This window comes from Phyllostomus discolor, chromosome 1 (genome assembly GCF_004126475.2).
Source record: "Phyllostomus discolor isolate MPI-MPIP mPhyDis1 chromosome 1, mPhyDis1.pri.v3, whole genome shotgun sequence".
Taxonomy (NCBI): domain Eukaryota; kingdom Metazoa; phylum Chordata; class Mammalia; order Chiroptera; family Phyllostomidae; genus Phyllostomus; species Phyllostomus discolor.
The window spans coordinates 24,612,760-24,901,117 of NC_040903.2; the positions used below are offsets into that span (position 1 = coordinate 24,612,760).

Genomic DNA, 288,358 nt, shown 5'->3' on the forward strand with positions numbered 1-288,358 from the left:
TGTAAAATCAAAACAACATTTCACTACCCACCTTGGAATTCTTGTGAAGATTACATGTAAGGCTGTAATGCAAGGCCCTGGGACATAGTAAATGCTCAATAAGTTTATTATTATTGCTGGGAATCTATTTCTACTTTTCAGAGCTGTGCTCGTGCCAGCACAGTGCCAGGCACACAGCACGCAGTAGATTACAATGCTCCTGTCATCACCGCTGCTACTAGCACCATGTGTTCGTTAGTGTCAGCTTTGAAGCGCATATCAGGCTGGGATTGGACCCGCAAGGGGCCTTGGAAGGGGGAAGACTATGAAGGAGAGAGGAGGAGGGAGCAGGGGAAGGTGGGAGAGAAGTGCCACCACCGCTGAGAGGAGGAGGATGGGTCGGAGGAGTCCCTGATCGCAGTACAGTTACAAGAAAGGTTCGGCCAGACCATGAGGAGTCCTGGAGCCAAAGTCAGCCTCTGGAGAAGTCCCCCTTCTGTGCTCAGTCATTGGTTGGGAGCAACTCTCGGAAGTGTGACCTTGAACTTGGTGGTGGATCCAGAAGGCAGCGCCTAGGGCGACAGCTAATTATGCTCCCCACCCACAGCAGGCGCTCTGGGCGGCACAGAGGGTGGGGCAGGAGGAAGTTTCCAGTTGTGAGCATGCGGGTTTATTCTTGTATTACTGTGTTTGATTATTGTATTATTTTCCATACGAACAACTGTGAACCTCTTTTGCTCCACCCTGTATTTGTGGCTGCTGCACACACAATCTCCATCTGACCCGTGGAGACCGGATCCTGAGCGTTTCCTCCAAACCATCTATCCAGTTAACTGCCTGATCCCCGCAACCCAGGGAGGGAGAAGAAGGATGTCACACCCGGAAGTGAAGTACGATATTTGAGGGATGGAAGAAACGCATGGCCAGCTCCTGATTGTCTTGTCTCGATGCCCAACCAGCACGCCAAACATAATATTTACTTTAAGAGTTTATCTCCATCACAGCTGTTCATTAGCCCTATTTGTCTTTTAGCTCTAACTTTAGATTTCAAAAGTTGTGTGTTGAAGGCAGAGTCAAGCACATTGACACTTTTATGCAAATCACAGGGCCCCAGATGGCAGGCCACAGGTATGCTTGGCCCATGGAGTGTTTAAAAAATTATTTTTAGCTAACATTTAAAAATTGTGAGATACATATGTATATTTATATATGTATACACACACACATATGTAAATATTGATTTCTGGCTTCTCTTGAAAACCAAAGATCTGGAACATTGAACATAAATTTCTGCCTGACAGCATTCCGTGGATAAAAGTGGCTGCCCCTCAAGGTGGGGCTGTCCTGTCTACTTCATGCTGTACCACCCCCACAAAATACACGTATGTCCTTGTACCCAGCAGGCCTCACTGGTTTATATTCCTGTCTCGTCCTTTGTGCAGAGAGTGCTAACTGCCCCTCAATATTACCTTCTTCCCGTCTTCTATAGTTATGTTCCAGCTGGACTCATGACTACATTTCCCAGTCTCCCTTGCAGCTAGTGTCATCATGTGACTAAGTTCTGGCCAATGGTGTGAAAGTGGAGTTGATATTTGGAACTTCCAGACTGTGCTTCTGACAAGTAAAGCCAGGTGCCCTCTCTCACTCCTTTTCTTCTTCTTGCCGGCTGAGACAGGGACACGATGCGGGGAGCTGGAGCAGCCCTCTGACATCAGCAGATGGGAGCTGTGTGAAGGGAACAGCAGAGCCAAAAAGGAGGAAACCAGGTCTCCCACAAGGAGACCCGGGCCCGCTCTGGAACGCTTATGCTCAGACTGTTACACCCGAAAAAGAAACATCCACTTTGGTTTCTCTTTTGCACAGCATCCTCCCCACAAAATACCACAGCAGCTTCACTTGTACCTTAACTAATATACCCCGATTTAGTACTTTTCCTTGTAAAGGGGACCCACGAGGAAAGCATCGAGTCAAATTGCACCGAGAACCGAGAGAAGGTACGACCCTCTTTCTGGTAAACGCGTCATTGGAAAACCCTGCCCGGTCTCACAGGCCCCGTTTGCAGGTGGGACCGTTTTCCGGCTGTGGATGCGTGTGTACCCGGGGCTCCTCAGGGGCCGACGTTCCCCACAGCCACCGTGTCCCATTTGCATCTCTGCTCGGCTCTGAAGGCCACGCCTGAGAAGACAGCCCTCCTACCTTTTCTCAGCAGCGCCCTCTGAGTGGGAGAGAAGCGGGAGGTTCTCGGCTGGCGCTGCTCTGGCTCCCGAGGGGCCGGCAGGGCTTCCCGGTGCTGAGTGTGAACCTGCCGAGGACCCTCACGGTTTCGAACTGAGCAGACCCTGCCGCATTCTGCGGGGGTGAGCAGACCCTGCCTCATTCTGCGGGGGTCGAAACCAGTGACGGAAGTGACTTATGATAAAGAAGATGTTACTCCCTGCCAGGGGGCAGGCACCAAAAATGACATGTGATCGTGGTCCTTGGAGTGATCAATGAAAATACTGAATGAAATTCAGGTAATAACGATGCCGAACTCTTCAGTGTAGCCTGTGATGAAGAGTTCTCCAAACCAGGAGTACTCTGGGAGCACAGAAAGGGGAAGAAAAGAGCTACTGTTTAATGAGCACCTAATGTGCCATAAACGTTATGTACGTTTTCTCATTTAGTCATCTCAAAAACCCCATGAGGAAGTATTATAGCTATTTTTTTCTCAAAGCCAAAACGCTAAAGAAAGTAACTTGTCAAAGATTGCACAGCTGGGAAGTAAAAAGCCAGGATGTTGATGTTCTGGTGATTTATGTCCCTTCCATATCTTGCAGTCTCGTGGACACTTTGAGGCTGGCCTTATCAGACGACGGGGCAGGCAAGCGAGATCCTGGACACAGCTGTGGGGATAGAAGTCTCTGGGGGAGGGGGCAGTTTGTAATGGATGCAGGAAAGCGAGGAAAGAAAGTGGCAGAGAGACACGTTGAAAAGACTGGCTACCTGCCTTGGATCATCCCAATGCCCCACAATACAAAGAAGATATCAAAATAAGCACAGCTCGCCGAGCCCCGAGGGAGAAGGGATTGGGGAAGAGGCTGGTAGCAGATATGCCCAGGGAGAGCTGGCCCGGCAGCAAGACGAGACAGCTCTGAAAACTAAGTTCTACTACGCTCTGTACACTGAAGGATATGGCTGAGTAACCAGTCGGTAGGACCTGAAACAGAGAAGGAATTACAATGTAACAGTTAGACAGAGAGAGAACTTCACTTGCTGCTTGTTTAAATACACGTGCTTTTCCCTTCGCTGGAAAATTCTTTGGCCACATGTCCGCAGGTTGTCCTTTGATGCGGGTGGCCTCTATGTCCATGCACACTCTTCTGCAAGATCAGAGGGGAAGCCGGGTCCCAAAGCATGGCTCTGGGACGCTGAATGCCATCGAGCGTCAGACAAAGTTGTGTCGACGTTCCTTTCCTTATTCTCTCTCACCTGCTGCCTCTGCAGAGAAGCGGTTCATCTCTATTGCCATTTGCTGGTGAAATATTTTCTGACAGCAGCAGTGAAACCCCATTCCCAGTCAAAGGCCAGCTTTTTGGGCATAAGACAAATGTGGGCTCTGTTTGGCGCAAGGTGGCTGCCAAGAGATCTTTTCATATATTTCTTTTCTCTCTCAGCCATGGATGGGTGCTGACAGCTCCGACTTCCTCAGCATTAAGCCAGTTTGTGAGATAAAACCTTCAGAAATGGAGTTGTCTAAGACGGAGCTGTTTACACTTCAGTGGTGGTGGTGGTGGGGACCGGCTGGGGTCCCTTATAGCATATTCCAGCTGTGACAAGAATGCTGTCCTTTCTCCTACGTCAGTCGAGCTTTTTTCTATGGAATGGATCTCAGGTGACGGAATAACATTTTCCAGACAAGAGCGGGAAAGGATAGAACCCAGAGACATTGATGAGGCAAAGAGAATGATGCTCCTGAGGCTGTCTGTAGTTCTCTAACACTTATGTTTATGTGAGTGCTGGAGCATGGTGCAGCTGGAGGTGAGAGGCAAAAAGAGCTCCAGCAGATGGTAGTGGCCCTGAGAAGGACGGGGTCATCTGGCTTTCGAAAGGCTTCTCAGAAGGCTTCATCATGCATAAGCTTCCCAGAGCTTGTATGTGGCTCCGTGATGGTGGGGACCCAGTCCCTTTCTGTCTTTCTTCTCTGCTATTTTCAATAGGTGCCTTCCCTCTAGGGAGGTCAGATGGTCCTGAGGTAGGAGTCAAAAATTACTTCCCTCATCATTCTTGACGAATGTTGCTTATAAGGTGGCTTTTACAATGAGAACGTGGATGCCCGCAACATTTGGGGTAAGAAGACAAAGGCATGTGATGAGGTACTACTGCAGTCAGTGGCTTAAAATTTTGCCCTGGCTGGCGTAGCTCAGTGGATTGAGTGAGGGCTTCGAACCAAAGTGTCGCAGGTTCGATTCCCAGCCAGGGTACATGCCTGGGTTGCAGGCCATGACCCCCAGCAACCGCATATTGATGTTTCTCCCCCTCTCTCTCTCTCTTTCTCCCTCCCTTCCCTCTCTAAAAATAAATAAATAAATAAATAAATAAATAAATAAATAAATCTAAAAAAACTCATTGCAATGCCCAGTTCTCCGAGGCACATCTCTTGCCTGCCCGGCATTGATAAAATCAGAAATGCAGCCCTCAGCACCACAGACGACGGTTCCCCCTTGCTGCAACCTGGCCCGGCTGGGAGGAAGTGAAACTCATCTGGGCGAGGACACATCCTGCCTGCCCTGTCCACTCATCCTGTGAGGCCCTCCCTGGCTTGGAAGCAAAGGGTCACACACGTGGGCTAGACCATGAGGGAAAGAGGAAACAATGTGTGAAGTGGGGCGTCAAGGTCTGGGGCAGTTCAAAATTTAACAATTTCCTCTTGCTTTAAGCATTGCTCTTTCACCTCACTTTTTAAAAAGTGAGGTGTCCGAGTGGAAAAGGCAATATTTGTCAAGTACTACAATGTATGTGAAGCGGACTGGGTTCAGAATGTGAAGGCCCCTTTTATTCTCACAGTAATTGAAAACAATAATAGTAGTAGCACATTTAGGGCTAACTCACGGGCTCCTCATTTAATGCTACGTGACCCTCAGAGAGAGGGGGTGGGGGAAGTGCAGCTCAGAGAGGGTGAGTGGCTGGCCAAGGTCACGCAGGTGCTGAGTGGCAGAGTCTGGGGTTTCTCTCTCTGCCATATGTGGTACCATAATTCCCAGGTGTGAGCAGTCATTTCAGATAAATGTCAGGCTTTCTATTGCCAGCAGTCCTCTGGGCTGAGTGTGACACGGCCACCTCACTGAGCTTCCCACAGGCACGTTGAGAGATTCCCCAGAAACCCCAGTTCTTCCCCTCTCCTTCTGCATCCCAGATCACAGGCAGCTGGATTTCTTTATGGTCATTTTAGAAGTGATAAAAATTCTCCAAGGGAATTTTATTCCCAGTTTGGAGTTGGCAGCCTTTATTCATAAGGGCACGCTCAAGAATGTTCTGTTTTGGTGAGAGGAAGACATTCTTAGAAATTGAAGACAAAGAAAAGGGAGGAAATGAGAGGGAGCTGAAGGGAGGATGTTCACGTCACCCTGGGAGTCTTCTAGAGCTTTAGGGGTCTCTGCCTTCCTTCTTGGGAGACACTGGGGGCCATACTGCCTTTATGTCAGTAAGACCTTGTTTCAAATCTCAGTTCTGGTGCAAACTCTTGAGGAAACCATTTAATCTCTCTGAGCCTCGGTTTGCTCGTCTATAAAATGAGGATAATATTATCCCCTTCTTTATCGAGCCATTGAGGGGATTGAATGAAATAATGCAATGTTTCTCCAAGCATGATACACATATCATTTGTGATAGCAAGACAATTTTCTGTTGATACAGACCGTTTTTAGTGTAATAATTATGGCACACATATATAACTAACATACCAAACCTGTCATTTCACAGGTCTTATTGCTTAGGGTGAGTCAAAAGTAAAGAAATTAAATCAAAGTTAAAGGTCATTTTAATACAATGTTAAGCATGTGATACAGGCATGGCAAATCATGGACCAGAAGGAGATGAGGACTGTTGTCAGGGAACCCTAATCTGATGAGTACGGCTGCTGGCCCGGCCTCTGCTGCTCCCTCTGCTAGACTCCTTCCCCACTTCTGCAGCTGAGGAGGGTGACTTGGGACAAAGAAAGGCAGAGAGACCCGGGTTGGAAGCGAAGGCTGGTTTACAGGGAGGACTGGAGTTAGCTAGCCTCCCTGTGAGCGGTCCCTGGGATTACTCTCCCGTTGCTGCCCTCTTGTGGTCATGGGAGGTCCCAGGGTCCTGAAGACACATCAAACAGGACGCGCTATGTATGATTTAGCACCCAGCACCCACGCACCTCCCTTTCTGGCCCCTTTCCCACCCCCATCAGTCCCACCTGGCCGTGGCTTACACTCCCCAAAGTGTCACTTCCTCCTGCAGCCTAGTCTCACAGCTCCCCTTCCCCAAACTCCTGGTGTGTCAGTAGAGCACGTTCTGATTCTCAGGTGTGGAGCAGCAATGAATGCCTCCCCAGGAGACGCTGGTTTTCAAAGAGGAACTGTTTAAATACCCAAAGGAAATCCACAGAGAGGAAATGAAGTAGCCATCTTTTTTTGACAGGGATCTCCCTTTAGCGCCCACCTTTCTCTTTAGGCATCTAGGTTCCCGGAGTGAAAACATAGTTCTTTTCAGGAAAATTCTGCAAGAAACTTTCATAATACTGTACTTACATTTCCGGTGTAAGTCAGAGTTACATTATTTTCCTTGAGACTGAAAACCCCAAACTACAGTGGTTTAAGAAAGATAAACATTTCTCTCTCATGTAAAGAGGGGTTCCTCAGAGGTGTTGGAGGCTCCCTGATCCCCAGGTTCTCTGTTCTACTCCGGTGATCAAATTAGCTAGCCTCATCTTAGAGAAACTGAGTCCCTGGGAGGCCAGCCTTCTCGAGGCCATGACGCTGGCTGGCAGCAGAGGCAAAAGTAGGACCTCGGTGTGCTGGCTGCTGGTCTAAAGCTCCGTCCCGTCGCACCAGTGGCATTTGCACGGCAGCAGAGAGAAAGGGAGCCTGATTTGAGTCCTGAAAGCAACTCAGGTCGGAACATGTCCCACAACGCCAGCAATAGGCTTGCGGAGGAGACGCTAATATCATCTCCAAAAAGTCTCTAACTTCACTTTACATAACACCGCCTTGCCATCCAAAATCAAGAAGTTAAATAGAAAATGAATTCATTCTCTTTCTTTTTCACTGTGACCATTAAATGCTGTGGATAATTAAGACTAGATGACCAACAGCTGGCCCCCAGTATCTTTTTAACTTATTCTTAGAAAATATACGCTGATATGTTTAGGTGTTAGGTTACAATATATGCTGTTATAGGCAGGCACAGCCAAATAGATAGATAAATGGATAACAGAGCTAGATAAATAAACAAATGGAAAATAACTATACAAGGTCTGTCCAGAAGGTATCCAGCCATGTATTATGAAAAATAGAGACCGTTTTTGACGAAGACATAAGATATAAGACACACTGTACATAGGGGCAATGATACTTCAGTCCCCTTCAGAGTTGGCACCTTGGGACTTCACACAGTTCTCTCAACACCATCAGGTGCCCTGTGGTATTTTCCTGAATCTCATCGATGATCTGAAATCTCTTCCCTTTCAAAGGTGATTTTAGTTTTGGGAAAAGGTAGAAGTTGCAGGGCACCAAATTGGGGCTGTGTAGGGGCTGAGTCACCTGAGTGATTTGATGTTTCGCCAAAAAACTCTCTAGAAGACATGATGCGTGAGCAGGCACATTGTTGTGATGAAGCTGTCAATCACCAGTTGCCCACAGCTGTGGCCTTCTGAATCATCTGAATAGTTTCCATGGAGGAATGTTCAAGCTTAACACAAAATCTGATGCAGATTCATTGCTCTACTCACTCAGTCATTTTGAATAATGATGGCCACACAGTACACATGCTCACTCACCAGCATCTACCGCCCCCACTGACTGGTACAGTGAAGTCATGATTGTTCGTTCATGCGCATTCCAGTCCACTCTCCTTGGCTGCCAGGTTACATAGATGTCATGTAAACCATTCTCACTATATTAACAATGGCTGGACTTTTTCTGGACAGACCTCTGTTAGAAAGTGCAGGGTAAGAGAAAAGGGTGTTTTTATATTATTTTTATTCTTGCAACTTCTCTGTAAAGTTTGACATTTTTCCAAATAAAAAAATAATAATACAATTTTTAAAAGGCTCACACATGCTGTGATGATGCAGGGATTATGTAGAGGAAGTCTCTAACTTGACTTTACATAACACTGTCTTGGCATCTAAAACCAAGCAGTAAATGGAGAATGAATGCATTCTCTAGAATGAGCAGAGCAGATGGTGAGGGTCAGGTTGTGGTCATAACAAACATAGGTAAGAGAAGATGGTGGTGTAGACAAGGATGTCAACAGGAGAAGAGAAAGGAAGGGCTCAGTTTCTGGATATACCTTGAAAGTGGAACTAATAGAATTTGCTGACGAATTCCACGTGAAGCTGGGAGAAGGCAAGGAGGCAAGGAAGAGATGTAAGGTTGCTAGGCTGGTCTGCTGGGGCGATGGAGCGGTCAGTAACTGAGACAGGGAAGATGGTGGGAGGAGCTGGTTTGAAGTGGAAGATTGAGAGTCTGGTTTTGAACATGTACCTCGTGGATGTATGGAGTATACCATCTAATTTTAATGAAGCAAAAGCTTATAAAATGGATAACTAGCTTTAAAAGTAATGAATCTTAACAATGCAAGCACAGGTAAATTTCAAAAACAACTTTGCATTTTTGGCTGGCAGGAGCCTAAATGGGGCCAGCAACACACTTCTTCCGTTTGGGTACCCATGTATTTGTGGGAGGTCTCTTCCTGCGATGTCAGCCCTAAAAACCAACTATGGAAATAAACGTAGAGTCAGATCCCAGAATGACTGTAATACAAGATGTTAAACCAATGTTTCTAAATAAAATAACACTTACTCAATCGCATTGCTCTTATCAAGAAGAGTATAATGATTGTATTGTTATCTATTTTTATATAATTAATTAGTTTATATTATATGTTTATTTTGGGCATTCCATTGAGTGAACTAAGCCAGACAGAGAAAAACAAATATCCCTTGAAGGTGGAGAAAATGGGGAGAGATTGGTCAAAGGATAAAAACTTCCAGCCAGTGAAACAAAAACAGGGAAAAGTTTGGAGACCTCTGTAGATCATAGTACTGATTAATTCCAGCCAGGTAGGGCTGTTGTTTCCTTTGCCACCATCGGCTCCCTCTGTCAGCAAAGGTACCGTGTGGATTCAGACCCACCACTGGGATCCCAGCTCACTGCGCATGTACTGAGGGCATCCGGAAGTCCTGTTTAGGGCAGTAAGTACACTATTTAATGGAATACTGTGCAATTTCTAAAAATAATACACCAGTCTGGATTGATGTAGAAAGCTGTTCAAGATTCAGTAAGTTCAAGATTCTAAAAAAAAGCAAGGGGGGTAGAACAATTACAGTGTCAGATAAACGATACGTGTGTTTCTATGCTCACAGAAACCTTCTGGTAGCAGTGGTTACCTGTGGGAAATGACACTAGGTAGAAGAGAGAGAGAAATTTACTTTTATCAATTGGCATTTATTGGGGTGACACTAGTTGATATAATTATATAAGTTTCAGGGGTACAATTCTGCGATACCTCGTCTGTCTTTTATGCTGTGTGTTCACCACCCCAAGTCAAGTCTCTTTCCATCACCCCCTTACCCTATGATAATCACCATGCCGTTGTCTGTCTATGAGGTATATATATATACATATTTTTGTTTAATCTCTTCACCTTTTCTACCAAATTATTAAAAATCATAAACATATATTAGTTCAGTTTATTTTAAAATGTTCAAAATTCAACATTTTGTCTTTTTGAAACTCATTTTATGAATTTATCCTGAGGGAATAGAGATAAGTGAATATTTCATACTAAAATGATCATGACATCTATTAAAATGTGTAAGATTAGAAATAACCTAAATGTCTAGCCTTAAGAGAATGGTTAAATAAATAAAGGAAAATGGACTGTAATATAAGGTAGTCATTTTTTTTAAAAAAATCAGGTTTCTGAAAATTTTAGCCAGATGGGGAAATGCTGATAATATGCTAAGTGGAAAAACATAATCTATATAAATTCAGCATTAATATCAGTAATATTAAAAATGCATAGAAAAAAAAAGCTTGGAAGAAATACCCCCAAATGACAGTAGAGACTGCCTCTGATAGTGAGGTTGTAGGGATTTTTATTTTTCTAAACTTTTATTTTTTCCTATTCTTTTCGATTTCTCTTTTCTTCAATCAACATGCATTATTTTGTAATGTGAAACATAAAGAAAGTAGGAAGTAAAAGACTACGAAAACCATGACATGCATTCCTGGCATGAGTCAGGAGCTGAATTTTCATGTTTAAATCAGTTTCAGAAACACAGGAGTGGTTTCTAGGCAACCTGCTTGGGAAATCATGTTCATTTCCATTGTTGCTGGGAGTGTGTGTGAGCATCTCAAAGGAAATGTAACAGACGAACTCTTGTGAAAGCCGGCTCCAGATCAGGAACAACAAGCTTTGCCACCCAGTTTGGGGCGTGGGGAGTTGAGTTATCATGACCTCAGGGACACAATGGGAACCTGAGGGGGTCATTTATATTTACTGATTAGCCAATAAGTAATTGATTTTAATGAGGATTGCTGTAAGTAGGTAAAGCCCGATAGTTATTCGAGTCTCTGCTTATGGTTGTAGGAAACTGGGGCGTGGGGAACAACAGCCCCAACCAATAATCCCAGGTGGATATCCCTGCTGAGAAGTCAGGGCTGAAACTCAGTGGCAAAGCTCTGCAAGATCGATGGCAGCTCAAGATGTGAAAAGATTGTCTTATCATCGTGTGAGCCATTTACTATCATTATAGATAATCCTGCTGAGCCACAGGGCTTTAAATCAGGAGGCAACACTGAGAAATGGAATCAGAGCGAAGACACCCTTGGCCCAGCTGGATGGGCTGGGAGGGTGGGCTGTGGAGGATGGGCTGAGCTAAGAATGGTTTTTAGCCTCTGGGAACCACGCTGTTTAGGAAGAGGTTGCAGAAGGTGCAGAAAGTATTGTTCTCGGTGCACATATATGTTTTGATGACTTCATTACTTTTCCAGCAAGAATGAAAAGCATTCTGCCTGATTAATGGGGTCAGAGCCCAGCTTTCATTCCTAGGTCCCCTAGTGGTTCTCTGTTGCAGTTAAAAAAAATTAAGGGGGTAAACAGCAGGCATTTGGGGTAATGACAGCAGGTTACCGCCTTTGCCCTTGGCTCCCCCCAGGCCTCATCACAGCTCCAGGGAGAGGCTGCATATCTCAAGCTCTGGCCTCAGGAACCCCAGACCCACTTCCTAATAGAAGGTGGGTCTATTAGGCCACCCATCAGGGCAGGAATCATTGAAAGGGGGGGTGAGGAAGAGCTAATTCTGTCTCTAAATTTCTGACCCCACATCCTGCATTCCTGCATCCCACTTACTAATGGTGCTCTGGGTCTGACCACCTTCTTTCGCTACCCATGTGCTCTTTTCCCATGGTTGGTGAAGGAACATAGAAGGGCATGAAGCAGGGAGGGAGGGGTGACGTGGTCAGATTTCATGAGATCTGTGTAAGGACACTGTGAAGGAGGGCTTAGAGGAGGAAGAGGCTGAAGTAGAGGGACTGGCCCTGAGGTGATCTACAATAGTCCGGGTCACACTCCCTTGCTGGATGTCAGGAGAGATGACAAAGGCCATTTAGAAGATAGACCCAATGGAGCCTGGCCAGAGATGAGATGTGGTGATGGGTGAGGGGAGTCTGGGACAGCTCCCAGTTTTCCCACAGGAGATGGGAATGGTGGCCCCATTCGGCAAGCTCAGGAACAAAGGAGGGTGTGTGGGGGAGGTCCCTGGGGAGGGTGAGTTAAATTTTGGCCATGTCTAAAGGGCGTGTGGCCATCCAGGTAGACCTCTCTGTGCGGTGGGCGCTTGGTGTATGGGAGTCTGCTGGTTTCTGATGGAAGAAGGCTGGATCAGGCTTCTCTCTGTGTACACGTTCAATAAACATTGTTTTGAGTAGCTAATTAATGATTACAAGGCACTGGGAAAACAGAACGATATTGCAATGTAAATGTGGATGCTCTCACAGTAATGGACTGATAGTTGCAGAAAAGCTCCAGCTAAATAACACTAATTTTTCCAGCTATAAATAACTCTTCCTCTGCAGTCGGGTTTCAATTACACAGTGAAAAGAAATGCAGCAGTGGAAATGAGGAAGAGGGGCATGGGAGGGCATATCGTGGCTACAAGGTAAAAACGTTAGCAAGTTCCAGCCCAAATGGAAAAGGCCCAGGGGAAAAGAGGTGAAAGTCTAATGTCCTGGGTCCAATTCTACAAACTCCTTAGCTAACTAGTTGGGTATAGTAAACATTTGCTATTGTTTTTAGAGATATAGTAACAGTTTTAAACTCTTTATATGCATTGCTTTGTTTAATCCTCAGAGCAACCTCATGGTAGGTAAGTCCTTTACAATGCCACCTTTGATGATGAGTAACTGAACACAGAGAGTTTCAGTGACTTACCCAAGGCCACTCAGCTAAAAAGTGGCAGGTCCAAGATTTGAGCCTAGACAGTCTGGGCCCAGAATCCTTTTAGAGGCAATTAACTATTGTGCTTTCATGCCTCTCCATGTAAAAGAAGTTAGGCATGGAAACGTGGAGCAGACTGACAGTGACCAGAGGGGGGGGGGGCAGGAATAGTGGAAAGAAGGGGAAGGGACTAGACAAAGAATATATATGAATGACCCATGGACATGGACACAGTGTGGGAATTAACTGTGGGAGCAGGGTGTGGGATGGGTGGAGGAGGGCAAAGGGGGAAAACCAAGACACCTGTAATAGAATAACAATTTAAAAAATGATTTTAAAAGGTTAGGGAATATCAGTTTGCATGGCCTTCAGTTTCTTATCAGTGCATGGATTACAAAAGGGCAGGTGACATAAATTATATTAAGGCCTAAATTGTAGCTGTATATTTTCACTACATCCTCCCCTAACTGATCCTTCAAGGAGGCAGGGTCTAAAGATTTATCTCAGTCTTTTTGGGGAAAGCTCTGAGAGTTTCTGTAATTGTGTGGCTTTGTGTTTGCACACCACAGCAGACTGCTGGAGCAGCATTATCATTCAGCGTTAGGGCCCTGTTAATTGGATTCAGCATAATAATAATGATCACGGACTTGTGAGTAAGAGGAACCTTGGTTCTATCCCAGCTCTGCCACTTGGACGTGTTACTTAAACCTCCCAAGCCTCCTTCCACATCTGTCCATGGGATCATACGCACACTGTTTTAGGGCCACAAGGATTACAGTGGCACTGGGTCACAGTCCAGGCTAAGAGAGGCGTTAAGTGCATTAATAGATACACAGATAGACATGTGAACCCTAGGGGACTTGCAGGAGTCTTGCTTCGGTATGGAACTTGGAGTGTGGGATACACTAAAAGGTTGACAAGATGGTCTCATAAATTTATTAAGCAAGTAGCATTCTTTTAAATATTTAACAGTCAACATGTCTCTCTTTACATAGTATGTATATACTTAATGAAGCAAAATTTATGATTTTAAGCAAGTAGCTTTCTCAAAACATTTAAGCATTGATTGCAAGCCTAAATTAAGTTCTTCTACTCATTAAATTAAAATCACAACATGAACACATTGGATTTCCTTAAATACATACATCATCTTTAAAAAGCTGGCAAAACATATGCTAATTATGGTAATGATTACAGAAATTATTATGAAAATTTTATGCTAAAATTTCTACCATCATGGATTTAAGGTTGTTTGTTCATCATCCCATTGTTATCCATATTTTAACTCTTACTCTCGTTTTAGGTCTTCCTGAGTTTCCCATTTCTACACTCTTGGCTGTAATAATCATACAGACCATCTTTCCTCCAAAAAAAAAAAAAAGTTTCAGGTGAGCCACAGTTGCAGATTCTGAGTTATCAAGTCATTGATTCTTAGTGAGGATACTGGACCTAGCAATTCAAACCTGCACAGTCAGTCTTAAGGTTGAACCCTTTTAAAAATCATCAAGCCTTGTTTCTGGTGTCACAGAATTTTTAAGTCCCTTTTAAGTTGAAAGACATATGTGTTTTGGGAACCAGAAGCATGTATTCTTTCAATTTTTCACAATCTGTATTCCCCATCCCAGAATCCAGCCATTATTATATGGACCTGGCCTGATGGTGGAGCTTACTTAGGCATGCTTTATGAGAACCTCATCACAACCGTAGAGCCTTCCAGAGCCTCGCTCCTCAGACTGTGGTCCGTGGACCAGCAGTGTCAGCATCGTGTGGGACGAAGAATCTCAGCCTCACTTCAGACAAGTTGACTCAGAACCTGCGTTTCAACAAGATATTCCCTCCCCCCACCCCCGCCTGTGATGTGATCGCACTTTAAAGCTGAGAAGCACTGATGTCAAGACTTCATCTGCCTGCAGAAGAGGGATCAGGCCTGCAGCAGGCACTCCTCTTCCAGAGGTGCCATTCATGTATCAGAACCCACTACGGCTTCTTCTTTTCTTAGTATGTTAGACCTTTTTTTAAAAAAAGTTTATTTATTTATTTTTAGAGAGAGAAGGGAGGGAGAGAGAGAGAGAGAGAGAAACATCAATGTGCGATTGCGGGGGTCATGGCCTGCAACCCAGGCATGTACCCTGACTGGGAATCGAACCTGCGACACTTTGGTTCACAGCCTGTGCTCAATCCACTGAGCTACACCAGCCAGGGCAGACTTTGTTTTAAATGCTGACGTTTTTTACCTCATTGACCAGGAGAAGAGGGGTGGGACTGAATTGGAGGACCTCAGTCCTGAAGAAGGGGGTCACCCAGAAAGCTAGGAGGAAACCAGATGGTCATGGAAGCCCGGAGCGGAGGCCTTCCGAGCGCAGTGCGCCTGTCAGGTCCTCCTGCCACACTGACGAGTGCGCAGTGAGGGCTCCACCCACGTTAACCATTGCCCCTGTTGTGGTTACTGTCGGTGGTAACCAGGAAGGGCCGATGCTGTCTGGGACAAGCTGGGGAAACTCGTGGAGCATCATCACAGAGGTTTCCCGCGAGAGTCACTTTCCCGGACCCTTGGAGGAAGTATCTGTGGTCCCTTCCGTGCGTCGAATGAAGGGCTGATTCGCAGAATAAACTCAGAAAAAACAAGGTCGGAGGAAGTAGTCTGTTCACTGTTCACATTTCCTTCTGAGGACAGGGCGTGGAGGCATGAAGGGAGAGGATGAGAACAGCGAGCCACACCAGCCCGCGTCTTCATGAATTTTTTTTTTTTTTTTACATAAACAAAAGGGTAGAAATACTGTTTTCAAAATCCCCTGCCCTAAAGGAGTGAGTAGAGAGATCTGGTCCTCCAAACCCGGTGAAGATAGTTCTGCAATGCTCCTGGAATAGTCTGTTTTGGCCTTGCAGGGTTGTGCTCTGTTAGAAATTAATCTGGCCAAGGGATGGGGGAAGAATAATGCAGAAACATTCTAGAAAGTTTATTGACACACTCACCTATCTCAGCTTACATCTGTTGAGTTCCTATAATTAGCATTTCGCTGTTAGCCAGAAATCCTTGATAAATGGATGGATCTCGGTAGGTCTGGTGTTTGCGCCTGTTACATTTCAAACTGTTTTTCTTTTGTGCCTTCTCTTCAGAGCTGGTTAAAGACCTCAGATTTTACTGGTGACGTTATTCTCAGTTTCCTGTGCAGGGACCTGCGGGGGTTTGCAGAGACACCTGGTGGCCGGCAAAGAGCAGTACCCTGACATTGTTAGAAAAGAAAGAATTGGAATTGTGGCTAAAATTTGGTTTCTTTTCGTGGTTGAGAACTTCATTCTTTCTGCCATTTATTTTTGTAGGGCTAAAATTGCATATTTAAAAATAGACATTGATTCTTTTCGATTATTTTTATATCCTCCAGCTTTTCTTTCTTGAGGAAACCGTCGACCAGGTGACCAGCAACATCTGCTGGGCTAAATCCAACTGGAGCTAGGACTAGGGCGAGGCCAGCACAAATTTAAGGATGTGCCGAGTTCTCAGGGATGAATATAGATAGTATTTAGTGCACTATCTTAAAAAGTCAAAATTAACAAAAAAGAAGCTATGATAAACAAAAACATCAAAACTGTAAATACAGGATCAGTATTAGTGATTTTCCCTTTTATCTCAGGCTCCACTATGGCTCCAAAAGGCGCTGGAAAGAGCGAATGTACCCGCTGGCCTAGCTCCGGACCTGGCTCATTCATCATCAGTGGCTGTGTGCCCGCCCCCAGACACGCGCCCACCTACGGTTTCCCTTGCGGCTCCCTGGGCCTCCTCTCATGTGGATCGAGTGTAAGGAGCCTAGGTCAATGGCAATGATAAGTGAAAAGACAAAGAGAGAATGGAACATTTAAAAGTAGCCTTGAGGGAAAAATTGGGAATGAAATCTCCCTGTTACTCTACTTTTCAGGACTCTCCCTCTGCCTTCCTCCCAAACACGTTGACCATTCCAAGGGAGCTGTTGTTTGCTAGGCGGACCTGAGCCGAGACTCAGACACCGAGGACAGGTGAGAATGGGAGATGGAAGAGCGCGGTGCCCTGTGAGAGAGGCCCTTCTGGCTTCTTTCCTGTTTTAACAACATCCCTTTACTTCCTGTGTACCAGAACTAGGGCAGGGGATGGGGGTGGGATAACTGAGGATCTGGGACCCCGGGGACATGCCACTTGTTGCGAGGAGCGGACATCGGTGGGGGATATTGGTAGCTGGTATATCCCCAAAGAGCCTGGGAAGGGTATGAATTTGGTCTGTGTGGTGCTGTCTCTGACTCTCCCCATTCCTTTTCATGAGATCAGCAGCCTGGAAGTTCAACTACTGTTAACAGGAAAGGGTCCCCTTCCTGCCTCCTCCCTAAGTCTACAGGGATTGTCTTTCTCCTAACTCAGGTGTTGTCATCAGAGGGATGGTGACTGCAAATAGCAGGAAAATATTGTGCAATCGTAACCACACAAGCTGCTGAGAAAAGAGGAAGTAGTAACAGACTGGGGTGAGAAAGGATCAGAAGCTCAAGAACAAAGGAAAATTTCATCATGGACATGGACCGAAGTGTGGTGAGTGTGGGGGGTCAGAGAAGGGGGATAAATGGTTATGAAAAAAATACAATAAAAAAGGAAAATGTCAGAAAAGCTTCAAGAAGCAAGTGGCCTAGGAAGGAGGCCGAAAGGATCCCATGGATGGGCCTCTCAGTGTGCTGTGAAGAAAGAACCAGAAATAAGAGGAAGCCAGGAGGACTGGCCTCTACAATTGTGTAAGCTTTCGTGGCTCTCAGATCTATTCTCTCAGGGGATTTCGGGGAGGAGAGCATGTGCGCTCTGACAAAGCACAGACACCAGAGCCTGCAGAGCCCCGGATCACTCACCTGGACTCATTGGATACCCTGGATCGCGTGTCAGCTGTTCTCCTGACCCAGAAACAGCATATCCTTTGTCACCTGCTCATGGCTCTTCATGAACCTGGCTCTTCTGTCGGCACCTCATGGGTCTGTCTTTACCAACGGAGGTTTTGCTGGCTACTGCAGACCGCGTAGTTCAGCAGGGGCACTGTATCCATATTTATTGAGAGCCTGCTCTATGCTAAGTATGTGCTTAGCATTTTAAACATTCTCTTTAATCCTCACAGTGTCTTTTAAAGTAAATATAATTAACGTTCTTTTTTTACAAATAAGAAAACTAAAACTTGAAAAAAGTTAAGTGATTGCTCAAACTCACGTAACTAGTGAGTGGCAGCCCCAGGACTTGAACCTGGACCACAGGACAACTCCCGTGTCTTCATGCTCTTTCTGTTGCATTAGGTCAACAGAGACATAGGAGATGCCTCCGCACCCTCCTCCTGCATCCATGGCAGACGCTGCTAATTGATCTTGGTGCTTGTACCTTTTGAGCTAGGACTATGGATAAAGCACAGGCTACATATAGAGAAGTAGAAACTACGATCCATGTTCTCAAGGAATCTTGCTTTGACAGAGGAGAAAGTGTATTACAGCAGTAGATGAGCACTGTAAGGCTATAAAAAAACACCCCAGTCATGAGTGCTAAAAAGATTCTGATAAGCTTGTAAATCACTGGAGATATATCTGCCTTCTTTTGTCTGTAAACTGGCCTTTCCCCCACTTTTTGATTTTTTAGATTTATTTTCCTCATTCTAGATATTGCTCATTTATTCAATTGATGAATAGTCTTCTCTCTATGTGAGGGTACAGCATGGAACAAGGCCAAGTGCCTACTCTCATGGAACTTGATTTCTAGTAGGGAGATTAGACGAGAAGCAAGCAAGGGCACACACATGCACACACATCAGCTGGTCGTAAGTGTGGTGGAAAAGTGCAATAGGGAAGAAGGACAGAGCGGGTGGAGTGTTACTTTACGTAGGGTCATCAAGGCCGGGCCTTCTGAAAAGGTGGCATTTGAGGTGAACGGAGAAGGAGGAGACAGGGGAAGCCGACAGGGTATGGCCAAGGGCCCCCTGGCAAAGGAGACAGAAGGAGCGAAGGCCCTGAGCAGGGTGGTGTATGCAGTGTGCCTGTGGAAGGGCAAAGAGGCCAGTGTGGCTGGACAGTGTTGGAGCCGGAAAGTCTGCGGCCTTGCATGTGTGGGTAAGGATTGGGGTTTTTCTCCGAGGAAGGTGAAAAGCCACTGGAGAGGGCTGAGCAGAGTGGTGACATGGTCAGACTTGTGCTGTAAAGGGAGCACCTGGCTCTCGTACGGACATGAGAACGTGGGGCGAAGTCTGGTGTTAGGAGGCAAGCCCGGCAGTGCTGGCGGGAGTTGGCGATGGCTTGAACCAGGACGACAGTGGTGAGGAGGGGAGAGGTGGCTGGATTCTGGGAATGTTGTGAAGGTGGAGCAGCCAGGGTAGTGGGCAGACTGAATGTAGAGCGTTATGGGCCGCATTGCATCCCCAAATATCCGTATGTTCAAGTCTTAACCCCTGGTACCTCAGAGTGTGATTTTATTTGGAGATACGGGCTGAAAAGAGGTCATTGAAGTAAAGCAAAGTCATTGGGGTGTCTCCTAATCCAGTATGACGGGTGTCCTCATCAGAAGAGGAAATTAGGACACAGACACCCAAGGAGGGAGGGCCGCGTGAAGACGCAGGGAGAAGGAGGCCGTCTGCAAGTCAAGGATAGAGGCCTTGGAAGAAAGCAACCCTGCCGACACCTGACCTCAGACTTCTAGCCCCTAGGACTTGAGAAAATACATTTCTGTTGTGTCAGCCGCCCAGTGTGTGGCATTTTGCTAGGGAAGCCCTAGAAAACTAATACATGGGGTGTGTGAGAGAGAGGGGGTCAGAGATGACGCCTGTTTCATGTCCTGGTTAGAAAAGTTCGGGAGTTGGGCCTTTTCTTCACTCTGCTTGGAGGCACCAGGAGAGGGTGTCCTGTTGGGTTTTGCCACAAAGTGTTTTCTAGTGCACTGCACACCTCTGACACCGCCAGAAGACCACGGGGAAGGAGTGTGACCGAGAACCATGCAGTTATAAAAGGAGGAACGGCCCACACTGGTGTGAACGCGTTTTGGTGCCAACACCACACTGAGACACGTAGCCCAACGGCTCCTGTTTTCCAGGAGGTCCTGCAGGGCTGCGTGCGCGCTCCAGTTCCCAGGTGTTTCTGGCTCTCCAACGGGAAGGCCCCTTCATGCGTGAGAGCTCCCTCTCTCTAGGAATCCAGTGCGGGGCCCCCGGGAGCCTGTGCTGGGACACAATTTGCATTTCACTGGCTGAGCTTCAGTCAGTGCCAGTCCAGCCTCATCACGGGTCTGCCCACTTCAAGCTGGCGACCCTGGCTTTCCTTCCACCGGCGCTCTGTCTTCTTCTGGAACGCTGACCCCTACTGCCATTTTTTTGAGCCTGTTAAAGTGGATTTAAGGATCTGCGGACCTGTATCAAGGGTCAGCAAATTATGGCCGGGCACCTGTTTTTGTAAGTGAAATTTTATTGGAGTCCAGCACACTCGTTCGTTTACATACTGCCCACGGCTGCCTTCCCAGCACCACAGTGCAGGGCAGTAGCTGCTGCGGAGGCCGTATGGCCTGCAAAGCGGAAAATATTTACTATCTGATCCTTGACAGAACAAGCTTGCCAGCCCCTATGATGGGTGTAGGGGGGCTGACTCTCACAGAGTGGGTAAGAGGATGAAAAACATGGCTACAAAACCAAGTAAGGACTGTGGACTGACAATATTAACATTGCAATAAAAAGGACAACAAGGAAATGCTAAGACTGATATTCTCCCGTCCATGGTACAAACTGCTTGTCAGGTAACATTATTATCCTCTAACTCAGGTCCCCGACCTTGTCGGCACCAGGGACCCATTAGCTTGCTCTTCCGCTGCTCGCCTCCTGCTGTGTGGCCGGGTTCCTGACAGGCCATGGACCTGTACCAGTCCTGGCCCGGGGCTTGGGGACCCCTGCTCTGACTGGTCCTTCGAGAAGTTAGGGGGGCAGAGAGGGACTGGGGATGGAATCGGAGGAGAGTGAGAATTGGATAGACAGGCAGATAGACAGACAGAAGATAGATACATAGAGAGAGAGTGAGTTGTGGCTACAGGTTACATGGTCATTTAAAAAAAATGCTGGGGTACCTTTTCCCCCTTTAACTATAATGTATTTAGCACTTTTTATGGCCAAGTGCTGTTCTTAGGGTTTCATATATTAACTCATTTAGCTCTCAGAACCACCCTAAGAGGCATGCAGTATCATAATTTTCCTCATTTGATAGCTAAAGAAACAGAGGCACAGAGAGGCAAGTAATCTGCTCAAAGTTATGCAGCCAGTAAGAGGTAGCTGGCCTTGAATCTAAGCAGTTGATTCTGGAGGTCATGCTTCTAAACTCGACCTGATGCTGCTTCTCTTGATTATGAATGTGAAGGCAGGAAGAAGCTGCCTCGGTGGGTAGGCCTTTGGACACAACTGGGTATCCCAGCTACCAGCCCTTACCTCACACCCTGGTGCATGGCGAAGGAACTGGGAGACCACTCCTTGAAAGAAACTCTGACTTTTTAACACCGAGGCGCATGCCCTGGATGAATCCAGTAAACTTAGAAAGCAGCTGTGAAACAGGTCCTCAGGCACGGAGGCCTGCTTCCCCATGGAGGCCCATGGGGCGTCGCTGAGATTTCAGAGAGCTGGCAACGAGAGGTGAGCAGTGTCGCCGCTCTGAGCGGCCAGGACAGCTCTCCTCCGCTGAGAGCTCGGGCTCCTCGGGGAGGCTGAGGGTCTCTTGCTGGGCTCTTGGTGGAGAGTCAGAATCCTTTCCCATCTGCCCCCTCTCTAGGCCTCAGTTTTTCCATCTGTAAAATGAGGGAGCTCAACTAGAGGGTTTCTAGGAGCTCTTCATGGGTTAAAAATAGTGTGATTCTAACCCTGATCAGAATGGCTCAGTTGGCTGGGCATTGTTCTGCAACACTAAAGATCATGGGTCCAATTCCTGGTCAGGGCACATGACTGGGTTGCGGAGTTTGGTCTCTGGTTGGGGCATGTGCAAGAGGCAGCTGATCGATGTGTCTCTCACACATCGATGTTTCTCTCCCTCTCTTCCTTCCTCCCTCCCCTTCTCTCTAAAAAATTAGTTTAAAAATCTTTAAAAAATATTCTGATTCTAGATTTAATGAAATGGAGAAAATAGTCATACCATTTTAATTTGTGGGGGAGGGAATTCATTATAAAACATTATGTTTGACTTTTGCAACTTTTTGTTTAAAGAGTACAGGTAGCAGAATGAAGGTATTTGTCCTCTTCACCCCTTGGGCCTCCCCCTCCCCCCTTTGCTACTGGGAGAGGGTCTCTTAGCAAAGGTATTCATTAGGATTCTTCGTCAGGCAGGGGGTCTCTTCCAAGGGATGGGAGCAGTGCCATCAGCCTTCTGGAACAGAGCCACAGTGCTCCAGGGGATGTGACCCCATTGGGCAAAGGGTTCTCAGCAGCTTCAACCAAAAAGCGTTGAGCAGGGACCCTGAGAGGAGAGGTAAGGGGCAGGGAAAGAGTATTTAGAAGCATCTTTGGCACTTCTGTGTGCTCATGGTCTGTACAGAGCAAGACAGAGTTCTGCTCAAGGTCTGTCTGTGTCCTCCCAGACCTGGAGGGCGGGGTAACACAGTCCCGTGAACATTTCTAAAAGATGCCTGCCTCGTGAACCCTGTCTCTCTCTGCCTGGTTGGGTCCTTCTAGGTGAACTTTCTTTTCCTGCATTGTGCTTTTCTACGCTTTCTAATATTTCTACACCAGACATGCGCTGCTTATGTAATAAAGTCGTGTTTGCAAATAGTAGGGTCTTCTGAAATGTGTCTAATACCTCGATACCATACTCAGCAATAGATGAGCGCCTGTTGGTCCGTTGGCTCCTTGCGAGTCTGAAACGGTGGGACCGCTCTGCTGTGGCCGGGCTGCTGCCTCCCAAAGGGCATGGTGCCGACGTTGCAAGGATTATTTTGATCTCTAGAAATTCTCTAAATTGTGGGTCTCTTTTTTCCTGGCCAGAGTATATTCCTTCAGGGGATGGTTCCATATAACCTCTGGTGAAATGCTGCTCAGAAGGTCTACCCATGAGCCGGGAAAGGTGGCTGCCGGCCTGAGAATCCTGAACTTCCGAACTGAAAGAGTTCAGTGCTCTGTGAACCTGGATTAACATGCCAGTAGATAGGACCTATCCTCAGTTAATGGGTGAGCAGGAAACAGGGTGCACTTAGGAGGTTCCAAATTTCTGGATGGCTGAGGTTTATTGAGATTATTATTAATGTTAAATTAATTTTTTCCCATCACCAGGTATCCCCCCATACCCTCTTCCACCTCTACTCACTGCCTCCCCACCACAATCACCACAGCATTGTCCATGTCCATGAGTTCTGTCTATTTTTTTCTCAATTCTTCCACCCCTAGCACTCCCCCCAACCAAGCTGTCTGAGCCCACATTTTAGAAAAAGCAGTCTAAAACATACTTGCCTGATTTTTAGTCTTACTGGATTCCAAATAGTGAATTCAATGAATCTCTTCTTCCATTAGAGTCTTGCAAGCTACGGGGCCACTGCCTTGCAGGCCTCGCTCTCCCTCACACTCCCTCGCTCTGCCTCGCTCTCCCTCGCTCTCTGGTTTGGAGCTGAGGAAAAGCTACGGACTGAGTGTCTCTGGACCTCAGCCTCCTCATGTGAAAAGGAGGTGTTCAATTCAATTTCAAAAGTATCTTCAGCCTCCGAGATTCCAGAGCAGACGGTTTGTTGAAGGAGGCCTGAGCAAGCATGGGTACTAGGAACTGTGTCATTTGATGGGTGAGCTGGTCTAGGGCATCAGGAAGATAATGACTTTACAATCAACACGAGGGCACAGGCGATTAAGAAACACATTTAGCTGATGGCTTGAGTGTCTGTTCCATTTGGAGGATAGATTCCTTAAAAGGAACAGGGTGACTCATCTGCCAGCAGTAACCTGATGAACTAGAGCTATCCACTTTCCTCGCTTTGATTCCAGGCAACTCAAAGAGCCTAATTTGGTTTTCCAAGGCAGATTCCCCAGCATGAAGACGGCAGGCTATGGCAATTGAAAACTGACATTCTTTTGTGGGAGCAAAATTGGATCACATATGAGAAAAAGCTGTAAAATTATATTAACTAACATTCAATGCAAAGGGATATCATCCTTGATAATATCATTACTTCTGAATCATTCTCCTGCTGATTTGGTTAGTAGCCTTTGAGTCATTTTTTAGAGCTAGTAAGCCCTGTGTAACTTGGTAAATATGGAAATTCTGGATCTGCAAGGCTGATCAGAGGTGAAAATCACCAACATTTACATAGTGCTTTACAATTTTCAAAATGTTTTTGCAAGTGATATCCTAAGAACTCTGAGAGAGAGAGAGAGAGGGCCCAGTATTCTCCCAGCGTCTCGCTTAGGAAGGCTCAGTATTAGAGCGGAGCTAGGCAGGGTCTGGGCTGGCCGTCCAGCCCGAGTGAAAAGCACAGTGCTGCTGTTTCTGAAGAGGGGGAGTGCTGTTCCCCCATCTAACTAACACACCGCTCACACAGAGACTCACACACACTGCACGGGATCTGTGCCCAGTGGGACAGCTGAAGCAGGGATGAGAGGCAGAGGGCCGAGAAGAAAGCCAAATGCCAATCTGTTCTTGAGATCCCAGAACTGCTTCTCTTTTCCTCTTCAAATGTGGCTCAAAGCACACACGGCCTTTCCACATGGCTGCCCTGTGGCTGGGACTGTTCAGTCTCCCTTAGCTCCAGACTCAGGTGGAATCTGCTTGCTGCAGGTGTGGAAAGTACCCAGCCTTTTAAGATGGAATCTCGAAGGTATCAGGTGCCTGCCTGTATCTCCCTGGAAGTTTGATCTGGATGCTCCTGCTGAGGGTGGCTAGGGGCCCTCCGCTGTGATGGTCCTTCCAGGGCAGCGCGCCAGACCTATCCCACCTGGGACTCTGGGCATCTTGGCCACTGGAGCTGCCAGTCTCAGATTACAGGGGAGGGGAGATCCCTAGACCTCAGGCTCTCTGTGCAGTGCAAACCTGAACTCTCCTGTCGGCTGCTGTGAGACTGCCCCAGAGTGGGATCTTCGTGCCCAGGCCCTTCCCATTCACGGGGGGAGGTCATATTGCTTCTCTGGGAATTTATAGAGGCTCCGAAAAAAGAGATGAACTGGTCCAATTCCTGCATCTCCTTTTGTTGGATTTACTTTGCTGCCTTCAGACTGAGAGGTAGGAGACTGGTGGGTAGGTAACCATCTCTGTTCATTTGGGACCACTTTTTTGGTGGGAGGTGGGGTGGGCCAGCAAACAGAACCAGTGATCTAACTACAGGGAAGTGTTCTATGCTTCCTATTAACTTACGCTGATCCCAATGGGTCAAGCTAGAAAAATAACCCTCGTCCATCAAAAGCTTGTCCCTAGCTGATGCCAGGTCATCCCCAGTTCTAGTCCTCAGTCTGTTGTTTTTTGTTTTAAAATACATGTTGACACTAAATGTTGATCCAGGTCCCTCTTTTTGAGCAGTTGCAGAAACAGCAGATGGAAAATATGCTCAGAAGTTGTTCAATGACCTTTTTGAAGATTATTCCAGTGCTCTTCGTCCAGTAGAAGATACAGATGAGGTCCTGAATGTCACACTGCAGATCACGCTTTCTCAGATTAAGGACATGGTGAGTCCCATAAAGTGGTGACTCTTTGGCATGTTGCTTAGAAAGAAACTAACACTGTTTTTCAAAGGGATGTTTTAACCGGGAATTGGAGAGAGAATGAGAACAGACAGCTGCGTGTTGAATCTGGTAGGGGAAGGGGACACCAGGGGGAGGAAGCGTCCTACAAAATTAATTTCACTAAGTGCCACCTGTCCTGGCCATTCACAGTACCAGTCTGAGATCATCTAAAGAAAGATGGTCTTACATAGTCTATGATTCCATTGCTGCGAAATGTCCAAGATAGGCAAAACCATAGAGACAGGAAGCAGAGTTTTGGTCGCCAGGGACCATGGAATGGCCGGGGAAAATAGCGAGTGACTGCTTGATGGCCTGAGGGGTTTTTTTTTGGGGGGGGGGCGGGTAGGTGACAAAATGGTCTGGAATTAGATGGTGGTGATGGTTGCATGACACTGTGAATATCCTGGAAGCCACAGAATGGTTAAGCTGTAAAGCCACTTTGAAATGGTTAACATGGTGAGCTTTATGTTATATGAATTTTATTCCAATGAAAAAAAAAGAAAGGTGGTGCTTTAAGATGACATACCTTATTTAGTGCTTATCTCTGCTTAATTCCACAAAATTATGGAACTTGGAAGACTTTTCTTCCTTCCGTTGTAAGTAACATTTCCTGACTTTCTCATTCAAAATGAATCACCACTTGACCATGTTTGAAGAAATCTGGGCAGTTGATTCATGCAAAGATTCGATGACTTAAATATTTTTTCACTTTACATTTTGAACATTAAATGAAGCAGGAAAAAAACATGGCCTTGGCGGTCAGTCAAGGGGTTAGACTGAGAAAGCGCTCACTTATTTCCTGAAAACAGAGCAGTGCTCTTGGAACTCCTACGCGAAGAACAAGTGGTCTAGAGATGAAGGGCATTCAGCTGAGGTGTCTACTGCACAAAATTGTGTCTGGGTTCATCGTGCAGGACGAAAGAAACCAAATCCTGACTGCCTATTTGTGGATCCGCCAAATCTGGCACGACGCGTATCTCACGTGGGACCGGGACCAGTACGATGGGCTGGACTCCATCAGGATCCCCAGCGACCTGGTGTGGAGGCCGGACATTGTCCTGTACAACAAGTAAGCGCAAGTCAGTAGCTTCTCAGGAATGAACTTGTTGATTTAAAAGAATTTAAACATAATAAAAAAGGAATAGTTAAAGCATGATTAATTATCAATACCTGTTCCTAGGCCTTGGAATGATGGTCATAAAATCTTAGATGACAAACTAGCTGCTCATAAAACTTAGAGCTACATTCTCCCTTTCAGGTAAGACCTGTATTAGAGGCTGTGTTAGTTTTCTGGGGCTGCTGTAACCCTGTGTCACACGCTGAGGAGCTAAAACAACAGAAACGTGTTAACTCACGGTTCTGGAGGCTAGAAGTGCTTGGTCGAGGTGTCAGTCAGCGAGGCTGGGTCCTTCGGCGGGCCGTGCGGAGGGGTCTGTTCCTGTCCACTCCCCTGGCTTCCGGTGGCTGCCGACCATCTTTGTTGTTTCTTGACTTGTAGCAGCATCACCCCAGTCTGTGCCTTCATCCTCTCATGGCATTGTCTCTGTCTTGTCTGTGTGCACATGTTCCCTTTTAGAAGGATGCCAGTTGTGTTTGATTAGGTGTCCATCCTACCATACCAATGTGATCTCATCTGAACTGATTACATCTCCAATGACCTCTATTCTGAATAAGGTCATATTCGGAAGTGCCAGGGCCAGGGCCTATGGATTTGGGGCTGGGGGGCACAATTCATTCCATATTAGGGTGTTCCCTTCTCCAAGATCAGGTATCAATAACCATGATACTACTAAGAGTAAATCGGAATGGGCCAGCTAGATGCTGGTCCATGAATTTTGGACTTTTTGTGGAGTGGAGGATGTACTAGGTTGCAAAGGGCCTTGAGTAAACGGGTAGGTAAGATTTATGTTTCTCAAACTGTAAAGGGCACCTGAATGACCTGAGGAACTTGTTAAAACACAGATTCTGATTTAGGGGGTCTGGGGTAGAGCCTTTTGCTCTGCATTTGTATAAGGTCCAGGCATTAGTCCTGCTGGTCAACGGACCACATTGTGAGGAGGAACCAGATTGGTCTGTCACAATTCAAGCCCAGTTGTTCCACCCACTGTCAAAGGGGCTCTGTCTCTCTTTATTCTGGAGCTCATGTTTCTGTGGGTTGGGAAAGGTTTGTCTTTGGCTCAGAGCAAGGTGAATGAGGGGTAACTCTGGACTTCTCCTAAGAAAGAGCTCAGCCTGCTAGTGGGCATGGGTTTCCCTTCAGGAAGCGGTGCTGGTGGGCTGCAGCCTGGATTTTAGCCTCACCCCTTACTCGGAGAGCTCATCTGAGAATTATGACCTCTTGAATCATAGCCCTGGTCCTGCCGACCATTCCCCACTCTGAGCGGCCCGGAGAGTCTTCCATATTCCTTCCCAAGTAAGATAACATCCAAGTGCTTGTGCTTTATCATTCCAGTTCCTCGCCCACCCACTCCCTGCACGTATACACAGACAAGGTGAGAAAAAGTCATGCCATCTGTTATCTCTTCTCATTCACAGGATGCAGGAGACTAATCAGTAAATACGGTTTACATAGAGCACTTACAGCATTCTGTAAGTTCTAACAGTTCCTCCTAGAAAACAAAGCAGGCTGGTTCTCCTATCCTTCCTGCTTTGAGTGGCTGAAGCAGTGACCAACTCTTACTGAAATGCTCCCAGGCAGCCTTGTGGGGTGACCTAAGTGAAGCCTACCCCAGTTCCCCCTTATCAGAGAAACCAGTTGTATGCTCATGGGCTCACACAAACCTACTGTGGCTTCGGTAAATTCTGTCCCCACTCTCCTTCCCTGGAGATGTGTGAGTTCTGTTCCCTGTCCTTTCACACACGGACTTTTTACCACCCTGGTTGATCAACATGTTTCTGTTCCTCTGGGTTGACTCTTTAACTTCCCCCACCCTCCCGCCCCAGGCAGGTCTATTGCGTTCTTCTCAGTAACACCAGAGTTTTACTAGTTGGACAAAACTCTAAATGTAGCTATTGTTGGATGTCATTTGTGTTTTTTTTTTCAACCAGTGAAATGAGAATTGAAGAGAGTTATATGATTAGGCAAAGGAGGGACTCCCAATTACAACCATTTCCCTGACCCTAGTTGTTCTAGCTGAACCCCTGGACCTGTAGAATCTTCTGATCCCAGATATAATATCACCACTTCCCAGAAGCTGGTACAGAATCTTGTAGACCACAAAGTGGGCTTTCGAGTGGTGGTGGGGGGAGGAAAGAGGCATATAAGGGAGGGGATACAGTCAAGTGTGATGAAGATAGTTTAGGTAGAAAGATGGCTAACATCTGGATTCCGCATTGGTGCCTAGATCCCAAACTCTCATGGAGTGAGACTTGTTAGGGAGCATCTGGACAGTGACAGGCCTAGGAGCTGCTGCATATGAGTAGTCATTGCATTTATTGATGCTTAGTTTGGGAGAGAAAAGTCCTTGGGAAGACTTGATAGCTACCTTAGGCAATCATAAGAAAGTAAGGCAGAGAAAAGAGAGATAATTGCTCCAGAGGACAAAACCCAGAACAATGAAAAGAAACTAAAGGGAAGATAAACAATTAAAAAAGAATAACTGATAACTTGAGCAACAAATTTCCCCAAGAGGCAGTGAGCTCTTCAGGAAGACAATGGTTTGAGCAGACACTGGCTCTGTTACCAAACCAGTAAAGGAGTAAGCAATTGAGGGGTCAAAGTTCTGGTGACATTGTTTAGTATAAGTATATGGCCAATATAAAGCTTAATATAAGTGGCTACAAGAATTCCTGGCATTTTTAGATTCAGGAAAGAGTGGATTATAGAAATTCCAAATGTGCACTTATTATGAGAGAGTTCTAATTGTTGAGTTTTAATGGGTAGTTTTAATATTTGGGTTTTAGACCTAGAGAGGAACTGTGTGCCCTATTGTATTCAGAAAGATTTTCTATAATTTAGCTTTGAATTTCAGTTAAGTAGCATGCATAATTGATTTTCAACTGATGTGCTGCATGAATTTCTAAGACATGCAATACCTGACTATTTAGTCAAGGGCACTGACCTCTTTTCCCTTATATTGTTTAAAAAAAAAAAGACAACAGCCAACCCAATAATAACTGTCTGGTGTGAATGAATCAAAATTATAACTATTTTTGTCAGATTGACAAAACATATATATCTTGGGGTGTTCCACAGAACTCTTTAATTAGTTTATTTGTGCCACCAACTGAAAAAGGTTGAAAATTGTTGGCCTAGGTGACTCTGAGGATAGTGAAGATTTTAGATGAGATTGCAAATAAGGGAGGAGGAAGAGGAACAAGTTTGGGGAAAAAAAAAGATGAAGAATTTGGTGTGGGACTGGCTCAGTTTGGGGACCAAAAAAACATCCACATGGGAACGACCAATGAAGGAATTGCAAAGGCAAGGCTTAAACCTGGAAAGGAAATCAAGGACAGAGATATCAGAAGCTCTTTAACCCTTTGTAGAACTATTCAAGGAAAGAAAAGAAATGGCTGAGGATAAAACTGGGGAAACTCTTCACTGAAGAATGTGCAGAGGACACTTGGAAGAAATGGGTAAAGGGGAAGGAGAACTGAGAGAGAACGTTGTCATGGAAACCAAAGGAGAAAGGATGTCTAGGGACAAGCCACAGTGTGAAATGCTGGGGAAGAGCTGAACAGGGTAGGGACTTAGAAGCCATCTTTAGATTTGTCTGTGAGTCATGAATGACCTTTGAAAGAGAGCCTGCCGGGAGGAGGCCAAGCAGCAGGAGTGCAAGCAACATGGGCACATGACAGCAGCAGGTACCCATCACTCTTGAGAGCGTCTGTGGAAAGAGAGGAGAAAGGTGGGAAGTGCCTGGGAGGAGGAGAAGTTGGTAGTAGACACTTGGGAACAAAGTTGGGAAGAGACTGGAGGAGCCAGAGAGAATAAGAGAGACCAAGAGAAGCGAAATCCTGAAGGAGACTTGGGAGGAAAGGAACATCACAGTACCCAGGGGAAGTAAGCCTTGGAAGACAAGGGGGTTTCTTTTTAACGTGGAAGAGGACAAAAGGGGATACTTGAACGACTGAGACATTGGAGATGAAAAGGGTCGGGTCGTGGGCTGGAGTGAATGGACACATCTACGCTGAGTTCCAGGCACTCCCTGGCAACCGAGAAACTGGTTGGCCCTCACTGTTCTCTCCCGTGCCAGGCCACACCTCCAGTTCTGGGGATGGGATTCTTCCGACCCCCTTCCGGAGAGGCCTGTGTGCTCACATGCAAGCCGACTAGAATCAGTTTAGTCTCTCGTCAGCTACAGAGAGGAGGAGAGGGTGCCTGCAGGACACCAAGTAGAAGAGGAAAGGGAATAAAAGAGGGAACCAATTTAAATATTCTCTTCAGGTCGTGCGGTTCTCTTGCCCTCCACTTTGAACTTTTGTCTCTGTAATTGTTTCGTATTCTAGTGGAGAACATGGAACCCAGTTAGAAACAGAGGGAAGGGGAAGAGAAGAAAGATACATACATATACATATACATATACATATACATATACATATACATCACTTACTATGTGTCAGGCAAAGTTGGGGTCTTACAGAGTGTGGCGGAAAGAATGATAGCCCCCAAAGAGTCCACATCCTCATCCCTGGAGCCTGGGAATATGTTACCTAACGTGGCCAAAAGGACTTTGCAGGTGCGATTAATTTAAGGATTTGAGATGAGGAGATGACCCTGGTGGGCCCAATGTAAACACGAGTCCTTGCAAAAGGGAGACAGGAGGGTTAGGGCAGGAGATGCTTTGAAGGCAGCAGAGGTCAGAGTGATGGAAGAAAGGAATCCCGCTCCAAGGAATGCAGGCAGCCTCCAGAAACTGGGAAAGACAAGGAAATGAGTCTCCTTCAGAGTCACCAGAAGGAATGCAGCCTTGCCTCCATCCCGATTTTAGGATTTCTGATCTTTAGAACTGCAAAGATGTTTGATTTGCATTATTTTAAGACACTAGGCTTGTGGAAATATGATAGCAATAAGAAATTAATACATGTAGTTATATACTTAATATAAAAATTTAAAAAGAAACTTAAGGTATTACAATCCCTGCTTTTACAGGCTGGTGACAGAAATGTAACTTGCTCAAGTTTATAAATCCTGAACCAGGTTTTGAACACCAAATCTCTCTGTGGCTATTTCTGTGATGTCAGGACACTTTCTACAGGAGAATGAACCTTATCTACTCAGCCAGCCCATTTACTTTCTTACCACCTTTCTTCTGTGTGAGGCATTCTGTAATGTGCTGAGGAACAAATTAGGATTTTAATGTGATGAGGAATAAATTAGGATTTTAAAACTCAGTCTATGGCCTCAAGGGATAGTCTAATAAGAAGTGTATGTAAAAACCATAATAAAGGGTAAAAATGTAAAGTCCTTATAACATAGAAATAAAGTGCTGTGGCCCTCCAAGATGGAGATTTCATTTGACTGGAGAGAGAGGGAAGGCTTCTCATAGGTGGGTCTTTTTTTTTAAAAAAAGTATTTTTATTTATTTTTAAATTGTATTTTTTCAATTACAATTGACATTCAATAGCATTTTAGGGGGTCTTGAACACTGTGTTGGATTTCTATGTGCAGGATATTATAGACAGAAAAAGGAGTCTGAGTAAGAGGGAACCTCACAGGACCTGTTACGGTTTCGGCCTTGCTTGGGGGAGCATGAGCGCAGGAGGCCGCGGGAGACACCGGGCTGGATGGTGGGACGGGAGTAGATCATGGAACATCTAGAATAAGATACTGGGCACGAAGTGAATAAATAGGAATGTCTTTAAGCTCCTCCTGAGAGAGTGGGCTCCTTTGTCCCCTGGCTCTGGTGAGTGGGGAGCACCAACGGGCAATTCAAGGGGGAAAAAGCGAGGACAGGGTCTGCGTCCGCTCGCTCCCTTCCTGTAGAGGTATCTGGTCGGGCTGTCCCTGGACAGAAAGTCTTAACTCCTATTATGGCTTACTCAACAGTCCATCTGCCTTGCAGTGGTGGTGGACAAAGAGTAATTTCCTGAAGGAAAGCAAAAATTCTGTGCCCCAAAAGGCCAGGCATTGATATGGATAAAGAAAAGCCATCCAGAATAAATGATTATCTCTTAAACTATGGGTGAATAGACTTTTTCTGTTTTCCAAATGTTCTACAGTAGACATGTGCAAACCTTTCAACAGTAACAAAAAGCTATTTTAATATTCTTGTGCCCAGAGTTAACAAAGTCAGGTATGCAGAGCCTCCCCTTTAGAGGTCAGCTTTGACAGGTTTCCTTTAGGTCTGGCTGCATAAACCATTGCACCTGGACTGAGAGAGTGGCATTGGGACCAGAGAGGAAGGGACATAGAACAGACATGCTTTAAAGGAAGAATCCAGGATGACTTGCCCCTCACTAGTCACAGGAGACAGAGGAGAAGAGAAAATTAGAGTTGATTCCAGATTTTCAAGACAAAGTGATAGGGAGAATGGTGGCCCATTGCCAAAGACATTATTAAAGTGATGGACGCAGGCTGGTGAGCTGTCTGGAGGGGGAAGCTGGTGAGTTCGTCCAGCAAGCTGCTCTCGTTTTCCTTCTCCCACCTCCAGGGCTGACGATGAACCTTCCGAGCCTGTGAATACCAATGTGGTCCTGCGGTATGATGGGCTGATCACCTGGGATGCACCAGCCATCACCAAAAGCTCCTGTGTGGTGGATGTCACCTACTTCCCCTTTGATAACCAGCAGTGCAACCTGACCTTTGGCTCCTGGACCTACAATGGCAATCAGGTGGACATCTTTAACGCCCTGGACAGCGGAGACCTGTCTGACTTCATTGAAGACGTGGAGTGGGAGGTCCATGGCATGCCTGCGGTGAAGAACGTGATCTCCTATGGCTGCTGCTCGGAGCCGTACCCCGACGTGACATTCACCCTCCTTCTGAAGAGGAGGTCCTCCTTCTACATTGTCAACCTCCTCATCCCATGCGTCCTCATATCTTTTCTGGCTCCCTTGAGTTTTTATCTCCCTGCAGCCTCTGGGGAAAAGGTCTCCCTGGGCGTGACCATCCTTTTGGCCATGACTGTGTTTCAGCTCATGGTGGCAGAGATCATGCCAGCCTCAGAAAATGTTCCTCTCATAGGTGAGTTCAAGCATTCTATACTTTGAACCCAACTTTGTAGTGACTGGGGTTACATCTGTGCCTTTAAAACAGAACAGTTAGACCAGCTTCACACTCCACACAGGCTGTCACATGCTTCGTCTAGTGTCTTTGGTTGGGATCTTTGAATGCCATGTGGCTGTTGGAAACAAAACCGGTCTTGTGGTCTCCAGAGTGACCCACAGGAAGAATGAGGGGCGATATAGCTTAGAGCAGTGGTTCTCAAAGGGGGATCCCCAGACCCAGAACACTGGCATTGGTTTAGAAATGCAAATTCTTGGGGAACCACCCTAGACTTAGTGAATTAGAAACTTCGGGAGTGAGGGCTAGCATCAGTTTTAAGGAGCCTTCTGGGTGATTTTGATGTACTCTGTGTTCAAATCTAAAAACCACTGGCTTATGGTTTAAGGCCTTGATTTTGAGGTCAAAGAAGTCTGCATTTGACTTTCCTCATTCATTCCTTGGTAAATCTTAGACAAGCTACTTAATCTTTGAGTCTCTGCCACTGCATGTCACTGCTACCTCATGTGCCGTTGCTTAGTGCGGAATCTGGCACGTGATAAGTAGTGAGAAAACAGTGGCTGTTTTTATCTTTTCACATCACAAGGGGTCTCTTCTTGGGAAGAGTGGCAAACATGATAGAAATGATAAACAGGATTTTTAAGCCTACCATCTATTTTTAATGGAATAATTCTCAACCTCTATTGAGTCTAATAGGTATGGGAAGATTTGTTAGAGTGCAGGTTCCTGTACTGAAAGAGTTTAATTTAGCAACCTCTGGCAACACTTGAGAATTTGAGATGATTCTAAAGTAGATCACGTTTTTATCAATCTGTGATAATGAAATGTCCCTGTAAGGGTAGAGCATACTCTGAGGCTGCTAGTTCTGTCTCCTATTTTGTTTCGTTTTGTTTTTAAGATTTTATATTTTTATTTTTTTCCTTTTTTTATTGATGTTTGAATACAGTTGCCTCAGTTTTCCTACCACCACTTTCCCCCACCCTATCCACGCCCACCTCTCACCCTCAATCCAATCCCCACTCGGCCCCATCCATGGGTCCCTCATTTATGTTCATTTATGTCCCTTTCCCTTCTTTCCCGCATTATTTCCCTGTCCCCTCCCCTCTGGTTACTGTCAGTTTGTTGTTGATTTCAATGTTTCTGGCTATATTTTGCTTGTCAGTTTGTTTTGTTAATTAGGTTCCACTTATTGGTGAGATCATATGGTATTTGTCATTCACCGCCTGGATTATTTCACTTAGCATACTTTCCAGTTCCATCCATGTTGTTGCGAAGGGTAGGAGCTCCTTCTTTCTTTCTGCTGCATAGTATGGTACATTGTGTAAATGTACCATAGTTTATTGATCCGCTCACTTACTGTGGGCCCCTAGGCTGCTTCCAGCTCTTGGCTACTGTAAATTGTGCTGCTATGAACATTGGGGTGCACAGGTTCTTTTGAATTAGTGTTTCAGGCTTCTTAGGGTATAAACCCAGCAGTGAATTGCTTGGTCAAAAGGTAATTCCAGTTTTAGTTTCTTGAGGAAATTCCATACTGTTTTCCACAGTGGCTGCACCAGTCTGCATTCCCACCAACAGTGCACTAGGGTTCCCTTTTCTCCACAACCCCGCCAGCACTTGTTTGTTGATTTGTTTATGATGGCCATTCTTACCAATGTGATGTGGTATCTCATTGTGGTTTTAATTTGCATCTCTCTGAAAGGACTAACAGGGCTAGTGATGCTGAGCATCCTTTCATATGTCTCTGGGCCCTGTGTATGTCCTCCTTGGAGAATTGTCTGTTCAGGTCCTTTGCCCATTTTTTATTTTATTTTTTAATATATTTTATTGATTATGCTATTAAAGTTATCCCATTTTCCCTTTTTCACTTCCCTCCACCCTGCACACCCCTCCCACCTACATTCCCCCACTTCAGTTCATGTCCATGTGTCATACTTATAAGTTCTTTAGCTTCTACATTTCCCATGCTATTCTTACCCTCCCCCTCTCTATTTTCTACCTACCATCTATGCTACCTATTCTCTGTACATTTTCCCCCTCTCTCCTCCTCCCACTCCCCTATTGCTAACTTTCCATATGATCTCCATTTTTGTGGTTCTGTTCCTGTTCTAGTTGTTTGCTTGGTTTGTTTTTGTTTTAGGTGTGGTTGTTAATAATTGTGAGTTTGCTGTCATTTTACTGTTCATATTTTTATCTTCTTTTTCTTAGATAAGTCCCTTTAACATTTCATACAATAAGGGCTTGGTGATGATGAACTCCTTTAACTTGACCTTATCTGAGAAGCACTTTATCTGCCCTTCTATTCTAAATGAAAACTGTGCTGGATGGAGCAGTCTTGGATGTAGGTCATTGCCTTTCATGACTTGGAATACTTCTTTCCAACCCCTTCTTGCCTGGAAGGTCTCTTTTGAGAAATCAGCTGACATTCTGATGGGAACTCCTTTGTAGGTAACTGTCTCCTTTTCTCTTGCTGCTTTTAAGATTCTCTCCTTATCTTTCATCTTGGGTAATGTAATTATGTGCCTTGATGTGTTCCTCCTTGGGTCCAACTTCTTTGAGACTCTCTGAGCTTCCTGGAATTCTATTTCCTTTGCCAGAAGGGAAAGTTCTCCTTTATTATTTGTTCAAATAACTTTTCCACTTATTGCTTTTCCTCTTCTCCTTCTGGTATCCCTGTAATTTGGATGTTGGAATGTTTAAAGACATCCTGGAGATTCTAAACCTCTCTTCATTTTTTTTTGAATTCTTGTTTCTTCCGTCTTTTCTGATTGGATGTTTCTTCCTTCTGGTCCACTTCATTGATTTGAGTCCCAATTTTCTTCGCATCACAATTGGTTCCATGTACAATTTCCTTTATTTCACTTAGTGTAGCCTTCATTTTTTCATCTAATTTGCAACCAAATTCAACCAATTCTGTGAGCATCCTTATCAACAGTGTTTTGAACTGTGCATCTGATAGGTTGGCTATCTCTTCATCACCTAGTTGTATTTTTTTCTGGTACTTTGATCTGTTCTTCCATTTGGGCCATTTTTTTGTCCTGAGGTGCCTGTTATGTTTGAGGGGCGGAGCCTTAGGTGTTCACCAGGGTGGGGCAATGCACATTGCTGGGTTGTGATGCTGTAGGTAGGGCAGGGGTCTGAGAGGAAATAATGGTGCTTACTCTGCTCTTTGCCAGATTTCAGTCACTTCCCCTGCTTCCCACAAGCAAACTGGGCCTTTCTGATGCTCATTCCCATGTGGGTGGACTTGTGTACGTTCTTGTGTACGTTGTGGACCCTGTGGGTCTCCCCAAGGAATCTCACAGGGTCTCACAGGGTCCCTCGCAGGGTCTCCTGTGAAGCTGGGAGTTTCTCCCAGTACCTCAACACCCACAGGTGTTTTCAATTGGTGTTTTGAGGCTTTATGTCTCCGAGCTGGGACCCTGGGTTGCGCGGTTTGTCTTGCTCCCCAGTTTCTCCTGGTTTATCTGCACGCAAATGTGGGACCTGGTCCGCTAGCCACCTTATGCTCCACACCCCTCCACAATCTGCTGCCTCGCTGGGTCCGCCAACCACCTCTTTGCCATGACCCCTCTCTGCCTGGCTGCCCAACTCTGCCCTTCCTACCGGTCTGGATGAGTGTGTCTTCTTTAACTCCTTGGTTGTTGGACTTCCATACAGTTCAATTGTCTGATGGTACTGGTTGTTTTTTGTTGCTAAATTGTTGTCTTTATTTTGGTTGTGCGAGTGAGGCGGATACCGGCCAGCAGTATCCATCCCTGCTGCGGATGCTCATCGAAACATGAGAAAAACATACACAGAGACAACCAGGTCCTGTGGGGAAATAGCGACAGAACGGCCACTCTCTCTAGTGGAGGGCGCCTCGAGCCCCCGTTTCAGTAGGATTTTATTAAGAATACAGACTTAGTTTGTGGATTCACAGCCTGGCAGAAAAGATTAAAAGAAATAGGTGACTTTCAAAGGTGCAGACAGAACCCCCGCTGTAATTCTGGGCAGAGTTTGGAGTTTTAATATGTGAAAGGACTAACAGGGCTCAAAGGGCTAGTTTTGGTTTTCTGTCTGTGCCTTCAAATTCTAATCTAATAACATCCTCCAGCAAACAGATCTCACAGGATCTTGCATATTCTGTGTCCCAGGCCTGATTACCCTGGGGGTCTGCCATCTCTCGTCTGGGCTGCACTGCCCCTGTTATTTCCACAGGTCTGAGTCAACAGAGGAGACAAAGGCAGCCAGGAGACTTAGATTTCTCACATCTAAGAACAAGGACTCAGGCTTTGACAAAGCCAAGGGGGCAGGGGTTGATGTCTGTCACCCCTTCATTTCCACATCCCTGAGTGTCTTCCCAGAGGCCTCCTCATGATCATGCCTGTCTTAAGCATTTCCCTCTGTGGGAAATCTTACCTGTCATTGGCTAACTGATCCAGCCTAGGAGGTCAGGCACAGAACAGGCAGCATTCATGCCAGGGAAATAAGTTTTGTCTCCTTAGTGGCTCCTGGTCCAGAGGTCTTTCACTCAGCCTAAGTCACGGAGGGTTACAGCTTCCTGAGACCAGGCAGGGCGGTCCCCAACATGCGAGGAGGCACAATGTGTCTGCCTACACCTCCATCTTGGCCAGAATTCCCTTTGTCCATTTTTTATATTGTATTGTTTGTCTTCCTGGTGTGGAGTCATGTGAGTCCTTTACATATTTTGGAGATTAAACCCTTGTCTGAGGTATCATTGGCAAATATGTATTCCCATACAGTTCATTTTGCTAATGTTTTCTTTAGGCATGAAGAAGATTTTTATTTTGATGAAGTCCCATTTGTTTATTCTTTCCTCTATGTCCCTTGCTCTAGGGGACATATCGGTGAAAATATTGCTATGTGGAATATCTGATATTTTCCTGCCTCTCTTCTCCTCTAGGACTTTTATGATATCATGACTTATATTTAAGTCTTTTATCCATCCTGAGTTTATTTTTGTGTATGGTGTAAGTTGGTGGTCAAGTTTCATTTTTTTGCATGTAGCTGTCCAGATCTCTCAACACCATTTGTTGAAGAGGGTTTTTTTATTCCATTTTATGTTTCTCCCCCCTTTGTCAAATATTAATTGACCATAGAGACTTGGGTTTATTTCTGGGTTTTCTAATCTGTTCTATTAATTTATGTGTCTGTTCTTATGCCAGACTGTTTTGATTACTGTAGCCTTGTAATATAGTTTGATGTCAGATATGGTGATCCCACCTACTTTGTTCTTCTCTTTAAAAATTGCTGCAGCTATTGGGGATCATTTATGGTTCTATAAAAATGTTTGAAGTGTTTGTTCTATATCTGTGAAATATGTTATTGGTATTTTAATAGGGATTGCATTGAATCTATAAGTTGCTTTGGGTAGTATTGACATTTCGATTATGTTAATTCTTCCAAGCCATGAACATGGTATATGCTTCCATTTATTTGTGTCTTCCTTAATTTCTTTCTTCAGTGTTGTGTAGTTTTCTGAGTACAGGTCTTTTATCTCCTTACTTAGGTTTATTCCAAGGTATTTTGTTTTTCTTGTTGCTAGAGCAAATGGGATTTTTTTCCAGATTTCTGTTTCTGATGTCATTGTTGGTGTACAAAATGCCTTTGATTTCTGAATATTGACTTTGTATCCTATGTTTTACCAAATTCACTTATTAGATTGAATCATTTTTTGGTGGAGTCTATAGGGCTTTCTGTGGGGGAGCTTTGTCTGCAGAGCCCCCCCATCCACCACAGATGAGAAAAAGTCTACCAAGACATGCTCTGCTTGGGGAGGAAAGGTGGCTGATCTCTCACAGGAAAAGGGCTAAGAGCCTTTTCCTCAATGGCTTTTATTGGGTTCATTTGCACAAGAATTCAGGTAAAGCTCATTAATCATTGCCAGAAAGTAAGGATCAAACAATAGATAACGAAGAACTTTGAGGGCCTATTTTGAGTCAGGGTCAGATAGCTAAAGAGCTGTAAAACTTTGAGGAACAAACTTATTTCTTGCTTGGACCCTTATCAGTTAATTGAGAGCATTCTAAGAAAGCAGGTTTCACAGGATTTGACATATTCTTTCTTAGGCTTGATCACCCGGGGAACCCACCCTTTCCATCACAGGGCTGCACCACCCTCCATCATTGTTTCAGGCTTAAGTGGAGCAAGGGAAGTAAGGCAGCCAAGAGATTAGGAGATTTTCTCGCAGACAATGAGGACTCAGGCTGTGCCAGAGCTGAGGAGTGAGGGTCCATCACCCCCTTTTGCTGTAGCCTCCAAGGTCCTTCCTTGGGGGCCTCCCATGTGACTGTGCCTATCTTAGGTCATTCCCCCCTTGAGGAATCTTACCCATCATTGGCTAACTGACCAGGCATTGGGGGCCAGGCAGGGTGAAGTAAAAGGAGCAGAAGCGGTGCTCCTGCCAGGGAGATAAGCTTTTGTCTCCTTGCTGGCTTATGGTCCAAGGTCATTCCCTCAGCCTTAGCCTTGGTGGGGGTTACAGCTTCTGATACCAGGCAGGGCAGTTCCCAACAGTTTTCTGTGTATACTCTCATGTCATCTGCGAACAATGACAGTTTTACTTCCTTCTTTCCAATTTGGATGCCTTTTATTTCTTCTTCTCGTCTGATTGCTGTGGTTAGGACTTCCACTACTATGTTGGATAGAAGTGGTGGAAGTGGACATCCTTGTCTTGTTCCTGATCTTAGTGGGAAAGCTTTTAGCTTTGCCCACTGAGTATGATGTTGGTTGTAGGTTTCTCATGTATGGCCTTTATTATGTTGAGGAATGCTCCCTCTATTCCCACTTTGCTGAGTGTTTTTATCAGAAATGGGTGTTGTACCTTATCAAATGCTTTTTCTGCATCTATTGAAATGATTATGTGGTTTTTGTCTTTCCTTTTGTTTATGTGATGTATTATGTTTATTGATTCATGAATATTGTACCATCCTTGCATCCCTGGGATGAATCACATTTGATCATGGTGTATGATCTTTTTAATATATTGCTGGATGTAGTTTGCCAATATTTTTTTTTTGTTGAGGATTTTAGCATCTTATGTTTATCAGTGATATTGGCCTGTAGTTTTCTTTCTTTGTTGTGTCTTTATCTGGTTTTGAGGTTAGGATGATGCTGGCTTTATAAAAAGAGTTTGGGAGTCTTCCGTCTTCTTGGATTTTTTGGAAAAGTCTATGAAGGATAGGGGTTAGCTCTTCCATAAATGTTTTGTAAAATTCTCCTGTGAAACCATCTGGTCCAGGGCTTTTGCGTGCTGGGAGTTTTTTGATACTGCTTAGATTTCATCAGCTGTTATTGGATTGTACAGGCTTTCTGTTTCTTCTTCACTGAGTTTTGGAAGATTATATTTTTCTGGAAATTTGTCCATTTCACCTAGGTTTTCAAATTTCTTGGCATATAGTTCTTTGTAGTAATTTCTTACAATCCTTTTTATTTTTGTGGTGTCAGTTGTAATTTCTCATCTTTCATTTCTGATTGTATTTATTTGGGTCTTCTCTCTTTTTTCTTGATGAGTCTGCTTAAAGGCTTGTTGATTTTGTTTATCATTATATGTTTATTTTTAGAGAAGGGAAGAAAGGGAGAAAGAGAAACATTGATGTGTGAGAGAAACATAGATTGGTTGCTTCTCACATGCCCCCAACTGGGGACCTGGCCTACAGCCCAGGCATGTACCCTAGCTGGGAATTGAATTGGTGACTTTTGGTTCACAGGCCAGTGCTCAATTCACTGAGCCAGACTAGCTAGGGCTATTTTTTTTTAATCTACCTTGTTCTGAGATGCCCCCTAACACTTCAATAGCCATGCCCTGCCGTCAAGGAAGTACTACTGAGCTCCAATGCCTCTATGTCAATGTCATGTTGCTGTAAAAGATGCTTACCCAAATCAATCCATGAACATAGTATATGCTTTCATTTAATTGTGTCTTCCTTAATCCTGAAACACCAATTCAAAAGAACCTATGCATCCTAATGTTCTTAACAGCACAATTTACAATAGCCAAAAATTGGAAACAACCTAAGTGACCATCAGTAAATGAGTGAATCAAAAACTTATGGTACATTTATACAATGGAATACAAGAAAGAAGGAGCTCCTACCCTTTGCGACAGCATGGTTGGATCTGGAGAGCATTATGCTAAGTGAAATAAGCCAGGAGGTGAAAAACAAATACCATATGATCTCACCTATAAGTGGAACCTAATGAATTAAACAAACAAGCAAGCAAAACATAACCAGAGATGTTGAAATAAAAAACAAACTGACAGTAGCCAGAGGTGAGGGGGGAGAGGGATAATGGGGGAAAGTAAGGAAAGGGTCATCAAGGAACATATATAAAGGACAAATGGACAGAGCCAAACAGGGTAGGATCAAGGGTGGGAAGCAGGGAGGGATGGGGTGGTGGGGAGTGACGGGGGAGGAAATGGAGATGACTGTACTTGAACAACAATAAATTTTTTTAAAGGTGCTTACCCAAATCAAAAGCTAGACATTTTTAGTTCCTTAAAGTAGGCAATGAGGAAACATTTCAGAACAAGAGACATAGAGACCAATGACAAAGGGATATTGCATTTCCCTTTTACCCTCCACTGAATCCCTTAATATCCAATATTTAAATGTTATTACATTGGTTTCTCTGTTTGGAAGTTTGTTTCTATGTCTCTCCAAGCAAGATACAGGCTTGCATGCATGCACACACACACACACACACACACACACACACCTTTTAAAGAAATAGACACAGAAGTGTCTCTACCCCCATTCTACTAGTAATAAAGAGGAAGAGGTATAATGGCATTTTCATTACCTCTTCTGAGAGGCAGAAATGATGGACAGTGATGACATCCAATCATAACCCTATGTGAAGCAACATTAATTGGTAGGTCCCTCTCTATTCTTCAGCAGTGACATTCACCAGCAAGCTGGCTGTTTCTAAAGAGAGATGTCTCAGGACATATCTGAGGAATTTTGCAAGTATTACTTCTTCTATTTCTGTGATAATATAAAAATGCATGTTTTTTAGGAAAGTGCACACAGATCTTGAGAATATATATTTAACAACCACATTTTGGTTGTTACACCAAATAAATGTACTTCCAGTCTTATAGAAATGATTCAAGTTTTCTTCATGAAGTGTAGCATTTGATCAGGCATCTGGCCCTTAGGCCCTTAAGAAAAGTTCCATTTGGTTTTAGTTTACTCAGAGCTTTTAACAAATAATAAGTGAATGATGAATATTACTAAATCCATTGTTTTCATCTGTTAAGATAATCATGTGAGTTTTCTCTTTCACTCCATTAATGTAGTGAATTAGGTTTTCTGATGTTCAACTAAGCCCTCCTTTATCATGATGAATGGACTTTTAAGACACCAATGAGTTTAGTTAGCTAAAAATTGTTACAGGACTTTCTTAAATATGTCTATAAGTGGCATAGCTTTACTATTTCTTTTCTTGTTACTTTTGGAATCAAGGCTAAATTGACTTCATAAAATAGTCAGGTAGTTTTTCCTCTTTTTCTTTTTCTGAAACAACTTGAATGAGTTACTTATTTCTTAAAAGTTTGTTAAGACTTACTAACCTATCAAACCTTTTGGTCCTGGAGTATTTGATGGGAGGGTGGGTAGAGGTATTTGATTAATTCCATTTCTATTCAAGTGTTCCTTCATCTTACACTAAATTTGACATCTGATATATTTCTAGATATTTCATCTAGGTTTTTTTCAAATGGTTCATCATACAGCTATTTGTAAGATTATTATATTGTTTTCTACATTTTGATTTAGTTATTTCCTCTTTTGTATCCTCTCTCTTTCTCTCCCCACTACCAGATCTTCTATTTTGTCAGTGGCCTTAGCAATAGTTTATCGATTTCATTACTTTCATTACTTTTTCATATAGCTTGCTTTTGTTCATCATCTTGGTTTTTTGTTCTGTATTCTTACCCTTATTTTTATTGCTTCCTCCATTAATTTTTTTCAGGAATATTTGCTTTGTGCAATCATTCATTAAAGACATATGCATGTTTAAGACATAGTGACATAGTGTCTCTTCTTTTCCAGTAGTAATGAGCTTTCACATTAATGAGAGGTCTGAAGACGATTCTGAGAACTGACCGAGATTGTTAATTATTTGTTTGTTTGTTTGTTGAAAGTGAAAGTTTTTCACATCATGATCTCAGCAAACATTCATAAATCTTTTAAGTTGGGAAAAGGACAGTGCTGAGGACTTTACATGTATCACCTTGGTTGAGCCTCACTGTATTCCTACTAGTTAGATACTATTGTTATGCTCATTTTACAGAGACAGAAGCTGAGGCCTAGCAGGATTATATATGTAACTTATTTCAGGCCACAAGGCTAGTGAGTGACAGAGCTGGAACTTGAACCTATGGAGTTTGATTCAAAAGTATATACTAGAACCCATTAGTATATATAGCTTTGTTTTAAAAAGTGTTTGTTTTTTGGGCCAAACATGAGGACAGGTTTGAACTGACTCGGTTGCTGGTATTTTCCAGGAAAATACTACATAGCTACTATGGCCTTGATCACAGCCTCCACTGCCTTGACCATCATGGTGATGAATATCCACTTCTGCGGGGCTGAGGCCCGGCCAGTGCCCCACTGGGCCAGGGTGGTGTTCCTGAAGTACATGTCCAGGATGTTGTTCGTCTACGATGTGGGTGAGAGCTGCCTCAGCCCCCACCGCAACAGGGAGCGGGACCACCTCACGAAGGTTTATGACAAACTTCCAGAACCTAATCTGAAAATAGCCAGGAACAGCGGCCCTCCCAGGAAGAAGGAGATGAACAAACTCGTGAAGAATGACTTGGGGTGCCGGGGAGAGAACCCGCACGATGCTGACAGCTACTGCGCACGGTTCAAAGTGCTGACGAGGAATATCGAATACATTGCCAAGTGCCTCAAAGACCACAAGGCCACCAATTCCAAGGGGAGTGAATGGAAGAAGGTTGCAAAAGTCATAGATCGGTTCTTCATGTGGATATTTTTCATTATGGTGTTCGTGATGACTATTTTGATCATAGCAAGGGCAGATTAGTAGGTATTTGGTATGCGGGGGAAAAAAATCAATAGAATTCCCTGTGATCTACTCTAATAATTCTTCTAAGACATACATACATACATGCATATATATATATATGAATATATGATATAAACACAAATACGATGTATAATATATAGACACAAATATATATAATTCATAATTTAGGTGTTATGTTGTCTTTAACTTCAAATCAAGAAAAAAAGAGAAAACTCATGGGCACGGACAACAATGTGGTGACTGCAGAGGGGAGGGGGAGGGGTGGAAGTGGACAAGGGCATAAGGGGGGATAAATGGCAAGGGGGGAAAATTGGGACAACTGTAATAGAATAAAAATAAAAACTATTTAATAAAAAATAAATTTAAATGGTACTGGAAAAATACAATAAAAATAATGTATAAAGAGAAAAAATCAAATCAATAGTTTAGGCATCCATCAGGTTAAATTAAGCAGGAGGGTCAACATTTCATGGTTAGGGATGTGGAGGAAATAGAGAAGGACTCTTTTATCGCCTGCCGTAGTGGTAAGGGGCTGGCTTCTGGATCGCACGATTATTCTCCCCTTTAGCAATGCAAATAATGAGGTAAACTACATGACTGTTTAAAAGTTAAACTAATTTTCCCCTTAGTCCCTATTAAAACATGCTCTTAAGAAAGGAAAATAGTCATATATTCCTTAGTGTGGTTTAAGTCTTGATGTTATCCTTCTCAGGCATGGTGCCTTTCGAGTCATATCTCATATAACGGAATAAAAAATTTTGTCCCACATAAAGAAAGTCGAAGGATCAGCAGCTCAATGGGGAAGAAAGTTTTCTCCATAATGATGATGTCATATATGTTGGTGGTGTTTTATACAAACCCTATAGATGAAGTTGTTCTTGCATTTAGTCTTTGATTTAAATAAGACTGTCAGTGAACTGGGCTCATTCATTCATTCATTCATTCACTCACCAAACATTTATTGAGTATCTTCTACATATATCACAGCTACATGATTCACATTCGCACTGGGTGTCATAGCAAATCTTATGCATAAGGCTGGTCCCTTTTGATCTTCACAGCATTCTGCAAATTAGGCAGGCAGGTCTTTCTAGCCCTCTTTTACAGAGGAAGAAACAGTGTCAGAAGAAGGTGGGCATAAGGACCCTACTGCCCCAGCATCCCACTAGGTGGTGAGCAGAGCTGGGATGCCAGCCCTCAGCACCATGACTTTGAGCCGGGGCCAGGCCTGCTAAAACCACATTGCTTTCAGCCATGGCAGGTGATGATTTAGGGTAGGGGAGACTGCGAGATTCTCAGGCTGAATTCTGAATTTCTGTCCTAAGTTACTTCCTTTGCTTCTCAACTTTTTTCCTACTTTCAATAAAATGTGTTTTCAAACTTTCCCCCACTACCTGCTTGATGAAGACGATCCAAGTACTAATACCAACTTCCTGATTTCCAGCTCCTCAATGATTTTTTTTCCTGATCAAAAATAGAAAAAGAGAGGTAGGAAGAAGTCAGGGGTTACCCCAGGGAAGAGAGGATGGTAGTTGGTTTAAAGATATAGACATTGTTTTTTATTCTTGTGTTGATTTATTTGCAAAACATTTGTTGTGCACCTACTATATACCGATGCTATGTCAGCCATGGAGGGAACAAATACAAAACATGGTTTAACCGTTCAGTGGCTCACATATTGCTCTCAGTTCATTAAAGAAGACAGGCAAGAAAACAGACAAATACAATGTAGTGTTAAAAGTGCTGTCACAGAAACATGGACAAAACGCCATGGAAATAATGGTGATGAATCTGTTTGAGGGAAAGCCTGAAACACTTTGTGGGGTTTTATATAACATTTGAGCTGGGCTCTGAAAAATGAGTGGGAGCTTGTTGAAGAAACAAGTTAGGTAGGCATTAGAAGGCATTAAAGAGAAGAGTGTGAGCAGAGCTTAGAAGAACAGAGGCCCTTAGCCTGTTCATGGAATAGACTACTTGCAGTTGGAGAACTGTAACTTGGATTCTGACAATTTTTCTTTCTTTTTTTTTTAAATGTGCTTTTTGGTGTTTTTTTTTTTAGATTTTATTTATTTATTTTTAGAGAGGGAAGGGAGGGAGAAAGAGAGAGAGAGAAACATCAATGTGTGGTTGCTGGGGGCCGTGGCCTGCAACCCAGGTATGTGGCCTGACTGGGAATCGAACCTGCGACACTTTGGTTCGCAGCCCGCGCTCAATCCACTGAGCTATGCCAGCCAGGGCTATTTTTTTTTTTAATTTTAATCAGTTAAAGTTGCATTTGGCTGCAAATAACAGGAAACCCAGTGGACCATGTCTTCAACAGATAGAGATTATTCATCCACACAAAAACAAACCCGCAGTTACAAAGTCCAGGGATCTTTCTATTTTTTCCCTCTGTTGTCTTAAGGCATTAAATTTGTGGTAATATGTTACAGCAGCAATAGAAAACTAATATAGGACCCAATGAACAACTCTGTGTATGTAACTTTTCCCATATTTTAGATTATTTGTTTGGGATAGATTTGTCTATAACCAGATTGAAACGATTTTATTGAGCCATGCTAAAAAAAAAAATCAAACTTTGCCTTGAAAACATTGGGGAACCACAAAAGGATTTAAAGCAAGGGTGTGATTGTATCAGATTCGTGTTTCAGAAATGACTGTGGTAGTGACTACGAGATTGTAGAGGAAATAGAGAAAAGGCAGAGGGATCTGTTGGAATGTTTGTGTTTTTGTTTTTGTTTTTACCAATTCAGGGAGGAGATAATGAACTTTTGACCCAAGATGGTAGGAACCAGAAAACGAGTCATAAAGTATTTATAACCTAGAATAGACAAAACTTGGTGACTGGCTGGATAAGGGGTTAGAGAGGGAGTGGCATTGAGAATAGTTCTGAGCTTTCTATCTCGGACAACAGAGGTGGAGAATAAAAAGGAAGACCAGGTTTAGGAGGAAAGATTTCTGTTTAGGACAGAAATTTCTGTTTCCTTCTTGAGTTGGAAATGCTTATAGGCCATCCTGGTGGAGATATGTAGTAAGTAGCTGAGGATTTATTTGGAACTTTGGAGAAACAAGAAAGCTTTAAAAAAAGATTAACACTCAAGTTAATTGTTAAGGGATTTATTAAATGATTTCTGTGAGTAGAACACGGTGTTACAAACCCGGAGAGAGTCAAATGAATGGAAACACATTCTTTGCCAGAATTCCAGAAGCTTAGAACCATCACGTGCCATTAAAGCGGCGATTACCTTGTTAAACTCTCATTTCTCCATTCACGCAGCTGATTCCACAAGTATACTTAGTTCCCCTCCAGGCCTACGGCCCAGAAACTCTGTCATTATTCTCTTCTTATCCTTTGTGATAAGAATATTCTCTTTTCATCCTTTGTGTGCAGTAAAGGGCAAAGCACGAAGTCATTACTCATTAAACAATTGCCGAGTGGCCGAGTGAGCGAAAGGAAGAGCGGTAGGAGGTCCAGCACAGTGCCAGGGAAGTGCCGACTGCCACAGGAGGCCTGTCCCACACAACACATAAATGCAAATACCAGATGGGTTAGAGAGTTTGATGAAAAGCAAACAGAGTTTATAAGAAACTATAGGAGGCTTTCTAAGTAAAATGCTCCAGCTCATGAAATTTTAAGGTGTGACTGCTAAGAAGGAGGAGTCCAGGGCCCTTGGAAGGAGAGTAACAAAGGGGCTGGTTTGGATTGGACAGTCAGCCAGGCCAGCCGAGGGGGACAGGTGCTACTGGGAGACCTGAGGGGAGGACTTGCCTGGAGAAGAGTTGGGGAAGTGCCAGGTTGCAGGCAGTGGAAAGGACAGAGTTCAAGCTTAAGGGCAGAGCAGAGTTTATTATTATTTGAGAAAGAGAAAGGGGGCCTGAAAGACAGCGCAGTACGGTGGAATCGGTGACCTAAAGAGACGCAAGAACAGGGCTAGGTCAGGCAGAGCCTTGCAAAGTTTAAAAAACTCCCATGACTCTGTTTAGACTGGCTGTCTTGGTGCAGCAAGGTGTGCCTGGGTTTGCTGAGGTCCTGACCTTTGTTCTTTCTTCTTTGTTAGACTCTGTCTACTTTTCCATCAGCTCATTGCTCACACCAGCACTTGCCAACCTGGCCGTGGGCAAACCTGGCAAATGGATTGTCTTGGTCAAACTGGAAACACAGGTTTTGGAACTTCTTGAGCAACAGTGGTGAGGCCACTTGCAAGTCATCAACTCCAGAGGCTGACAAAGAGCTCTCTGCCCATTTCTTCCTTCCTGTCAGATCACAGTTTTGGAGGAGATCTTAGCTGTGAAAGCTTTATAAGCCTGTCGATATGTCCAAGCCTCTCTAACCCTTAAAAAATAAACCCTGTGATAAAACCTCTGCAGTCTTTGTGTATTTCTGTCTCTTGACCCTCCCAGCCAAGGTTTCTTTCCACATCACTCAGGGTTTCAGCAAGACAGAGGTGGCGTGTTCAGATTAGGACAATTCAAGGAAGGTGTAATAAAGAACTGTTTATAAAGGTGTGGGCAGGATGTAAAGAAATGCAAGCGGTGGTAGAAACCCCAGAACTAGCAGAGCAGAGTTGTTACTACTCTGAGGCCTGCAAGGAGGCAGAAGGGGTGGTTACCTGAACCCAGCTGGAGAGAGTTGTGATCTGGGGTTGAGTGAATGCAGCAGACTCTGTAAGAAAGGAATTGGGGACCTGTTTATCCCCACCTCACCCTCTGTCTTCCCTCCGATCTCCCAGGGATCACTATCGGCCAAACTCAGTGGAGTCACTGGAATCTTTTGATGTTGCTTTGAATTTCAGAGAGAGAGAAGGGTGGCGAAGGAGAGACAAAGGAGAGACATCTGATGCATTCCCTCACTCTGACTTAACTCTACATTTAAAACCTGACTTCTTTCACCCCACCCAACTGAAACTGCTCTAGCCAAATTCACTATTTGGTAGTTGACAAACCCACTGGATACCTCTGAGGTCTCTCTGTTGCCTTCAACTGCAACTGACCACTTCCTCCTTCTTGAACCTGGTCTCTCTTACCTTCTATGTTACCACTTTCTGCTTTTTAAAAGGTTCCTTCTCAGAACCCAGGGCTGGCTCCAGTTCTCCCTCTTCTGGTGAAGTTTGATATCCCTAAGTGTTTATCCTCGGCTCTCAAAACCACCTGTGGAGCCTTGGGCTCTGCTTAGCTCTGAACCCAGTGTAATCTGCATGCCAACTGAATATCACCACTTGAACGTCTCACAAGCTTTCCAATTTAGCACGTTTCAAACTAAGCTCACTATCTACATTGCCACCCAAGTCTACCCTTCCGCCTGTGTTTCTGTGTTACTTAGCTGTACCAACACTAATTCTACTAACTAGGCTAAAAACTGGCAGTTGTTCTAGATTCTTACCTAATTCAACATGAAACCAGTCACTGATCCTGTCATTTCTACCTGATAAGTGGTTTTCAAATCTGTCCTCTTCTTGCTCTACCCCTAGCAATTGCCTTATTTCAGCTCTTTGTCATTTTTGCCTGGACTATTACAGTAGTACCTTAACTGGGCCTCCTGTCTCCAGTGTCTTCCCCTTCTATTCCACCTACTTCATGGCTGCCAAACTGATCTTGTGACTCTGCCACCTAAAACTCTTATATGGCTAAGTACCTACCAGCTGGACAACTTCCATAATATGATATAGCAGAGATTAAAAATGTGTATATATGTGTTTTCTTTTTTGCTGCTGTACTAAGAGATGTTGCTTTGTTCTCTCTGAGGATATAAATTATTTGTTTGTCATAGAAAGTAACCACCCTACTGTCTCTCACAAGAGAGTAATCAGGACTTTTCTGTTGTGAGAGTGAAACCTCTGGGAGCAATTGGGGTCTTCATCATGAAAAGAAGGATAGAAATAAGACCTTCAGTGTTTGATGGGTCAAAAAGGAGGAGCAGGGCTGGCTTCCCATCCTGGGCACGTGACTTAGGCTGGGCTAGACATATACCTTTGTAACAGGTGCAGCCAAGTGGGGGGCCCAAACAGGGATTTGTAATGGGGTCCAGAACTGGGTGTCTAGGAAATATTAGAAAAATATATATAGGATATATAGGATGTCTTCACCCCCTACAAGTCTGAGCTGGGGAATGGGAAGCAGGGAGCAGAGCCATTGAGAGGTGTTTGGAATAGCAACAGTTTTGCAGATAACCTCTGGCATGGTCATTTAACACGTCTATAGCCTTTAACTGGCTTCACAGATATGTTAAATATCTGTGGCCATGCTCTGAGCCAGGGTATGGGAGTGACTTCCACCCAAGATGTAACTGGGAGGCAACCCCCCCTGGTTACAGAGCCTGTGAAAGAGCTTGGAGATGATTGACTCCATGCTATGGGACCATGCCTGCCCGGATTTATTATGGCAGCCCAAAAAAACTGGAAAAATACAGGAATGCTGGCAGCTGTGGCCAATTGTGGGAGGAGTCAGAAATGGTGTGGCGAAGGAAGATTGGTGCTGGGATTTAAGCCCAGTCATGGCAGCCATGCAGGGTCTTTTGGTACCACACAGCTTGGGCAGAGAAGAACCATGGACTTCTACTTCTTTTTCTGAGATATGGTACCCCGGACCGGGCAGAGGGGAAAGGAAGGACTGTGTGTGGATATTCTAAAGGACTTTGGGATCTCAATGAAGACGTTAAGTTATTACTCTTAAGTTTGCATACCTCTTTAAATAAATGATCCCTTTCCTTTACGCCATTCTCTGGCATTGAAAGATGTCTTTCCCTGGTGGCAGGCAAGGTGAACCTAGTATGGGGTGGGGGACCCCCGGAGCACAAGGGTGGGTCTACTTGGTAATAGTATATCGTTCCCCCTGCCCCCGGGTCTGTTCTGTAACACCCTCACCTGAGACCTAGAGTCTTAAAGTTTATGTGGAAGGGTGAAGATGGAATACCAACAGCCAAGGACAATCTGCAAAAGAAGACTGTGAAAAGTACTTGCCTGAGAAGCTATTGGAGGCCATGAGAAGCACATCAAATTAGGATTAGGCTAGAAATGGACAAAAGTGTATGAAGAAACAAATGAAAATCAGTAAAAATGAATTGAGAATTCAGAAATTCCCAGTATATGTGAGAATTTTATACATGATAATAAAGATAATTCAAATCAGTGGGGAAAGGCTATCTTTAAAAAAATAAATGGGACTGCTATCTTAAATAAGATACCAATATTAATTTAAAATGAATTAAAGACTTAAATGTAAAAAACAAAATTAAACAACATGAATTCTGTAAGAAAGGAGATCCCCCCGCGGAGCAACAGCAATGTGGCCACGGTTCGCAGCCAGAAGTGCCTTCGTGGGAGCCTCGTGGGACCCGGCGGGAGACCTGAAGCCCTGGTGGGGCCGAGGCTGAGGAGAGCCACTTTAGAGGACAGGCACATGTCCAGGTGGCAAACTCACCAGCGGTGCTCCTGGCTACAGACCTGGAAACAGCTCCGATGGCTGCAGCCTTGCCTGGCTTTGGCCCTGCCTACAGCACCATCTGCCGAGGGACCCCACACGAGACACGCCCACCCGGTAAGTATGGCCTCCCAACCTCAGTCTGACTGCGGATCCTGAAATGGCCCTGTAACAGGGCTCCAGCCCCTCTCAGCCATGGGCCAGGAATACATCCGCCTGCCCGGGGACCCACCAGGAGACACTCCTGTCTGTGCCCCACGAGGTGGGCCCACTTTCCTGAGTCTGACCAGTCCTGAAGCAGCCCTGGGACTCTGTCCCGCCCCTTCACCTTCACTCCAGGAGCAGTCCTGCCCGCCCAGGCTCCTGCGGGAGACATGCTCCTCTGTGTCCTCGAAGGCAGGCCACCAGCCTTGGTCTGAATGCAGATTCTATCACAGACCTATGGTTTGGTTCCAGCCTCTCTTAGACACCGTCTGGGGCCACTCCCGTCTTCCCACTGACTTTACACCCCAAAGAGCTCAAAAGAACAAATGAAGCCCAAAGTTAGCAGAAGGAAGGAAATAAAGATTAGAGCAAAAAGAAATGAAATAGAGACTAGAAAGACAATAGAAAAGATCACAAAACTAAAAGTTGGTTTTTCAAAAAGATAAACAAAATTGACAGTACTTTAGCTAGATTAACCAAGAAAAAAGACAGTGAACTCAGATAAATAAAATTATAAATGAAGGAGGAGACATTACAACTGATACCTCAGAAATACAAAGGCTCATAAGAGACTACTATGAACAATTATACACCAACAATTGGACAACCTATAAGAAATTACTAGACACATACAACCTACCAAGACTGAATCCTGAAGAAACAGAGAAACTGAAAAGACCAATAACAAGTAAGGGGATTGAATCACTCATCAGAAACCTCTAACAAAGACAGCTCAGGACCAGATGTCTTTGCTATGAATTCCACCACACTTAAAGAAGAATGAATATCGATACTTCTCAAACTCTTCCAAAAAATTGAAGAGAACAGAGCTTTACTGAGTAGGCATTACCTTTATGCCAAAGCCAGATAAGAACCCTGCAAGAAAAGAAAATTGCAGGTTGATATCATTGATGAACATAGATGCAAAACTCCTCAACAAAATGCTAGTAAACTGAATCCGGCAGTACATTAAAGCAATCACACATCGTGAACAAGTGGGATTTCTCCTTAGGATGCAAATCAGTTAACATGATACACTGCGTTAACAGAATGAGGGACTGCCGTCTTCATATTGTCTTCTCGCCACACACACACGCAAATGGTAACTATGTGTGAGGATGGATGTATTAATTAACTTGATTGTGGTAATCAGTTCACAAGGTTTGCGTATATTAAATCATCACCTGATATACCAAAACTATGACGTATTACCTAAATGTATATATAATTTTCACTAGTTAATTACACCTCAATAAAGCTGTGGGAAAAAGAAAATCTAGGAGGTTACATATTTAGGAGGTTACATAGGAGATATTTTTTAATTGAATTATAATTGATGTGTAACATTATATTAGTTTCTGGTGTACAACAGAAAGATTCTATATATGTATATGTTGTGAAATGACTACCACAATAAGTGTAGTTAACATCTGTCACCATAGTTATAAAATATTTTTTCCTGTGATGGGAACTTTTAAGATCTACTCTTAGCAACTTTTAAGTATGCTATGCAGTGTTATTATAGTCACCATGACATTTATTGAGATATTCTTAACATCAGAAGTTATAAAATCTATTAAAAAGCTAGAAATCAGAAGCTATAAAAGGAAAGATAGGCATATTTGATTACATAAAAACTAAAAAATTATATTTTAATTTTTAATTATATTTACTGATTATGCTATTATAGTTATCCAAATTTCCCCCCCTTTTCTCCCTTCCACCGAGCTCCCTGCACTCCCTCAGGCAATCCCCCTCCATCGTTCATGTCCGTGGGTCATGTGTACAGGTCCTTTGACTACTCCATTTCCTACACTGTAATTTATATTACCATGGCTGTTCTGTAACTACCTATTTATACTTCTTTTTTTCTTTTATTTTTAAAATATATTTTATTGATATGCTATTACAGTTGTCCCATTCCCCCCCTTCATTCCCCTCCACCCTGCATACCTTTTCCCACCCACATTCCCCCCATTTAGTCCGTGTCCATGTGTCATAAGTTCTTCAGCTTTTACTTTTCCCATACTATTCTTGCCTTCCCCTCTCTATTTTTTACATACCATCTATGCTACTTATTCTCTGTACCTTTTCCCCCTCTTTCCTCCTCCCACTCCCCTGTTGCTAACCCTCCATGTGATCTCCATTTCTGTGGTTCTGTTCCTGTTCTAGTTGTTTGCTTAGTTTGTTTGTTTGTTTTAGGTGTGGTTGTTAATAGTTGTGAATTTGCTGTCATTTTACTATACATGTTTTTTATCTTCTTTTTCTTAGATAAGTCCCTTTAACATTTCATATAATAAGGGCTTGGTGATGATGAACTCCTTTGACTTGACCTTATCTGAGAAGCACTTTCCATTCTAAATGAAAGCTTTGTTGGATAAAGCAATCTTGGATGTAGGTCCTTTGTAGGCTACTGTCTCCTTATCTCTTGCTGCTTCTAGGATTCTCTCCTTCATTTTTACCTTGGCTAATGTAATTATGATGTGCCTTGGTGTGTTCCTCTTTGGGTCCAACTTCTTTGGGACTCTCTGAGCTTCCTGGACTTCTTGGAATTCTATTTCCTTTGCCAGAAGGGGAAATCCTCCTTTATTATTTGTTCAAATAACTTCCACCTGTTGCTCTTCCTCTTCCCCTTCTGGTACCCCTATAATTCGGATGTTGGAAAGTTTAAAGATGTCCTGGAGATTCCTAAGCCTCTCCTCATTTTTTTGAATTCTTATTTTTTCATTCTTTTCTATTTGATTTTCCCTTCCTTCTTCTGGTCCACTCTATTGATTTGAGTCCCAGTTTTCTTCCCATCACTATTGGTTCCCTGTGCATTTTCTTTCATTTCACGTAGTGTAGCCTTTAGTTGTTGTTTTTTTAATTTTTACTTTTTTTAAAGATTTTATTTATTTATTTTTAGAGAGAGAAGGGAGAGAGATAGAGAGAGAGAGAGAGAGACAGCAACATCAATGTGTGGTTGCATCCTGATCACCAGTTTTTTGAACTGTGCATCTGATAGGTTGGCTATCTCTTCGTCACTTAGTTGTATTTACTATGGAGCTTTGATCTGCTTTTCCATTTGGGCCATTTTTTTTTGTCTTGACGCGCCTGTTATGTATGAGGGGTGGAGCCTTAGGTGTTCACCAGGACGGGGTAACCCACAAGGAAATTGGGCCCCTCTGATGCTGGTTCCCATGTGGATGGTCCTGTGTACATTCGAGGACCCCGTGGGTCTCTACAACAAACTCTCCTGTGAGGCTGGGAGTCTTTCCCTGCGCCTCAACCCCCACAGGTGTTTTTAGTCAGTGCCCCAAGGCCCTATTTCTCTGCGCAGAGACCCTGGGCTGTGTGGTCTGTCTCACTCCCCAGTTTCGCTTGGTTTATCTGTGAGTAAATGTGGGACTGCCCAGTCAGCCAGCCGCTTTGCACGCAGTGCCTCGCTTCATAATCACCATCTCACTGGGCCTGCCCATTGCCACCCCAAGCCCAGGGTCCGCCTGCTGCCATTTTGCGTGCCGGGGGTGACTTGTGAACCCGGTGCCACCACTTTTTGTGCTGCAACTCCTCTCTGTCCAGCCTCCCGACTCTGCCCCTCCTGCTGGTTTGGATGAACGTGTCTATTTTAACTCCTTGGTTATCAGACTTCCATACAGTTCAATTTTCTGTCAGTTCTGATTGTTGTTTTGTGTCTAAATTGTTGTCCTTATTTTGGTTGTGCGAGGAGGCACAGTGTGTCTACCTACGCCTCCATTTTGGCCTGAAGTCCCCTATTTGTACTTCTTAATCCCCTCACCTCTTCACCTCTTCACCCATTGCCCCATACCTCCCCTCCTATCTGGCAATCATCAAAACACTCTCTGTATCCATGATTCTGTTCCTGTTCTTGTTTGCTTAGTTTGTAAAAACCAAAAATTTTATATGACTAAAGTATAATGAACATAGTAAATGAAAAAGTCAAATGATACATGATAGACTTGGTTATACCATTAATACTGCTAATAGTCAACATACTCTTACAGATTAATCAAAAGGTATAAACAACCCAATCAAACCAGTGAAAAAATATAGAAAGACACTTCACAGAAAGACAAATTGATGTGGCTCAAAAACATAGAAAAAGTTGCTAAAACACAGAAATAACCCAGGAAATGCAAATTTAAGAAACACTATGTCAGTTTTTTCACAGCTGGCAGGAAATACTAAAAAAATCTTGACATCTCTGGCTGGTCAGGATGGGTCAGGGAGGGGAGGGCTACCATCACACATGGCAAGTAGAAATGTGAAGTGTTATAATATTTTTGAAATATATCCTGAAACATTTTTAAGTATTAAATGAATGTCCTTTGCCACAAAATCCTTCTCCTGGGAATTTAGTGCATAGAAATAAAAGCAGTGGCAGGCAAAAATATATGTCCAAAGATGCTTATAACACCCATCAATAGGGAAATGGTTGGGTGAAATACGGTATATTTACAGGATGGAATATTATGGAATAATGTCAATGAAAAGAATGATTTAAAGCCACATCAACTGAAATGGAAGGGTTTCTCCAAGGCTAATTCAGAAAAGAAAGGTGCATAAAATATCTACAATATGACCACATTTTTATAAGATGAACAATAACAACATATATATGTGTGTGTGTGTGTGTGTATATATATATGAATGTGATTAATTAGTAAACTTGGAGGAAAATGTGGAAAAGTAAGTACTAGAGTATTAACGAGATTAACTGGGGAGGAGGATACTGATAGATCAGGGTTGAAGGGGGAAAAGAAAAGGAAGGGAGCCAAAGAAAAAGGAGGGGGAGGTTCACTAAAAGGCCACTGCTTTTGTATATAAAAAAAGAATGTAAAGAATTTTTTTAGGGGATGGCTGTGGTGGGAGGGAGTGGGGGAGTAAATGCAGACAACTGTAATTGAACAACAATAAAATAATTAAAAAAATAAATTTTAAATTCACAGCTTCTCTCGTCCTCCCAGTTTGTTAACCGCTCCTTTCGTGTTGTCTCTATAAGCACGTACAGATTTCTATATTTGCATTTATGACACACTAAAAATTTGTAATTTAAAAATGCCCACCGCTGTGTCCTCTCTTATATTGTAAAGACCTTAGTAACAAAATTGCATCTTATTTATCCTGAGACCTCGTCATTACTCGGTTGTTGTATTCCTGTCCCAGGGCTGCTGCCACAAAGCACCACAAACCGGGCGGCTCACAGCAGCGGGAATGTACTGTCCCGCTGAGCTAGAGGTGAGAAGTTAAGACCAAGGGGTCTGCAGGGCCCGCTGTCTTCGAAGTTTCTAGGGGAGGCTCCTTCCTGGCCTCTCCCAGCTTCTGGTGGTCACCTACAATCCTGGGTGTTTCTTGGCTTGCAGGGCAGCCCCCCAGCCTCTGCCTGTGTCTTCACACGGTGGTCTCTCTGTCTCCATCTCTGTATGCAAATTCCTCTGCTCATAAGGGCACCAGTCTTTGGATTTAAGGCCCTAATTCCACGTGACCGCATCTTAATTTGATCACATCTGCAAAGAAGACCCTATTTGCAAATTAGGTCACACTCATAGCATCTTTATATTAAAAGAAAAATTCAGGGAATAAGCAATAAAATGTTAGTGATCTAAGGGAAAATGTAATAAAATCAAAGTGTACACTGATTTGTAGTCAATAACGCACACCAGTTGGGGGAGCAGAGGAATCATAAAAGATAAGTAAAGATGAAAGAAGTAAGGGTGGTGGTAGGGATTATGAGAGATCTCTTTCTTCGGTACGTGTTTTCTTATCCAGGTCAGAGAAACCCAAATATAATAAAAATTTCTACTTTACACAGTATGTACCTTAATCACACTTAGAAATAAATGACTCACCACAGGCTGAAAGTGCAAAGATCCGAATTATTCAAGACTAGAAAATACATCCTCAAGCCGGGGAAGGGGCCCTCAGTCCAGGAAAGGCAGCGGAATGGAGGAGTGTCTTTGGTTCGAAACAGGGTATATTTCACACAGCTACGGTTTTCCTGAACCCAACCCCAAGAAGCAAACCTGACTAACTCTTGGCTGACAGAGACATAAAGAATGTGATCTGAGAACGCTTGGAAGGGGGTCCAAGTGAAAAAACGCTGAGAAACACTAGGCAAGAAGAAGAGATAGGAAACATAATTCAGAATCATAAACGCTAAGACAATTCCGTGGGCTCATGGAGATGATGAGAGGCTGGAACTCTAAGTCTGAGGGGAACAGCATTTTGATGAGTTCTGTCTATGAGGTCTCGTTTCTGACTATAAACCAAGAAAAGGTTTCTTAGCTTGTCTCTGGCCCAAAGACCATGGTTGAAATCTCCCGATTTCAGTTATCTGCATAAAAACAATTCCACTTGCAGGTCCCTAGGCTGGAAAGTTGATATATAGACCCAAAGTAAGGGACTTGCCTTGTGTCAAGACCTTGGAGATTGGAAGCAGGGCTCTTTCTCCCCCCACACACCCTGCTTCCCCCAACCCCTCCTCCACCCCAGTCTTGGCTGAGTTTAAATGAATTCCAGGCCCAAGTCGATACTATATTCCTTGTCTTCTTAATCAATTCATTTAATAAGTGGCACGGAACTGTGGTAGTAATCGAACAGTTCCAAGTACCTGCAATCCAGAGAACGTACCTATAGATAGAGATTTATCTTGTTCTGCACCAGCTACATTAAAGGCTTAATGGGTGAGTGTGTGGGAAGTTCTTTAAGCTGTAAGACTCTCTGAGCCTTCGTGCGTCATTGAGCTGTAGATCATACAGCGACTGAGATTCTCGCATCAGATAACTGGGCCAAGGTCTGGACACCAGCTACTAGGCAGAGAGATGGTACACCTCCTGATGGGCTCAGTTGCTCCAGCTTCTGCCCCATCTTGGCTGGTGATTGTAGGGTCAAACTACAGAACCCCAGGTACTCTCTCTTTTCGTGGGGACCAGTTCTAACATCTGCTTCAACACTTACTAAGAGAATTAAGCAGCAAACTCTATTATTCTAAAAAAACCAATGTTCTGCAAGTATAACACGGGCAATAAAAAATTTGCGATGAGAAAGAAGAAGTAGATTAACTTTCCTTACTTTTATCAGGGAACAAAATGTTTCCCAGAAGCCCCAACAGTGTCCTTTCTAGATCTCATCAGCCAGAACTTGGTGACACGTACATCCCTAGGCCAATCACTGATGGAGGCGAGTCCATACCACTGCAGGGCCTGTGCAGAACAATCAGATTTATTCCCAGGGCTGGGGAAGGGGTCCACTTTTTCTCACCACATTGCTGCACTCCCAATATCTGAACAAAAGTAGAGAAAGATTTGATTGGCAAGAAAGATTTTGGCTGCATAGCCAATAGTGTGGACCACAACAACACTGGAAAAAAATAGAAAATCAGGCACCAATTAAGCCAGCTGTCTATGTAGCACTCTTTTAGTAACAGAACAAACGTAAGTTTGTCTCTATCTCACCAAAGTAGACAACAAGCTCGAATGAGGAGCAGAAACTCTTCTCTGGGCCTGTACATGTTACAAGCAGCTCAGCTGCACACCCATCCGCTCTGAGACCAGTCAGCCAACAATAACAGAAAATTAGTTCTTAGAGCCAACTAAAAGTCGGAAATTAAACCGTTAGCTAGTTTTTCTCAGAATTTGTCTGGTTTGACAAATTGCGTAAGAACACAGAACAGAGAAAAAAACTTTAAAAACAAAGAAAATAGTATGTCAACATGAAAAAGAAAAAAGAAGCAAACTTAACAAATGTTGAACAAGACTTTGAACTACATCCATTAAGCCATCCTTCGTGACTGTGAATATCAAATACTACCCAGTTATGAGTGACAGAAACAGTGTAAAATGAAAGACAGTGCCACAGAGGTGAAAATATTAAGCTATAATCAGTGCAGGAGATTAATACTATTTTTGAACATAAAGATATACGTATGTGTGAATTTGTGTATAGTTCTATTAATAGAAAAATCTATTTCCCCCATCTCCACTAAAACAAACAACAGACAAATATTTACTGAACATTGCTTTGAAGAGGTGCCCAGCTATTGCCGTGCCCAGAGCACCCCGCACAGCCGTGTCAGCGAGGCAGTGGGGCGTAAAAGGCCAGGGCTTTGGCATTCAGAAAACTGGTCTTGAACACAGGCTGCAGCAGTTGCACTTCTGTGAACTTGAGCAGGTCCTTAATCTTGTCAATGCTCAAATACTCGGTTGTAAAATGGGGACAACCTCACATGGGGTTCCTGTACCGTGCCTGGCTCATAGATAGTAGATGCTCACGACATAGTAGTTACCTTTAACTCCTTGTGGGGAGCAGTGCTTTTTATGTGTGCTCCCCCGACCCTGCGGTGCAGCACAGTTAGGAATGTGTTAGAAATGCAGATCCCGGAGTTCCACCTAAGAACTAAGTCAGCAGCTCTGGGTGGGCCTGGCCATCAGTGTCTTAACAAGCCCTTTTGGGCTTCTGGTGTGCACTCACGTTTGAGAACCACTGGTGAAGAGTAAGAGCAAAGGGCCAGATTGCCTAAATTTGAAGCCAGCTCGACTTCCCACCATCTGTGTGATCTTGAGCAAGTTACCCAACTTCCCTGTGCCTCAGTTTCCTCATCTACAAATGAGGATAATAGTTATGTCTGCCTCATACAGCTGCTGCAGGCACTGAATGAGTTAATACACGCAGGATGCTTCCAATGCGACCTAGCCCACAGTAAGTGTTTAATAGATAATAGCTGGTAGGATTAATTATTAATAGTCCTATTGTAGTTCTTTTTTTGCAATGAGCACTTGCAGGGCAAGGGTCATTTGAGGTGAGGTGGCAGGTACACTGTGATGATGTTTTGACATCCCTAAACCTGTTCTGCAGCTTCTGATCCACCTCCTCCCCCCATCAAAAAAAAAAAAAAGGTTGGAGGGAACTTGAGATTGGCAGGAATATACAGAAAATAGGTCTTTGCCAAGGAATTGCAAAGTCTTGTCATGTTGAGACACTTAGTAAGCTGATTAAATCATGTTTGAACTGTTTATTATTGCACATCATGGGATTTTGACCACGTGGAACTGGTTCTTCAGTTCAATTTATCTTGCAAATGTTAACAATGTTTTTAAATTTAAGAAGTGATTCATAAAAAAAGACAAATGCTGTATGATTCCACTTATATGAGGTACCCAGCTGGAGCAGTCAAATTCACAGGGCCAGAGAGTCTCAGTTCGGGAAGATGAAAAAAGTTCCAGAGGTGGGTGATGGTGAGGACTGTACAACAATGTGGATATAATTAATGCTACAGAACTGCACACTTAAAATGGTAAATTTTATGCTGTGTGCATTTTACTATAATAAAAAATACAAAAACAAATGGTTAGAAGAGGAATAATACATGGATTTGGCGGGGAATATCCAGGCCAGAAGGTTTTGAAAAGAAGGTCCTGATTCTTGGGTGCAGGCAATATTCTGTTCTTTCACCTAGTTACACCGGTGCTGATTTTGTAATAGTTCATCAGGCTGTTCATTTGTGCAATTTTATGTCTTTGTGTTATATTTCCCAATAAAATTTGGGACAAGGTGTGGGAACGATAAATGCTTAACCACTGTCATTTCTCACCTGGGTTGTTGTGATAACCTTCTCACTGATCTCCTGGCTTCTGCCCTTGAGAATCGGTTCTCACCCTGACAGCAAAAATGATGCTGTTAAAATGTACATCAGTTGTAAGGGGTGAAATGTGTCCCCTCCAAATTCCTATGTTGAAGCCATCACCTCTAATACCTCAGAATGTGACTGTATTTGGAGATATAGCCTTTAAGTTAAAATGAGGCAGTAGGGTGGGCTGTCATCCAAAATGACTGGTGTCCCTGTAAGAAGAGTAAGAGCCCTGGCAGGGTGACTCAGTTGGTTGGAGCACTATCCTGTACACCAAAATGTTGCAGGTTTGATTCCCGGTCAGGGCACATACCTAGGTTGTGGTTTTGATCCCTTATAGAAGCATGTACAGGAGGCAACCGATCAATGTTTCTCTGTCACATCAATGTTTCTCTCTCCTTTCCTCTCTCTCTAAAATCAATAAACATATTCTCAGGTGCGGATAAAAAAACAAAGAGGAAGAGACATGAGGGTGCAGGCAGCAGGGGAAAGATCACGTGAGGGCCCAGCTAGAAGGCGGCCATCCGCAAGCCAAGGAGAGAGGCCTCAGAAGAGATCAAGCCTGTTGACATTTTGATCTGGGACTTGTAGCTTCTATAACTATAAGACAATACATTTCTGTTGGGTCAGCCACTCTGTCTGTGGTGTTTTGTTATGGCAGCCCCAGCAAATATATTAGATTACACCATTCCCTCCCCAGATCTTCCCCGGCTTCCTGTTTTATTCCAAGTTACAGCTGAAGTTCTCAGAGTGCCCTCTAGTGCCCTGTATCATCTGGCCTTCAGCCCCTTTCTCCTATTATTCTCTCCTCTGCTCACGTTGTTCTAGCCACTCGGCTTCCTTGCTGTTCCGTGCACATGAAGCTGCACTGTTGCCTCCGGGGCTTTGCACATTCCGGCATCTCCCCTGAGAAGCCCTTTCCCCAGACACCTCAGAGGTTCACTCTCTCGTCTCTTTCAGCTGCTTACCCATCCCTGGCACACTTTCTAGAAGAGCACGCCCCACTTACTCTCTGTCCTTAAGGCCCTCCCCTCCTTGGCTTTATTTTTCTTTTAAGCACTTATCACCATCTAACATACTATCTTTTTAACATATTTTTTAATGTCTGCCTCCTAGACTGGCATGAAATCTCCAGGAGGGTGGAATTTGTGTTGGCTTTGTTCACTCCTAAAGCTCTGGGGTCTGAAATGGCTTGTGCATAGTATGTGCTCAATATTTATTGCTTGAATAAATGAATAAATGATTTTATTGAGATATAATTGACATAAAACATTATGTTGGTTTCAGTTGTACAACATAATGATTTGATATTGTATATATGGCTAAATGATCACAACAGTCTAGTAACATTTATCACCTCACATAGCTACAATATTTTTTCTTATAGTGAGAATTTTTAACAGCAGCCCTCTTAGCAACTTTTAAGTATACAAAGAATATGAATAAATGATTTGACAGGCAAATGACTTTTCAATTAAAACTTATTTAGTTATCAGTAATGTAAAATATTTCTTCCACATGTGTTCATCATTTACATTCATTTCTGCATGTTTTATGTATTTGTGTTCTTGGCCATTCTTAAAAATTAGGATCCAAAAGACAATGTTTTCTCTGTATTTATGGCTGCTTCTCTTACAAACATTACAAATGGGTATAGTTGCATATTAAAGAGATTTAGCTCTTTGTTTGCCATATTTTGTAATATGTATTTTTAGTTTGTATTTAGCCTTTTCATGATTTTCAAGCAGAATAATTTAGATTTTTTATAGAAACCTATTCTGAGTTCTTCCTCTGATGAAAACTTAGTCTCAAAACAGCAGCTTTTCATTATTCTGTCTGTTTCCCAGGAAATCTACGCTTACCTTATTCCCAGAGACCCCTCTGCTGCTCATTCATTTAAAACTCACTCACCTGGGGCAGGTGACAGAAAGCTATTTTCCTGCAATAAGTGACCATCGGGAGTTTTTATAGCAACAAGCACATGCAGATTTTGCCCTCATGAATTTGTAATCGTCGGCAATCAGTAATGTGAATTTAGGATTTTTTTTATGGTGCCATCGAGGGCCCAGTCTTCTCGGATAGACCTTGGGTTACATGGCTGATGGTCTATTTCAGCAGCAACGTGCAGAGCTGTCTCATGTTCTAAATTTCTTTGTACCCATCTTCTGATGCCAGCTACTGAAATAATAGTCTCACCTACTCCAAGCAAAGTGCTTTGAGGCCTCTGGTAAAAAGAAGAGGAAAGTGAGGCACAAAAATGCTTAAGTAATGGGCTAAAATTTACACAGGGAGTAGGGGGCGATATTCAAAATGTTTACGGACCAGCCTGATGTTGGCAGCTAACACTCAAAATCTGACCAATCAGAACAGACACCAGCACGAATTCTAACCAATCAAAACAGGAGGCCACTGTGAACAACCCCAACAGTCCCACTGATAGCATGTTTTTATTAACATGGAAAATACTTATATATTGTGTTTAAAAAGCAAAACATTAACACCAGTGCAGCTTTGTGCAATCGAGCAAACATATAATGGAGGAGGAGGAAACGCACTAGGATCTTGGCCATTCCACCTGTGCGTGGAGGTAAAATTTCAAATACAGTTTTTTCTCCTTTTCCAAATTTTAAGAAGCAATTATTACTTTTATAATGTCAGCATGTTCTAGTTTTGGTAAAAGGCAGTTATTAAGCTTAAAAGAGGCAGCTCGTCTAGAGATGGGTGGCTTTTATGACGTGGTTGCGGGCTTCAGGGGCCCGGTCAGGGAGGCCCCTGAAGCATTCTCGCAGCCGGAGTGTCGTCACCACCGCGTGTGGGCAGGGCGACACCAATAGGAGTCCTTGGAGATCCCGGGAAGGTTCGACAGGAGGCACTGTCCCCGGTTTCTAATAAAGAGGAGCACAGCGGCCAGCGGGCCTCTTCAGATACTGGAGACAGCACGCACTTCATCTGAGTGTCCCCTGGCGGCCACCCCCCTCTAGGGGCCCTTCTCAACACGAGCATTAAAAGCCGTCCAACAAGCTAGGGCCAGGCACTGGCCTGGGGACCAGCTGGCGCTGGGACAATGGCACACACTACACACGCGTAGTAAGAGAACTGGGGAGGTGTTAATAGAGGTTATAAAGGACAAGGCAGATCATGAGAAATGCTTGTTTTAGAGTAGGAGGGCAACTCAATCCATCCAGTTTTATCCTTTGCCTTTTGGTGGCCTCTCTGGGAGGTGTAAGGTGGTTAGGGGGTAATGCCTGTGGATTTCATCTTTTCACACCTTCTTCAAAATAATTTCATTCACAGTTGACATACAATATTATAATAGTTTCAGATGTACAACATTACACTGTGTCAAAATAAGAAATAAATAGAAATTAAGTAGCTATCTGGGAGGTTTTAGGCAATGTTGGAAAAGCCTTATGTATCTGTTTTCAACCATCTAAAGAAGTATTCACTTCCTACAAATCCCCTCTTATTTGGTTCTGGAAAACTTTCTGATTAGCTTGATTTAAAAAAAAAGATAGAGTGGGCGCTTAATTGGGAATGGAAATAAGTGCACCAGCTCTTTTGAATCTCCATGTTTTTGTTTACATGTGTGTATGTGCATATGTGTGTGTTCTCAAAAAGAAACACTAGAGAGATAAATCAGATATTAATAAAAGTTATTTACTAGGAAGTGAGGGGGATGGGAAGAAGAGACAAGACAGAAATGGGCATTATAAAAATAAAATATAATTTAAGAGCACCAGCTAAGGAGTCAGAGAGGCTTGGGTTCAAATTCCAGTTTTGCAGCTAACTACCAGCTGACCTTGGAAGTTACTTAATCTCTGTCGGCTTCTTTCCCGTTAATAAAATGCATCGGGTTGTTGGGAACAGAAGGCGAGCTAAGACCTGCTAAAACCATTAGCCCTGTGCCCGGGGAGTGTTACCTACAGTTAGTATTGTCTCCGTTCAGCATGCAAGAATCAGGACTATGGGAACCCTGTTAAACTCTTAAGCTTTGTCACTAGCCCTTTGTATTTTTCTTGCCCCCTATTTTTTTTTCCTGAATGCTTAGGAAGAAAATCCTCAGGAGAATAAGAGCTTATGTTTGTCCTGGGTGGAGGGCAGATGGAAGGAGATGTTCCCATTCTGAAGCCCTTCTGGTGTGGGAGGGAGGAGCGATGAGCCCGTGGGAACAGGTGTAGAGGGGAAATGGAAACAGGCCTCTAAAAAACCAACCAAACAAAATTAAACCAAGTAAATCGAAGACCTAATTGGCTTTACTAAGTGATTCATGAACCCGGCAGCATCCCATCCATCAACTAGAAGGGCGCTCCGAAAGGAAGTACAGCACAGAAAGTTTTTATGAGATGTGCATGGAAGAGAGTCGTTAGCAGAAGAAAAATGGATTATTTTTAGGCAGAGACATTTTCTTTTTGGGGGGGTTGGGGAGGGAAATCAGGGACTTGAATCTACAGATCACCTCTTTTTATGGGAGATGGAGAGGGCCCACATGAGGGGTTATCTTGCTGGTGCTTGACCAGGAAATTCCAGACTGGCTGATTAAGATGGTATTTCTGGGAAAGGTTAAGCTGCAGTTAAATCAGGTGTTAAATCAGGTTTGATATCATGAGCTTTAGCATGAGTGACACCACTCTGGGCCTGTGGTTTTCTTTTTAACACAAGGTAAACCCCCGGGGCTTGTTGCAAAGGAGGAAAGGTGAGCCCAGGACCCGGACCTAGAAAATGGGAGCCTAGCAGAGGATCAGAGGGTGAATTCCCCTTATCTCCCACGGATTTCTTCCTTCTTCCTCTTCTATGAGCAGCACGGAAAAGCAGAGACACAGTGCGGCTGTGTAGCTTTCTCAGCAGGGCTTAAAAATCCTAGAGCTGTCTCCTTTGTTCCAATCAGGAAACAGCGCTCCACTCCCTCTCTGCCTCCATCAATGCTTCATTGTTCCCGGAGCCGAGGAAGTCCTTGGTACTGAGCGTATAATCCAGACCAGACCTTTAGCATCTAATGCTTCTTTTTAAAAGGAACCAAAGCCTCTTTTCTTCCTGACATTTCAAAGCTCAATGGAACCCAACAGCTTCCAAGCATTCTGCCACTTGGCTACCTGTGTGACCCTGGGCAAGTTTCTAAAACCTCCAACTTGAATGTGGGTCTGTCCCTAAGGAAAGCAGCAGAGCCAGCGCTGTCCGGCCCGCTTCCACTCATACGTGGTTTTAGCAAGTACAACAGATGGTTTTTAAAATGTGTTTTCCCAGTGTGTGTTCCGCTGAGAAGCTTTTCATCTCCCACCATGCTCTAACGTCTCCTGCCTTCGTATGGTCTGCAGCTGAGCCGAGCCACAGCCTTCTCCAAGTCCTTGGCTTCTCCTGGTGCAGCTGAGCATGGTGCCTCTGGGTCAGCCGGGTCAGCCGGGTCGCTGTGGTTGGCTGGCTGTTGACCAACAATGGCGGAAAAGAAATGAATACAATGCGATGAAAATGCCACCACTATTGCCAGCCACGGTCCCTACCGTTGGACATTGATTTTAACGCCAGACCTCCTCAGCGGCCACCATGGATCCAATATCACTGTTTCTTTGATGTTGCATAGTTCACTGTCTTTGGTGGTGGTGACCTAGAACCTGTGTGGTCTCTTTGGCAATTGAGGGCAAGAAGGGCCAGGATTTCTACTTTTTCACTTCTGTACTATGTAGGCATCAGTTAACCATCAGAAGATATGGCGTAGTTAGCCAGGGTTCATGTCACCTGGTTAACCCTTGAGATGCTGGTGCCAGAAGAGCGTTCTGATTCACAGTGGGGGGTTCCTCACAATTACGATGGGGGGATTGAGATCCTGGGCAGCAAGGGGGGAAATGTCCCCTAATGTGATGCAAAGATATAGTGTTGTGAAGTGAGTTTTTCAACCAAGCCCTTTGCTCTACCTTCCTGTTGAGGTTAATGGCTGCCGGAGCCCTGCTACGCTTCAGTACCTGAACAGGTGCATTTGCTCCCTTCTGGTGCCTGGAGTCCTGCCATGCATCGCTCAGCTCCAACCTCTTGTTGTTTTAACATTGGGCCTCCATCCCCAAGGCCTTCTCCTGGCTGCAGCTCTTGGAGTCAAGTTTCCTTTCATGAAGTTGTGCGTTGCCAGCTAAGCAATCACAGATCCTGGGACTGGTATAGAAAAAAAGACCTTTTTCTTTCTGTCTTTCTTTCTTGGCTCTTCTCTCGGTGGGTCTTCTCTCTCATCCCTGGATATGGAAAGAGTGCTCCATGGAAGCCAGGAGACCAGGGGTGGTAGCTGTGGACTTGGGCAAAGAATCTGACTTGATGAGCCTCAGTTTCCTTATCTGGAAGATCAGAGGCGTGCTGACTGTAAAGGTTTCTTCAGCCACTGAATCATCGTGATTGTGGGTCTAACTTGAGTGTCTTTATTTTTCTCGATTCTACTTCTGGGGTCCCCGACTTTCCTGGTTCTCCTACCCCTAGTTCTGGTCTGCGTTATTTCTATCCCTTTCGTTCACTTTTAACTCACCAGTTATGGAGACCCAATAAAAATGGGAATTTTCCGTTCTTTATTCAACCCCGAGTCCTCCCACTCAGTATCATGCACAGATTGCCCCAAATCACTCAGCTCGAGGGTTCTGACTTTTCAGGGGTCACGAGAGACAGCAGAGGGGCTGAGCTCTCGGCTTGTGATCCTCACCCTAGGGTGCAGGGTCAAATACCGTTGTCATTTTTTGGTAAAAACCCAGATGATCCTGGTTACATTATGTTTCTTTTTGACACGGGCCACAACCTCAGAATCAAATCTTGGCTCCTTGGTTTTACCCGAAGGAGGCGGAAAAAGTCCTACAAAGCCATGTTTTGTTTATTTTATATTTCAGAGGATCCTCTTGCAGGTTTTTCCACTCTGCCTTCCCTGTATTGTTTTTTTCCCGGGTTTCATGAAAAATAATGGCCGTTATGAAACAGCCATCATTTACTAACAACTTGCTATGTGCCAGGCCCTGTGCTGGGTGCTGGATCTATGTTATCTCATGTAACTTCAGTAAATACAGGAGGTGGGCGCCAACACTCTCTTTCTGTGGATAAGGAGACTGCGGCATGGAGAAGCCGAGTGACCTTTGTCTCCAAAGCCCTGCCTTTCAGCCTCTGTAGCCACTGAGCGGGCCCCCTGGTGGAGTTGGTCCACTCTCCTCATGGTCCTCTCAGCTTCCCAACCTCCAGAGGTAAAGGAATCTCTGTTGCCTTTCTGATTTTCTTCTTCCCCAAAGCCCCCGAGTGCCCTGAAGTTACCAAGCTTTAATCCTCTTGCTGAGAAGGATTCCACGGGCTCTCTGTAGAACCCAAAGCTTTTTGTCCCCATAATGTTTCTGCTTGCATGGAGGCCATCATGCTGGCCCCTTTGACCACACACATACACTGCACTCCAAAAACAGCCCCCCCAAAATATGGCTCTGCAGTCACCTCTGTGTCTTCTCAGTGTCGCGGGAGCAGGAGTATGACCTAGAAGGGATCCGCAGGGGTCTTTAGTTCACCTCTTTGTCTTTGGCGCGATTACCCCGCCTGACTCTGGTTCCCAAGTGCGTTTACGTGCTCAGTCTCTCTCAAGTTGCTCAGAACGGTTTCTATTTCAATTCAATCCAAATTTTCTTTGTTCTGCCCTATCAAAACAAGGGACAATTAATTATTATCTTCAAAATATTAATTTTCTTTCTTCTTTTCTATTTCCAAAAACAATCATTAAGCAAGTGTGTCGGGGAATTTCCTTTTCAAGTACACACGCGCTAGTACAGTGGGAGGGGAGATTAATGTGCTTTTCCTTTCTTTGCTTTCTCCCTCCTGACTGCAGGACCCTTTTATTTGGAGAAGTGAATACAATGCTTCCTGAAGGAATTCAGAGAGAAGAGAGTTAGTATTCATCTTCTGCCATTCAAATTAGGGTTTCGCAGCATGGCCATGACTGTATAGGCTTTGGGTGAGAGAAAATAATTTTCTCAATAACTTTGGCTCCCAGCTGGTCTGCATCATAGAGTTTCTCTGATAGGAGAGAGCCAGTAACTTCAGGGCACTTGGGGACTTTGGGGAAGAAGAAAATCATAAAGGCAACAGAGATTCCTTTACCCCTGGAGATTTAGGCTTAGGTTAGAGCCAGGAAACTATAAAGCCAGGGAAGTAAGTGAATTCATTGCTTCTTCTTGTCCCAGGGCACTGTGGGAAGAGGAGGCCATGGAGGCGGAGTTAGGAGGGGAAGTGGTGAGATGCATGCTCTACTGTCCGGTTGAAAGGCATGTCCAACAAGCTGGGAGACACAGAGAAGACGGGTCTCTTCCCTGTTCCCTATTTGTTTAGGACTGTGAGAGAACTCTTGTAGCAGTTTCTGCTGTGGGATGAGCCAAGAGTAGGGTGGGCAATCCTGCATGGTGCAAAAGATAGGCTGCATGGTAGGTGGAGAGGGAGGGTTCACTTTACAGTCCCAAGCCCCCCTCTGTTGCCGTTGGAGAGCCAGTGAGCCAGCCCTGATATCCACTGCACCAGGATGGCAGAGGGAGGCTGGGGCAGAGCTCTGAAGGCCACACAGTTTCTGAAGGATCTGAGGGGAGGTAAGGAGCCAGGGTACAAGTGATAGGAGGCCTAGACCAAGAGCTACACCAATTGCAGATGTCAGTGGTGGGGCAAGCTGAACCCTAGGAAACAAGGACCCATTTAAGGGCCTGTACAAAACCAACGTGCCTTCTACCCCACAATAGTGCCATAGGCCAGAGGCTCAGATAGCCCCATAGGGAGAATGGGAGAGAAGCCAGTAGAAACAGAAGACCCTAAGCAGGATCCAAAAAGGACCAGTTAAATGATTGATTTAAATAAAGGATGAAGCTGGGTTGGGCATTCAGTTATAGTTCTCTTTTTTCCCTAGCAAGTAACAATAGATGACAACACAAAGAAAATATTTTTTCTATACTTCCAAGTTGTCTAGTGAGTATATGAGGCCTGTCTGGGAAAAGTCCGGCCATTGTTAATATAATGAGAATGGTTTGCATGGCATTGATGTAACCTGGCAGCCAAAGAGAGTGGACTGGAATGCACATGTGTGAACAATAACGACTTCACTGAGCTAGTAAGCAGGGGCAGTAGACACCACTGAATGAGTGTGTGTACTGTGTGGCTGTCACATTCAAAATGACTGAGTGAGTAGCACAACGAATCTGCATCAAATTTTGCATTAAGCTTGAACATTCCTTCGCAGAAGCTATTTCAATGATTCAGAAGGCTGCAGCTATGGGCAACTGGTGATTGGCAGCTTCATCACAACAATGTGTCTGTTCATGCATCACATCTCATACAGAGTTTTTTTGGCAAAACATCAAATCACCCAGGTGACTCAGCCCCACTACAGCCCAGATTTGGTGCCCTGTGACTTCTGGCTTTTCCCAAAATTAAAATTATCTTTCAAAGGGAAGAGATTCTAGACCCTTGATGAGATTCACGAAAATACGACAGGGCAGCTGATGGCGACTGGGAGAACTGTGTGAGGTTCCAAGGTGTCTACTTTGAAGGGGACTGAGGTATCATTGTCCTATGTACAATGTTTCTTGTATGTTGTATCTTCTTCAATAAATGTCTATCTTTTCCGTAGTACATGGCTGGATACCTTCTGGACAGACCTTGCATTTGAGCCTGCCAGCTGTCTTTCAATAAAAGAAAAATAGCCTTTTCTATTTCAGGCCCAGTGATCTGAAGGTTTTTTTTTGTTTTTGTTTTTTTTTTGCTTTTACTTTTTTTATTTTACATTCTTGGGTCTAATTGCTGACCTTTAGATAGCTCCTGAATGTTTACGTTCCAATGAAATTCTAAAGTATGTTCTCCTTGTCCTCCTCCTCCTCCTCCACAACAAAAAGAACACAGGAAAGCTCACTGTTGTGGGCTGAAATGTACCCTCTCCAAATTTACATGTTGAAGTCCTAGCCCTCAGAACCTCCGAATGTGTCTGTACTTGGAGGTGGAGTTAAAGAGGTGACTAAGTTAAAGTGAGGCATGAGGAGGGCTTCAGCTCAGTCCAAGTGGCGTCCTTATAAGAAGACAAAATTTGGACACAACAGAAACCCTAGGGACACATGAGCAGGGCAGAGGGGTCATGTGAGGGCACAGCCGGAACAGAGCCACCTGCGAGCCAAAGGAAAAAGCCCTTAGGAGAAACCAAACCAGCCAACGCCTTGATCATGAACTTCTAGCCTCAGAATTGTGAGATATAAATTTTGCTGTTTAAGCCACTCAGTCTGGGGTGCTTTGTTATGGATGACATAGAAAACCGATACACTCACCGTTCCCGGTTTGTGCCCGGATAATAGAATTGTGCGGGTGAGGGTTCCCTGGTAAAGAGAGCCCTCTCCACCCTAGAGCTCATTGTGGGCACACTTTCCTAAAACACTGAATGTATTAGGACAATGTTGGTTACCATTATATAATTTTCAGGTCGGGCACACTTTTTACAGTGGAAGGGCGTTCAACAAGGCTGATCCTCTTGTGCGAGAGTATGCCGAACGCACTGCCATTACTCAACAGGGAGGCTGTGGCGTGATGGATCAGCAGAGGCTGGTGTTGAAGGTGAACACGTGATCTCTAAGGTCCCTTGCGGCTCCCACTCTTCTGCGTTTAGGCAGCAGACAGAGGGACAGAGGCACACACAGACAGCTGCTGGATTGTGCCTGGGTGCGGGGGTGTCCCTCCCCGACTGAGGCTATTGTTTTTTTATTCCTCACCTAAGGATATGTTTATTGATTTTTGAGAGGGGGAGAGAGAGAAAGGGAGAGAGAGAGAGAGAAACATCGATGTGAGAGAGAAGCACTGATTGGTTTCTTCCCATGCAGAACTACCCGGCCAGGGCTCAAGCCATTTTTCTGTGACGGATGCTTCTTGCACACCTACGGGGACATGTGGAATTAGTAGCACAAAATGAGAGACAGCATAAAGAACTGAAACGCGACCTTGAGAGTTTATCCCAGTACAAGACGTGTAGGGAAAACGTCAGGGAGTCTGCCATTCGGCAGAGCCCTTCCAGCTGGGAGGGACACAAAAACCCTGTGAGCTGTCATCCGAAGGCCCTGTGCGCATTCCTAGTGAGCGATGCTTCCTGCCAGCTGGAGCCCGGCTCCCGCACTGACGTCTGGAATCCACTCATGGAAATTAGGGGAGGCCCCAGAGAAATGAGGCTCTAGGAAAACGGATTGTAGAAAATGCCCCACATAGAATCATAGTGTTTATTTTTCCTTTGCTTTGCTTTTTTTTTTAAGGAGATGGGCTGACCCAAGGTATCCTGGAAAAAAAGTCACCTTGAACTCCTTAGAATCCTGCATTGGACCCAAGTTTGAGGAAAAGACTTGCCTTTTGTTCTGCGTCCAAGGTACTTAATCCTTGTCCCATTACGTACATTGGGACAACCTGAAATATTAGGCAGGGCTAAGAGCATTAGCAGGGTTCCGCCTGTATCCACCCTATCCCTCCGTTTCCTCCAGCCCACAGACACAGGCTTGACCTCATCCACCCCTTTTCCTCTCTGTCTCGCTGTATTACAATCATTCACGGGGCTTCTTCATTGGGGGTGGGGTGGGGGAAGGGACAGGAAAGCCTTTGCCTCATTCAGCCAGATCTTACGGGGGAGTTCTATTCCAAAAGAGGAGAGCCATCTCATCCCCTCTCCACCACCACTGTTTTGGGGGCCGAATCCCAGGAGATGAGGCCGGGTCCCCGAGTTGCTCCCCATGTTGACATGTCTGTCCTGATGCCCCTTCAGGCAGCATTTTGGGGGCATTGTTTTCAGCGCACTCACGTTGGTCCTGCTGCCTAGCACCCAGTCTCCTCGCCTAATCCTGTGGTTAGAAAAATGCCCTGGTTTGCTCTTTGTCCCAGAGCCTTGGAGCTCTGTGCAAGGGGAGGGGTAAACAAGCCTGCTGTCAAAGGTCTTTGCTATCTGAGTGTTGCAACAGCAAAAGCAAATGGCCTAATAATCTCTTGCTGTAGATATTCAGGGCCAGAGCTGAGGCAGAGAATCTTGTTTGTCATGAGTAACAGAATGCTAGAACCAGGGACACCTCTGAGATCATCCGGCCCACAATACGCAAACGAGGAAACGAGGACCCAGAGATATGGAGTAACTTGTCGAGGTCACACAGGCAGTAGTAATACGCTCCAATGTATCAAGCACCTACTACAACATCACCTACTGTTGGGCAAAGCATTTTCTTGTATTATGTCACCCCACAACAACCTTGCAAGGTTGTTATCTCTGATTACCAGAAAGGATGCAGAAGCCTAGAGAAGCCAAATGACTTGCCCAGGGACCCCACGCTGAGCACAAAGCCAGGTCCCCAACACACTCTTGGCCACCATTCACTGAAGTAAGACCCTGTTTTGGTGGCATTGCCAGAATGCTGTATTTTCCGTATCTAAAACATGATCGACAGGTTACAACCGCTGTTTCATAAGTGACCTGTATTCCGGGGCCGGGGGGGGGGCGGCGGTGTGTGTGCAGAGAAACCACCTGACCTCCCCCAGGGCGAAAGGATTATACTTCTCAGCTCATCTTTCCACCGGCCTTTCCAAAGAGGCTGCGAAATGTTGACAAACGAGTCGAAGGTGGATCAGGTGCCAGCCACTGTGTGGCTTACTTCCTGATTAACCATGTCCCTGGCACTTGCAGGTGAGGACACAGAAAAGTGAAGAAGATGGTAGCTTCCTCAGGGGGTGGTTTGAAATGGGAGGCTCCAGCAGCTCTGGGAGGTGGGATGGAACTGGTTTTGAGTCTCGATTTGACCGTTCCCTCTCCCTGCTGCTTGGTATCTTCTCCTTCCTTCATGTCCCAGCAGCCCCCAGCAAAGCCCTACTCCATGCCAGAACTTTTGACCCAGTCCTCCCTCCTCCACCCCATAACCACGTACCCGCCCCGTGTGACATTTCTCCGAGGCCTTGTTCTCTGCCTTGAGGGCTGACTCATGTGCAGATCCTGTGATGTGCTCAGGGAAAACCCTCACTCTTTTTAGTTAGCATGTTTGAAATTTAAAGGGTAGAATGGTCAAGTTTTTGAGCATCTGTCGGGGAATATATTTGGGAACCCAGGAAGAGCTTGTAGGGGGACACAAAATCACAGTCTGATTATGGCACGCCCAATTTCTAGAGTTGCTGGGAGCCTGCTACTCTGCTTCCCCTCCTCCCAAACTCCCGGGGGCCAGACTTCCCAGGCTCTGCCCAGGCAACGTGTACAGCGAGTGAAACTGATTTGCATGTGTCCTCACACAGGAGTCATGCCTAGTGCTGGCCTTGGTAACTCCCACTGGAACCCCGGGTGACCCTCACATGTCTTTCCGTGTGCAATAAAAGATTGAACTCTGTTTAGAGCTATGGAAAAATAACATCACACTAGCGTTTTTGAACATCTCTGTTGGTTCAGACTCTGCGTATTTATTTTTAATTTGTATAACAACCTTGAGGGAAAATATTATCACCCATTTAATTGATGAACAAACTGAGATTCAGTGACTTGCCCAAATTCTCAGAAGAAGTCAGTCTGTCTGAGCTCATCGCCCATGTGCTTCTGCCGATGTGAGGACCTGTGTCCCTTCGCTCAAAGGGTGCCTCTTACCCAGACCAAAGCTGACTCGTGCTAGCCTGTGGGAGCGGATGGCTTAATTTTCAGGAATTCTGTGAGCCAATTGTTAAACACAGCCATTATTAAAAGTCAACTTATAATAGATTCCATTAAAAATAAAGGTAAAAATACTCAACACTTGCCACTCTTATTTATGCCATTATTGACACCTATTTCATCTGTGTGGTGCAAACACTGAGTAAATCTGGATTCTCACATTCTCTTCCCAGTTCTGCATTCCGTGATAGCACCTTGGCATCTTGAAGTCAGCCACAGTAGGACTATTTATACCAGGGACTTTGGCAAAGGCTACAAAACAGGGCTTTTTCCTTCTGGAGAGCCCATTGTTAAACATTTGCTAGCAAACCACTGCCCTGTCCCATTACCTCCCCATCACAGACACCAAAGACTTGAATCTTCAGACTGAAAGAGCACATCAGTCTAATTTAATGGTCCCCAGACTTATTTTATATTGGGCACAACTATGTGGTCAAATACCAGGCTGGTACCTGACACAGGGGAAAGCAGATATGGCTTAGTTGTTGTTTTCAGCCTTTAAGTTGTGGTCGATGTTGACACAGCAACAAATAAGGAAACGTGCAGCTTTCCTCCTATTTTCTGACCGGGGCTTCGCAGACCCCTGCACGGCGACTCTTCTTCCAGCTGCCCAACCACTGGTGTTCACCGAAGTTCCGTTCCTAACACCTCCTCAGTCCTTGTGCCCAATCTTCCCCTCTGGTCTCCACTCCACATCCCCGGCTACCGAACATTTGTACATCTGTCGGTTTCTGAAAGGGTCCCAATAAATGCCACCTCTTTTTCCCTGCCATGTTCTGTATGAACTAAGAACTTAAACAAGGACTTAACATGGATGCTGCAAACACAGAAAAATCAGATGCATTTCTACACACTAGCAATGAACAATCCAAAAATAAACAATACTATTTACAATAGCATTAAAAAGAATAAACTACTTAGGAATAAATTTAAGACTTGTACACTGAAAACAATAAAACACTGCCAAAACAAATTTTAAAAGACCTAAGTCAATGGAAAGACATCCTGTGTTCATAAATTAGAAGACTTCATTTTGTTAAGATGGCAATATTCCACAAAGTGACTTATAGATTCAATGCAATACTTGTCAAAATCTCTACAGCTATTTTTGGAGAAATACAAGAAGCTGATTCTAAAATTCATTTGGAATCACAAGGAACCCCCAAATAGTCAGAACAATCTTGAAAAAGAAAAAAGTTGAAGAACTCACTTTTCCCAATTTCAGAACTTACTAGAAAACTACAGTAATCAACTCACTGTGGCACTAACATAAGGACAGACATATAGATCAATGAAATGCAGTTCGGTATTTAGAAACACCCCCATACATGTATGATTGTTTTTTAAATATATTTTATTGATTATGCTATTATAGTTGTCCCATTTTTCCCCCTTCACTTGCCTCCACCCTGTACACCCTCTCCCACCCACATCCCCCCTTTAGTCATGTCCATGTATCATACTTATAAGTTCTTTAGCTTCTACATTTCCTATACTATTCTTACCCTCCCCCTGTCTATTTTCAACCTACCATCTATGCTACTTATTCTCTGTACCTTTTCTGCCTCTCTCCTCCTCCCACTCCCCTGTTGCTAACCCTCCATGTGATTTCCATTTCTGTGGTTCTGTTCCTGTTCTAGTTGTTTGCTTAGTTTCTTTTGGTTTTGCTTTAGGTGTGGTTGTTAATAATTGTGAGTTTGCTGTCCTTTTACTATACATGTTTTTTCTTTATCTTCTTTTCTTAGATAAGTCCCTTTAACATTTCATAAAATAAGGGCTTGGTGATGATGAACTCCTTTAACTTGACCTTATCTGAGAAGCACTTTATCTGCCCTTCCATCCTAAATGAAAGCTTTACTGGATAGAGTAATCTGGGATATAGGTCCTTGTCTTTCATGACTTGGAATATTTCTTTCCAGCCTCTTCTTGCCTGTAAGGTCTCTTTTGAGAAATCAGCTGACAGTCTGATGGGAACTCCTTTGTAGATGACTGTCCCCTTATCTCTTTCTGCTTCTAGGATTCTCTCCTTCATTTTTACTTTGGCTAATGTAATTATGATGTGTCTTGGTGTGTTTCTTCTTGGGTCCAACTTCTTTGGGGCTCTCTGAGCTTCCTGGATTTCCTGGAGGTCAATTTCCTTTGCCAGAATGGGGAAGTTCTCCTTTATTATTTGTTCAAATATGTGTTCAATCTGTTGCTTTTCCTCTTCCCCTTCTGGTACCCCTATAATTCGGATGTTGGAACATTTAAAGATGTCCTGAAGGTTCCTAAGCTTCTCCTCGTTTTTTTGAATTCTTATTTCTTCATTCTTTCCTGTTTGATTGTTTTTTTCTTCCTTCTGGTCCACTCCATTAACTTGAGTCCCAGTTTCCTTTCCATCACTATTGGTTCTCTGTGCATCTTCCTTCGTCTCTTTTATGGTAACCTGCATTTTTTCATCTAATTTGCGCCCAAAATCAACCAATTCTGTGAGTTTCCTGATCACCAGTGTTTTGAACTGTGCATCTGATAGATTGGCTATCTCTTGGTTGCTGAAAAGGATGAGCCCTGGGGCATTGATCTGTTTTTCTGTTTGAGACATATCTCTCTCTCTCTCTCTCTTTTTTTTTTGGTCTGGTTGCTCCTGTTACCGTGAGGGGCAGAGCCTTAAGTGTTCACTGGGGCTGGGCACCCCAGTCGCTTGATTGTGACATTGTATGTGGGGGTGGGGGTGGGGGCGGGAGGGAACAATGGCGGTAGCTCCTTTCTCCTGGGACCACAGACCCTTCCCTGGGATCCTGGATTGCGTGCACTGTCCTGGTCCACAATTGCTGCTTCACTGGGTCCGCCAGCTGCTGCTCACGTACTCAGGGTCCACCCGCTGTGATCTTGTGCGCCCCAGATGCCTCATGTGCTCCCGGTTGCCCTTTGTGCCCACTGCTCTCTGTTCTCTGTGCCGCGACCCGTGCTGCAACCCGTGCCCGGCTGCTTGTCTCTGCCCCTCCTACCGCTCTGGATGAACGGGTCTACTTCAACTTCTTGGCTGTCCGACTTCCATTCAGATAAATTCTCTGTCAGTTCTGGGTGTTATTCTGCCTCTAAATTGTTGCTGTTCTAATCTTGGTTGTGCGTGGAGGTACGGTGCGTCCACCTATGCCTCCATCTTGCCGGAAGTCTCCAATTAATTGGTTTTTGATAAGGGTCCCAAGACCCTTGTCAATTCAATAGAGAAGGAAAAGTCTTTGCAACAAATTATGCCTGGACAGCAAAATATCCAAAAGAATAAAGTTGGTCCTCTACCTCACACCATATGCAAAAAATTAACTCAAAATGGATCAAAGGCCTAAATGTAAGAGCTACACAAGAAAAATATTAGGAAAAAACATAGGAATACATCTCCATGACCTTGGACTTGAAATGTATTCTTATATATGACACTGAAAGCATAAGTCTCACATGTACACACACACACTCACACACACAAATAGATAAACCTGTCATTGAAGGACACTATCGAGAAAATAAAAGGACAATCCATATAACAGGAGAAAATGTTTGCAAATAATGTGTCTTTGCACACATTCTTCATGGGTGTCAAAATTATATAAAGAACTATTACAATTCAACAGCAAAAAGGCCACCCAATTAAAAAGAAGCAAACACTTCAATAGATACTTCTCCAAGAAGATACAAAAGTGGTCAATAAAATATTAAAAAATAAAAATAAGTAAATAAAAAGTCAATAAGCACATAAAAACATTCTCAACATCATCAGTCATTAGAGAAATGCAAACCAAAACCACAATGAAATGCCACATTATACCCATGAGAATGGCAAAAGAAAGAAAGAGAGAGAGAGAGGAACAAGGATGTGGGGAAATCAGTCCCCTCATCCATTGCTGGTGGGATATAAAACGGTGCTGGTGCCGTGCAAAAACAGTTTAATGTTCCTCAAAAATCAAACATAAAAGTGCTCTATGACCCCGCATTTGCACTCCTAGGTAGGTCTTACTCAAGAGAAATAAAAACAGGTGTTTAAAGAAAAATGTGTACACAAATATTCACAGCAGCATTACTATACTAGCCAAAAGTAGAACCAGTACAAATGTCCATCAGCTGTTGAATTGACAAACAAAATGTGGTGTGTCCATGAAATGGAATATTATGCAGGCATAAAAAAGAAACGAAGCACCGATACATGCAATAACATAAATAAACCTTGAAAATATTCTGAGAGACAAAAGCCAGTCACAAATAGCTACAGGCTATGATTCCACAACCGGGCAAGTACAAAACAGGTGTTCCCTTGAGACAGAAAGCAGATCAGTGGTTGCCAGGAACTATGGAGAAGTGACTGCTTAATGGGTCTATTTTTTTAGGGGGTGGGGCAGGGGAGTGAGAAAAATGTTCTGCAATTATATCATGGTGATAATTATAAAATATTATGAACATAATAGAAGCCACTGGACTGTATACTTAAAAATGAAATGGTGAGTTTTATAACAATGTTAATTTTACCCTCAGTTTAGAAAATGGAGGTAAAAGTACCGTGTCTGTTACTGATAGAGGAAACTGCAGAGGAGGTTGAAGGCCTCTGGTCAGACTGAGAGCCAAATGGATCTGTAAACCAGCCCCAATCAGGTAGAGTTATCCAGCCGGGTCACAGGCAACACTGGGCCTGGGAGGGTTTAGGAGAGGGAAGAACAGAGGGGAACTGATCTGCTATTAGGCTCTCTGACAAGAGGAAGAGAAAATTGTTTAGTCTCAAAGCCCAGGTATTTGCATATTTACCAATCAGGTGTGAAACTACCACTCCAGGAGTGAAAAGAAAACAGGCAAGTAGAGAGAGGACAGGTGCTGTGTTCACCACACGTGAAAGGAAACATCAGGAGGAAAGAGACTTTCCTCGCTAGTAATATGCACTCAGATGTAGAAAACAGTCTTCTTCGCTTTATCTAATAGTTTGCATCTTTGTTTTCCTGGGTAGCCTGGCAAACAGCAACACTTGGTCTTGCAATTAAAGGTGCCTCAGGCTTTTTTTTGGTTCACGTTAATCTCTTTTAGATTAAAAGGTCTCTTTTAGGTAAATATTCAATCACATGGAAGTTTTCCTCCCTGCCAGAGCCCTTCCTCCCCTCTCGCTCCTCCCCCTTCAGTATGGCGCTGTTTTCTCAGGGAGCTCAGGTAACCGCGTGGCAGGTCTGGGGAAGCTGCGGGCCTTTGCGCTGGTTTCTGACGTAGTGAGCTGATACAATCTGATCCCGAGTGTTTGGTCCTGCTGCCCATCAATCCACACTGTGGCCGGCGAAGCTGTACTTGGTTTTCTTGACCATACACAAGAAGCTGAGCTGTGTCTGGCTCACCTGAGCATCTGACGGAGCTGGGGCTGCAGAACCTTAGAGTCTCAGTCACCTCCTTCTCCAGGGTCCTGCCTCGGGTGTCCACGACAACCTGTGCTGTGTGTCAGTCACCCTGGTTACACGTTCTTTCCGGTGGGACCCGGGAGGGGGTGGGGAGGGAGCATGTGGGAACACCGCGTCATAAGATCGTGGAGAACGCAGAACTAGTCGTACTATTTCTCGCGTATCTATCTAATCCCACTGCCTCTCCAGGCACGTTGGGTGTCTCAGGAAAGCAGAGCACTGGCTACAACATTCTTTGACTGTCTTTGAACATTGTTCTTTCTCATCCTGCTTCCTCGGCACCAAAACATTTTAAAAATCCATGCTCACCCATTGGGGAAGTTTTTTGTGACACTGGCCTGGGATTTTTGCCACTGGCTTCCTGTTCTTTCTCCTAGATTTTGCCTCCTCCTTCTCCTTTCCCGCTGAGTGGGCATGACGCAGAACCTACTGATCAGAATGGATGCTGCCCAGCCACGGCGAACCCCGCCTAGTACCTGTGTGCTCTCAGCTGGGCAGCCATGACAACCGCCAATGGTCCCACCTGACAGGACAGGCCCTTAGCGAGGGAGCTGCCACAGCTCAGAAATCCTGCTTGTCCACTGACAGGACTTTCAAAACCACTGTCTCGTTATGGACTGAAAAGAAATGGATGGTCAAAGAAGGTGAGGGACCACCACTGTTTGGGATAAAGGTTCTGGAAAAGGAGAGGGAAAATCCCAGCAAAACCCAATTTGCCTGGCCCAGTGTTATCATAATACCACGAGCTCACAATGTCTTGATCCAGCGGCCCCAGCAAGGTCACCTCAGAAACAGTTGAGCTCCGGCAACTTGTCTTGCCTGCTTCAGAATGACTAAGGACTGTTTAAACCTCGTGGCTGGTTAATCATTAATGAAGACTTTTGAAAAACAAAGTAGAGCAAGCCAAGAAAGAAGGGTAGCTAAAAATTAGCTCAGAAAAGGTCATATTTCTTGCAAATGCAGGGCTTGGTGTTGCTTTCGATTGTGGGTGTAATTGTGTGGGATGGAGTTGCAAGCAAATACAATCCCACTGAGGGAGCTGGTGAGCCTCTGAAAGTTTTGCTTGGGACTCTCCCTGCTCTCATGGTCATCGGGGGGACTGTAGGTCTCCATCACCTTTGCCAAGGTGCCTGCATTCCTGTAGGGGTACCAGGGGGAGAGTGGGAACACCCTGCCCAACACAGGTAGCTGCTACCCGAGGCTGGAACCTGGAAATCCAAGGAAGGAAGGTGTGGGAACCGGAAGAGCCTTGGCTGCCCCTACCAACTGTCCCTCACAAGATCAGGGTGGGTGGGCATCACCTGAGGCCAGGAAAAGGGAAGAGAGCGAGTTGCCCGCTAGGGGGAGCACTCAGATGCACGTGCTGTTGATTGCTAGACAATCCCTCAGCTTCTGCAGTTGAGATAAACGCTGACCTCTGCCACTTTCTGAAAGAAACTCCAAGTCCTAAGGGGAAATGATTTAGGGTTCTTCCCACTTCCCTGTTACAGGGACCAATTCTCTTTGTTCCACAGTTAACCCAAGCCCACGAACCAGGTTTAATATTGAACGGAACAAAGGTTGAGTTTCTCCACTCCACGCCCTCTCTTTCTCCTCCAAGGAAGGCACACTTTTTCTCAAGGGTTTGAATATACCACGTGCTTTCTTCTGGACCTGGCACCTTTTGTTCACTCTCTTTCCTGCTTATCTGCCCTAACTCCCACTTATCCTCTAGATCTTGGCACAGATGCCACTTCTCCCCCAAATCTTTCTTAACCCTTGGGCAAGCCTGTGTGGGTGTCCCCTAGAGTTGCATGGCACTCGCAGCGTTGTCTTAGCACGCCTGGGAGTTTTGGGAGGGCAGCAAGGTCGATTTTGTTGATCACTGTTTCTCCAGTGCCTCAAGCCATGTGCCTGCACCCAGCTGGCATTCAGTAATGTTTACTGAATAAATGGAAACAAAAGAAATAAAAAGGCATAAAACTAAAAGGCTTTGTGGAGTTACTGTAGCAGAATGCAGTCACACTACAGTCTATAAAGAAGGGAAAGGAAGTATGTTTTGAGGACCTGCAACATACCAGGCTTTTAAAAGATGCATTAACTCATCTGACTTCCACAATAACCTTCTGAGGTCGGGATTATGATCGCTACCAATTAAGGAATTGGTGCTCAGACGAGCGAGTCTTTTCCAGGGTCACATGGCTGGGAAGCAGCAAAGCTGGGGTTTTATCTCCCTGGCACCCTGACTGCAAATCCCACCTTGTCCCACTAGGCCACGGTGTCTGCTCACAGAGGTGAGTGAGTGTTTGGGCACGTTTTTTCCCAGGTTTATTTGTGCAAGGAGTTAGGAAACAGAGGTTAAACCAATGAGGGGAAAGAGGCCAAAGAAAAGGCTGTATCCAGTCTGATAGCTTAGTATTTGGAATTAGCAAAACACTTTGTGGGTATCTCCTGAGTCTCATTCTGTATTTAAACCTAATGCTGCCCTTGACCTTGGGTGGTCAGAAATGCGGAATGTGTCAAGGATGTGGCAGGACAAGGATCAAGTGAGTATATCTGTATCATCTTACCCAGTAACCTTTTTTAAAAACTAAAGATGTATATATTTTTTTAGGATCATGGTGTCAGAATGTCATTTCATCAAAATAGCCATGCCACATTTTGTGTTAAAAAAATTCTGATATAAAGGCTGAGCACCCACAAGACTATAAAAAAGATAATATCACATGATACTCAAAGTATTATACATTTCTTTTAAAATGTCAAATACCCCAATGCCTTTAAAACAGGGCCTGGTAAGCCAGGGAGGTCAGTTATAGCTAACAAAATATACCCAGCACAGCATGTTGGACTGTCCATCGGATTATTTTTCACTAGAAAAGAAAAATCAAAACTTAGTTTTCTAATGTTTCTGACTCTCAACTCAGTGCTTATGTGTTGTCAGAACAGCTGTTTTTGGAATAGAAAAGTGGGGTGCCTATTTTAGTGAAGAATCAGAAGGTACAGTTATCTTCCCACCGCTGGTCCTTGAGCTGCCTCCACCCCCACCCCGCCCCCAGCAGCCTTATGGATGAACCTCCTCACACCCCCCAGAGGGTACCTATTTGGCAGCCTCACTCTCAGCTGCGCTGTCCTCCGTGCTGGGAGTACGCATGGTCAGCCTCCTACCTTAGTTCCCATCCCCTAAGAAAGGAGGTTGCATATGAACACACTTTTTTGCCAAAAAGACCCCACTCTTGTAGAAAAGCTTTTCTTTTCTTTTTGGGAGGCTCTGAAGTGGGTCATTGACGTGACCAGTTTTGTCCATTTCCAGGGTGGGTGTGTTGTTAGCAAAAACCTGGGAATTGAGTCTGAGCACAGACCCCGGTCCAGGCTGTCACTAGCTGGGTGACCTCGGCCAGTCACATCACCACCCCGCCTACATCCTTGAGTTCCTGTGAGACCTGCCTGAGCCAAAGAGCACAATGAACCACGTCACCGTAGCGTTTATCCCCACCTGATCTGCTGTGTGCCTGCTCCTTCGGTCTGAGCTCTCCCCCGGGAATGTGAGCTCCACACGGGCAAGATTTCACTGCTGTTGTTCCCGCGGTAGCCACAGCTGCACCTAGGACAAAGCCTGGCACATGGCCGAGTGCATATACATTTTCTATGATTGTCAGTTCTTTTTCTAATGAGATCAGTCAAACTCCATGATTCTGTACCTTGAAGGGCATCTGTACTCCTCTCCTAGGACAAGAAGGAATCAGCAGATCTTGTTGTCCTTGAAAACACTGCCCAGTGATCTGTCATCTGGGCAAGTTTCCTAGCTTCTTCTGCCTCTAAAAAGGCCTTTATGTTTTTTAAGAGGAATTGTAAGGACTGTTAGTGGGGAGGCCATACATAACTCAGGCAGCTCACGACTCCGAAGGTAAAATTCTTAATGGCAAAACCACACAGGGCAATTTTTAGAAGTAATCCTATCAACAACCCATCGCTCTCCTTTGAATCATTGGTTGGGGCTGCTGACGGACACTGTCTGAAGTTGGTGTTGAACTTCACAGAAAAGGGAAGGAAACGTTCTGCTAACTCTGCTGTGCCCTGTGAAAAGGAGGAACAGAAGGCTCTGGCTTCCCACGCGGTCACCGCCATGCAGGCCACCCCAGCACTTCATGAAAGCAAACAACTCCGTGTCACATCGGCGGCCTCCTTTTAGAGGGCAGTGTAAAGCTGCTGGGTCATAAACACCCTGAAGCAATGACAGCTGTGACAAGCTTTGCCACATCCCATTCCAATCCAGATGCTGAGTGGTATTTGAGTGTTGGCCTTTCCACCACCTGAGCTCAAGTTTCATGTAGTAATACTTCACAGTTGTTTACTATGTACCCCAGCTTCGGTAGTAATTGCAAACCCAAACCCATGACAGCAACTTGCTGGTGTCTCCAGCTGAAAATACTGCATTAGTTTATTTCTTCTATGCTGTTAACAGTTCTTCTAATTTTACGAGAAAAAAAACCAGTATAAAGAAAACACAATTTAAAATATGGTCTTGAAACTGCTTTAAAGAGAGCTTTATTTACTACATACAACCTAAGAACGTGTTGTAAATGGAGCAAGACCTAAATAAATTTAAAAGCTTTTCAAATACAAAGCAACTAAAGACAACTAAACTGCTAGCATGTTTGAAAACCAAACTCCTAAAGTTTTTTTAAACATTTATATAGTTTGTTCTTAACCCTAAAAAAAAAAAGTTCACATTTCAAGTTATCAACTTCCCTCAGTAGTGTATGTGAAATGGGTTTGAGACAGAAACAATGAAAAGGCTTGCCATGGAACTGGAGAGCATTATGCTAAACAAAATAAGTCAGGCTGCGAAAGACAAATACCATATGATCTCACCTTTAACAGGAACCTAATCAACAAAACAAACAAGCAAGCAAAATATAACCAAAGACACTGAAATAGAGAACAGGCTGACAGTGACCAGAGGGGAGAGGAGAGGGAATTTCAGAGGAAAAGGGGAAGGGTTTGCAGGGACAAGTATAAAGGACACCTGGACAAAAACAAGCGGTGGGGGTGGAAACGGGAGGGAGGTAGGGAGGCCTGGGGGGGGCGGGGTGGGCTGCGATGGGAGTAAAAGGCAGGAAACTGTACTTGAACAATTAAAAATAAAAAATATTTTTTAAAAAAGGCTTGTCGATAGCAAATGGTCACACATTTGTTTTTAAGGTAGTTTGGTATTTGCCACATTAAGATGTTTTTTCTTTTTACTCCCCCTGCCCCAAATATGGGAGGGGGGAGCAAAAAGAAAAGAAAAAATAATTATTTGGGGGGGTAAAAAGAAAAAATAATTTTTTACCCCCACCCCCCCATCCCCCCAAATAATTTACAGGCACATGTAAAATACAGTAAGACCACTGGGTCAGAGTCTCACCTACTGACACTGTGACAGTCCTACACTGGACAGAGGCCACTTCTTTCACACAAAGTCAAGGGATGAGGATCTAGTCCAAATTGCATCTTGTTGGATTATTCATTCCAACAGATTCGATGCAGCTTGCTGGGGACATCCTCAGGAACATTGCACAATCACTTGATGTCATTTAAGAATGATGAAAAGCAATGTTAGGAATGTTTCAAGGTCTTTGCAGGCACTCAGTAATTTTACACAATAAATAAATATTGTTTATATATAAAAATTTCATCCCACCCTCGGTTGGTGGGGGCAGGGGGGCATTTGGGAATCTCTTCATTTAGAATTTAAAAAACAAAACTAAAAACTATTTGCCAGAGGCACGACCTTATTATTAATCCACAAATAAGAATTCAGCCGTCAGCAAAAAATGCAGTGAGTGGAAAGATTTTATGGATCGATAATATGACATAAAAACACAACTGCGTTTCCTGCTATCTATTGCATACCTCACTTCCTTGCTCAAGCCTTTAAAAAAAGTTCCAAGTTGATGTATTTCATAAAGTAGATGACAATCTTAATATTTTACTGTATTTTACATTCACTCTGCTAAGCAAAAGCCTTTAAACAGGCACAAAACACTGCAACAACATATTTACTTCCTAATAAAACAAAACTTGTAATAACATTGGAATAAAATGGTTTCACTTTGCATTAAACTATATATCATGAACTTCTGCAACATAAAAAAACCTAAAAGCATTAGGAGATATTTACAAACTCTTAACTCTCTCCTCCTCCTCTCCCCACCCAGTGTGCCTGCCCCCCACCCCCATTCAGTTCTCCTGTCACGTGCACAGCAACGCAGGGAAACCCTGTTCCCTAAACAGCACTTCTAACACCACATTTTGCAAGAAACGTGATAAGGCAACTAGAAGCATTAACTTTCTGCAACAAAAGTCTCTGGGGGGCCTTGCTGCAATAACATTCATCGTCTCTACAAACTTATACTTCAAAAACAAATAAAATAAAGCAGTAGAAGTGGAACTGAAGTTTTATATTGGACAATTAAATAGCGATGCAAAGATGTCTTAGGAAAACTATTGAAGTCTTGGGCTTACCCATCAGTTCTATTGAAAATAATGTCCCCAACCCAAATAATAAAAAAAAAACAACAAAAAACCAACAAAATCCCAGGAAGAAGTACAAAAGCCATCAATGTTTTCTCTACCCGAGAAATTCATTTGCTCTAGACTTGCCACACAGGGAAGTGGGGCTGGGGACAGAAGGAAGGGGTGAGGAGGGGAGTGCAGAGGAAACATCAAGTTTAAGAGTAAAGTCAAACGGAGAATGAGCAGGGGCCCAAGGTGATGGTGGCAGGTGAGAGCTTTCCAGTGTGTGGACTCAGAAGTGTGACAAGTCTTTTCAATGTTGGCTTAAGGAGAGACTGAGTGTTTAATTTCTTAAATAAAAAAAAAATAGAACCATCACGGATAACACATGGTAACACCGTCTATCCTTAATGCCAGCAAAAATAGAGGTTTTACTCATTTTAAAATTGCACTTTCCAGTATAGTTTTTAAAATAACATTTTCTGTAGTATTTTAAAGCACTATTGTTTGTATCTTTAAATATTGACTACACTTTTCAAAATGCTTCCCTAGCTGCTCAAGTGTGCTTTTTAATATATAGTTGATATATTATTGAAGGTACTACAAAATAGAAATCTCTGGAGTGCAGAAGTTAAGAAAATAACCTTCATACTGAAAATATATCCTTAAAAAATACAAAAACAAAAACCTCTATACAAACGTACTACAGCATACAAAGATTTTAAGAGATGGTCATTAAGGCACGAACCCACGCGAGTCTCTTGGAAATGTATGAACACAGGCCTGCTACCTGGAAAGCAGTCTTAAAAAACCCCAGTGAAAACTTCATGTGTATAAAATATTGCAGGATGCTGCTGCATTACATTCTTCACTTTCAGGTTGCGTGTGTGTGCCGAGCCCCCATGTTCTTTCTTCATAAATAGTAAGTGTTCCTTCAGCGGTCGTCCCCGGGCGGCCCCGCTGTCAGTACGTCTGGTAGACGTCGTGGATGGGGACCTGGATAGCAGCAGCGGGGAAGGCCTGAGGTATGTAGCCTGCGTACCCTCCGTAGACGGCGGCGGCCGCGGCCGCGTTCTTCTGTAGTGTGGCGATCGTGGCTGTGGCCGGAGCAGCGAACGGGACGTAACTGGCCCCGTAGATCCCGGCGGCGGGGATTCTTTGCACGTTTGGAGCCACGGTGTAGACAGGAGTTATTGGGCGGCCCTGAGGAGGAGAGAGAAAAACGATGCCTAGTGATCACTGTACCTCTCCCATTTCATCCTCCGTTCATTCAGCAAGTGCATTCGCTGGTTCCTTCAACTCCCACACGTACAAACAAAGGCCTCCACTCGCAGGGCAGGGCAGGGACGTAGGAGGGCAAGCAAAGAACAATTACTTGAACAATTACTCCAGTAAAGGGCATATGAAGAGAGCCATTATGGTAAGGTGGAGTTGCGTCCTCAAGGCTCATGCAATTTCAACAGGTGCGAGTTGGACAACTGGATGCTAAAGGGAAGCTGAATCTTCACCACCTTCACCTAATCAGCACGTGCCCTGGAGGGGGCTAGGGAAGACAGTCAAGAATCTATCCTTTACTTAGTGGGTCTCACTGCAATCAGACATTTCCCTAACACAGGGCCCTCACAGACATGCCAGCTGCCTCAACTCACACGTCACTGAAGGAACGTGGCCCTTCAAAGACGAAGAGGAGACACCCTGGCAACTGTATGGAACAAAGTTTACAGATCTCCAAAGGGGCGGCTTCTCAAGCTGTTCCTAAAAAAAGTGTGACCACTCACAGTTTTCCACAAATGTAATGGTTTCAACCATCTCCCACCTAGGATGGAACACCACTGTACACACCAACTGTTGCCAGACACCGTCAGAAGGAACCAAGAAACCTGGGAAGCTGGAGGCAGCATCTCAGAGGTGGGGGCACTTCAGCCAGGCTTTAAAGGATGAGGAGGAGGAGTTTTCACGGGAGGAGGAAGGGGAAGAACTAGCTCACTGACACTGCCTCACAGTCGACACCACACCTACTGCAAAAGCCCCTGCTACTTCCTCCTCTCTCCTTGCAAGCGTAACAACACACTGTGTTCCCAGAGCGCACAGGAGCAGAGAGGGAGCACTGTGTGTGGTTCAGCATTTCCCAAAGCGTCCGCAACGGAGAAGGGGGTTTTTGGTGAAGACGTACACTGAACAATATCTCCTGCAAATGCTGCTGTGGCCTCTCTGTCTTAATGCAGCATCACATAAACAGTGCAGGGTCTATGAAATGGAGAATTAGACTTTAAAAATGATCTCCTCCTGGATTTTGGTAAAGGAATTAAGTTATCATTCCTCTATAGAACCTGCAGATCAGAGTCACAAAATTATGTTCAAAGGAACTTCATAACCTAAGAGTCATTTTTTTCAATGCTAACCAAAATAATAATTACACTAATAATAAAACTGGAAGATTATGGTCTACCAGACTCTGTTCTACCAGCCTCATTGTGTGACATTATTGAGTCACTCCAACCACTCATGAAGCTGGCACCATGATCACATGGAGAGGTTCGGAGGTGCTAAGTGACCTGCACAAGGTGAAACAGCTTTTAAGCAGGGGCAGTGTGACTCTGGAGCCTGCACTTTTAAAAGCCCACATTATCTTGCCCTCTACAACCTGTAACGATGAATATCTCATTTTACAACCAGGGAGAGGAACTTTGGAACTGGGAAGACTGCTCCCAGGAAGATAAAAGTGATCCTTTCTAAATGTGTGGACATACATTGAGTGGCAAATGCACTAGGGGATGTCACTGCAGGGAAGGTGCCACCGGAGAGGACCCGTTCTGTATGCTTTAGTCCAGCCCAACCCCCAGGCTCTGGTGTGTGGGATGGGCTGGGGAGCACGGACCTCGGTGTTCTCTCTCCTCAAGGAGGAAATGCTGCCCACACCAGCAAACAGTTTCTGCATTACTTACTAAGGCCACACAAAATTTTGGATATGAAATGGCTACACAGGAACACCCCTGGGCACCTGGAACACAAGAGCTTCACTGAAGGTGTCCCATAGGAAGGTGGGCACTTGTTTCCACTTAGGAATGTGTTCCATTCACCAAGCGGTAGGGCTTCAAATGCGTCCTCCTCTGCTGCAGTTTGGCAGGGAATGCCGAGGGGGTGGAGGACGGAGCTCAGCAGGGAACCCAGGGCAAAGACCTCAGAGACCTCAGAGAACGCAGATGTGAGGGACAGTACCAAGGCCAAACCCACTCACAGAAACCATTCCCAGGTTAAAAGGTAAGTAGCCCTAGGCATTCTGCAGAATATATTGAAGGAGGGAAAATTCTCCAAAGGAATCAACTGATGGTTGTACATTGAGCAAATTCTTAAGCAACAACTTCAAATAAAGACCCTGATGGTGACAACCAGCACAGACGGACAAAACACAGAAGCAGGCTGCTGTTCTGACATGATTTTGAGGTCTAGAATTTGGGTCTGACCAGAACTGGTGCTCCATGCCAAAGACGAAGGTTCACAAATTCCTCAGTAAAGAGGAATTAGAAATTATAACCAGAATTCCACCAAGGAACTGCAAGTTGCTGTAGATATTCACAGCCCACAAGGAGTAATGGCACTCAGCTGCCATTCCACATTACAGCCCACTCCTTCTTTGGCTGTAGAAGTCCCGAGTTAGAGACTACTTGACGATTTACTGGCAGATGGAAAAACGTTACCCTTTCTGAACAATGTAGTCAAGCCTGGTGCTCAAGTGGGCAAACGCACGTAGACAGCATCCTACTGCGGCGGTTCACGAGGCTGGCTCTGCGTCGGCATCACCGAGGAGCCTGTAGCAAATGTGGATTCTAGAACCCCAGCTCAGTTCTGTGAACTGGGATCTTCTGAGTCTAAGAATCTCTGTTCCGTGGATAATTCTTATCCAGTTAGATCAGGGACCCAGGCCCGAGATTCACTGCCTCACTAAGAATAGCTACATACACACTGAAGGTACAAAGAGATATAAGGTATAGCTCTTGGTCTGGAAGAGCTTCATTTTATTTTATTTACCTTTTAAAATTATTTATTTATATTTTATTTTTAGGGAGAGGGGAAGGGAGGAAGGGAGGGAGGGAGAGAGGGAGAGAGGGAGAGAGGGAAACATTGATGTGGGAGAGAAACCGACTGGCTGCCTCTCTCGCGCGTGTGCCCTGACTGGGGATTGAACCTACAACCCAGGTATGTACCCTGACTGGGAATCAAACCAGAGACCTTTCACTTTGCAGAATATTGACCAACCAACTGAGCCATACCGATCAGGGCTGGAGGAGCTTCATTTTAATCAGGGAGATGGAACACACTGGCAGTCATGTGCCAGGTAATAAAGTAGGTAATGAGAAGTGCAGGAGAGATGATTTCCAAAGCTAGGTGGATGGGCAAGACTTCACTGAAGAGATGAGAAGGAAACCACTGTTGGGAACCGCCCTGCCTGGTATCAGAAGCTGTACCCTCCGCCTAAGCTAAGGCTGAGGGAGTGGCCTTGGACCACAAGCTAGCCAGGAGACAAAAGCTTATCTCCCTGGCAGGAGCGCGGCTTCTGCTGCTTCATTCATAACTGAACCCCAATGCTTGGTCGGTTAGCCAATGACGGGTAAGATTCCCCAAGGGGGGAACGACCTAAGACAGGCACAATCACGTGGGAGGCCCCCAAAAGAAGGACTTTGGGGGCTACGGCAAAAGGGGGTGATGGACCCTCGCTCCTCGGCTTTGACATAGCCTGAGTCCTCATCGCCTGGGAGAAAATCTCCTTATCTCTTGGCTGCCTTACTTCCCTTGCTCCACTAAGCCTGAAACAATGATGGAGGGTGGTGCAGCCCTGTGCTGGAAAGGGCGGGTTCCCCAGGTGATCAGGCCTAAGAAAGAATATGTAAAATCCTGTGAAACCTGCTTTGTTTAGAATGCTCTCAGTTGAATGATAAAGGTCCAAGGAGGAAGTTAGTTTGTTCCTTGAAGTCTTATAGCTCTTTGACCTTGACTCAAAATAGGCCCTCAGACTTCCTTGTTATCTATTGTTTGATCCTTACTTCCTAGCAATGAGTAATGAGCTCTACCTGAATTCTTATGCAAATGAAACCAACAAAAAGCCTCTACAGAGGGGGAACGACGTGCTCTCCCCACCAGGGAGGGTGGCCATTCTGTTCCTACATCTCCACCTGGTTGTCTCTGTGTATGTTTTTCTCGTGTTTTGACGAGCCATCTGCAGCGTTCCGTGATCACTGCTGGCTGGTGACCCACGCATCAAACCACAGGTGAGAGAACACTGTGAGAAAAAGGGAGGAGGAGGCTGGAATGGCAAGACTGGCCTGGGAGAGATTTGGGCGCAGCTGGATATGGTCGGAGATGATTAAGGACAGATTTTATAAAATTGCACATATCTCTTCAGCTATTTCTTGCTCCATGTACATGTAAGACATGCTTATATATGTATACATATATACATATGTCTATATTCAGAGAGAGAGAGAGAATGCATGAAAAAGAGATTTTTAAACACAAATCTTCACGGAACTGCGGTTTGGAATGGGAAAACAAGAGCTCTCTGCCTGGACTTCGGCTGTCAGCACCTTCACAATAAGAACAGGAGTTAAACATTACCCAGGGTCATAAAAAAAGGAAGTGCAACACTGTGACACTGAGAGATCACACATGCCATTTTTGCATGTTGCTTCCCATCTTTAGGACGGTGAAAAATAATACTGTGGTAATATTAGGGTAGTACGATTAGGATTTAAATATTTTTGTCCTGTCATGAGGCACATTAAAAATTTTTGGCACCTGATTCCACAGTTCCAACAGAAAGCTGGGCACACAATGAATTCCCCTGCTAACAGTAAACCGACCGCAAGAACAGAGGCCTCACTCACAAAAGGCAGCGACTGCGGCAGGAACTCTACCTGGAAAGGCGGCGGTGTGGACACCGCAGGAATGACGGCGGCGGCTGCGGCAGCGGCGGCGGCGGCGGCAGCGCTGGCTGGGTCTGGCTGCACCGCGATGGGGCTGATCATGTGCTCCATTGCGTGGATTTTGCCGTCTTCAATCATTTTAGGAGCGGGAGCTGCCTGAAACATGGAGTACTGGGCCCCAATGGCAGGGATGGCCACTGCAAGACAAGTGAGGGGGAAAAATGGGTCCATCATTTTCTCAATATTTAAAAAACCCCAGTTTGGGAGGCACGGGCTATTTATTCCCCGCTAACTTGTGCTTTCCCAGGGCAGGTAAGGAAGAGAGGGGAGGTGGCAGGAACTCCCCCTGCTTGTCTTTTACGAGGAACCACGTGGGCATGGATGGAGGCTCCCAACAGATCATCACAGAGGAAGTCAAGTCTAGAGTCAGATTTCTACACCATTTCCCATGGCTTCTACAGGAAAATCTTTTGAACCTTACTCCTGATGTCCTCCAGAGCCAAAGAAAGCCTTCTAACTGCGAAAACGGGCTCAGAATGAGAAGTGAGAGCAGAGGCTTGAGGCCCAGCCATGGGAGAGCACGCCTCCCTTCTCACTGTCTCATCACCAGGCCTGCTGCCTTTTCACTTTCCCCAGTTCTGAGCAGCAGGTGCTGCTGAAGGTTTCATTCTGAGAACTCAGAGGTCTGCGTACACCTTCCCCACCCTGTGTTTCAGACTTCAACATTACCGATTCAAGAAAAACTACACAATACAAAGGGAAAGATTCCCTAGTTTTCCAGTGTCCACTCATAACAGCAAAGCAGTAGAGACTGGTTTGTTTGTTGATGGACCTGCCAGTTCCAAGAGGAGTTCCTGTGAATGGGGTCTGAAGGACTCATTTCAACCAGAGATTCAGAGAGGAGTTACTGAGCATCAGTGTAGGACAAAGCAAGGTGAAAAGAAAAAAATACTAGCCCTGGTTTGGGGGAGTCTGTGTGTGGGGGTGTATGTTTGGTGTGTGTTGAGAGGAGAAGCAAGAATATGAAGTGCATACACAAAGTATCCTTTCATTTCTGGGTTTTCTCCAACTGGAGGTATATTAGTGCTAATAACAGCTGATTTCATATAGAGTAAAGAGACAAATTTGACTGTAGGATAAACAATGGCGTGGCTGTTCAATAAAATCTGCCTAAAAACTTTAACCAAATCTTTAACCTGCCTTTCCAACTGCATGGCCTCACACCCAGACACTTCACCACTGTGCTGGTGGTTCTCCTAAAACAAAAAGTTCTAATTTTCTGGATCAAACACAAATAGAGGCAAAGGGAAAGGGGCCTAGAGAGCGTTATGAGTTTTAGCTACATCGGGGTTGTGCTAAGTAACTCTGGATTGTGCTGGTTGTCAGCCCCCCAGGAATTTCTACCTCGGGCCCCGGGACATGACTGTGCACTTGAGCATGGTTTAAGAGTTCTCTCCCCTAGTTCAATCTTAAGCTGCTGCAACTTGCCGACAGGAGACCCTCTTCCAACAAGTATAAGCGACAACTCCTGCTTTCAGGCTCTGTTTTATGGAATTAGAGATACAGGATCAGTTTTACAGTGCTCCTAACATCAGTGGCATTTATGAGGAAATCCAGTCTGGGTCACTTGCAGAAATTGAAGAATTTTTTCACAAGCGGAAAAAAAAAACAAACCCCAAATCCCCAAAACCAAACAACCAAAAACCCCAAAACCCCTCAACAAAAAAACAATCTCCCCAAAATCAAAAACCCCACATTATTATCACTGAATTAATTCAAAAGGAAGCTCTGCTGGGAAAATGCTTTTAAGCCCTACGTGGCCTAAGCAAACCCATGCCGCAGATGTGCAGATTCCTTGACGGTTAGCCAGAAGGAGCATACACTCCTCAACCAGATGAAACTCATGAACTTCAAAGTGGGGATTCTCTCGAAGAGCTCTTCAGTCTACCTCTGTGAAACCAGGAAGATGTCTGGAGGAGGACCGCTGTGATTACCCACAACTGGATTTTGCGTGGTGTGCGCTAACAGGGAGTTTGTGCTATGCTCACACAGTGGAGTTAAGTTCCTGCAGGTCTGGGTCAGAAGGATGACCTGTCTCATCAGTGGGCACTAACAACACTGGCCAACTGGTTTGTGAGGCCTGGAGGTGAAAGCAAAGTTCCAGATCCCAGTTTGAATTACTTCAGTACCCCCAAACCCCAAGCTATTGATCTAGAAAGAGGAGGGAATGAGTGCTGGGGATTGGAATCCAGGCAATAAGTAGCTGCAAACACTTTCACCACTGCCTTGGTTCCCTCGTCCCTAGGTGTTTCAGGTGTGTTAAGTTCAGGACAAGGGACGAGTGGTGCTATCTGCTCCAGAAGGTGAATTTTCTACTCAGAATGGCAGGAAGCTGCACCCTCTGGCATCTGATGGCTGGAGTAGAAATTGGCTTGAGAAAGGACAAGACAGTTTTTAGCTGATAGAAGATATAGAGGAGCCTCATATTCTGCCATTTCCCACCCCCGTCATGGCCTACTCAGTCACAGGCTGGGAAAAAAGCCTCACAACTGGTGACACACATTTGAAACACACACTGTTGGGAACTTCGACTTGAACATGGTCAAAACTAGACCATCCTTTTAAGTTCCAGATTAAGAACAGCCAGGAGGCCACATTCTTTGCCTAATCTCTGGCAGTCTACGAGAAGACGAACCTGTGTGCAAGAGCCGAAGGTAGGCTTGGGGTCACTTTAAAGAGAGGGTTGGGGTTTAGGCTGAATGGGTGCATTCTTGCTCTGGTTTATACTGACCTGTACCAGGTTTAATGGCAACTGGATTGACAGTAGAGATTTCCAAATTCGGTACAAGTTCATATCCTTTTTCTTGCTGCTTTCCTTTCCCTTCATGATATCGGCTGTATATACCACGGCCGGCGGAATATCCCCCGAGGTAGGAACCCCTGGGCCCCGGGGCTCTGTTGCCAGCTGCACCTCGACCCCGGCCTCTTATGCTGCCTGCTTATAATAACAACACAAAACAAATGATGAGCAACCAACAGTGACAGTACAGGAGACAGACCCTAACTCAAGGTTCTTGGCATTTAGGGGTTTGCCTGGAGTCTACGGCTGCAGGAGGCTAAACCTCGGCTCTTCAGTGAGCTGGGAGAGATACTTCAAACATTTTATTCCGGCCTCAATTTGCACCCTAAGTATGTCTGCTCTCTGACGCAAGACATCACCTTGCAGGATGAGTTCCCAGGACTGCAATTGCAACTTCAATAAAGAAAAACGTCATAGATTGTAAAAAAGTTAGAACTGGAAGGGAACTACTGGTTTACCTTCCTCATTTTGTGTGTGAGAAAACAGCCCTAGGGAGGGTGAGAAGGCTGAGTGAACTCACAGACTCAAAAGAGCCGGTCAATCGGTGAGCAGAACCCAGAATCTTGGTATTTTGTTTCCCAGTGTAATACTCAATTTTATTGTAGCCTAGCCAATGACTTAAAAACAAACAAAAAAGCAAACCAATAACATTGTGCCCTCTACTCTGCAACATTCTAAAGGTATAATTTCACAAGCAGGTTTCAGGTCCTAATTGGGTAGATCATGGGAAAGCAGTATTCAGGAACTTGCATGCCCCCCATGATCTTACTGCTCACTCTATATGTAGGAAGGACCTGCATTTCTCTCAATGCTATAGAAGTGAATGCCTTAAGTGCCAGCAAAGAACAGAACCCAGAACTGACACCCAGATGAAGATGGATAGAGGGGGACGGGTCCACCAACTCAGTTATGACCACAACGCCCCTGACCTAGCCCTCCTAGCAGACGTGGCTCTCCCGGGCCTGCCCAGGAAAACTGCCCCCACTAACCTTTCACGAAGTAGTCCCTGTTGGGCCCGATGAGCGCGTTGTAGGGGTAGCTATAGTAGGCCAATGTGTAGGGGTCGCAAGAGTACACGTAGCCGGGTGACTGCACAGCAGCCCCCTCGGCCACCCCGCCGCCTTTGGCCGCCTTCTGGTAGCGGGAGTACTGCTCTTTGTCCACCGGCTTGGCCAGCGTCACCTCAAGGCACGAGCCCTCCAGGTCTGTGCCGTTGAGTTTCTTCATGGCGTGCACGGCGTCCTCCCGGCTGGCGAAGTGCACGAAAGCGTAGTCGCGGATCTTCTTGACGCGCTCCACGCAGCCTGGGTTGAACTGGCCAAAGATTTTCTTGATGGTGTCCTCTGTGGTCTCCATCATGAGGTTCCGCACATAAAGGATCTTCACGGTCTCCATCACGTCCTCGTCCACGTCGATCTCAGGTTCGGCCCAATCCACAGCGATCTGGTGGCCCCACAGCTGGATGCGGCCGGGCATGAGCTTGCGGCGCGCCATGGCGGCAGCCCGGTGGCTCTCGTACTCCACGAAAGCGAAGCCGCGGTTTTTCATCTTGTCGGCTGCACTAGCGTAGACAATCACATCGAGCACGCCCTCGGTGACCTTGGCGATCTCCTCCAGGATCTCCTCACGCTTCTTCATCTTGGGAATGCCTCCGATGAAGAGGCGGCAGTTGTCAACACTGCAGCACACGCCGAGCAGACGGCCCGGGCGGATCTCGTAGTTGTTGAGCTCGCGCACCGCGCGCTTGGCCTCATTCTTGTGGCAGTACATGACGAAGGCATAGCCCCGGTTCTTGCCGTCGAAGTCCATCATGAGGCGCAGCTCGTAGATGCGGCCCACGGTCTCGAACACGGGCACCAGCTCATCCTCGTACACGTCGCGCGGGATCTTGCCCACGAAGACCTCGCAGCCGCGCTGCGGGTGCGGGCCCTCCCAGCCGGGCGGCGGGCCGCCGTACTTGCGCTGCCCGTTCTCCTGCACCATGGTGTAGCCCGTGCGCGCCAGCAGCGCCAGCAGCGCGGCCTCGTTGGGCGCACCGGCCACGCCCTCCGGCACCTTGGCAGAGGACGCAGGGGCCGAGTCGCTGCTCATGGCTGCGGTGGAATCTTCTGCAGTCATAATGTCAAAGGCATCCACGGCTGGTGGAGACCTAAGGGAGGCAGAGGGAGGGTGAGTGTGGAATCTGCACCAAGTGGAGCCAGAACTTGACTCCCTACCCCACACCCCCCTTTTTAAAAGACATACAAGACATGCTTATCCATCAGGTGGTCAAATGAGAAATAAGATGGAGACCGCTCTGGAAATGCAGCAGCTCTAAAATAGTCTAAATTACTCAAGTGGTTTTGCACGAAAAACCGGAAGTGACTCGGAAAAACTGAAAATGAATGAGCAAGTACTTCCGCCTAATCAGCTTTGAAGCAGAGAGAACCTGCTGTAATTGTCAGTGAAAACCTCCTGTTCCTGCAGCAAATGGCAACATCTTGGAATTAATTAATTCCTGCCCTTTCAACTCAGATAGATTTCTTTTTAGTTATGGCATTTAACCCCCATTTATTGCTTTGGCAGACAAAGCCTCTTTGCTTTCTTTTTAAAGACAGTCTTTTTCATTTAGGATTGGAAATAAAGCAATGTATTTACATTGTTAAGAATAACTTTGAGATGTTATACAAAATAGATACAGAGCTGTAGGCTGAAGCTTTTTACAAGGAAGAAATGTAACATCCACATTGCCAAGGGCTTGGCCTAGGAGCTGTGGTAGAGAGCAAGCACACTGTGATTTTAATGGTGCCATTTAAGTGAAACTCTTGGTATGTATCATTCGTGGATTTACAATCAGTCCACAATGAGATTAAGTTCAAACTGGGAGACTTGTGAAGCCGCAGCTACCTGGTAAACCACGCTCTAGTTTTCAGAGAAGTGTCACATGCATTATCTTATTTGATCTTAACTGCCTTACATGGTAAGTGATATTACCATTAGTCCCAATTTCGCCGTGGGGAAGTAAACTCAGAGAGGCAGGCTAAATTGCCTATTTCACATGGCAAATATCAGCTAGTACCAGGATTCCAACTTGTCTAGCTCCAGATTCTGTGTTCTTCTAAATCAGTGCTGTGCCGCAGAACTTGTAACGAGGATGGAAAAGCTGTCACCAGCCACAGGCAGCTACTGAGCACTTGAAATGGGGCTAGCAAAACCGATACACTGAGTTAATTAATTAATTTAGAATCACACGTGACAGTACAGGTCCAAACTGTGCTACCTTCACACATGCAGCTCAGAGGTGTGTAGAAATGATTATTTTTAATCTTTTTTTCCAGTGGTAATGATTGTAAGTTATACAATAAGATTATTGCTAGGAGCTGTGTACTGTGCTTTTGTAATAAAAAGCTCTTGAACTATAAAAGTACTAAAGCAAATTTTATGGAAAATTAATAAAAGTAAACAAAAAGTCACTCCTAATTCTGCTTTTCAGTGATGGCCCAAATTAAACTTTCCCATCTTCTTTAAAAAATAGGTTTTTAGGGGTGGGTGGGTAAAGCTTGGCTTCTAACCAATTTATATCCTGCTGCTTTATTTTATTTTATAAGCATTCCTCCATGGTCTTAAAACTCCTATAAAAAACATAAAAATTAATGGCTGCTAAGGTTTCATCATTTAAGAACCCAGAGCATCATATTTTTAGAAAATATGCCACTAGGAATTATATACAGGAGTACTAAGGGAAATTTTAAGGACAATTAAATTTATTTAAAGAAACAAAACAAAACAAGTTGTAATGACACAACAGAAACCTGAGATGTTTATTTGCCAATTGGCCAAAGCAATTCTTCTCTGGTTTATCTGCTGTAACAATGGGATGCAGAGCAGTTTAGTGGGGCATGTGGCACGGCCTCCGGAGCCAGACTGCTCAGCTGTGTGTGAATCCTAGCTCGCACGCTTCCTGGTTGTATGACTTGAAGCAAAGACACTTAGCTGCTCTATGCCTCAGTTTCCTCATCTACAAAACGGAAATGTTGGTGATGGTATTAATATTAGGTTTGGAGGAGTGACTTAAAACACATAAAGCACTTGGAACTCTGCTTAGAACATGGTAAATGCTCCGGAAATGTCATTATTACCTTTTATCCAAACTTCTGGGTAAAACTTTAGACCAACTCTCTCAATTTTAGATAAATTTTGACATTTTGTCAGTTCTTTAAAAACATCTGTCTGATACGGCTTCTATTCTTTTTTATTTCTTTGCTGTTCAAGTGCTTGAAAGCTGGTTTGACAACATATCCAGTTATCCTGAAGGTTTTTTAGTACGCATTTGAAAATGATACATTGGTCCCTGTAATTTCAAGATGAAACACAAATTTCAATATCAGATTTGAATATGAAGATCTTTTCCTCCTTTCAAATGGAAGATAGGATATATTCTTAAGACCACTATTTGTATAAACACTTATGTGTTTATAATCTTTGTCCTGGGAATAAAATGCCAAACACAAATATGAACATGTTGAGGCAATTCAAGATCTTAAGTGTTGCATTGTTAAACCGCTGACTAGAGGACGAAGGAACAGACAGAACTATCACTCTGCCGAGGCATGGAGCGCTGACTTTTTGTTTTCCCAACTGTACTCCGAAACTCTCGTTTTACACCGCACGAAAAAGTCTTCTAACAGTTGGACTATGGGAGTCACTGCCAATTCCATCCCCGTTAAATTCACCAAAAATTCTGTTTGCTTTTAGTCTGAAATCTTCCGGTTATCAGTAACATAACCATCTCACTGAAAATAGATACAGCTTATTTCTTATATCTATAAGCCAAGAAAAGTCTTCTTTTCCCCAAACGTCCATCACTTGAAATAAATGAATCATGTCACTGGCCGCCTTTCCCTCTTCACTTTGGTCATTAGGAAGTTCAGTCACCTCAGTTTTAGGACCTGTATCAGACATTTCAACACATTTTCAAGCTCATCTAATTTTGGCGATAGTTTTACTTTTTTAGTCTTTTATATTCCCAATGCCAAAAATTTAGCTATTTATTTATATTATCAATCTTACTGTCTGCACATTCTTTAAGTCCACCTCACACAATTGTACAGCTAGGAGAGGAATACAAACACACACACACACACACACACAGATCTCATTTGCAGCGGACGCTAATTAATGCAGTCTCTAAACTATTACATGAACTACAAATACGGACATAAAAAACAAGTGTGAACCATCATGAGATATCACGTTGCAACCATTAGCATGGCTATTATTTTTAAAACACCCGAAATGCGTGTTGGAAAGAATGTGGAAAAACGGGAACACCTGTGCTTTGCTGGTGGGAATGTAAAGCGGTCCAGCTGCTGCAGCTGACAGTGCAGCCGTTCCTCGGAGCCTCAAACACGGAATTAACACATGATCTACCGATTCCACCACAGGGTACAGACCCGAAAGCATTGAAAACTGCGACTCAGACAGATATCTGTACACCAATGATCATAACATTCTTATTTCCAATAGCCAAAAGGTGGGGACTAACCCAATGTCCACTGCCGTATGAATGGGTAAACAAAATATGGTATATATACAGAACAGGATATTACCAAGCCTTAAAAAGGAAGGAAATTTGGACACATGCTACAACATGGATGGACCATGAAGACATTATGCTAAGTGAAATAAGCCAGACACAAAAGTGCAGATATTGTGTAACTCCACTCACATGAAGTACCTAGAATAGATTCATAGAGACAGAAGATAGAGTGGTGGGTGCCAGGAGCTGGGGAAAGAGAGAATGGGGAGTTAGTGTTTACTAGTTTGTTAGAGACGATGAGAACAATGATGTGAATGGACTTAATGACACTGAACTGTACACTTAACATTCTGTAAACTGAAGGGCTGTTGGTTTGGTCCCCAGTTGGGCAAATACCCGGGTTGGGGGTTCAGTCGCTGGTCGGGATGTGTGTGGAGGCAACCAATTGATGTTTCTTTCTCACATCAGTGTTTCTCTCCCTCTGCCTCCCCCCTCTGAAAACAATGAGTCCTTGTTCTCCCCCCTCTGAAAACAATGAGTCCACAACAAAAATGTCCTTGAGTGGGGATTAGAAAATAAAATGGTTAAAGTGGTTAATTTTGTTATGTGTATTTTACCACAATTTTTTAAAAAAACTAAAAAAAAGTGGCAAGGCTCAGAGATGCAACATGGACAAAAACAAGATCCCATAAAATTAGAATTTCATTGGAAGCCAATAAAAAATGGTACATTGAGTTAGTTGGACACATTCAGGAAAATTTTATGGTTTACAAACTCTAATAGCTAATATAACAGAGTTGAAAGATTATATGGGGTGCTGCAATGAATTTGAGCCCAAAGGCTTAGTTATGCAAAAGATCATTTATTTAATGCCTTAAAAAAGGAACTATGTACAGCTAACATGACCTTTCTCTTTAGAGATGTAATAGAATGTGTAACTACAATTAGACGTGCCTTATACCAGGCCTTGGCCTCCTTTGGCCATGGCCAAATGCAACCTGCCCTTTGTTTCTGTGAGCAAAGTGTTGCTGGGAAACACAGCCCTCCCCATACATATACACACACATATATACACACATATATATCCATACACGTACACATATTTATTCATACATGTACACACACATATCCATATTATTTCTATATAGAAAATTTTATATATATATATTCTTCTTAGGATAGAGGTGTAGACACAATGAATAATAAGCAGACTTCATTAATTGAACTTTGACTGTGAATAATAATTTAAAATACCTGGATAAATGGCATGGAATTGTCCAATTTCACCCATTCGGCACATGGCATTTTTTAAATGGATTGGACAGTCTGATTTTGGCTGCCTAGCCCACTGAATAAATAGATACACAGTCTCTGGAGTCAGAGAGATCTAGTTCCCAATCCTGGCTTTTCTGCTTACTAGCAGTGAACCTGGGAGAGAGCCATTTAATCACATTAGGCCTCAGTATTCTCATCTTTAAAATGGTGACAAAAATAACTAATGTTCATTGAACGCCTATTGTGTGCCAGATGGTATGCTAAGCTCTTTACATATATTTAACTCACTTCAATCCCTACAATATCTGCATGGGTTATAGGATGTCTATCTTTTAAAGGAACTGAGGCACGGAGAGATTAGGTAGGTTTCCAGCTCACGAGCATCAGAGCTGGTATCTGAACCCTCACAGTCTGGCTTAAGTCTGTTCCGGCTGCCCCTGAGTGACTCTTACCACAGGGCTTTGGTGAGGAGTCGATGCAATGACCTGTGTAAAGTCCCAGGTAGAACCTAGCACCAAGTGCTCAAGAAATCTCACCATCAGAAATTTGAACTAAAAAAAAAAAAGATATTTGAACTTGTAAGAATCTTGACCCTATGTAGGATCCTTCTGTTTACAGGGAAACAGGCAAGAGGGTATTTTAGCCATCTCTAAACCAGTGAGTACGAGAAGCCTACCCTGTGAGTTCTGGCTTAGACTGGTGTACCAGAGTCTCCCAGATTCCCTTTGCAGCAGGTAAGGTGCCTGGCAGCATGACTTCTCCACTGGTGATGTGGCTCGGGCATCCAAGTGGAAGCCTGTTCCTCATTTAACTCTTGGCCATATAAGTTTGCGAAGGCCCTTCCAGAATGAACTTGAAGAAACTTGCTGAATAGGATGCAAAAGGTCGAGTCACTCATCCAGGTGGGTGCCAAATCCCCTGAGGCATGACCCTCTTATCCACAGCCATACACACACACACACACACACACACACACACACACACGGTGCACCCAAGGCTGCTAGCATTAAACAAACGTGGCAGTATATTTGTAACAAATCACTTATGCACAGTTTGGCATATAAAACAGAGGGACACATCTTTTCAAATCCAGTTATATTATTCTTCTGAACTGCTTAGCTAGAATTTTTGTTGTGTTTGTCTGAGGTCGAGTTTGAGCTTGTCAGAGCAAAATAAAATTTCAGAGTTAACTCAGACTTAAAGCAAAAATTATCAAGGATTTGAATTCCTTTCTTAGTACTGGTTCGGAGTACCTTTCAGTAAGATTTTAGCCTTGAGCTAGGATGTTATAGAGGGCAAGGGATACCACTGTACTGGGAAGTACTTCTGACAGCAGTCATTACCTAGACTCCAAAGCAGGCATGCATTTACTCCAGAATTATGGAAACTACTGGTTAACTTTGGTTCACTTCTCTAGGGGTGTGTGTGTGTGTGTGTGTGTGTGTGTGTGTTTGTGTTTGAGATTAATATGCAATTTGAAATTCCTGGGAGAGTTTTATTTGCTAACCAACGGACACGTTGTAATTTGAAGATATATTCAGTGGGGAGCAGTGTCTTCCAGCACTAGCTGGAATTTAATTCAATGGAAGGATTTAAAATGTATTTATCCAAGAGGTAATTCTATCTCTGCTTGCAATTAGATTTCTATTTCGATATCCCTTATTCATACCAAAAAAATTTTGTCTTTCCTAACAGTTACTTCTTAGGCATGACCTGACATACACAATGCACGGATGTAATTCATGTAACAGAATACACGCCGTACTGGTGAAGAGCAAAGACTTTGGAGTCAAAGAAATATAGGTTCAAATCATGACTGCCACTTACTATCTGTGTCAAACAAGGTAAACTGCCTCAGTTCCCTTTCTACATCTCTAAGATGGTTCTAGTAATAGCACCCATTTCAGATGAATGGTTTCAGGATTAACGTACACTGAATGCCACAAACCGAGTTGGGGCCGCAGAATTGAAGACACGAGCCCTGCAAAAAGTTTCCAAGATTCTGTCTCACCCTGAGCCACTGGTTCTTACTGCTTTGTGCCAAGCTGCCACCACCCCCTGGAGTGAACAGCAGGGATAGCATTCCTACCAGCCGGCAGGCAGGTCCCTGGCCGTGGGACATTTCTGGTGTTACCTCGGGGCTTGAAAGTGTAAAAGGAGTTCTGCTCACTCGGAGGCAGAATACTTGGAATTTACCTGGGGGCCCAAACAACCTGAAGACGGAAGTTCAAGCTCTTTCTTCTGTCTTAGCTGGCAACCTCATTCTACTTGAGGGCATGGCCCTTGGAACAAAAAAAGCCTTCTGTGACTCTCTTGTTTGGGTAATATCCTGAGAGGATACTGAGGCAGTGGAATACTGACCTTCTGGGCTCTGCCTTCCGTCCCCTCCCGACTCCTGTGAGAAGAGTTCAGTCAAGCTGCGTCTCACAGTGTGTTGATGCTGGTACAGGTTTCGTTATGGCAAAGCATATCGTCCAATGAATGCCTGTGTTTGATAAACAGATGCAGAGCCAAGGGGCTCCCTTTTCCCAGGCATTTCTATCAACACATCCCCGAAAACGAGGCATGTTGCTGTGGGTTCCCAGGGACAAAGTCACCCCCCCGAAAGGGGTGGGGGGTGCTGTCTGCGGGTGTTTGGCAGCACACCAATCCCCGTTAATAATCTGTTATCTTGTTCCCTTTAAATACGCATGACACACTTAACTTTTTCTCAACAGGTTGATGGGGTAATGCTGAAAATAACAAAACCAGTACATTTGGCACACATCTGCCTACTGGATTAACATTTTCCCAAATTCTGAACAAGCAGGAGGAGGGACTTCCAGTTTCACCCCTTATTTTAGCTCCTTTGACCTAAACCTTTAGGGATCGGGCAAGCAACAGAAAGGATGACGAGCAGATGGATACCAGAAAGGAGCTGGAAGAGGAGAAGCAGCAATGGCTAGTATAATAGTAGCTTCAATTTATAGTGTTTTGCAATTTATAAAATTATTTCACATATACACCTAATTTCATAATATCCCAGAATTTGAGCTGCTAATGGACCTTAGGTATCATTTAATCCAGGGTTTCTCAACCTCGTTCCCTCTGACACTGTGGGTGTGATGACTCCATGTCGTGGGGGGCTGTCCTGTGCTCTGTAGCATGCCTGACCTCTGCCCTAGACGCCAGGAGTGCCCCGCCCCCACTTTGACAACAGAAATTTCTCCTGTTGAGAATTCCTGATCAGGTCCTGGAGCTACTAGCAGACTGTATACATGCACACAGCAGGTACTAAGTTAACCAGTCAGAGAAGCTGGTATTTTCTGTATCTCCAGCCCCAGCATGGGCTCAATGCTTTGATCTGGCTCTCATTGTCAAGGCCAAGACAGAGAAATGTGCCACATTTTTCAAAGGTCCAAGGAAATGTCTCTATGATGCCAAACAACTCATTTAGTTTGGTCAAAAACTTACCAATTTAAAATTTCAAACCACACAACTGCCACCACAAAGCCCTGCCAGACTCATTCTGGTATCAAACTGATTTGTCATCTCAGATAAACTGACAGGCGTGGATCACAGAAACACTTTTGAAATCAGGCTAAGGATCTGCCAAGCTGGAGAAGTGCCTCATTTAAATCCACACTTCTTTGCTTTTTGGATGCATGAAAACTGCTGACAATCGGTTTTAAAATCTTGGACTTTGCTCACATGTCATTGCTGGTGTCTTCAATAACATGGAACGCATCATTTAAGATTCAGAGCGTTTTTTTTTAAAGATATACTATGAAGAATCACTAAATGTGTGTTCCTGGAACATAGTCAACTAAGTGGCACTAAAATCAACCTCCCCACCCCTCAGGCAAGATGGTCTGGCGAGATAGACAGACAGTATTTGTATATACCTTAACTCGTTCGCTCATTCATTCAACCACTGATGGAACATTTGCAGTATGCCAGGCCGGACGAGGGGTTTGGGGATATAAAGGTGACTGACTACTGCCCAGTCCTTGGGGTGGATGAAGAGGAGGGAGAGAGAGAGAGAGAGCAGAGGGGCCACCAGATGGGCAGTCCCATAAGGTTGTTCAGCCCTAAGAGGTCACACGGGTTCTTTTAACAAACACTTTACCGAGCGCCAAAACTACAACAGTGGTTTAGTCAAGTGTACAAGCCCGAGCAGTGGCCCAGCTACAACAGGTGGACAAGGGCCGAACATCCGCAGACACCTAGCTTTATGCTCAGAGACGGGAAATCTGCCAGCGTAGAGCTCTCCTTTGCTCCCACACTCCAGAACTCATTCATTATGTTAGACGTAACATCGTTGCAGATATAATACATAAGCAATGAGGCTGTAAAAGAATGAATGAATGAAATCACAAAAGTGAAAATCTCTTTTATTGAGCATCTTCATAAGCCAGAGCCTCTGCTGACTGCCGTCTTTCAGCACAGGGAGGCGCGACCTGAGAGGACACACTCTCCGAGGCAAGTCTCGTATTCCTGGGAAAGTGACGGTGGGCTGTTTCACTCCGATGCTACGAAGAGAGTGGCTCTGAGGGCAGAGATGAGTAAAATGCAACTCCCTCTGGTGGGAAAGACACGGACTAGAAATAATCTCTCAAAGAGTTTCCTTAATCTACAGTTTCAAAACTTGAGTTAATGATAGCTACCGCTTCTGAGCCCTTATATGTATAAAAACACTCTAAGGAAGTTACTTGCTTTTTATGACATCCCTATGAGTTTAAAATGTGGGTTCTAGAATGGGGGATCAGCAAACCACAGCCAGTGGGCCAAATTCGACCCTCTGGCTGTTCTTATAAAGTTTTATCAGAACACAACCATGCCCCTTCGTTTGCCTGTTGTCTACGGCTGCTTTCATGCCACAACAGCAGAGCTGAGTTGTTGTAGCACAGGCAGTGTGGCCTACAAAACCTAAACTGCTTCCTCTCTGGAATGAATGAACGAATAAATGGAAGAACCAATGAATGAGGACTGTCTTTTATAAGAAACATGTAGGACAAAATTACAAAGATAATTTTATCATATGTAACTACCAGTATATTGCTTTGAAAAAAAATTTTCACATATCTGTTTACACTGACCTTGTGTGGGCTACCTGCATCCAGAACTGGGTACAAACAGGCATGCCCCGTGTTGTCCAGCAGCGTATCTTATGACCAAAAAGGGCCCATTAAAGAGTGGATGGGCCAGTGCTGGTACGGGAGCTGGCGTTCCTAACACACAGCTCAGGCACCAGCAGCATCAAGGGGGAGAGGCACGGCAACCACTGGTGGCCTCTGTGGAATGCGAAGGCTAACCTCCTTGAAGCCTCCTTGGCGAAGAAGCAGGCACTGGGCAGCCGGCTACAGAATTCCGTGACTTTTTTGCCTTAGTTGATATGCTGAGCTTTTTGCTACATGGCCTCAAAAAGTTGGTAGAGATTTTATGACACAAGGAACTGGGCACAAAGATGATGCCTGGCCAAAGGCAGCTTCCAAAGGCCACTCTGTGTGCAGGCATTTCGAGAAGCTGGGCATCGCAGTGCTCGGGCTGCTCACACACGCTGGGAAGGACGCTTTCCTCCCCGGCATTCTCTCCTCCGGGGCAGTCGGCTCTCTGCCGGCAGTGGGGGGTCTCGAAGAGTTGGAAAGTAGGTCATTAACCTGATAAGTAGGAAATTAACCTGATACTAACGATATAATACATACATTCACAAATGTCTCCATACGAAATCCAAGGCTCTCGATCTAATGATGTTATTGATGCATCTATCATTCCACTTTCCAAGGGCGACGGCCACGCCCAGGAGCCACCCCTTGTCGCAGAGGGAAAAAGAGCAGGAAGCAGCCCCTTTCCGTGGGAAAAAGGCATGACCTCTCGTCATCCTTCCTCCTTATTCATGTTTCCTTCACCTTTGCTTTTTCTTAATTAGTTTTCCTCTTTCTCATCTTAAATTCTCATTTAACCTCCCTGGGTATTTTAATGCAATGACTTTGGTTAATAAGTACCCCAGAGTAATACATAAAATAGAGCGATGCTATGTCTGAGTGGCTGTTTGCTTCAATCATTATTTAAATAACACGCACACACACACACACACACACCAGTTTTTAACAGGTATTCACCATTTGAACAAAATGTAATAACATACGGTTTAAAACTAAGGATGGGAAAAAAGCTTGTCTATGATAAATTACTTAAGCACTAAATTTATACTTTTTTGAGGAATAATTTGCAGATATTTGGAAAAGACAAAAGTTGTCCTATTCCAAGGAAAGATATTTATGTAAAAAAGAAGAAAGGGAGGGCGGGGGAGGAAATTCTAAGTTTTCCCAGTCTCTGTAATTTAAGTAGACAGTTAAACTGAGTGGAAATTTTACATAGAAGTTACACAGGAAGCAGAACTAGATTAATAAAAGGAGCTCACGAATGCAGACTTAAATTTCAAGAATGGAACCCAACAGAGCCTTTGGAAGGGAACTTCTAAGTGTCAGAAGGCGTATGGTTTTTCAGGTGTGTTACACTCCCGAGACCAGTGTTGGCCTGTAATTGCCCTTCACGTCTTGGGTCCTCTACTTCCGCTGCGTGCGCCCGAGTTGGCATTTCAGCTGAAAATCTAACATACCAGTACAAATGTCTCTGATTCGAGCTAGTCATTTATTCCCAGCCTCGCAGAGAAATACTGGATCTCCCTTGGAGTTAATAAAGTGTGAAATGACTTTAATGCTCCAAGGGAAACACAGTATACGATACCAGTCTTGCAAAATGTTTTCAGAAAGCGCGGTTTATCTTATCCCACTTGCATCAGAAAATTTAATTGGCTCAGTTATTTCCTCCAAACCCTGTGTGTTGCAAAGAGAAAGTGAGGACCTACAGCAGCACACAGCCTCTCTTTCACACACCTGTCCTCCTGAAAACCAAGAGGGGGCAGATTGCCTCACAGCTCCTCGCGGGTCCTAAAGCCAGAGTCTGAGTAGACTTAGCAGGGATTTGTTTGGGATTTGGACACCCAACTGCTAATACCGGTGTTCTAATGTGGAGAATCTAATTCACGTGGAGAATCCTGCAGCCCTGAGTTATATTCCCACGGGCTGTTATCTTGGAACCCGTCAGAGAGCAGCCGGGCAGGCGCAGACATTCGGTCCTGGAGATGCTGGGAGAGGCAGCTGACACGGCCCAGGAGCTCCTGCCTGCTTCCCAAGATTCTGCGAGTGAAGGGCTGGCCCACCGACCCATTTTACACTGTCCACATTGAAACAAAGCTAGGGTAGCTGCTTTAGAAAAACTGAAAACATAACTGAAGCTCATCTAGTTTTGTTTCTCTAAAGCAACATGGAGAGAATCTATTTTTATACAAAAATAAATAAATATTGACTGTAGCCCATAATTCACAGCCACATTCAGTGTGGAACATCCTCTCTCTTTGCCTCTGCTACTAAATAGATGTATGTTCTTATCACACACACACACTTTTTTTCTTTAGCCTCGAATCCCATCTCCCTCTGTTGTGCTTTGGCTGGGGATTTTATCAAGCATGTTTACATGAAAACACCTCCTGACCCCAGACTGCCTCACAGCGGCATCCTAGTTACAGGAGCCGGGCCAGGTGAGCTCCTGCTCCCCAACTGCTTCGGTTCTCTCACCTGTCTGTTGGGAAACCACTGGAGCCTACGCTGGGTAGAAAACTAAGGGAGGATGTGTGCCATTTGCTTAACTGGCTGACACACAGCTTCACTGGGACTTAGTGGGATTGAAAAGTACCTCTCTGAAAAGAATCCTGGCCCTTAACATCGTCATGTACAATAAGTGACTCACAATGGCTCACGGACCTAAATGTAAGAGCTAGAACTGTAATTCCCAGAAGAAAGGATAGAGGAGAAGCTTCCTGACACTGGGTTTGGTGACAATTTCTTGGACAGGGCAACAAAAGCATGGGCAAGCAAAGAAAAAGCAGATAAACTGGACATCAAAATGAAAAATGTTTGTGTAACCAAGGGCACTGTCACAGGGTGAAAAGGCCACCCATGGAAGGGGAGAGACTCATCCCCTAAAATATTAAGGAATTAATATCCAGAATATATAAGAAACTCCTACAATGCAACAATACCAAAACAAATCAACCAATTTAAAAATAAGCAAAAGGCTGAACAGGCATTTCTCTAAAGATGATACCCAAATAGCCAACCAGCTTATGAAAAGATGCTCAACATCACTAATCATTTGGGAACTGCAAATCAAAACTGCAGTGCTAAACTACTTCATACCCATTAGGATGGCTACTATTAAAAACAGAAAGAAAGAAAGAAAATCAGAAGTGCTGGCAAGGATGTGCAGAAACTGGAATCCTTGTGCACTGCTTGTGGGAATGCACAACAGGGCAGCTGCTGCGGAAAGCAGTGCAGTGGTTTCTGAAAAACTTAACCACAGAATGAACACGTGATCCACCAATTCCACTACAGGGCATATATTCCAAAGAACCAAAAGCAGGGATTCAAACAGTTATTTGTACATGCATGACCACAACATTATTATCCACACAGCCAAGGTGAAAATAACCCAGATGTCTATCAATACATGCATGTATAAACAAAATGTGGTGTGTGTATACACACACACACACACACACACACACACACAATAAAACAGTATTCCACTTAAAAGGGAAGAAAATTCTGACACATGCTACAACATGGATGAACCATGAAGACATTATGCTACGTGAAAACCGTGAGACCCGAGAGGATAAATGTTGTATGATTCCACTTATATGAGACAACTGGAACAGTAAGTTCATAGAGACAGGGAGTAGGAAGGCGGTTGCCAGGAGCTGGGGGGAGGGAGGAATGGGGAGTTGCTGTTTAAGGGGCCCAGGGTTTCCATCTGAGAGGGTGAAAAGGTTCTGGAGACGGATGGCGGTATTTACACAACTATGTGACTGTGTGTAATGCCTCCGAACTACATGCCTAAAAATGGTTAAAACGGTAAACATTATGTTATACATTTTTTACCATAATAAATAAAGTCATGGAAATCCAGGAGTTATTATATGAAATACACAGAATAAAATGGAATGCAGATTTTTATGAGAAAATGGGAATATGATCAGAAAAAATGATGTTCTAGGTTATACAGCTTTTTCTTCACGTTTGCGATTCAAATTGCCAAGAGAAACAAATGACCAATATATTAGCAAATGGGACTTTTTATGAGTGTGAATTGTCAAAAAAGTGTCCGTGTTGCTCCAAGATGAAGATTAGAGCCATTCTGGGGAACTATTACAATTTCTTCATGCTTTTAGATTTTTGGAACTTGTCCCAACATACATGTAAATATATATTTTTTAAAGTACAAAGCAAACCGGTATTATAAAGCAGCAAAACATCTGAGTGGAGAGGAATCCAAATAATATTTATGAAGTATCTACTGTTGTTAACACACAAGGGCCAGTCCACCTCGGAGAGCAGGGTCCAAGGGGGGGTGGGCGGCAGACTTTCTCGGTGGGAGTTTGGTGCAAGCCCCCTGACAGTGCTCAGCACAGCTCAGCGGAGCAGTCACACCATTTTAGCATCTCGGCAGGTGGAGGTGGTAACGGTGAAGGAGAGCTAAATACTCGTGAACTTATTGACCCCTTACACTGTTTGGTGTGTTCCAAAGCTTGAAAATCTGAGTTTTAAAAAAAAGGGCCATGAACAGTGCAAGTGCAGACTTTCTGTGTGTGTGTGTGTGTGTGTGTGTGTGTGTGTGTGTGTGCCGGGGCAGGGGGGCGTGGGGGCGACAGGCACCAGGGTGAGGACAACGATTAGACCAGCTCATCTGTAGAATCTACCATCTTTCAAATTCTACTCGAGACTCTACAAACCTTTCTGTGAAGCCACTGACCACTCCTTTGCTTTTGGGGTCCTTGGCCTTTGGTAGTTTCTCAGTTATTTATGAATTATAGATGTTAGAACTATAGAAAAACTTAGAGACTATCTCCAAGGATTTTCCTATTACTTTGATTTTACATTTAAAAAATTATTAACTTAAAAAATTTTCTAGGTCTCCAATGAAGGGAAATGATTTTCTCCTAAAGAAACTCATGTGCTCTGCCCTGGAAGGCGTAGCTCAGTGGATTGAGCACGGGCTGGGAACCAAAGTGTCCCAGGTTTGATTCCCAGCCAGGGTACATTCTTGGGTTGCAGGCCATAACCCCCAGCAACCGCACATTGATGTTTCTCTCTCTCTCTCCACCTCCCTTCCCCCTCTAAAAATAAATAAATAAAATCTTTAAAAAATTAAAAAAAAAAAAAGAAACTCATGTGCTCTCACTTCTGGATAACAGAAGTGCTAACAGCCCGTTGTGTGGCTCACGGCTGAGTTTGGTATCTACATAATGACCTTCACTGTTGTTTTTACTGCCATGTGGACTCACGTCTTTTTTTTTTTATTTATAAATTTTCAGTTAAGTAGGGCCCATGAGCCTCCTACATTTTTAAAAAAGATTTTATTTATTTATTTTTTTTAGAGAGGGAAGGGAGGGAGGGAAAAAGAGAGAGAAAGGGAAACATCAATGTGCGGTTGCTGGGGGGTCATGGCCTGCAACTCAGGCATGTGCCCTGACTGGGAATTGAACCTGCGATACTTTGGTTTGCAGCCCGCGCTCAATCCACTGAGCTATGCCAGCCAGGTCTTTTTTGTTTTAATTTAATTATGATTTTGGAGTGAAGGGAAGGGATGGAGAAAGAGAGGGAGAGAAACACTGATCAACTGCCTTCTGTATGTGCCCCTACTGGGGACTGAACCCCCAACCCAGGCCTGTGCCCTGACCAGGAAGTGAACCGACAACCTTTAGTTTTGAGGATCAATACCCAACCGACTGAGCCACTCCAGCTGGGACAGCACTCACATCTTTTTACTAAAAACAACTTCAGATACTTTTTAGATATAGAGAAACTGAGCCTCTCACTTTAAAGAAGAAACAGGCCTTGAGAAGATTAAGTGACCTATCCAAGGTTAAGTATTTTTAAGTTCATTGTTTGGACTCCCAACTAAATTCAACTTCCCATAGACAATGAAAAGAATGTTCTTTTGTTCTCCTGAAGCACACAGTACAGCAGTGAACAAAAGTGCTGATAATAAATACCTAGGGAATGAATGCAAGCCTTATATATGCTTTCTCCCATAAACAGATCCAAGAGAGTGATGTTGATGCAATGTCGATCAAATGACACTGTCTTCTGCGTTAGAGACCTGATATGGGTTCAGGCCACGGTGGGTCGGGGGAGGAAACAGGCTTTTATTTCCTGAGCTTCTGTAGAAATACTTATGATTTTAAACCTTCTTAACGTGATAGAATTAATCATGGCATGAGTGCAGTGAAATAAACATTATTATATATAATGGAAGGACAAGTATAATTTGGTACATTTCTGGAAGACAGTTTGACAATATAAAGAGCTTTACACTGTTCATTAAAAATAGTTCATTTTTATTAGTGCAATGATTCTGTTTAGTGGAATTTACCCCAAGAAAATAAGACGACCCTGGCTGGGTAGCTCAGTTGGTTAGAGCATCATCCTGATACACCAAGGTTGTAGGTTCAATCCCCAGTCAGGGCACAGATAAGAAACAACCAATGAAAGTATAAATAAGTGTAACAAGAAACTGATGTTTCTCTTTGTCTCTTTCTCTTGCTCTCTCTCAAAAGAAATAATAATAATAAACAGAAAATAATGAGAGACACAAGTAAAACTTATAGTCAAATATGTTCACTACAGTGGCATTAATAATATAATATAGTGAGTATAGTAGTATATATTTATATGTGATGTAACAAAAATAATGTTCAACAGTATGGAAATGGCTAAGTAAATTATGGCACAGATCTAGTCTAGAATATTAATTTCATGTTCTCAACTATGTTAACCTTGTTAAATCACATTTTAGAATATCTATGAAATATATCAAAAACAAAAAAGGAATAAATATACCATAATGTTAATTGTGGTTTCTTTGTAATATATTATATATAATTTTATATATTATTATATAAATATAATAATATATATCATTCAATGTTATAATAATATATATTATACTATATATTATATATTATTATATATTAAGTATAATATATGATTTTAATATATATTTTTAAATTTCCAGGTTTCCTTTAATAAAAATGCTTTTATAAACAGGAAAAAATATATAATTAAAAAAACTGGCTCTCCAAGTCCCTGAATTCAGTGGACTATGTCCAGATCCCAGCCCAGAGGATATGAAAAGAAGGGCCTGGGGGAGTGGGTGGGAGGTGAGTTGCGGGACACATCAGTGTCACCAGGACCCCTCTCTGCCAGGCAAGGGTGGACGGCCTCCACCTGTCTGATCCATGTGAGGGCTGGCTGTGCAAGGTTCTTGGAGCAGGTGGTACAAATGACCTCTCTCTTTTATGCTTCCTGTCCTTGCCATAGCGTACTTAAAGTTACCACCCACAGAATAACAATGCCTTCTATCTGTAAAGAATTACAGAGCTGTCAAACTGTATTTCCATATGTTGTAATTCACTGGGTTGCCGTGAGTTAGAGATTCTGACATGACAATTACTTTTACCTCATATGACAGGTGAGGGAACAAATTAGAAAAGGCAAGAGGATTGTTCAAGAACATTCGCGTATCTTCTGTAGCTGGTAGACCCTTCCTTGTGTGCAACCCTTCCAAAAGACAATGCTGATTGAAATACCCTTGACCTCTTTTGGGGGTATGTAAAAGACAAATTATAAGCAATACATATTATTCCTCATCTCTTAAGTCCTAAGATGCTCACAAATGCATAGCATACAGAAGCAGTAGTTTTTCCTCTTGAGCCATAAATATGTTGACTAAACAAAGAAATAAGAATTTATATCATGGGTTCAAAATGACTTATTTTGTATAACCGTTCACACTGCCACATGATGACACACCAGGTGCACTTTGTCTAGACAACAGGTATCTTGGTTGTTAGGAATGAAAATTACAATCGGCCTTGTAGAAGAGAAGGACACTGCTGGTGTACTCACCCAAAACCACCAGTTCGATTTTTCTGGTCCTTTTTAGGGTGTGGAACAAGAATATGCAGGAGAATTCAGGCAGCTTGCTTGGGGTTTCTCAGTTCAACTTTTGGAGTACCCTTTGAGGTGAAATCCTATGGGAGAAAAAAAGCTAAACATGTTTTCTATTTCAACATAATTTTCATACATGTATTACAAATTTGGGGGCATTTTCTTTAAAAAACAAACAAACAAACAAACAAACAAAAGGACTACCATTACTCTATCGCATTCTCTACAAACTGAGAAATGCAACCATATTTGTTTTTTTTTAAATAGTGTGCCACTTTTTTTAAAGATTTTATTTATTTACTTTTAGAGAGGGAAGGGAGGGAGAAAGAGAGAGAGAGAGAAACATCAGTGTGTGGTTGCTGGGGGCGGTGGCCTGCAACCCAGGTATGTGGCCTAACTGGGAATCGAACCTGCGACACTGCAACCATATTTCTTCTCCCTGTCCTGGGACAGGGAATGGTTAACAGGGAAATGTTAAAGGGACTCATTTAAGAAACAGAAGATCAAAAACTATGAACTATAAAATGACAAGAAACTCATAACTCAACAACCAAACCTAAAAAACGGAAACAAAAACTAAGCAAACTAGAACAGGAACAGAACCAGAGAAATGGAGATCACATGGAGGGTTTTCAGTGGGGAGGGGGAGGAGCAGAATGGGAGGGGGGAGGTACAGGGAATAAGAAGTGTAATTGTTAGGTCCAAAATAGATGGGGGGCGGGGAGGTTAAGAATAGTGCAGGAAACAGAGAAGCCAAAGAACTTGTATGTACGACTCATGGACACAACTAAGGGAGGGGCTATTGGAGGGTGGGAGGGTAGGAGGGATAAAGGAGAGAGAAAAACTGGGACAACTGTAATAGCATAATCAATAAAATATACTGAAAAAAATTTCTTATATTTTTTCTTCTGCCTTCTTTAGAGCACCCATGACTTCAAGATAAACAATACAATGTTTAGGAAGGAACACAGATACAGCTCAGATTTTATGTTGTAGACCCTTAAAAGATGAGGTAATTCTGTTTTCAGGGACGGCAAAATCTAGCTCGTGGCCTGCACCTCCCCGTTTGGGGGCCTAGGCTACACATCCCCGACAGGTCATCACACTCTTCTGCTGAGCCCAAGGAGGGTCTCAGACGCCACCGAAGCGAGAACCACCGTCTGCTCCAACTGATTAGAGTTGCTCTGAAAGTGACTTGATCCTCTGCCCTAAAGGGTGTGATTAAGACTCTGCCGAGAATGTTCTTTGCATGGAGAGTCCTACAGAAATAAGATTTGAGATCTGAGGATAAAGGACCTTTAAAGTCATGATACAGAATATATTCAAATTTAGGAGACTTAAGTTTAAAATAAGGGTATGCCAGATGAGACATTGAAATATACCCTAAGCTCAAAACTTTTCCCTTCACTTCGCATCCGATACATAATCTGCCCAGCCGGGAGAATATTCTCAACTACTGAGAGCCCTCGTTGCGCCATTCAGCACGGCACGGCGGCTGCAGCGCCAGATTAGGGGCTACAAGGCTACTCTTTCATATTGCAATGACTGGCAAAGCATTCAATGACCTGAAGGGAATACACTCAATAAAACCAAAGCAGGAGCTGATTTTAATCCTTATTAATGATTTACTGGGTGGGGGTGGGGGCACCACACCCTCACGTAAATCACAGGGTAACAGCTGTCAAACTCTTTGCTGCTTAAAGTAGATAATCCGCACTCAAGTCTATGATGGTCGTTCCTAAGGGCTGCATCCTGGAAAACACCTAGTGATCAACATCACAGTGTTTGATAAGTAAGAATAAATGCAGAAACTACAAGCTGTGTCCTAAAATTAATCCTACCTGTTGAGGCAACAGAATAAAATTTAGACTCCTGCATTTACTAGCTAAGTGAATCCAGACAAATGTATTCAACTTTCCTGAGGCTCAGATTCCACATGCATAAACTGGAGGTAATTCCTCACAGAACCATATGGGGAACAGAGAAAATATTTATAAAGTACCATTCCCGGCATGTGTTATTTGTACAGAACTGTTTTTCTCTCTTTGCATAATGGCAAGAGTTCCCCCTTTAAAAACCGGTATCATGGTAATAGACATGTAAACTCCACAAACTGAAAGCAGATTATTAACATATACATCACATTACAGGTTTTATATAGTTCTGTGTTGTTACATCTTTATGCAGGAAAGAAGGGTTACTATGTGGGTCTCATGGCTACATAAGACAGAGGAAATCCTCCTACAATGAAACACGCAGGTTCACTTGTTTGTTTCCAGAATGACTCCAAACACGTCATACAAATTTTCATGTTGTCTTGTTAAAATCTTCAAGCGAAACCTGTGTGCACTTTTGTCCCGTGGCTTTCACACCCCTCTCGACCCATCATGAGGCACCCCAGGGCACCCGCTTTGAGAAGTGCAGCTCCAGTCCAAATCTTTGATTTTACCACAGAGGACACTGTCTTACCAAAGGTCACATGACGTGGTATACGAACAAGAAATGGCGTCCAGGCATTCACTGGCTTGGTTAATTCACTCCAATCCCCCCCTCACTCACTGTGTAAAACAGGTACACCTACCCATATCACGGAGTCTTTATGAAGACCACACGGGGACATTTTTCTAGGTTCCAGTAGAAGGAAAAGCTTTTCCGAGGAGAACATGTGTTTGTTTTTATTTTGGGGGGGCATGTGGATCTTAGAGTTGATGACGAGTCCCTCTTTAGCAAAGGTTCGTTGGGCTTAAGACACCTGTGGTGTCACCTTAATTTGCCTACCCTGGCATTTTACCTCTCTTCTTGTCATGCCATATGTAGTTTTGAAAGTTGTTTCAAATCCATTTTTGGAATGAGGCCCAGTATAAATAAATACATGAACTTAGTAAGTGTATCTTTTTCCAAAAAGATGCTCCAGTTTAATATCAAGTCCCTTGTCACATTCTGCTTGCTTCTCAACTTGCAGTCATAAACCTAGGCTGGAACTGACTTTCTCATCCCCACCCTCCACCACCAAGGAATGTGAATTCTGTTCCTTAAAAGCAAATCCTTTCTCAAGAGAAACCAATCGCTCACACCCAGGGGTGCTGATACACGGGTCTAAAGCTTCCAGGAGATGACAGGGCAGGAGTCAGCGAATAGAGTCCCAGCTCTCATTGCTACATGCCCCATCTGACCATGGGCAGGCCACTGAACTGAAGCTGATGGTAACACCTCGTGTAAAAATTGTTATAAGGATAAAATGATGTACCACATTTGAAAGCATCCTGCAAACTGCCAACCACCATTTCCCGCCTAGAGGCTAGCAGGAGCCTCCCAACTGACTTCGGCCCATCCGCTCTGGCCCACGGATTTTTAGTGGCACTAAATCCAGCTCTCGTGGCAGGCAAAGCAGCCTTCTGAAAACACACCATTTGATCCTATCCCCTTCCTGCCTAAGCCTCCGAACATCTTCCCACCGCCTTCGGACGAAGTCAGAACTCTGGGTGAGTCCTATGAGGAAGACCCGGGCTGCTTCTGTCAGCCCGCCTTGGGTCGCTTTCCCCTCACATACGCTGCTCCCTCGCCGGCCCCTGCCTGGCCAGCTTATACTCATCCTTACACTCCACTCCTCGGAAGTCACCCCTGAAGCCCCAGGATGCGTTCCTGTAACATCATGTAATCCCGAGTAGCACTCCTCATGACACCAGGTGGAAAAGAAACTGCCGTTTTGCAGGACAGAAATGGCAGGCTATTGGCGGTTTTATACTGTTTAACCTGACAATAGCTGGTATGACAGTTGTCATGCCCAGGCAGTTGTGAACTTTGCCAGGCTGAAATCTAGGTCTGACGCACCCCTGTGGCCCCAGGGTCCCACACCCCATCCTAGCAGCCAGGAGACGTGTATTTCTTTTAATTAATGCGAGATGTTACTACCTTTTTAATGCTAAGCATGTAACTTTCATATTGTTATCAGTAGTAAAAATTATGTTTTTCTTTACATTCTACTTCAACATGCCATAGGAATAAAGTGAAGAGATAAAATGAAAAAAAAATTACTTTTTAAGATTTTCATTTCTGGTATTTCTGGGAGGCATGAATCCTAGTAAGTATAATACATGTCATCACAAATAAAATTAGCCCACTGGTGTGGTACCACTTGAATTTTTTAACTCAAATGTTTCTCACCGAGGGGCAGAATGAAAACAACTCTGAAAGGAAACCAGATGGTTTGGATTTCTCTCTTCTTACAGCTTTCGCATGCAACAGAAAATCAGCCAGTGGAGAAAAAGATAGCATCTAAAGGAGTGCTAGACTTGCGGACAGGAATTTTCAAATACACTTCCCCATGACATTCAGAAGGAATGCACCCTAAAACTTATCCAATGATGCCACATCGGGTGCCCCTCGTGAGGTGAGCAGAGCAAAGACCAAGTCTAAACCAAGCTGGGATGATACATGGGGGTAGACTAGGCTCATTCACATAGCTACACAGTCGAATAATATTAATAGCATAATAACAGCTGGCATTCAGTGAGTGCTCACTGTGCTCCAGGCATTGTGCTGAGTACTTCTCGTGCACTGTCTTGCTTACTCCTTACCACAACCCCATGGCACAAATGCTATAGTTACTTTCCTTCTGGAGATGAGGAAACTAGGGTGTGGGGAAACTAGTGATGGAGCTGGGATTCGAACCCAAGAGGTCCGGCACCAGAATCAGTGCTCCTAACTCTTCTGTTGGACGGGAGAACCCAACTGCTTCTGCACCCGAGTCTGGAAGAGTGCGAGTGGTGCTATCACAAAAATGGTGATATACGTACTCGTACTGCAGCTTCAGTCATTTATGGCTCACAATGTGAAGGGCAAACCCATGGTCTGTCGAAGCCCACCATCTACGATTTTTTTCGAGTCCCAATATTCAACTGTAAGCAGTAGAAGATATTTTCAACCTGGGTTAGAAATGGAGGGGTTCGACTTTTTGGCTGACGAGTAGAGAATGTCGGAGACTCAAAATTATCACAGGTTCAGAAATCCGTCATTATCCAATTTGTTCTCCAGGTTCTTGAAATGCTGTTACCTTTTGGGAGGCCTCTGAGATATCTCAAGACACCCACAAAAGGAGTAAACAGAGCCTGCAATTTCACTTTCTACTGCTCAATCTCTAATCAGACCTTTCAGACCTTTCTTTCTTGATACATTAAAAATAAAATGATCTACCCCTTCTAGTAGGATTCACACTATACAAATAGTATTTTAAAAATAAATACAAACTACTAATGCTTTACATGAGTCATAGTTGGTGGTTGTTGAGATAGCACTCCTCCCCATCCTTGTGCATTAACATTTGACCCTTTTTATAATATGCACCTTGTACCAGTGAGACCTAAGGCACCAGCTAGTTACTCATTAAACTTGGGTGCCAAGGGCTGACTTGTACAAATTACATTGTTAACTGCCTGGCCTAGCCTGTGTGCAGAAGTGGAAAAAAAGCAATCATCATAGCTGTGAAATTTTGTCATATCGGCAGAATTGAACTACAAATTGCAGCAATTCATGCCTGACCTCTGATCTGTGAAGTTAGTCTAAAACCTTTGACCCTCAGCTCGGAATTGAGAAACAGCATTCACTTGCACAGGGAGACGGCTAGCAAGTATCCTCTGCTGTGAATGGTTAACTCTGTGACTGCCCATCAGCCCACACTACCTACCTCCCCCAGGGGGTCAACCAGAGTAAGGGACCAGGACGCAGATCTTGAGAGTGGCTTACCGAAAAATGGCATTTGGAACAAATCTAATAAAAGTAGAAAGTTTCAGGATGCAACCTTTAAAATGACTATTAAAAATAATAAGAAACAGGGGAATCTGAGATACCTTAAATCATTGAGCAATTATGCCTAGTGATATATACGTGCTATAAAATTCTCTTTACAAATTAGACAGAAATGGAGTTTTAACTAAGTACTTTTAAAAATTTTACCAAATGGTACCATCTCCTGTATGTTCTATTTTTAAACAAATGTATTATCTAATTTCTGTTATAAAATACAACCTATAATAAGCCATCTCTGGGGAAAAGCAATGATGAGAAACCAATTACACTTTTCTGTGAACCCAAAGTTACCTTCTAACACTGAACTTTAGATGGAGAAAATAACAACATACATTTCTTATGTGTGCGTTTTTGTTGTAACATTGGTTTATCATTTTATCCATAAGGAGGAAGGTTTTTCTTTTGAGGATGACCTTCAAATGCTATCCAAATTGCTCTATTTCCAGGTGGAGAGAAGCAAATGATTCTAATTCCCCTTGTTTCTTTGAGTTAATATGAGAACAAATCTCAAATACACATAAAATGTAACTAAACTACTTTTTATAACAAAAGTGAAACTTATCTGTAGTCTTTAAAGCATATAATCTACACATACCTAATTCCATTTTATGAACTTAGTATTGGTTTGAAAAAGTGACTGATATAAGTCTTCTTATTCCAGAACTTTTCTCAGCGAAACGTCATTATTGTTAACCTTTATGTAGTATTATCAAACTGCTAATACCATTAACTTCTTTTAGTTTTTCATTATCTCATATCTTAAAATCACAAATTACTTCTTTGGAGGTGGACTCTGAAATGACTGTGGAAAACAAATGTGGACATTATTGATAAATTCCTGCTTTTTATCCAAAGTTAAATAGCAGCAATTCATGAAATTATGAGTTTGCAAAGACCTAACTTTTATAAATGTATAGTAAAGAGCTGCTAGATGAACTGGTTTTTTAAAAATGTGCATAACTTAAGAATTTTGGTTTTGCTGCTGGTAAGGTAAGCTATACCATACAGTATTTGAAAAACTCACAAACTTCCCTTTTTTTTTTGCCTTCAATTAAAAACAAACAAAACGGATCACTTGTTTATTTAACCTGATCTAAATTACTTTAACCAAACACAACCATCCCCTCCTCTCGTACAGGTAAAACAAATAAAGTGTCCCCTACCTTTCCAGTCTTGAAAACTGGATGCAACAGGCTAATGGCAACAAAAGCTTTGCTTAAGCAACCTTCGCTCCTGATCCCAGGAACTGCGTAGCTGTTACACACGGCACACATCTCCTCATTGGTCGGTGAGCTTTGGCCACTTAAATGCCTTGGGAGTCATTTGCTAAGGGCACCTGGAATGAGCTTTGAGTGGGTGGTGCAGAAAGAAGGGAGGTGTAGGACTGCCAGATACGAAGTGCGCAGCAGTGAGTACCCTGAGACTTCCTGAGGAACCCACTGGAGCAAAAGGCCCGAGAAGACGGAGGCTCTAGTGTGGCAGAGGAGGAAATTTAACTGCAATATTGTATTCATGCACCAATACTGACTAAAAGGAAACAAATGATTTTTAAAATCCACCTTCCTAGAATAAGATAGGTGCCCCCTACCTGTACTGCTTGATACAAACAAACAAACAAACAAACAAACCCCAATAATTCCTACTTCGACCGGGCTGATGTGGAGATTAATGAACGAATACGTGCACAGTGCTTAGAAAATTTCTTGGCATATAGAAAGTACTCAAAAAGTGTCACTAAGGTTTCTTAGAAATGTTATAGCTTTAGCAAATATTGCTTTTTCCCCCCCTTATTATTTCTGGGGTAAATGATCTGGATTTGGATACCCTTTATCTTTCTTCTTAATCACTACCAACCATCATGTTTATGATAAGCTTGGAAGAAAAAATACTGATCAAAATAACACATGAATTGAGCTTTCATTTTGCTTTACTTATCAGTTTGGAGCTGGAAATGGATTTACTGGTAAGAAGTGGAGATAAAATAGAAGGGGAGCAGACAGAAAAAGAAAGGAGTGGTAAAACGTGCTTCATTGGTAATAAAAACAGTCCGTACCTAACAACGGGCAGAAGGACCTGAGGCACTTAAGCCGAGTAAATACACTCCTTTTCAAGCAGTTAGCAGATGGAACCTCATCTGGAGGCTGGGTTTGCCAGTCCAGGTGGGGAGATCAGGGGCCGGAGGAGCAGAGGGACTCAGGAGGGCTCCCGAAAGCAAGGGGACATCTGGGCTTAGAAGCCTTCTGAACCTGGGAGAACAATGAGCTCCACAGTACATAAAGAGAGAAACAAATCTGTAACTCTTCCTGAAACAAGAATTTCAAAGTAATGGTCTCCAGTTTTCCCTTCCTGGTTATTCTGTAATTGTCAACCATATTAAGTTCTACAAACCATAGTAATTTGAAGTAGCCTGATGGGAAGTAAAAAGGCCACAGTGAACAAGAAAGTTTTAAATCTACTTATCTATCTATATTCTTTAAAAAGAGACAGCTTTATTATTCACAAATAATATACTCTAAAGCTATCAATACTGACTAGAAAAAAATACCAGGAGATTAGTGCAGGGTCAAAATCCAGACCAAGCCTAAGATTGTAATTATGTTAAATATTATATAAGACTAAACTGCTAGGTTCTGATTAAAGATACAGTCTCAGCAAAAACAACACACACTGGTTATGATGGATTCAAACACTACAGAGAAGTACATGTGGAAGAGAACAGCCACTGTTCCTCTGTCACTGACACCGACCCCTGCCACACGGCCCTCAATGGGGCAGCGGACGGCACCGTGTGTCCAGGGCGTCACGGTGGATGTGTCGTGCTGTACTGACTTGTGACAGATTTGACTTATAACCAGCTCACGTCCTCCCTGGAGGAGGAGGGGTCCTTTGTCTCACGAGTCACCTTTGTTTTTAGAGTGGAGTGACAGCAAGTGAATCTGAGGTCTGAGACTGTAGGAAAAAGCACAAAAAATACAGACACAAAATAGAAGCCTGGGACCAGATAAGCCCTAAGGTAGATTTGAAAGAAGGAACAACAATATCCGGGCACCTCTGGGAGAGGAGGAAGTGAGGCCCTGGTGAACACACAACTAATGTGAAAGCAGGGTATTGTCATGTGGTCTGGTTTACATAAATAATAACTAGAAAGGTCCCCTTTACATCCTCCTAGGAGAGCATTATATATTTTTTAAGTATTTTAACTTACCTAAAAGCTATGATACACCGATGTAAAGATTAAGTGAACATCTGTTTGCTCTCTACATCATAGTAGTATATAATTTTCCAGGTTTTATACTGTTTAGAATTTCAAAACCTTTGCTGAAATTGCTCCTTGTATTAACACATGACTGAAGAATACAAGGAAGATACTGTTCGAGCACACACGCTGAAGTACTAGCCTCCTTCTGAACAGGTGCCAAGGACAGGCACTCCAGCCGTGTAACTGTACTGGTACTAAGAGCTGCCATGAGGCTGATCAACTGGCACTGGACAAGGAAGCTCGGAGAGACGAGGGCACGCTCTCCATGGGAGCCCTGAAGGACGTGTAGGATGCACGGAACCCACCAGAAGAACGATAACATTACAGCCAGGACTTTGCCTCCGTGACAGACGTCATGTTTTTATTTTCTGGTCTGATCTTTTATTTCATTCAATATCCTAGGACATTTATTGAATTTCTACACTACGCTATTTCCCTTTTGGGCACACTGGATGCAACATTTAATAAGAAAAACCCCCTGCCCTCTGGAGTTTTATTCTGGTTGAGACACAGGTAATAAACTCGTGAAGGCACAACTAATGTCAGGCAGTAACTGCTGCCGCATGCATTGCTTCCACCCCTTTCCCTCCCTCTTCCATCAGCACTGTGGACCACAGTCATTCCCCGCTTTTGTAAGCCTGTGTATTATTTCATGAGCCTGTATGATTGAAACCACCGCAGTATTCTCTTTTGGTTAATTTGTTAAATATTGCACAGTGGTGTCAGTAGGAAGAATTAGATGGTGGGCACTGCCATGTCTGGGACGAGGAGTTTATCCAATCTGGACATTAGGAAAGGATCTGAGAGCTTTCATTTTTAATTTAAAACTGTACCCTCTCAACTGGTACCCTTGTTTTAAAGAGTAAAATTGTAAGCGTAACATTTGTGTGTTTCATTCACTCAGTCCACACTGTCAAGTACCTTTTACACACCAGGCTCACTGTTCTAGGTGCTGGGGCAATCACAGTGAGAAAACAGAAAAATCCCTGCCCTCACGAACCTTACGGACTCATGGGGGAGAAGACACTGAATGAATAAACAGCGAAATATATAGCATGTGAGGCGGTAAAAGAGCTAAGGAGAAATAACAGCAAGGAAGGAGAACAGAATGTGTGTGTGATGTGGGGGAGGTGTCTGCACGGAATCCGACTTACAAGGGAAAGTATATTAGTTATTATGCAAAAAAAATTAAGCTTGTGAATCCATTCAATTCCTAGTGGGCTGTGCTTTTAATCTAAGCATATATTTAAAGTAATTTAAATCATACGTCAAGCACTTCCTGCTCACACAGCCGGGGCGATTTGCTGTGGGCCGAGGCAAAGCAGCACACGTCCCATACACAGCAGTGGGAGCCGGGTCAAGGGCACCGTGGAAAGAAATCCAGAGTGGGAGAATGGCTCTGAAGTGAAAGTAAGGCTGCTGTGCTCTCTCGGGTTAGCAGGAACTTCGGAGGGTTTAAGTTGGCCAGGCAGGGCTGCTCTGGGATCGCCGAGCCCCCTCGCTCTAGCTCATCCTCACCCCTTTCACTCCCTACCAACCACAGACTTTCGGCCCATCCCCACTATAGATACGACTAGTCCCTAACCCTTAAACATGTTCGCCTTGATGGGGCACACTGACTCAGAGAGAGGAAGACGACAGGCTGAGCTGGGAGTGGATCAGGACGGCAACTTCTCTCCAGAGTCGAGGGTCCAGCATCTGATGCTGGATGAGTCAATCCAAGGGCTTTGTAATGTTCCACGCTACTGTGCCTCCTGTAGCGCCTGTCTGTAACTTCTCAAAGCGGATGAGAGAATCATCCAATCAATTAGATGAAGGATAACTCCACCCCATCTCCAATCACCTCCTTCCCTCTCAAGCTTTGCTTGAGCAAGAAACACTTTCTTTTTTTCCTTGAAAATTTAAATGTGTCAGAAAAACACAGTCATTCTAGTGGTTTCTACTTTCCTGCGAGGTGGGCAGTCATGAGGAGCTCACAGGCTTCAAGTACCCACGTCACTACATACAACACAGACGACAGTACAGTGAGTCAGCCAATGAGGGGGCGCAAAGCTAAATCCTCACCTAAATTCGTTGCCTCCATCTGTAATAAAGTGACTGTAACTAACTCCTCTCTATAATCCTTGTCAGACACAAGACACGGTTACTAAGTGCTTCACAGGTATTAACACACGTAATCCTCATAAACATATTCTGAGGTACCGTATTTGCCATGTGTAATGCGCACCCATATTTTTGTCACGTTATATACGGAATTAGTACACCCATTACTATACCCATGGTATGTAATCATTATACTCATATAAAATGTGCATCCTTATTTTTCCTTCAAATATTTGGGGGGAAAAGTGCACATTATACACAGCAAAATATGGCAGGTACTAGTATTGTCCCATTTTACAGATGAGAAAACTGAGGCACAACAAATAAAGTCACTTGCCCAGGGCAGACAAGTTAGCAATCAGACGTGTGAGAGTTTGAATCCAGGGACTCTGGCTTGCAGAGATCGCACTGTACCAGCCCTAGGTAAACAGACGGCCTTTCTTCCTTCTTCCTCAATTCTTTCTTTCTAAACCTGCCTCGCCATTGGCCTCCCCACCCTTCACCTGACTTCTCAGACCTTGCTAGTGATAAGCATTGCTGCACTTATAGGAAGAGCTTGGGAACTTGGGAGCCAGGTAGGAAACTCTTTAATGCTTGGTGAGTGAAAACATAACTTTAAAAAGCCTCAAAATCTAATTTAAATCTAAAGACAATTCTCTTTGCATTTGCTCCCTCAACTCTCCCTCTTTTCTAGGCAGCGCTCATCATTGATTCTCAGAAACCTGCTGGGTTTTATAGCGATTCCTTTTCCCCCTCTAATATAGCAAACCGTAGTGTCTTGTAAGCTAAGCAATTACCAGTCTTTATATATCCTGTAATAGTTTAACAGACTATTTTTTAAAAGAGGAAGTTCTGAATAAATATTCAACGTAGGTGGAGAGGAGACACCTATTACACAGTCACAGGTGACGTGCCCAAGTCCAAGGCCTGTGTTCCACTCTGGCAGGAGAAAAGCCAGCGGCGCTGTCATAGTGCAAAAAATCCCTCCTTAGAATGGGCATTCAGGTTACCGAGAGCTCAGGAAGTGTGTGGTTCAGCCAAGTATTATGTGCATTTTGCTCTTTAATAGTTAAATAGTGTTTTACTAATTTCCTCAAAATTGCTACAGAAATCCCCTAGCCTTCTAGATTTACCAAGTACAGTGCTTTTCCATTCCAAATGTGTTTACTGCGTACTGTCAGTAATACTGCAATAACTCCAAGGTGCATCGATGTGAGGGATGGGGAGTGAGGAATGCAGTCAAAGCTCTGGACCCCGATGTGGTCTCTACTAATGAGGAGCTAATAATCTTTACGGAGAGACAACTGAATGTCAAACAATTAGAACATATCAGATACAAGGCAAAGCAAAGCACCGTGTGCTGTGTAGACATGCAGAACCATGCAGCCAAGTAGAGAGGATTATCGGATTGACTAGAGCCCACAAGGAAAGCTTACCAGAAAAAAAAAGTCAGTACCCCACATTCTGATTTACAGTCATATTCTTCTGCACAACCATACCTTACGTAGGGTTGAGATCATGTTACCCCCATGCAGGGAGTTTCATGTGATCCTTGGCATCCATAACACTTACAAGCATTCGATCATGAACTGCAAACCTCTGGTTACCTTTGACTGCAAACCACTGCATAATCTCCCTTTGTTCCTTTCAACTTCACTAGACACACACCCACATGCAAAATCCCCAGGACTACCATTCTGTTGTCTCTAAACTGAACCTTGTTTTCCTCCCTAACTCTCCCCTAGAATCATCATCTTCCAAAAGGTTTCTTACCCAGGTACCTACTTTTCTGCAAACAACTTCACTGCCACATTGCTTAGAACATTCCTTCCTTTTTTTACACATTTGGCAACACTGTGTTTGTCATTTGCAATCAGACTTGCAAAATGGATAGAAATTCCTGTTTCATCACCACATTGCCTAAATAGCAAGTACTTCTAGTGTACACAAACTCTAAGTCCCCACGTGAAAAGTAAAACCTACACACAAAGTTTAAGACTGTCCTGTACTAAATGAGACCTACCAGTAGTCAGGTGCTTTGTCTGCCTGCCACATTGTTGTCCTTTGCTGGCAAGACAAGCTGATGGCTGCTTCTGAAGCATACCCAAGGCATTGCTTTCAACCTCTCTCCCCTGCCCAGTGAGTACACACGGCAGTTCACTGGCCGCTCAATAATTATTCCCGACAAGAATTTGAAACTATTGGTAAAATATTTTTGACTTCTAACATGGAGACATAAATCATAATAAGAAATTTTAGCTTATTAAGAATCATTGTGGAACAAAACTCTCCAAGTTCAATCTCTTTAGCTACTTGGTGAATAACTGTGGAAACTATTAGGAAGAAGGAAGATCACATTAATAGTCACAACCTCTGACTAGTAGGAATGGGCTCGTGAGGGCCTCTGCTGTTCTGCCTAGTGGGTTTCAGGCTTCTGATCTGAAATCCATACAAGCCTCTGAGACCTCCGTGCTCAGACAAGCCCCTCACTTCTCCAGCTTTGCTTTATGGCCAGGGAAACCAAGAAACGGCAGTGGAGCAGCTTATTTAACAACATGTTTTTAGAAATGTCCACACTGAAGTCAGCAGTTCCCGAGTTCCAAGTGAAACTATGAAAAGATTTATATGAAAATCACTTTGATCTGAACTGTTAATGAAAATAAGTGTCGCGACTCCTTATAGTTTCTCAAATGTACAGTTTTTAAAATTGGAAATATGTATTACTGTGAAAATACATTTTTTATGAAAAGGTAGTAGATAGATCCCTCAAATATAGAAGCATGTGATTAACCGAAACTGCTTATTAAAGTTCTTTTGAGTGGTTGTTACTAACACATTGATTGGAAGTAAAACTACAAAAAAAATCATGGTTAGTTGAAGAAAGAGAATACCATGAATGGTATTTAGTTCTATTACAGAAATGAAAAAGTAAAAATTATAATATTAAAAAGTCTCTATTTTTGACTCTTATATGCACCTACATATGTGCCAGAAGACACATCAGTTAATAACTGAAATTAGGTTGAAAAATGAAACAACCAAACGTACTAGCTTAAGGTTGAAACTAAGAATTTATCTCAATTTCAAACTGAACTTTCCTTTCTATCAAGAGCTGAGCATTAAATGGCACTTAGAAATATTTGCTAAAATGAAATCAGACAACTACAAATGAGGTCAATTGCAACACATAATCAAGAGTCAATTTTCTTAATATGCAAGAGCTCTTACAAAAATAAGAAAAATATAGCCCAATAAATATGAGCAAAGATATGAATAGGCAGTTCACAGAAAAAGAAAATTCTATGGTCAATAAACATAAAAAATGTTCAACTTTATTCAAGTTGAATTTTTAAGTAGAAATCTAAATAATAACAGGCAGGGGTTCGGGCTCATTTGGATTTCAGAAGTCAATGCCAGAACTTCTTTAAGCAGTCACTGGGGCAGCAGGGTCCTATAAAAATTCCAAAAGCCACCGAAAATTATTCCCTGTGCTTCCCCGGAGGGGAAATATACCATGGGCAACCTTCGGAGGGTCAAGGGTCATCTATTAGCTCTCTCATACCCCAGTGGGACTTTTACTGAGGATTAGCAGGTGAAACCTGATGATACAAAAAAGAAACTAGAATGAATCAGGTTCTCAGGAACTGAGATGTTCCTTGTGGTTAGTGACTTCACCTCTACATCATCTATTTCTTGCCTGTCAAAAACCTGTGTCTACTTATGATGTATTATAGTACACCCCCTCCCCCTCCCACACCTCCCCCCCTACACCTGCCTCAGTGTGTGTGTGGCTTAACTTGATGTCTTGGCATTCTTTAAAAATAATATAAAGTGCTAGTGGCCTAAAAGTTTTGGGAAACAGCAGACGGCCAATGAAACGTACTGATTAATACTATGGAACTAGAAACCTGGAGAGAGATGTGCAGTGCTGACCCCAAGCCACTCAGACTGACTAATGTAGAACCCACGGCCCGCGGTCTCCTTGGCACCTCATGTGCGCCGTCTTTCACATCCTTCCACAGTCATCTGTGAGCACAGCTACACAGAGAACAAGAATGGCATGCTCCACATATGAAGGCATAAATGAAATTTAATTGTTATTATTAATATATTATTAATATGTCTTTTGACTATTCATGATAAATTCAGTCTTCCAAAAAACAAATATACTTTTTAATCTTTGGATAAAATTCATCTTCTTGATTTATATACCAAAAAAAGCTAATTATCAATTTGTAAACTGAGTTCTTTCCTTCACTTTTCCCCTAGTATTTTCTAACTTCTCTGTACCTCAGAGGCCAGAGAAAAGAAGAGGAATCCACACTCTGTCTACTACTTAGTGATGCTTTTGATAAAAAGGTTTAATGGTTAAAGAGAAAAAGAAAAAGGGAAAGAAAGGGAGAGGAAGAGAAGAAATGAGGGAGGCAGAGTAATGGAGTGAGTACTGGTTGTATGTATTCTTTTAGATAAAAGATGTTGGGAAAAACCTCTTTAGAATATATTATTTCTTCTTCCTATTGGTAAAACAGAAATAACTATTTCCCTATAACAACCTCAGAGATGTTGGGAGGGGGAAATATACAGTATGCATGAAAATATTCTGCATTTTCAGGAAGAAAAGTAACATATTATTAAAATAATGACTGCCTACTATTTTAATATTAAATATTTATATTTATATTCATTTGGTTATAACACAATATTATTTAGTTATAGTTAATAAAATATTGCTTTGCTTGAAGGTTTGAGGATTATCTTAGCGAATACCTTTCATAAATAACCAGAGGTAGCTAAACTTACATTTTAAAGGAGGCTAACTCAAGGTTCCAGGATGGGATTGATCCCTTTTTCTCCTGGTGAAAGTAATGGTTCTTCTCTGGTGGAAGGATGAGAGATGCCCATGAGGCACCAACTGCAGGGTGTGCCTGGGGGCTGCAACGGGTGAGCGCGCTGCCCCCATGACGCCCCAGGTGACGGGACTTCAGTGGTAGCTTCTCTGGCGAGTTCCCAGAAGGACGTTTCTACCCCCACCTCAAGAGGAGAATCTGAGGTACTATAAAACTGAAATTAGAATTTTTTAGTGGTACCATTTTCATAGTTTATGGCACTTCCATCCTGAGTTTGTTTCAAATTTGTTAGGAAAATATACCTCCTGCCGTTGTTCTCATATGATCATTATAATCTGGATGGTTGATGAAATAATTGAAGTCTGATCTCTCTGAGAAAGGATCTCTTGTTTGAAAGTGACATCCAGGGCTGCCACACCCCAGGAGGACATAGGTCTCAGCACCTGGTAGCACAGGCAGATGAGGTTCATCCCAGTAGCGTATGTTGGTGAGGTTGTGGATGGTCAGCAAAGAAGTACCAACTAATGGAAACACAACTCAGGGTGCTGTAGCTACCTAACACAGAGTTAGCTCAGCACAGATCTGAATTTGACCGAACAACAACCACAACAAAACAACAATAGTTAATCGTTACTGAGCATTTATCATGTACCAACTCTGGGCTTAAGTACATCACATGCTAGCTCATTTATTCCTTACAACAACACTATGAGTTAGTAACATATCTTTCTTCCTATTTAACAAATGTGCCAAGCAAGGCTCTTCAGTGGCAGAGAGATAACGCATTCTCAGGCGGCCAGACTCCAGAGCCCATGCTTTGATCCTGGAACCCCAGTGCTACAGGGACTCCATCAAAGTACGAGGCCAGTGCTTCCGCCATTATTCTGTGTACCTGGCACCATATCTTCAGTTGCCTTGTCACTCTGTCCCCAAAGGAGAGGTCTGAAGGCACCGATTCAGATTCAACATTGGTCATTCACACTCACAAGTTGTCTTGTGAGACAGAGAAAGCAGACAACAACTACAACGCAGTCAACTACCTAACCGCCACTTCAGGAAACTGGGAAAAGAGGAGCAAGCTAAACTTGAACAGCAGAAGGAAGGAATGGGAATAAATAAGAGTAAGTGTTTGAATAGAAATAAAGGAAAAGGAGAATAGAAAACCAATAAAGAAAATCAGTGAAACCAAAAGTTTGTTCTTTCAAAAGATCAACAAAGTTGACAAACCTTTAGCTAGAATGAGCAAGAAAATAAGAAGACTCAATTTACTGAACTCAGGAATAAAAGAGGGACCATCACTACTCACCTCGCAGACACAGAAAAGATTAGAAGGGAATACTATCAACAATAGTATGCCAGAAAATGAGGTAGCCTGGCTGCAATGGACAAATTCCTAGAAAGACACAACTATCACAACAGACTCAAAGAAACAGAAAATCTGAATAGACATATGAGTCAAGTTAGTAATAAAGTTAGTAAGTTTTATTAAGTTGGTAATAAAAAAAATTTTCCACAAAGACAAGCCCAGGAACTAGCTTTGCTAGTGAATTCTACCAAATGTTTAAAGTAAGATTATCACCAATCCTTCACAAACTCCTCTAAAAAATAGAAGAGGATGGAACACTTCTCAATTTAACGAGGCCAGTATCACCCTACTGCAAATCCAGACCAAGATGTCACCGGAAAGCTGTATCGCCATCTCTTATGAGTACCTATATGAAAATCCTCAACAGAAGACTAGCAAATGGGCTCTCCACCACTCAAGCAAAACCACAACATTAATTTGCAAAAGGGAAGGAAAAAAAAGAACCAAAACTTTCAAAGCCCTGCTTTTTTTCTTAAAAGTACTTTTAAAAGTAAAATGTGTGTAATTTTTGAATTTACATTTTTGTACATATTGGTAGGGGCCGCCCTTTTTAATGATTCCAGGATAACCAAAGCAGCCTTTGGAGTATTCTCTGTCCCACTTCTGACTTTATAATGAACATGGCCACATCATGTTAATCTCAAAGGAGGAAAAAAAAACCTTATAAAAACAAGAAGCAAAGACAACAACAAAAAAATTACATTCCAAGCATAAGTAGTTGATGTGTAAGACATGGGTAAGAAGACCAAAGATGAAAGGTTGCTTTTTCTGCCTTTTTTGTCTATGCAGTTGCTCTTTCTTCTTCTTCTTTTTTTTTTTTTTTTGCCTGTTTGATGTGTACGTGAAACAACGTTGCCCAACAATAAACCAGAATTTTACTTATCTAAGTTGTTACAACAACAACAAAAAACTAGCAAATTGAATTCAACAACATATAAAAGATTCTACCCCATGACCCAGAGTGATTTACCCCAGGAATGCAAGGTTTTAACATACGAGTCAATCAATCCAAGATGCCGTATTAATAAAGGACAAAAACTATACAATCATTTAACAGACATCAAAAATTTGATAAAATGCAACAACCTTTCACAATTAAAACACTCAACATACTAAAAAATCAAGGAAACTCCCTGAACCTGAAAAAGATCGTCCATGAGAACCCACGGCTAACATCCCACTGCACAGTGAGGGACTGAGCGCTTTCCCTCCCTCAGACCAGGAGCAAAGCAAGAATACCTGCCTTCACCGCATCTGTTCAACACTGTACTGGAGATTTCAGCCAGGGGCCACAGGCAAGAAGAAGACATAAAGGGCATCTCCATTGGGAAAGAAGAAGTAAAACTACATGTATCTACAGGCAACATGACCTTGTATGTAGGAAGTCCTAAGAAACCCCACTAAAACACTATTAAAACTAATAAATTCAATAAGGCAGCAGGACACAAGGCCAATATATAAAAATCAATTGTATTTCTATACACTATCAATGAATAAGCCAAAAGATCAGATTAACAAACCCGTTTCATTTAAAATAGCATCAAAAAGAATAGGAAAACGGTAAAATATTTGTTGAAAGAAATTAAAGAAGATCTAGGTAAACAGAAAAAAATCTCATGTTCCTGGATAAAAGATGTAAAATTTTATGATGGCTGGTCTCCTCAAACTGATCTGCAAATTCAACACCATCCCCTCAATATTCCAGCTAGCTTCTCTGAAGAAGTGGATAAACTGACCCTAAAATCTGTTTGAAGATGAAAGGGGCCCAGAATAGCCATAACAATCTTGAAAAAGAACAAAGTGGGAGGACTCACATTTCCCAATTTCAGAACTGACTACAAAGCTAAGTAATTAAGACAGTACTGTACTGGCACATGGACAGAACTAAAGATCAATGGGATACAACTGAGAGTCCAGAAAAAAACAAGCATACACCTATGGCCAAATGATTTGTGACAAGGGTGTGAAGTCCATTCAATGGAAAAAAGAATAGGCTTTTAAAGAAATGATGCTACTAGAACAATTGTATATCCACATGCAAGAGAATGAAGTTGGACCCTAATTAATACCATATACAATAATAATTCATAATAAATCGATCACACAAAGTTAAGAGCTAAAACTATGAAACTTATAAAAGAAATACATGGTGTAAATCTTCATGACCTTAGATCAGGAAATGGCCTTTTAGATATAATGCCAAGAGCACAAGCAACAAAAGGAAAAAATAATTAAATTGGACCTCACCAAATTGGAAGTTTTTGTGCTTCAAGGACAAGACTGAGAAAGTAAAAGAGTAACCCACAAAATGGGAGAAAATATCTTCAAATTATATATCCAATACAGGACTTGTAGTTAAAGTACTCTTACAACTCAATAATTAATGAAGACAAATAACTTAATTTAAAAGTGGGCAAAGGATTCAAATAGACATTTCTTCAAAGAAGATACACAAATGACCCAAAAGCATATGAAAAACGCTCAACATAATTAGTCATCAAGGAAATGTAAATTAAAAAACCACGAAGAGATACTATACTACAACCAATAGGAGAGCTATAATCAAAAAGACTGATAACAACAAGTGTTGGCAAATACGTGGGGAAATTGGAATCCTCATCATACACTGCTGGTAGGAATGTAAAGTGGTGCAGCCACTTTGGAAATCTCTAATAGATGCTCAAAAGATTGAACGTCAGAGTTACCATATGACCCAGCAATTCTACTTCTAAGTGTATACGCAAGAGAAAGGAATACTCATGACCATGTAAAAATGTGTACATGAATGATCATAGCGGCATTATAATAGCCCCAAAGTAGAGACAACCCAAATGTCCATCAACTGGTGAACAAATACGCAGGTAAATGAAATGTGGTGTATTTACACAATGGAATACTACTCAGTAATCAATGGAACAGAGCCCTGACACATGACACGGCATGGATGAACCCTGAAAACATTAAGCCAAGAAAGAAGCCAATCACCAAAGACCATATATCACATTGATTCATTTATTTAAAATGTTCATGATAAAGTCTATGGCCATACCCCCCTGAACGCGCCCAATCTCGTCTAAAATGTTCCTCTTAGGCGAATCCATGAAGACCAGGCGGACTGGTGGTTGTTTAGGCCTGGAGGAGGGGTGGGAGGTAGCGGGGTGGGACCAACAGGGAAGTGACTGGGAATGGGCACAGGGATTTTCTAGGGATGCGATGAAAATGTTCTAAAATTAATTGTAATATGGCTGTACCTCTGTGAATATATTAAAATCCACTGAATTGTACACTTTCAATAGATGAAGAATATGGTATGTAAATTGTATCCCAAATAAAGCTATTACTTTAAAAAAAAAAGCCAAACATGTGAGAACAGACATATGGCAGATGCTGCCACTCACCACCCCCACTTCAGAAGGCTTCCCCTAAATCTCTCCCATCCCAGCCATCATGTCCAGGAAATAAAATTCAGGCGTGCAACTGTGGGAGCTGTGATGCTCATGTTGTGTGTTATTTCCTCATCTCATTTCAGACCATAGCCTAACAGGTAAAAATCTCACCACACAGAACAGCATGGCAGAGAATGTTCCAACACGGCAGTGAGACTCTGTGTGTCCTGGACATTGCTCCAGCTCTTCGTCACAGCTTTCCAAGGAAATGCTTTCTCTGGCCGCTGCTCGCTCAGCAGTCCTCTGAAACAAAAGTCCCGCGTAGTCTAGTTCACCTTCCTTTCTAGCTCTGGCCAGCAAGAACTCTCTTTCCTCTCCCCTTTCTGCCTCCCTCCCTCCATCGTCCTCATCACTCCAGCCAACCTTGCTTTCCCAGGGTGGGTTGGCAGCAAGAAAACAAACTTTAGAACCTGGTAGACACGAGCTCAAAAGCTAACCTTATCACTTTTTGTTTAGTAACTTTGAGCAAGCCTCAGATGTCACATTTGTAACCTGAAGATCACCTATTTCCAGATTTCTCACTATTGAGCTGGGTACTGAAAATACACGCCTGAAGAAGACACAGGCTCTGTAGCTGATAATCCCATAGTCTGGTAAGAGACACAGAAATGTACACGAACAGTGACGACAATGCAGAGTGATAAATGCACGACGGATGGTATGAGGAGAGAATGACTGATTCTCGTAATGGCTGAGGAGGAGGCTCAGGGTGTGGCAGCGAGACTTCAATGCGATGATGTGTCCACAGGACTCCTGGCACACAGCAAGTGCTCAGAGAATGTGACGTTCTTTCCCCATAAAGAACTTAGAAGGAAAAAACTGTAAGTTTTGGTGAGAGGTAAGAAACTGGAAAGGGCTCTTCCCTTCTCCAGTCAGCGCATTAATTATCAAGGCTTAATCCAGCTAAAGAAAGCTGGGCATCGGGTTTTATTTTTGAAGATATTATATCTACGAGTATATATTGTCATGTGCAGGTATTATAATATATAGGTAGAAAGATATGAATTATAATAAATGTATATTATAACAAGTAAGTGTAGTTGTCCTGGGGTTAATATTGTGCATTTTCAACTTTAATTCTAATTTTGTAAATTAAAACATCCAGTAAAATGGTCAAAATGAAAATCCTTGAATCTTCCTTCAATCATTTGATACATTTTACTGAACTCCTATTATGTGACAGGCGACAGAGATATAAAATCGAGCTTTTCAACAAGCGTGCCAATGAGTAGGGAAGAAAAAACAAGCTCTTGATAATCATAATACATGGCAGAATGCCACGGTGCCTTTGCTTCCCCTCAAAAATAGCTCGGGAGCTTTTCTTGCTCTTGAAACAAAACAGGGAGGTAAAAGTAATAATATCGGCTCCTTCCTGATCAGACCTGTACTCTGACACTAATTTCTAGAACTACATACTTGCACATGGGCTTCTCTTCAGTAAAAAACGACATGGTCAGGTTTCTCAATAGAGACAAGTCAAGTACTGGGTGTACTCAGAGCAAAATCTTACTGAAATGATAAGACCTCTCCCGGTTATCAAGAGGCTTAGCTGCATAGATAAACGATGCTAAGTCAGTAAACCCATGCAAGTGCAAGGAACACAGAGTGATTGGACTCTGGAGTCCCTGGCATGGGATGTGGGGATTCCTAGAGCAGAGAGCAATGGAGCACCTGCACCGAGGAAAGGAAGAGCGGGAGCGCAGCAGATACCTGCTTTGCCCGGCCCATCCACCTTCCCACGTCACAGAAGACCCCTCTGTGCCCCAGAACTCAGGTGCGACACCACACGGGTGGATCCAAGTCCTTCTGGTAATGAAAAAGCCGTAGGGGTTTCCTCAGGAATGAGAGTTGTATAAACAAATTAAGCCTGAAGTTTCCTAAAAATAAAGCCATCAGAGAGGATGACAGGCTGAGACACACACACACACACACACACACACACACAAGTAACGCCTGCGTGAGTGTGGTTGGCAGGGTTATAATATGGGTGTAATAATGTATAGTTTTAACTTGAACATTTCATCTGAAATGTCATATGGTGTGCTTGCATGTGATATTGTTATGTTACAGAATTACATGATATGATTTTGTAATAAAATATTCTGTAATAAACAGGTGTTATTTGTGCCAGACCCTGAATATATCCCAAGAACCTCTTTTGAATCCTTTAATCCAATCATGGATTGGATCCACACTTTGGAATTTCTGGTTCAGCAAATATACAACAGGTGAGGCACAAGTAGGATTACAGTTGTTCATCTGGAAAATAATACAATGCTTAATAACAATATAAGAATAAACTCTTTGTTTTGCATACTTTTCCCCAGCCTGCATACATACATGTAATTTGATTTATAGAAATTAGTTTGATACACTTGTTAATTAATTCCCTGAGCTATTTGGGATTGGGTATCTGTCACTCACAACCAAGAGTCCTAATCAACAAAGGGTCTCACTACACTTCTCTTCTCTGGTCCGCGTTTGTATAGGGTCACACAGTAATCTCACCTGACCCATTCATTCTTCCTATTCTTTTTTCCAGTTCAACAAACATACTTCTCCAGGACTCGTAATAAGCTGCCATTTTCCCTCCTAGTAAAATTTTACTTTATGCTTCTTTGCCTTTATTGAAAAGGGCATTTCATCGTTCTGATACAGCAGCAGAGTGGTGCTGACTGACGTATCTTTGAAGGGAAGTACTGGCATTCAAACGGAAAACTGACAAAGGACACTCCAATTAAAGAAGGCTCCTCCTGGAAGTTCCTTATATTTAACTTCTGAAAAGTGATCACATCTCTCTGTCTTTCTGTAGTAGAAGCTTACAGAAAATTCTCTTGTTCCCGGACAGCGCCTCTTTGCAACGATTATAGCCTACTACTGGCACTGCAGTGCAGCCCCTGAAAGGCCCTGTCCACCTGTGGCATCATGCCTGCGTCTGCTGTCCTGGGCCGTGCTGACTGGGGGTGCTCAAGGGACTCATGTGCAAATACAGTTTATATGATTATTTTAAAACTAATGAAAACTGAGAGAATCTAAATTCCTAACAAGTTTCCCACATTTTGTATGATAAACTGTACATGCTCCTTATTTTAAAATGATCCTTTAATTCTAGAAGACAGAGACAGATGTCAAGAGCTGTTACCAGCCTACTTTCAAAACTCGAATGTCCATTTTCAGTTGGAACTTACTTCATTGAGCAAGCTGGTTTTGCCTAGTCTGGTAAACATACACTTGGTTTGGTCAGATAATCAACAGTGAACCTTCTAGTAATACAGATCACATGACAACAGTTACCTAAAATGGATGCCTCCTTAAATTCCCTTTTCTGAATATTCTTAAATTATAGGTAAATCTGGCACTTCTCCTTAGGGATTCTTGGAAAGCAAACAATAGTACAAGTTACTATTAAAAATTAAGTATGGCCTTGAGATAATAGCTTTCAATTGCTAGGTAACATTAAGTGCGCACACATACACAGAGGCTTTCTTTTCTAACACAATGTACAAATGCGACCGTGACGGGTGTCTTTCCAAACTGAGCAGGCTGCTGCAGCTGGCTTCAGGTAAGTCCTATTCACTTAGTTTACATGGCATTACCACCTCATACTTTCTGTTAATAGGAGGTACCCAACAAATACTTACTAAATGCATACACAAATAAGGGGACACTGAAATGCAAACTCTTTTCTCCATGGTCATTGAAAATTAAATCAAAGTGGGCGAAATTTAAGATCCACAGCATATGGATCTTGTACATGAACAAGAAGGCCTTTCGATTCTAAAATATGCCACTTATTTAAAGTTTCAGGTGCATGGAAATAGCGTGGAGAAGTTTTCCTACATCAGAAATGCAACTTGCTACCACCAGCAAAATGAAAAGGCCACCAACTGAATGGGACAAAATATTTGCCAATCGTATATCCAATAAGGGATTACTATCCAAAATATATGAACAATTCAATAGCAAAAAAAACACCCAATTGATTTTATAAAGGGCAGAGGATCAAAACAAACATTTTTCCAAGGACAATATACGCATGGCCAACAGGCACATGCAATGTGCACCATCACTGATTACCAGGGAAATGCAAATCAAAACCACCATGAAATACCATCTCACACTCGTTAGAATAGCTGTTATTGATGGCACAAAACAAGACACCACGTGTGAAAAGGATGTGGAGAAAAGGGAACCCTCATGCACTGCTGGTGTGAACATAAACTGGTGCAGTTGCTATAGCAAACGGTATGGATATTCTTTAAAAAAATTAAAAATGGAACTACCACATGACTCAGCAATTCCACTTCTGGGTATTTATCCAAAGAAAATGAAAACACTAATTTGAAAAGATATATGCACCCTTCTGTCTACTGCAGCCTTATTTACACTAGCCAAGCTATGGAAACAACCTAAATACCCATTCATGGATGAATGATAAAGATGTAACATGTCTATCTATAGAGTGGATTATTACTTGGCCATAAAAAAGAAAATGTTGCCACTTGTTACAAAATGGATGGATCTTGAGGGCATTATGCTAAGTGAAGTAAGTCAGAAACACAAAGACAAATACCATATGATTTCACTTACGCATGAAATCTCAAAAACAGAAGAACAAAGAAGACAAAACTCACAGATATAGAGAACAAATGCATGGTTATTAGAGGGGAAAGGAGTTGAGGAGCAACCAAAATAGGTGAGGGGTGTCAATGGTATGGTGACAGATGGTACTTAATTTTACCTTAATTAGAAAAAAGAAAAGTGAGATAAGACCTTGTTGCTTATTTAGACCCTTTTCTCCCTAAAAACCATGAGGAAGCAGTTACAACTTCAGAATCCCATCCTACTTAATCATTTCCCTCCGTTGTTCCCCAAGCACACCGAATCTTTATTACAGCGGACAGCACACTGTACTCACATCAGAGCTGGTTATAGATATATCAGTGATCACAGACATATTATAATGTCTCGATAGTACTTCCATCCATTCATTCATCTACTGACTATATTGTGCTTTGCCCAACAGGAGGTACATAATGAGTCAGCAATGTAACAGACACTTCATAGCTGGAGAAGACCATCTAGCACCTCTGTGGTGCAAATACCTTGTAGACCAAAAGATCTATCTTATTCCTATCTGTGTCCTCAAAGCTTAGCACAGACTTGAGAAATGTCTGATGAACTGAACCACACCTTAGAGATCACCCAGCTCAACACCTCATTTCCTGGTAGTGACTGGATTATTTCACAAGGCGACAAAGCTACTAGTTAGAGGTGGGGCTGGAACTAAAGGTCAAAATTCCTTTCTCCCAATCCAAAGTTCATATAAAATTCATTTTATGATTGATTCCAAATTAATTTGTATTTCAAGTGGCACTGTGATGGTTATTTTCTTTTGGCTAAAGAGCCCACTAACATCCTTAGAATCAAGGGTCTTCAAAGCTCTAATCTATTGATGAAACACTGTGATTTCACAATTGAGCATTAGGACTTTTCCAGTTAGATGAAGTTTTTAAACATCACAATAATGAAGATGATTAACAATGCTGTATGAAGTTAATGCTCTAGAGAAATAAAAACATATGTTCACAAAGTCTTATACAAGAATGTTTGCAATAGTGTTATTTATAATAGCCTAAAACTCAATAGAAGAATGGAGAAACAAACTGTGATAATATGTCGTACAATGGGATACTACTCAGTAACAGAAGGAAATAAACTACTGATACATGCAATATCATAGCTCCCTAGCTCATTAGCATAAAACATCACTCGGAATAAAAGAGGTCTTATACAGAAGAGTTCATACTAAATGAATTTATATGAAACTCTAAAGCAGGAATAAGCTCACAGCAGTGGTTGACTGGGAGACAGGGGGCAAGGGGCAGGGGGCAGGGGCAGAGACTGACCTGGAGGGGCACAGAGGGGACTTTCTAGGGTGATGTTCCTTATTCATGATGTGAGTTCAGGCATGCTTTTGTTCAAGCTCAGTAAGTGTACACTAAGATTTGTGCATTTCATTATATCCAACTTTACCTTTAAGAAATTATAAACAAATATTGAACTTTAGTTAATGAAGTGTTTCAGGGGAAGTATCCTAATGTTCAGCAATTTCTCTTGGAGGTCATCAAAAAAATATGATGAATTCGTGGATAGAGAAATGGACTAATGGGTAGATCTGTGATAAAAGCAAATACAGCAGCAAAGTGTTAATGGCAGAATCAAGGTTTGGGGTATACGAGTGTTCACTATAAAATTCAAACTTGCTGTATGTTTGACATTGTAATAATAAAATGACTTAAAATAAGTCATTCTCTGGTAAGCCTTAAAGAAGAAACCAACTGTAGAAAGAAATGAAGACAACTTGGAAGTATTCGTGAACTGGGTATTAGATGATAACAAGGTATTACTGTTAATTTTGTTAGATACGGCCATAACATTGTGGCTATATAAAAATATCTCCATATTTTTAAAGATGCATATTAAAGCACTAGAAATAAAAATAGTAAATATCTTTGATTCACTTTTTTAAAAAACCTTAAAAAATGAAGGGGGAGGAAATGCTGTCACAGTGCAGCGAAGTCATACTAGCTATTAAATCTGTGTAATATGCACATTGGAATTTATGACATCTATTCCCTCTAAACTTCAATGTATGTTTGAAATTTTAAATGTTCTTTTGAAGTCAATTAATACACACTTACGCTAAGACTACAAAAATCAAACAGCTAGCTAGTCCTACAAAGTTGAAGTAACAGCATTCTGTGATTGATGTAAAGTGCTATTACAACAGATTTCCTTTTTTAAAATTAAAGTGAATCTAAGATCAATTTGTTACTAAAATGTTAAATATTCTAATGACTCCTTTAAATGAATTAGAAATCCCCAGGTCATAATCGCAGGTGTTAGAGTCAACAGATAAGTCATATTAAATTAGACAGCATTCATTCATTCATTCATTCACTCAAGCATTCAATAAATACCTCTCTTGCAAACTCCACAGTGGTATAACTATCAATAAATATTTTTTATATAAAGATGGTATAATACCCTAAAACACCGTTAGGGGAAAAAACCCTCCACAGCTACTACCTGTGCCTAAACATTTCTAACACCTATGGTTGTGACATGAAGAAATATAAGCAGAAAAAAATTTTAAAGGAAAATATAACCAATAAAATTTTCATCTACCTGACTTTAATTTTGTATTTAATGAGCTTAGCCTTCTTACTAAGATAACCATGAAGCACGTGAGCTTCTGAATTTACCAAACAGATGAACTGAAAAGGTGTTTTAGGTCCTCTACCTATGTAATCTTTCTTTGTACAAAATAATTTATCCCAATATTCTCTTATGCTTCTTCATTTAAACTCAATCTAAATGAAGAAGCATTTAAATTGCTACATTTAAAACTCAACTGGTTTACTAGGTTTCTCTTTAACCACAACTTTCTAGGAACAAATCCCAGAAAACATGAACTATGGTCCTTGACATTCTTTGGTTCTATACCATGTCTCTTATGCAGGGTTCACTTGTTGACAAATTTCAAGTTCTAGCTTTTGAAGAAATGTCTGCAAGGTCAATATTTAAACTGGTTTCTGGTAACAATTACGTTCTTCACTGAATTTCACAATGTCACAAAGTAACAGCGGCTTACAGTTCTAACTTCAGAGTGAAGAGGGATGCATAGCCCACACTTCATAGTGTCAGATCCCGAAAACAAGTGTCTATCAAGGTGTCCTGCCTTTTGGCGTCTCTGGGCCGCACTGGAAGAAGAGTTGTCTTGGGCCACATATTAAATACACTGCAACACGTAATCACAAAAAAATCTCATAACGTTTTAAGTAAATTTAATATTTTGTGCTGAGCCGAATACACGGCCATCCTGGGCTGCATGCGGACCATGGGCCGCAGGTTGGACACCCCTGGTAGATCATGTTGTCCAACAGAATTTCCTGTGACGAGGGAGACATTTGATATCTGCAATATCCAATACAGTGTCCAGTAAGCACATGCAAGTGAACATTTGAAATGTGCTTAGTGCAAACAATGAACCAAAGTATTTATTTCATTTAATTTTAAATAATTAAATTGGAATAGTTGCATTGCATGTGGCTATCAACTACCGCACTGGAAAACACAAGTCTACTTAGATTCACGGGACAGCTCCTGGACAGAGATTTTGGGCAGAGTTAGACCAGTAAGTCTTAGAAATGTATCTACTTTGGCAGAGGACGAGGAACTCATGCAATCAAGCCCTTCCCATTTCATGCACTTAAAAAATTTGGCTGCCTTTTTCAAGATTCAGTAGGGTGTCAGATGAGTGTTAAATGATGCTTAGCAGCTGAAGTGATGTTCCTTTTTTCGGTCTTTAGTTCTTCCTCTCCGGAGGCAGAACTCCCTTCCTGACACCAACATTAAAAACCCACAAAACCACCCCTAGCAACTACATAATACACCTTCACTACAAGCTCCAATGTACACACACACTCTTCCACACACCTCCCGCCTCTCCCAGTTCAAAAGTTTCCACCCAGATAGTCTTAAACACTAACATGGTCCACACCAAAATCCCTGATTCTGGCCAATCAGTTCATAAGAATGAACACACATAAAGGTCAAGTTTGGGCATTTTGTAATTGTTTTAATAAAAGTTTTAAGCAGCCCTGGCTGGTGTGGCTCAGTGGATTGAGCACTGGCCTGCGAACCAAAGAATTGCTGGTTCAATTCCCAGTCAGGGCACATGCCTGCATTGTGGGCAGGGCCCCTGGTGTGGGGCACAGGAGAGGCAACCATACATTGATGTTTCTCTCCCTCCCTTATTCCCTCCTTTCCCCTCTCTCTAAAAACAAATAAAAATCTTTTTAAAAAAAAGCTTTAAGCAGGTTTCCCTGTTTGGTTTCTTGGGTGGGGAGGCCAAGCTGGATAAATCACCCCGGTATTGTAACCATTGTTGACATATTTCCCAAGCTTATTTGTTTGACAGGTCCTTGTTACTCTGTTAAAAAAAAAGGAGCACAGAGCTTCCTTCAACGAATCCAGCCTGCTTTCAGCAGAGGGGGAATCGAGCATGAAGGAGGAGGTGAACGGACTCCCCAAGAGCTGCTGAGAGATGTGTTCCCCCGCTAAGACGGTATTTTCCCCGTCTCTCTGCTGGGGAGGGAGGGCAGCGGCAGGGAGAGAGGTTAATGACCGCATGTGAATCAGTCCGTGTTCAAGTTCTGGTGATAGAGAACTTGAAAATGTTGAATTTGTTAAGCTTGAACAGGCCTACCAGTGACTAAAATCTGATATTTATACCTCCTGCATCGTTCACTCCTTGTCTTTGAAACAAGACCTAGAAAGACTTGAAATCAGAACCTAAGGCTGAGGGGGCAGGACAGATGTAACTGAAGTGTGATGAGTGGGCAGCGGGCAGGGGGATCCTCCCTGCAAGGGGATCTCGAAGCCGGAGGAGGTTGGGAGGAGGTGAGGTCAGGGGAGATTTTTGGTGGTGCCAGCAGCCAGCAGCAGTAGGTGACAGGAACTGGGAGAAGGTGTACGTCGGACCATGCACGAGGATTACTGGTGGCAGGGGACCTGCAGGTTTGTCTTTGGGAGAGGGCGGAGTGAAGGGGCAGATGTGCGCATGAGTAATGCCAGGCCTGGCCGTGCTGAAGAAGCTCAGGATCCAAGAGCTCGAAAAGTCCTACCAGCCGAGCATACAACTGGAAGGTCAATAACCTCCCATGGTCACTGTTTTCTGCTGCCCTTCACCTTGGATAATAAGTGTTTACTGTCATTATCTTGTGCATGTGCCAGCAGATGACTCTGAATTTCAGTCATTGTTTTTAGAAATAACATTTGTGTATGCTTCTTCTGATAATACAAGAAATCCATGTTTACCGTGGAAAACAAAGGGGGAGAGGGGAGAAATATACACACATATATTTTCTTTCTCTCTCCCCACCCCCACCCTCTCTTCTATAGAGAATTTTTTTCTAATTTTTAAAGATTTTATTTATTTTTAGAGAGAGGGGAAGGAAAGGAGAAAGAGAGGGAGAGAAACATCCATGTGTGGTTGCTTCTCATGCACCCCCTCCTGGGGACCTGGCCCACCACCAAGCATGTGCCCTGATTGGGAATTGAACTGGTGACCTGTGGTTTGCAGGCCAGCACTCAATCCACAGAGCCACACCAGCCAGGTAGAGGATTTCTTATTAAACACCACAAGGAAGAAAGAGATTAGATGGAAATACAGGTAATTAAATTTAAAATGATAAACTCTCTCATCAGGGGTGGACATTTGGGTGTTCTTCAGAGAACTTCCTCTGTTTTGCATCATTTCGAACAGAAGCCCACCAGTGTGATGAATGGGTTACGCATTTCTAAGGTTCTTGATAGAGATCACGTGAGGGCACTACATAAAAGGGAGTGGCTAGACTCATGAAGAAGTTTCTCTAAGTCTCAGAATGAAGGGCAAGGAAGGCCCAGAACAGATCAGTTCTTTGATTCCTGGGCAAGTGTTCTTTCCACAGCCTCCCACTCCCTCAGAGCCTGGTGGGTTTTTTTCTATGAACTTTATTTCATGTTAAAGTTCCAGGTAAAATACTTATCCCTATCGTTTTATGTGGCAGGTAAAGGCTTCCTCACGTTATAAATGGGGTTATATTCAACCACGTGTGTGTGTGTGTGTGTGTGTGTGTGTGTGTGTGTGTGGGCAGATGCCCAGGTTTTACACCCTCCTGTTAGGATCTTACCTTCTCTGACATATCTATTACCAGACAACAGCACAGGAACTGCTCTAATATTTTTTTTTTTATTTAAAAATGAAAGAGTGGGCATGTCTACGGCTTTACAAGAAGAAGCCATTTTATGAGAAAAGCGGAGTGAAAGCCTTTGTTCCTACTCAGAGTTCAAGTTTGCATTTGTGATTGACACAGAGGCGGCGCCTACTTCAACAACGGCTAACTTAAATGCTGGCGTTTCACAATCCTCCGAGAAAAAAAAGTCACACGTGACAGCGTTCGCTCTCTCCAGTTCGCTGTGAGGAGTCCAGTTCTGTTCACAGGCGCAGGCTCCCTTCCAGGGAGCCCTGTCTGAGGGCAGGTCAACGAGAACTCCTGGTCCCCTAGGCCAAGCCAGACACCCCCGCTCCCCCCCCCCCCAGTGCTGCACCCTCTCTCCCACGGAACAGTGACACCCAGACGTTGGTGAAGCTGTGGAAGGAGTGAGTGCCACGTGGAATGAGTGTCTTCACTTCGGCTTTCTGATACACGAAATGAGTGTATTTAACATCTGAGAACTTTTATAAAAAGGTAACCATAAAAATTAGTTGAGAAAGTGTTTTTAAAAGTATGCAACTACAAGGTATAGTTCCTGTGGTTTTTCATTAAGTTAATAAAAACCAAATCGAACCTTCGATGACTGCTTTTAGGCGTCCCATATAAAAGGGGCTTCCTCCTAACTGTGAAAACAACAAAGCTTAACCGGTGACTGGGACGCTATCAGGGACGCTCCTTGTCTTCCACTGGGCCAGGAGTGGGCTGACCGGCTTACCCGCAGCCTCCCTGAAAAGATGGGCTGGCCACACTGATGTGCCTAATGATATTCACACAAAGTTAAAAACATAAACTTCTTTCATTCACAGCTAGAAAAAAATATAAAAGATATATACTCCCTTTTGTTATTCTAAATGAAGGACACTCTGAGCAAGTGTCTGGTCACCTGTGTTTTTTTTTTATTGTTGTTCAAGTACAGTTGTCTCCATTTCCTCCCCACTTCTCCCCCCACCCAGCCATCCCCACTTCTCACCCTCGATCCTACCCCACCTTTGGTTTTGTCCATGTGTCTGTCCTTCATACATGTTCCTGACAACCCTTCACCCTTTCCCCCCCTTAATCCCCCTCCACCTCCCCTCTGGTTACTGTCAGTTTGTTCTTAATTTCAGTGTCTGGTAACTTTTGAGGTAAGAATAGAATATTTGTGAATACATATATGTGTAGAATGGAAAATCGAGGAGGGTAGTAATTAAAAGGACATTTTGAAAGTTTGTTCATTTCTGAGACGTTCAGTTGAATCAGAGTCTTGGACACCCACTGGGTCAGGGCGCAGAGCCTCTGAGAGTTGGAATTGGAAATGTTTCAAAACCTGCTTTAAAAGACCTGACATTTGCCTCCCAGAAAATTTCTCAGCAGCTCTGACTTGAAATTCACCTGTCTCTCTTACGGTGACTGAATATTTCTTGATGTACAGATACTACAACCTGATCTCTAAAAAGAGAAACCTCAAAAGTTGCTAAATACAAATTTTAGAATATACCATGTGCATCTGACAATAAATTATTCATAAGCAGAAAATATATTCGTAAAGAAAGGTAAGAATATAAAATGCACAATAGCCTTCTTTTCAAAACAAGACACACTTTGAAGGGAAAGACAGAGCGATGACCTAAGAACTGTCAGGTCAATGTCAGGCTTTGGACAGGGAGGTACACAAGCCTGCACTACTGCATTCCAGCCCAGTCTGCGTTAACGAGGTGGCACAGCCTCAAGAGCCACTTGGCATCGCCTTTGCCAGGACTGGATCTCTGTCTGCTGCAACTAACAGCTTGTGTATTTAGTTCAGCCCAGCTGTGAAGTCGTGAGCCTTTTCTCAGGCTCAGTTTCCTCATCTGCAAAACAGCAACAATCACCTCCATAGGCGATGGTTCCAGTTTACATGAACAGGCCATGCAGAGCGCTTAGCAAATACACTCCCAGAAAGAGCCTCCTCTCCTTCCACCCTTTCAGGGGCTGACATTCCCATCCCACCCTTTATGAGATCATTTAACTTGGAAGAGCTGGCATACACAGGGAGTGATTTCAGCTCATACACTCGTGTTTTTAATTGTGGTCTGTTCTTACAAAGGAATACTATGCAGCGATGAAAGAATACATTACAGGTACATGAAACAATGTAGGTGAATGTCTCAGACACAAGGTTGAGTGAAAGAAGCCAGATACAATGAGCACACACTATATGATTCCATTTTTATCAAGTGCAAGAACAGCCAGAGCTGATCTACGGTGATAGAAGCCACCTGCGACGGGCACGTGTGCGTGAGTGTAACAGGGAAGAGAGACACAGGGGAGCCTTCTGGGAGCCTGACAGTGTCTTGGACCTTGATCTGAGTGGCAGTTACGCAGGTGCATACGCATGTGAAAGTTCAAGCTGTACACTCAAGAGCTGTGCATTTCACTGCCTTTACACCTCGACATATACTGTTCAAAATAACATTTTTAAAGTACTTATTTAACTTAATCTTATTACATGAGGGTTTTCTCTTATGCATTCTTCAGTCTCTTTTTACGTTTACATGAGTGAGAAACATATTCACAGGTACCTCATAATTATAAGAATAAAGCATTAGTCATGTATGAAATTTTCCAAATAATTAAATTTAACCATTTAAGTAAAAAAAAAAAACAAATATTGCTTTCTTGGATAAAAATCTTTAAAATGATTTGTAGACCTCACTATTATTTTAAACAGATGCTACTGAGCACATCTTCTTGGTGAACCAAGGTTACCCTTAGAAATGTACGTGGTCAAGCCGGGCTGAAATGGAGTGACAGCCTCAAAGGCTGCTGCTCCTGTACTGAGTGACTATAGTTTTTGCCCCTTCCCTGTTACCTGGGGCTATTTTTCACTGTTGCACGCCTGCCTCTAACCATCCTAGTCTTCCTCATTTACTTTCTTTCATTCATGTATTCATACATTTTGTGCACATTTTTTGAATGCCTAATATGTGCTAAGCACTGGAAATATAGTGGTGAATGAGATACTCATAATCAAAAAACAAGTGTGATATCTTTAAGGGGGAAATATTGGGCCTAATTTAGGGGGTTTGGGAAGGTCGAGTTGAAGAAGTGACATTTAAGAACTGAGAGATGAGACCCTAGCCCAGAATGAGAGCTAAGTATTTGGTGAATGAATGAATCGTGCAGGAATGAACGATCATTAGCTAACTAAGAGGAAAGCTCTGCTTTACTACACATTGAGAAACCTGGAACTGTATTCAAAGATTTAAACCAAGAGCCAATTGGCACGGAGCAAGGCCCTGGTGGACTCACCGGCATTAGTTTCGGCTGCTGTGAGCACTGCTTTGTGTCTTACTTAAGACCTTAGTTTACCAGGCAACTGAAGGGGTTTTAGCTGTTGCTCAGCTAATCTATACACAGTCATCCGACCCAAACAAAACCAGCCCAAATAGCCCAAGTCTTTATGATGATTCCTCCATGTTGCCTTCATAGTTCTGACCCAAGCTCACACGAATGTGACACCTCTGGCACAGTCACCAAAATCACCTGGAAAGACTGCTGCCACCCATCCACACCCGTGCGTGACAGTTCTGTCCAGGCCCAAACCACCCTGACTCCTTGGGCATTAATGCATGTTGCAAACCACCCGTCATTTGGGGCCCATTACTGCCCCTAGAGAGCTCACCTGCATGACATATTACGAAATGAGAGCTCACAGTCTAAAGGACAGAAGGAACAGATAACAACCCCCTTTGCGGAGAGACTTGACTCACTTCTATGCCTTATAAAACCAGCCTGATGTAGAAGCGTTACCACCATATCGTGTGTAATAGTAGCAAAGTTTAAAATGCCAGAGATACGGGCCAAGTAATTCAGGCCTTAATTTGATCATGTGAACCGATCTACCAACCAACCATCATGTAACTAAGAACCCCTAACAAGAGAAACAAATGTAGCTTTTGGTGATCTCAGTTTCTTACAATTCCATACGGATCTTTGAGACTTCAAATTTGAAAAAGCTAAACAAAGAAATGGCACTGAATAAGGGTATTTTCTCGGTCAAATAAAGGGAAGTGAGGAATGACAAGTATCTGGAAGTGGTTTATTTTTAGACGTTTTTCCAGAGCCTTTCTGTTCTTCTGGTAAAATTTCCAACTTTGAACAGCATGGATCTCTTTTAGAGGCGGTGGAATTGACGCACAAGCCCCTTCCCTGGTCCTAGGTCTCTATTTTGAATGTAAGGGGTTCCACAGAAGGTCAGAAGATGAAGCAATCTCTGTGTGTCTCTCGGGTGCACTTAGTAGAAAGCACGTATTTTCACCTCTGTTCCAAAATCTTGGAGGAAAGAAAAAGTTAATTTCCTTGCCGAAAGTGACAAACTTCCGGTGGTCAGGGTAGTGAAATGACGCTGTGCCAAACTCAATTTTCTATACACATACACACAAGTGAGCAAACGTGCTATCCTCTGGGTGCACTTGACATCTTTTGACCTTCACAGTTTGTTAGATTTAGTCCAATTTGCCTAAATACACAAAGCCACAGTGAAGTTTTTCCCAGGAAGGAAGCTTCCCCTAATTTTAAAACAATCATTTCTTCCAGCCATTTTGCAATGACTACGGACTCGTCAGGAGAAAGACTGTTGGCTTCTTACTGCCAACGTCACTGGGCAAAAACGTACCAGAATCAAGTTCTTTCATAATCAATGGGCTCTCAAGCTTTACTATCGTCTTTGTACTTATGTACAAAGGGAGTAAGCACTGCATCGTTGGACGGAGTAGAGACCAAAGACTCCGTGTTTGCCATACTGCATACATTACAAGGCAGCTTCTGGAGCTATTCTTTCTTCCTGATTTTCCTATTTGCCGTTTGGGCTTTAGCCACTACCAACACGGCTGAGGCATCTGTGTCCAGGATATCATTACTACAATTGCTCAAAGGCAAATATTTGATTAAGGCTCTATAGTTTTATCATATATGCTCATATTTTCTACACCAAAACAAGCTAGAAAATAAATACTTGGTATGTCCAAGACGTATTTACTCGTTAGTTTCTCTAAAACTACCAATGAGCAGAGCAGAGTCATTCCTACCGACTGAATGAATGCATTCCAGAGAGGGATTTGAGGGTAAGAAACAGTCTTTCACATGGACCTTTCGTTTGTTATCCGGTCGAAATTTAACAGGATGGGGATGGGGGGGGCGGGGGAAGAAAGAAAGTTTGGAAGTATTTTCATGAAACCAGAGCCACCATTTAGCAAAAGCCTTTAATGGAATGAGTCACAGGGCACACTGAAGTGCGAATCACAAGGTTACACGTCGCCTCCTAGAAACACCGCACCTGGTCCTGGTTCTGTGCTGAAGCAAAGGCTAACATCTGATCCGAACCACGCGCAAACCTCAGGCACAGGTAGACTCTACCTCACTCTCCACGACACACACGTCCCTCTAGTAAAACTGAAAACAACACTTGACCGAAACCAAAGCTTACAATTATCCGGAGACTCAGAGCCACTGAAAAATACACTTTGCAAAGAAATTACTTTCCCCTCTCCCCTCCCCTTACCACCCCCACTCCTTCAGTAGAAGGGGCCTGGAATCACACGCAATCTGAAATTTTAAACATTTCTAAATACTAAAGTACAAAACAAGTACCTGGCAAACACCTGGAGCTCTCTTTCCACCGCTCGCTCTCTCCTCCCACAGTCTGGCAAGGGAATGCCCTTCAAAACCATGGCTCAGTGCTTTTGGTAAATGTTTTACAAGACACTAAACAGCCCTGTGTCCCACCCTCAGAGCAAACACCACTGAGAGAACACAATATAATGGTCACAAAGATAGCGTGTGATGTACAATAATGCAAATGAACAGGCGGGCTCTATTAACACAGAAGGAAAAAAACCCACCCAAACTTTCAAGGGGTGGGGGTAAGCAAGCAGAAAGGGCTTGAAGAAGTAAACTCTGACACCAGAAGTGTTAAAGGTTTTGTGGTGTCAGTTTTTTTTTCCTTAAAGTGGCCTTATGATAAAACTCATTGTTCTACTCCCCAAGCAAGTCTTGGCTTGCTAACCTGGAAGTGTCAAAGCAAGCGTTAATAAAGGGCAGAGTTCACCAGTGAGTCCGTAGACCCACGAGTAACTATGCATTTACCATATATTTCTATGTATCAGGGCAAGGAAAGCGTTCATAAACCGTCTTCCACGGCAAACGAAACGTACTCCCCATTTTCCATATCCTTTAAGCAAATACACAGTTAAAAACCAACTCTGCTTCAAACCAGAAGTTTTGCATTCCATTCAAGTTAACAATTACAACTGGAGGATAACAGAAACTTGCTGGCACCGAATTATTAGCATACTCAGAGTGTCAGGTGCCTCTTGGTACCACCAGGGTTAACAAAATAAAGGAGGGTGTCTGGGATCACCTGCCTGGCTCTAAAGGACCATCATGTGGAGATTGCTGGAGTCTGCAGCCCCGTGCGTAGCTGCCCTACTGTGAGTAGGACAGTCTGAGAAGTAAAAATGCAGAATTATTTAGCAATAGTCAAACTTAAAAGGAGCCCAAGGCCATCTAGAGAAGGAAGAATTGACTTTGGCTTCAGAATCACGCCCAAGGTCAGGTTAGGCAAGTAAGAAAGCCTATTTTCTCGTCTCCACCCCTTTCCGGGGAAAATATTCCAAGGAACGGACAGCTCTGCCAACCCGAGAGCCTGGAAAATGGCACAGGGCAGCTCTTTACCTTTTCAAAATGTCTTTAAGGGTTGCCGCAATATTTCTTGGCCCTCCTACCTTACGTATGTGGGTCCCATCTTGTTTTCAGCTTCCTCATTTACGGATGCCTCAGCTTAGTGCTGTGACTCAGGGCAATCGCCTTCACTGCACCGAAGTCTGAGGGACTAATCTGGCTAGGGTGGGACCCTGGACGGCCGTTTATCTGCCTCTCAGGGCGTGGTGAGGGGCCTCCCTGGCCTCCAGCCCAGGCTGCCACCTCTTCTGCTTTCGCATTTTTGGCTCCTGCCTTCTAGTCTCATCCTGGCCTCTCCTCTCCTTCTTTTCTCTCCTTCTCTTTTCCGCCGTCCTTCTCTCCTTCCTCTTCTGTCTTGCTTCCCTGAGGAATGGTAGGGATGTGGCGGTAGGGAGTATTTATTCTCACCGTCCTGTTCCTTGTGTTATCTGAGGCAGCGTACCAAACAGCCCGGTGGGGGAAGTAAAACAGAGGTTCTTATCATACAGATTCCACTCAAGTGAGACCTGTGATCCCGAAAGATTTAACACCTGGCCCGAGGTCCTGGGGCTACGCTGGCGGCCTGGGGCTGAAGCTCAGCTTTCCCGACAGGCCAGGGCTTCCCTGCTGCCACACACCTCGACCCACTCCCTGCCCTCAAATGTGCCTCTTTGCAGGGCCCTACAGTTCCAACCTGGTCTGAATCAAGTCTTTCTGCCAATTGTGGCACGGTTTCCTCTCGGATACCTCTTCTTATCTCCTCCCTCAGGGCTGGTCCGCCTCTGACCCTGTTCTTAGAGTCTATCTCACTTGACCCCTATCACCCACCTCCTGGCTACAGCTGTCCCGGGTGCCTTTCTTTGGGCAAACCAACAGAGCACATCTCCAAAGTGACAACCCTGCATGACTGGCGATAAGTATCACTTCCTAGAAGTCTTTCCTGACTAGTGCCTCTCTTGGGTCACATATTTGTGTGCAGGTCAGCTGCTGTCTGGGCCAGAGGTCCCCCACCCTTTCAGTACCAGGGACCGGTTTTGTGGAAGACAATGTTTCCACGGACCAGGGTGGGGAGGGTGGATTATTTCAGCATCATTCAAGCACATTACATTCAAGGTCATCTCCTGCTGTGTGGCCTGGTTTCTGACAGGCCTGGACCCGAACTGGTACACAGCCCCGAGGTTGGGGACCTCTGGTCTTTGCCACCAGAGCATCCATCTCTACACCCCTCAGCATGGAGTCCAGTGTTCACTGTTAAGGGACATAGTAGCATTTTGATGGAAAAAAAAATGTGAAGACATAGTAAAATCCGAAGCAGTGCCTCAGTGGATTACACACTCCAAGTACAAGTGGGGGCCAGAGAGTTTAGGGTTGCTTTGCCTGTCTGATATGGGATCTCGCATTTAATTCCATCAGACAGAGGAGGAATGGGCTCAGCCAGACCGCCCAAGAGCGCACAGCTGGTAACGGCAGAACTGGTCCCAGCCCGAGGCCCGCTCCTCGCCTGAGCCGCACTCTCCCGCTGCAGCCTGCTCACTGCAGGGCCCAGTCTGTTGCCCAAATCAATAGCCACCTGCACATTTTCTGCCACGGAGCTCGGTGCTTGGAACCCATTTGGTCTTCTTCATCTACTCTAGTCCTTTTCCTTGGCCTCCCCACCTCCTTTCCCCCATTTCCTTCTTATCCCAAAGACAATCTGTCCTGTTCACTCTGAACGCTTATAAACACATCTATTCACAGGCAACACGGATTCCCCCACTTCAGGTTTGCCTTTATGTTCATTCTTTCTGTGGCCATAAATCTGATGTTTACTTGAAACACTGCAGGAGGTGTTGAAGTTCCTTGTGGTACACACAGCACTTGCTGTCCTACTGTATTCAAATGCTGTATCTCATGCTGCTCAGAGACTAAACTCTGTGGCCCTGAGAAAGAACTGTGCCTTCTATACAACACGAATGTTTTCTAATAGCACTTTCCCCACTTCTAGGCATGCAGTTCTAAGCTCAGTTTTTGTTCCATTGTGTTGGGTGTGCCAGCACGCAGGGGTGTTCACCCCTGGAATTTCTAGCAGCAGAGCTCTGACGGGGCAGAATAACCCGCCACTGGAGACTGGCACTCCCAGGGCCTGGTCCAGAGTATCTGTCAGTCCCAGGGGCCTCCCTCTAGTCTGGGTATCCTTTAGCATAAACTTGGTCTGCAGGATGGTTCCAGATTCTGAAAGGTATTTTGACCTCCTCTGGACATTGGGAGACAGGAGAGGAGGAAGCAGCAGAAGTTAAGATTTTGTTCGGAGCTGCTAAGACTTCTGGAACCCGCCAAAGGCCTTGGCACACTCCACGGAATCACTTGCGCCCCTTCAGTTCTCTGGAGACAGCTTCCGAGAGCCTCCGAGCGTGGCCTCAGAAACTGCTCTGCACCCACTCCAGCCTAAACCCACACCCTAAGCAGGGTCCCGACATCCCTGGTGTTTTCCCAAATTGCCCAAGGAAGGAGAGACTGGGACGGGCCTGGGGACCACAAGATGAATCTACACTGTCCAGCACCGTCTCCACTGGGACATCACCTGCTAGACCAGCAGGTGTCCAAGTGAGGTCCTGGGTGTCCTGGGGGGCGGCCCTAAGACTCTTTCAGAGGTCTGGAAGGCCACAACTATTTTCATAGTAATTCTAATATTTTGCCTTCTTCACCTCACTGGCACTTGCACTAACGGTGAAAGGGCAATGGTGGGTGAATTGCGGGCACCTGAGCGCAAAATAAGGCAGCGGCACAAAACTGCACCAGTAATCATAGCATTTTCCATCGCCAGGCACTCAAGGGTTTTCCTTTTTTTTTTTTTTTTTTTTTAAGAGCTAGTTTTCCTTAAGAATGTACTTGTGGAAGCAGGAAAATACTGATTTGATCATGTCTTGACTCTTGTATGTATCTCCTTGGTATTCTCTGTGACGAATGGGAAGTGTGCCTAAAGCAGTCTTGCTGCGAACCAACTTGTGGCGATGGTCTCCAGGAAAGTTGTCGTGTGACTGTCTGAGTTGGCGTGAACTACACCGGCCTTTGTCACAGAACGCCACTTTTACAAATGACCAGCAAACAAATATAGTGATTCAAACTGTGCATTTGGCAGACATTTTCTGGACATGAAGGATGCCACTTCAGAGAATATGACTGATAGTATTTGTTTCCAGTAATAAAATGTGAGCTTTCAAGCAAAAGTTAAAATTTTGAAGAACTTGCACTCTACCATGAGCTTGACAGCTTGCCGATAATTAAAGGCTTTTCTGACGACATTAGTTATGATAGTCACAACTGTGATTTTTTAATATTGTATAATGAAATATGTCAATATTTGGAAGATCTTCACAAGTCAGTAAACCAATATTTTCCAATTGACCAATTTGTGGTGTTACTGAATCATGCCATGCATGGGTAAGTGATCCACTCGAAGTACACGATAAACCAGTGGACTTTAGGGCAGCAGAGCATGAAAAGTTGACTGATATAGTTTCAGATTCTATAGTGCAACTAACCTTTAAGAAACTCTCTCCTAGAGTTTGGGTTTAGTGTCGAAGAAGAATGTTCACGATTATCTAAAAAGGCTACTAAAATACTCCTCCCTTTCCCAATGATATATCTTTGTGAAGTTAAGTTTTCTTTATATACTTTGATGAAAATAACATATCTCAACAGACGGAAGGCAAAGCAAATGTAAGAATACGGCTGACTGACAACGCACTCTCCACCCCAGTAGCACACTTGCGCCTTTCCCGTCTCCGTCTCTCCCCTTCCCTCTCAGGGCGCATCTCCTTAACTCTAGGGGCCCCCACAAGACTTGCAGCCAGGGGAGCAGTGGGCAGCAGCAGCTCGTCCTGGGCTACCCCACTGAACCTGTCTCCAAGTCCCCCTTTTTTCTAACTTGCCAGTGAGCCAGCTTATCCCTGCCTAGGCTCTCTCCTGTGGCTTCTGCTGTCCTAAGTCCTTCCTTGTTTCACTGTCACAGGCTTTAATAAATATACTCTCAAGGGAAAAAAAAGGGAGGAAGGGAGGAAGGAAGGGAGGAGGAAAGAATGACTGAATGAAAGAAAGAAAGAAAGAGAATATGGCTGACTTCTCTCAAGACAGTCATTCAAGAGATTTAAGGGAAAATATTGGATACATTTGCAAAAATATAAATGATGCACTCTTTTCACCATCTGCTTTGTTTAGAAAGTTTTTTTTTCATTAAAATGCTATTTATGTCAACATAAGATTTTACTATTGCTAGTTTTGAAAGAATTAATGAACATTTTTAATTTCTTAGTTTGAATTTCTAGTGTGATAAATAGCAATAAATATTATCCACATAAATAAAAGCACTCTGGGTTCCTCAATAATTTTTAAGAATGTAAGGATAGGGTTGTCAAATTTAGCTGTGAAAAATCTAGGGTATTCAGTTAAACCTGAATTTCAGATAGACAACAAATGATATTTTAATCTACGTATCCATGCAATATTTGGGACATGCCAATACCAAGAAAAAAAGTCACTGTTTATCTGAAGTTTATATCTACCTGAGCATCCTTTATTTCACTTGCACGATAAGATGCACTGGGCCCCAAACATTTGAGAAACACTGCTCTAGGCCGTGCCCCTCACATGTGTACTGAAGCACTAATCACAACACTTACTGAGCATCCACTCTGCACCAGACCCAGCACTAAATTCTTGACATATATTACCTTTTCAATCACCTCCAAAACCCTTGGTAGCAACTACTACTATAATCCCTGTTTTATAAATGAGGACACAGAAATTCATGTAAGTGAAGCTAATGACTGCTGGAAGGCAAGACTGGAACCCACCTGCTCAGACATCAAAATCTTAGTTTGTAACTATTAGGCTTACACTGGACTCTGAATAATAGACATTCCCCAAGATGAAGGGATTTTTTGCATATTTGCATCTTAAATTTAGTTAAGTCAATCCCTATTGCTTATCTTCTCTCTGTCTCACAGCTGTGTATTCTGCTATCACAACAGTGGAAACCAAGGCTGTTAAGTACAGCATGCGGGAATTCTATCCGGAACTGGCCGTCAGCACTCTGACTTGGAGCCAGGTTTCCTCCTGGATGCTTCTCTGGGCACAACGATAGCATTACTCTGGGCTGGGGATTTTAGAGTGGAGCAGCGGGGCAGAGGCACTGTGCTCATTACTATTTGGAAGTCACTGGGAACTTGGTGCTGAGCTAGAATCATCCTGGAGAATAAGCTGGAATTTCTCCAAAAGAATCTGTACCAACCGAAGCCAATGCATCCATTGCTCTCAGTGAGCCAAGGCCCTGTCTTTTGTATGATCATGACCCAGGCCCCTGGATATATTTACTGAGCTCAGGGTCGACAGTACACACACCAGGGGAAGTAAATGTTTTTACGGTCCCACATGGGGGCAAGGGCATGCGCTCCACTGTGTCACATGATCTGCAAATACAGAAATGAATTCAACTGCAGCCACCTAGGCGTCCTCCCCCAATGGCCACTGGTGATAATGTAATGTAGAAAGTGACAAACATACTAAGGCAGGGAGAGAGATACTAATCTTTCATATGGGAAAGTTTTCTTTAACAAAGGAAAGATTTACTTTTCAAATGTTTTTTGTTTTGTAAATGTGGATTTCTAGATGAGGCATTCTGGGTTAAACTAAGGGCAGGTGTATGTACAGAAGCCAAGGGCGGTTAAAAAAAAAGATTTGTAAAAAAAATCTTTGCAAACTTTGAAAAATAGCCTAGAGGAGAGAGTGGACAAGGGGAGGAGAAAAGGGGATAGATCAGGAAACAAAAGATGACAAACTGGAGTGTTACATAATTACAGAAAAGGCACATTTTAGAAACTGACACTCAGTGAAAGAAGAGAGAAAGCAGAAGAGGGTTTGGGGAAATCCAGGGGCCAGGACACCTGGCCGGGGGGCGTTTGTAGGACAAGGAAAAGGATCATTCTTACTTTTAGAACTTTTAACTTTGCAGTCTGTCTTAGCAGCACCTGTTGGGGCTCCCGTCTCGGTTCAGGCCCCTCCCCGCCCTGCTCTCCAGGAAGCCCCTCTAGCCATCCGCCCACCCAGTCCAGACCCCTCATAGGCTGAAAGGAGTGTCTGCAGGAGGAATACGAAGAATAAACTGAGATGCACAGCTGGGCTCCCTCTTCAGATGAAGCGCGGAGGCCAAGGATTCTCGCAGCTCTCCCCTTCCGAGGGCCTTCAGAATTTATTCCTGTGAATGCCGAATGTCAAGGAGGACAGAGCCAGAAACTGACTCATCAGATTTCCAAAGTCAAGACCAGAACACACAGACTGGATCCAAGGACTCACTTTCCACCTTCAGGACAGAGTCAAGGGCCCTGCCTGCTTCAGATGTAAGCGGCGGGGCCCAGAGGAGCCCACCTCCTTTCCTATCTTCAGGGTGCTCTAGAGCACACTAATAGGGACTTTTATTTCATTGTGTTTGAGCCACAGGCCCTGATGACATTTCAGAAAGTGACTGCCCTTGGAAAGTGGTTGGACATGTACATGAAGGTCATTAGTCACCAGCGTAGAGCCGGATGGTAAATATTTCAGGCTTCACAGGCCATACTGGTGAGTGACTTCTGCCTACAGTTTGGTTGAATATAGTGTTATAATGTCAGGTGGATGTTACATCACCTTCTCACTGACAAAGGCTACCTAATCCTCCACACACTTGCCCAACTCTGACTCTACTTGGGGAGTCATCGCACCTTTGCTATGATCCTCTTCAAAAAAGAGTTTGGCTGTAGATCTGGAAGAGAATTAAATCCTCAAATGGCAGTCACGAACTTGGAAAATTAGATAAATGGGATTTAAAATAAGATAGAGTATTTTGTAACCTGCTAGTTTTTATTCTGGGTGTGTGTGTGTGTGTGCCTGTGTTTTTGCTTAAAAGTGAACACTCTACATGTATCACAAAATTCCAAATCTGGGAGAATCCTCTGATATAGTCTAACCTATCACTGTCTACCCTTGAGGAAACTATGACCTACTGCAGTTAAATGAGATATTCCAAGTCACACACTAGCTGGCAGAAAAGCTGGGGTCAGAAACTTGGTTTCCTGATTTCCAAGTTAGTTCCCCTTCTACTACTCTACCTTAGGAGCACACTGCCAAATTATTACTAAAAACTCAATCCAACAAATACTTATAAGGTATTTCCAACATGCCCAGCACTGGCTAGGTGCTGTAGGGATACAAAAGAAGTGTCCGAGGATTCCTGCCCATAAAATGCTTTTGCCCTTACTGAGAAAATAAGGCACACACACAAAGCAAATATGTCATTATGTAACTATTTGGCTAAAACAGGGCTAATAAAAGTTTCTGCAATGGTTCTCTATGCTCGCTGCATAATACGTGTCCAGTAGCCGCATGTGGTTATTGAGCACTTGAAATGTGGGTAGCGCAACCAAGGAGGGGAAATGTTAATTGTATTTAATGTTAAGTAACCTAAACTTAAATAGCCACATGTAGCTATGGTCTAAAAGATAGTTATAGGTCCGAACGGAAAGTACGCAGCACACATTCTGTCATTCCTCCCTCTTGTGCCTGCGGCCAAAACCACTACGGATCCCGGAACTCGTTCCCTCTGAGCACATACGGGCTCTCGGGAGTGTCCATGCAACATATTCAATCTTCCAACTGTCTGAACCTGATGTAAACCGACCTGCCATCCCGGATACAGATAAAAGGTGACAAAAGTGAGCTGGAGGGAGAAGTACTTGAGCTGAACCTAGAGAGACAACATTTGGACCCGCGAGAGGAAAGGACAGAGTGCGGGCTCTCCAAACAGAAAACTGCGTGAGCGAGGGAACTGGAGGGAGGTCTCCCGGTTCCCTGACCGCGAGCTGCTGGTAGGCCAGAAGGGAGGAGGACTGTGTTGGGTGTGGTAGAGATAAGGGCACAGGCAGAAGGTGGGGCTAGGTTCAGGAGACGTTTGGATTCCCGGAGTTTGGACTTTTCTCAAGAGCAATGGGAGCCCCTGGACATTTAAGCAGGATGAGGACTGGAGGAGGACATGTGTTAGGAAGGCAAATCGGAGAGCGAGCCACAGAAAGGGCTGCATAAGGGACACACACATTCAGAGACCAGTAAAAGGCTATTCCACTAGCGGTTTCTGTTTCCCCTTTAGGAAAGTAATACTTGCTTATTGGAAAATATGTGTAAATCACAGAAAAGCAAACATAAAATTAAAACTAGACCTCTACCATTCAAACTCCACCACTGTTGGCATTTTGATGTGGATTCTTCCAAGTTTGTTTCTTTTTTCCTCTTTTCACGGATATTACAATAATTTAGGAATAAAGTTAAGACTAAGACAAGGAAGGAAGTAGTGTGAATAAAGAAGAAAGGCTGCAAAAGAAATTTTTAAGTAAGGCAGCAGGGTAAAGAGAAAAGACCATTAGCCTCCAGGGACCTGAGTCCTAGACCTGGCCATGGCCATGGACCTCCTCTCTCTCAACCCCCAGACCGGGTTTCCTCAGTTCGGAATCAAGGTACTGGTCTAGAGCAACCTCTGGGGTCTAATGAAGGGTCAGATGAGAGTTTTGAGACCTCCACTCAAGACCTAAAACAGAACTAAAATACACGTGTATGCAGGTCTATGTGTATTTTAAGCAAACAGCACGTATAGATAGCAGGGGCTGTCATAAGACAAAACGTTCCCTTGGTCTTTAAGCTGCACCAACAGCATAGAGCTCATTGCAATCTGTGAGGTTTCAGGTGTAACGTAATTAAACCATGTATTCTGAGCAGTGTTGCAGGGAGGACGCGCAGGTGCAGTCCCCAGGACGTGTAGTGGGGCGGTGTAAACAAGGAACCCTACTCCCAGACAGAACTCGGTCAAGCAGGGACAGTGTCTCCCAAGGCGGCAAAGTTGTTAAGGCCCAACCCATCTTCTCAGATCATAGGAAAAAACAAAACTAAAAACGGCTGGATACTTGAACAATGATTAAAATAAAAAAATTAAAAAAAAAGGCTGCTACAGAACATAAATTATGCTCTCTGCAAACAGCGGTACATAGCCAGTTACCTGTTAACAAATAAAAATATAAACCAGTGGTTGTCCCCAAGAGATGTACATGAGGCTCAGTTTGGGAGTTTTCAAAAAATACTGATGATTGGGCTCCTCCCCCTCCGACCAGTTAAATCAGAGTCTCAGTGAGTGGGCTGTGTGCACTGGTGTTTTTGCAGAGCTCTCTAAATGACTGAAGCCTGAAGCTCAGGCGGATGTCCCAGAGCAAGAACAGTCCGAGGAGCAGTGTGGGATCCAGATCTGACCACGTGTGCTGCCAGCCCCCTGGGTAAGAGGTGCAGCCAGTTCCTGGGCGAGGGAGGACTGGAGGCCAACCCAGAACCCAATGTTAAACTGCACAGTTTCTACTTCAGAGTGGAGGAGCTGTCCTTTTCAATACATCCCTTTGTTGTTTTCACTGAACCGTGCACTAGAGAACTCCCAGGGACTCTCACCAGCTAATGAACTCGGGCCAGTGAACATGCCGTTTCCTGAAGATCATTTGGCCCTCTAAGGGGCTAGCAGTTAAAAAGGGTAGATTCTGGCCCTAACCAGCATGGCTCAGTGGGTGGGGCCTCATTCACGTAAGGCAAAAAGGTTACCGGTTCGATCCCTGGTTGGGACACATGCCTGGGTTGCAGGCTCGGTTCCCAGTTGGTGGGTATATAGAAGGCAGCCAAAACAGATGTTTCTCTCTCACATCGATGTTTCTCTCCCTCTTTCTTTCCCCCTGCCCCTCTCTCTAAAAAAAAAAAAATAAGTCAAAATAAATAAACGTTTAAAAATTCTCTTCTTAAAAAAATGTGTAGACTCTGGACTCAGACTGACCTGGGTGTGTGTACCAGCTCCGCTGTGCACTAGCTGTACAACAGACAGATTCTATTATTCCTCAGTTTCCTTATTTGACTAACATTTCCTTTATGGGGTTGCTATAGAAATGAAATGAGGACACACAAGTGAAAGAGATAATGTAAGTAAAAGGCTTCTTTTTGTGCTTGGCACACAGTAAGCACTCAATAAATGTTATAATTATGTATCATTTATTTTAATCATCACCTCTAGGGTTCTTTCTAACTCCAACACGTAATGATTCAAAGAATCATTTGGACAAATGGGGATGTACAAAATCAGTAGGTACTGCCATGCCTAGATTTATTTATATTTTTAAAATTTTATTTTTACTTTTGATTGTGGAGAGGGGAAGGGAGTGAGAAAGAGAGAGGGAGAAAAACATCAATGTGAGAGGGAAATATTGACCAGTTGCCTTCTGCATGGGCCGACCAGAGACGGAGCCCTCTACCCAGGCTTGTGTCCACCAGGAATCAAACCGGTGACCTTCCAGTTTGCTGAAAGATGCCCAACCAAACAAGGCCACGCTGGCCGAAGCCTGACTGACATGCCTAGATTTAAAGGTCTGTGTTCGGCCCCTTTCACTCCAGCCTGAGTCCTCAGTAACCACTTCATTCTTCCCTTAAGACGTCCCTTGTATTTTGTTGACCCAGGTCTTAGTTTCAAAAGGACCTCACAAACGGAACACAGAATTTTTGTTATGCTTGACGAAAGCAACATGGTTGCTATGTTACTGTTATTTCTTGGCCACACAGACACCCGTGAGTACGGGCAAAGTGACGTCAGACATTCTATTTCCATCTGCCCTCGCTGAAGCAGCTGCTGACACCTGGGGGCAGCCTGCGTGCACGGATGCACGGCCTTGGACGAGGCCCCAGTGCAGCGTAACTCTGATGCATGTCTAATGGCTGATTTGAAGACCTTGTTCTTGGAAACTTCAAGGCTGACATTTGAGTGTTGCCCATGAAATTTGCCTACAGGTTTGGCGCTGACTGGAACCTCATAACCTTGGAGTAGTCTTGCTTTCCACAGCACCAAATACCCTCCTGCAAAGCATAGCACCATCATCGACCTGCTCTTCTGCCAAAAGACACATTTTGTCGGTGCCCACAGCTTTCTTTTTCCTTGTCCAGGATGGGGACAAACCTCTTTCTTTTAGGAAGACAAGCCTCCTTTTGTAGGTGAACATCCGCTTGTTGGCCATGCTGTTGGCTGCGTCACGGCCCGGAGCCACAGCTCTACCTGTTCGGTTTTGAAAGCGGGTAAGCTTGTCCGGCAAACAGCAAGTCATCAAGGAGCACGCTGCCAAAGGAACCACCGGCTCTGTGAACCTTGTGCCCATGTGAGTGAAATAATTTTAAAAAGGGAAATCATTCAGTTCGTGATTAACCACAAACACCCTTCAAAAATTTACTCCCGATGAAAACCAGTTTTTCCAAACCTTTGTTCATTGTCTTGTGACTGGTTGACTGTATCCACAAATGGTTCTGGGTCAGCTGGGCCCAATGACTCTGACACCACGTCATTTTGGAAAGTTTTTCAGCTTATATCACTGTGTTAATTGCACATGGACCATTACAAACTGCAACAGACTTCAAGGTTACCCTTATGTGAGTTCTCAACGCCACCTGGCCCCACACCTGAATTAGCACTTTTGTTGAACTGGATCAGATATCAGAAAACAGTGAGAGGTGACGAATTTACTCTCTGGTGTGTATCTGTATGTGGATGAGGGAAGAGGTCCATCCACTTCTACTGCAGTTTTAAACATGCCAGTAAGTATTTGAGTTATGACGTTGCTGGTTCTAACTCCTGTTTTATTGTTAATATTTCTTCTTAACTAGATGCTTAAGCTTTCATTCTTAAACTCCTCTGGGGCAAGGATCGTGTCTGAATCATCTATGTATCCTTTATACGCTTGCCCCGGTATCTTTCACATGGGGTTCCTCTATAGGTTTATTTAAATTAAGTTATAGGCCTTTGTTTTCCCCCTCTGTTCAGAATGAAGTCATACGGAGCAAGTAAACAGTAAGAAGTAACATGCGATGGAAAAACATCTCTTCTATTTTCAGGTAAAAAGGCAGAAAAATCACATTTAAAACCTGCTTTTGGGGACTGCCTTCAGCACCCTGGTGTCATCTCATGAGAGGTCCCTGTCAGTGGCTGACTCAACAAAAGAAAACCTTTGTGTATATCAGACCTTCAGTAAGTTTTCTGCACATGGACGCAGTGGTGCAACCATACAAATCCTACCTTAAATCTTACTTGAATTACAGTCTGCCTTCTCAGGGGTGGGGGGGGTGGGGAGGGAAGAATGATAGGAAGGTCATTTTCTAAAATAAATGCCTTCTGGTAAATTTTAGAAATTTGGGGGGAATTTGTTTCTAAGAGATCTGTGATCACTAAGCACCAACTACAACTCAGAAGCACGAAGAGCCATTCCCCATAGAAAACAATGTCTTAAGTAGCCTACCTTTTCCTCCTTTTCAAAAGCAACTTGCATTTTCAATTTGTAGATTAAATAATATCCAGTTCTTCATTTATTAACTTACTTGGAATGAAAATCTAGGCTACAATAAGTAGGAAAGGGTCAGCATTCAATGTGTTTTGCTATTTTATTTAAAGTTTCCCATCGGGAACTCCATGATTTTTTTCCCCCTTTGCCTTTCCTAAGAATCTCCACCATCTGACTTCTGATGCCCACACCCTGGTGGAGGGACACAGACTTTCTGTGGCTCGAGGAAAATCAGGCCATGATCTAGACAAAACTTTTTAAGAGGATTGGTCAGAGAGGTCACCGGAAGTTCATACTAAAAGTTCAGATTTCTTTATATCAGTCATAACCAGTGATTCTCTTCCCTTCTGCACTAGGAAAACAGACCAATCTTATCTCAGACTGCAGCAAATACCTCCCCTTCACCACTGCCAAAATAAAAATTTGTAAAAGGCCTGTTGACTAGACCTCTCTGAAGAGAACAAGAGAGAGAGAGAGAGAGAGAGAAAGAGAGAGATCTAGCTCTGGTCATCCCTTATGCTAAATTCACTCACGAGTAAGAAACCAGCGAGCCTGAGATGGCCGTTTCACGGGAACTGAGGTTCTGTGTGTATGTGTGTGTACACGCACATGTACGTGTGTCAATTTCTGAATCTGTCAGTTTAGTTACTGGCCCAAGTGCCTCCTCAGCTCAGCAGTACTCTTGATAGAAAACGTCAACAGAGAGCACGAAGATTTGAAACCGGAGACTCTCGTAGTGATCCAAAAGCGGAAGCAGGGTCAAGGAGCTGGCCTCTGTCTGTTCTCTATAAACCACCTATTTTTTAAAATCTGGCCTTTGGGTGGGGGGAGTCATGCCAGTGATCACCCTTCCCTGATGCCATGGAGAAAGCAGAGAAAAAGAAAACAACACATTTGTCGATGAGAACAACCTCTCACTAGAAGACGATCACCTCTCTAGGGGAGGGAGGGGAGAGAAATTCAGAACACAGAACTGGAGAGAATTCAGGGGACTGGCAGGGAGACGGGACTTGGGATCCAGCTCTGGGAAACACTGTGGATAGAGAAGAAAGAATTTATGTCTGAACCACCAAGAACCAAAATAAATAAATAAATAAAAATCTGACTATCAGTTTGAAATCAATCTGTAAGGGGTTTTAAAGATTCCTGCAAAAATTTGACCCAGTCCTCACAATAGAGGTCTGTTTATCTGAAGTCATTGTCCCTTTACCCCTTCCCCCACGAGGTTCATAGTTAATCCTTGAACCTGACACTTTCCTATGTTGAGACCCTCAGGAAAGGCTGTTTCTCATTTGGACAAATGGAGAAGGACAAAATCAGTAGGTACGGACACTACGGCCTGCCCCCAGTCTCCCTCTGCCTAGGAAACCATCCCTTCTCCTTCGGGGTCCCAGTTAAAATGTCACTTCCATTCCAAAGAACTTCCCCTGATGGCTGCCCCTCCCACTAGTGATTAGGTTAAGGCTCCGATTTTAAGCTCCCCTAACTCCTTATGCTTCTTCAATTCACTCACCACTCCTTTATTATTTAAGGTCTGCCTTGACTACTAGACCAGCTTCCAAAGGGCAGAAATCTAATCCTTTCTGTTTTTCTCCTTTAATTACCCAGCACCTCGCACAAAGCCTGGCACAAAGCAGGTGCTCAGAAAACGTTTGTTAACCAATTTACCTGTACCCCTACTGATTTCAGGATTAGTATTCTATCCTCCACAGGGTCCCACAAAATGGAAGTTCTGCAAATCTTCAAGCCCCTAAAAACCTGTGGCTTTGGGATTCCTGCCCATTTTGGGCCATTCACTCTGCAAAGATTCTGTTTTCCCATGCACGGAACATGCATGTGGACTGGCCCTCATTCACAGATAAACGGATGCTGAGAAACCACCCGGAAGGCACAGTACAATATTTCAGTTGCAAGTCCTCTGGTGTTGACTGCTGGGGGAGAGCCCGCTTCAGATAACAGTGCCTGATTCTGGGATCTGCTGCCCAGGAGGCCACCCCATGATCTCACACGGCTGTTCGAGCGCCGTCGCCACTGCTTATGAGGTCCCAGGGCTGCTAACCTCAGAGCCGCCATGTGAAGTCAATGAAAAAATTAGTTTTTCTCTCAGCATTAGAACCCTAAATTCTTTCTTTGGTAAGTACAGAATTCTTATTGATTCATTCTTTAACAGAAAAATACTAATTTCCTACCTTAAAAATATAGAAAAAAGCATCTGTATTCTGTGAAAAACAGGAGGCAGAGCACCTAACCGCTGGTCATTCATTTGGAGGTTATCAAAGGAATCACCAAACCTAAGTCTCCATAGGATGCATTCCGATTTCGGGCATTTTAAATTGTTGGGGGCAGGACAGAGTGCATCCTAGCATCGACAAAATGCAGAAAACTCTATAGGAAAAAACTCGGTATTAAAAGAATTTAAGCAAAGTCATTCAAGTACAGATTCTGTCACTCTTTGTGTCTGCGGAATCCTCTGGAGACACTCATGCTTACAAATTCAAAGAGCACTGTGGTCTAGCAAATTGAGCAAACACCCAGAACCAGAACAATATGTGTTGGTTAAAAAAAAAAAAAAGAGGGGATTAGCATTTGAATGTCACTATGTAATGTTCACCTAATTTCCTCCACCCCTGGATTACGGTTCATCTGAGCCGTGGTGAGGCTGTAGCCAGCATGACTTACCAAACCTCTCTGGTGAGCTCAGGAATGGCTGATCTCTGCCGGGCGACCTGACACCAGGCGTCTGTCCTTCCAATGCCTCTGTTACACGAACTGTGACATGGAAAAGATAACACCACGGAACCAGAGACCTCTAATAAGGAGTGTGTGATGAATGACCACTAAGTGTGATGGAGGAGGAAGGGGTAAGAAGAAATACAGTGTTTTATTATTATCATCACACATCTCTGTGCGTGCACGGATTACAGGGAAAACTATACAACCAGACAGTGTAGGAAAATCTCCACTAGCCCACATACATGGAGAAAATACGTCAATTCTGCAAGGCTATACAGGTTCATATTAGCTAAATGGCATTCAAGGAAGAAAATCTTACTCTGATGAGAGAAGAGGGAAATGTGTAGAGAGGCAGTATTAACAAGGAAGAGGAGATCACAGATTTGCCCAGGAGCTCAACACTCAGCTCCACTGCTTGCTGGCTGGCGGTCTTGGGCTTTTTACTCAACCTCTCTGAGCTTCCTTTAACTCATTTAACTTGGGCCTAAGGTAACCCACCTGCTAAGGACACCGTGGCAATAAATAAAATGACAGACATGAAGCCCTCAAGGGCCCCATATCAAAGAAAACACTCATGAAAGGCAACGGTGATGACTATATTCCTCTAAATTTCTTCCTGCAGAAGGCACATTAAATTGTGGTATTTTAGGGTAAATCACCAAACACTCAAAAATTTTTAAAGCATTGTGAGCTGTTAGCATTTTAAATGTTCCTTTACCTTTGGAGACCTTTATAGCTGGCTTTCCTGCTCATATATAACTCATATTCCATAACTATTCAGCTCATCTTTAAGTAAATACACTTGATTAGCTAGGCTCTGTACAGTAGATTTTCCTATGCTACTTCCCCGTGAAGAATGAATGAAACTCCATAAGAATCTCACTCCCACCCTCTCCAAGAAAGACCATGAGCCCACAACCTAGCTCTGGAAAATAAAACACCGAATTCTAACTCCTTGGTCCAACTCAGTAATCATTTGTTCCAAAGTTCTTCCCAGCCCAATGGCCTAATTAACTAAGGCTGAGCTTTTGATTAACATACCGTGCTTGAAGGAACTTTGGCCCACAGAGACTTGGCATTCGACTTGCTTCTCTGGAGTCCAACCTGTGTCACAAACGCATTTCAAGGGTAATAAAGGACCTAGCTGTTTGCTTACAGCAAATGGAGGCGGTGCCCTCTCATTATCCAGCTTTTACCTCCACTGTGCGCTGAACCCTGAACAGGGAAGGTTTGCAGCCCACAGGTCGGTTTTTAGAGTGGACAGAATGAAAAAATATGTATTTCCAAACCGAAAAGTACCTAACTTCCACCTGGCGTATTAACGAAATGTCAGCTGTTGAAGAAACATGAATATGGCCCCAAGATCAGAGCCGTAGGGGTGCAGATCAGGTGTTTGAGCAGGTGCACGATACGTTGGTCTGGAGTCTGCCTTGGAGAGCAACCTGCTCTCTCCGACTGTTCTCGAGTTCCTCTTTATTAATGTGTTACATAAAACATGCTTCAGACACAAGGCAGAGGCCATAGTACTTGAAGAGTTCACACTCCTGCCCTTTAAGAGGTTAACAGAGTCTCTCAAGATTTGTATGCTGAAGCCCCAGCCCCTGGTATGTCAGAATGTGACTGTGTTGAAAAATAGGGCCTTCAGAGAGATAATTGATCAATGGCATAAGGTCATATAAGTGGACCCTAATCCAAAATGCCTGATGTGTTTATAGGAGGAGGTCAGGGCACATTCACATACAGACTAAGGGACAATCATGCGAGGGCATGGTGAGAAGGTGACCATCTGCAAGCCAAAGAGAGAGATCTCAGGAGAAAATAAACCCACTGACACTTTGATCTTAGACTTCCAGCGTCCAGAATTCCAGAACTGTGAGGAAACAAATTTATCTTGTTTAGGCCACCCAATCTGTGGTGTTTTCTTGTAACACACAAGTACACCGTCCCACTCCCTCCATCCCTCAACCTTATGTCCCGGGACCAGGCAGGCAACAAACAAGTGATGCAAAGAGCAAGACAACAGGAGTGGTGCAGACAGTGGTACACAGGAGAGGACACGTTCTACTACAGCCATCAAGTTTTGAAACTTTAAAACACTGTAAGGACATACAAAATACACGTATGCCTTAAATATGCCGGTGACCCTTCAGTTGCAATCCCTGGGCTAAACCACTGTGATCTGATATTTAACAGCTGATGTTTAAAAACATCCACAATTCATGCTTTTAACACATTTTAATTCAACAGCTACTATAGGCCAGACCCTTTGCCAGACACTGGGAATAGCAGGTGCCGAATAAAACAGGTGTCTTCTCTGCCTCCATGGTATGTAACAGCCTTGACAGGCAGTCCAGGTATTGAGCTAGGCTAGAAATACCAAGTTGAACAGACAAAGTTGCTGCCCTCTAGGAGGGGTACAGAGTAGCAGGGCACGGAGATGCCACGAGAACATTCTAAAACAATGTGACACCAGCTTAATACGCAAGAGGCCATGGGAAGTGGGAAGGAGATAACTCCAAGTCTGTCCAGGTTAACCAAGGAAGATGTCAGCCAACTCCTGAAGGCTGAGGTGCGGTCTGCCTGGCAAACAGGCATGACGGACAAGGAGAGGGTACTTTCTAGACAGAAGGAACAGCCAGTCCCTGGGCACAGGGGCACGAGAGGGCACGGTATCTGTGGACAATGGCAAATAACTAGACTGAAGGTGGGCAGTGCAGAGCAGCAAAGTGCGCGGCTGAACAAGGCAAGGTCCAGAGCTCACACTGTACTGCACGGTGAGCCCCTGGAGAAGTTTAATCAGGAAGGGGACCCTGCCACAATTTCATGTTAGAAAGATCATTCTGACCACAACACAAACGGCTGGGCTGAAGGGAGGGCGACCCATCGGGAGAAGACAAAGGCAGGAGCCAGGGAGACGGAGAGAGGGGTGCTTGGTGGTTAAGGTCAGGGATTCAGAACTGGAATCGTCATGGCGTTCAACCACGGCCCTGGGTGACATTGCCCAAGGACAGTATGTGCGTAGAGAGAGGCACTAGTTTTTTTAAGCTGGGCACTTTGACCAATAAAAACATGCATTTCTTAAGAAGCTTTTAAGTTCATTTATCTTATATTAGGAAACTAACTCTACTCACTCTTTTTTCTTTTCTTTTTACTGGCAAATAGCCCTCTCATTTAATTTATTTTTTTAAGGCGACTTAACTAGATTGATGTATGTAAAAGGGTATGTGTGTGTGTGCTTTATTTAATCTTTATTGTACTTTGTTTTCCATTACCACTTAGTCCCCTTCCACCCCCCAATCACTCTTTTTATCTGTCAAAGCCCTATGTGACTGTACTTAGCTTCCTCACCTGTGAGTATGATAATCACAGTGCTTTCCTCAAGGGATTCCTTGAGTTCATCAATACAGATGGTACTTAAGTGGGTGATGAATGTTAGGGATTATTAAAGCAGAAATAAAGTTTAAAGAACACGTGCATAATTAGTGACTGTGCAATTAACAGTCATTAATCCCTCTCAGCGAATATGAGCCGGGTTAAACCAAGCACCGCAGCCACAGAGTACAAATGTGTCTGCAGTAGTTACCTCGGAAAGGACAGACTCTGTTTCCTTGCTCTTTCCAGAGTTCTCCCCACAGCCTCTTAGAAGGGGCCCTGATATCTGTCCATGACCATGACTTTCTTGCAAATTTACAAAACCCTTTGTCTCAGGTAAAAGGTTTTCAGAGAGGAAGCGGTCACGGGGCTACGGGGCCTGCAAGGAAAGGCTGACTGAAAAGGGGCACCAGGGAACTTTCTAGAGAGATGGACATTTCTGTCTGGACGAGAGCAGTGATTTCAAGGCTGCATGTGTTTAAAAAATCGCTTGCAATGTGTGAAATTTATTATATGCAAGTTATACTTCAACAAAGACTGAAGAGACGAAGAAAGATAGGAAGAAGGGGAATGCACAGGAAAATGGATATTTGTATTCCAAAGAAGGGAAAAACAGATTTGCATGAAAGAACTTGCCTCCATACTTTCAATTTCCAAATCTCTTTGATGGGAAGAAACTGGCCAGGAATGTGAAAGAGCTTTCTTCCACGAGAAACACTTTGAAGATTCTCCCTCATTATCCTCTGTCTGACCAACAGCACTTTTCACCCCAAGTTTCCCTGGACAAGCTGCCCTCTTGTGGCTTTGCTATATATTTCCTGGACACGAAAGCGGGGTTATTTAGCCAATTGAATAGCAATCCCAGCCCACCCACACATATTTCTCAGGGTAACTGAGAAGGGGCCGTGTCCACCCAGGAGACCAACAGGCCATCACGGGCTGTGACACAGCTGAGCTTTAAATAACTACTAGGGAGCCCACAAAATACACACAGTTTGAGGTCGATGAATTCAAAAGACATGTTATCTCATTTTAAATAGGTGGTTAATTAAATTAATTAATTAATTTTTAATTGAATTTATTGGAGTGACATTGGTTAATAAAACCATACAGGTTTCCATTGTACAATTCAAAGAAACGCCATCTGCACCCTGCATCATGCACTCACCACCCAAAGTCAGGTCTCTTTCCATCCCTGTTTTTTCCCCTGTGCCCACTGCTACCTCCCTCCACCCCCTTTTCCCTCTGGCTATCACCATACTGTTGCCCATGCCCTGTGTCATATATATATATAAATTTTTTTGCTTAATCCCTTCACCTTTTTTCATCCAGCCCCCTCAATGTTCTTACCCTCTGACAGCTGTCAATCTGTTCTATGTATCTAGGCTTTTGTTTCCATTTTGTTTGTTAAATTATTTTGTTGGATGATTCCACATAGAAGTGAGATCATAAAGTATTTGCCTTTCCCTGATTGACTGACTTCCCTTAGCATAAACTGAAAGCTTTTGCACAGCAAAGAAACCATCAACAAAACAAAACAGCAACCCAATGCATGGGAGAACATATTCACCAATGATACATATGATGAGGGATTAATTTCCAAAATATATAAAGAACTTATATAACTCCATGCCAAGAAGACAAACAATGCAATTAAAAAATGGGCAAAGGACCTGAACAGACACTTCTACAAAGAGAACATACAGATGGCCAACAGACATATGAAAAGATGCTCAATGTCATTAACCATCAGAGATGCAAATTCACATCACAATGAGATATCACCTCACACCCATTAGAATGGCCATCATCAATGAATCAACAAACAACAAGCATTCTTGAGGATGTGAAGAAAAGGGAACCTCCTGAACTCTTGGTGGGAATGCAGGTTGGTACAGCCACTGTGGAAAACTGTATGGGATTTCCTCAAAAAATTAAAAATGAAACTACCTTTTGATCCAGTGATCCCACTTCTGGGAATATATCTGAAGAAACTCAAAACACTAATTCAAAAGAAAATATGCACCTGTATGTTCATTGCAGCATTATTTACAATAGCCAAGATCTGGAAACGGCCCAAGTGCCCACCTGTAGACGAGTGGGTAAAAAGCTGTGGTACATTTACACAATGGAATACTACACAGCAGTAAAAAAAGAAGGAAATCTTACCTTTCGTGACAGCATGGACAGGCCTGGAAATTGCTAGTTAATTTTAACATACTCAAGTACACATTTTCACTTTCGCAACACAGACTCTGCATAGCACAAGTAAGTGTATGTCTCCAACAGGGTGAGTGCAAAGAAAACAACTGAAAGTTGCAATTCCACCATCTGTGAACACAATTCAGTATTCCCAAGATATTTTTGAACAAAGAAAGAAAACAACAACAACCAAGCAAATAGAACCCAAAACACTGTGTTTTATTAAACTGGTACTCGGGGAATCTGGGTGCCTTGTCATACATTAAGCATTTGTTTAATAAAAGGAAAAAAGGAAGGACAGAGGGAGGGAGGGAAGAAGGAAGGAGACAAGGAAAGAACGGAAGGGAGACTGAAATAGTGTATATTTCAAAAGTTGCACTGAAAAGGAAGATGAAAGATGGCACAAACATTGACTCAAATATGGCAACATTTTCTTTAGAAAACAATCCATCTTCATACAAAGCCTTTTGTAGAAGAAATATACAGAGAAAAGGCATGAATATAAATAAAAACACGCTGTATTTCAACTGTTGGGATGTTAAAAATTCATCGAGTCCAGATCAACAGTAGGAGGCTAGGCTAAAATTAACGTCCACCAGGGCTACACTCACTCCTGATGAATGACAGCTGAGTCCGTATTCCGGCAGAGCAACCTTTCTTTTTCAATCAAGTCATGCCACTCACTTCCCTTCCCACAACTCTGCAATGTCTTCTCCTCACACTTTGGACTAAAATTCAAAATCCTTCCCCGGACTCCCTCCAGAAGCCTGCATGGTTCTGTACCTCATGCCCTGCCTCCCCCCCGCCCCCCCGCCCCGCACTCCCTCTGGGCACACCACCAGCATCCTGGCTGTTCCTCGCCTCCCCACCTTCAGCGCTCACAGTTCCGTCCTTTCCCAGCCACAGGGCTCTCTGCGCCACCCCACCCCCGTTAGCTCTTTACTCTAACATCACCTCCAAGACGTCTTCCTTGACCATTCTTTGAAAACAATGCTCCAATCACTAACTTTGCACTCTCTCTCCTCTTTCCTGTCTTTATTTTTCGTCTTTGCATTTATTAGTATCTGAAATTGTTATGTGTTCATTTTTATCACTTTTTTATTATGTCTCTGCCCCACTGAAATGTGAGCTCCACGAGAGAAGGGGCTTTTTCTCCTAAAACAGAGCCTGACACTAGGCAGTGCTCATCACTTGAGAAATGAAATAACCTCGCTTGGGGAGATGATATGCGCTAATAAAATATGTCCGAGCACTCTATTGCTATCAACAAGTCCTTCCTCAGATCCACCTCAGGTCTCCCCTATTGCAACAAAAGGCCATGGTCTTTACTTGGATCCCAGAGTGACAGACAGTGCTTGAACTACGTGTTCTGTTAAGTGATTTTTAGAACCACACACCTTGAAGGTAAAGTGGGGCCTTAGTTATAGCCTACTGCAGCCCTTCTGTTTTGAAGATAAGAACACAGGCTCAGAGAGGTTGGCTGGTACCGCCAGGCACACACAGAAACAGCAAACACCAGCAAACACCAGATCACCTGAAGGGTTTACAGTGCCTGCCTTGTTTATCTTTGTAATCCCGGACTGCGCACGGCACCTGGCACGAAGATTGAACTCGGCACAAGTGCACTGGGCTGACGGCTGCCCTCCATCCTGCTCTAAGTGCTCATTCAACTGGACTGTACTTCCTCTCACTGCCGTCTCAACTATAACTTCCTACCCAAGAGCCACTTCCAGGTACTTGTGCCATGTGTCATTGTTTCCTGTCCCCTCTCCTTTTAATGTGCAAGTTGACAACATACAAGGCAAAACAGTATATCTGGGGGTTGGTTTGATTTTAACATAATTCAAATAGCCTGGCCTGGAAATATTAAGGAAAAGGTGGAATATGCAAAGCAAACTAATAAAAATGAAAGAGGGAGGCAGAGGGCTGGCAGTGTACTCGGCCATGGGGACCGTGACTGCACTACGACAAGGCAGGAGCCCTGTCTGGTTCACATTTGTCTTCTGGAGGCACCTGGCAGTGTGCCTGGCACACAGTCACGGCCCATTTGGGGGAGGAAGAGGAGAAGAAAATGACAGTGCAGATTCAGTTTATACTCAGCTGATGGGGGTTCAATAATCACAGTAAGTTTACTTTACAATAACAGCTTACATGTGCACGGTGCCTTCTGTTCTCAGCACGTTACATACATCTCCTCACTGAGCCCTCCCAAGACAAACACCTCGCCTGTGAGAGAGAGAGACACTACTACTCTGAAAAACCAAGTTGCATTCAGAAATCAGTGAACAGTCAAATCTAGACTCTAGTCTCCAATCTGTAGACTTCCTTTTCTCCAGTAAGTCTGCATAGCCGTATGCTCTAATGAAGAAAGAGTGCTGTGTTTGGATAGGGAACATTCAAGGCATAGCTAGAGGAATTAAGCAACATGGAGTGCATGCAACATACTATCTATCTAAGATCTGAAATGTTCTGGATTCCAAAGCACACCTAACACAATGGGTTTCAGGCGAGGATGTCTCAGATTTACCTGAACTCAGAGAGGCAACTGGTCCAAAGTCACACACGTAGGCAGTGGCAAAGCTGGGACTGAAATTCGGGCAGCGTCATTCTGCAGGTATGCTTAGGGCGCAGTGGCCTGCCTCTAGTCAGTGAAGTCAGGGTGACCTGAAAAACAATGACTGCCTCAACTATTTTTCTGATGTGGCTCCAGGAAATAGGATTCAGTGAGGTGAATGGCTGGGGTGGACTTGTGTGGTCACCCACGAAGACTGATTGGGACTAGCGATGCCCCCAGCTCAGTGAGGGCTCAGGGACAGCAGCCCGAGCACAGTGGACTTTCTAGGGGGTCATGGCCACCTCCAGGAAAGAGGGCATACGAAGCTTTCGGTGATGAAAAGATCCACCTCCCTGAATGCCTCCCCAGGAGCTTCTGGGAAACTCGGAGGCAAACCTGTTGGGGATCAGGGAGGATCTTCCCCCCATTCTTTGACATGCCCCGTGCACGGGGAGGGGGAGCTGCAGGGGGAGCAGGAGACTGTATAAGCAGAAGCGGGGTGTGTCTGTGCACGTGCAGAAGCACATGCTCGTTGCAAACTGACTCTCCTCATGTCCGGAACACAGAACAACAAAGATAACTGTGTTCTGGCCTTTATTTGTATTGCCTGAACTAATTAATTGTGGAAATTAAAGATGCTAGTTCATTTGGCCCGGCAGTGTTCCTACTTCACCAAGCACCTGGGGTGGACTCCATCCTTGGATCTCAGTTCAAAGGCTACTTCCACAGGGAGGCCCTCCCAACACCCCAAATTAAACTGCTTCCTTTCCATTCCCTCCCACTGCCTGGTATATGCCTCCTCTCACAGCACTCGTCATGATCTGTGCTTAAACACTCATGAGTTCATTTGCTCACTGTCTGGCTGTCCCCGCCAGACTGTGGTCTCAAGGACGTCGGGGCCCTGGTCTGCTTGCTCACCTCTGTACCCCTAGCACCTGACACATCCCAGCAGCTCCATAAATATCTGCGGAATGAAGGAAGCAAGGAACAGGGCTTGAATTTCACAACGGAAAGCCAGGCATGGGCAGCACCACATGAGCAGGCACACATGAGGTCTTCGCCCACCTCTGAATTGTGAAAGCCGTATTGCCCGGGCAATCCTATTTGGTAATTCATCACATGCTGCCCGGTGACGTGTTATCTCTACAGTTCTGCGTGGTCACTTCACTCTGCTACGCTTAGTATTTAACTCTGAACCTGTTTAGATCTTATCTTCCCAACTAGAGTAGGAGCACACTGCGTATAAGTCAGACTGTCTTGACTTCCTCAAAGCTCCCTGACCAGTGTTTGGCATCTACCCTCTCTCGGCTGCTGTTTGAGTGCTCAAAACAGGGATCATTGCAGGTGGGGAAACTGAAGTCCCGAAGTGCAGGCCAGTGTCAGATGAGGAAATCTGAGGCTCACATTGGGGATTTTGTCTGAAATTTTTTAAAAAATGAGTTGACTGTCCACGAGGAAAGACTGAGTGTAAAACATAAAACACAGGTTCTAATCCTGTTCATGTGAGTGGCCAACACAGGGCAGAGAAAATCTTAATTCAGCCAAGTTCCTTCTCAGCTTCATGAACTATCCCTCCCGCCATCCCTCGGGTCCCACCCAAACCGGGAGGGCTCTTGGTGGTGCACAAGTAGGATTTCCGTGCTCTGCCAAGTCAGGCCCTTTAGCACAGGGTAAGAGAACACTTGTTCCTGATTTCTCAATTCCTCGTTCCTGCTGGCAGCACAAAATATGCCCAGCCCTGCCTCTCGAGCCCAACAAACCGCAGATGAAACAGATAGCTGTGTTATTTCAAATCTATGTATTTCAAGCAGTATTTTATGCTCACTTTTTTCCTTTTGTGTGTGTGTGTGTGTGTCAAATTACTCATGGTAGATGCTAGTGAATTAGCAAGCAGCTCTGTAAACCACTCACCCACAGCCACACACTCACTGTCAGGCAGGGCCCTGCCCTCATTTTCTGCCCGACCCTCTCGGAAGCACAACAGTTACAAACCAGACTACCTAGCAGAGATGCCGTTGTCCACGTACAGGCGAATCACTCAGATTTTTCACAATCGTTAGGAATTTCCTAACACGGCCAGGGTCACTGGCAGTTTGAGGTCTCACCCACATCACCTGCAGAATCTGAATGCACTCCATGAGAAGTACAGAAACCCGCTCACGTGCTCTAGGCACGCACGAAGGTCAGCCTTTAAAATACAAGGGCATGGATATTCCAGTCCGTCTCATCTGCATGTTCCCCAAGGCACAGGGGTGTCGGGGGAGTGAGATTCACGTGGCCCAGCACTGCCTCCCCACCCTCAGATGACTGAGAGAGCTCAGGGCCTTCTCTGCAGGTGGGAAAACTAAAGTCCCCAAGTGCAGGATAGTGTCAAATAAGAAAGTCAATTTTGTTAAAAACCTAATTGGAGTTCACAATATAACCGATTCCTTGGGAGGAACGGCAGATGCCCTGGCTCTCCCAACTCTTCCTAATGTCACCCTTCTGTCACTTGCCAGCCTGAGCAGCCAGGAGGTGGTGGTCCCACAGGCTCCTTGACCCACCCCTACAGCCTCGTGCATCTCGGGTTGAACCCAGTCTCTACAGCGTAGTCATCTGTGTTCTCCTTGACTGCTCACCACCGTAACACACCACAGGTTGATGCTGTTCCCTCTCCCTTCATTACCCGCCATGTCTTCACCCTGGCTAAGTGCCAGACACTATTAGAACACACCGTGTGTCTGGTTTTAGTCCCACCAACAACCAAACTAGGTGGGAACTGTGAAGCCCGCTTTCAGTGAGGAAAACCGAAGCTTGGGGAGACTCGTGTTAAAAAAAAAAAAGACTTCTAAGAGGTAGGCTGAGACTTAAACCTTGGTTTTTCTGGCATTATTTCATTGTCTTAAAATAAAAGCTCCTTCCTCTAGAGGCCAGAAATCTCTTGTCATTCATTCATTCATTCATTCATCCAATCAGTAACACTTACTGGAGGTCCACAATACATGCTTCGTTCCTTTACATGTAACTTAAACCCTGTTTCTTCCACTCATTAATACACCAAATTTTATATTTTATTATTTCTCAAATAACCCATGTGTATATTTACTCACTGTAAAGGCTAACATTAAAGCATGAAATCGGTCGCATGTTTTACAATCTGTAATCAGGTGACACTCCAGGGAAGCCCCCGGAAATGTCATCTTCCAGACCCACTAGATTGAAAGATACTTGAAGTCCTGGTCTGCCTGGCGCTGAGGCTTCAAGATTAATGCGATGGAAGAAAATAATGTGAGTATCAGAAGGAAGGGCGGCCCTCCTTTGGAAGCCCAGGAGAGGCTGGAGACGTGTAAACTGGCAGTGCACCCTGGAGGGCGGGTGGGCGAAGGAACTTCTGAAGCCACGGACTTCAGATGGAAGACCAGATCAGCCTCCTGTGAAACGGCCTGGGCTTGTTGCAGGCCGAGGAGGCGGGTGCTGTGACGTTTCAGACCCCCGTCCTTCCCAGCTCTCCTTCCAGGCTCACCCCAGTGGTCTTCTGAATATGACCTGCCACTCCCCGGCCACCCAAGGGGCACAGAGACTGTGCTTATTTCCCAAAAGTTTCAGCAGTCTACAGATATCGAGGGAGCGCCCGCTCCAAGCCATTGTTGTGCCAGATGTTCGCCCAGGTCGCCTGCCTCCGGGCCGAACAGCAGGAGCACTCACCCCCACGGTGCCCCTCAGGGAGCCCCTTGTCTGAACCGGGGTGTGGGGGGGCACCCCTGCACTGCAGCAATGTTTCTCCGGCTCTCTCCGTCACCCGGAGAGCCTGTTAAAAATCAGATTCCTGGGCCCTGCCTTGGAGCTTCTGCAGCAGCACCACCGAAGGAAGGGTCTGGAATGCTCCCATTTCAACAGTGTCCCAGTAATTCTACTCATTAGACAAGTCTGTCAACCACCGTTCTCCGGCAACCGACTTGGCCTGGCGTGGCCATGGGCCCAGTGAGAGGCAACAATATTTAATGCATTGTGGGAGATTCGGAGTTTTTAAAAAACGTTTTGAGAACTGCACAACAGCTTTTATTTTCAAATCAAGGCCCCTTTTCCACATTCCTATGCCCAAAACCCTACTTAGAGAAGTCCCAGAAATTCAGATCCTGTCCCACCGAAATCCTCTGTGACATAATATTCGGAAGATTACTTCACGCCAGGGAGGCCAAGCTAACATTAATAGTCTGAATGCAAACAAAACCCTCAGCCCAACGTTTTCAGCAAATGAGCACCCAGTACTTTTATCAATGGCCTGGCCAGTCCCTTTCCAGGCCAAAGCCTACAGAAGTTTTCAGGTGCACAAAACATTGTTCCTTACAGTGGATAACACACACACACACATACACATGATTTTCCCCCCAAATGGCTTTATGACTAATCCCCTTGAAACTAAAACTCACTTCACTGATAATATGCTTTCTCATGCTGAGTAGTACTGGGCCAAGGTACAGGACTGCTCGGAAGCAATGTTATTCGTAAGAGAGACCGCAGCAGTACGGAGCCGACTCCAGGGGCGAGAGTCGTATTTGGTAGGTGGGGAAACTTCAAATGCCACATCCCACAGAGGGGTAAGTTCAATGACAAGGCAGCATAAGCAGGAAGTTTAAAATTATCCAAAGTGAATGAATCCATGTGTTACAATAGACTGGCATCCTTTCACCATTGCTAAATCAGAAGTATGTTTTCATGTGGTTACTGACCTCTGAACTGTTCCATCGCCTAGGCTGGTCCCAAATGAATCCTTTTTGCTTCATAAATAGCATTTAAATAATGAACCCTTTGAAGGTCTATGGTGCTTTTCTTTTCATTTTTAAAAAACAATTAAATGGCTGTAATGACCTCCAAACTTTGTGGCTCTGTGGTAATTATCCTGCAGGTTCACCAGAGGCGAAATTCTCAAAACAGCAAATACCTTAGATATCTACCAGCTGATGCAGATAGGAAAACAGATGCAGAGAGGTGACTTGCTCAAGGTCATACCACCAGGCAGTGGGGCCCAGTTGCGTGTGAGGCCTTTCCCAGTGCACGTATCCATCAGGCAAAACCTGGTGGACTCTCCCACACGCTAACCTCCCACCTGGCCTGCTCTCTGGGTTTTCCTAGTACAGACAGATCGTAAACACTCTTACCATTGTGGCTATGTCACCAAGGCTGCTTCTCGAAATTAAAACAAAGGTGTGACAGAGCTGCTGTGGCACATCTCCTGAGTACGGCCTTCAGACAGGCACATTTACAAGTGTACCTGCCCGAAGTATTTGGAAGTTAATGAGAACCACAATGTGTACAGGTTGCCCCCTTCTATGGAGCTCGGGGAGGCTACAGTTCCCACACTACCGGTGGGTTTGACCATTTGACTTAGCTCTAGCCAATGGATGGAGAGGAAATGATGTGGGTCATGAGCATGCAACGTGGGCCTGGCCCTAAAAGTCTCCCAAGCACTCTCCTCTGGCTCTTTCCTCCTCTGGCTGGCTGGGAGAGCAATGCCTTGGCAACTCTGGACACTGTGGACTGGCAAAAGCAAAGCTGCTCAGTCTGGATCTCCAAATGAGTTCCTGGAGGTGAGCGCCCCAACCAACCTTCACACACATCAGGAACAATGAGAAGTGTATTTCTATTGAGTAAGCCACTGCCGTATTGGGGTCTATGATACTGCTGCTTAGCCTATCCTAATGAAAACAAGGAATCTCTGCAGATCGGGTAAAGTGTGGCTTTAAGGTATAGCTACGAGAAATAAAGAGCACAGGTAACGTCTACTGTTTATCATCAACCATAAAACAACTCCCGAGGAAGAGTAAAACATAGACTGACTAATTTCCTTCCAGAATATAAGAAAAATCCCTATCTTGCTTTCAGAACAGTTCATTCAATAAATTGCTTTTGGGAACAGAGGATGCCTTTTACAAGGAAAGAATGTTGGAAATGATGTTCACAGCCACAGGCCCTTCCAAAAAGTCCTCTTGCCCAAGTGCAAAAGGAATGGTTCTGCAAGTAACACCAGGCTAGTCGGCCTCTGAGGCCTGAGGATCCTTGGTGAATGGAGGGGGCACAGAGAGGGGCAGAGAGGCTTATAGCAAGGACCCCAGGGCCTGAACACCGAGGAGGAGGGCCTGGCATAGGCGCCTTGGGTAGGTTAGGTCGTGGGAGTGGGGAGTGGGCAGGGGCTGAGGAAACACTCCCTCCAGCAACCTCAGTCTCGGGGAGAACACGAAATCCATTTGTCCAATCTTCTTCATCCTGTATTTTATCAAGGGAGGCAATGAATCCAGCCAGGCTTCCACTGTGTGTCTGATCTGATCCCAAATGGCAGTTTCATTAATGAGCTGTGAAGCTATTTTCTCATTCACCCTGAGCTGCCCGGTGATGTCAAGCGCTGCTCAGCAGGACACTTGATACCACATGGCAGCGCGGGTAAGAGCAGGAGGACCTCAAGGGCACTGACACACATCTGCGCGCAGCCTTGCAGCTGGGGCCTCCGCTGGACCGGATGTTAACCTTTTACCTGCTGGCCTGCAGTCAGGTCCAGGGGGTCCCGGGAAGGGGTTAGGGAGTCCAGGCTGGTGGTGAGGGGACACATGGGAGGCCTGAGACAGCAGCTATCTATCCACCAATCTTTCTATACAGAAAGATTCCGATCTTTTAAAAACCAGCATGGCTGTACCGTGAACACAACTACCAGCTCTGGTGAGAAGTGCAAGCTCTGGAAATAGACCTGGGCTCAAATCATTTCATTATTTCCATGAGAAAATGATTAATGAACTCATAGAAAAAACGGTCACAGAATATGAGCAGATAGTTGACAAAGTACAGATGACTTTTAACTTTATTAAAATATGCAAATTGAAAATAACTGAAATACCATTTTTCATCTATCAAATTGGCAAAAATCCAGGAGTTGGAAGTAACATTACCATGTTAATATGTCGGCAAAGATATGATACTTTCATATATTTCCGATGAAACTACATGTATATTGGTACAACCCCTACAGAGGACACTTATCTATTTTATTATGTATCTATTAAAATTACCGTATCTAATATACATCCATTATGTCCATTAGAATTACTACTGCATATACTCTTTAACCTAGCACTTCTACTTTGGGGAGTTTATCCTATAGATATATCTAATACTTGCAAAATGACATGTGTCCAAGAGAATTTATTTTAGCACTTCTTTAATAGCAAAAGACTGGAAACAAACCAAATGTTCATCAACAGTCAATAGTTAAATAAATTATGGTTAATGCATACAACAGAATCCTATAGGGTTATTTTTTCAAGTCGATGTGGGAACTCCTGATGCACTGAGATTGAGACATCTCCAAAAAGGTATTGCCAGGTGAAGAAAAACAAGATGCAGAACTATTCACCTTGTACTCTACCCTTTTGTGGAAAAGGGGAGAGAGGAGCAGAAGCTATAAGCATATTTGCATGCACAACAAAGAAATCTCCAAAGGGTAGATAAGAAACTGAGAACAGTCGGTACCCAAGCCCAGTTTACTTGAACAAAACAATTTAACAAAAAAGAGTTGTGTGTTCATTGTTACACATTCTTTGTTCATTTAATTCTCTTATGGAATTTCTTATTTATCATTTAAAAGTACAATACATTAAAATTCACCACAAAATTATGAAAGTGTTTTCTATCCCTAGCAAGAAACGAACAGGAAAAAAGTTAACCTGATAAACATACTCACATAATTATACGCATTTTAAAAAGACGTATAATTCCAACACAATTATCTCTGAGTTGTGGTGTTACATATTATTTTTATTTTCTCCTTTGTGTTCTTCTCTGTTTCTTTAGTGGCCTGCATCATTTTATAATTGGATTAAAATTTGTTCTAATAAAGTAAACATTATAAAGAGGAAATTATCTTCAGTGGTTAAGAAAAGAAAGAAATTTTGACTCTGAGGATAATTACAAACTGGAGCAGTTTACTAATAAAGGTAATTGGAATTTCTATTTCTGCAAGACTTTATAAAAAGAGTATTAGGCTAGCCCTGGCTGGTGTGGTCAGTGGACTGAGTGCCCGCCTGTGAGCCAAAGGGTCGCCAGCTCGACTCCTGGTCAGGGCGCATGCCTGGGTTGCAGGCCAGGTCCCTGGTTGGGAGCGTGTAAGAGGCAGCCAATAGATGTTTCTCTCCTTCTCCTTCTCTCTCACTTCCCCTCTTTCTGAAAATAATTTTGTTCGAAAAATATTAGGCTAAAAGGTCGATCAGATGTTTTGTCACAAAGCTGTCACAGCACCTGAAGAGCAGTATTTAGAATATTGACTTAGAAAGAACAGGGCTGACTGAACAGGGGGAAGACCCGAGACTGTACAAATGGTCTTCAGTTCTGCAGCCTGTCTGTAGTTGTTGTGGGTTATTTGACTTCTGACACTTAAATGCTTCTCTAATAATGTAAAAAGCTCTTCTTAAAATGTCTACATAGAACATAATTTCATTATTTCAGAAATAGCCTGGGCAAAGCTAGTAAGCTCGTACCATGAGAGAAGCAAGCTTTCTAGGAAAAATAAATTCCATTTTAGTTATAGTTTTTCTAAGAAACCTTGAAGACTTGTATCTTCTTAATTATGGTGAACCTCAGGGGACCTACCCTATTGAGACAATAAAATTAAGGCAAGAAAGAACTTCCAGATTCTAAAAAATTCAAAGAAATGACTTCTTCCAGACTGTTAGACAAACTTAGATTCTGTAGGTATGTTTGAAAATTTCATAAGGAATCACAAGATCATATATGATAGGAGGGGGGAAAAAGAGCAAGGTAGCTAACAAAAAATGGAAGAAGTATAACTGGAGGAAAAACACAAAATTAAGACTAAGTCAGAGGTGACAAAGATAATCACATGGTCATTTTCCTAAAATGGGGGAGCTATTATGGTTCTCAACAGGGGTCATTTTTCTTCCCCACCCCAGAAGTTATTTGGCAACGCCTACAGATATTTTTTGGGTAGAGGGCCAGGGATACTACTAAACACCCTGTAATGCCTGGGACAACATAAACAACAATTCAAACATCAATTGTGTCAGGGTAGAAAGACCCTGATCTGGGGTTGGTGGGAGGGACAGGTGGGGAGGCTGTTGGCCCCACAGAAACCTGGTAATTCACAAAGGGAACAGTACTGCCACAGCTACCTATAAGGAGTCTCACCCAGTTACCTGGCCTTGGAATCTGAGCAATGGCTTTGTCCTTCATCTTCCTCGGGCTATTTGATCGGGGCTCACCTTACGCCCGCCAGGGTGACCAACCCCTGCGGGTTTTCCTGGGACTGTCCTGGTTTGCGTGCTGATAGGACAAGGGAAGCTACTCTGTTGGCCAAGAGCACAGTGCCATTTGGTCATCTGGAATTTTTCTCTTTTGAAGCAAAAAAACCTGGTTTTCCTCATGGTTTGCACTGGGCCTTGTCTCACACGTAACAAGCTCCTAAGGGGCAGGCTCCAGGAGGGAAAAAAGGGGTTCGAGCTCTCAGATGCTCTCTGTGCCAGGCGGCTGCCTCTTGGCAAGCAGCCCCAATGAGAAGGGTAGAGCCTCTTGGCGTCTGGTTCTATGCCCACCCAGTTCCCTGGCCCAGGTTCTCCTTTGGATAGGAACTCTGGGGACACACCCCTGCCCTGGAGGTCCACGTGGCTTACTGAGAGACAGGGTGTGCTGTCAGCATTGGTGGGGCCACCTTTCCTCCTGGGGCGGCACCCCAGGCAATGAAATGCATTCCTCAAGAAGGGAGGCCTTTCCCCTTATCTTCCCTAGATTATACTCTCATCAGCCTGTTCCTTGTAAATGTGAAACATATTCTATCAACTACCTATCCTCCGATCATTGGAAATAACGTATGTGAGAGCATTTCACAAACTGTAAAATATAAAATAAATATAATGGATTAACATCATAATGAGAAACCACTTGTGTTTAAGATTAGCATTTGACAGCTGTTTCTTTTTTTTAAAGTTATTTGATTGTTCAATTACAGTTGTCTGCATTTTGAGAAACATTTGTAATCACCACATGGCAGACACTATTATAAGCACTGTGCATGTGTTAGATCATATACTATCCATGAAAATCTTATAAAGTATCCTCATTCTATTGTCCATCTTACAGAAGAAGAAACTGAGGCAGAATGATATTAAAGAACCTTTAGATTCAGGCAGGCTGGGCCCCAAGTTCCCTTTGGATGTTACCTGTCACTCAAGCCATTACTGGAGCAAGGGAGTTGCTGAGATAAGGTGCCCCAGTGATGTACGCTAACTCTCAGCCCGCCCCCTTTGTGGCCTGAGGGTCATGTGCTGCAGCAGAAACCCTGAGTGAGTCACTCGTGAACACATGACTGCTCTGGGTTCCTTCTGGGTTTGTTTCCTGAAACAGCCTTCCTCGAGTGCTGAGCCAACGAATGGGCCGAGTTTCAGTTCTGGGAAAGAGGCTCAACTCCAATCACTGCGCCCACACTCCAAGCCCTCTGCCTGCCAGTGACCCCGGGCTAACACGGCCAGCCCAGCCGCAGGGACTTCCTCAAACTGAGAATCGCCTGCTCACAAACTAGGGTCCTTGATCAACAGCCCGTTTGCAGACCAAACAAACACCTTGTGAGCAGCCTCAGAAAGATGCAGGAGTTAATAGTGTCATGAAGACGGTTCTAGGCACAGCTCATGTCCAAACAGATGCAGGTAGTATAATAGGCACCTGGTCAGATTCCATTAAAAAATAAAGATGTCCCTCTTTATCATTTATTCTCTCCTCCTGTGTCCCAATTTGTTAAAAAATCCTCTTATGGTGTTTCATGCTTTTTAAAAAAAAAGGTCAGGAATAACCTTATAGTTACAAAGAGACAGGAAGCAGCCAAACAAAAGCCCCAATCTCAGCCTTATCACAGGCACTTTCAAACTCTGGGGTTTTCTCCCACTTCAGCACAAACCTTATGATCAGCTAGACATTAGTACCATCGTGTTTTCCCCTGGTAGAGACACCCCCCCCACACACACATTTAGGGTTCCCCGCCACCACCCCCAGCACGTAACAGGTATTTGTTGAATATATCATCTCCCTCGGACTCCATTTTCTACTTTCTCTCCTTTTCCATTTCCTTAGCCTTTTCTCTCCATATCCTCACCTACTGTCACAGTCTACTTAAATGTCGCTGTCTTACATCTAAAAGCTGATATTGGGGGCTTTTTTCCTATCATTTTCTCTTTCACCTTGGCTTCTAGAGTCACCACACTACTTAGGGAATCAGGAGGACGAGAGACTTGCTTCCTCTATTCTTCAGTCCCCCCATCGCTCAGGGAAGCCCGCACGGGCCTTGCTGTGACACCGACAGAGGCAACGCTCCCGAGATGCCTGGCAACCGCCTGCTGCACAGGGCACACAGCTCAAACCATAACGGCTACAATCCGTGAACAAAAAAAAACCCTCCATTAAACGGAATTACCAGTTCAGACTGTGTATGCAGGCAAAATTCTGTAACTTTTACATGTAACGTTGAGAAACAAAAGCTGACTGCAGGAGAGCTGGCTAATTCCCGGGGCGCACTTTGTGGAGGCTGCTCCAGTCCGGGCACTCGGTCGCGCTCGTGGGCAGAGCCACACCGACAGCCAGCTCGGCAGAGAACCAGCAGAGCCTTTCTCCCTGCGGGTCTTCCTTGGCTGCCATTTTTTCCAATGACCTTGGGGTTACTGGGCTGGGAGAGTGAACCTCAGGGTAATTATTGACCAGCAGGACCACAAAGCATTTTCTCCCACCCTGCCCATTACTGTATAGAAATCTTACGCAAAATCTAGTAATTATTTTTTTAAGCCCAGAAATGTTTTTAGAGTACTCTCAAATTCTAATTCTGTTTCAATGCCGACATGCTGAGTGTCAAGGGCCTCTCTCTGCCAGGAAACCTTTCTCTAACTAAACTTTGTTCGGTTATCAGTGAAGTCAAACGATGCCACCTCATGGTTTTTCTAAATTTGTTTACTTTCACTTTTAAAAAAGACAATCTTAGAACCCAAGTGACTTCTCTGTACGCCTGAACCCTTTTCTCCTTTTCATCTTCCTCCTTCCCCTTTCTAACACCTTCTCTCTCAGTTGTGAAAGACACTCCAACTGCACAACAAATGAGTTTACGTTCCTCATTTGGAACCTAAATCCTCCTTCTGGTTTCAGGGCTCCCCGAGATCCTGAGAGCACTCCAGGTTCACCTTTGGGACACACGGGAGAGGCCTTATGACCATAAGCACAGTGACAGCTGATTTGCAAGTCAGAAGGATGAGGGGCTTGAAACGTGGCTGCCAGTGCCCCCAACAAGTCGGCTGCCCTGCTCTCGGCCCTCTCCACACCTCTCATCCTTCTCCGTAGTGGTCTACTTTCCATGGCAGAGCGAAGCAAGAGAGCGAGTCGTGCCCACCCACCCTCAGTCCTGTCCACCTAGTTGAGCAGCTCCGCAGTCCCGCCTTTCCCCCACCACAGGCTTCGGATGAGGATCCCAGCGGTCCTGGTCTGAGGGCCCCTATGCATGCAGCCAGAACCCGGTCCTTGGCTTCAGGGAGATGCCAAGTTTGAATCCTGAATCTACCTTCCCTGATGATGACTTAAGTCTATCTCAAATCTAAACCTGCACTACTACCAACTATACGAGAATTCTGGACTTCATGTCTGGTAGAGCCCAGTGCCTGGTATATAGCAGAAGCTTAAAAGAGGCAGCTGTTATTTTTTGTGACATTTTGGAACTACAATCACAGTCTACATCACGAGCTCTCAACAAATGGTAGAAACTAGATTGTTAGAACTCAGCCTTGCCTTTTAACATTAAATTAAATCACTCCCTTGTTTTGCCCCTGAACTATATTGCTTGACAGGACAATGCTGAATCACTAACCCTTTAGGAATTTTATCAGCCTCGGAGTGAGCTGAGACAGAGAGAGTGCCCTGAAGACTCATCAATCACCCACTGCCCTACGGAGAAATCTGTCTGACCTGGGAAGCAAATAGAGTTTTATGATTGTGGCCATAACTGATGCACTAGAACAAGCAAACCAACACACAAAAATGACCGTCCATCATTCTTGTATATCAGGCACGGGGGTACTATGGACAAGCTGCGATGGAGGATTAAATTGTGGCTTGTCAGGCCTCAGATTCACCATCTATTTCCTGGACCATAAGACGCACCTAGGTTTTAGAAGAAAATAGGAAAAGAATTTTTGAAGCAAAAAAATGTGGCAAAATATGTAATAACATAAATAACAGAATATTTCAGCAATGTAAATGTAAAGTCACATTCAGCCTATAAGACGCACCCCCGTTTTCCTCCCAGATTTGGGGGGATGTGTATTATAGTCTGAAAAAATATGTCACTCGAAATATTCTGGTTTCAGAACATATTCATCTCCCAAGCTTCTACATATTCAATTAGGCTCAAAATTCACACATACTGAGGAGTATTCCCCTATCACATCATTCTGGGGTCTTAAAAGGAGCCGTAAGCATGTTCCCTGGTCTCAAATACCTTTCCCTCACATATAAGCACATACAATAACAATAGAAAACAACAGTGTTTAAGGAACAGAATAGTTGGCACAGACACATTATATGACTTTCTCTCCCTGTGCCCAGCGCCCTCTCCCACTGCTGGGGGCTGACCCACGTGCACTTGTCTCCCTTGCTCCCTGGCACCCCAAGGAGTCAGGCCCGTGCGGGCACAGGCAGAAGAGAAGAGGCTGGGGGCAGAGAAGGTCGGGCACATGTCCCCTGGGCTCCCTGACTCCCGGGTGACAGCAGGCTGGCCGCAGCCCTCCCCACAGGCTCCTGCCAAGGCCTCCTCCATGTAACTATTTTCCCTGGGCTTTTGCCAGTACTTCACAATCCCTTCTTGGTTTCCCTAAACCTTGATAATCCCTTTAATAATCTCCCCTCAATTATCCTGTTGAGTGTACATCTGTTTCCTATTGGTATTCCAACTGATAGAGCTGCCTCCCCTTCCTCCCACGAAAAACACAGTCGCTCCAGAAACCAGCGTTTGTCTCAACACAACTTAGCTGAAGTGGCCGGGGAGAAGAACACCTTGACTTAAGGGATGTTTTGCCAAGATTTCAAGCTCTGGAACAAATAGCTAACGAGTGCCTGCCATGCGTCAGGGGCCAGGTGCTGGGGACAGGTGGGAGCCAAGGCCTCCACACCGAAGGGGAGAGACGGTCGTAAGAAGGCAACAGTTGGGATCCTTTCAGACAGCGGTGAGTGCTGGGAGGCGGATGAGCAGGGCCAGGGGCTGGAGCCTGTGGGGGATCAGTGAGATCCCTCGGATGTCTGTCCTGAGAACTGAACGGAGACATGGAGGAAGCCCAGCAGAGCCCTGAGGGAAGAACAGCCTGGGCACACACAAGGCAAGTGCCAGACACGAACGCCCTGCAGCGGGAGCAAGTCGGTTTGTGTGTTCTGTTTCCAATGCCAGGGACAGCGCTCTGTAGCCGGAACCTGGTGGCAGAGGCAGCGGAGAAAGAGCCGAGCTGGGGAGGTGGCCAGGCCAGGGCGCCAGTGGCGAAGGGCCTAAGAAGCCAAGGCCAGGAGTTTGGGCCTTATTCTAAATTCAAGGAGATGCCACTGGAGAGTGTTAGGCTTGGCAGGGGGATACCTGGGAAGATGAAGAATTAAGAGCATCACATAGAGATGGTTTGTTTGGGGTCTTGGGAAAAGACTCCTTCCTGGTTGGTACAATCTGTCCATGAGATGAGGAGCAGGGGCGGGAGCACTGAGACGAAAGTATTCCCACTTAGAAGAGAGCTCAACAACCCACCACGGAACCTGGGTTCAAAGATAACCCTGAGGGCATGCAGGGTGTGAGCAGGTGGAGAGGGTCGGTGGTGGTGTGAGTGGCATGTCCTACAGGAGGGGACACACGAAGCCGCAGCAGCTACAACAGTTGCAGAGCTCTGGGCCCAGCTCTCTCTCCTGACCTCCGGCTGGCAGACCAACTGCCTGCTGGACCGCTCTCCTCGCCGCACCTCCAGTTCACCAGACTGGACACCGTGTGGGTCTAAGACGCACGACATAATTATTTGCTACATGCACATAACGTGAAACGATCACGACGGTGGTCTGGTTGGCATCCGTCACCACACAGTTATCTTGAATCTTTGCCCCGTACGGCTACAGCCAGCATCTAGTTCAGGGTTTTCACACGACAGCTTCCTCTCAGGGTTCCACCCCTAACTCTAGTCCTCACTGTCAAAGTGGCCTGTGCACGACTGGGATCTGATTGTGTCACTAACAACCAACGTGTGAGCAAAGCACACCAAGCTCTGGGATCGGTTCCCCTCTGCGGCCAGGTATCTTGTCCCAGCTCCGTCTTCCTGCACTCGGACCCAACTCTTCCTGACAAACCACTGGCATTGCCCGAACTCACTATTCTGGCTTCAGGCCGTTTCTTGTGTCCTGTTCCTCCTCCAACCATATACACTGTTCTCAATTCCTGCTCATTTATCAAAACCATTCAACTGTCACTTCCTCCAAGAAGTCTTTCCTAATCACCACCCTGGTAGAATCCACTGTCTCATTCCTGGCCCTGCCCATACTGGACTCTCTTCCAACTCCTATGGGGCACTGGTGACCTTTATTGTCCTTATTTATAGACGCTCTCCCCGGACTAGTAGTAAGCACCTTGAAGTCAGAGCTTTGTTCCTCATCTTTGTACTCCTAGCACCTGTCAGAGTCCGGCACATAGTAAGTGCTCAATGCATGCTTATAAATAAAACTTTATGAGATATGGAATGTGCCCACTACAGAAAAGACGAAGTAAGAGAAGAGAAGCTTCAGGATCAAAGAGCAATTGCAGAATGAGACAAAGAATAAGAAAGGACAGAGGGAAAACAAAACAAGGTCAAGGAAAAGCACAGGAGGGCAAATAATTTTAACCCTAAATAATTTTAACGACTTGTGAATGAATGGCAGCTCCGACAGAGCCTTCCAGATACAACAGCAATACGGCAGACAGGGTCCCTGAGGACAATGCTGGATACTGTATAAGGCCAATAATAATAACAATAATTTTGTGATAAGTAACAGTTACCAACAGTTGAATGCATCTCATATGCCAGGTACTGTACATAGGTTATAACTTTTAATCCTCAAAACAGTGCTATTATGGAGGGACTGTTATTGTTCCACTTTATAGATGAAGAAACCAAGGCTTAGCATGTTGAAAATACTAGTCCAAGGTCAACACCTAGACAATAGCAGATCTGGAACTCAAGCCCAGGTCTGCCTGACTCTAAAACCTGAGCTTTCAACTGTAAGTACTATGGCGTTCACAGCATAAAATATTATTTAAATGTTTACACGGGGACTATGATTACATTCATTTAATCATACCTAGACTAGAAATTTTAAACAACTCGACTGGTTAAGAGAGCCGCAGGAGCTAGGGGCTCCTGTTTTGGGCAGCACAGCTGCAGATAATGGCTGTTGTCTGTCTGTTTTTGCAGCTCAAAATGGGAAGGTCGGAAAGCTGAACAGAATGCTAGCTAAAACAAACGGGCTGAGTTTAGATTATGAGGTTTCTTCCATGGTAAGTAAAATTAAGTATATGGTGCAGCTTTGCAATCAGAAAGTATCCAAGAGCACCTGGGTTTGACGAGCTTAAAAAATTACTAAATATGTTTTATGATATGCTAAAACATGCTATGTTTTATGATATCCTGTTTTTACCTGAGCTCCTTACAATGTTTTCATAAAGTAAACGAGTGAGAACCCTGTGAGCCACAACATGTGACTTTTTCTTCCAATCCAATAGGCCAGAGCTGTTATATTGATAGCGGGAGGAACACTTCTATGACTTTAAATTTTATGGTAGCCACATTTTAAAAGTACACACAAAAATATCAGGTGACATTAATTTTAATATATTTTCTTTAACCACAACATATCCAAAACATTGTAACTTCAAAACGTAATCAATATTTTTGAAAATGAATTACTAAGTGAGATCACATTCATTTTTTCTAACCAGGTCTTCAAAATCTGGTGTGTATTTTATGCTTATAGCACATCCCAATTTGGATACTAAATTTTCATAAGAAATAATCTGTGACATTGGGACAACTGTAATACAATAAATAATTTAAAAATGAAGTAATCTGCATTATATAAAAGTTACAGTTGAAAAATATAGATTCACACATCCAAGTTGTTCCAAACACACTTACAAGCCTCCCAATAAAGTTGTATTTAACAACAATAACAAAAAAAAATACTTTACACTGCCTGTTTTTAAATTTAAATTAATTAAAATAAAAAATTCAGCTCCGCCCTGGCCGGTGTGGCTCAGTTGGATGGGTGTTGTCCTGCAAACCAAAAGGTCACAGATTTGATTCCTGGTCAGGGCACACGCTTGGGTTGCAGGTTTGGTCCCTGGTCCGGAAATGTGCAAGATTCAACCATCGATGTTTCTCTCATATTGATGTTTCTCTCTTTTTCCCTCCCTTCCCCACTCTCTAGAATCAATAAAATAAAAAAAACACAGCTCAGTCACACTAGCTACATTTCAGAAGCCACAGGAGCTAGTGGCTCCTGTTTTGGGCAGCACAGCTGCAGAAAATGGCTGTTGTCTGTCTGTTTTCCCAGCTCAAAACGGGAAGGTCGGAAAGCTGAACAGAATGCTGGCTAAAACGAACTGACTGCTCTCTACTTACGGGGGTGAATTAACTGTGCACTCACCACTTACGGGGTACAAACGGTGGCTAGGAAATAAGGCAGAGAAAATAACTGTGAGGAACATTGTTAATTCAACACTTTGCTTTTCTAACAGGTTGTACTAGGGGTCATTAAATGAATACCTAGTCCATGTGACTAGAAGACTTAAAGATTTTATCCCAACAAATCCTGTTTGCAAAAATCAAGCAAACTAAGAGGATTATCTGTTTCCATGTTAGTTAAACTAGGAAAACAGAGTTGCTGCTGTTTATTTTAAAACTTTACTGTGCACAGGGAAAAAAAAAAACTGGTATGGAATGGAATTCACGAGCCAAATACGAAAGAAAAGGGGAAAATAAGATCAAATTCCTTTAAGCCTAATTCTTATGGACTCTTTTCATGTCAGAGCACCAGAACAAGTTCGCCGTCATCAAAAACTGCCACGTTTACTGTAGAAGAAACAATGCAGCTACCCCATAAATACCTGATTGTCTCATCAGGCTCTAACAAACTGACTTTTAAAGGTCTCGTGTAAAGAAAAAGTGCACACATCACACAACTGCCTGTGACGTTCTTGCCTCGTACTGGTACTCCTGGTTAACCACACTATCCCCATCGGCGGGGCTTCTCAGGGCAAAACCCAACCTCACAGCCATGCTTCACCACAAAACCAAAGGAAGTCCCGGCATCTCCAGAAGACAGAGGTGTTTCAGCACATAACCCCAGTTCCTTAACCATGCTCCTACTGCTGCTAATGAGATCGTGGCAGGTCATCCACAAAGCTCTGGAGGGAAGACACAGGGGCTATTTTTATTTATTGCTGATGCCCAGCACCAAATACAATGCCTGGCAAGTAACAGCAACTGTAGAAATATTTGTTGAGTGAGTGAGTGAGTGAGTGAGTGAATATACTCTGGGAACAACAGTGGAGTGGGCATTCTTTAGTTCTCTGGAACGTGGTTAACAGGACAGCATCCTTTATCTCTTTCCACACCCACCTTTTCCACCCATCCCAAGCTCCTTCCCTGAAGCACACTTGACGTGTCAAATCCACTCGGTCCAAGTGTTCACTGAATGCCCAGCGCTGTGCCAAATGCTAATGGGGCAGGAAGGCACAGGAAAGGGAGGGGGCACCTCTCAGGGAATGAACACGTGAGGGAGATGCCATAAAGGCATCTGACAGGTTCATCCTGTTGAGGTTTGGGATAAAGAACCCTGTTGACTAGTTAGAGAGGGGGAGCCCCTAAAGAATGCAGCTATGAAAAGAGGCTCCTCAAACCAGAAAGAGAATCTGGAAGACTAGCCTTTGACCACCAGGAACAGAAATTCCTGCAACTTGGGGTGTTCTTTGGGGCGTGCAGTCAGACTTTTGGAGGGTGCTCCCAGGTAACAGGGGGTTAACAGGCATCTTCGCTTCATGGGGAAGGGAGGCAGGGAGACCTACAGCACAGGCCTAACTGCCAGCAAAGACGGAAAAGCCTTCTCTTGTTAACCAGAGTATGCTGTCTGCACGTAACTTTCTATGTTCATCCCGCCCCCTCACGCATCCTGTGTCCAGCTGGGACTCAGGTTTGAAAGTGGGAGTGGAGCTCCTGAGCACAGCCAGGTGGGGGTGACCGTAATGGGTAAGAGCTATCCAAGAATAAGGTGGTCCTTGGAAACAAGAGTCACAGGTGGGATGACCAGGCACTCACTGTGACCCTCTCCATTGCCCATTTGGGAGATGGGAGTTCCCTTTTAAGGGTGTTTTCTGAGTTTCCACACAGAAAAAGTGCACACACAGGCACACAGCAGGTAAATACAAGATGGCAGCTTGACGGGATGGGCTGGAGTTTCAGACCAGTAGCTCGGAGGCAACAAACAAACATTTTAGATAGCAGTGTGACCGTGGGCAGACCTCATTACCTCCTCGTGCCTCGGGGTCCTCATCCATCACAGGCGGGGTTTGGACTGAATATTTTTACCAAAGGAACTTCCTGCTCCGACTCGAATGATAAACCTAAGTACTGAAGGGGTGACGCTAAGTGCTCACAGAGGCCAGCATGGAGGGCCCTACTGTGTGGGGGTGCCTGAGGGGGCTCTGTGGAAAAGGCAGGACATGAATCGGGGCTGAGGACAAGGAGAATTTATGTATCTAGCGAGACCGAGAGAGGGAAAGGGACAAAGGGAAGAACAGTTTGAACGAAGACTTATAGCCTTAAGGGTGGGAATGCTTGTGGTGCATTTGGGGAAACTCTCCCCGCGGAGTTGGGAGGAGGGTGCTGAGGGGCTGGAGCTGCAGCACAGGGTCTGCAGGGGGGCGGGGGTGGGAGTCAAGGTAAGGAAGAGGCCAGAGGCCCTGACTCCCTTCAGCCCTCCCCGGGGTTCGGTAAACATGCACTGAGACTCCGTGCCAGGCTTTGGATGCCACAGAGAGGCAGGGAGGGGTGCAGAGGAACTCGAACACTGAGTACGGAGACAAAGTCAGTGCAACCGCCCTTTCCTTCCACTTCTAGAATTCTCCCCCCCTTCAGGCATGTTTTCGAGTCCACTGTCACTTGATTTCATTAAATAAAATATTGGGGAGGTGGGACGGGGCATTCTCAGCACCTTACTCACAACTACAAGACTTTCCCCAGGCTTTTCCTTAATCCTCAGGGTCTTGGCCTCTTTGTCTATAGAATGGGCATAATGACACCCTTCCAAGGTAGCGGTAAAAGTTCAATGAGATGTCCAGGGCAGGGGATGAGGGGGATGCCCCACTTTGTGGGATTGCTAATTAAATTAAACAAGTAAGCCATCGTGACCTAAACAAATGCTGGTTACTCGGTATTTTCACTGTTTTCATTTCAAGGAAGTAAAAAGCATGAAACAGCTGTTTCAAGGATTCTAGTGACTCGCTGGAGCCCCAGGTTAGACCTCCGCCAGGCAGCACCACGAGGGGCATCGCAACTATGATTTGTTTGTCTGTCAGCAACTTGCCAGAGTCTCTGTTCTGCCTGCCCAGGCAGGAGACAGGGCCTTGTCAGCTGGGACCAGGGCCCAGCCCAGTGCCTTGCCCACTGAGTTCCCACCTCTTCCTTCCCAAGGTGTGCAAAGCTCTCCAGGCCTGGGTATAAGGACCGACAACTCAGAGCACCAGCGACACAAAGCAAACACACAGCCATGACACATACTGGGGTATGGCCAGAGGGATGGCAGATACATTTGAATTTCAGATAACCAACAAATAATTTTCATTTGTTGAACATGGCAACCTTGGGCCAACAGGAAGCTGAAGACTGCTTGCAAGGTGCGTGCCCGCAGGCTGGGTAGGGGAACATTCCGGCTTCCAAGAGGCTTTATCATTTAAATGTAATGCCCCCGCAAGGTCATTATTGCTGGAGTGGCTTCCCTTTCAGGCTTCCAAGTGTCACTACTGAACTCTCAGTGAGAGTAATGGCAACACCTGGAAAGTCCTTACTCACTTCTGATGCAAAGGGCACCTTTCCTCAAACCTGACCAACCGTAGCAAGAAATAAGGTAGGGGAAGAAGCCCTGAGACCCCCTTAAAGACAGTCAAGTATCCATGTGTGTTTCCGTAATTCACTTAGAAATTCACTGGCAAAGACAAGAGCCTAAAAGTTTCCCAGGTGTGGCAGGACCTAGACTTTGATCAGAAAGACAAATTTACTTTTGTTCCAGCTACGTACGTCCACCCTCCCAGATGCCCATCAGAGACAGCCGCCCAGGTTGGTCTTAGGATGTCGTGATGAGCTGCTCACAACGATAAAGTATTTTGCTAGAATTAAGACTCTAAAGAAAGATCCTGTCTTCACTGGCCCAAGGGAGGCAGTGGCAACTTGAGTTAACAAGAGAGAGGGCAGGATAGAAAGCAGGGTTTGCGGGTGACCAAAAAAAGCAATAATGAAAGTGCTACGGCCCCTCTCCACCAGCCTGCGCTGGCAAGGGAGGCACTGCCGCACTCCCACAGCGGCTGCGCTGGACCGACTGCGCTGGAACAGCTGCGCCGGACTGTTTGCTGGCATCCTTCGTGTCCTGCGCTCTTTCAATCTCTCCCATCCCTCTCGTGAGCCGTCAAAAATTCTGATATTTGATGAGCAGTTGCTTAGGCCTGACCCTAAGTGCCTGTGGGGGCAAGGAAGGCAATGAGGGAAGCAGCTACTTTCATTTCTTTTTCTACTGTTGATAGAGACCCTCTTTCACTTTCCCGTCGCTTCAATATTAGAAAAAACAGCAATGTGAACAGCCTGACCTTTGGCCTCACTGAGAAGGGGCGGGGCTATGGCCACTGGGAGGGACTTTCCCCAACCTCCAGGGGCGGAATGGGGCAGCCCACACTCCAGCTGCCAGCTGCGAGGCAGATGTGTCAGGTACTGCCAAAGGTTCGGTTTTTGTCTGTTTGGTTTTGGTTTTTGTTTTTGTTGTAAGACAGACATTCAGACACGTGTGTAGGGGGGTAGCATCTCTTAAATTTTCAACGTGGGCAACTGATGGAGCTGTTAAAGATGATCAAGACGACAATGTGAGGAAGAGCAAACACAAGTTGGGGGCCTCCTTTTGCCCACTCACCACCTCTTTGCAAGGGGCACCGAGCAGTCCTGGTAGAGGCCCCTCTTCCTGGGCCAGGGCCCTGGCTTCTAAGCTGAAGACGTGCTGCCTTCATTTGGTGATCGGAAGTTAGCTAAGGCATGGTTACTTTAAAAAGCAACAGCCCTTGGCCTGGCCGGGTGGTTCAGTTGGTTGGAGCATTGTCCTGTATACCAAAAGGGGGCAGGTTCGATTCCTGGTCAGGGCACATGCCTTGGTTTGATCCCTGTGTACAGGAGGCAACGGACTGAGGTTTCTCTTTCACACTGATGTTTCCCTCACTCTCTCGGTCTCCTTTTCTCTTTCTCTACAATCAATAACATATCCTCGGGTGAAGATTGAAAAAAAAAAAAAAAAAGCAACAGCCCAAGGGTGGAAACAACATGAATATCCACAACGGATAGCCAGGAATGTAGAACTGGTTACCTGTTACAGCCTCAAAGAGATCACGCTAAGTGAAAAAAGCCAGACACAGAAGCCCACCTGTGGAATAATTCCACTTACACGAAATATCAGAGCAGGTAAATCACAGATACAGGAGGCAGATAAGTGGTTGTAGGGGCCAGGGGAAGGTCAGACAGAAATAAACACAGGGTCTCCTTTGGGAGGGATGGAAACAGTTGAAACTAGATCAAGGCGATGGTTGTGTAACACTGCAGACTCCCAGGTTCACACCCAGAGTGTCCTGACACAGGACTCAGGCTGCACACACCTGAGAATCCCTACCCCTTCCCGTTCATGCTGAAATGGCACTCAAAACTTAACTTTAATAACCACCGCATCCAACTTAGTACCAATAAAAACAACTGGGGACACACCTTAATGTAAAAACAGAACAGAAATTTTTTATTCAATGAACTCTCCTCATAAACAAAAGCCTTAAATAATACCTGGCTAAAGGAAGGAGGTCTACACAAGGCCACTTCAGAGGCACCTGAAGTCATGACACATGTACGTACGTCCCTACCAGTCTAAGGGAATAGTTCAGAAAATCCTTCTTCTCCCCTCCTCCATCCACTTCAGACATGCAAGTTTCCACTCTGGCTTCTTTTTGCAGCTAGAGCTGTGGAAGAGCAAGCACATTCCACTGCAGTCAGGATATTTCTCTTGATCTGAAAGGGATAATGGGGAAATGAGGGCCACTGGGCGATGCTCCACTGCCTGCCTTTCACATTTTCTGTACTGAGACAGCAAATCGCAGGGAGTGGCGTCAGATCAAGATAGGAGAATTCAAAGCCTCGTGGCATGGCAGTCTTCTAGAGCTGAGGACAGAGCTCAGACCCAAAAAGCTCTCGTGCCACAGCACACACAACGCAGGCAGGAGCACAGAAACCATCATCGCTACTGAACTCCTCCACCTGGCACCACAACCTTGTCCAACCAGACCTTAGTCCTCACAGCCACCCTCCCCTCTCCCTCATCTTCCCTCCATAGATGGTCACACCGAGTTCTTCCCTGCTCTTTGCTTCTAGCCTGATTCTCTCTGCCTCAGCACCTCTGCTCAGGCTCTTCCCAAGGCCTAGAATTTTCTTGCTCTAAATTCCATTGATCTGAATCCTTGTTGTCTTCCCTGCCACTCCTCAAGAGGCCCTTCGGAGTGTTCCTAGAGTGGAAACACCTGTCCCTCCTTCCCATCCCAATGCCTTTTCTGTACTTCTCTTGTAACCTTGACCACATCCTTAATTTGATTTTTTGCCCTGTAGTATTTATCATTTTCTATCGTTCATTGTTTTATTTCACTCAAAAGCACCTTGAGGCTGAAGACTGACTACTATTATTCTTTGCATTCTACTTTTTTGGCAGACACCAGAGATGGCCATTCTCCTCTTCTTTGCTAAGGAAACTCCAAGGTCTCACTGCGAACAGACGGACTCCTGGCTTCCAAGCCGATGGACCTCACCATCGAGTTACAGGGCACCTCCTTGATGCTTCGCACCGCTCACTATTCAGCTACTACTGGAAAAGCAAATAACCAACTGGGACAATTATCTGCATAATTCTGGCTTGGAAGGGGAAGATCCATCATTAAAGAAACAAGGGAGAGGTATTATTATTAATACTGCAAAAGAAACTGAGGTATCTTGAACTCTTTATCTAGTTTTTGTTTAAAAGCTCATTGGCTCACTTCCTGTTGCCGACCTTCACCTGCTTCTCTGTCGCAGGCATGGATGTGGTCCCTTGCTACGCCATACGGCTGGAGTTTTAAGAGACAGAAGACAAGGGAAGGACCAGGAAACTCAATGCGCCAAACGAGAGATGCAGGCAAAGCACCCTGCTGAGAGCTGTGAGGAAGGAGGAGGCGACAATTCTTGGGGCAGCGCTGTCTGGCACAGGATGAAGGGAATTTGCTGGTTTTGTAGGCATGAGGCTGGGGAACTGAGAGCTAGAGGAAAAGAAGCTTAAAGCGGAGGAATAAGACCTAATCATTCAGGGGGCGAGGCTGGAATGGAAAAGTTCAATCACTGTTGGCCTCCTGAGACAAGAGAAAAGGAAGGGAGACTTTCTGGGATATTATAAAAAAAAGCCATTTGTCCACTTCAGCCTTCTCCTGGCCAAGGCACATGTACCTACCTATACACCTTTCTCTAGCCAGATTACTCACCTTGTGCATGTGTGTGTGCACATGCTAGGCAAGGGGTTGGCAAGTATTTTTTGTAAAGGGTCAGAGTCAATATTTTAGGTATTTCCAGCCACATGGTTTCAGTTTCAATTACTCAGATCTGCCACATTACAGGAAAGCGGCCATAGACAGTATGTCTTTACACTGTGGGCCAATAAAGCTTGATTTATGGACACTTAAATTTGAATTTCATGAAATTTCCAAGTGTCACAAAAAATTATTCTGCTTTTGATGATTTCCCCCAACAATTAAGAATGTAACAGCCTACGTGTTATTTATGGGTACACACCATATGCACCCATACGTATGGGGCAAGAAAACATAACAGGGAACGCTAACCCCTGCAGTCAGGGCAGAGGCCACGCCTGTGAAGGAAGGAGGCGGATGGGGTGAAGTTCACGAGGGGCTTTGACTCTCTCTCTGGTGTTTTATTCTTTATGCTGGATCACGGACACAGCGGTGTTTGGTGTACAGTTCCCTGAACTTTTCCACCGGTCTGAAATACTTCAATACAACAAAGCAAAGGGATATAAAATGACATTGCTCAAATTCAACTCTGCAGTAATGACTGCATATCAGCAAAAAATAAATTAGATAAATAAACAACATTTGTCCATGAAAAACCTATTATTTCACTTTAAATCCCCACAAAAGGTTTTCCTCAGGAGCTCCAGCACCTGGCAACAATGAATTGATGCCTCTTATCCAAAGGATCTTGATTTGACTTCTGCAAACGCCATGTTCTGTTTTCTGAAACAGCAACTTTTGGTCAAGTTCGCATGCCGGCTGCATGCATAACTCCACAAAACGGCAAACTTTTAAAGCAGGGAGTTACATTAGGTCCCCAGCAGTTGATTTCTGGAAATTCCTTAGTGTATTATTGCATAGCAGAGGAGTGTGACAGGGATCAAAAGATTAGAAATCATTTCAATTAACCCATTCTGCTAATATAGGGAGAGGAATAAGTCATTGAATTTTGCCTCAATTTCCAATGGAAAACAAAGTACACATATCAATGACCAAAATTACAGAACTTTAAAATGCTATTTTAAAGGATCAAAACTTCACAAATGCTCTGCAGGGCTGAAAAACGGAAAATTATGTAACAGGGTAAGAGTATAAATTAAGCTTCTTACAAAAACCCTTTGATTAAGGGTTTTCGCATTCTTTTTCTACCGAATGTCCAGCACCCTTCTGCTCTCTGCTCATACGTGTCTAAATTGCCAACGAATTATATCAGAAAGTCTTTTGTCCATTGGTCTGAAGGAAGCTCTATGCTTATAGGACTATCACCCTAATGGGCTCATCATCCTTAACTTCAGCAAATAGTGCTGATAAAAATTTTGCTATATAACTAAAATAATGATTTAAAAAAGAAGTCCCAAAAGTTCAAATGCCCCAAAATAGAGAAAAAAAAAGTTTAGCACGAGGACTTTGAAACCGAAACAGGTAGTAGCAACCCAGGAACCGGGGGATTAAGAGAGGCTGATCCTTAGCAGGCACATTGAACCTGGCACTCCTCCCATGGAGAGGTGGGGTCTGCGTCCCTCCACTTGAACTGGGTAGGGTCTGTGCCTGCTTTGACCTGAAAGTGACCCTGTTTCAGTTTCCAAGCCCAGGCCTGAAGAGACCAGCAGCTTTGACGCTGGAATGCTTCGCTGACGTGTAAGAAGTCCAACTGCAAAAGAGAACTTACTGAGAGGCTTGAGACTGATTCTTGGGCCAGATTAGCCACAAGCTGAGTATCACCAACTGCCCCCTGTTGATGCAGCTATCACAGAAGCAGCTCCCAGCTGAGACCTGCCCAAATCATGAGAGATGACAGGTACTCACTGGTGGGTGTTTGACTTACTAAGATAAGGGGTAATGTATTGTACACTTAGAATCACTGGCACATATGCATCATTTTAGAACCTATTAGCGTAACCCCTCACTTTAAACTTCTGGGGGGGGGGAGGCCCTGGCTGGTGTGGCTCAGTGGATGAAGGGCCAGTCGCCAGTTCAATTCCCAGTCAGGGCACATGTCTGGGTTGCAGGCCAGGCCTCCAGTAGGGGTCTGTAAGAGGCAACCACATATTGATGTTTCTCCCCCTCTCTTCCCCTGTCTATAAATAAATAAATAAGTCTTTTAAAAAACGTTATTTCTTTAAAAATAAATTAAATACACTTCTAGAAGGGTGCCTTTCACCACAAAGGAGGGGTCTGAAGTGGTATTACTCTTACGAGCAAAGCTAGGCCTCACAGGTGAAAGTTGTGAGAAAGACGATTCCCGCTACGTGTGAGGAAGAGCCTCCCCATAGGGTTTCCCATTCCCGGCCCGAGGTGTCTCGGGGAAACAGCGCACCCATCACTGCAGGGCTCTCAGGCCAAGGTGGAAGCAGCGAGGTAGCACAGCCGTGAACCCCCCCTCCTGTGGGCTCAGAAAGGCCCGTGTCAGGATCTGTTTTGCTGTAATGACCTGAGCGTTTTCGGGCAAACTGCTTGACCTCTCTAAGGCTACGTGCTGGTCTGTAAAACAGGGATAGTTTACATGGGAAACAGGGCACATGTTTATCAGATCGCGATTATCATAATGCTGCAGAGGCACTTCTGCACTGGATGGAATGTCGAACCAGAAAGTCCCCGTGGCCCGGTCCAACTGGAAACATGTGGATGAGTCCACGACCGTTCCTGGAAAGCCTGTGTCGGCGGAGCGCTAACTGAAGGCAGCCAAAATGGTTTTCGATTAAACTTAACCAAGATCACGGCATTCTCTGTGTGTTAACTAGGGGTCACTTCATTTGTACTGAAGACCCCTAATTATTTAAGCAGAAAAGCAGCCAAAAAAGCAACAAATTTAATTTACATGCCAAAAAAGCTTTGCCTGTCTACTGGCTTGACAGAATTAGTTACAAAACTTCCATTGTGGATTTACCATGTGGATGGTTCACCACTCTTTCCCTATTTATCGCCAGCCTCCCACCCCTCTCTCTTTGTGGAGACCCACAGTCCAAGTCCAACTGCCAACCCCCCGGGGGGCCCAATGGTGGACAGGACTTAGAGGAAATGGTTTCAGTTCAGTCACTTGCCCTGTGACTTAGGGCAATTTAAGAAATCTCTTTGGGCCTCAGTTTCCTTATCTGGAAAATGGGGATAATAATGAACCCTTATAGAGATGTTCTAAAGATGAAACAGAATAATGACCCTATACGGTTTAAATGTTGTAAAACAAATGCAATTGTTAGTAGCTATTACTTCCACAACTAAAACATGGCAGATAAATATCCCAAGACAATCAAGCCAAATGAAAACTAAGAGAAGCATCTCAGGATCTGAGATTTATCATTAGTTTCTCGGTGTACTTTTCACTAAGTCTATTCTTTACTTCCCTCTGGAAAAGGCTTCTTAATATGGAAAAAAAGTAATCCCTTTTATTTCTTTCTAGTTTTTAAAATGTAAACTTTACACTGAAGTATAGCACCGTACAGAAAACACACAAGTTCAGAGAGTACCTCTCGATCAATTTTCACAAACTGAATACGTGTCCCACCAGCACCCCAGAAGTCCCCCTCGGGGTCCCCTCCTCACCGCCTGCCCAAGGCTGACCGCTCTCCTGCCTCCGCACACTGCAGACGCACTTGTCTGGTTCTGAACGCCATGGAAGCGGGGGTCTCACAACAGATGCTCCATGGGGTCTGGCTTCTTCCACTGAACATTCTGTCTGAGAACTTGGGGCACATTTTTCCTTGCAGTAATATGTGTTCGTTCTCATACATAGACAGTAGCATCCCACTGAAGGCATACACCACAGGTTGGTTGGTTGGTTTCAGATCATTCTACTATTGATAAATACCTATGCTGCTTCCAGTTTGGTAGTAGTTCCAATGATGCTGCAAAAAGCATTGTTAAACCTGTCTTTTGGTGAACGTATGTACATATTTCTGTTGGGTACATACCTGGGATTTGAGTGGCTGCCTCAAAAATTGTGTGTATTTTCTGTTTTAGTGGAAACTTTCTCTTTTTTTGGCTCCAGACAATTTAATGAGTGCTTATTTCATATCTGTCTCCCTGCCTCCAGGATCTCACTCCTTTTTTGACTTCCACATAACCAACCACACACTCAACTTTGTTAAAGACAGCACTGATAATGTTGTTTGTTTTACAACGTTCTATGATTTGGGAATGCTGCATTCAAGCCCGTATTCAAGGTCTTTACCTTTTGGTCCTAGTCCATTGTTCATTCATTCAACAAACAGCCTTCCCTGTCCTGAGGCACCTCAAAGTCGGATAGGGGTACACGGCAAACAAGGGAGAGAAGCAACGTCAGAGAAGACATCCCAGAGCCAAGGCCTAGAGGAACCCAGAGGACATGAGAAGACTTAAAAAGAGGAGTCATTATTTGAGCTGGTTCCAAGCACAGAGACAGAGGCGGCAGGACCATCCCAGGAACAATACATTACGATGAAAAAGCATGAGTCCCGGGAGGAGGGAAGCACACGGGATGTGACAGTCGCAGGAGATACCAAGTGTGGGAACCGGATACGGCATAGGGTGAAGCCTGGCTTTGCAGGGCCCAGGGCAGTGTGCGAACCTTACTCCACAGCCCCATTCCTCGGCGCTGAGCGGAAGACATGCCGTGCTGGTGCGCAAGCTGCTTTCAGGCGGTGGTGAGTAAAGGCAGTTCATTTTAGTGGTTTGTTTTATTTCAATGCACGTTAGAAAATACTTTCCATGTAAGGTAGTGAGATCAAGTTCCACTTTAAATAAGTGTACTTAAGCAAAACCAAAGTGAGTTGATATAAAGAAAAGTATTCCTTAAACAATGATATAGGTGAAATACAGGCATGGGGAACATTGTAAAAGTAGCAGAACATGGTTGGTTTTGAGAAATTAAATGGGAAGATAGAGAACTAGGGGCAGTTTTTCAATGGGAAGTGACATGGTCAGATGTGTCCTTTACAAAGATAACTGCTGAGCAGAGGATACCCGTCTCTGGCCTCACATCTCACTCCCTCCTACACCCCTACCTTGCCCTTTGACCCCATCTAGACAGGCCCCCGGCCTGGGCTGCCGTGCCCCATGACCCTGCCTCTGTGGCAGGGCCGGGCAGTGGAGAGGGAAACTCCAGAGCCTGACTGTCTGGATCTGGCCCCTAAGCTCTCCACGTACTGGCTGGTGACCTGGGGAAAGTGTTTTGCCTCTTTGTGCCTCGCACACCACCTCATGGGGCTGTAATGAGAACTCGGAAAGGTAGTATTTGCAAAGGGCTCAAAACGTGCCTGGCACTCAGTAAGGACTGTGCTTTACACCACATGTGTGCATTAAACCGAAGGGTTTTACCTGCCCTAAAATGCACCCTCCCTTCCATGCCTGGCAAAGCCTTCTCTTTATTCAAAATCCAGGTGAAATCAAATGTCCATCAACTGAATGTATAACCAAAATGTGGTGTGTCTACACAACAGAATATTATTTGGCCATAAAAAGGAATAAAGTGCTGACACATGCTACGACATGGATGAACCTTGAAAAACGTATACGCTACGTAAAACAAGCCATACACAAAAGATCACATGGTGTACCATTCTGTTTACATGGAATGTCCAGAACAAGCAAGTACACGGAGACTAAAGCAGTAATCTGGAAAGCAGATTAGTGGTTGCCAGCAGGTCGGCGAGAGGGAAATGGGAAGTGCTTAACAGTCATGGGTTTCTTTTCGTGGTAATGGAAATGTTCTGGAATTAGACAGTGGTGATGTTTTCACAACTTAGTGAATATACTAAAAAACACCACGTTTTACACTTTAAATGATGGAATACATGGTATGTGAGTTATCTACCCCCCAAACAACAACAACAAAATCCAGCTACCTGACTGTCCCCTCCTGTGGGCTCCCTGTGGAGATCACATGTGTGTGGGCACAGGTCAGCTGTCCCCACTACAGTGAGAGCAACTCGGGGGCAGGAGAGCATCCTGTCCATCTACGGCTCTCCAGAACTTAGGGGAATGCCCAGTGCCCAGTCACTGCTCTAGTAAAACCTCATCAACATAATAAGCAGAACATTGCCATTTGAGGGAACAGAAGACGTGCACTGTAATTTATTTCCTTAAGTGTGAAGGTTCTAAAGTATCAACTCCACAGCAAAGATCTCATATGCCCCGGCGCGGGGGAGGGGGGCGGGAAGGCAACCTCCGTTGAGTATTAAGACGGTGCACAAAGCATAAAAAGCCCTTTCTTTTGCCACTGAGACCGAAACAAGCTTAGACGCAAAGAATTCTTTTTCTTTCCTGTCAACGAGACTTGTTTGTGCCGGGCAAACATGCAAATCCTGCGTTCAGATATTGTTGGAGCAGTCACAATCTCTGCTCTGATAACCACTGTCCTGCCAGGGCCATTGTCAGTAAAGCAGGTGCAATCCTAAGATCCTGGCGTGGGAGCCACGCTCTGGGAGAGCACGTGTTCTGAAGCAAATGTGAGCAGCGGAAACCCCACAACACGGCACCACGGAACGAAGCGCAGTGTCCAACCCGCGCATTCCCCAGAGTCAGCCTGCTATTCCCGCTGCCATCGCCCATTTGGAAAAACAAGATGACACAAAACATGTGAGCTGCCTGCGACGTTTGGATATATTTCCATACCTTTTTTTTTTAATATATATATATATATATATATCCACCTTTGCTGGGGAGGCAGGTGTGGAACAGAAAGAGACCAGAGCTTCAATTTGGAACACCTGGGCTTAGCCGGGGGCTCCATGAGAACGAGGCAGTTTCCTCGTGGAGCCTCATGTCTGCCTCCGTAAAATGGGGCTGTGACAATCACGGGAATGCTGTGAGGGTGCAGTGAGGTAAGAGAGGGGGTAGCACACAGCGCTGCAGTGTGGTCTGAGGACAACTAGGTGAAAAACATGCAAACACACTCAAAGGAGCCTAAAAGAAAGGTACGGAAAAGCTATGATGTAGCTAGTTCTTTAAGAAGCAAGAACCTACGTGATTTTTCCTTCTGTTCGTGTTTCCATGTTTCTGTACTTTCTATATAAAGTACAAGCTTTGCCCATGAGATCAGGCCCTTGTGATCTGGTTTCTGCCCACCTCTTCAGCCACCTCTCTCTCTCTGGGTTCAGGAATTCCCCACTAAATGGCAACCACCTGCTTCTCACATCTCTGAGTTTTTTCCAAGGTTCATTGAAGAATCACCTCTTACGCTGCAGCTAAGTTGCTGGCAGCGCCCAAACCCTGGCTCTGCCCTTACCAGCTTCGCCACCTTAGGCAAGTTACTTGACCTATCTGTACCTCCGGCTTCTGGTCTGTAAAATTAGGATCATTGTGCATATCTCCTAGTGTTTTTATGCAGATTAAATGAGTTCATCTTTGTAAAGTGCTCAGAACAGCACCAGGCACCTAACACGTGGTATGTAAGTGTCAAGTGTATTAAAGATCTCATCTCCATGAAGCGTCCCCTAAACACCACCCTCTTCCCTCGCTACGCCTCCCCAGGTGGAACTGATGCTACTGATGCCTAGTGGCACCTCGAGTACTTCTATAGCATCATTTTTAATGTGTCCTTCTGTCTGTCCTCGGCCATAAACTCCCTCAAAACATATCTTTTCTTACTTTTAGAAAGTAAATGTAGGCACAAAATAAATGGTTTTCAGTGAATCCATGGGTGAAGAAATAAATATTCTCATCAAGAAAGCACAAAAGAGCATTTCTTTTCCTTTTTTTTGGCTGACATGTCTCACCTTGCCTGTGAGCTGCTTAAGGACCCAGAGTGTTTATTATCAATTTCTTATCTCCAAAGCCTAAATACAGAATCTGTATTCAGTCAGTGAAAAAATGGATAGCATTATTACTCTCAAAAAGGCCAACAAAACACACAGAATCTTCAAGAAGAGTCCTGGTTCAAAGCATTATTCAAGACTTGGGTAACACCACAGATTAATTCAGACAATTTGTCTATCATGTCAAAGATATCATGGATGAGATATCTATATCCAATATCATGAGTGATAATACATACATATAAAAATATAAAATAATAGCATAATACTAAAGTAATATAAAATGATATAAATATATGAAATAATCAAGCACTGGGTGTGGGCTGCCCACATCTGAAGTCACCTCTTCAGAACAGAAAGACACGGGCTGAGAGGGAGTGGGATTCAGATGTGAGAAGCATGAAGGGTGAAGAGATGCGGATTCGGTTAAATCAGCTTCCTGTAAAGCCTGAAGGTAGTAGCTTCAGCGGGAGGAAAAGTAAGCACTTGAACGAGAGGCAGTCAGCTGGAGAACCAGTCGCTTCTGCAGGTAGAAAGCAGTAAAACAGAGGTAAGTTCCCCGGAATTTGAGCGAATTCACTGATCGTGGATCCACGATGTGTGAGTATGGAGAGAGAATGACATATTGGGCCTGTATCTGACTGACATTCAAGCAATGCAGTAACTAGAAATGCCACGACTTATATTGTCCAAAACGCAGCAGTCCACCCTCATGTGTCGTTTCGCTTTCCAAGGTTTCAGTACCCACAGTCAAGCACAGTCCAAAAACATTACATGGAAAATCCAGGGGAAAAAAAACATTCATAAGTTTTCAATCATGCACCGTTCTCAGTAGCATAATGATATCTCACTTGGTCTCCCCCTGTCCCGCCCTGGACGGGAATCACCCCTCCCTCCGTCCAGCGTACTGACGAAATATACACTGCCCACCCCTTCACTACTAGTAGCCACCTTGGTTGTTAGGCTAAATGTCAAGGTATCACTGTGTTTGTATTCAAGTAACACTTATTTTACTTAACAATGCCCCCAAAGACTATCGATGCTGGCAATTCAGATATGGGGGGGGGGGGGGGGGCCATAAAGTGCTCCCTTTCAGTGAAAACGTGTAGGGAAAAAAAAACACTATATTTTGAGTTTGATGTTACCCGAGGTTTCAGGAATCCACTGGGGGTCTCGGAATGTATTTGCCGAGGGTAAGGGGGGACTACTGTAAACCCATGAACCCTGAAAGAGGCAGAACCAAATGCCCTAATCTACCCGAGCACTTGTGGAGCTCCTGTGCCCTTAAATGACCCGATCTGGCGTAACACAAAAGGGCTTCTTCGGCTGTAATAGATTTCTTATGGAAACTAGGTAAACTCAGCTTCCCTCGGCCAGGAACAACTGCAAACCTAAACACATTTATCTTTCTTCCCCAAATCTACAGGACATCAAATATTGACCAAAATGTTTCCTCGGAAGAAAATGTCAGCCTAGTACATGGAGTTCATTTTTAGACCTCCTTTAAAATGTGTTGTTTTTCCAAAGCTGCTGACAATGTGTCTATATACCAGCAAGTACTCATTTACTATAGCTCTTCTCTCTCGGTGAAGTTTAAAACATGGTCCAGAGGTTTTTTCATTTTAGATCAACTTAAGATATGGATTTGATAAAGCATAGACTAACTTCATTCTGCTTAACCTGAAGCTTTAAACTGAAGTCATCTTTAGGTCTGAAAAGATTCTATTAATAAACTTTCTCGAAGCCCAGCTCTGTTACAAATTTGTAAATACCAAGAACCTCTCAAAAAAAAACATTGCAGGTGCACATTTACCAATGAAAAAAAAAAGGTCTAAGAAATTCTGGATATGTGTTAGCAACATCAGTCGGACCTAATGAAAAGTTCTCAGACTCTAAGAAGGAAGGAGTGAAGTGACTGACATTAATCACTGGATCTGCCGCAAAGGGAAAAACAAACTGTTAATGGAGGACTTTTCTGGAACCCTAGGAACAGAGTTCAATTTCACTTCGTCGCTGACCTTTTTCCCCAAATTCCTTCTCAAACTGAACCTTCATAAAGAGATAAGTGTAAAAACTAAGTCTGGACACTATTGGCTCGAGTTGTGTAAGACTGCAGTGGGCACGGAAAGCAAAGACTCAACCAGAATGGGGTTCCCCAGGTCTGGCCCTCAGGACATCTGGGGCGACCACTCTTTGTCATGAGGGCTGTCAGGTGCCCTGCAGGGTGCTCAGCAGTGTCCCTGGCCTCTGCCCACACGTGCCAGCTGCACCCGACCCTGCCCCTCCCAGAACGTGACAACCAATAACATCTTCAGATGTTGTCAGATGTCCCTTGGAAGACAATCTCCCGCCTGTGGAGAACCACCAAACTAGAACCATCCCATATGCCAGCTACATTCACTATCTTGAATGGGATTCAAGGATCAAGTTTACAATAACTCTGTAAGATGTGGACAAGTCATTTAACCTGGCAGTTTCCTTCCTGTGACTTAGCGCCACGGTGACTGCCCTCTAATCCCATACCCCCGGTTGACTCCCAGCACCCCGGTCTTCCCTTTGGACGCCGTATGAATAGCAATCTTTGACAGATTTGAACCATGAAAGGAAGAACACTCAGAATTAGAAAAATTTGAGGCTGTGCAAAACACGTCTCGTCCAACATCTCCGCTCCCTTCTAGCCAATGTTAAGGTGTCAAGGAAACTGAAAGACAGCAAGGCGAAGTGCCACATCCAACATCGCTTGTCCGCTGAGCTGGCGGTAGAGCTCGGTGAGAAGGCTGGGTCCTGCTCCAAGGATTTCCCCAGGCCTCCTTCAGAAGCCTCACAATGGCCTGGAATCCTGACCGCAACTGACCCTGGTCAAGCTGCCTGACCTGTCAGTGCCCTATTTCCACATCTGCCAAACGAGCATAGCAGTAGGACCTACTTCTGGACGGCGGTTTTGTTGATTACATAAGGTCATGCCTGGCATACAGTAAGTGCTCACTCAACGTCAGCCATTATCGTTAGTCATTACTATTTTGTTTTTAACTTCTAACGTCAAATGTTTAGTTACAGACAGGCATTCAGCAAGTACTCAGACACAGGCCTGCCCCTCTCCCCATGAGTTTACTGCAGGGACACATTTGTAACAGCTCCTCACCAAGCACCTTTCTTAGTAAAAATGGAATCTGAATACATGTGGAACCTTCGAGCACTCGTATCCTTTTGGAAACTGACCCATCTAATGCAAAACCCAAAACCACACCATTTGGCTCAATTAAGCAGTAATAAATTTGACTACACCTCAAAGCAATTCACGCTGACACACCAGAATGAGAAGCTGCAGCGGTTGACAGCTGCTACGGCCATGACTGCAAAACAACACCCACCCCAACCTTCTCTCCTAGGCCTGCCCACCCACCCCTACTGGTTTTTGACTTTTTAAACCATGACTTTTTTGAACTGAAGTTTTCCATTGCTTAAGACAAAAATATAGCATTTTTATTCCTACAGATTTGGACATACAGGCTGAATCTTTTTTTTTTTAGAATAACCGCTGGTGGAGGGAAAAGACACAGTGGTGGCACAATAAACAGATAAAGTTTCCACTCCTCTCAGGTCCAAAAGCCTTGTGCTTTATTCCCCGTCATAGCCCCAGTGCTTGCTCTAGAAGCTCAAACACTGAGTTTGCTGGAGAAACCAATCCCAAGTTTGGGCCTCAAAACAAAGCGTAAACTGAATCCACACTGGCTTCCAGCTTCCACTCACACAACATGCAGAAGTGCAGCAGGCCCTTTGTAAGGCTGGTCAAGGAAAAGAAGATATATATTTGTATATTTTACATGGGCCCATTTTCACTGTCAGTATTTACAGTAGGAATCGGCATGCCTCTGAGTGACTGTAACTCAAGGATGTCCACTGTTTCATCCTGTAATACTTTCTTTTACCTTTTGTAACGTGGGTGATTTTTTGTTCGTGCGTGATTTACACTTAGTTTTCAGTACCAAGTATGCTGTTTAATATATGTTAAATATGTATTCTATATTAAATATATTGAACATAATATGTAGTTATAAAACAAGTTTTATAATTACATATTTATATGAATATATAAAGTAATGTTAAATATATAACATAAGTATCAAATACATATTTAATGCTTCAATATTGTATACAGGATTAATTTGAGCTAGAAGATGCTCGGCCCTGGCTGAGTTGGCTGGAGCACTGTCCTGTGCAACAAGAAGCCGTGGGCTCCACCGCTGGCCAGGGCACGTGCCTAGGTTGCAGGTTTGGTCTCTGGTCAGGATGTGCACGGGAGGCAATCTACTGATGTTTCTCTCTCTCTCACCCTTCCTCTCTCTCTCTAAAAACAAAATCAATAAAACACTTAAAAAAAAGATGCTTGGTGGCTGAAACTGTACTTATTTAGGATATTTTATGGGGAGACAAATGGGGACAGAAAGAGACTTTACTTTGGGCGGTGGGTGCGCGATGCCGTGGGCAGACGATGTTTTGCTGAGTTGTGCACTTGTAAGTGGCATGGTTTTGTTCACCAATGCCGCCCCAATAAACTCAATAAAAGTAAATAAATACTTTTAAATGTTTGATTACCCTAGCTCATCCCCTATCACAGTTTTCTATACAGAGTTGATCGATTAGCGCTAAGATAATGTTTTGTCATTTGAGATTATTACATAGATAAAGGTCACATACCACAGCTGTAAATCTGGACCGTGTGAGAGGGAAATACCGAAATACGAAACAGCTGCCAGAAGAGGTACCTCCTGCTCTTGACAGAGGTGTTGGATGCAAAAAAGAAACTTTCAACATCAACTTGGGATGTTTACCAGGAATCTCAGAAAACACACCCAAACTGAACTGCTGTTTCGCTAGGCCCGCCTCCAACCTGTTCTCCTTCGGTCTCCCCCACTGCACCCAGTAACTCAAGTCAGAATTCATACCTCTCCCTCACCCCTACATCTAGGTTATCATCGGATCTCACGATCGCTGCCAGCCATTGATGACACTCCAGCAGGGCTGCACTGAGGCTGTAAGAAGGCAGTTGGATACAGAGAAGAAATTGCACCCATCTAACCAGCTTCTTTCCACCTCCACTGCCACCCTCAGAACGAACTCAGATATTCATGCTGTCTGCTGCAACAGCCACCCTCCGGCCCAGCACTCACCCAGCGGTCAACTACTTTTTGACAAGTAAATCCTCTTTAATGGCGTTCCAATGGGCTTGGAGTAACAACACATGAACTTTTTCCCATGGTCTTGAAGGGCCTACATATGGGCCTCAGTAACCCCCACAACCCTATCTCATGCTCGTCTGCTCCTCCCTCCTGGCGCTCACGTCCCTCAACATGCCAAGCTTTTTCCAGCCTTAGGACCTTCACAAATGCTACTCATCTGACAAAAATCTTTCTATCTTTCAGCATCACCTCCCTGGAGGACTCTTCTGGGCCCACTCTAGTTAAGGGTCCCACCTACTATTGTCCAGTACCTGCTGGTTCCTCCAGAGTACTGAATCCCACCTCCGTCCCCGAAGAAAGTCCCGTGAGAAGAGGGAACTTCTATTCTCCACTGCATGCCTAGTCCCTAGTGTTTAGCACATAGCAGTTGATCAGTAAGTAATAGTTGAGTCTATGTCTACATCAGAAAAGTAGGTCCTTTCAATACTCGGTTTAATTACTAATCATCTCTTTTTTCAGGTCCAGCCATTGTTAATATAACGAGAGTGGTCTGCATGACGTCGATGTCGTCTGGCAGCCAAGGAGAGTGGACTGGAATGCGCATGTGTGAGCAATGATGACTTCACTGTACTAGTCAGTAGGGGTAGTAGACACGGTTGGGTAAGTATGTGTACTGTGTGGCCATCACATTCAAAACAACTGAATGAGTAGAGCAACAAATCTGCATCAGATTGTGCATTAAGCTTAAACATTCCTCCGTGGAAATTATTCAGATGATTCAGAAGGCTGCAGCTATGGGCAACGGGTGACTGGCAGCTTCATAACGACAATGCACCTGTTTATGCATCAGGTCTCGTGTAGAGTTGGTGAAACATCAAATTATCCAAGTGACTCAGCCCCCCTGCAGCCCAGATTTGGTGCCCTGTGACTTCTGGCTTTGCCCCAAACTGAAATCACCTTTGAAAGGGAAGGGATTTCAGACCCTCAATGAGATTCAGGAAAATACATAGATTAATGTATTATCCTGTAATGTAAATTAATGACAGGACAGCTGATGGAGATTGGGAGAACTGTGTGAAGTCCCAAGATGCCTGCTTTGAAGGGGACTGAGGTGTCATTGTCCTGTGTACGATGTTTCTTGTATCTTCTTCAATAAATGTCTCTATTTTTCATAGGACAAGGCTGGATACCTTCTGGACAGACCTCATATATCCCCACCCAAGGACAGTTTCATTGCTTTGAGAGACAGAGGAAGGGAGAAACACTGATGTGAGAGAGAAACATTGACTGGTTGCCTTCCATCAGCATTCCCTCTGGGGACCAAACCCACAAACCAGGCATGTGCCCTGACCAGAATTCAAACCCACAACCTTTCAGTTACGGGACAACACTCCAACCAAACAAGCCACACTGGCCAGGGCTCGTTTTATATAGAGAGAGATTTTACTTATTTATTTTTAGACAGGGGGGAAGGGAGGGAGAAAGAGAGAAGAACATCTGTGTGTGAGGGAAACAACTGGTTGCCTCCCTCAATGCCCCCAACCAGGGACCTGGCCTGCACCCAGGCCTGTGCCCTGACCAGCGATCAAACTGGTGACTTTTCAATTTGCGGGATGGTGTCCAATCCACGGAACTACAACAGTCAGGGTTTCTTCTATATTTTGATAATTTTTTCTAACTTATAAATAATTACAGCTCCTTCTACATAGAATATTGTTAAAGACAGTTCTAATTTAACATTTATATGCTACTCATTTTAATTTCCCATTCAACCCTATGATAACCAATGAAAGGATTTGCAGAAAGTACTGTAAATATAAGCTGTTTATTAGGGACAGAATTTAGTTTTGGGGGGTTTTTTTTATATTCCTCAACAAATTGTCCAGTTAGTATCAATGGTGATAATAGTTTCCAAATCAATTCAGACGTGAAAAAATATCCAAGAATGTAAATCAGCCACAAGCCATGATCAACAAGTCAGAAATAACAATAACCAGGATCTTCATGCACTTGCAGCAGAATTTATATACTAATACTTTTTTTCTGACTGCAAAGAACCTCCCTAGAGTTTACACTGACCTTCAAGAGTTTACACTGACCTTCATGACTGGCTGTAAGGTATCCACGCCCAGTTGTCACAGGATTTTACCCCGCGTTGGGGAAGCCCTTTCCGGAGCCCAGTTATGAATCCTCAGCAAGGCAGGTGGATGCAGATAGGGAGCTGTACTTCCAAAGGTCAAGAAATGCAATTTTGCCAAACCAAGGTCATTGTGCACAGGGAGGGAAGGTGGCCAGGGCCAGCAAACAACAATGACAGGTCAGAGAGTGGTTTTGCCACTCAGTAAGAAGCAAGACTGAGTTTTTGTGGAAAGGTCTGGAGAAACACTGACACTCAGGTGATGACACTAGCACTCTTTTTTCATGCCAGGTCAAGTTAAAATACCTAACTGAGCTCTGCAATCCAGGAAAATCTACATGAAATCCTAGAGCAGCAATTGGCATTTGGCAAAAGTCTCAAAATCAAAAGAGATAGTTAAAAAACAACAACAACAACAAACCTTGCCTTGACAATTAACTTTCAGAACCATCATTAATTAAGTGCCAACAGAAAAAGTGGTAAACAATACACGAACATGAGTTCAGTATAATTGTAGGGCACACAATCCACGAGACTGGTTCAAAGCAGAGGGCTATAAGAATTGGAAATCACAAAAATATTGCCAAAGACCGGGCTTTGATTTGGCAAGAGGAGAGCTGACATGATTGCGCCATCCCAGCACGGAGCCCTTCCTTGCTCATGACTGAGTCACGGCCAGCACCAAGGGCGCCAGTGGCCCAGCAAACAAAACCGGAGGAAATATGGCAGCTCAGCAGCAAAGGCGTGGGAGGAAGTCCCTGCTTATTCACAAAGGTGTGTTTGTGGTCACAGTTCGAGCAGAACACACAAGTTATACCTGTGTGTTCTGCATACCTGTGCTGTGTGAAAGCTTATGGTTTATTCATTCATTCTAAAAATATTAACTGAGTGCCTACTCCATGGCAGACTGCGCTAAAATGCTTGAAATACATCAATAAATGAAGCAAAGACTCTAGTGGGGAAGAGAGAATGAGCCATACAATTATCTAGTATGCTAGAAACTAATAAGTATACTTATTTTTAAAAGCCTTTATTTATTTTTAGAGAGGCGAAGGGGGTTGAAAGAGAGGAGAGAAATATCTATGTGAGAGAGAAATCTCTATCAGTTTCGTCTCTCAAGTGCCCCGACCTGCAAATAAGGCACGTGCCCTGACCGGGAATTGAACCTGACTCCTCACTTTGCAGGATGACATCTAACCAACCGAGCCGTACTGGCCAGGGCTAATAAGTACACTTTAAAAATAGAGCCTGGTAGAGAAACAGAGAGTGCCCCCAGGAAGGAGGAATTACTGTTCAGCTAGGAGAAGGAGAGCACAGACCTAAAGGAGGTGACTGAGCCATGCAGGTATTTGGAGAAGCTGGTTCGGGGAGGGGGGGCAGCTGGTGCAAAGGCCCTGAGGCATGACTCTAGCTACAGCAGAGTGAATAAGAGAGTGATAATAAGAGTTGAAATTAAAGAGGCAACTGGACTAGAAATATAGTGAGTTGCGCCTCACTGGCTTTTGAGTGAGATGGAGAAACACGCCAAGTTTTCAGCAGAGGGCCGGCATGGCCTGGCTTCTGTTTTAAAAGAGCTGCTCTGCACCCTGTGTGAGGAACAGAGTGTACAGGTGAGGGCAAGGATGGAAGCAGGGGAAAATGATAAGCAGATTCTAGAGTTCTACTGACTAGATCATTCACTAACTACAGCCAATCGCAAAAGGGCAAGGCCTTTCACACATTGCTAGGACGTGTGAGAACATGGATGTTAACATTTAATGTCAGGGTCTGTGTGCCTCCCACAGTTCCCACGGAGGCACTGACTCCCCGCCCCGGGTTCCACAGTGGGAACGGTACTGGAAAAATATTCCAAGGTCACTGCCTTCCCAGGTTTGTTCTCAGTCTTCGAGTGACTGTGAATATGGAGCAACCGCAGTTGCAAGGCACAAATTCCACTTTAAACCTAGATATTAAAAAAGATCAAACTCATAGAAATAGACCATAGATTGGTGGTTGCCGGGGAATAGTAGGGGGTGGGGGCCGGAAATAGGTGATTGTGATCACAGGGTGCAAACTTCTGGTTCTGAGAATGAGTAATTCTGGGGACCTAATGGAGAGCTCAGAGACTACAGTTAATAATACTCTATTGTATACTTAAAAGTTGCTCAGCAAGCCCCGACCAGTTGGTTGGGCGCCACCCTGCAAAGCCAAAGGTCACCAGTTCGGTTCCTGGTCAGGGCACATGCCTGGGTTGCCAGTTTGGTCCCCAGTTGGGGCTCGTGCAAAAGGCAACCAATCTATGTTTCTTTCCCTCTCTCTCTCCCTTCCTTACCCCCTCTCTAAAAATAAAAATAAAATCTTTTTAAAATATTATTTTTTTAAAAAAGTTGCTAAGTGAGTAGATTTTAAATGTTTGCAAATACACGAATGGTAACTATGTGAGGTGAGGGATGTATTAACTAAACTTACTGGGATAGTTATTTTTCATTATATACGTATATCAAATTATCGCATTGTACACCTTATTTTTACAGTGTTATATGCCAATTATATCTCAATAAGGCTGGGAAAAAAGTTCGGGGTGGGGAGAAAGGCACAAATGTCACTCATCGGTACCATCTGAGCGGGTAGTTTATTCACTGACAAATTTCCATATTCTCTGAGGCAGATCCTGGAACCTACAATGTAAGGCAAAGGGCAAAGAAGGTTCCCGGGCCAAGCTATTGTTTGCACTAAGTGGGAAGAGCTGGCCTGTTACTAGATTCTCTTTGCTCTGCAAACAGGATTTCACCAGAGGCAACTCCCTCCGTACTTCTTTAGCCACCTGTCCTTCCTCGCCTCTTCTCTGTAGCCAGGAGAACACCAGCCCACTGGGAAAACCACACCACTGGGGCTCACAGGCCTGCCGTTGCTCCTCCTCTCTTGGATTTTGTTGTGGTTGTTCATTTTCCCTAGTTTTGAGAATATGCACTTTTATCTATAATTATCTAACAGATTCCTTCTGACTTCGAGAAAATGCATTTTCCCCCTTCTCATAGTTACCTAGTAACAACTCTGAGCCCTTCAAAGATGGTAAAAAACGGAAAAAGAGGTGCGCATACACTTTCACACAATGTGACAGGCAGCTAAAGCACTGTGAGACACAGGTCCCCAGACTTATTGGCACCATGGACTGGCTTCATGGAAGACAACTTTTCCACAGACCGGGGTGGGTGGGGGATGGATTTATAGCCTGCCACCAGATGCAGCTTAATTGTCACTTGCCACTCACTGATAGGGTTTTGATGTGAGTCTGCAAGCAACTGCTTTATTATGGTCTCTTTGCAGTCAAACCTTTCTGCTAATGACAATCTGTATTTGCAGCCACTCCCCAGGGCTGGCATCACCACCTCAGCTGCGCCTCAGATCATCAGGCACTAGATTCTCCTAAGGAGTACGCACCCTGGATCCCTGGTGGCGCACAGTTTACAGCAGGGTCTGTGCTCCTATGAGAATCTGATGCCACCACTGATCTGACAGGAGGTGGAGCTCAGGCAGTAACACAGCAATGGGGAGCTGCTGTAAATACAGGTGAAGCTTTGCTCACTTGCCTGCTGCTCACCTCCTGCTGTGCAGCCCGGTTCCTAACAGGCCACAGACCAGCTAGGGACCCCTGCTGTAAGATATGGACCCTCCCCACCCCCGGCTTGCCACATCCTGCCATGCCTGCAGAGCCTGGGCTGTGGGCAGGGCTTCTGTCCCCATCCACTCCTGCCTGAGCTCACTACCAGTCAAACACATATGATGTATAACACACATCCATGGAATGCAAAAATGCTGTTCCATGTGTATAATGGTAATGTATTTGGGCCAAGAAACTGTTGTATTTTTTTATAAGCCCTCAACCATAAACTAGGGACGCTGAGAGATGCAAGTATCATTCAGACATAAGTCCTGCCTGTAAGGAACTTATTTTCTATCTGGTAGGGAAAGTAGTGTATGTACCAAAGTAAGGCACGGTGCCAGTGAGAGAAAGTTCCATATTGTATATTATGATTATAACTAGTAAACACCAACCAAAAGATATAATAGGAACTACTGAAGTGTGATGAATTAAGCCCTTTCACACAGAACACGTCTACTTTGCATCAGCCATTTTCAGAATGGCTGGCAGCCACACGCTGGCAGTTTCTCACTTGACAGATTACAGCATCATTCCACTGCTTTCTGAACAACATCTTATAGTTTACTGAGGGGGGCAGGGGGAATGCACCTTGGTGAGTCTAAGTAATGTTTCCTCCATACAACTATGACACAAAAATAAATACCAGCAAAACAGCGCCTGCCTACAATGGCAATGGCCATGTGGTCAAACCAAGGAGCCACATTAGGAAGAGAATCCTGGATTCCAACCAGCAGAAGAGGTCACAAAAGACCACTCTTACGTGGAGCAGGGCAGCAGGCTAGGGACGCAGACACAGAGAATGCGCTCAAACGTGACGTGTAAGCACACCACACTGACGACGTGCTGAGCACTGTTCTAACCTCTTTCCATACCACAGATCAATTTACAGTAATATAACACTATATGCCAAGTATACTCTAATAAAATTTTTTTTTGCAGGATTACCTAATTATTTCAATTCTTACAATACCCTGTCAGGTGGGTGGTTTATGATTGGGGAAACTGAGTCACGGGGGTTATTTTGTTTGTTTGTTTGTTGTTAGGTAACCTGCCTGAAGTCCCACAGCACATAAGGGCAAAGCCAGGATTCCAACAAAGGCTGTCTCTGCCCTTAGCCACTCTGCCATGCAGTTCGAATTTAGAGGTGCAATGGTCATCTCCTTTCCCCCAAATTTTTCCCTCTGGCTCACCGCCTTTTCTTTCTTTCCACACGTGACCAAACTTTGCTGATTACCGACCGCGAGAACACACCAGCTCCCAGAGCGGAGCTCTGCTCTGCAGCCGCACGCTGCAGCTCCGGCCTTCCGCACACACTCTCAACTCCAAGGTGAACCTGCAGCCACCACGCTCTTCCCTGGGCAAGCCTGAAACAGTACGACCGTCTGCACGGAGAGGTATGACACAGATGTCAGCTGGGAGAGTAGGAAAACAACAACAAACACACGAGGCCACCGAATTCCCCGCTAATAACGAGCTGCAGTGCCCCACTGAGTTTTCTGTGTCACCAAGTCCTCCCGGTTGTAGTCACACAAAGGCAACTTTGTCTTAAGGAGGCTACTGAGAAGATGGGCCTAATCTCGGCGAGGGCTTGGTGTACCAAGAACCATGTTATTATTTAAAAAAAGAAATGACAACAAACAAAAAGAAATATTATTTAAGCAGTCTTTTCCAAAGTCCCAGTGCTCTCACGGATATGCATCCCTCCTTTGAGAAACATGGATGTTTCACCTGGGCTCGAAAGGCCCAAATATACATTTTCAGAATGGCAATCAAATTCATCTAACAGAATGGACACCTGGAAAAATCTTCCTTTTGTGAAATACTCCTTTATGTTTTTTCTCAGCACGATGTGAACTGTTTTATAAGAATAACCAAGTGGGGTCTCAGTGCTCTAAAAGCTGAATGCTTTTTGTCATAATTTTTGCGGGCTGGCGTTTCCTTGGTCAGGTAGAGGCGTCCTGCTCCTTTTCACCGGCACAATGCCCTGCATTCATTGTGCACCCACCGCTGCCCACGGGTACACACAGTTAACTCTCACTCGCCCGTGTGTGGATTATCCATGGCTTCTGGGATCGGGCTGTCTTTCTCCCCAGCTGGTGGAAACTTCCGTACTAGCAAGATTGACTATTATCTAAGCAAAGCACAATCAGAAGACTGAAGCCATCAGCAACTCCCCTTCTATTCAATATACACCCACTGGGCACTGACCGTGGTCTTGGCACTGGGCTGCCACGTCCGTAAGAACCACAGACTATCCCCAAAGACACGTATCATGATTTGAGAAGGTGGTAGATTGTTTTCTTGACTAATATGAATGGCTAAAATGTATAAGTCAAGTATATATTTTGTGCTCCCAGGAATCTACTAAGACCAAAGGATTAATATTTTCCCAAAATCACACAGAGTTTTCAGGGCTGCAATGCTATACCATTTGTCTCTTCCTGATGTCATCTCTTTCAAATGGCCTTCAGCAAGGTAGGGGTTGTGCGATCGTACTTCTGATTTCTAAAATGACCCTCTCAAACCTGACAGGGTTTACAACTACAAACTATAGTCAATGATTTCTGTTATACTGTCAGTTTACTCATCTCTTATATTTTACAAACACAAACCATATACATCTAAACACGTTTCACAAATCATTTTGCATGAACTAAATTCATATGACAAAAGCTGAATATTCACAACCAAAAAAAAAAAGGTATACTCTCATTAAATAGGTAGGTTACAGAAGCTGAGCTGAGTGTTTCACTTGTCCTTAAATCACTGCAGAAAGTGGAGGAAAGACACAGTGGGAGTGAGGCTGAAGGGCCTGAGCCTTTTGTAACCAGTTTACTTTTAGGCGTACCAAGTGATGGTATCTTAAACTCATTCAAATTAGCAATCTATTGCAGTGCACTAGGGGCATCTGAACTTCAAAATGGGGGGGGGGGGGGATGAGCCTTAAATTCCCTCAGTCCACAGTTCACCTTCAGTATTAAAGGGCATTGCTAATCCCCATGTGGGCTTTCTGGTAAATTCTGCATTGCTAACAGTGTTCGGAACTCACCTGCTTCTTGGCCATTTATTCCTCCAGACACTCTCCCCCCTTCTACTTTCACTGGAAAATTCCTCCCTCACCTTTCTGGACAAAATATAAAAGGTTCTGAAAAGGGGGGGGGGTTGGTACACTGACTTCAAAGGAAAGATACCTTCCCGTCTCTCTCCTCTCTCCCGTACAGATGCTGACGGACTAGAAAAGGAAGCAACTAAGACAGTGACAGGAGTAGAAACAGTCACAAAACAAGCTCAGGTGATCTCAGGAGTGTTTTACTGACACCATGGTTCAGGACCACACTCAGTAAGTGGCGGTGTGCCATTTCCCCTAAATCCCTCCAGTATGAGAAGTCTCCACAAAACGTGAGGTGGCAACTGAACAATTAATCATTCTTATTTCTGTGATAGTGCTTCTCCCAGATTATAAAGGCCCCCTATCTCATAAACCAAGTCATCTGCATTGCCACTGCTGAAAATCTTTTTGCAGTTGTTCTTTAAAGCAATTACTCCGAGCAGGTGGTTGTTGTGACTGACACGTACCTCTTACAAAATTAAACCAGAAAGTCAACACCATCATAAGACACAGGCACTGCTCCCAAGAGGAAAGCTGTCTCTCTCAATCAGGCCATCAGTTGAAAAGTTCCGATATAACCTTTAACTTAGCATCATTCTGATAACCGCTTTTTAAACTGCATTATATCTTCGCTGTAACTTCATAAATGTTTGGTGCACATTTCTAGAGTCATGAAAAATGTATCGTTTTTCTAAGTTTCATGAATCCCAAACTAAAGCCCTCTTCAGAGTAAGTTGTTTTTTTTCCCCCTCTAGGATTATGCATTCTCTGGGAAAATCAAATCAGTTTCATTTGAACCTTAGACTGTTTTTTAAGAGGTCCCCTTCCTCCCACCAGCACCTGCATTCATTCCCCTGCCTGCTCCTGAAAAATCAGAAGGGACTTGAAATGTGGAGGTGGGAGGTAGACAAGAAAGGAAACAAAACCCCAGACTTATTTCTTTCCCTCCTGTTTTCTCTCTCACACCGAGTTGGCTTTGTCACCCTCCAAGATTTCAGATCATCAATCCGACAAAATTACTGTTTAAATTAATAGTGACACAATGTCCCACAAAGTGTTATCTGATTGCCTAGGTGGGGTACTTGGGTTTGTCTAAGAGGGGGTGTTTTATGCCACTGACAACCTTTCACCTTTTAGAATCAGCACCTGAAATTCTCAAATGCTCTTGGTCTAGTTGCAACTGTGCTTAAAACTGTATCCACCCTCTCCATTCTCTCCCCTGAAAAATTCATGCGATCTAGCAATAAAACTTTTAAAGAACACATTTCTAATCTACATTCCTGCTAAAGAAAATGGAGTTATAAAAATGTCAATAGGAAAAATTACTTGATTTTTTTTTCCTTCAAAGCCGTATGGCCTACAAGAAGTACCTTGAGGACACTATCTTTCTATCATTCTGACAAGCCTCAATAAAGAAGTCACAGCCCCAAATGCCTTGGGACAGTATCCAAGAGTAGATGAACTTTTACCTAATTAAAAAAGGAATAATTTATTTGGAAAGATTCCATTTCATTTATTTTAACTGGTTTCTTAAATATCTGGCGACTACTGATTGTCGCCAGCTGTCATAATTCATCAGCCGTACACTTTCACGCAGACTGCGTTTTTAACAACAAGGTCTCCACTCATTGTTACCTTTGGAGGTACAGGAAGACATCCTACCCACCCACCCCCTGCCCATCCTTACCATTTAAATGAGATTGATGTCATATTTCCTCACTCTCACTTTAATAATCTGAGCCTAAAAAGTCACCTGTGCCTCTGGATGGCCCAATTGTGTGTTTGCAAAGGCAACAAAAATTTGTTTCTTGTATAGAAAAGGTTTCATCACCACAGGAAACATGATGCGGATGACTGTATATGACTTTCTGCTTTTCCAGAAGCTGACGCTTTTAAAATCTTTTTATAAACCATTTCCTCCTCACTAAATATACCAGAGTCAAAAGGAAGGTGGTAGCATGAGGGCTGTAAGGGCTAAAGAGAGAAGAAAATGAAATAATTCCCAAATAGGGACCAAATGTAAGATGGAAGGGACAGACAGTAGTTAGAAGGATTACCAAAAACCACCTTACCTTTGTTATGTATTTGGAATCGCCCACTTCAGAAATTAACACCATTCATTCACAGCCCGGCAGCAATTTGCACGGCTAGCAAGTAACCTACAACATCTTCTCCGCCTCCCTCTTTTTAATGTAAAACCAAAACGAGGAGTGTCCAGCTACTCCCCACCGCGCCGCTTAAAGCAACAGGTCGTTTCAGGCTTAACTCCCGGGCTCTGGGAGTTCCAGTTTGTCACAATTTTTTAACTTTGGAAACTGCAGAAACTCAGTACGAGGACTCCTCCCGGAGCCCCGGCTTCTCACTTCCCCAAGCGGCACATTCCAAAGTGGGAAGCAGGAGCGAGAACCAGAAGGCAGCTCTCGGCGGCTCAATTCCTGGCGGGAGCAAGAACTTGAAAGCGCGGCGATCCCCTTGGCAGAACGGCACTGGGTCCGCACCCCGGGGAGCTCAGCGGCCCGGGAGCCCAGCTGCGCCTGGCGCTGCGCACTGAGAGCGCTCAGCCTCTGGTCTCTGAGCTCTTCCCAGTTCCCTCCTCCCTCCTCCCGCTGCCCTCCCCCGCCGAGGCCATTCGCCTCACAGTAGCAAGGTTGTCTCTCGTCTACTCCCTTCCCTTAAACTCACCAAACCAGATTTTTACTCTCAACACCGGCAACTTCCCGTAAATCTGCACTGAAATTTTATCCTGCTCGCTGAGCCTCCGCTGGCTTAAGGCCAGTGCAACATTCCTGTTGTTTTAGGAGCCGAGATACCTTTGCTGAAGGTTAAAAAATAAATCTGCTTTGATCGGAGAGATTTGGGGACTTCACCGGACAGGCTTCTCTCCCGGCTCAAAAGTCACACCCATTTCAGGCATCCAGAGATGACCCCAGAAGTGACACCTGCTCCACCTGAGGACATCTGTGCGAAACAGACGTCTGGCCCCTTTGGGCTGTTCAGAGAAACCAAGCAGAAACAGGTTTGAGGAATAAGGAACCTGCCGTTGAATCACGAGCCGATCAGCACCACCCCACCCCCCGTCTTGCCCTGGTAAAGACGTCGTTTAACCCGGTGGGATCAGAGCGAACACTGTGGCGGACCTGCCGGAAGAGGGGACCTCCCAGAGTGTGCTTACCTGAAGCCAAGCGCAGCTCGGACCAGCGCAGGAACCAGCGTCACGCGGACCGAGCCTGACCTTTGCCGGGGGCCTTCGCAGCAGGGCCTGGGGCCTGGGCGCTGCTTGTTCAGAAGTGGCTTAATTTAATGCGCTCTGCCCTAAAGTTACAGCTGGTTTCTAGAAAGGGAACAAAAAAACACTGAATTTAAAAACAGCAGCCGAGCCCTCCCTTAACCTCTCTTGATCTCTGAGGAGTTGGTTCTAACCCCCACCCCCCCATCCCCATCCCAAAAAAGCCCGCAATCTGTGCCCCACCCCTTGGCATTACCTGTTTACACAAGCGTTAAGGAGCCTCACGCATTTCAATAGAGCGCTAAGCTTGTTTGCAGGCGAGTAATCGGCCAACAGGAATCGAATTCTGTGACTAAACAAACTAGAAGAGGAAGCAGGCACCACCAGGAACCTAAAACGGAGTTGTGATTTCGGGTTGCAGTGTCATTCAGCCGAGGGGGGTGGGGGGGGAGTATTGTTTCTCTTTGGGCTACTTTAGTGAAGGTCTAGTCCAAAAAATGTTTTTTTGATGGGTAAATAGTTAATACATGCAAAGAGGTTGGAACAAGTGCCTGACACATAGTGTCAGCTGTTGTTATTGTTTTATTATTATTGTTGTTGTTATTATTACGGCTTTTTTTTTCCTGAAGAGGAGAGTGTGATCAGAGAAGTAGGATCTAGAATCATCAGTAGTAAGTCCATGAGCAATTTTTTTTAATCCTCACCCAAGGACATTTGTTCATTGCTTTTTAGAGAGAAAGGGAGAGAAACGTCCATGTGAGAGAAACATCCTGGCTGCCTCCAGCAGAAGCCTGCACCAGGGACTGCAGGCACACCGGCCGCGGATGAACCTCCACCTGGGTGTGTGTGCCCTGACAGGGAACGCCAACCCACAGCCTTTCAGCTACAGAAGGGCGCTGCAACCAAGCCACGCTGGTCGGGGCAATGAGCAATTTTTTTTTTTTTAATTTCTCCCAGCTTCAGTTTCTGGAAGCGTCTGATGATGAGATTTCTTTTGCTGACAGTTTACATTGGGATTCACGTAAAATTGATTTTCATCTCACTTAAAAGTTGCAAGATGGACTAGGCACGTGGAGATAAATCGGCCTGTCCACTCCGTGAGCTCACTAGTAGAGAGGAGACTCTGGACCCGAGCTAGCAGCCCTCCTGTGTGCTTCAGTCTAATTTGGGTCTCAGCATCTGATTGGCTCTCTGACCCTGGGAGAGTTCCCTACCTGATTCAGTTAGAAGCTGGTGCAAAACAAATCATGGTCGATTGCCATTTGAAAACAGTGTGAAATAGGGAAAAAATGATTTTTAAACTCCCCATGAATATTGAAAGTGATTACTGAAGACTAAACTGTGATCTGTGCCAACAGGACACCCTTTTCCCGCCACTCAGCTCCACTTTTAAAGAAGAAATCCCTTTTCATTAAGGAAGCCCTTCGTACTTGACCAAGCACTTGCGCCCGCCTCATCTGACCTGATCTTACAAATCAGTCCTAAGAGCCACTTTATACCATTTTTGCAGATTAAGACACTGAGGCCAATTAGTTGAAGGTTTATTTCACGATGGGGTGGAGACTAATTCACAGTTCTGGTTAAATCTAAAAACAGCACCCGCCACCTTTAGGGAAAGATTCCTTAAAACTAGCAACAAATTCTGAAACATTTCGGTCCCTTTGATTTTTATTTTCCCAGTGGCAAGGTTTAACTCTGATCAATTAAACGTCTTCTGAATTTTAAATTCATTTCTTGTCACTACAAGCCGGGGTGAACTATGAACAAGGAGTCAGAATACCCCCAGGTCCTGTCATCCTATCAGGGGGTTGACGCTGCCAGGCATGAACAAAAGCTCCCCAACCTAAAAAGTCCATGTCAACATTAGCCTTTCTTCTCTTTTCCAGAAATATCTGGACTGTGGCCTTTAAAAGCCTCTCACTGTCAGGGACCCTCTGAGTGGAAAGGCTCAAGAGGGGACATTCTCAGGTCCCACAGATTTTCTGCCTTGGAACAGCCTTTTCCTAGGAAGCACCGGGCCAAAGCCTGGGGACGAGTGAGCAGAAACAACGGAGTGAGTTTGAAAGCGTGAAGCCCGTGACTCCGGATGAACTGGAGCTGCAGTCAGGGAGGATGGCCCCAGGTCCGGGGAAGCAAGTCCTTACGGCAGTTCTGACTCGGTTACTTTCAAATGTTGTCTGGAACATCTGCCTCTTTCTTCTCAGTTTTGCCCCCTGCCACCTATTGAATGGGTATAGTTTTTATTCCTAACCACTTTCCACTCCTTTCCCCAGAAATATGGCAAAAATGAAACAGATTTTTTAAGAGGAAGGCTATAGAAAAAAAAAGTGACCTTTCATTATTTCTTCTTCGTGGCAGATCCTTGATGACTAATAATAATAATAATTCCCAGGCAAACCCCACACTCCCGGGGCATTTTGGGTATGCGAACCCCTTCCTTTTGTTTTCTGCTTCCGTCTTTCCTTTCTGTCTATGAGGTAATGTGCTAGAGTGAATGCAAACATGGGGATTGGTTTCCCACAGACTTTGAGTTTGAATCTTGATTTTATCTCTCAGCTGCGTGATGGTGAGCAGATTGCTTAACTGCTCTGAGCTTCGGTTTCTTCATTATAAAATAATAACACCTACTGTTCTGGATTTCTATGTGAGTTAAATGAGAGATGAAATCTTAGCACAATTCCTGCTACACCAAAGTTATTCAAACAATGGTATTTCCTTTCATACCTGGGGGGAAAAAACCCTATTCCGCAGCTCACAAAGAATTCTTTTCCATATTTAAATCTTAGACCAAATAACAGTATTCAAAGATACCCCTCAGTAACAAAGGCAAGCCTCAGACCCTTGTAAAAGAACCAAAGCATTGGGCTGGCCCAAAAATTTGTATGGTTTTTTCTGTAAAATGAAAGACACATTTTTAATTTTCACCAATAGCTTTATTGATATGAATATTTTGAGTATGTCAGCAATCTCCTGTGTGGTTGAATGTTGACTGTTCTCAATTAACGCCTTAATTTGACTGCTATCAACTTCAACTGGTCTACCTAACTGTGGGGCATCATCCAGCAAGAAATCTTGAGCACAAAAGTTCGCAAACTACTTTTGACACTTTTGAAAGTGTGACGGCACCTTCTCCATACACTGCACAAACCTTTATTTTGCATTTCAGTTGCATTTTTACCTTTCTTGAAATAATAAAGCATAATATGCCAAAAAGGTTGCACATTTTCTTCCATCTTCAATATTAAAATGGCTACAAAATTCACCAATTTTGATGGTTTTTTTTTTATGCATGCTGATATGACAGCTGCCACAACACAATCTAATAAAATTATTTCAAATGAAGTTAAAGGCAACTAAGCCCTACCAGAGCCATCTTATGGGAAAAAACACAAACATTTTGGGCAACCCAATATAATAACAACCACTTGTGTACATAGCATTTCCCATGAGAAATTGTTGTCATCTTTGGTCATCACAACCGTGTGAGCCGAGGGAAGTGCGGGTAAAGCGCGAATCCCGTGTTTTGCCCCATTGCTCGGATCAGGAAACTAGGGTCTGAAGAGTTGTTCCGAGTTGCTAGTCAGTAGCAGAGTCAGGGTTTGGTTTTGTTTTACTGCTTTTTGCTATTCCCTACTACTGGAACTGCGATTACTTTATTATTTTTTTTTAAGATTTTATTTATTTTATTTTTAGAGAGAGGGAATGAGAGGAAGAAAGCGAGGGAGAAAAATATCAATGTGTGGTTGCCTCTCATGTACCCTTCACCCGGGAATCTGGCCCACAACCCAGGCATGTGTCCTGACTGGGAATCGAACTGGCAGCCCTCTGGTTCTCAGGCCATCACCCAATCCACTGAACCACACCAGCTAGGGTGAACTGCGATTACTTTATTGCTACACCCAGTTAGGGAGCAGAATCAAAGAGTTCCAAAAGGTTGTTTTAGTTCATAGTTGTCAGGAGACAGACAGGAGATTTTGGCCAGAGTTTCTGGACACTTCTCATTTAGGAGGCATGGATAGCCACAAAAAAAAAAAAAAGCCATCAAAGATCTGTGCCCTATGAAAGTCAGGTGTGCTGACCCTATGGAGTAAGCTTCCAATTCTATGACAAATAGAAGGGCAGCAAGGCAAAGAGCTTGGGCTTGATGTCAGCCAGATTGAAGGTTACGTCCTAGCCGTTTCGGGGTCATGGGCAAGTTACCTAACTTCTAAGCCTGAGTTTGCTGCCAATGGCAATACCTAACTGCAGGGTCATGATGATGATTAAATAAGATGATACACATAAAAGCACACATTAAGTTTTCAATACATGTTAGTTATTTTTCTAACCAAAAAATATCTACTAAAGTGGTGCATGCGAGGCCTAAATGAGGAATGTAACAAATAAATGCAAAGAACTCAGAACAATGCCTGGCACATAATTGCTGTTTAACTGTTTGTTATTAATTATTGTTGCTATTATTTCTCCATATAACAATTTCTTTTTTATTTTAAGATTTTATTTATTTATTTTTAGACAGAGATGGAGGAAGGGAGAAAGTGAGGGACAGAAACATCGAAGTGTAAGAGAAACATTGATCAGTTTCCTGCTGTACAGTCCCCAACCAGGCACTGAACTCACAACCCACGCACATGCCCTGACTGGGAATTGAACCTGCGGCATTTCGTTTTTCAGGATGATGCCCAACCGAGCCACACTGGTCAGGGCTATACAATGATTCCTTGTGGCTGTAGTGAGGTCATGGTAAACAACTGACTTTTTAGGGGATAAGAGCTTCTGTCATTTACTTCTTGTGAGAGCAACACTTGAGGTGCCATCTGACAGTGTGATAAAGGATAATAATATCTTATAAAGATTTTTTCTACCTCTTTCTCTCATTTTTCTTAATTTTACTTGAAACAGAAAAATTATTCCTGGATGATCTGAACCCTAACTTTCTATGGAAGCTGCTGATATTTTTTCCCCAAAAACAAATCATTCAGAATATAAACCCTTTTTTAATCTAGAACATGCAACTTGACCCACAGAGACCTTCCAACCCCACAGTGTCCACAGCCTCTCTTTTCCCTTATATTATGGTGACCACTAACTATCCATAGAAGCCTTTAAAAATTTTATATTAAATCCCCACTGGATCTTTAATCCACGGGATTTAGCCCAATAACTGACCCTAGAACACAGTCATCAGCCCACAGGTCAAAGGATGAGGGAGGGCCATTCAGAACTCGGTTAGACAGGCGTCTGGGTTTGTGGTTTCCATGCCACACCATAGGAGGGCCCCTAGCTGAATTTTAAAAATGTACTGAGTTTACAGAAAAGGGAATTAAGTATAGCAGGGGTTCACTCCAAACATTAATCTTGGAAGCCAAATCCTTCATTTCAAGAAAGGCCTTCAATACAAGGAGTCCCTTGACCTTCGTTCTTCCTGCACAAATAGCTCTGCCAAAGCCCTCTCGCTTAGGCTGAAGGCTCCCGCCTCCACCCGACCCCTCCAGCTGCCCTGCTGGGATGGAAGGAGCACTAATGCAAATTAGAGGCCCTTAAAGGCCCACTAAAGACCAAGAAATGGTTCTGTTATGACAACACATGCTGTTAATTCTTTTGTATCTCTTTAAGACCTGTTCCCTACCAGAGAAGATCTCCAGATTTCTTTTTATTTTATTTTATTAGGGAAAACAGCCACACATTAAAACTCAATCATTCAGCAATAACTTATCAGAAAAGATTGTCAAGAAAAAATTCCTAACATTGATTTCGTGCTTGCCAGACCATTTGCCAGGCACACTTCACATGTATTTTGATTCTCACAAGAGCCCCCCAAGGTATAGGCTGCTGTTGTGCCCATTTTGTAGATGTACAGACCAAGGCGCCATGCAGAGAAGTGACTCTGCTGACATCCTGCAGGTAGAAGGATGCTGTGGCTGAACCCAGGCAGCCTGGCTCCTGAGCATGTGGTCCTAACCACAACACTCTATTGCCTCACAGAAGATTCTATATACGATGTGCCTATGATGGTATTATATGTGGGTGTGCGTATTCCAGTACCAGTCGTGCCAGCGTGAAGACCGTGCCTGGCACACAATAGGCACTCAATAAGTATCTGTTGAATGAATGAGTGAATTGGCTATACATTTAAATGTTATGATCTCAGTATTCAGAAGTGTGTGTTAAAGGAGGTAGGGTTCAGCTCATCTAGGATCTGAGGTTCGGGGTCACATTAGAGAATCAATGTGGCTTCAAAAATATGGTTAAGGCTTTAGTTTGACAAATACTATAGGAGATTAGTATTTCCCAAGACAGAATTAGTTGCAGATGTGGTCAAAGTTACTGACCATGAAAGCCACATAAAAATAATGTGAATATTCTCGCCTTTGCTTCTGTCGTTTCTCTGCTTGGAATGCCTTTGTATGCACCACCCAGCCATCCATTACCAGTTACAAACATAGTAGTTCGGAGCGCAGTCTGCGGCCAGATACCTGAGTTTGAATCCTGTCTCTGCCACATACTGTGTGACTGCAGGCAAACTACTTGACTGTCCAGGGTCTTCAGAATCTTCACTAGTACCCACCTCAATAAGAGTGTTAGGAAGGTTCTATGTATTACTGTAAACGGGAACTGAGAATTGCACCAGACTATTATTACCCCCATGCAGCAATTACTGTTACAATTATTCATTCTCCCTCCCATCTATTTATTATTTTATCCAATAAATATTTTTCAAGGATCTACTATGTGTCAGATTCTATGCATCATGTTGAATATAGAAAAGTAAATGAGCCCTGGCTGGCGTAGCTCAATTGGATTGAGCGCGGCCTGAGAACCAAAGCATTGCAGGTTCAATTCCCAGTCAGGGCACATGCCTGGGTTGCAGGCCACAGCCCCCAGCAACCACACATTGATGTTTCTCTCCCTCTCCCTCCCTTCCCTTTCTAAAAATAAATAAATAAAATCTTTAAAAAAATAAAATAAAAAAATAAAATCACATTAAAAAAAAAGTAAATGAGATATAGTTCCTGTCTCCAAGAAACTCATATTCTATGGCAATAAGTAAGCAATTAGCCAATGACCTTGCAGTGTGTAAGCCCAGGAAGCTAGTGGCGGTCTACCATAGACTGAAGGAGTCAGTTTAGTGGAGGTGATGTCAGAACGGAGAGGTCTGAAGGTAGCGTAGGAATTAGCCAGATAAAGCGGATGAGAAGTGTGTTTCAGGAGCGTGAGAATCACCAGGAACAAGAGCAATGGTGGATTCAGGGCTGCGAAGGCAAGGAGTTCTCTGTGGCTGGAGGGTTGAATGGCAGTGGCGTAGATGAAGCAGGAGATAGTCAGGGCCAGTCCATGAGGAGAATTGTGTTATGGCAGGGAGTTCAAAAGAATTGTAAATAGGGAGTGCTGAGATCAGGTCAGCTCATCTATTAGAATCTAAGTGGCAAAGTAGACGGCAAGGAGAAGAATCAGGGATATTCAAGCGGTGAGAGTCATGGGGCTTAGCAATTCATCACATGACGTGGAGCAGAAATGATCATTTATTCCATAAATGTTTCTTGAACACTTGCTATGTGCCAAGCACTGTTCCAGGCCTTGGAAACACAAGCACAAATCCTGTCTTGATGGAGCTTACATTGCAGTTGAGGAGGCAGACAAAAAAAGAATAAAATGTACAGCAGGTTTGATGACAGTAAATACTAAAAGAAAAATAAAGTAGGGGAGGGGATAGAAAGCTAAAGCAGAGAAGAAAAATAAAGCGAGGGGGGTCACATGACTGCAAAGGTGGTCAGGGAAGATGTCTCTCAGAAGGTGACCTTGGAGAGGGACTGAAGATGGTGAGAAACACGGCAATTCAGACACCCGGAGGAAGTGCACTCCAGGCCGAGCAGGAGTGTTTTGGGCACATTCAAAAGCAGCCGGAAAGGTCGGTGCAGCTGGGGCAGAGGGATGGAAGGAGAGAGTGACAGAAAATGAGTCAGTACGATAATGGAGCAACATTGTCTGCGGCCTTATGAGCCATTGTAAGGACTTTGGCCTTTGCTCTGAGGGCATGCAAAGCCACTGAATAGAGGAGTGAGCAGATCTGACTCTGGTTTGAAGAAGGTTGTTCTGTGTGATGGGCGAACACACACTGCAAGGGATCAGAGTAGCAGTAGCAGAGAGACCGGTGAGGAGGTCACTGCAGTATGGGACCAGTCTACCTTTGAACTCCTTGAATCAGAGGCTTCTGTGGGACACCCAGCAGACAGGCCCAGAGGGCAGTTCATCAGGTGCACCTGGCAGGCATGAGAATGTCCCATCTGTAGACACAGTGCTGACGGTGCTTGAAGCCATGAGCTCACCCAGAGAGCTGGGAGAACAGGAAGAGAACTGGAGGTGGACACTCTGTCCTGGCAAAGGGGGAAGTGCCTGTGAAGAGAGCTGAGGGGAAATATTAGTGGTGGAGAGAATGAGATTCCAGGAGGAAGGCTTGCTCACTGAGTCAAAGGAGGCACAACTAAGATAGGAATTGAAAACTTTTATGTTCTTTATTAACTAGGAGATAACTAACTAGTTAACCCGGTAAGGGTGATTTCAGCGGTTTGGTAAATCTGAGCAGTGAATGGGTGGTGAAGGAACGAGGATAGTAGGTGCAAGCAACCGTCTCAAACAACTAGGCTTGACACGAAGAACAGTGATAACAGGCAGAGGATGGAAGGAGAGCTTGCTTTTTGAGACCAGAAAGGCCTCAGGATGTCTATAACCTGATAAGAAAAGACAGTCAGGTGGGACTGGGTGTTCTAGGCACACAGGACAATCTGCTCGTGTATAACTCACTTGCTCAACAAATATTTATTCGGTATCTACCAAGAGTCAGTCATGCTGGAGGTACACGAATACACAGAAACATGGACCATTCCCTGCCATTGGAAATAGGCAGACATACCTGCAACTACATACAATGTAAAATGAGGAAGGCAATAGAGACGGATGGAAAATGCCAGAAAGAACCCATTCATCCTGCCTCTGTGGAAGAGGGGGAAAGTGAGGGTAACTTCCTAGAGGCTCAAACATTTGAACGGGGAATTGAAAATGAGAAATTGAAGGGTAGCAGAGCATTTTAATCAGAAGAGCTTCATGACCAACAGCGACAAGATGTGAGGAAGGGGGTTCCTCTAGCATCAGGTGTGATGGAAGCCTAGGAGTGGGGTGAAGTGACAGGATCTGCAGCCACTAAAGTGGGTTTGGGCCCAATGGCTAAGAGACTGAAAGGAAAACGGTCCTTCCTATTATGGGTGATCAGACTTTGGGTGGAACGTGACGTGGTCACGGGTGTGTTTCAGAAAGAAAAGTCAAACTCAGCTAGGATAGACGGAAGAGAGAACAGATTGAAGAGAGAACTCGGGAGCAGAGAGAGTAGCTAGGAGGAAACTGCAACGGTTCAGGTGAGAGATGACAAGGTCCACAGGGCAGTGTCTGTGCAAGAAACGTCGAACGTGGTAGCTACCATGGATTACCTCATTTCACTCTCCTTTCGATGTACCCTCTGTACTGACAGGCTGGCCAGCAAAAAACTACATGTCCTACACTCCTTTGCAGTTAAAGTTCCAAAGGTAATGTGAGTTCTGGCGAGCAAATCCATTTGCACAAGACTTGGAAGGTAAAAGTGAGGAAGAGGCCAGGTTTCTGGTTGTTTCTGCTATTTCTTCCAGCGAGCATGGTCATACACACACAGGGTGCTCCTGTGGTAGCACCCTGGGGTGCTGCTATAGCTTTATGGGCAAAGCATGGAGCACAACACATTTTTTTTTTGCTGGATGATCTCAGATTGCAAAGAAACTGTGTGTCACTAAACTCAATAGTTCCCAAGATGCTTTTCTGTTTCCCCATATTCCTGATGGTGGCAGAAGCTACTATAGGAGTCATACCCCAAGGTCCAGCCAAGTGCCTATTCTTCCAACAGTTGTGTAAGCACCTAGTTGCATATGAGGTCTGTCCAGAAAGTGTTCAGCCACATAGTGTGAAAAATAGAGACATTTATTAAAGAAAATACAAGATACAAAAAACATTGTACACAAGACAATGATGCCTCAGTCCCCTTCAAAGTAGGCACCTTGGGACCTCACACAGTGCTCCCAGCATCTCTTCCACTGTTCAAAATACATCAGCAACTGAAGCATGATGTTCCTTCTGCTCTGGTAGCAGAAGCTGTGGAATGATTTTTGCCACAGCATGTTTTGTGCCAAAATCCTGTGTCAAAATTTTGGACATAGTAGTTTTTGAAATCCCCAACCTTCTAGTTCTCGCACCATCGCTGATCTTTGTTGATTGCAGCCCATACATGTTCAACATTCACAGGCCTGCTTGTTGCAGACCTTCCAGAACTTGGATCACTGTCAACAGATTCTTGACCATCTTTGAAGCATTTTTTTCTTTTTTTAATTTAATTTTTTAAGCATTTACGTCATATTTTTATTTTTATTGCATCATTCCTGAAAGCCTTCTGAATCACCCAAATAGTTTCTTAAGAGGAATGTTCAAGTTTAATGCAAAATTTGATACAGATACGTTGCTCTACTCACTCAGTCATTCTGAATGTGATTGCCACACAGTACACATGCTCACTCAACAGTGTCTACTGCCCCCACTGACTAGTACAGTGAAGTCGCCATTGTTCACACATGCGCATTCCAGTCCACTCTCCTTGGCTGCCAGGTTGCATTGATGTCACGCAAACTGTTCTTGTTATCTTAACAATGGTTGGACTTTTCCCAGACAGGCCTCATATATTAAATTCCTTTTTTGTTTTAAACAGCTAGAGTGATTTCTATTACATGTACTGTGATTGAACTCTGCTTGATATGTTGAATAAATGGAACATAGAGAATCTGATGCCAATGGAATGTGATAAGGAAGAAGGAAGTGGTGTCAGTGAGAAAAAGAGAGGGGGCAACTACTTCCAAGAATTCTAGCTTCATGTGGCCATTGATGAAAACAGGAGTTCACAGAGAGGCTTGGAGATTGAGGAGAGTGGGGAATCTCATGAGTTGGTTGTAACAGGTTCTCCACAGCATCCAGGCAGTTGAAATTAGGTTACTACTAATAATGGAGCAGAAGATTTGGTTCCAGAACCTAAGTGGCATTTTTCCTGCAATGCATCACTGACCCACACCTTCGAGTTCCATTCTTTAGTATTTTTATTTTTATTGATTTGAGAGAGACAGAGAGGAAGAAGGAAAGAGAGAGAGAGAGAGGGAGAGATCAATTTGTTGTTCCACTTATTTATGCATTCATTGGTTGATTCTTGTCTGTGCCCTGACCTGGGATCAAACCTACAACCTTGGTGTATCAGTACAACATTCTAACCAACTGAGCTACCCAGCCAGGGCCTCCCAGTTCAGTTCTTTTTTTTTTAATCCTAACCTATGACATTTTCATTTGTTTTTGGTTTTGCTTTTTTTTTTTAGAGAGAGAGGGGAAGGGAGATAGAAAAGCATTCATGCGAGAGAAGCATCAGCTGACTGCCTTTGTACACACCCAGACTGGGGATTGGAGCCGGGACCAGGGATCACACACATCTGGATGAGGGATTGCATGTGCCTGTACCAGGACTGGGGGTGAACCTGCAACCTGGACACGTGCCCTGACCAGGAACTGAACCAGCAGCCTTTCAGTTACTGGACAATGCTCCCACTACTGAGCCACACTGGCGAGGGCTCAAGTTCAATTCTTGCATGAAGAGTCATATGAAATAGCAGTGGTGGATTTAGGGAAATTCTTACATGCTTACATCTCTGTCACTAGGAATATTTTTTTCCCCTCGTGTCTTACTATTCAGAAAGCTACGTAATACTTCCTTCCTTAACCATAGTAGGCCTAGGGCATTCTTTCTTTTTAAAATGCTAAGCACCAGTGCAGCCTACCAGCATCCTATCTTTCAGGCCCTAACTGACACAGTGTTGCTCAAATAAAATCACATTCAAACCTCAACCGAGTACTCTGGCAATTACAACTAGTCCCCAGTGCCTCATGGGACTCCTCCACTCAAACGCACTGTATTCCATTGTGGTTATCATAACAAACCTGAACAAGTAGCATGGTTTTCTTTTTCTTTATTCTTCCTTTTTTTTTAAGCAGTTGAATTCACTTATTGTCTACACAGTGGCCATGTTTCTAAGGTTGTAGGCAGTAGAAGGGTAAATGGTCATTAGCAAATTTGAACTCTTTGGACAAAAAGCAGCCTGACACTGCAAACTCTAGATGGGAACATATGTTTTCTGCTTTTACAATAAAATTCAGGGATTTACGCAATTATCATCAAGTATGCGCCTAAGTGAATACATTTCTCAATAGACATGAGGATTGGAAGCAGGAGATAGAAGTAGAAGCTTTTGCAATCTGTTATAAATATTAGCACCCATTTTTTTACAAAGACCCTTGATAAGACTTCAAGATGCATTCGAAGATACTTTTATTGTAATATTAGAGATATTTAATTACATGAATTAAATGTAAATAGCTTTGCTCAACTGTATTATGATCCCCCTCTCGGAGCTGCGGAAATTGTCCTGTTGAGCTGTGTTCTCCCATCTCCGAGCGAAGGTCTGCCCGGTGGGGCCTCAAGCAGTGCCTGAGGAGTAACTGAAGGAAGTTTCTAAACTGGGATCAAGAAACAGTGTTTTCGTGCTGGCTCTGCTTCAGTTTCCTCAGCTATGAAATGAGTTTCCAGGTCATAAATTCTTTTACTTCTTTGAAGGGCTTCTTACTCATACATTTTTTTTTATCATTAAAAGAAAAAGATAAGGAATCTCCCTCCCTGAAATGTCTGCAGTACAACTGTTTACTGAATTCAGCTTGGTCGTGCCCACCGCAGGGCTTGATGACGTGGCCTCCAGACAGTCTTTCTAGACTCCGGGAAGGTGGGGTCCTGTGAAGTCTCCTTTACCTTGAAGTCTGGGTCGGAGTCACTGGGCGTGGAGCTCCATTCCAGAAATGACTTTGGCTGCTGGATTGTTTCTATTTTCCTCTTGTTTACCATCAGGATATTTCCCCTTTCCATGGGGATTTTCTGAAAAGGTCACATAGCCACTTCTGAAAACTATCCTCTTGTTGAATGACAATGATCGCCTCTCTTTCTGGTTGGCAACCAGAAGCAACTGCTGTCCGATCTAAGCAGAAAGAGGGGGCTAGGCTACTCAGCTGGCCAAGGCCAGAGGGAAAGTCCAGCTTCCAGTGATGACACTGGGACTGTGGCAAAATATCTTCTATGCAAGGGGCAATTAGGCAAAGTTCCACCAAGGCCTCGCTGGAGCAGCCCGGGGGAAGGAAGCATCTTCTGTGACCAGCTCTGGGCTCACAGGGAAGGAGCTCCATAACACTTTGGACCATCCCATCAGCGCCACCTTTCCGGTTCATTTCCAAAACACATACACAAGATAATCCAGTGTCCTTTGGGGTCAAGGACAATCTTGCTGTAAGCAGACTGCATAGCTCTGGATAGAGGAATGACTATAAATCAACCTAGTCATTCAGCAATCAAGTACTTTCTGAGCCCCAGCCATGTGCTAGACCCTGCACGAGGAGTCAGGCTCAGGAAGGTACATGAAATCACAGTCTATGAACTGAGGTCTGGCTGGGTAAGCATAGACTAATTACTGTAACAGTATGAGGGCCCTGCTCTGCCTGGGAGTACCGAAGAGGAAACGATTTATTCCCATCCCAGTGAGTGCTGCTGATGTCTTCTCTCCTGTGTGCGGGCAGGGCCTGTGACTGTGTGTCACTTTGCCTTCCCATCTCACAGCCTGTTCTGCTTATAGGGCACTTGGTTGATCTGACCAGGGCCCTCTGCTCCCTAGTCCCTCAGTGAGTCCCGTCCCATTCTGAATAAAGAGCCATCCCGCCCCCTTGCCCCTTCAGCAAGGCAAAAATTTGACTCCCACTTTCCTTTGTGCTTTGGGTCCCCCATAGCAGGTGCTATGGAGCCTTGCTCACATCAGCCCACACTACCTGTCCACCCTAAAAGTTGCTGCAAACAGCTGCATCTCTCTAAGGCTTTTTTCTTTTTTAATCTGTGGGAGGACCAGGCAGGGCAAGCCAGAAGTGTCCCTGGCAGCAACTCCTCCCACCCAGCTTCTCTGCCCTTCTGTTTAGTAACTCCGAGACATGCTTTACACTACACTGACTCTCAGTGCTGCGCAAAGGGATCGAGCTCCAGGTGGCCCACAACGGCAAATGTCTAATAATAGGTCCTTCTTCCATCCGCCACTGCTGTTTCCTGGGATCACCTCCCAGATTAACTACTGCATTCAAGTTCTCGTCTCTGGATCTGCCTCTGGAGTGATCCAAACCAAACCTCTTCTCGCCAACCTCGGCCCTTACTCATGCCACTCATCTCCAGTCAGGTGAGCTCCTTATTCCTGAAGGCTCTGCTGGACAATCACCTCCTGTGAGATGCCAGTCTACATCCACCACACCCCACCATCCACAGCGTGAAGGCCTCCTTCCTCTCAAGTCCTCGGCCATTTACACAGGCCTCTCTTATGTGTGCATCACACAGCATTGTAATTGTGTGCAGGTGCATTTGACTTTGCCCACCAGGAGCTATGACTTACTCATCTTCTTAGACCCAGGCCCTAGCAGAATACCTTGTATAGAGCAGATACCTAATAAATATATGATGAATAAATATATGACCCTTCTGCTGTGGTTTCCTGGCTACAATCCTTATGTACACAGCAAGAAGTTGGAAGCCATGCTCCTGACCCAGCACTTCTGACCCAAGGAATTCTTATTGTGCCTTGAGGGGAGACTAGGAAACCTCTCCTTGTTCCTCCTGCAGGACTGACTGATGGTGATCCTATTGCAAAGAAGGGGCTCCCTAGCGATGCAGGGCAGGTCTCCAAGCAGACTCGCCCAGGCCACAGGGAATCATTGGGGTAAATTCCAAGGGTGTGAAAAATCAGCGATCAAGGCCCGAGGGATGGTGCAGTGGCTACAGAAAATTGCTACAGATGAGCCCGGGGCAACTCAATCATCCAATTAGTCCGTAAAACAGCTGCTATGGTTGTAGATTTTATTACAGGGTGAGAGCCAGCTCTGCAGTAAGTCAGCTGAGGACTGAATCAATAGCCCCAAGAGCGATGTAATCCAGGAGGGGAATCCAGAACTGGTGGTTGAGCAGGCACTGGTTTTTGGGGAAGGCCGGTTTGAACTGACTTTGTGTGCTTTGCCTGTGGTGTTATTTTAAAACCTCACTGCCAAGGAAGACCTGACCTCTCTGAAGACCCGGGACTGGCAGGGATGGAAGACACAGGCTGCTCCCCTGCGACGTTAGACTTCCAACAAACAAACAGAGACACAAATTCCAGAGGAAAGTTGGTCTTCCCTGCTGAGCAGAAATGGAAATGAACTAAACAGCCTGCAGCATAAGAAATGGGAGTTGGCAAAGGAGGGTGACCCTGTGCTCCACCGTGTCAGTGGGAATCAGGGGAAAAGAAGGATGTCGAGGGAGGCAGGAAAAGCACTGAGTGGGGAGGGAGAGAAGAAAGAGGCATTACCAGTTCTTTCTTTTTAAATAAAAAAAAATGTTTTAGGGAGAGGGGAAAGACCGAGAAAGAGAGAGAGAGAGAAGAAACATCGATGTGAGAGACAAACATTGAATGGCTGCTTCTCGCATGCCCCAACTAGCGACCTTTCACTTTGTGGGAAGATGCCCAACCCACTGAGCCACAAGGGGGGGTGGGGCGGGGCAGGGGGAGTGTATTAGCATTTCTTATGGGCTGCCAAGTACCAGGCAGGAAGCACTTCTTTATTTCTCATATCACAGAAATTTGAGCTATTATATTATTATTCTTGTTGTTGCTATTATTATAATAAATTACAGCTCAACCACTTTGAGCTATTATAGCTTCTATAGATGGAAAAAAACAGACTCAGAGAGGTTAAATGACTAGCCCAAGGTATCCCAGCTAGCTAGGAATGAAATCTAGGTTTAAACGACATGAAGAGTTTAAAAATAATTCATACCCAGTTTAAGAAACAAGATGAGCATCACTGTTTGATTTGTGCTTAAAACAGGAATCATATCATAAGTCATCTTTTCCTCCTCTGTTGCATTTGCAAATTCACTGCCCTTTGGTGCATTGTGACGTGGGCAGTATGATTGTGGGAGAAAGAAGGGGAAAGGATCTTTTAGAGGATCAAGTTTAAAGAGGTCTAATTTTTGGAAAATCTCCAAATTTGGGTTTAGCAGTACGCTTGGCTTGAAGAGAAAGAAAGGAAGGAAGGAAGACAGAAGGGAGGGAGAGGAGGCCGCAAGCCTAAGATTTACATTTTCACGCTTCCTAATATTGATTATGACCAGAAGCAGACATCAAACTAACACCCCACAAGATTGGCAAGTACGGCCCTACTTTCAGTTCGGCCCCAAGCAGGAAGGCCTAGGTATGTCCCGAGCAAGCCTCCTGTTACTGCCCGAGACCAGAACAAAAACGCTGGAGGTAACTCCCATCTTGACTGCACGATTTCCAAAGAAGCCTCGCCGGTCCCATGACTGTGGTGGCTCAAGTGTCACGGTGGTGTAACTTGCTGATCGTTAAAATGATCCTGCAGTCCATCGCATGGGACTATGAAGATAATGTACATTAGTTTTAGTAAAAGGGCAAAGGAGTGATAACTCTTGTTAAAGAGCAAAGAGAAGGAAGAAACCTGGCCCGGAGTCCTGGACATGCGGGTTCTAGTTCCGGCTCCTTCACTAGTTCCAACTCGCGGCGGTAACTCGACCTCTGCACTCGGCGCTGCTTTCACGGAGGAGCGGTGCTAGGTGTCCTGGAAGGCCTCGTCCAGCTCCAGAGATCTAAGGGACTGATTGGAGGCTTTCAGAGCCGTAGGAACTTGAATGGCATTTGGAGCTGTTGGGCTATAAGATGAGTCAGAAACCAATCCAAGGACTATTTTTACTGCTGTTTATTTCAAATTTCCTAATTGGGTTTCAACTAAATGAAAGAGAAAGAGGGTGGAGAGTGGACAGGGGAACCTTTAAGAGGTAAACAGGAAAAAGGAAGCAGCAAATAAAATTTTTTTGAGATAACAAATATCTTTTTAACAAGTTAGATAACAAAACCCAGCACACTTAGTGTACCATGAGGTCCTTCTGGGTGGCAATGCCACATTGCGGAAATAATACAGACAGGTTTTGAGTCCAGAAGGCCTACAACTGAATCAGTCTTATCATGTATGGCAGAACCAGCCCCGAATAAATCTCTGCATCTCTTTTAGTCTCAATTTACTTGTGTAGAAAAAAAGAATAATTGTAATAACAGTAGTAGTGTCTACCACTTATTGTGTGATTTATGTGCTAGCCACCGAACTAGGCTCTCAGTATTATGTGACTCAATCCACCCACACTGTATGAATTAGGTATTACTAACCTTATTTTATAGCAGGTAAATGAGACTCACCACACCAGAGAGCAGAGAGAGATTCAAATCCAATTTGATAAAACTGTAGTTTATTCTCTTATCTACCCTCCCATACATCCCCCAAAGGATAATAATACAGATCATATAAATAATATTTTAAAAAATACTTTGCAAATGGCAATATACAAGTGTTCCATGCAATATTTGTTTGCAATACAAAGATAATGGTAATAATGCAGTAATAACAACAATAATGTTGATGAGTTTTTAAATGTTCATAATTAAAGTGAGTATCCACATAGGAATATATATATAATTTTATTTGAATCCCTAATCTAACAGGGACTACATGGTAACTCCAGGCTAATCACTCCTAGGAGCTTTCCTCATCAGTTGTCATCGTTGAATATCTCAGTTTTGGGGCTCTCAAAAAGGGTTTGCACAAGAAGAAAATGTTGATATCTGAGAAACAGTGCAGATGAGATTTAGAACACAGCGAAACCTCTTTGTTCTGTACAGTTTTATCACCGAAAGCACCACCTGGCCAAGCATACCAGAAAATAACCAGAGATTACCAGCTGGCAAATTTTACCTTTTAAAAAAATCAAGCAAAAGACTCAATAATCAGTGCAGTAATTTTGGATTGTTGTCAGGATAAAATAGGTAGTAAAGTGTCCCTATGAGTCATCAAGGCCAACAAAGAATCCCTCTGGCCTTTTAGAAGTAGATCACGTTAACTTGAAATTGAATCTCAGTGCAGGGGCACGGGGCATGGTTCCTTTAAAAGAGGATGTGGGAAACCAGATGACTCAAGCAGGTGGCAGAGTTGACCTGGGAGTCTTGGTCCCACCGAGGTATCGATCCCTGCCTGAGGAACCCTCCTCCCCGTGTACCAATCACTTCAATTTCTTCACTTCTCTAAAAGAGTCCTGGTGCAAACCTGTTAGAATGCTTTTTTAAAAATCATTTTTTATTGTTGTTTGAGTACAGTTGTCTCCATTTTCCCACCACCACTTTCTCCTGCCCCCCCCCCTCAATCCCTCAGAATGTTAAATGTGAAAAGGACCTTAGAACTCATCAAGCCAAATACTCTCATTTCACAGGAGACAAAACAGAGGCCCAGAGAGGTAAAGTCTGAAGGCCCCAAAGCTCAGCAGCAGCACAGGCAGAACATGAATCTGTACTTGTTACACGTTATTCTCCTAACAGGTGCTGTTGCCCTGTCTCATCCTCCACCCTGCAGTGCTTTCATACTGACTTTTATTTTGACACATGTCACCTTCATCTCACTCATATGTGGACTAAGATCTCTGGGGGGATAATCATCCCAGAGCTCTATTCATAGTCAGTAGATAGTACTTTCTATGTGCACAATTCTAAGCACTTTAAATGCATGAACTCATAAATTCTTACAACAATCCCAGGAAGCGGGCACTATTTTTATCCCTCCATTACAGAGACACAGAGAGGTTAAGTCAATTGCCTTAGGAAGCACAGCTAGTCAGTGGTAGGACCAGGGTTTAAACTGAGGCCAGTTAGCTCTGTGTTCATGTTTTCACTGCGTACAAAGGTGTGTGATAATGATGACCGGTTGCCTCTGGAGAGGAGAAATAGAAAGCTACAGGATCTAGAATGGGAAAACTATTTTTTTCCCGTAAATACTCATAGATTGTTTACATTTTTGTCATATGCATATACTACTTATTCAATAAAAAATTAAAATAACAAAAATAACTATTGTGCCTTTTTAAAAGTACCAAAATGGGGAGTGGTAATGGTTGTACAACACTGTAGATGTACCTAATGCTGCTGAATTGTACATTTAAAAATGGTTAGAATGGTAAATCATATATTTTGTATATTTTACTGCCAAAAAAAATTTCCAGAAGTCTTTTTGGCAATGACAAAGAATACTGGGGCAGCATTTACCAAGACTTCAAGCAGCATATTTGGGTCAGGAGCCTAAACATCTCAAGATAATCCCGTAAATATTTATTGTGCACCTACTGCACTAAGGCTTTGGCAAGATATATAAAAATGATAAAGCCATGGTCTTCATTCCCCCCAAAATAAACAAAAGGCAGTTTGGGTGATGAAAACACAAAGTCAAGAGGAGGAGCCTCTATTCGGTGACACCTGATGCCTGAGGTACGACAGGGCATCTTTGTGAGGTTCAAATGAGACACTGTGGAATGCACCTAGCACGGTGGTAGGAGTTGAATCAATGGTAGCTGTTACTATTACTATTATGTGACTCTTCTGAGACTTACTTTCCTCTTTTGTAGAATAGAGGCTTTGGGTTAGATAACCTACAGGTGCTATAACCAGGAATGGGGGGGGTCTTCTCGGTCTTGTCAATGAGTAAAGCGAGGCAAGGAGTGCTGGAATGACTAGTCTCCCTGCATGAGAAAACAGAAGCCTTGGATGAGAACAGGTGAGCTCCATTTTGAAGTGACAGCTGCACCTGAGCTTTTCTGTGCCCCACACCACACAGCCGCCCCTGCCACCAAACTCAAATCAGGGGTGCTGGAGCTGCCTTCCAGCCCTCGCCACCGGGGAGCCAGTTGTTAAAGAGCTACTATTAAAATCAACTGATCTATACCCTGGCTGGCGTAGCTCAGTGGATTGAGCGCGGGCTGGGAACCAAAGTGTCCCAGGTTCGATTCCCAGCAGGGTACATGCCTGGGTTGCAGGCCATAACCCCCAGCAACCGCACATTGATGTTTCTCTCTCTCTCTCTCTCTCTATCTCCCTCCCTTCCCTCTCTAAAAATAAAAAATAAATAAAAAATTAAAAAATATATATATATAAAAAATCAACTGATATAAACTTACAATTACATAAATTACATTAAAAATAAAGTCAATACTCAAAATCCATCATTTCCCAATTATTTCATTACATCGTACTATTATCTATTTTTAAGGTAATTCATGTCAATTGTATTTGAATGGTGGACAGAGTACATAATGGTGTGCTACTCTGCCTCTCTTCCGAACTCCTTCAGTGACGTCAGATTAGTAGCTTGAAATCATCCAAGGTAGGAACGTTTACACTACAGAAATTGGCAAACACTACAAATCAGGCTTCAGCCCCCCTGCAAACCGGTTGTTAAAGATTTCCCAGCGCACCACTTGTTCAAACAAACATGTGCAACCTGGGTCTCTTGGAAGGACCCTCTTAGGGCTTTCAAACGGAAGAGTGCATCATTACTCTCCCATTCCTTGCAAATCGGGGACCCATAGAGAAACAGGCTACTCAAGATGGCCCTCTTCTCCTCTGTTTCCTTAACCAAAATAAAATAAGTGACTCTGAGAGTTGGTCCGTAGCCAAGGACCTCTCGTGTTCTATTCTTCACCCCCTGTGCGCGAGAGCTAATTACAGTGCAGGGTGTGCAAAGCAGCAGTTCTTTGTGTTCGGGGTGAAATAATGGCTTAGTCACTCCGGGGAGATTGAAGGCTGTGCACTTCTCCTCGGGGCAGTGAATACAAATCCCAATATGATGGCATGTGACTTTTTCTTTTTATAAATGAATCAGACTTTATGAATAGAAATGAGCTTTCCTCCGCCCACTCTGGCCTGTCCATGCCAGTTACACATTTTCTGTTTTTCTAGTTAAACTGACTCACCAATAGTTTTAGGAGCCGGTTGGTTTGCAGGTTCAGTACTGATCACATCAGAGAGAGATGGAATTCTTGCTCTGCAGACTCACTGATTATATAGCATAAATGTGATTCTGATTGTGTGTAGAGAAAACAAAACCACTCCTGAAACAGGGAACTGAGCACTGGGTTTGGGAAGAGTGTGTTTTCTCTCCAGGTTTCTGGGTGTCAGTGCCCTCCCTGTAGACCCAGAGCACTGCAGGATGGGTCTGAGCTGCGTGCGCCCCAGGCCACGGCAGGACATAGTTCAGGGGCAGGGGTGTCCACCCTGCAGCCCGCAGGCTGCATGCAGCCCAGGATGGCTGTGAATGAGGCTCAACACAAAATACTAAATTTACTTAGAATATTATGGGATTTTTTTGTGATTATATGTCACAATGTATTTAATGTGTGGTCCAAGATGACTCTTCGCCTTCCAGTGTGGCAGAGAGATGCCAAAAGTTTGGACACCCCCAGAGAGGGTCCAGTCCTCAAGAACTAAGCACTGACAGGTGTTGCTGTTCCCCAAACCACAGGTAATTCAAAATAAGATTTCTAACATCTCAAAGCCTATGCAGAGAAAAGCGTCAGCCTGAATGAACTCACAGACCTGAGAGCCAGGCTGCTTGGATTTGAATCCTGGCTCTTCTGTTTGTCAGTTTTGTGATCTTGGGAAAGTCACTGAAAATCTGTGTTTTGGTTTCAAAAGGCGTAACGAATACTACCTACCCTGACAGGGCTGGCATGAGGCTTAGAGAAGTGCTTGGTACCTATGAGTGCTGTATAAACATTAGCTATTATTTGAATGCTGACATGCTTTCTAATTGGTCTGGATTGAAAAATTGTGCACAGATTCATTGAAACTGAGCTATTAACTTAGAGTACTTCTCTGTACCAGGCCCTGCTGTGAGCACTTCATAAATATATATATATAGTCATTTAATGATAATTCTTTAGGTGGAAAAAATTAAGCCAACGGAAAAAAACTAAAAATCCATGTGGGAGAATAGTAATACTGTAAATGCAAAATTTCAGAGCTTGCTACTTTGGGCACATGTGGCAATATAATAACTCCCCCTTTAATACATAACCAAGCACACGGCATCTTCACTCACGGTATAATTCATTTTCAGATTTTAAGACGTGGACCTCCCAGCAGGCCACAGGACCTGGCACCACCGCATTATGCCTTCTCTTAAGGAAGGGTGCTTTTTCTTTGTTTTGTTTGCTACCAACATATTATAGGTCCCTCAAGTGAAAGAAACACATACTTTATATTCGGAGTAAATAATGGAAGAATCCAATGACAGCATTTTAAAGATTGTATTTATTTATTTTTTAGAGAGAGGAGAAGGAAGGGAGAACTAGAGGGAAAGAAACATCAATGAGTGCTTGACTCTCATGTGCCCCCTACTGGGGACCTGGCCTGCAACCCAGGTATGTGCCCTGACTGGGAATAGAACCAGCAGCCCTTCGGTTTGAAGGCCTAGGCTGAATCCACTGAGCTATGCCAGCCAGGGCCAATTGTGGCATTTTAAACTAGTCTTCTCTGGTGAAGGGTAAAGGAGAAAAAGAAAGAATACGTGTAAGGTAATAGTAGCTAATACTTGTGTACTTACCATTATGCTAGCAACTCTGTTCTCAGCACTTTGCATATGTTACTTAATGTAATTTTCATAATGATACATTTACTATTTTTATAGCTTCTATTTACAGATGAGCAAACAAGCACAGAGAGACTACATGACTTAACCAACATCACATGGATAGTAAGTGTAGGGCTGGGATTTGAACCAAACAATGTGGCTCCAGGATACTGAAATTCCTTTTTCTTTTTTTAAAGATTTTGTTTATTTATTTTTTAGAGAGGGAAAAGGGAGGGAGAAAGAGAGGGAGAGAAACATCAATGTACAAAAGAAGAGAGAAACACTGATCAGTTGCCTCTCACATGCCCCTATTCAGGGGTCTGGCCCACAACCCAGGCATGTGCCTTGACTGGGAATCGAACTGGTGACCCTTTGGTTCACAGGCCAGTGCTCTTTTTACTCCTTTCAACATCACTATATCTCTATACAGTCTGAACCACACAGCTTAGCACTAGATCACATATCCAACCCTGGATCACTTTCTAATTGACATATGGGTTGTCAATTCTATGAAAGTTCTATGGAGACAAGGATCAAATCTTAGGCATATAGCTTATTGTCCACAGAGCCCTAGGAAAGAATTAATCTAAGGAAAAGTACTTACAGGCCACTTAATTTGTGTCTGGAAGTATTCTAAGTATTTCACACTCCTTCTCCCACTCATTCCTCAGAACAGCCTTTGTGGCATATGAGGTCTGTCCAGAAAGTACCCAGCCACGTCAAATGAAAAAGATGAAACATCTATTGAAGAAGATACAAGATTCAAGAAACATTGTACACAGAACAGTGATGTCTCAGTCCCCTTCAAAGTAGGCACCTCGGGACCTCACACAGTTCTCTTAGCATGTCTTCCACTGCTCAAAACACACGTTCCTTCTGCTCTGGTAACAGAAGCTGTGGAACGACTTTTGCCACAACACATTTCATGCCAAGATCCTGTGTCAAAATCTCGGACACGGTGGGTTTGGAATCCCCACATCAGCTTCCAGTTCTCACACTGTCAGTTGCTGATCTTTGTTGACTGCAGCCCGTACATGTTCAACATTCTCAGGGGTTCTGCTCATTGCAGGTCTTCCAGAACTTGGACCACTTTCAACAGATTCTCAACCATCTCTGAAGCAGTTTTCCTTTTATAAATTTAAACTTTGAATCATTTGTGCCATAGTTTTACTAGCACAGCCTTCGTTGCACCATCCCTGAAAGCCTTCCGAATCATCCAAATAGTTTCTTCAAAGGAATGTTCAAGTTTAACGCAAAATCTGGTGCAGATTCGTCGCTCTACCCACTCAGTCATTTTGACTGTGATGGCTACACAGTTCACATGCCACCGTCTACTGCCCCCACTGACTGCGCATTCCAGTCCACTCTCCTCGGCTGCCAGGTTACATCGATGCCACGCAAACTGTTCTTGTTGCATTAACAATGGCTGGACTTTTTCTAGACAGACCTTGTACACTATCATTATTTCCATTTCACAGATGAGAAAAACGGAGTTAAGTGATTGTCCTTAGTCAACCAGCTAGTTAAGAGGCAAAGCAGAGATGTCAACCAAAGTCTGTCCACCCACAAAGCAACTGGCTTAACCGTTAGAATGTACTACATGCCTGCCAATTCTAAATATGTAGCAGATAGTAAATGTTCGTTGGTTGATCAATTGATGAATTGATTTATGCGTTTGCTTATTCTTTTATTCTTAGTGAGGGAGAAAAGAGGGAAACTCAGGAAGATGGGAGAAGAGACAGAAGTATCCAGGAAAACGACTGAGCCACGGATGGAGACCAAGTGGACACTGATACTGGGAGCGTGAGGGACCAGTGGAAAGGACTCATGGCGGTGAGAACCACGGCAGTGACAACCTTGGCTGAGGAAGTGGCTGGAAGTCACAGGGGCATCATGCAGGGGTGATGCTCTGGTGGAACTTGACACTAGAGACAGCGATGTCCATCTTGTCCCCCTAACCTCCAACAACATGACATTTTCTTAGTTTTGGAGCTTACATTTCATTCATTCATCTGTGAGGTGACAGACTATATTCTGGGCCCTGGGGACAAATAAGTGAACAATATAGATAGAAATTCCTGCTTTCATAAAGCTTATATTTTAATTAGGGGGATATAGGCAATAAATATAATAAGTAAGTAACCTATATAATAGCTTTAAGGTGGCAGCTTGCTGTGGTTTAAAAAAATAGAACAGGATAAGGAAGACCAGGAGTGCTGGGAGCTGAGAGGCTGCAGTCAGAATGGGCCTCACCTATCGGGTGGCATATGAGCAAATATTTAAAGAAGACGAGGTTCAAAGAAAGATAATAAAAATGGTTAAGGCTCATTTTGCTAGATTATACATATTAAGAATGAATGTTTTATACAAAATTTCTACTGAGAAGTTGAGTACTTTATTCATAGAGGAAAAGTTACTTGTAGCCATTCTTCCCTAGGGCATCTCAGAGGTAATGAAGCATCTGTAACTCAGTTTTAATCTCAATGTGTTTAAAAATAAAGTTGTCATCCTCGTCTAAGTAGTGGTGGCCTACTTTTGAACTTACAGTCAATTTCGTTTGTTCATGCAAATGCTGTTTGTAAGTTTGTATTGTTAAGTGATTTATTCTCATGAGCACGCAACTGTAATCTACAAATGATAATGAGAATCGCCATGGAATAGTGAAGACTGTCTTTCCATTCATAAATCAAATGAAGTGTAAAACTAATAATATTTTTTTTGAAAATAGCCAAAAAATTGTTTTAATATAAATATACAAAGATGCACTACTTAAGTAGTTTCGTAGACAAGGAACATATAAAATTGAGTATGTTTCCCAATTTCTATTCTGATACAGTAAATGTTAATGATTATTGAGTTCCTACCATGTGCAGATATTGTGTGAAGTATTTTATGTGTATAATTTCATTTAATGTATTCACTCAACAAACACTATTGAGCACTTACTTGTGGGAGGCATCATCTTAGACTCTGGGGATAAAAAAGCAGGGGACAAAACAGACAAAATCCTTGCTGAAGGATGCTATGGACACAGAAGAGGCCAGGCGCTGGACAGTGCTATAAGGAGAAAGCGGGCCGGGGGCAGAGAGCGCCTCTGGGGGGTGGTGCTGCTAATTTACTACAGAGGGACCCGAGAAGGTCTCTCCAATGGAATGATAGTTGGTTTCTGGGAAAAATTATTTCCATCAGAGGATACAGCAGAACGTAAGAACATGTCTAGTATTGGACTCTGTAAGGTAAGTATTATTTTATAGGAAACTGGAAGCTTGGGGATAGTATTTTTTATATATGTGTCCTTGTCACGTAAAAATAATAAGGGGCAAAGCCACCACAGGACTCCAGGTTGGTTGACCTCAAAATCCACACCTTCCCCTCCCCAAACACTGTCAGTCTGCTTACCCGAACCCAAAGAGTTACTCTTTTAAGAGATTGGCAGAGCGCGGGACTACCAGGAATTAATTGGTGCTGCTGTTATTTCTATAATGTACTCTAGCCTTAGGCAAATTACTGACACTTGCTTTTCTCCACAGCCTGTAAAATGGGGTTCAGGTAATTAACAACGCAGAACAACTGTTATGAGAACTAATTAGCTGCTGCTTACAAAATAATGTGAACACCAAGATCAAGAGTGCTTCCTTCTGAGCATCACATTTTCCTCCCAGTGGAACTCCGGATCCTGCCGTCCCTGTCCTCCCCCAACTTCCACATCAGGTCCTTCTCAGGTCTTTCTTTGGTGGCCAAATGCATTACCTAGGTATTAAAATCAGAAGCCCAGGAGTCATTTTTAATTCCTTTTCCCGAGTCCTGCTCATTCTACCTCCAAAATGTATCTCATGTCCATCCACATCTCTCCACCTTCAATGCCGCCAGTGTATTTCAACCCGCCAGCCTCTCTCACATGGACAATTCCAAGAACTGGCTAATCGGCCTCTTCCTTTCCCATCTTCCTCCTTCCCAATGCAGTGGCCGCACAAAAGCTGGCAGTGATCTTTGAAAACAGAAACCGGCACAGATCATTTCCCTACTGACACCCTTCAGTGACTGTCCTTTGCCGACAGGCTAAGTGCAACCTGCTACCCCAGCGAGAGGGACCTGCTCATTGGGTCTTGCCCAGGACTTTTCTTGTTTAAGCGCTAAAACTCCTGCATGCCAGGAAACTGCTCAGTTCTGGGCAAACAAGGAGGACGGGGCACCTCAATCATGACCTGTAAAGCCTCACTTCCATGAAGGGCTCTCCCCTACCTCGCAGCCTCGTCTCATGCCTCCGTCCCCTCAGTCACTGCACCCTTCCCACACTGGCCTTTGTCCCATCCTGGAACATCCTGACCCTTTCATTCTCAAGCTTTGATGGTTGTACTTGGCCTTGCCTTGGCCTGGACTGCTCTTCCATGGCTGGGTTTTTCTCATCTTTTAAGGTTCAGCATAAATGCTCTAGAAAGGCCTTGCCTGGTCCAAGTGAGCTCAATAGTTCCTTTTTGCTCTTCTTATCATAGCATTCCTCTACAGCCTTCCTTTCTAGCACTCACCATTAGTTTTGATTCATTTTCCATTTATCTATTTACCTCTGTTTCCCACCATTAGAACGTAAGAGGCCAGGAACCTTGTCTACAGTGTTCACTGTGGCACCCCTGGCACATAGCACATGGCAAGTGCTCAGAAAAAGTTTATTGACCCAACTTCTTAATTTTGAGCCTCACTCCCAACCAAGCAACAGGTGGCCCCAGGCCTTGCAGGGACAGAGATCAAGGTCTTGCCAACACCAGAACACCCTGTGGACCTGGCTGCCTGCTCATCCCCACCCCTACTGGTATCTGGGATCTGACCTCAAGAGAACCCTAGAGAAATTCTGGCTTCTTCGGAAGCCTAGAGAGGTCAAAGGACTTGTTCTAAGCTACACACCCAGTTTATATTTTTCGTAAGCGGGGCTAAAACTGACTTTTCCTGTTCTAATATCAAAGGATCCTCGTGTAGGAAGAAATCTCCAGAGCTCACTTGCTTCAGCCCTTCAACTAACGCTCTACCCTGTTGAAAGATAAGACATCTGGAGCCAAGAGAATAAAGGACTTTTCTGAAGTCATACAACTGTGGAAAGGCAAGGAAAGACTTCATTCTTCTACCACATTGTCTCTAATGTTATTTTTTTTCTGGACTTTTTACAACCATGCAATCAAGTTTTTTTTTTTTTTTTCAGAGTGAACAGGTTAGCAAATGCTATTTAAAAAAATTAGATACAGGGGTATCTCAGGAGCGGCAAATTATTTAAACAAATGCAATGCTTTTGCTCCTGATTCATTAATTCATCCAACAAATATTTGATTGGGTTCCTGTTATACGTTCTGGACATTCGGGATACAACAAAGAATAAAGCAAGCAAAGCCTAGATCCTACATTCTAGCATGGAAGACAGATCATAAGAAGTATATGTGGTTTTATGTGTAAGGTGGTCGAAGTGCTATGAAGAAGAATAAAGCAGGTTTAGGAGGGGAGACAGTGACCAGCAGGGAGCATAGCTGCTTAAAAAAAGATGGGCAGGGAAAGACATTCCAGTAAGACACTCCTTGAGCAGTCATCTGGGTGAACCGAGGGTAGGAACCATAGGGGAAGAGAGTTCCAGGCCAAGATGAGCAGATGTGCAATGGCCCTGAGGCAGCACAGGGCTCAGCGCATTCATGCCCAGTGGCTGCCCTGTGGTTGGAGTGCAATAAACCAGAAAGAGGAAGGAAAGGTCACACAGGGAGCTGGGGCCAGATCGTGATGGTAACCGCTCTGCAAAACGCCTCCTTTTAAAACTGACTTGTCTTTATGAAGCTCGTCTTCAATATTTACAAAGCTGGGCCTTGGAGAGAGGGGTTTCACTGAGTGCATTTGTGTGTGTCCTCCAGTCGGTTCACAAGATGGACTTTTTCTTCCCCTAACTGCCTCTTGCTGTTAGCATGTTAATCTGTCTAAATCCACTCAGCTTCATTTGTTTGGAGATCAGTCACCTAGTGCCTGTAGCCAAAAAAGATCAACTAATACATTTCAACAGAGCAGACAGAAGGGGCCACTCCCATGGATCGAGATCACTGCAGAAACCTGAGCTCTTGTTCAGCCAATAGTTTCACGTTGGTTTCTAAAAATAAGTAAGAATCTGAGTCATCCTTTCCTTAGTCAGAGAGAGCTTTATTCCTTTTTTACCCAGTGGCTCTTGGTTGGTTAACACTGCTCTGCAGTGGCGTGGGCAGGGCCAACCGTCCCTGTCGCAGGTGGCCAGGTGGCGTGGCAGTGAGGGAGAAAGGTGAACGGGCTCTGAGTCAGGCCTAAATCAGATCCCGCCCCCGCCACCTTCAGGAGATCCTATTAGCTGATTAACTGTTAGAGTGTCAGTTTTCTCATCTGTAAAAGGGGGCTACTAATTCTGTATTAGTTTTCTCCCGCTGTGTAACATGACTAGAGGACTGAAGCAGCACCCATTTATTATCCGGGAGATGTGGAAATAAGAAGTCCCAGATGGGTTCTCTGCTCGGGGTCTCACAAGGCTGAAGTCAAGGTATCGGTCAGCTGTGCTCTTGCCTAGGGCTCTGGGTCCTCTTCTGAGCTGATTCTTGTTCTTGGTAGAATTCAGTTCCTTTCAGGGGGTTCCCTGCTGGCTGTCAGCTAGGGGGCTCTCAGCTCTTTAAGGCTGCTCACTTTCCTTCTCCGGGGTTCCCTCCAACTTCAAAGCAGATCTGCACACACATCAAGTCTTTCTCACACGCAGAGTGTCTCTGGCTTCTGTGCTCAATCATCCAGGGCTGCTTTTCATGGCGCACGCATGCAGATCAGGCCCACCCAGATAAAGTCCTTTTCTTAAGGCCCCCTGTGTCATATGACATCACATAGTCACTGTAGTGGAATCTCATTATATCCACAGGTTCCAGGGATTAGGGCAGGACATCTTTGGAGGCCATCTTAAAAACTCTGCCTGCAACAGATGCTTTTCTCACAGAACTTCCTTAAAAATGAGAGACAATGTATATGTGTAAAATAGAGGACCATCAACTCAGCCACGTTCCATCTGAGGGCTCCCCTGAGCAGGGAGTAGAGAAGTACCTGAGCTACTCACTGAGTCAAGTGTAAGACCACACTCTGAATTATCCACAGTAAATACTTCATTTCACAGATTCACAGATGTTAAAATAGTATTTTGCACATCATAAGTAATCTCTGTTTTAATTGGAGCACTGATGTGATGACTTGATTTGAAAGTTCTATTTGACCCAATTTAACAAGACAAAGATTGAGCTTCTTCTTTTTCTTCTGAGTACATTACTTCAGTCTTTTATCAAATCATTTTGGCAAAGCTGTCTCTTCCTCCTTCCTATATACTTCGGTGGAATTCTTCACCACAGGACTTTGAGTTCTGGGTTTTATAGGATAAACACCAACAGAATTCTGGGAATCGACTTGAGTCCTGCCACCTTAAAGCCAGGAGGGAATGGCCTCCACATACGATCGAAGGCACAGAAAACATAAAAGGGGAGGGAGTGAGATCCTGGATAAATTTCAGAATATGACTGTTTTTTTTTAACTTTAAGCAAAAGTTTATTTAGAAAGTCACAAATGTAGAAAAATGGAGCGATAGAAAGGTAGAAAGAAATGGGCTAGGAAACAAGTTACGGAGGCAAAGAAGGGGTCTGTGGAGTGGGAGAGAGAGGAGGTGACAGTCACACGCCTGGGGCAAGAGGAGGGGATGGAAACACACAGCTCAGGGTGGTTATGAGTGCGGCCCAACACAAAATTGTAAATTTGCTTAAAGCGTTATGAGGTTTTTGGTTTGTTTTTTGTGGTTACATATCACAATGCATTTCATGTGTGGCCTAAGACAACTGTCCTACCAGTGTGACCCAGAGACACCAAAAGGCTGGACACCCCTGCTGGCGTGGTCCACTGGATGACGGGCATACCATCTTTATTTAACCAGTCCCCTGCTGAGGGACATCTAGTTTTCAAGCTTTTCCCTTATAAACAATACTGGGGTTAACACCCCCACGTTGTGTGGCACATCTGTGAGCATACCTGCAGGATACATTTCTAGAGGTGGAACTAGTCAAAAAGCACGTGCAGTGTTGACACCTACAGCTGACCTGTCTTCCATGGAGACCCAGCCAACTTACACCCCCTTCAACGGTGTATGAGGGCCTGTTTTCCCACCCCTTCACCAGAATGCTGTGTTATTTCAAGGATTTCCTTTGCCATGGACTTCAAGTCTGACTTTGGCCCTTTGGTGTCAATCTGGTTATTCACAATTATCAGCAAATGTAGCGGCAGAAGTAATTATAGATGCTCTTATACAGAGTCACGGCAGTGCAGACAAACAGGTCTCTGGAAATCAGAATCCTTTAAGGCAAAGGCCAGCTACACCTGCCTCTGTCCCACTCTCTGTGGTAATAGGCTGGCTGTCAATATGAGATTGCAAAGACTTTACGAGGACAAAGATTTAACAAAGACCAAAGAAGATCTCCCACGTGCAAATAATACACCTCTGCCCTGGCTACTTAATGTGGACTCCCTCAGGCTCACACGGCGCTGGGACATGTAAATGGCGGAGCACTTGCTATTTCGAACAGGGACTTCAGGCCCTTTTTCCCTGAAGATGGTTCTCGGCAGGTACAACAGAGGTCTTTGTGTTCAGAAGGGAGCACGGCCAAAACATGAAATTGCCTGAGTATCGCCCATCAAAAGTGTGCAGAGTTAACCAGGAAAATGCTGAAAGTGCTGGGGCCAGTGAAATCTGTGTGCAACGATACAGCATGTCTGGGCCTCACCATTCTGTGTGGAGCAGCAGCAGGTGCCTAGGCCTGGGCGAGACCAGGGTCTGTCAGTGCATTTGGCTAGTGAAAGGGGTTTTCTTCCTTGGATGCACACTTAAACTACTCAGTCCTGTCCTGGTACTATTATACTTTATGATATTACTCATGTGGTAGTTGACAGCATGCGATACTATAAAAGTGACTTTATGTATCAGGATATGAACAATTCTGTTTATTTTGGCACATAATTAGAGGGGAGGGAAACAGCAAGCCCAGATGAAAATCCACTTTTTAAAGTAGTAAGGTTTGAATTATAGATTGTACATAAAGGAATTATATATAGCTGTAGTTTAGATTTTTTTTTGGAAATTTTTTCCTTTGAGCTGAGAGTTTATGTTTGTTTTGAATCTTAGTTCAAGTTAGTTGGAAATTTGATAAAACTCTTAAGTCTGAATGTTTCTGTTCTTTTCCAGATAAAATTCTGTTCAAAGTCCAATCTTCATTAAATAACATAACTCTCCCTGCCACCCTTTTTCCCCATGACGATGACATCTACCCTGTGAGGACTGATGTCACCTGGAGAAAGAATTTGGTAAAAATCAACCATGCACATAGTAACTGCTTGCTTTTCCCTAATTTGGATGCCAGACGAACAGGTGAATGAATTACCTCCATTTGCTCTTGTAAATATTCTCTGACAATGATTGCACAGATGTCAAAAAGTTCCACCGAGCAGCCTTGATATGCTAATCATGGGGCTCCTTGCTGACTGGATCTTCAAATGAAGATCTCCTCATTATGGGAGGATGTAACCTTTTGGTGTGTTGACTCGTGTTCAGTTGAGAGCAGTGTCCGGAGCAGGAGGCAAGTACAAGTCACTCGTAGCCAACACTCGGCAGATCTGGGGAAGGAAGCCTGAGCAGGGCAGCTGTGGTACCCACTGCACATAAAATATTGGGGGAGTATTAGGACTTGCTATAAAAACGGCGGCTTAGGATAAATTTCCTACCTTCCTCTTGCAATCAACTTTTCCCCACTAAGTCCCACCTATACAGAAATTTTAATGGAGACAACTATATTCAAACAACAATAAATTAAAAAAGAAAGAAATTTTAGAGTAACGGTGACTAGGTAAGTGTGTCCACTTTCCTAAAGTATGCTTGAAATCTAATTTTGTTCATGGAAGAACATCTGATAAATTACCTGTCCCCTGGCATTTTCATTTCTCAGAAAGAGGAGAAAACATAATAAGGGTTATCTATCCTTAATTTTTACTGCTAAGGCACAACGGGACCATGAGAAACAACTACTGTGATAGACAAGATGATCTTACACTTTGAGAAGGACAATTCAGAATCCCCAGAAAAGGACAGCTCTGAGTCTCTCCACAGAGAATCTCAAAGGGACTTGGTTTAAGGAGGAAAAAAATTCTAAAAAAGTAAAATGTCAACTGTTGATCCCAATGGATACCTAGGAATGACCCCAGCAACTATGTCTGTACTCTTTGTCCCACCTCCCTGGCAACAGCTGCCCTAGGAGTGGAAAAGTGACCCGAGCTGGGTCCATGAGTTTTTAAGTCCAAGGATCTGAACTGTTCAGATGAGAGTCTATGAGTAACAGGGATGCCCACACCCTAGAATGAAGCCATGAATTGCCACTGATGGAACCCTGCCCTTCCCAAGGTTTGGTGTTCAGCTCTTCCTTGGAGTCTTTTAACCTATTCTAGCCAAGTTTGTTTCTATTATTTGCAACCAAAAGAGCCTAAAAATACTCAGATCTTTGAGTCTTGCCTGAAGAGTAATTGTGTTTCATATATTAAAAAAATATCTACATTTAATATTGATTAACAATGTATAAGTTAATGCTCAACTTTAGGTTGATAGTATCTTTTTTGCCATTGTGTAAGTTTCTTTTCTTTTATTCTTTTCTCTCTTTTTTTTTTTGTGATTGAAAGTAATTGTCTTTATTGGAGCCCATGGATATTTTTCTTTTCAAAAATATTTAATCTTTATTGTATTTTTTCCATTACCATTTAGTCTCTTATACTCTTTTCCCCCAACAATCACCATGCTGTTGTCCATGTTCATGAGTCCTTTTTCCTTCTTGCTCAATCCCTGCATCCCTTAACCTTTCCTCCCACTAGTTGTCATCCTGCTCTCCATCTATAAATCTGTCCCCATTTCCCTTGTTACTTCGGTATGTCCAGTTATGAGTGAAATCATATGGTATTTGTCTTCCTCTCACAGGCTTATTTCATTTAGCATAATGTTCTCCAGGTTCGTCCATACTGTCGAAAATGGTAAAATTTTCTTCTTTTCTATGGCTGAGTAGTATTCCATTATGTAAACATCCCACAGTTGTTTTATCCACTTATCTATTGATGGATACTTTGGCTGCTTCCATATCTTGACAATTGTAAATAACACTGCAATGAACATAGGGGTGCTTATGCTCTTTCCAATTAGTGTTTTGGAGAGAGAGAGGGAGAGAGAAACATCAGTTTGTTGCTCCACTTATTTATGCATTCATTGGTTGATCCTTACATGTGGCCTGACAGGGGATCGAACCCACAACCTGGCGTATTGGGATGATTCTCTAATTAACTGAGCTACCTGGCCAGGGCAACATTATATAGTTTTCTCCCTCAATAAATACTAACTGCCCAAATAAAGTAAAAATGTGTTGATGCTAATAGGATGATTCCAATAAAGAAGTTCGGGAACCACTGACCTAGACTTTCTGCCAATGTAATGGGCCTCTTTGTGAGATAATGACGGTGAAACCTATAAGGTTGATGGGCATAAGTTTAAGGCAAGAAGTCACTGATACCTGCTCAGAGTCTGGTGATCTAACCAGACCAACTGCATAGCAGCTCAGTGGAAGTCTTGACTAGAGATGCTTGCAGGTACACTTGTAACAGATTTACAGTCTCAATCTGACTGTATCATCCAGGGCAACCTTTGCGTGGAGGATTCAGGTAAGTCATCATGGGACTGTGCAATGCACCTGAAAAGGTCTGTGGTCCAGCCGAGCACTTCTTTTGAGGGTCTATGCCATCTGAGAACTTACCCCCACCACACTCTTCCTTTGAAACATAGTTATAGTGTATGGTGGTAGTCATAGCCTGTACCTTAAAAGCAGACAGAGTTTACCTCCCTATAGAAAAGAACCACTAGGACATTGGCCATGCCCCATTTGCTACTAACAAAGGTGGATACTTTGAGGCAAGGACAGAAATCCTCCCTTCTAGACTAAAAATTGAGAGTTACTAATGGTTGGATAGGAAGGTTTCAATGTTATCATTTCTCTTGACATTGTTGTTTTAAATGATTGTTAAGTATTGCACATCATATGATCAATCTATTTAAAAGGCCAACCATGCACTCTCTGGAAAAAAGAGTCTAAATGAGGGACCCCAATGGTCCTCATGCAACATGTGGTGCATTTTAACCAATTTTGTATTGATCTGTCTAATCAATATAAAAATCTCACTTCCTGCTTTAAGATTATTTGAAATTTTAAGATAAATTATACATTATCATTAAAAGTATATAAAATCAATAATACTTTCAGAATATGATATTAACATCTATACACCACTGCCCCACCACTACCCCTACCTACACACTGTCCTCTGCTTGACCCGTGTGAGTCAGGGAAACAAAGAGTTTCTGAGTTCAGAAGCATTACAAGCCAGTCATTGAAACCATCCTGTATAACTATTACTCCTCAAGTCTCACCACTTTGCTGACTCCTTACATTACATGCTCTTAAGGCATATTTTTTCAAGTATATTTTGAATATGGACTACCTTTTACCTCTGGTCTGTCTTGCAAAAAAATAAAATGTAACATTATTTCAAATTGGCCTACTTCTCTGTCATAGAGGACTCCTGAATCCCAGGCTGACCAAATGGTTCCAGATTTTGATGTTTCAGACATCTTTGAGACAACTGGAAAATTCATTGCCACCTGGGGGGAAAAATGCTGTTTTCAGGAAATATTACTCAAAATGAAGATGGTATTTCTTCTACTTCTAAAATTGAAAAAGTTATTTGCATTGTAACTGAAATGCAAAGACACACAGTTGGGGAAAATGTATGTCTGGGCCTGAATAATATTTGACTTACTCTTCAAGCTAGCACACAGTGAAAAGGTAGAATCGTGGCTAATGCAGAGAGAGGACATGTCCCCATCGCTGAAACTCTAAGTTAGGATCAGCAAATAATTCCACGGAGCCCATCATTTCTATTTGTGCACATTCATTTTCATCTGAAATAACAAAGAACGATCAGCTCACTTGGTCTATTGCTTGAAACAAGTTTAGAAAAGCAAAGACCAAAACTACAGTATCAGTCTGAATTGATCAATGTTGGAAACACTTCGTTAATAAAATTTAACTTTGTTGTGACCTGATGTGGCATCTCTCTAAAGTACATTTCATTGCTAACAATAAATAATCCATATGTTCAGAGTGCTTCAGGCCTAATCTAACAAAGAACTGACTGCAGAAACTACCTTCCGTTAGCTGTTTCCTTGTATCTATTCAGTTAGTGTTTTAATAAAAATAAAAATGGACATTTCTGCTCAGTAACCACTTAGTGCTTAATTTGTCAGTCCTTCTCCACTGTATGACCAGCCAGATTCTGTTGAACATATTATGCATCTGAAGAGGCGGCTACTTGGATACCAGATGCCACATTTGAAAAACAGCTTGCACTCCAAGCTCATTTTCAACTCGGTGCATGTTTTCTCACAGGAACAATATGCTAAACACTGGACTGATCCCCTTGATAATTCAACAGACTTATTTTAACTAACATATTGGCATACTTACCACATCACATAATGTTTTTCCAACCAATGTCAACATGGCTGTGCTATTGCTCCAACTCTATTGTGGAATTTTAAATTCCCTTTTTGAAATCACTTACTATGGCTGAAACCTTCTTTGTCTTTGGGGGAAGGGAGGTGTCAAAACACTTTCTGGATTAATATTAGATTTCCAGCCAAGATGGCAGCATAGGTAAACACAGCTTGCCTCCTTGCACAACCACATCAAAATTACAAATAAGCAATAGAACACCCATCATTCAGAGCCATCATAAATTGAGCTGAATGAAGTCCTACCTACATCTGTGGAATTAAAGAAGAAACCACATAGAGACTGGTAGGAGGGGCAGAGATGTAGAACAAGCTGGTCCCACACCCCTGTGTGGTAAATAAAAATCAGGAGAGATATCTGAGGAGCAAGGGGTCCCAGCTGCATACCAGGCCCCCCAGTCCAGGGCTCATGCTATGTGACCTTGGACAGAGCACAATCAGTGGTGATGTTGGAGGTGCCAACAGCAATCAAGGTTCAATTATGACAGGAGGGTGTACATAGCCCACATGGTGGGTGCATCTTGAGTACCCAACTTTGGTCAAGGGGCGGCTATGCCACTGTACTCCACAGGATACTTACTACATTAGACCACTCTACCAAGTCTGGGAGATGTAGCAGCTCTACCTAATACCTAGAAACTAACACAGGGAGGCTGCCAAAATGAAGAGACAAAGAAACATGACCCAACTCCAGAAAAAGAACGAAACAAAATGGAAACAAGAAATCTACCAGATGTAGAGTTCAAAACACTGTTTATAAGGATGCTCAAGGAACTTAGTGAGAACCTCAAAGACATTAAAAAAATTCAGCCAGAAATAAGGATACACTAATTGAAATAAAGAACAATTTATAGGGAATTAACAGTAGAGAGGATAAAGCCAAGATACAAATCAGCAATTTGGAATATAAGGAAACAAAAAATAACGAATCAGAACAACAAGAAAAAAAAGAATTAAAAAAAAGATTGATATTGTAAGGGGCCTCTGGGACAACTTTAAGTACATGAACATTTGCATCATAGGGGTGCCAGAAGGAGAAAAGAGTAGGCAAGAAATTGGAAACCAGTACCAGGAAAATAAACCCTCAAACCTCTGGCTATAAAAATCTGTGGGGATTGTGGTGGCAGGAAAAACTGTCAGTCTCACAGGAGAGTCCACTGGAGGAGCCCATGGGATACTACACAAGCCCACACAAACAGGAATCAGCACCAGGGAAGCACCTGGAAGGGTGCAATTCACTTGTGGGAAGCAGGAAAAGTGACTGAAAGCTGGGTGAGAGCCAAACAGGCAGCATTGTTCCCGCTCTGACACCTCTCCCACATATAGTGCCCCAGTGCAGCCAAGTGGGTTGTTCCACCCTGGCAATACACAAGGCTCTGCCCCTTACTATGTAACAGATAAGCCAAGATAAAGAAATATGGCCCAATGGAAAGAACAGATTCCAGAAAGGAATTAAGCAACAAGGAGATAGCCAACCTATCAGATGCAAAGTTCAAAACACTGGGGATCAGGATGCTCACAGAAATGACTGAGTATAGCTGAAAAATAAAGGAAGAAGTGAAGGCTATGAAAAGTGAAATAAAGAAAAATATACAGGGAACCAATAGTGAAGCAAAGGAAACTGGGACTCAAATCAACAGTTTCGACCAGAAGGAATAAGTAAATATTCAAGCAGAACAATGAAGAAACAAGAAATCCAGGAAATGAGGAGAGGCTTAGGAACCTCTGGGACAACTTTAAACATTCCAACATCTAAATCGCAAAGGTGCCAGAAAGAGAAGAGGAAGAGCAAGAAATTGAAAACTTATTTGAAACAATAATGAAAGAAAACTTTTCCAACCTGACAAAGGAAATAGACATTCAAATCCAGGAAACTCAGAGGGTCCCAAATAAGTTGGACCCAAAGAGGAACACACCAAGACACACCATAATTAAATTGCCAAAGATTAAAGATAAGGAGAGAATCCTAAAAGCGGCAAGAAAAAAGGAGACAGTTACCTACAAAGGAGTTCCCATAGGACTATCAGCTGATTTCTCAAAAGAAATCTTGAGAGCAACAAGGGGCTGGAAAGAAGTATTCCAAGTCATGAAAGGCAAGGACCTATATCCAAGATTCCTCTATCTAGCAAAGCTACCATTTAGAATGGAAGGGCAGATAAAGTGCTTCCCAGATAAGGTCAAGTTAAAGAAGTTCATCATCACCAAGCCCTTATTATATGAAATGTTAAAGGGACTTATCTAAGAAAAGGAAGATAAAAGCTATGAACAGTGAAATGACAACAAACTCACAACTATCAACAACTAAACCTAAAAAAAAAAAAAAAACAACTAAGCCAACAACTAGAATAGGAACAGAATCACAGCAATGGCGATCACATGGAGGATTATCACTGGGGAGGGGCAAGGGGGAGAAGAGGGGCAAAGGTACAGGGAATAAGAAGCATAATTGGTGGTTATAAAATAAGGGGAGGTTAAGAATAGTACAGGAAATGCGGGAGCCAAAGAACTTATATGTATGACCCATGGACATGAACTAAGGAGCAGGTAATGCTGGAGGGAATGGGGGTACTAGGCAGAGGGAGATAAAGAGGAGAAAATAATGTAACAACTGTAATAGCATAATCAATGAAATATACATAAAAAAAGCAATTGGAAACCTATTTGAAAAAATAATGACAGAAAACTTCCCTAATTTCATGAAGGAAATAGGCATATAAGTCCAGGAAGCACAGAGGGTCCCAAACAAGATGAACCCATAGAGGCCCACACCAAGACACATTATAATTAAAATGCCAAAGGTTAAAGACAAAGAATCTTAAAAGCAGCAAGAGAAAAGCAGTTAGTTATGTACAAGGAATATCCCATAAGACTGTCAGCTGATATCTCAAAAGAAACTTTGTAGGTCTGAAGGGATTTGCAAGAAATATTCAAAATGATGAAAAGCGAGGACCTACAACCAAGAGTACTCTACCCAGCAAAGTTATCATTTAGAATGGAAGGGCAGATAAAGAGCTTCCCAGACAAAAAAACAAACAAACAAACAAACAAAAAAAACAAAACAAAAAAAACTAAAGGAGCTACCCAAGTGTCATTACCACCAAGCCACTATTATATGAAATGTTAAAGGGTCTAAGAAGATAAAACATATGAATAAAAAATGACAATAAATACATATCTATCAATATTTGATTCTAAGAAACAAAATAAACCATCAAGCAGAACAGAAACAGAATCATAGGTCCAGAGAATGTTTTGATGGTTACCAGATGGGAAGGGTGGTTGGAGGGATTGGTTAAAAAGGTGATGGGATTAAGCAGTACAAATTGGTAGTTACAGAATAGTCATGGGGGTGTAAAGTACAGCATAGGGAGTAGAGTGGCCAAAGAACATACACGCATGACTCATAGACATGGACAGTGGGTGGGGATTGCCTGAGGTAAGGGGCTGCCTAGAGGGTGGCCAAGGTGGAAAAACTCAGACAACTATAAGCATAAACAATAAAATATAATTGAAAAAAAGAAAAAGAGAAAGAGAAAAAGGACATATTAACCAAGCCAAAACAAAATAAAAACAAACAAAAAAACCCTTTGTCCTTGATGTGTGGGAAGAGAAGTGGTTTTGGAGGTGTCCTTTGGCCTCCCAGAACTGAGTTTCTGCCCTTCTCCTACCTTCCTCTCTACTAAATGCAATCACCTCCAACTCCCAGGTCTAAGGTCTAACCCCCACGTGTGGTACCCCACTTTTTTCTCAGAAGTTTCAAAGTCCTGAGTCATGCCTTTCCTCCCCTGGGAGCTACATTTGTCTCTTGATTAGCCATTTTCTCTCTCTTTTATTTTTTCTAAAGACTTGACCTGCACAGTTAGTTTCTTATGTAAATGCTGTACTTTCTCCAAGTCACTCTGTGCCTTTGTTCTGTACTGTGCATGTGTGTATGCAGGTCAGTTTATACCCAGATTTCAGGATTTCTTTACTCATTAATTATTGCATGCCCTCCTTACCTCAACCTCTGACCCATCTCACCCTTATACATTTTTGAGGATATATTTCAGAGTTTCTTATTTAGAAATTTTGCTATTGGATTATGTCAGCCTTGAAGATCCATGACACTTTGATAGAGTGGGAAATAGAAGGGTTTAGGTTTATATTATAGGTCACAGAAATCAAAGCCATGGACTCACGAAGGGAAAGTTTTGTTGGAAAAAATCCACCAGTATCCTTTGTAATGGTTATGAATTTTACGGTGGAAGTAGAAGTAAAAGGTTCTGAAAAGTCCATGGAAAAAGGCTACCATTCTTAGTAAGAGACAGTCAAGAGCTCTCAGGAAACCTGAAGGTTAAAGGAATACTAAGAGTCTGCCACAGAAAGGGCAGTAATCCTTCCAGAAAATTGACCGCGGATGGTCAAAGCTATTAAAATCACAATTTGTAAGAAAAAGTGCAGCCAGGGAATACCAATTGGATATACGAGTGTATATTCCTGAGGTATTTTATCTATTGATGGTCTTTTTTTGTTACATCAAAAATACTGTCATATAAAATATTTCAGGCAGTCCAAATGACAAAAAAAAAAAGCTTTTATGTAACAAATATTACCTCTACTGATAACATTTGCTACTGCTTATGCAAAAACCATATTACTGAATTTTGAGATAAGTACTGTAATCTTCAGAATACAAAATATTGAATTACTAGTTACTTCACTTTACATTGCTTTTATTTTTAAATTTTTTGATTTTTGATTTTTGGAGAAAGGTGAAGGGAGGAAGAATGAGAGGGAGAGAAACATTGATGGGAGAAACATGGATTGATTGCCTGCCAGACACACCCTGACCAGGGACGAACCCACAACCCAGGCGTGTGCCTCGAAAGGGAATTGAACTGTGACCTTTCGGTTTGCAGGAGGACTCCCAACCAAATGAGCCACACTGGCCAGGGCTACATTGCTTTTATTTGGGAAATCTTTTAGGTTTTGTCATGTCTAATAAAAGAAATTGGAGCCCTGACCAGTGTATCTCAGTGGATTTAGCATGGAAACATTAACCAAACGGTTGCCAGTTCAATTCCCAGTCAGGGCATGTGCCTGGGTTGCAAGCCAGGTCCCCAGGAGAGGGTGTGTGAGAGACAACCACACATTGATGGTTCTTTCCTTCTCTTTTCTTCCTCCCCCCTCCACTCTAAAAATAAATAAAATCTTTTTTAAAAAAAATTGGAAACTTTGCCCATCTTGGTATGTCCTAATTAATGAACTGTATTAGTAACAGAATTTCAACAAATATCCATTTATTCATTGTTTCAAAAAAGAGACATTCAGCGCACATATGGCTCATGCCAGGCACAGTGCTATTTATACACAGGTTCTACACAGATGAAGTGGGCACAGTCTTTGCCATTGAGGGCCACAGTTTAAGAAAAATAGACAAGCAAACAAAGAATGAATGCACAAGAGAGGACTATAGCTGTATCTCGTGGAGTATATCAGGGTCGATTCAGAGAGGGGGTGATCCTTGAGCTGTCCTGAAGGATGATAAGCAGTTTGCCTGGTGGGCAAAGAAAGAAAAGGCACTCCAGGCAGAGAGAACAGCATCTGTGGTGATATGGAAGTGACAAAGAGGCAACAATGGTTACTTAATGTGGGAGGGTCCTAGGGGACTTCCGGAGATGATGCTGGAGAGGCCCTCAAGGTCCAGACCTTGAAAGGTCTTAACCTCTGCTAGGGAATTCAGGCCTGGTCCCAGTTAGGGGAAATGGAAGGATTGTAAATCAGGAAGTGAAATGGTACATGAGCATTTGAGGAAGATCAAACGCAGTGGAGCAACTAGGGAACAGTCAGAGACCAGCATTTAGGCGGTGACTACACAGATTTGAGCAAGAAGGATAGTTACTGACGTGTGCTGAGTGCTAGCCCCGTGTCAAGCACTTGACATATGTTATCTCATTTAATCCTCCCAATGATCCTGGAAGGTACTATATTAGTCAGGACAGGTTAGGTTATGCTGTGACAAGAAACAATGCCAAAGTCTCAGTGGCTTACAATGACCAAAGTAATTCTCTGCTCATGTTCCCATGCAAGTTGGCCGGGGAGCTCTGCTCCTCACAGTCACATAGAAACCCAGGATGATAGAGGCTTCATTTCAATACATACCCCATAGCAGTGGGAAGGGAATGTGGTTCATTTTGTCTCGGCTATCAAAGCTTCCGCCCAAGTGTCACAGGGCCACAGCCAGCACCACAGGGAACAGGGAAGTGTAAGCCTACCATGTGCCCAAAAGGAGAACCAGAAATACTTAGACACCAGCACCAATTACTTCCACATCCTAGTTCTGAGTATAGAGTAAAAACTGCACACTTCTGACCTTTAAAGGTTGGATGTGGTCATATGACCTAATTTGGCCAATGAAATGAGGGAAGCTTTAGGAATTAGGAGTCTTTAAGAACTAGAACATAATTTATCAGGCTCTTGCTTTCTTTCTGCTATGGCAACTGGCCACCTTCCACATTGTGGCTGCTCCTTTAGTCTGGGTTCCAGAGGGAGAATAATAGGTAGCAGAGCCTCCAGTGACTTCCAGGGGGCATGTAGTGTGAGTTGTTGTTGAGGGGTCACTGAGACTTGAAAAATATTTGTAACTATAGTGTAAGTCAGTTTACCTGGAACTGTTATAGAGAAAATTCAGAATATTTCTGTGCAATTTAAAAAATCTACACAGATAGGCTTATTATTATTATTATTTTATTCCCATTTATAAGTCAGGAAACAGACTCAGAAAAGTCAAAGAATATGTCCAAAGTTGCACTTAGTAAGTCATTCCATTGCGTTCTGTTCTCTCTGGTTTCTGACAAGAAGTTGGTCGTCTCCACATAGTTGTTGCTCTATATATAGGTAACACGTAATTGTTCTCTGGCCATTTCCACATTTTTCTCTTTATTTTTAATTTTGTATTTTTTGGCAATCTGATGATGATAGACCTAGCTATGTTTTTCTTTCTATTTATATTGCCTAGGGCTCACTGTACTTCTTGGATTTAACATTTTTTATCAATTTGGAAAATTTTTGGCCATATTTCTTCAATTATTTTTCTGGCCCACTCTCACTGTCTTCTCCTTTAGGGGCATAAATTATGTATATGATATTGTCCCTTAGGTCTCTGAGCATCTACTCAGTTTTCTTCAATCTTTTCTTCTGTTCTTCAAATTGGATAATTTCTTTGGGTTTACTCACTCTTCTGTCATGTCCCATCTGATGTTAAGCTTCTAGTGTTTTGTTATTTTGTTTTGGAAAGTTCTAGAATTTGCATTCTCTCCTTTTTTACAGTGTCCAGTTCTCTGCTGAGATTCTCTATCCATTTCTTATTATTTACTCATTAAGGTCATATTTTCCTTCATTTTGAACATATTTGCCTTTAATTCTTTGAATATCTTTCTAATACCTGCCTTAATGTCTTTTCTACTAAATCTACTGAGTACTCTTAAGATCAAATTCTGTTTTCAACTTTTTTCCCCCACTATTTTCTGCATGTGTAGTAATTTTTTTATTGCAATACTGGAGGCAAGAGGTGATACATTATTGAAATGTTTGATTCTAGATTCTGTTAACCTCCTCTGAAGAGTCTTGATTTTTTTTTCTAGTAGCTCTATTATTATCTGGCCATTTCGAACTTGTGTAGGCTCCCCCCTCCTTTGTTACTGTAGGTCTTTAAAGTCCAAAATATCTTCCCAAGCCTCTCTAACTTACTGTGCTCAGCCTTAAAAGTATTTCCCCTGTGGATGCTGTCAAGGTTTGGTTTTACACATTCTTAGGTAGGTATTCCTCTAGGGCAGTAGTTTTTGAACAAGTATATTTTGGAATCATCTAAAGAGCTTGTTGAAACAAATTTTCTAGGCTTCTTCCCTGAGTTTCTGATTTAGTAGATCTGAGGTGGGACCCTAGAATTTGCACTTCCAATGGTATGTCTAACACATTTTCAGGTAGTGCTGATGCTACTGGTCTGGGGACAATAATTTGAAAAACATTGCTCTAGAACATATGATCTTTCTGGTGTCCCAGCTGGATGGGTGAGGTATTACTAACAAAGTATTAATGTGGCTTTCCACTCAGGCTGAGCCAAAACTCTGATGACCCCCCATCACTGCTTAAGTTCTAATATCCCTGCTCAGCTTTCAACCCCACAAAAGCTGGTATCTGGACCTGGTAATCCTTGGATAGTCTCATTTTACACATGTGCAACCCAGTTCTTACCTAAGTAGCCACAGGAGACCTCTACAAAGATTTCTGAAGCTCTCCCTCCGCAAAGCTCCTTCCTTTCCAATGCCCTACCTTGCGCATTCCAGCTACTCAGCTGCCCTAATTTTTCATGGATGAGTGAAAAAACAGGGTTGGCAAAAGAGGCACAGAAGGAGTGGTCCAACAGGTAGGAGAAGAGCCACTGTACCAGAAATCAATGGCAAAGAGTTTTTAAAAAATATTTTTAATTCTTACTATGTCACTTCTTCCATGCTAAGAGTTTTATAATTTTTTTAATTTCAACCAATTCAATAACATAGTACTATTATCAATCCTATTTTACAGATGAAGATGAGGAAACTGATTAATTAACTAGCCCAAGGTCATGTAGCTGGTAAGTAGCAGAGCCAGGAATTCAATCCAGGTGTTCTGGCTCTAAGACTCCAAAACAGGAGAGGATGAAAGATGCTGCAAGGCTGTCCGGGAAGCTGAGGATTAAAAAGTGCCTATTAGAGCTGTGTGAAATCTACAGATGCTACCGCCTCTTCCTTCTCTGACCCTCCTCCTTGCCGCCACCACCGACGCTCTCTAGCCTCTGACTTCACACCCCCACCCCATGTCTCAGGCTGCCCTGCCCTCAGCAGCCGCCAGCTGGGGATTCCAAGAGAGGGGCAGTTCTCCTGAACTTCTGGCCAAGATGGAGGCATAGGTAGACATGCTTTGCTTCATCACACAACCAAAAGAGGGATAATAACCAATTTAAAAACAACAACAACCAGAACTGCCATAAAATCAAACTGTATGGAAGTCTGACAACCAAGGATTAAAAGAGGAACATTTATCCAGACTGGTAGAAGGGGTGAAGATGGGCAGCAGGGACAGAGAGGATTTGTGGCAAGGTGGTGGCTGGTGGACCAGGTGGTCCCACATTTCCGTGCACTTAAACAGGAAGGAACAACTGGGGCGTGAGACAGACCGTGCAACCAAGGTTTCCAGTGCAGGGAAATAACACCTCAAAACCTCTGGCTGTAAAAATCTGTGGGGGTTGTGGTGGCAGGAAAAACTGTCAGTCTCATGAGAGTCCGTTGGAGGGGCCCATGGGATCCTAGAATGTACACAAACCAACACACCCAAGACTCAGCACTAGGGCAGCACCTAGAAGGGCACAATCCACCTGTGGGAACCAGGGGAAATGACTGAAAGTGGGGGAGAGCCAAGCAAGTGGCATTGTTCTCTCTCTGACCCCTCCCCCACATACAGAGCCACAATCTAGTTAAGTGGGTTGCTCCGCCCTGGCAATACATAAGGCTCCACCCCTTACATGTAACAAGTGTGCTGAGACAAAGAAATATGGCTCAAATGAAAGAATGGATCAAAGCTCTAAGAACTAAGTGACAAGGAGATAGCCAACATATCAGATACACAGTTCAAAACACTGGGAATCAGGATCCTCACAGAAATTACTAAGTACAGATGCAAAACAGAGGAAGAAGTGAAGGCTATGAAAGGGAAATAAAGAAAAATATACAGGGAACGAACAGTGAAGGGAAGGACTCAAATCAATGATGTGGACCAGAAGGAAGAAAGAAACATTCAAGCAAAACAGAATGAAGAAAGAAGAATTAAAAAAAAATGAGGCAAGGCTTAAGAACCTCTGAGACAATTCTAAACATTACAACATCCAAATCATACGTATACTAGAAAGAGAAGTGGAAGAGCAAGAAATGGAAAACTTATTTGAAAAGAATAACAGAAAACTTCCCCAAACTGGCCAAGGAAATACACATTCAAGTCCAGGAAGGTCAGAGTTCAAAACAAGTTTGATCCAAAGAGGAACACACTAAGACACATCATAATTAAATTGCCAAAGATTAAAGATAAGGAGAGAATCCTAAAAGCAGCAAGAGAAAAGGAGACAGTTACCTATAAAGGAGTTCTCATGAGACTATCAGCTGATTGCTCAAAAGAAACCTTGCAGGAAAGAAGTATTCTGAGTCATGAAAGGAAAGGACCTACATCCAAGATTTCTCTACCCATTAAAGCTACCATTTAGAATGGGAGGGCAGATAAAGTGCTTCCCAGATAAGGTCAATTAAAGAAGTTCCTCATCACCAAGCCCTTATTATATGAAATGTTAAAGGGACTTATCTAAGAAAAGGAAGATAAAAGCTATGAACAGTGAAATGACAACAAACACACAACTATCAACAACTAAACCTAAACAAAAACAAACTAAGCAAACAACCAGAACAGGAACAGAATCACAGAAATGGAGATCACTTGGAGGGTTATCAGTGGGGAGGGGCAAGGGGAAGAATGTGAACAAAGGTACAGGGAATAAGAAGCGTAAAGGGTAGGTACAAAATAGACAGGGGAGGTTAAGAATAGTACAGGAAATGGGGAAGCCAAAGAACTTATATGTATGACCCATGGACATGAATTAAGGGGTGGAATGCTGGAGGGAATGGGGGTACAGGATGGGGGGATAAAGGGAAGAAAAAAAATGGGACAACTGTAATAGCATAATTAGTAAAATATACTTTAAAAATAAAATAAAATAAAATGAAAGGTGCCTGTTAGATTAGGCACAAAGGCTATTAGTGAGCTCAGCAAGAACTCACTGCAATAAACAGTACATGCTAATTAACTGACCAACATTATTAGTTCTTGAACTTAACTCCTCTTTTGGGCCAACAGAATGCCATACACGTGGCACCTCTGAGCCCTGCTCGCACTGTCCTCCTCCTCAGAAACCTGCTCTAGGTTTCTGCTCAGAAAGAGGAGACTCACTCCCTACCTGCACTCAGGGAGGACAAGACCCACTGCTCCAGCACCCTAAGAGAAGTGTGAGGTGCCTATTTATAGCCCAGCAACTGTGCCCAGGCACAGATTTGCATGCATTTAAACACATCAGCAACTCAATTACCTATGTTCAGATTAGCCTCAGCAAATCTTTAAGCACTCTCAGCTGTCTTCAGGTGTTCGGGGGATTATTACGGAGAGATGTTGATCAGCTGTCCTCCATGTCTCCTGTGGGCAGAACAAAAGGAAACAGGCTTAAATGTCAGCAAGGGATTTAGATGTAAGCGAGAACTCTGCGAGGCAGGGAGATCTTGTGTTTCAAGCCTTTCTGTCTTATGTAGCCCTAAATATCCCCTTCCCCACCATACCATCACAAAGAACTATATAATCATTGCCATTGTTCTTTTTGTCTTTTTTGTTATAAAACAAAAACAACAATGACAATAATAGCAAATGATTATATAGTTCTTACTTTGTGTCAGGCACTGTTCTTGAGTTTTTAAAATCATTTTCCCTCACTCAACACAACATGATGGGATAAATACCATTGCTACCCCCATTTTACAGATGAGAAAACTGAAGCACAGGGTGAGTAACTTGCCAAAGGCTGCACAGCGAACAAAAGGCAGAGCAACCATTTGAAACCTCCCAAGTCCATCCTCTTAACCACTACCTTGCACTGCTAATTTGTAGGTACTGCATTAGAACAGAATTCAAGACAAGGCGAAGCACAGAGGCACGCTAACACATTGGCATGGAGGCTGCAGCAGACTGTTAAACAATGGCCCTGAATGAACGGTGCCTCCCAGAATCCACACCTTGTGTAGTCCCCTTCCATACTGAACTTGCGCCAGCATAATGACTCGCTTGGGATGGAAGCAACTTTCTGGGACTTCCATGCTCAAGTTTTCTCTCTCGGAACCCAACTGTCTTGTAAAGAAGTACAGGCTGTCTACCTGTAGAGAGAGGCCACACACAGAGAGAGGCTTCTAAGGTTGAAAGGCCACATGCAGAAGAACAGGGGCACCTCCACTAAGAGCCAGCACCAATGTAGTAAATGAAGCCATCTCAAATCCACCACTCCCAGCGGAACACCCAGGACACAGCATCCAGGTCAAAGATGAGCTGAACCTGCGGAGCCCTGCCCTGACTCGTGACTCTCACAGGGTTGTGTTTTTAAGTCACTACCTGTTTCTTTTTTTACTGTGGTGAAATGTGCATAACATAAAATTTACTATCTTAGCCATTTTTTAGTGCACAGTTCTGTGGCATTATGAACCTTCACACTGTCGTGCAACCATCACCCCCATCCAACTCCAGAACATGTTCCTCATCTCAGACGGAAACTCCATCCCTGTTAAACCTATTCCCCCCTCTTCCCAGCCCCGGATTCCCACTGTGCTACTTTCTGTCTCTATGAATATAAGTTAACACATTTTATGGGGGTTTGTTAGGTAGCCACATATAAGTTCATACAGATACAGATAGATTTAATACACTGCTTTTAAAATATATTATGTGTTTGTTAGTTTGCTAAATACCACAGAGTTGTAGAAGCATCAGGAACCCACCCAGAGCTTTAGTTGGCTGTGTCATTAGTTTAATTCTAATGTATCATGGCCCATGTTGTCATAGGTAAAATTATAATTATACCTAACGTTGACTTTAAAGTTGAAAAGGCAGTTTCACAGCCTTGTGAGGTAGAATTAGTTCTTCATTTCATAGATCAGGGGACCAAGGATCAAAGAGTGTCAGCGACTTGCTCAAGGTCAGCACAGAGTAGCACAGGTTGGTCTGCGCCCATTCATTGATCTCTCCTATTTGGGAAGGGACGTGGGGAATGGACCCAGAAGACAATCCAGCAGCTTGAGAGGAGAGACACGAGCCTTGTCCTCTGAGCACATCTGCTCTTCAGGACACACCCATGGAGATGCCCACAGGAAAGTCCTCCGATCATGCTGCGTACCAACCGAGATGGCTCCCAGTGAAATGTTTCGTGGGGTGTGGCTGGGACCCACAGTAAGAAACAAGTATGTTTGGCTATATTTTGGGCAAGAAGAGCATGATAAGCCAAGTCGGGTACATTCCCATTGAGTAAAGCCATAGAATCATGTCCCATTCCTCAAAGGGACAAAAATTACTTCAGTGGGTCACAAACTATATTTTTTGAGTGCAATAGTGATGAATTCATCAAAATAGTAAGGGCAAGTGTTTTTCCGTGGAATTTCCTTTATAGTTGTACACATATTTGAATCTTCATAATCATGTTTTTTTGAGGGGGGCAGATTTGGGTCACATTATGAAATCTATTTCTTCCTGCAGATGCTGGTGAAAATGCCTGAAAACCACGGTCCTGCCCCACCTCTCCCCCCACCACAACCTTTCTCAAAGTGCAGAAATATTCTGCGGTCTCAGGAGGAGAGGAGTCGTCCACATGCTGTGGCCGAGGCTAACACAGCAGAACAGAGACAGGTGTCATTGTAGCACAAGCACAGCACGCCAGAGGCAACTATGGAATGGCTGAAATGTTTTGTGTGAAATTTTTCCCGCTGACCACAAGCATTTATAATACAAAGGCACGTGGTGATACACTGCTGAAAGCATGGGTTAGATGTAGGGAAACAGGTTCCAGTCTTGGGTCTCCATCAGAGACCTGTAATTCCTCAAGATTTTCTGGCCCTTCACCTGCTCTACAATAGAGGGACTTAACTAAATTATCTTTAGGGAAAGTCTTCCACTAGGAAAAGAAATGCTGATAAGATTTATATCACTGCCTCCTCATTTTCCTAGGAAGCGGCACCTGGGCGTAAAGAATGCAGAGGGAAATCAGTCTCTTAAAAAAAATGTGTTCAGTTTTTTGTTTGTTTACATTTTTTTCTGAGGTTGATAAGGATTGATAACACACCTCACATTATCTTAGTTAATGATAAGATAGTTAATGGACATTTCTGGCTTGAGGCAGGGACTTACCTTGAGTATCCCACCCAGGTGCACGTGTCTACAATCACATACCTTACATTACTTTTTATTGATTTTTTGAGAGAGAGAAAGGAACATTGACTTGTTTCCTTTATTTTCATGCATTCATTGGTTGCTCCTTCTATGTGCCCTGACTGGGGATCAAGCCCACAACCCTGGCTTACCAGGACAACACTCTAACCGAGGGAGCTGCCTGGCCAAGGTGAAAATTACACCATTTTATTCTCATGAATTAAACAATAAACTGTAATCATCTACGTTCAAGGTGTGACGGTAAAGTCATGGCACTTCATCACACATAAAATTTTGTCCCTATAATTAAGCACTATATGTAAGACAGACGTTGGAATTGTTCAGGAGTGAAAGCACATGATCACGGTGATTCTTTACCCAGGACTGAGGAAACATGAACTCCTTGACCGCAGAACTTCCACCCTGGAGCCCACAGAGAGGGAGGGGAGCTGGGCCAGTGACCACTGACAGCTCCTCATGTTAAGAAAGGCTCTGTGGCAGGAGAGCAGGAGCTTGGCTATTGCCAACAGCCATTGTTTTAAAAGAAAGAAGTTGTAGAGCCTCAGCAATAATGGCTCTGCTCTTGCCAATATCAGCAGGAAGACAGGTGCAGACAGCACCGGAGAGCTCTTCCAGCCTTAGACGTGGCCCAAGAAATGTCCCAGAAGCCCTTGCTTCTTGACATGCGTGGATGAACCTGGAGTGTTTCCAGGTATACTCAAATGGGTCTGGCTGGGAGTGACATGGGAATTCAGCAGCTTTGTTTGCAAGTTAAGGAGTTCCAAAGAGTAAAGATTGTTTTTTGTCAAACAGAAAATATCCTTGTCCATTTGAATTTAAAACAAAGTAGTGCTGTTTGGGGACTGATTTAAGCACATTCGTTCTTGTTGGGGAACTCTACCTCTTTGTTCGATGCAGGGAGGGTATACAGGAATTGCTCAAATTGCTTCATTTATATTTTCTTATGGTATAGAGACATGTATGTGATTGGATGACTAAAGTTTTGTGGTAATTTTTAGAACATTCTCAAACAAGATGCTATTAAATGATTTTAATATTGCCTACCTCTCTGGATATGATAAAATGCACATAAGTAAGAAAAGTTTATTAAAGGTCAATGAATTATATTATTAGACCAGTGACTCCTTTCCTCCCCCTAAACTAACCCCAAGCCCAGCTTATCTCAGCAAGCCAAACGAAATTTAATCTCAGCCTCTGCTATATATTCAGTGCATTCTGGCTGACATTTTAAACCCGGATAGAAATCTGGTCGGCTTCCAAGCACATGCAATACTAGAAATGGAGAAATAGTATAGATAACTATCTCATTTTTCTTTCTCTCTGAAACACTGACAATGATTCTTTGTAATATGTCTCAGGACACTGAAGGAAGTTATCCACAAGCATTTTGCAGAAATCTGTCGAGAGCTGATTATTGCAATTTGTATAATGTAGACATTCCATTTCACAGGCTTCGTGTGTTGCATGATTAACACATGCGTGGAAGACAATGGGGTCAGTATGCTGCCCAACACATGAGCAAGCAGGAATCAAGGTGCATGTTTGAAGAGTGGTGTTTTCAGTTCCTGAGAGGACAGATGCTGATCTCACGTGGCATAAGCAGAACCAGATACACACCAATCCCCAACTCTCAACCACAGCAGATATTAACCAGCAAACCAGGGGAAGCCCATAGCTTTATCTAGTTGCTCAGAAATCCTTACAAACATGCTGATTTCAGTGGGATATGCCATGTTAGAGTTGCATGCCATGAGACAGGAATATCACAGACACTTGAAATTCCCAAACTCAAGCCCTTATTTCTGCATTTTCTCCAGTACAGTTGCAACCAAGGACTATACTTTAGGCAGGATTCCACCCTCTTTCCCATCCCCGTCCTGCAGAAGAAGTACTGAGTCAGAAAGTGTGTGAATAAAGAGGCCAAGGCCATGGCTCCGTCCCAAGCTGCATCATAACCTTTTGGAAACTGAGCACTGGAGTGCAGTAAGAGGACTTCGTCATAGCATCACACAGCACAGCAGGTTGGCCTGACTAATTCTCAGAATCAACCACCCGAGGCAATTTTAGATTTCTTCTTTGATAAGTCTCCCCGTTCTTTCTAGTGTGTGGGAAGAGACACAGAGATCATTTAATTCTACTTGCCTTAGGGCTTTTATTAGGGATTTCACCTGTGCCCACCTACTCTTTTTCCCAGAAACAGACGACCAGTCTCACCACTTTCCCTAGGTCATCATGGTAACCTCATGCTTGTGAACGACACACAGACACCAGGTCAGAGTCTCTCCTACTCCTCAACCAAGATGATGACATTTTCTTTCAGAACATTGTATTTTGCATGTCAATCTTAACTAACTATTTTGGTTAGGTTAAAATTATGTTGAGTTTATTTTAAATGGTTTCTGGATGCACACACTTACAATAAGTCTATGTGTATTATATGCACATATATGTGCATATATGTATATACACGGCTATGTACATACAATCAAGTCAACCATTTTTTAAAGTAAATTCTTTTTAAGAGTTGTAATTTTAACTAGTCACCATGACTGTGTGAATCCATCTTTTCTTTTTTATTATTAAGATAACTTAAATGAGCCCTGGCTGGTGTGGCTCAGTAGGTTGGCATCATCCTGCAAACTGAAATGTCACAGGTTCCATTCCTGAGCAGAGCACGCGCCTGGGTTGCAAATGGGGTCTCCAGTCGGGGTGCGTGCAGAAGGCAACCGATTGATGTTTCTCTCTCACATTGATGTTTCTCTCCTTCTCTTTCTCCCTCCCCTCTCTCTAAAATCAAAAAGAAAAAAGAAAAAAATAGAGATAAATAACTACAGGTATTTGACTTCTCCATGCCATAAAACCACATCTACAATTGAACATCTCTGTACAAACAACAGGTAATGTGCTGATGGTTTCCATAGAAATGCATCAAGGTTCCTTTCCTCACCTCTGTCGAAGTTTCATTACTGGGTGAAGAGAGATCACTGTTCCATTTGTCCGGCACTTGAGAGATGCCACCATTCTGTTTCTGTTCATAACAGTCTCTCTGTACGAACAGTATTGTTATAGCTCATGAACTATGGACCTGCTCTCGTCTCACAAGCCCTGCAACATCCCTGAGAGGCTGGGCAGAGCAGAAATAGTTATTTCTATTGACAGATGGGAAACTTGAGCCAAAAGAGGTTGAATTACTTGCTTGAGGCTAGAGTACCCACCAAGTTTCAATCTGTGATTCAAACCCAGACCTTCTGTATCCTACACTCACACTCCTTTCTCTACTTTGTACCTCAAAAAAAAAAAAAAAGAAAGAGAGAGAGAGAGATACTGGTGCGAGAGATACTGGTGCTTTTGAGAAAGACTGAAACTCCCATGTGCTTAGTTCCTCTTCTGAAAACTAAAAACAACAAATACAGAGTGGGACAAAAGTAGGCTTACAGATGTTCATATAAAAATAATACAATAAGAAGTATTGATAGAATAAACTGGTTTGTGTACTCACAACTGTAAACCCACTTTTGCCCCACCCTGTAGATCACCAGGTGAGTCCAACACACGTGGCACCTCTGTGTTACAGCCAGTGTGGGGCGCTCACCCACAGGATGGCCAGTCCGTGCATTGTATGGCCAGCACGGAGTGTACGCAGTGTATGAGAGAGTTTCATGGTCTGGCAGCGGCTTCCTGTGTGTGTCCTTGGAGCAGTTCCAAAGCCTGCCTTTGGGCTGTAGCCACCAAATGTTCTCCCCAGTCCAGCCCTCATGATCTGCCCCCTGATCTTCTGTTAAAGTACAAGGGGGGTGGAGAAGGTAGTTGGCACTGGGAACAGTTGGTTATGGGTGAAAGGTTGGCACAATCCTCTCCCCTTTCCCTTGGGGGAAGATGTAGAAGATGAGAGAGATTGGTCACAATTCTTGGAACTTTCTGCAAGGGAGGGTGTCAGAAAGCTTTTGTATAAGAAGCAGAACATGAAGTACTGGTCCTGGTTCTCCAAACTACAGTGAGTGAGCTGGGGAAGAATTTTGAGATGTCATCAAGTCCATCCTTCATTCACTCATTCCTGTATTCCATTCAACAAATAATTATTGGGTACCTACAATGCAGGATATAACAAGGAACAAATCAAAGTCTCTGCCCTCACATGGTTTATAAAGGGGAACCCCCCCCCCAAAAAAAATCCCAGAATTATCTTCTGGAGGGTTGGCCCCTTATAGTACAGGCTTCTCCCAGGAGGCAAGTGTTCTAGGAACCCATTTGTATCTGTGTACCAGTTGGTGGTGTTGTGAGAGGCTGCGTTCAGCTTCAGTGATTTTTTTAAAATATACTCAATGCATTTGCGCATTTCGCAATGGGTGACTTACAGAGCACATCTGCCCACAACACACTGAATGACCAGAAATGGCATTACCCCCATGCCCCACCCTCCCTATTCACCGATCTTACCCAAAGCAACTTTTTTTCCTCAAATGAAAAAAGTCCTCAAAGGGAAATGTTTAGCTGATGCGGAAGAGGTGAAATAAAAAATGGCAGAAGCACTAAAAGGCATCAACATCAACAAGTTCAAAAACTGTTCTGAGCACTGGAAAACATATCTCAATAGGTGCACTGTACCAAATGGAGAGTACTCTGAAGGTGACTGAAGTTTAAACATGTAAGAATAAATACATAATTTTTTTATAATAAATTCTTTGTTTTTGGGGGTCCCCCTTATATATTCTAGTGGGGAGAGAAACAGCAAACATATCAATAACTAGAATATCAGCTGGAAATAAGTGCTATGAAGAAGAGGAAAGCAGAGTAAAAGGAGAAGTGATTCTTGGTGGAACAGAAGATGCTAACTTATACAAGGTCTGTCCGGAAAGAGTCCAGCCTTCATTGATATAACTGGAATGGTTTGTGCAACATCAGTGGAACCTGGCAGCCGAGGAGAGTGGGCTGGAATGCACAGGTGTGAATAATGACGACTTCACTGTACTTGTCGGTGGAGCTGGTAGATGCCATTAGGTGAGCATGTGTTCTGTGTGGCCATTGCATTCAAAATGACTGCACAAGCAGCACAACAAATCTGCATCAAATTTTGCATTAAGGTTGAACATTCCTCTGTGGAAACTATTCGGATGATTTAGAAGGCCACAGCTCTGGGCAACTGGTGGTTGTAGCTTCATCACAACAATGCACTTGCTCACTCATCACATCTCTTGCAGAGTTTTTTGGCGAAACAGCAAATCACCTGGGTGACTCAGTACCCACCCACTACAGCCCTTATTGGTCACCTTGTGACTTCTGGCTTTTCTCCAAACTAAAATCACCTTTGAAAGGGAGGAGATTTCAGACTATCAATGAGATTCAGGAAAATACAACATGGCAGCTGATGGGGATTGGGAGAACAGTGTGAGGTCCCAAGGTGCCTGCTTTGAAGGGGACTGAGGCATCATTGTCCTATGTACAATGTTCCTTGTATTCTGTATCTGCTTCACTAAATATTTCTATTTTTCTTATGACATGGCTGCATACCTCCTGGACAGACCTCACATACTTTGGTTGGGACTGATAAGGTGCAGCCCACTGATAATAACATTTGAACAGAGACTTGAAAGAAACAAGGAAAGCAGCCATGGGTGTATCTGATGGGAAGAGAATTCCCGATAGAGGGGACAGCAGCTGCAAAGGCTTTGCTACGGAGAGGGCTTGGCATGTTTAAGGGGCGGCGAGGAAGCCAGTGGGGCGAGAGATGCATGAGGGAAAAACTGTAGGAGAGGAGAGGAGGGAGATTGTGGGGCCTAGACCACGTAGGGACCTGAAGGCCAGTGTTAGCCTTGAGTGACAGGGGGCCCACTGGAGGGTTTTGAGCAGGGAAAAGATAGGGTCTGACTTTTTAAAGTATTCTTCCAGCTGCTGTGTTGGAGAACGTGTTGGGGCTACACCATGTAACATGGTGAAAATCTACTTCATTCTTGAAAGATCTTGTGTACTATTTAATCGTCCTCATATTTTTCACATTGGTTTCCATGTTTTTCCCTAGACAGCTTTCTATCCATTTGTTTTATTTTTAATCATCAGCTTCTTTAAAATAGTCTGATCTTGTCATCATCCCGTTTCAACCCCCAATGTAAAGCTTTTCAAATGGCTTTCACTGGTTCTTAGGAGAATGTTCTAATTCCGCCATCTGGCTAAAAGGTCCTGTAATACTGAGTGCCCACCCACTGCTCCCCCCTTGTGCTCCCCTCCATCTTCCACTTTCTACTCCAGACACATTGGTCTTTTAGTTCTTTGTAGTTCAAGGCCGTCCTCCAGATCATTTCTTTCTTCTGATATGTTCTTCCCATGTCTGCATGGTACCTCCTCATCTCTCCTGCATGTAAGAGCTCCAGACATTTGTTCAGCTAATTCATCAATCAAATGTGGTCTATCAAATGAAGTTACCTCTAAATCCACTATTTGGAGTTATTTCTGTTTTGGAAGAAAGTTCAAATATTACCAAAATTCCATTGTTTATTTTATTTAATTTTATTTATTTTTAGAGAGAGGGGAAGTGAGGGAGGAAGAGAGGGAGAGAAACATTAACGTGTGGTTGCCACTCATGTACCCCCTACTGGGGACCTGGCCCACAACCCAGGAATGTGCCCTGACTAGGAATCGAACCTGCGACCCTTTGGTTCATAGGCCGGAACTCAATGCACTGAGCCACACCAGCCAGGGCCATTTTATTTTATTTATTTTATTTTATTATTTTATGTTTAAAGATTTTATTTATCTATCTTTTAGAAAGAGGGGAAGGATGAGAGAAAGAGAGGGAAAGAAACATCAGTCCTATCAGTTGCCTCTCACATGCCCCCAACTGGGGACCTGGCCCGCAACCCAGGCATGGGCCCTGACTGGGAATTGAACCAGTGATGTTTCAGTTCACAGGCTATTGCTCAATTCACTGAGCAACACCAGTCAGAGCCACTCAGTATTATTTTACATTATGTGAAAATATTTTGGAATAATGTGATATTAATAAATTATGTGATTCTAGTTTGGAATACCTTTCCTAGATGTTATAATTCTAATTTACCTTCCCACATCATTACAGCATGATAAATTACATGAAAAATCTTGCTAAGTAAAGGCTTGTCATAAATTTTAGTGTGACTATCTATTATAGATCTCCCCATTTTGGTATTCTATTAGCAACCCGAGAGACCTGAGAAACTCTTGCTCTGTTACCAGAGCAATATGGTTTCCTTTGCTGGTATTGTTTAAAATTCTGGAGTTGTGCTGTTTAATATTGTACCCCAGAGACACATGACTTTAAATTTTAAGTTGATTAAAATTAAATTTTTATAAATACTCTTCAGTTCACATGTGGCCAGTGGCTACCATATCGGACAGCCCAGACACCGAACACCGCCTCCCATCGCAGAAAGGATTTCAACAGTGTTGTTCCACAGCCTGCCTTTCACACCTCCGGAGCATTTTGATGTGCCTTCTATTGCTAAGGAGATGTCTGCCACAGAGTGGCAGTAACTCTATCAATGGTCTTTCTTTCAGGTGCCTACATTGTGACAAAAACTGTGGTTAAGACAGTACCAATGGATGGAAGGATAGATGGATAGAAAAATTATTTTATTTAGCTCATGATTAAACCATGAGCTAACTCAGTGAGGTTATTCTATACTATCACCATAATAAATTAGAAATCTGATGCCCATTCATTCAGGTTTCCATATTCAATCCCCTAATCAAGAGGCAAAATGTAAACTGGTCTGCAGTCCATCTGACCATAGAGACTTGCAATGCACACAGAAGACATCTCTTGCTGGGGTGTCTTTTCAGAATCCGGAGCTTACAGATTTGAACACGACTGGGCACAAACCTTGAGGCCTGAAGAGCCAGGGAACATTCAAAACTAGAGCCAACAATGCATGGGCACAGTGTTCTGTACTGGACAAGATCAATTTATCTTTTATCATCGAAATTATAAAATTTTTACTATGTCCTACAAGAAATGATCTACTTCAGAAAAGTTTAGCTCTGGCTGGTGTAGCTCAGTGGATTGAGCATGGGCCTGTGAAGCAAAGGGTCCCTGGTTCGATTCCCAGTCAGGACACATGCCTGCGTTGCGGGCAGGTCCCCATTAGGGGGCGTGTGAGAGGCAACCACACATTGATGTTTCTCTTCCTCTCTCCCTTCCTTCCCTTCTCTCTAAAAACAAGTAAATAAAATCTTTACCCCCCCTCCCCCCCTCCCCCCAAAAAAGATGAAGTCTTGCTGGTTTGAGATGGGTGCTAAATCCAATAAAAATTTTTTTTAAAAAGAAAAGTTTATACACAAGCACATGTATGTGAGCACACAAACACATAAACAAAGCAAACAAGATGGGAGATGCTTTGCACATCTAGAAAGAGGAACAAGGCCCTTAAAATGTATTTTGAATGATACCTAATAAATGTGTCCACATAAATTAGCCTAACCCTTTGTGTTTGAGAGTAACCAATGTAATTGTAAGTGATGCAAAAAGCTGCAAAGTAAAAGGCAATTCCAAATAACTTAGCATAAGAAATCCTTTTTTTGAGAGTACCTTATTAAAGAGAGGACAGTGAAACGAGAAAGGGCGTAGGATAGAAGCAGCAAGAGGAGAGCTTAGGCACGGCTGATTTGACTCACTGGGGAGTCAGAGAAAAAGGGGGCCTAAGCTCATTCATGAGCTTAGCTCAGGATGAGCTGCTGCTGCCCATGCCTGCCCTGGTTGCAAGTCTCGTGGGGTCCCTTAGAGTTTAGGAGATGCTTGTCTGTTGGGGGAGAAGAAGGAGAATGAAAGGCACAGGCATGCTCCCAGGAGTGAGAGAGTGCCAGAACATCAAAGAGTGGCGAGCAATTATTTTTGTCAACAGAAAAGTAGTTTCTCTTCACTCCCACTAACAATCAGTAAATAAATATTTAAAGAATATTGGTTTGAAGCAAAGGCATCAAATTAATACCTGTAGTGCCCTTGTGTCTTGACTTGGCCCTTGAGCTAAACATGTTTGCTACCATTTTACAGACAGGAAAACTGAGGCTCAAATATTTCCTTTATTTCCTGGGTAATGAGTAGTGGAACCAAAATTGAAACCTAGGTCTCATCAACTCAAGAATTCCATTCTGACTCCCTCTCAGACAAACTTGACTCTGACTCATCCTTCTCTGATGTTTGTGGTTAAATTCTGAATGCAACCAGAATATTAGAACAGTTTAAAGAGCTGAAATAATTCTTGAAGGAAGCAGCCAGGACATTTTAGATGCAAGAGCAGCTTAGCTTTAGATTCAGAATATTCTTTTTTTAAAACCAATTTCATTTGAAAGATTATGCTTCAGTCCATGAAAAATATCTAGAATTGTTTTTAGTTGTTTAAAAGCCTATAAATGTTCTCATTTCATATAGTTTAATAAAGTTCTTCATCCATTCAACAGCCTAAGGCAGGGGTCAGGAAACTTGTTCTGTAAGAGGCCAGTTAGTAAATATTTCTGACATTGAGAGCCATACGGTTTCTGGCATAATTCCTCAATTCTGCCGTTGCAGCGTGGAATCAGCTACAGAAGATACATAAACAAATGAGTCTGGCTATGTTCCAATAAAACTTTATTTATGGACTCTGAACTTTGAATTTTATATAATTTTGTACTCCATGATATATTATTATTCTTTTGATTTTTTCCCAATCATTTATAAATACAAATATTACTCTTAGCTCATGGGCGGTAGAAATAAAAAACATGCGCGAGGCTGGGTTCGGTTTGTGGTCCGTGGCCTGCACACCTCCAGTCTAGACCGTGAGATAAAGACCCGAAGAAAGGAGGAAACCTGTTTAAAAATGTGGAAGAACTAGGATTATGCTCTACCTTTTTTATTTACTTAGCTTAATGAGTTGTATCTTATCATAAAGAAATGACAATAATAAAAGCCACAAGAGGGTGATGTAATGATGCCTGAGGAAGGGGCATTTTAAGGCCATGAGCCAGAACTGCTGTGAAACACCTTTAATTAAAGCAAAGCCAGGATGCCTGCCCTTATTGCCCCACATGCCTTATCTCGATGTAACTCACCAGCAGAAATACAACACGCTCTTTCTATTAGTAATGTTTCCTTCCCTCTGCCGCAAAATTGTATACTATTATCAACAGCAAACTCTGCAGTTATGAAGCTAAAGGGTAACAGGGAGGAGAACAGGCTACATTTTTTTAAATTACAATATTTGTTGTCCCAATCTAGAATTAATAGATATAAAAGACACATTTGCTTTAATTTTCTCTACTAATGGATGATATATGTATAATCTGTATATAATTAAAATATAATGGAAGATTTGCTGGAATCTTCCATTCCAGCTTCCATTGTAGAGGGCTTACATTATTATTATGGACTCCTCGCTTACATTATCGAGGGCTTACCATGAAGCAGACACTGTACTAGGTTCTGAATATATTGTAGTAAACAAATTCTCTTATATCCTTTTTTGGAAGAATGTACAATCTAGAGTTCTTCACGCTGACGAACTTCAG

At 43.7% G+C, this 288,358-nt stretch overlaps 2 protein-coding genes and 1 long non-coding RNA gene across 12 annotated transcripts; 2 read left to right on the forward strand and 1 right to left on the reverse strand.

Annotated features, from left to right (window-relative positions):
- Positions 1-14,873: 14,873 nt before the first annotated feature.
- On the forward strand, positions 14,874-19,360 carry LOC118499270. Its single transcript, XR_004901799.1, has 2 exons — positions 14,874-17,203; positions 17,436-19,360. It is a non-coding gene; the product is annotated as an uncharacterized LOC118499270 (long non-coding RNA).
- Positions 19,361-22,947: 3,587 nt separating this feature from the next.
- On the forward strand, positions 22,948-44,677 carry CHRNA9 (cholinergic receptor nicotinic alpha 9 subunit). 2 transcript variants are annotated; one of them, XM_028507321.2, is made up of 5 exons: positions 22,948-24,843; positions 25,138-25,283; positions 26,255-26,409; positions 32,933-33,465; positions 44,015-44,677. In XM_028507321.2, the coding sequence occupies exons 1-5, from the start codon at positions 24,780-24,782 to the stop codon at positions 44,554-44,556; spliced, it is 1,440 nt and encodes a 479-aa protein (XP_028363122.1). In that variant the 5' UTR covers positions 22,948-24,779; the 3' UTR covers positions 44,557-44,677. The 2 variants fall into 2 exon arrangements, with proteins under 2 accessions (XP_028363122.1, XP_035875896.1); XM_036020003.1 differs by having other exon boundaries at positions 25,195-25,283.
- Positions 44,678-86,185: 41,508 nt separating this feature from the next.
- RBM47 (RNA binding motif protein 47) lies at positions 86,186-227,896 on the reverse strand. 9 transcript variants are annotated; one of them, XM_036020013.1, is made up of 9 exons: positions 227,744-227,896; positions 227,434-227,592; positions 227,072-227,250; positions 115,937-116,061; positions 103,600-103,789; positions 97,120-98,279; positions 96,062-96,268; positions 93,262-93,467; positions 86,186-88,552 (listed from the first exon to the last, which is right to left on the reverse strand). In XM_036020013.1, the coding sequence occupies exons 5-9, from the start codon at positions 103,728-103,730 to the stop codon at positions 88,313-88,315; spliced, it is 1,944 nt and encodes a 647-aa protein (XP_035875906.1). In that variant the 5' UTR covers positions 103,731-103,789; positions 115,937-116,061; positions 227,072-227,250; positions 227,434-227,592; positions 227,744-227,896; the 3' UTR covers positions 86,186-88,312. The 9 variants fall into 9 exon arrangements, with proteins under 9 accessions (XP_035875906.1, XP_035875904.1, XP_035875909.1 ...); XM_036020011.1 differs by lacking the exon at positions 227,072-227,250; XM_036020016.1 differs by lacking the exons at positions 227,072-227,250; positions 227,434-227,592; positions 227,744-227,896 and adding exons at positions 169,386-169,475; positions 226,334-226,849 and having other exon boundaries at positions 96,062-96,265.
- Positions 227,897-288,358: the final 60,462 nt, after the last annotated feature.

Excerpts from the sequence above, each read along its gene's own strand:
- RBM47 (XM_036020011.1), bottom strand. The coding sequence starts at position 103,730 with ATGAGGAACAGGCTTCCACTTGGATGCCCGAGCCACATCACCAGTGGA. Across the intron at positions 96,269-97,119 it reads CAGGGACTACTTCGTGAAAG|CAGGCAGCATAAGAGGCCGG; the intron begins GTTAGTGGGGGC and ends TGTTATTATAAG. Across the intron at positions 88,553-93,261 it reads CCACACCGCCGCCTTTCCAG|GGCCGCCCAATAACTCCTGT; the intron begins GTAGAGTTCCTG and ends TCTCCTCCTCAG.
- CHRNA9 (XM_028507321.2), top strand. The coding sequence starts at position 24,780 with ATGAACTGGTCCAATTCCTGCATCTCCTTTTGTTGGATTTACTTTGCT. Across the intron at positions 24,844-25,137 it reads TGCTGCCTTCAGACTGAGAG|TTGCAGAAACAGCAGATGGA; the intron begins GTAGGAGACTGG and ends CTTTTTGAGCAG. Across the intron at positions 33,466-44,014 it reads AGAAAATGTTCCTCTCATAG|GAAAATACTACATAGCTACT; the intron begins GTGAGTTCAAGC and ends GGTATTTTCCAG.